Consider the following 285,071-nt stretch of genomic DNA (forward strand, 5'->3'; position numbering starts at 1 on the left):
AAAAATGCATAGGGCTGAATAGGAGAACCTCTCTTGTGATGGATCAGCATTTGAATAGGGCCTATATACCCAAGCAGAGGACCGTAAAACACTATGTAACATTTCCCCGCATGGTGGGAAGTGCAAGTTGATGGGCAAAATTGAAACCAAAGTGTCTGATTTTTAAGAATCCCAAGTTCTTTGGTCATGGCAATCTGGACTTCAGTCTTAGAAGATGAACTCTTTTTTTAAAAAAATTATTTATATCACGTGTGTGCCTGATGTACATGGAGGCTAGAAGATAGCATCAGATCCCCTGGGACTGGAATTATAAATGGTTGTGAGCCACCGTTTGGGTGCCAGGAATTGAACCCAGGTCCTCTGGAAGAACAGGCAGGGCTCTTTACTGCCGAGTCATCTCTCCAGCCCAAAGATGAATTTTTTTTTTTAACGAATATGCCATCATTTCCTTGAATAGCTCCTTATTTCAGGGAATCAGACAATTAGATGTGCAATGCCATCCCAATCAAAACTCCAATGACGTCTTCCAGGGGACCAGAGAAAACAATCTCAAAATTCATACAGACACATAAAAGACTCAAATGTCCAGAGCTATATTCATCAAGAAGAACAAAGCTGAAACATCACACTGCCAAAGCCACAGTAACAAACAGCATGTCACAGCACAAAAACAGACACACAGAGAGATGACTCAGAGTAGCATTCCCAGAATCAATCCACGAAGCTGCCAACCGATTCCTTAAGGCTTTTTATTAACATATGTCAAGTGTATATAATGGACTTTATCATGAAATTATCATACCTACATATATTGCTTTTGTTTATATTCTCATACCTGCTCATGTTCCCTTATCTCCCATTCACTCCTACAGAACCTCTTCCCAAATAATCCTTGTATTTTTTTAAATATAGATTTGGCACATGACAAAAACATGCAGTATCCTTCTTTTTAGTCTGCCTTACTTCACTGTGCATGCCAACCTCCAGTACCACCCTTTTTTCTGCAAACGGCATATTTCTGTCCTAGAAGACAAACTCAAAGGTAACACCATGTATCATTGGCCGTCTAGAAACAAATCCCCAGTACTTTATGCAACATCTGGGAGAAGGTGGGTTTCCGACATACATGTCAGATGGAATGATGATTAGAAATATTGCATTAGGTTGTTCCATCATTTAAATTAAAAACTCACAGGAAAGCGAATTTGAGGCACAGTTCACTGAGAGTGCCCATGCATACCATGTAAAATTCCCCAAATCGCCGGGCGGTGGTGGCGCACCCCTTTAATCCCAGCACTTGGGAGGCAGAGCCAGGCGGATCTCTGTGAGTTCGAGGTCAGCCTGGGCTACCAAGTGAGTTCCAGGAGAGGCGCAAAGCTGCACAGAGAAACCCTGTCTCGAAAAACCAAAAAAAAAAAAAAAAAAAAAAAAAAAAAAAAAAAAAAAAAAAACTCCCCAAATCAATTCATCAATCAAAAAAAATTTTTGGTCAGACGAAAAGATTGGCTAAAGTCCAGTGAAAACTATTTAGTCTGTCATTTGGCGTATTTTCCAATAAAAGCTTATGCTGATTGAATTTTTCATCTTGGAACCAATTAGACTGTCATATATGTACAGCTCTAGTGTATGAGTCATGCAAAATTAGAAAATCTGGGAACAATCATAATGTTTTAATCACTACTCTCCAGCAGATGACTGTAGAGCACTCTATGGCATGGGCTTGCCAAACTAACCTACTGATGGAACAGTATTGGGAAGAGTGTCCTGCCCAGCAGGGGGGACAGCAAGGTCTAACAGCTGAACGACTCAAAAGACCAGCAGATGAACACGCAGCGAAAGTTTGTTTGGAGTGAAACAAAAACCCAATGTGTGTTATTAGATTTTGCAACGGCTGTGTTGCAATATAGAAATGTGATTTTAATTGAAGAGGAAGATAATTACAGCTTAAGAGCCAACTACTTAATCAACACCACCATCAGAGAAGTCTGAGTGACAAACCTTGGCCCCACACCCAAAAAAAGAGGGTGAACCCAGAAAGAGAGTAAAGCAAGTTCCCATTACAAATGTGTTCAAGACACGTGAGCCAACCTGGAGCCACACCCTGAAACCGAGGGGGGTGCATTTATGTTGCTAATGATCATTACATTTAAATAATTTCCATGGGTTTAGATAAGAAAACGAGAGACTGTTTTGAATTGTATCTCAAAAGGATGCAATGTTACTCTGGAGATGGACACAATGGGATAAAACACAGCACACATTTCTCCAAACAGCATTCCTTGAGACAAACTGAAGAAAAAAAAAAAACAGATTAAAATTACAGATTTACAAGAGATTCAGGTAAAGTCAACTCCCATGATGCTGTAGGTGGGAGCCATGTCATGTGAGGAACAGGTGGCTGAGCCGGTGGGAAAGACTTTAGGAGACGAAAGACTCTCCAGCCGAATGGCCACATCTGCCTAGCAGATTTCAAGCCAAGATTAAAAAGACTTATAAGAAATCATTTGTAGCATCTTAAGTAACATATGTAAGTCAGTGAGTTTCCCATTACCAGAAACATTTAAGTTGACATTGCAGATGTTTGATAAGGGGTTCTTCTCAATGTTGAATATTTAACAAGACCAAAAAAAAAAAAAGGAAGAAAAAGGAGTGAGTAGCATTTGAGAATACCTGCTATGGTATCCAGTTACTTTTTCTAATGTATTTTTTTTTTAAGATTTTAAAGAGATGTGTTGGTTTTTAATTGTGTGTGAGTGTAGAACTGTCTCTCTGGCCCAGTACCTAATTCTTTTGTGTTATCTAAATTGTTGATCTCAAATTTAAGAATTAGATACTGGGCTGGATAGCATTTCTTTTGCAGGGATTAAGTGAGATTGCATCATTTAGCAGAGTCCCCATAAAGAGACACATAGCTGTAACTTGAGACATGGTGACAGCCTCTGAGGTCCTTGCAAACTCTGTCGCAGTTAAAGCCATGGCAGTGAATATGCCGGTGGTCATGTCTGTCTGTCCACTCCGGTATTCATTCTGCTAAACTATCCAGAGACAATGGGAAGAAGATGGCTTGAGCTTTCTCCATGTCATTAAACTCCAAAGAAAGACCATGCCTTAGGTCCTTCCCAGCTGGATCTCTGACAAACAATCTAAGCCAGAAAGAGAAGACAGTTTTAGCTCACCTAGGTCAGATCTAGAAAACCAGTTGGGATTTCCTTGATTAATGTTATTAAGAACAACCCAGAGGCAGACCCAGGTTCGTCAGGAAACGTCTGCTCTGTATCATTATCAATTAGTAATGTCTGCTCTGGCTACAGAAGAGTAGCATCAAGGAGGCTTCATGTGGGTGCCTTGGCTCATGTGTATAATCCCAGCACTCAGTAGGCTGAGGAGGAGGATGGAGAGTTTGAGGCCAGCTGGGCATATAGTGAGGCTGTCTCAGAAGGAATAAAGAAAGGGAAGAAGGAAGAGAAGGAGGGAGGGAGACATTTGAAAAGGTTCTACATTTGTTAGCTCTGGTCTACAAAGTTCCTAAAACTATTTTTCTATTTTTCATTATCAGTTCTTGAATGCATGAAGGAAATGAATTGCTTTGTCAAGTAACTAGTTAAAGTAATGCTTACTAATATTAATCCTAAACCCACTAGTGGAAGTATGGGGAATACCAGACATAGCAAACAAAGGTTGGTCCACAGACTAGATCAAGACACTTTTCTTAAGATACAAATTAGAATCGCTTTGGAAATTTTCTCATGGTCCCTAATCTGTCCCTCAGATTTTCGGGTCCATAAGTTGAATGTTGCCAGACCTAGAGGTCACCTGACATTTGATGCCAAGCTATGGCAACTACATTCACATAATACTGATATATAGATGGTAGTTCCAGTTTAACAAAGAGGGCTATATTTTCCCAGTCACCCAAGAATACTTTCCTGAGAACATTCTTTCCCAACATTCACCACAGCTGGTTTTTCTTTCCTTTTTTTTCTGTTTATTTTTCGTTTTGTTTTTACATCCCAATCAAAGTTTCCCCTCCCTCCCCTCTTCCCTTCTCTCCCCTCCCCACCCCTGCACCATTCTCCTCTACAGTTGGTTTTTCTAAAATGTAGGGTTTTTTTAAAAAATGACACCATGTCTGTTTTTTATAAATTCCCTATGATAAATTTTAAATTACTCTTCCAAAATTTTGTCTTATTGGGATTCAAAGGATACAAAGAGAAGTAAAATGCCATCCTATCCTTCCAGGAGGCCATGCCTTCGGGAGTTTGGAAGCTAGAGGACAAGATACCCATCGTCATTACATGGGATGGGTGGATACAGACCTGCCTTCCCAAACCCTCCCCAAGGGCTCCTTGTGGATCTTATTTCTAACATTCTTCACTTTCCTGCCTGTGGTAGCTCACTCCTGGGATCCCTGGGTTCTTCCTTTCTTTGCTTCCTGGAAGGGAACATTTCCTAACTACCTTTGAAGACTCTAACATCCAGCCCACTTCTGTTTGCCAGTGTGTCCCATCCATTCTTGTCCTGGTGACACCTGCTTCCTCCCTGCCGTCCCTGTGTTGTGTACACTCACTTGGGATGCTCTAACAGCACAAGATGTCAGTGACTTCACTCTCTCTCCACCCTCTCCTTCCCTGATGATAAATGGTCTAGCTTCTGTGCCCTAAATTATCTGGAAAAATGTTGTTCCGGAATATCCAAGGATCTTGTGGCAATAACATAGATGTTTTCCTCCCAGCCCTCCTTCCCCATGGTCTCTCTCTGTAGAATGTGAAACTCACGACCTCAAATAACCTCTGTCTGGATACTGCCAGGCGAATTACCATGCTTCCATCCACACTGTGATTCCCTGAGCAATCTCGGGCTTCCAGGACACACCTTCATTTCTCGTACTGGGTGCTCTTCCTCTGAACCAACCCTGACTTTGAGGGTTTCCTCCCCATTCAGTCTTCACCTTCTGAGGCATTCCAAAGGCTTCACCCGCTACGTCGGTGCATCACCTTAACCTTCTGCTGTCTCCTAACTCGCTTCAGTCTTAGGGCTCCTTTTGCTTTACGTAAGTAGCCAGATTAAATGACCTATAAATTATGAGGACTGAGGCTGTGTCATTTTAGTTAATACCTTAGGAGTGATTCACTCCCTAGTCACAGAAGGCGATGGTAACTTATAGGATCTTTCCAGAACAGCCTAATTGAAACACAAGTTTGAATCTTTCATGTTCTTGGCCAGCCCTTCTTCTGGAAATTCTCTGCTCTCTTGCTTTCTTGTAACTTCTATCTCCTGGTTCATGCTCTCTCTCTCTCTCTCTCTCTCTCTCTCTCTCTCTCTCTCTCTCTCTCTCTCTCACACACACACACACACACACACACACACACACACACACACACACATTACCCATCAGGCTTGTTTACATATTACATGCTGCGGTATCCTTGGTCTTCTCTCTCTTTCTCCCCAGGGGATCTTGCACAATCCATGCTTTCCCTTTGCCAGTAGCTTCCAAGCACAACCACATACACTTTCCTGAATCCCAAGACACGCACTGCCATGGGATAGCTAGACTTGGGTGTTCACTGGGTGCCTCGTCTCCAATCTCCCTATCCCAAATTCACTGTCTTTCCTACAAGGCGTGCCCATCCTTGGTATTCACATCAATTAATGAGATTCCTCAAGCTGCTTGTCATCTTAGACTCCCCCACCGTCCACCTGTAACCAGCCACAGTCAAATGCCGCCATTAGTTCCTGTCTCTCCTTCCTTCCCACACCACTGCTATCTTCGTGGTGTCTCTTGGTCTTTTTCCAACCTCAGACTCTTGAAAATCCTATTTTGCCTTCCTACCTCCAGTTCCCCTAAAATCTGTCTAGTCCAAGCTTCAGCTTCTAAATGTTAAGGCCATGCTCATCTCCTATTTGATGGCTCTCATAGGTCCACTCCATGACTCTGGAACCAAGTCCAAACGCTTAAAATGGCATGCAAAGAACTTCTGAATGTGGTCCCAACCCATTTTCAGGCTTATCTCTTGGAACTCATGCATATCAACTTTATGCCAAGCCAAAGTTTTCAGTTCTTGGTCCTGTGTGTTTCCAGGTCCTCTATACACGGAGGCTTCTTTGTCTAGTGTGTTGTTTTATGCAATGACTTCCCACTCCCTATTGAAGGTGCAGTTCCGTGGCTTCTTCTTAAGTCCTCCAGAAACTAGCTTCCGGTTGCCTGTAATGCTCATGTGCTATACAAATCTGTATTAAGACGCTCTCATCCAGCTGGCATTTCTTCATGTCTCATTCCCTGCACTCCCCCTGTAAGAGCTGGCCTTCTTAAAGGTCAGGACTATATCTCTCTCGTTCACCTTTGCGTCTACAGAGCCAAGTAAGGTGTCTAACATAACACGTGTAGGGAATAGAAAATAACTATCATTCAAAAACAAGGAAATCAGAGCCAACTCCTGTCCTTGCCCTTTGGGACAAGGGGCTGGAGACAGCAAACGGCTTTCCTTGCCTTTCTTGTTACAGCAAACCTTATGATCAAGTTATATTGATAATTAAAACAATAGAGAAAATCTCTTCTCTCAAGTTTTTGCCCCCACAGTGCCCCAAATTCCACTCATATTAAAGGTGCATTTTTTTTTTAATCTAAACAGCCTCAGTGAATACCTCTGCATTCCTACCCTACCCTCCCATCAGTAAATCACACCTTAGCCTGAATTAGACTAGCAGATGGTAATCCACCTAATGCCTATTCTCACGGCATTCTCCACAGGGAAATGGAAGCTGAGACAAACAAAACTGGGATGTGGCTTTGGTGTGTCAACCTCAGAACACAGGATTAATTGCTGACTGTTTGGGGGGTGCTGTAGAAAGAAGAAGTCAGCAAAGCAAATATCTAAAATCAATGATGGAAACTCAGGTAGATGCTGGCTCCCTTCCTTCGCAGAGCAGGGAACACCCTCTCTCACATACGCTCAGCGCAGCCCCGCCTCTCCACTGGGGCTCCGCTCTGCCGGGGAAGAGCTCATTGTCCTCTGTTTCTTAACTCCTGCTAACTCCTGTAACCCCGCAGCGGTTTCCACCCTCTGCCCCCATTATCTTTCCTTTCATCTGGTAAGGAGGTGCAGAAAGGAGGGTGAGCTGGTTTCTGCAGTCCCAAGACATCTGCCACCTAGGCGACTCCATCTCAACCCACCCTTACCCCACCTGAGACTTTCTCTTCCCTCCCACCTTAACTACACCAAAGAGCTGGCTGACTTTCCGAGGGAAGGGAGGAGTCTAGGCTTCCCAAGAACAAACATGCCGCCGCCGTGCATCCACCGCTGTTTCTGCCTTGTGAGCCCCGCAACCAGCACACCTTCGAGAAACTCAAGCCAAGCTGTGGAGATGTGCTATCACCGATGCCGAGAATGGAAGTCAGCATATCTCATTGCGGCCATTCCAGACTTTCCTAGTCTGCAGACAGACTGCCATGTTCTTGGTCCTGTCCACTCCAGGACCATCGCAATAGGAAAATTATTGTTGTTTTTGTTAATTTGGCACTAGGGGCTAAATGGATCCCTCCTACTCACTTCTCCCATATCCTCTAAGTCAGAGATTAATATGATTCCTTCCTTCCTCCCTTCCTGGAAATGCAAGAACTCCCCTCCCCCCACCCATGCCCTGCCGATGGGAGTCAGAGACAGTCTAACATAAGCAGTACCGTGGGACTGCTCATCAACCACGCAGTATGAAATCCCCCGCTTCCTCTAAGACCTGTAAGAAGGGACTCCCACTCCACTGGTAACCCGGAACTCCACCTGGAGCCCTCACTGGGCTATCTGTCTATCTATGGTGTCTGTCTTTGCATGGTGTTAATAGCCCTTCTAATAAACCTCTTCTCCAGAAGGGCAATCCATCCCAGTGTTCCCTCTGGGACCCCCAAACGTTTCCGATTTTCTTTTCTTGTGTTACAGGGAGCTCACCAGCGATGACCAGTCAGACATAGGTATAGCCAATTGAAAGTCTTTATTCTAGCCTGCTGGGATCACAACCAAGTTTGGGGACCTAGGTGTGACCCCAAGTGTCCAGAACATGGGGCAGAGACCCCGTTGAGGCATCTTGCATGGCAGCTGCAGAGGAGGTTTTTGGGGGGTAAGCAGTTGACACAAATCATTTTACCAGAAGCTAAGATGAGCAGTTAGCCCACTGAAGGGAGTTCTGCCCAAACAGGCAGTTTTACCAGAAGCTAAGTCAGCTAGGACATCCTGTCCTTTGGTTCCTAGAATAGAGTTGGGCAGCTTTCCGTGGGATTCTCCATCAAGGAGATCAGCTTCTATTTGAAGATGAAATGGACTCAGCAAGAAGATGAGATGGTGGAATCGTTGCACTCTCTTGCCCCATCACACCTGTGTCCACAGTGGTGTACCTAAACCTCAGTACTGGTCCTAGTCCTTTTCAAACCAACTGGAAATACAGACATGGAGGGTAGCCAGGAAGGGGTTAATAAAAGGACTATTTACAAGGTGTAGGTATGGTAGAGTGGGACTACCGTGGGTAGCTGTTAGGATCCCCACGCCCAAAAGGACAAACAAGGTAATTTAGAAAGAGAACATCACATCAAGGAGCAACATCAGTGACTTTATTGACAGGCTTTTCTGATACATGCATGTTTCTCTTCTTCAGAAACATATCCACCAGCACTAAAAAGACCATTGTCCTGAGTATACCTTCCGATGCTCTGCGTCTCTCTGGAAGCCTGACATCAGCTGAACCTTGGCTGTCTTTCCCTGCATTTCTTCCTCATCCTTCAGGGGATTAACAGCGCATGCAGCTGCTACCCTCTGTGTCTCGTTGACTCCTGCGGCAAAATCATGGGTTCTTAGGACCACCGCAGGCTGAGACAGAAATGGCAGAGCAATTCCCGGGCTGCAGGATTGGGCTGCCTCAGACTGAGGTGGGGTGAGCCTCCATGTGCGGGCATTTTAGATTCTTGGGAGACAGTGGGCGGCAGGAAAGGGAAAGGAGGCAAAGAAATCTGAAGAGGAGACAAATTCCTGAACTTCCGAAGGGATGCCTGGGTGCTGACTCTAAGGACCAGCCCATGGAGCCTGAAGCTGTGTTGAGCAGGGGAGACAAATGTATGGAATGGGAGGCTCCTCCTCTATCTACTCCACCATTTACATTCTGTTGTTGTTTTTTAATTTTTTTTATTTGGATGTAAGTGTGTATGTGGTATATATGTGTGTGTATGTATACATGTGTGTGCAAATACACACATGTACATGAGGGTATCTTCCTCAGTCATCTTTTTTTTTTTTCACAAGGTTACGCTGAACCTGGAGATCACCAACAGGGGGTTCCCTGCTCACCACCCTCACACAGCTTGGATTATAGCCATGTACCACCAGGCCCTGCTTTCTATACCATGCTAGGGACCCAAACTTGGGTCTTGATCCTTGCATGGCGAGCACTTTTCAGGCTGAGACATCTCCCCAGTCCACCATATGTGTTCCTAAAAAACAAAACCGTACTTTTGCTCAAGGCTGGTTTTTCAAGTGGGCAGAGTGTGATTTCAGCAAACTTCTGTCCAACATCTCCCCACTCCTCCTTAGCAAGATCTGAAATTCCTGCTGCCGAGAACAGTCTTTCATTTCACAATTAAAAGAAACGAGCTTGAAACACGGAGGCTGAAGATCTGAGCCGCATACAGTGAATAGGCGGTGTCTTACCAGGGTCGGTGAGCAGCACCACATCCCTTTAGATGAATGAGAAGTTAAAACACAGGAAAGCCCACAGTGCCTGATGAGGGGTAGAGAGGTTCAACAGAAAGAGGGGGAAGGAGACCAGGGTGAGACCGAGCACAACTTCACTGTTGGTCCAAAGGCAGCTTGGTCCAGTTTGAAATCCACCCAGATACTAGTTTGAAGTACACCTAGATACTAGTTTGAAGTCCACCTGGATACTAGTTTGAAGTCCTTCTGGATACTAGTTTGAAGTACACCCCGATACTAGTTTGAAGTCCACCTGGATACCTAGAATCGGCGTGTGCTCAGATGTGGGCCTAGGAAGACCATGGATGAAGAAGCATGCATGATAATTGCACATGACCAGGGCCCAGAACAGCTCCATAAACTGCACTTCAAATACCAACTAAGCCAAAAGGAATATCTTCAGAGCTGCCTACCTTAAAAACTCCACTTAGTTCAGTTGTACATAGTAAATGTCATCCATTCCTAAAACACGCTGTGATGATAAAAAGGTGCCATCTTCGCCACGGCAGGGAGACTTTAAAAGCACAAAGCAAATTTTAATTCAGGGTCTGGCAATGAAAGGGTGGATTTAAGACTACACAGTCTAGTGACAGGTTGGTGTCCATCCAGCTGGACCACTAATTCATCACTTGTGTTATCCCCCCAGCTTCAGTCTCCTCCTCTGTGAGCAGAGACTAATAGTTTCTGACTCCCGGGTTGTTAAGTGGGTTGCATGGGAAAATGAACCTAAAGTCCTGACAGTGTCTAGCAGAGTAAGTACTAGTGACCCACCCCCACCAGTGCTTGGGATCCAGCCCAGGGCCTAGAGCAGAACTATTCTTGTGCTTGATGGCCTCCGTATGACGGACGATGACAACAGCCAACATTACCGACTGTAGGGTCTCCATTTGTAATAAATAAAGTCCAACATCTTATATAACTCCATAAATACCCACCTATTTATCGAAACCAGAAAACGCATCTATCTGCAGTGAACCACAATGAATGCAAAGACTCATCACGGCTGCTCAAGGTTCGGAGAATAAGTGACGGTGGAATGCTCAGCCCTAAATAAGACATCTATACCAACAGCACCCCCGAAGGCTCAGGGGACACCATGGAAGAAGCGGGGGGGGGGGGGGAATGTAAAAGCCAAATAACTGGGAAAATGGCTGTGAGACATCATCACAAACACGAACACGGAGCAACTGCTGTTAACGCACTGGGCCTGCTCAAAGATAGGGAGGGGAGGGGCCTGGGGAGGGGAGGGGCCTGTGGGGCTCTGCCCCTCACCCTGGACCTACTGGCTGCCAATAGAGTCTGGAAGAGTTGGGAGTCACCTTCAGCTGTGTACTCACTGGTGAGCCCATCAGGCTCCAGGATAGTTCCAAACCCATAGCCACGCAGCCGGCCCTGACTAAACAAAGCAAAAGGACATGAATGTGGGAAAGGATTGGACTTGGGGGGTGTGGTAAAGATAAGAGTCATCGGAATGTACTATATACATGTATGAAACTGTCAAAGAATAAATTTACTTACCTTTTTTAAAAGGAAAACCAGAAAATTCTACTTAGCCCCACCTTTAAACTAAAATAAATTTATAGAAGCCAAGGAATTCCAAGCCAGCAGATATGCTCCATGGTCTGGTTTGCTAGCACGTTAAGTCAGACTGGCACCCAGGATTGCACTGTATTCCCCAAGACTTAAGAGTTAAAACCTGAAGAAAAGGGATTAAGCTCCTTGATGGGAGCTAGCAGCTTCTGGAAAAACCAGCAGTATAAAAGGATTAGCAGTGCAATTATGCACGGTAGCTAATTGCATCGATTTAATGACTGCGTTGGGGCCCGAGCACAATCCTGACAAAGACTTGAAAACCTCCAGAAACCCCCAACAGACGGGGCCCTCAGAGGTGCAGGGAGAGCCGAGGACATTCCAGGACAGCACCACTCACCCATTCCTTCTTTTTCTGTCCAAATCAATCTGTTTTTTCCAAGACAGCACCATTTTTTTTCTAGTAGCAATAGTAAAGAAACTTTGTCTAGTTTGAAAAGATAAAATAAAATCCCTATGTACTCAATTTTCTAAGTCACAATGTGCAAAATACAGTGTTAAGTCATTTCAAGGGAGTTTGAAGAGTTGCTCAGAAAATAAATGTGATGAAATTCCAGCAAAGCCCTTTATGGAAGACTTTTGAGCAAACTTCATAAATTCACTGTTAGGACTGATGAGACAAAACTGCAGGTAAGGGCTTAGCACGGGACCTGGGACTCGGAAACTCTCAAGTCAGTCTGGGACTGACTTTCCAAATAGGATCTATGTATTTATTAAGTGGTTTTAATCCAAGAAATTAAATAATCTTGGGATGTGATCTGTCCCCAAGCCTGTAGAGCCAGAATGGTCATGGTCAATTTCCCTGATACCACTGCATGACATTTAAATAGTTATTTAAGTCTGGTCCTTGAATTCTTACCCACTTGGGAAAACACATGACTCAGAAAAAGAACTACATTTGTTATGAAACTAGTCATTTGTTTTTTTAAGTCAGGCATCTAGGAATTTTCTGAATAATAACATTAAGAGATTAATTTTATTCCATATCATTTCCCTTCAATTTGCACTTTATATACTTAATTAAAATAGCTAGAGAAGGAAATTATTACTGTGTAGTTTAACCCCTATGTCCCATTTCTAAGGCCAAACCCTCACTCTTCTATTTAAATTTGCATAAACTCCATAAGTGTGTGTGTGTGTGTGTGTGTGTGTGAGAGAGAGAGAGAGAGAGAGAGAGAAAGAGAGAGAGAGAGAGAGAGAGATTATGTTCAGTAGCACTACAGTCTACACCCAGACATTCTTTACATTATCAACATGGATGGACCACAACAAATAGTCCTAAAAGAATTTTGTGGATTTAGGAGCATGAGAAACAGCTCTGACATCTTGACACGTTGCTCACCTTCAGTCTTCTAAGACTGGAGTTTGCGCAGGTCGATTTTGGTCTATTCAGTTCCTTCAGCTTTTCTATTTTCTTATGAAGACCAAAATGGATATCATAATTCTACTTTCTGTCCTTTGTCACTGTTTCCCCCTCCAAAGGCAGCTTATTCGTAGTAGGCAGCTGTCTTTCACGGAGTGGTGTCAGCTTGACCAAAAGAAAAATCCTGTCATACACAAGAGAAATTCAAAGGCTAAATCGTGCCATGTTGAATCCTACTTCACTACACACTCACGGGGGTACTTACAGAGAAGGCCAACCAGCAAGTGCCCCAAATTCAGATTTCATAATACAACAACTTATCTCAGCAGTTTACTAGTATCAAGACAATCTCAGCAGACCAAACAAATGACTTGATTGAAGAGGGGAAATGCAGGGCCCTACTCTCCTACTCTCAGACACACATTCCCCCAGAGGTATCCTGTGAATGTCATGTAAAATCTTGGATTTCTTATTCTTACAAAACATTTTCACACCCACGAGCGTCATAATTTTTTACCAAGCAGAATCAACTTTTGACTAGCCTTTCAGTTTTCAGCTTGCAAGAGTGTCAACACGTCCAGGACAAACGCTGAGAGAACAAAAGCAAAGGAAAGGAAGTGGGGAAAGGCACTCAGAACTCCCCAGAGAACAATGAGTTTCTATGAGGTGTGCCAAGAATCTAAGGAAGTCAAATGGCCAATCTCCTCCGGGGGGGGAAAAAAAAAAAAAAACGAGGTCTGCACGTAGCATCACAAAACTCAGTGCAAAGAAGAACTAAGAGAGAGACAGCCACAAGCTGGCCTAATAGTGAGAAAACTCATGAATGAGAAGGCATCCCAGCCACAGTCCGAAGTTGAGGTACAATGATTTGGATGGTGCGAGATGTCCTCAGGGAAGAACGAATGCTATTCTAAAACAAGAGCAACAGGCAAGAGTCTCAAGATGGAACCACGTACAGTGTTTCGACTGAACGTGAAAAGGAAGGCCTGCTTGTAATTAAGTAATACTTTAGGAAATGCTCAATTCTTTCGTTGACTTATATATTACTCGTATTTTAGTATTTAGTATCATTAGGCTCCCTATTTTATGGGATAATAACTTGAAACACAGAAAAGCTGAGTGTCTTGCCCCCAGGCCACGCAATTACTTCATGAGAACACAGCTCTCCTTCCACCCCGCCACCCTCACCGCAGGGGGCACGGGGTTGGCTGGACAGGGGAGAGCCAGGTTAGAGAAAAGACTTAATCCATCCCAGATGCTCAAGCATGCTGATGAGGCGATGACAGCGCTGCTTCCCGAGCATTAATCATGCCCCAGTGAACAGACTAGATCTCAATCGACACAACGAGGAGCCAGAAAAAAGAAAAAAAGAAAGAAAAAAAAAAAGACTTCAGAAGCTGGTGAACTCATCCTGGGAAAAATACTTGAAAGTCAAGTTTAGAGCATTGGCAGCAAGATATAATAAAATCAGTGAGTTGTTGGGTGGCAGGAAATGGATAAATGAGTTTTATAAAAAACAATGGAAGCAAGTGTCACTCACAGAAAAATGGACGGCAAGTTCATCATAAAGTAGGCAGGCTCAAAATCCTTCCCCCTCTGCTCTCCTCCTTGGCCAATTTTTACCCTCTAACCCTACCCTCTCATTCTTTCAGTGTGTGTGTATGTGTGTGTGTGTGTGTGTGTGTGTGTGTGTGTGTGTGTGTACATGTTCATGTGTATATGTACCTGTATGTACGTGCCTGTGAAGATCAAAGGTCAAAGTCAGGCGTCTTCCTCACTGTCCACCTTATCTTTGAGATGGGGGTTTCTCGCTGGACCTAGAGTTTACCAATAAACTGGACTGGCTGGTCAGCTAGCCTCAGGGATCCTCTTGTCTGTCTCCTAGCTCTGGAGGGATCATCATGCCTGGCTTTTTCACAGATTCTGAGGGACTGACTCAGCAAGTACAAGTGCTTCAGTAACTAAGCCGTCTCCATTCCCCATTCTCTCATATTTTGCAGCCCTGAGTGAGTTAGGCTGTAAGAAACAGAAATCAGTGATAAAAACGAGTATTTGCCAAGCTCTTTTTCTGTACCTGCCATCTGCTGTCCTAATCCTTGATATTTATTAGCTCATTAGGCTCCCAAGGTAACTCCATAGAGTAAGCAAAATTATTATTCCTACTTTAGAGAGAGGAAGCAAGGGCCAAGCCTCACAGTTAACAGTGAACCTGGCTTATAATCCAAGCAGTCCGACTCTAGAGCCTACCCACTGAATCTACACTACCCTCCAAAGTTATCAGGCAGTTTCCATCTCAGAACAGACGAAGACATTGGGGGGGGGGGATGATGTAAGATTATCTGCAGATTTAAGATTGTTGAATTTTAAAGTTTCCCAATGAACAGGCATGGACCTTATCAATACCTTGTCACAATTACTCAGCTATTCAACTCTCTCACACGACTCTCAGAATCCTATTCTGCACTCTCTTAGCATTCTGTCTGTCTGTATCCTCAAATACAGCCTAGATTGCTCTGTCGCATGCCTTGATCCATGGGTATGTTTGTTCGCCTCTCCAGGGACACTCTACACCCCTTGAGGAGCAGGAATTATATCTTAGTCACCTATGTGACTAAGGTCATATTGCAGGTGCTCAATTAAACCTGTTGAAGAAATGAATAAATTAATATGAACATGAACGTGTTCCAGCCAAACTGGTCCCCTTCCAGTCTCCACCTGCTTGGTGTTTTTCAGTCCTCACTTCCCAGAACAGTCCTCTCTCTACTGTTGCACACACTGAAAACTCCAACCCATCCTTCACAGGACTCAGCTCGAGTCCACATGTACTGCGAAATTCAGTCCAGTGGCCGGGACAGTTTTACAATGTCAGTTCAATGTCATGGAAACGATCGCCTCTGTCACTGTATCCTTGATTCAAAACCAGACTTCAGCACAGCTAGCTGTGCTTCTCTGGGATGACTCCTGTACATTTCCAAGGTGCAGATCTTAGAGAACTGGGGGGAGATTGGACATACTGGACAGACACCACATATGCTAAGGAAGAGTGGGCTCCTCCAGCCCCCACACGCCTTTACCATTCATGTAGCACTGAAGTTGCAGCGCTTAGCATTTACCTTCAATCAGACTTCAATGACTGGAGAGATCTTTATGGCCAGGAACTGAATCTCATCCACATTTTGAACATCTCCGCACGCCTTACACAAAAACACAATGATAATTAGAACAAAGAGATGACGAGGTGGGTCATGACAACCCCATGCAAATGAGGGCAGGACTAGAATCATACATTTTCATGCAGAATTATCACATGGTGCCTCTGTGATTTTGCTCATGCCAAAGACTTAATTCCACCAGTAAGTGCAATCAGAGACACAGGTTTGCTTCCATAGAAAGGTAGCTCTCTCCAAACTACCTTTTAAATCAATCTTAAACTAGATTAGGGTTTTGTGCTTTTCACTGGCACAGAAAACTAAAAGCTAATGCCAGAGTAAACCAAGGAAAATCAAAACCCCAAATCTGTGGTGATTATCAGTAAAATCAAATGCTCTTTGCTTTTTCCATCGAGTTTCAAGAGCCAGGCTTCACCTCTCTGAACCTGTCAGAGTCTTCTTTTTCCCCTGATTTGTCACGGCCTCCATGTATTGTACATTGTTATCTTCACAGGAATCAATTCCCATGTGTAGGGCTTTTGTTTCTTTCAGCTGCTGCCCTACTTGCAGGTGCTGACAAGTTAGAGGCGCTGCAATCTGTTGGTAGTAACCTGCAGCCCAACAAGCAACTCTTCATTAATGCCCTCAACCCCTTTCCCTGCAGAAACTATTTCTGTAGCTCTCGTTCTGTGGGATGTGCAGCTACAAATTTAATTTGAAAAAGCAATTACTAATGGAGTCATGCCAAGTCCCTGTGCTTTCAATATGTTCCTGCTTCCATTTTCTTTTGGTTTTGCTTTTTCCCATGGGGAGAAGCACGTGGTGGGAATTGGAGTCTAACACCAAATGCACCGCAGCAGAGAATGTATACACAGAGTGGAACAGTAGAAAAAGGCAAAGCCAAGACTCGACCACATTTCAGGCAGCTTTAGGAAAAATCGCCGCCTTTCTCAGCTCCACCTTCCTGACACAAAATTGAGACAGTAACTGCTAACCCTATGTCAGTGGGTTACTCTAGAGATTTTTAAATCACCCTAGCTCAAAAAGCATTACATAATTCTAAAACATGTGTGAATCTATACATATAAATGTATGTATAACATATTTTAACAAGAGCGATGTCATAGCCTAAGGGTAGATATAAAATAATTTTATGTCATGTAAAGTCCCAATTAAATACTTCACTAGATGCCGTCCCGCTGAAATCTGTGCACAATGGATCCAGGGAAATGTGTTTTGCTTGTTTCTTGAGAAGGAAAATCTAGCTTGAGAACAGAGGTGCAAGTCTCGTGCTAAGTCCCAAAGCAGGTGCCACTCTGCAATCTGGGTTTACACTGTTACAAGAAAACTTGTACTTGCAGAAAAACAGACCCAAATTCTCCCTTTGCAATCAGTCAGAGCTTAAAGCACTGTGGACTAGTTCTGCATTCTTGTGCTCAGAATTGCTACATGGTGATCTTCACATGGACCTTAACCATGAGTTTCAAAGTAGGAAATAACCCAGAATAGCTTGGTGATTTCATAGATAAAATAATGGCATCATTGCATTTGAAGATTCCTTAGTCACTCCTTGTGTACAGTTTCCTAGGCAAAAATATGAATATACTCTCATTTACCAAATAAAAAACCTCTACATAAGAGATTATATATGTGTGTGTATATATAATACATTATATATATAATATTTCCTAAATTGTGCTTTGTAAATGTGACAACTTTTCAACACTAATAAAATAGTTCAGCATATTCTATTTTTGTTGTTTACTTAGTCTCATGGTCCTTATTACAGCATGATCCCAGCACACTTGCTACTTACTGCAATTCTGAAAGCTGTTTAAAACATGAATCTGAAAAATTCTTGTTTCAACTTCAATCTGTAACCAGATTTCTTTTACTTTTCATACTTAGCCAATACTGAGTACAACTTTAAATTAGCATTAGAAAAATTGTTACTCAATGGTCTTCAAAAGGTAAAGTGTACTCATCTGAACCCCACCCATTTTCAGTTTCAACACAGCAAATCTTCTGTGGTACCCAGGGCAAAGTCAAGAGCATTGAAAAGGTATTGGTTATTACTGCAGATAATTTATGCAATCATCAGCCAAAGATGCAAAGCTGGCAAAAAGAAAACCGTACAAGCAAGCAAACCCGAGGACCTAAGAGACACGCCCTCTCAGTATATAAAGGCTTGTCACTGTCCTTGGTAGCAGGCACTCCCTGGGCTACACTACACCACCATGTCTGTTCGATACAGCTCCAGCAAGCAGCACTCTTCCTCCCGCAGTGGAGGAGGAGGAGGAGGTGGTGGAGGATCATCCCTCAGAATTTCCAGCACCAAAAGCTCCCATGGTGGGGGATTTAGCTCAGGGGGGTTCAGCGGTGGCTCTTTTAGCCGTGGGAGCTCTGGTGGAGGTTGCTTTGGGGGCTCATCAGGTGGCTATGGAGGTTTTGGAGGAGGCAGTTTCGGTGGAGGCTATGGAGGAGGCAGCTTTGGTGGAGGCTTTGGAGGAGGCAGCTATGGAGGAGGCAGCTATGGAGGAGGCAGCTATGGAGGAGGCAGCTTCGGTGGAGGTAGCTTTGGTGGAGGTGGCTACGGAGGAGGCTTTGGTGGTGGATATGGAGGAGATGGTGGCGGCCTTCTCTCTGGAAATGAAAAGGTAACCATGCAGAACCTGAACGACCGTCTGGCCTCCTACATGGATAAAGTCCGGGCTCTGGAAGAGTCAAACTATGAGCTGGAAGGTAAAATCAAAGAGTGGTATGATAAGCATGGCAACTCAAGCCAGCGAGAGCCCCGGGACTACAGCAAATACTATCAAACCATTGAAGAACTTAAGAACCAGGTAAGGGGCATTTTAAATTCCAGCTTTAAATCTTCTATCTGTGTAATGCAGACAGATGAAACTAAGCTAAGTATAGTACAGCTGATTACTGTGTCTACCTGCTATTTTGTCGTGTCTAGTGTAACCAAGTCTCCTCCGAGACAGTGATGAAGGCATGCTATGTCTATCTTCATCCAGCATGTGTGCTGCCTTGTCTTCCAGGATGACAGATGACTGAGAACCTTTCCGGTTTTAATAAACATATGAGTTCACAGTTAAAATATGCTAGATCCTATGTATATATATGTGTGTGTGTGTGTGTATATATATATATATGTATATGTATATATATCATTGAGATTGATAACAAGTAAGCCATATCCAGCACCAACATTGCAAGAAATACCAACTTTCCAATATAGAAATGAGATACTCATCTCTAGGGACTCCATCAAATATATCTATAAATTCAGGGTATATGCACTTAGAAGTATTTATAACAAATTAAACAAATACAGACGTGAGTCACTCAAAAGTTAGCTGCAACACAGGAAACTCCCAAACTGTAAAGGAGAGAGTCCTGACTGCAGGAATATACCTACACAATCCCAGCCAGTGTTCAGAAAGGAATCATGGCTAGAAAAGCACAGAAACTACACGGGAACATATTTGTTATATGGGCCAGTCTGTAATAGTCTGTGCTGAAATTGACCTCCTTCCAAGATTCTGGAAGAGAACTATATAAAAATGTAATAAACCTATGCTACTCTAAAGGCCATCAACCCACCTGATCTTTGTCTCTCCCTCCAGATCCTCACCCTGACAACTGACAATGCCAATGTCCTGCTGCAGATCGACAATGCCAGGCTGGCAGCTGACGACTTCAGGCTGAAGTAAGCTAAGTGGATGTGGTACAAATAAAGCAGGTGTTTTTAACCATGACCTTGAATGCGCAGAACAGCATTTATATTTTCCTGAACTCATCCAGCATGAAACAGTTCTGAGCTGTTAAAGAAGGTTTTTAGTTGAAATAATATCTTTGGGTTAATCTTTAAAGGAAGATGTGTTTTAAAGTAACAGCTAACTCTTTGTATCAAACTATTAATATTCCTACATGAATTCATGTATTACAAATGTTGCCATGATATGAAATCCAATCTGTCTTTGCATTTTAGTCAGTCTTTGTCCGGGAACACCTTCATTCTCCTGTATATCCAGTGTCTGTGTCCTGCTTGTTTCAGATATGAGAATGAGGTGGCCCTGCGCCAGAGTGTGGAAGCCGACATCAACGGCCTCCGCAGGGTGCTGGATGAGCTGACCCTTAGCAAGGCTGACCTAGAGATGCAGATTGAGAGTGTGACTGAAGAGCTGGCTTACCTGAAGAAGAACCATGAAGAGGTGACACAAAATTACATTTCCCTCCCTCCTCCCCCACTAAAAAGTTCATCTTGGTCATGGTGCATTCATTAAATCTAACTGCTCTTCCAATAGGAAATGAGAGACCTTCAGAACGTGTCCACCGGTGACGTGAATGTGGAAATGAATGCTGCTCCAGGAGTTGACCTGACTCAAAAACTGAACAACATGAGAAACCAATATGAACAACTTTCAGAAAAGAATCGCAAGGATATAGAAACCTGGTTCAATGAGAAGGCAAGTTCATTGCCCTTCTAAGCGAAGCTCCTGGAGATTTTGTTATCATGCACGGATGTTCTCATCTTTTCCCGTTTCTAATCCTCTAGAGCAAGGAACTCACCACAGAAATCGACAGCAACATTGAACAAATGTCCAGCCATAAGAGTGAAATTACTGAATTGAGACGTACTGTTCAGGGTCTGGAGATCGAACTACAGTCCCAACTGGCTCTGGTATGTTAAACCTTGTAAAATGGGCTCCATTTATTTTATTTCATGCTAAAAATGAGTTTGGGGCGGGGGCGGAAGGGGGTGTGCAAGAAAATGGAACGAAATCGCAGCTTTGGGCGGGGAAAGAACTGTTAGCACGAGGCAGTGATGCTCAAACTGCAGTACTGCCATTAAACAGGAACTCTATCCACTTTCCTTCTATGACGTCTTACTGAAGCATTTCCATGTTTCACTACACTTAACTAAAACCTTCTTCTCAGAAACAATCGCTGGAAGCCTCCTTGGCAGAAACAGAAGGTCGCTACTGCGTGCAGCTCTCCCAAATCCAAGGCCAGATCTCCGTCCTGGAGGAACAGCTGCAACAGATTCGGGCTGAGACCGAGTGCCAGAACGCAGAGTATCAACAACTCCTAGACATTAAGACCAGACTGGAGAACGAGATCCAAACCTACCGCAGCCTGCTGGAAGGCGAGGGAAGGTATGTTGGAAACCTGCAAAGTTCCCCCATTGGTTTCGTTCAAAAGTCCACATGGCCAAGCTTCTCCAAACCCAAGGAAAAGCCAGAGGGGGTGGGGCGAGGAGGCAGGAGGGGAGCAGTGATGTTTTCAGGAATTAGGGCTGTGTGCATACATATTTATGGATGGATAAATGGATGAGTATTAATAGACAAACTCGACTGGGTTGTATTTTCACAAAATATTAATCTGGAGCGCAACCTGACGCTTCCACGCTAGAAGTGACCACGTTTGACCCTCACACTCCATTTAGTTCCGGAGGCGGATCCTACGGCGGCGGACGCGGCGGCGGCCACGGCGGCAGCTACGGCGGCGGAAGTTCTGGCGGTGGAAGCTACGGCGGCGGAAGTTCTGGCGGCGGAAGCCACGGCGGCAGTTACGGCGGCGGAAGCTCCAGTGGCGGCGGCGGCGGCAGCTACGGCGGCGGAAGCTCCAGCGGCGGCGGCGGCGGCGGCAGCCACGGAGGCAGTTCCGGTGGTGGCTACGGCGGCGGAAGTTCCAGCGGTGGCGGTCACGGCGGAAGTTCCGGCGGAGGCCAGAGCGGAAGCGGAGGATTCAAGTCCTCCGGGTCCGGTGGCGACCAATCGTCTAAAGGACCAAGGTCAGCAGAAACTAGCTGGGGTAATCTGAATTAGATTTAACTTTCTCCAATGGTTTTGTTGCTCTTTAAACTCAAGAGCTGATTTTAAAACAATGAAAATCTCGATTTAGATTTCCGTTTGTGTTTTTAGTAGAGTTTTGGGAAAATCTACAGCTTGGATTTTTTTTTTTTAGGACATCTTGGAAAAGATGCATTATCTTAGTTTTGTAATATTAGCTTGTTAGTTAAGCTAGGATCCCTACAAGTCGTTTCGTCTAAATTCTATTTTTTTTTCTATTCACAGATACTAACAAAACCAGAGTGATCAAGACGATTATTGAGGAGGTGACACCTGACGGTAGAGTCCTTTCGTCTATGATTGAATCAGAAACCAAGAAACACTTCTATTAAGCTGCTCTTTGCACAGGCCACTGCACAGACGTGTGGAAAACAAAATGTCCAAGAAAACACTTCTGTCTTAATGGTCTATGGAAATAGGTTCACTCCTTGAAATTAAGGGTCTACAAGGTGTTTTGTGGTTTCTGTATTTCTTCTTTTCATTTATCAGAAAGTGTTCTTTTGTGGAGAAAAAAAGAAAACTTTCTCATTTACTAATGAATTTCTCATTTACTAATGAATTTCAATAAACTTTCTTACTGATGCAAACTATCTAAATTTGTCAGAATTATTATTCAATTGTGTGGGTGTGCTCAGACCAATATGAGTAATGTGGGTGAAAAAGTCCATAATTCCCCCAAGCTTACATTTACTAAAGATACACAATGTGTAGAGAGCTCCCAGCTCTCTAGCTTTAAATTGTTTCAATCTTGGAAATTTTGAAGTCATCTCAAACAAGATTCCCAAATAAAAGGAAGTTTCACAATCTCCTTATTATTTCTCATCTTTCCTGACTTTATTTTCTTCCACCTTGATATTGGTTCTCAGTTCTTATATACTAAAGATATGTCTTCCAACAGAAATCTAACAAAAGTCAACCAGTCCAACAAAAATCATATCAAAATTGCTATGAGGCCCATAAAGTTATTTTATGTGCCAGGTGATGGCAGTGTGTCCAAACACACATCTCTAAGTCTCCTGCTTTTCCCAACTCTTTTGTAATTGCTACTAAAGACCTTGTCCTTCCAGTATACATTGAATTGTATCTCTCAACCAGTTAGATCCCAACTGTGCTGGCTAGTTTTGTATCAACTTGACACAAGGTACAATCATCTGAGAAGAGGGAGCCTCAATTGAAAAAATGCCAACCTAAGGTTAGGCTATAGACAGACAGACCTGTAGGCATTTTTTTTTAATTAATGACTGATGGAGAAGGGCCCGGCTCATTGTTGGTGGAGCAACCCCAGGCTGGTGGTCCTGGGTTCTGTAAGAAAACAAGCTAAGCAAGACATGAGGAGCCAGTCAGTAAGCAGCACTCCTCCATGGCCTCTTCATCAGCTCCTGTCTCCAGATTCCTGCTCTGACTTTCTTCCATGATGAATATTGGTGAGGAAGCATAAGCCAAATAAACTTCCTCCTCAAGTTGCTTTGGTCCTGGAGTTTCATCACAGCAATAGTAACCCTAACTAAGATACCAACTGACATCACTTAGTACTCTACTGAAAGGGGAAATTCATGGTGTGCTTGTGGATTGCTCATATCCATTGAATAGCAGCTTCAGCATCTTTCTTGATTTGAACGCCAGTGTTTTTCAAGATCTGAGGCCTGATCCCTTGCCATTTCAGTGGGACTCTACTAAATAAACCCTGCCCTGATATATAACACACTTTAGAATTCGCCTCAGGGGGAAGTGCCCCTCCTCAGACATTGAGAATCAGGCTTTCTTTTCATATCAAGAGTCTCTATAAGAGAAACTTTCTCAGTCTATATACTTTGAGACTCCTTTGGGATGCTAAATTGTATCCCAGTGTAAATCTCAACTAGATTATAATAGTAGCGAGGAGAGGACTGGGCCTGTGCTACGCATCACTATAAACCCCACCCCAGCAAGGTTTTCAACACAGATTGCTAAAGCCCAATAAGTGCTGGTTAAGCAACAAAATTAGTGAGTCATATCCAAATAAGTAAGTGCAGTACCTCCCAAAGTGAACCCAGAAATGCTGGGGACTAAGACTCAGAACGTATTCACTGCCACTGTATGACAATGCAAATGAGACCAACTCTTTTGTACAATTATTATATGATTATTTTAAACACTTTGTAAACAAAATGAAAATGATTCAGTTGAGCCAAAAAGGTCAAGAGTATCCATGACGCCCAGGGCCCTCCATGTGCTAGAAGCTTGGTTAGTTCTCTGCCTTCAGTCCTTTTCTTTCCTTCAGTGGTAGCAACCCCAGCCCTCGTAGATAACTAGGGACTAGACCCTAACCAGTGAGGATGCTTCCAAATGGGAAGGTGGGGAAAGCCGTCTAAATGCCGAACAACCAGAGCAGTGGAACCATCGTTCTCCCTGGTCCTCTGGCATTGAGAAGGCAAAGGGTGAAATGAGCAGCCCCTTTAAGGAGGTAATAAACACTGTAAGCGTTAGAGAAGCCTCCCAGCATGAAGAAGATGGGGGACAGGGGCAGCAGAGACAGCTGTCGGAGAAGGGACAAGGCTGCTGAACCATGGCAAGGGTTTGTTGTGCATCTGAGTATCCGTGATCAGATCTTTTCACAACCAATCCCAGGACTCTGCTGAATGGAAAGGAGGACACGACAGCTCCTGGGTATGGTTGAGAAGAAGGTTTTTTTATTGTAGATAAGAGGGAGAATACAGCCAGAGACATCTAGAAGAGTCCAGACTGAGCATGGTCAGCAAAATAGACTGGGCCATGAGAAAGAGAGGGGGAGTGAAAGAGGAAGAGAAGAGGGAGGAGCAAGAGAGGGGACCAGGACGGGGAGAAGAACCAAGACGAGCACATGGACAAAGAGGCCAAGACTGTGGGCCAAAATGGCTGAGTTACACAGGAAAGAGAAGCTGGAGAAAAGGAAGCGAAAAGTTCAGGGGCTGGAGATGGTTAGGCTAGGGGGCTAGATGAGAAGTGCTAAGAGGGGCCGGGACTCTGGAACAGGCACTAGTAGTGCTTGAGTGTCCACTTGGATGTGTCAATTGGCACCTCAGCTAGCCATGTGTCCTGAGTTTCTTCCACCCCTAACACCTACCAAGAGAAAAGGAGAGTTTGGAGTGCTCAGGAATCTAATCCAGTAGCTAAGACGCATCCATTCGTTCAAAAGCACAGCTGTGCAAACTATGTCACACATGCTCGATCTTGAACGTAAAACAAATGAAGACACAGCCACTTCCCATCATACATGCCACAGAAGATGTATTCATTGGAGACTAAAGATCATGGACAGGGTACCGGGGAATTCAAAATTAGCATGTCAGAGAAGGTCTCCAGAAAACGTGGCTCTTGAACTGATCCTGGAGGGTGGCAGAAAAGAGCTAATTAGAAAGAATGTGAAATCTAGGCCAGCCAGGGACGTGTTTACAAGGCACAGCACCCAAGCTCTCCACTACTACTGCTCTAAGAAAACTTCCTCAGAATCATGATTGTTTATCATTAATTCAATCATATCTGTAAAGCCCATTTCATTGTGTAAGGGAATCTATTCACAGTTCCTGACAATTACAGTGTAGACCTCAATTAGGGACCATTCTATTTCCGACTACACGAACAATTCTTTTTTTTTTTTTTTCTTTTTGGTGTATCAAGACAGGGTTTCTCTATGTAGCTTTGGAGCCTGTCCTGGAACTTGCTCCGTAGACCAGGCTGGCCTCAAACTCACAGAGATTAAAGCCTAGTGCAAGAACAATTCTTGGTTCTTCTTTTTTCCATTCACTCCTACCCATTACCACTCACTACCACAGCTAGTCACTGCCAGGTGCTGTTTAGACTGTCTACCATCTAGCTCAGCTCTGACTCACCTTAACATCTCCCCCAAATTACTATGGGTGACTTTCAAATGATTTCTCATACTGATTCTTATTCCATCACCAGTTACCCTCCACACACCAGCCAGAACGACAAAAAACAAAAAGCAAACAAATAAGAAAAACTCCCTGCTTAAACTTCTCAATGGTTACCTTTCATGCTCAGAATCAAATTTAAGGTCCCTCCCCAAGCCCAATACGCTGTTTTATCAGCTGCCTCCTGATCCCATCTGTCCATCCTCCAGTCCCTTGAAGGCACCACAATCGTCCTTCCTGCTATGGATTGGTTATGGTTTGAGGTGTGTTCCCCAGAGGTTCATGTACTGGAAAGTCGGTCACTACTATGACAAAGCTCAGAAATAATGAAACTCCTACTGGGAGTTGATTAGATCATTGTGGGCACCACCCTTGGAAGGAACCGATGGAGTTCTCATGGGATCTGGGTTAGTCTTCTGAAAGTGTTGTTGTTTAAGAGTGATCCGAAGAGATGGCTCAGCAGTTAAGAGCACTGGCTGCTCTTCCAGAGGACCTGAGTTCAATTTCCAGCACCCACATGGCGGCTCACAGCTATCTGTCACTTCAGGTCCAGGGGATCTGATACCCTCACACCAATGCACATAAAATAAAGTTAAATAAACTATTATTTAAAAAAGAAAAAAAGAGTGATCCTGACACCTCAGTGTTCTGGCTTTTTACCTCACCATGCCATCTCTCCCTTTCACGGCACTCACTCCATGACGCCGTCATCACGAGGTCCTCGCCGAAGAAGAGGACAATGCTCTGTTCTTGAATCTCCAGAACCGTTAGCTAAAAATAATCCTTTCAGTATATCCAGTCTCTGGTAACTTATATTAATATAAAACAAACTAACAGCTCCTGGAGTTAAATATAAATACTTTATTCATAATTATATTCTTTTCCACTCTAAGAATGCCTCATCATACCCCTGCCTAGAAAATATTTTTTCATCTTTCTTGTATTTACTTGATGTCGTTTCTTTAAAAGAGTACCCCAGCTTAAACTAAGTCTTTTTCAGTAGTTGTATATTGTTTCTTTCCCTAATTTTTAACACAATTTCTATTTTATGATTATTTACTTAGGACCAACTCCCCAACCCACCCCACCCCCCAAAAAGTTCATAAGAATTGAGAATGTATGTTCTTTCTGTAATGCATGCTGCTAGCATAGAGCCTGGTATATAATAGGTGTTCGTTAAATATTTCTTTATTTTAAGGCTTATTTTATTTTATTTTATGTATGTGAGTGTTTTGCCTCCTGGTGTCTAAGCACGCCACTCGTGCAGTACCTGTGCAGGCCAGAAGAGGGCGTCTCATACACTGGAACCGGAGTTACAGATGGTTATGTGCTGCTATGTGGGTGCTGGAAATCAAACCCAGGACTACCGCAAGATAAATACTGTGACCAAAAGCAACTTGAAGGAGGGAAAAGTTTATTTCATCTACCACCCCGAAATCACAGTCCATCAAGGAAGCCAAGGCAGGTACTCAAGCAGGGCAGGAACCAGTAACCAGAAACTGAAACCCAGACCATGGAGGAGTGCTGCCTGCGGGCTTGCTCTCAAGCTCAGGTTCAGCTATTTCTCCCAGGACCACCTGCCCAAGGTGGGCACCACCCGCAGTGGGCTGGGCCCTCCCACATCAATCATAACTAAAGAAATTGCCCCCACAGACTTGCCTAGAGGCTAATCTGATGGAGGTATTTTCTCAATCTGGGATTCCTCTTCCCAGATGACAGTAGTTTGGGTCAAGTAGAAAACAACAACAATAACCTAGATTACACGAAAGGAAATCTCTCCTTTTCCTATTTCCAGCTTCCTTGAGATGATGCGTAAGAAACTCCTTTGAAATCTACACCGTGCCCTATCAATTCAAGGCAATCTGGTCTTTCATTAACCACTTCCCTCTGAGAGCTGAGCTTCTGCCCTAGACACCCAAGCAGTGACATCCATTTGAAGACCAGCACTGCCCCCTAGTGGAAATAGTGGGCAGGGGCAAGTGTGGCCACCAACGTGGGATCAGAGAACTGATTTATTTAAGTATATGCTTCTTAGGAGGAAACTTTGTATGTGTGTGTGCCATTTGTATTATTACTTAATAAGTAATGTTCACACATGTTTATTTTATATACTACAATGTCTTGGAATTTGCATATTTGTGAAATGACTAAATTAAACTGACACATCACATACCTTTATTATGATGACACTTAAAATCTACTTCTAGGCCGGGCGGTGGTGGCACACGCCTTTAATCCCAGCACTCGGGAGGCACAGCCAGGCGGATCTCTGTGAGTTCGAGGCCAGCCTGGGCTACCAAGTGAGTCCCAGGAAAGGCGCAAAGCTGCACAGAGAAACCCTGTCTCGAAAAACCAAAAAAAAAAAAAAAAAAAAAAATCTACTTCTATAAATGCATTGTTTTCTCCCTTACTTTGACATAAAATTTTCTCTTAGAACATTTTACTTACATATGAAAATGCAGTCATATTACACCAATTAGTTGTCTGCTTGTTGCTTAATTTTAATTGTAATTATTATAAGAAATAATTAGTAATAACTAATAGGAATAATAATAAGGAAGCCATTTATGTAATAATAAAGCACTGGAGATACTTCAAATTCTTAATGTCTGCTAATGTGCTATATTAATGTTTCAGTTTCCAACAACTCAATCAAAAGAATGATTTCACAATGCACAAACATTTAGGGTGTGGACAACAATATGCAAAGTAAGTATGCAAATCAGCATGCATACAGAGTAATTATTCATAAGCAAAATAGTGTCCTCAAGTCATTTTTCTTTAAGGGTGTGGTTCCCTGCTAGATTGTCCATGCTTCAGTGTGTGGTTCCATATCCGTGTGATATGAGCACTGATAATTGGACCCTCTGGTTGGGAAGGGGATGTGTGGATGTAGGTCCAGGAGGAGTTAGAAAGGGGTATGGATATGATCAAAATACATTGCGTTCACCTATGAAATTCTCAAAGAATAAGTAAATCTCAGTGTGAGAATTTCAAGTTACCTTGAACAAACAAGTTTTCACTTGGCATGTGCCTGATAATCCTGAATAAAATGTTTGGCATTCTGACTCTTATTTGACTAACCTGCTAATAAGGAACTGAATTAAGAGATATCTAGGGCTCTTCCTAACTTTAAACATACCCTGAACCTTGGCCCAGGCCATGCGTTTAAAGACCATGCCAATGTTGGCCGCAGCACCAGCTGACCACAGCACCAGGCTTATGGCAACTCAGGTACTGGCGACATCCCTGACTATCCTAGAGATAACACAATTCTGTACCATCTTCTCCATGTGAACCTGAAGCCATTCATTCCAAAGTCCCCCCCAGTCCCTCCATTCAACCCTCCTCATCTCTCCCTTCCGAGCCACTGCCTCAGGGACGACTCCATGCTCTCATCTCCTTCACTTTCAGCTTCACTTCTCCAGCCCTTACACACACACACACACACACACACACACACACACACACACACACACACACACAGTGTCACCACTATCAGTGATAACAGCTGCCATTTATTGAACCTTTCCACTTTCTGGGCACAACGTTAAGCACACCCTTGGGTACCTAAACAAACTGATGAGTTTTTAATTTTTAAACTACATTTTGACAATTTATTAGAACTTTTTCTGCAAGACTCTCTGAAAAAAAGAAAAAGAAAAGGGAAAGATTTAGTGGAAAAAAATCTATGTCTTACAGCACTAACCCTTTAATGTATCTTTCCTCTGAAGTGTCCTGGCAATGTCAAGTAGACAGAAATTTCTCAGGCCCTGCCTTTCCCAGATGAATCTCTCAGCTGGCTCAGTTAGTAGGGCATGGGACTCTTAATCCCAGGGTCATGGGTTCGTGCCCCACATTGGGCACCATGTAAAGTGAGAAATCCACAGAGTCTGCTTAAAGGGCAAAGGGATTTATTAAGAAAGGAAAGCTCACAAGACAGAACAGAGGAATTGTCACAGGGTCCTGGAAAGGTGAGGCACAGTCCCACACTGTTCTTCCACCTCAGACTGTCCAAGCATCCAAGTCCTACAAGGGAGAGAGAGCAAGTGGTCTATGTCTCAGGTCTCAAGGGTAGCCCCAAGCCATGCCCCAGTACTTCAAGGTCATGGGTAAGTAGGACAGTTACCTGCTATATCTCTAGGGCTGGTTTTACAAGGTCATAGACAGAACAGCTATCCACCACCATGTCATCTATCAGAAGCCTCTCATTAGTACCCAGCCCTGCTCTGGTCTCTCTCCTGACATTTTCCCACTCCCATCTTCTCTCTGTCCTCCAGCACCACCCTGAATCTTTCCTTCCCCTCCCACTTCCACACACCCCATCTATGGACTTTCAGACAATATAAGATAATATAAGTCCAAATCTCTCCATCTCCAATGCTACTCCCAGCTTTGTGCCGCTTAATTCTTTTTTATTTGTGTGTATATGTATGTGATGTATGTGTGCATGCATTTGTGTGTGTGTGTGTGTGTGTGTGTGTGTGTGTGTGTGTGTGTGTGTGTGTGTATAATTCAGGCTTGTACATGTTATGGCCTCCATGTAGAGGTCAAAGGATAATCCATGTAGAGGTCATAGGTCCTGTGTTAATCTTCAACTTTGTTTGATACAGGTTCTCTTTGTGTTGGTTTTTGTGTTAGTTCGGTTGGCTTCTCCCATTGCATATGTCAGACTAGCTGGCCCACGAGCTTCTAGGGATTCTCCTGTCTCCACCCACCAGCCCCCTGTAGACTTGCTGGAGTTAGTCTGGCTTTTATGTGGTTCTGGGGACTCAAGTTCAGGCCTCACGCTTGCAGAGTGAGTACTTTCACCCACTGATCCAGCCCTTAGGCCTGTGCCACTAAATCCTTATGCTAAAATTCTTTTGAGGAAGAATGCCACCCAAGTGCCCCTTACCACATACTCTTGTTAGCCCACCATCCAAAGATGTCAGCAACTGGCTGATGGTCCATTTCCTGCCCACCTCCAGACATCACAAGACACTTCACGTCCAGGAGTTCCTGGTCTAGTATTCAATGACTTTGGAGCCTAATCTCCTCCTGACTTTTCATTCCAATGATGTTGAATCCAGTCCTCATGGCTGGTCCCTGGACTTGGACATCTGGGCTTCTACCTGTTTTAAAATTCTGTACATTGGTCTCCACCCTCCAATTGCTAGAGTTTGAAGGTGGTTTATATAAGTTTTCTAAAGGCCTATGTGCTAGAGACCTGGTCCCTGGTGTGGTGGTTTTGAGGAAGTCGGACCTTTCCATGGTTGGACATAGTGGAAGATGGTTGGTTCACTGTTCATTAGGGGCACTGCCTCAAAGAGGATTGACCCAGGTTTGCTTGTGGGACCCAGGCAGCTCTTGAGAAAGGGCCATTTTTAAAGCAAGGCCATCGGCAAGTCCTTGCTCCTTCTTCACATGGCTGTTTCCCTTCTCATTTCTCTACCACATCATGATACAGACAAAGGGAACCTCACCGGAAGCTGAAAAGATGGTGCTACCCAATCTTGGATTTTCAACATTCAAAACTGTCAGCAAAATAGATCTCTTTTCTTTACAAAATAGTCAGCTTCAGTTGTCTTGTTCAAGCAAAGGAAAACAGATTAACAAAGCAACTTTAATCAGCCTTCCCTCAACTTTATCCATGTCATGTTCACTCTTTCCTCCTCTGTGACATAAAGACGTTCAATGACCCAAATTCTTTCCTCAGCCTACCTGTCCCTCTGATATCATTTCTTCTTTCTATATAATTATGCGGTCAGTCGCCCAGTCATTTTCTCTAAAGCACCAGGAATTTCTTTGGCACCCTCTCCTTCTCACTCCTGCCTTTAGATCCCCCCAAACCTCCTGTATAATCCAGCACAGGATTCCTTCCAAATACATAATTGAACATCAGCTGAAATGAGAACCAGACCCTCAACTCTGCCTAGCAATCTCTTTACACCTTGCTGGCCAGGCATTTGCCCAGAGCAATGAGCTTACTCTAAACATGGAGGGTTTTCTCTATCAGCAGCCATCTTTATCTAGGGTATCCCAGCAACCTCACGAATTCAGTTCATCCAAAAGTAAACTTAGTGTTCCCGCCATAATCCCATCTCAGTGAACATTATGATTTCCGGCATCTGAAATTAATTATCAGAGTCAGCCCCAGTCACTGCATACTTGTTATAATGGTATTTGGCCAACTGAGGCAGGAGAATCACTAATTAAATTCCAAGCTTGATCCATAGTAAGATCCTGTCAGGAAAAAAAAAAAATCCCACTTCTTCCTTTACTCTCAAATGTCAATCAATTACCATTCCCTCTCAACCCCACCCTATTCTACACATCACCACGTTCATCTTTCCCACCTGGACCGCTCTGCTACCCCTGTAGTTAGCCTTATCAACTCGTTTCAACTTGGTCCTTTTGCTACTTTTTAATTAAAAAATAATTACATCATTTCCCTCCGTTCCCTTTCTTTCCTCCAACTCCTCCCACACCCACTCCACCCCTCACCCCTACTCCCTATCACTTCCTGACCTCCTCTTCTTTAATTGTTATTGTTACATACATATGCACACATATGTCAAATACAAGCTGCTGTGTCTGTTCAGTGTGGCTTGCGTGTACATGATTTCAGGGCTGACCACTTGGTATCGGATCACCAGTTAGAGGGCTCCTCCCCCCAGGTAGACCACTTCCTCTTCTCTCAGAATCAACTTGATATTTCTCTCTGCTCTTTACTTAAGATTCATCCCAAACTCCTTGGTCTAGCACACAAAGCTAAACAGAATCCAGCCTCTGTCTGGAACTAACAATTCCCTAAAGACTATAAAAAATATCTTTTCGTTTCTACATTTATTTAGCTCCACATCTTCCATTTCTGTGTTTAACGTAGTACACTAGACATAGTACCCATACACTGTGTCATCAGTCAAGACAATACATAGGTGTCATAGCTATGGAAAGAAGGGCAAATTACCAAGGATATAGTTATTTAAATTACATGCTTTTTGGTTCTCATGGGATAAAATACCTGTTTCTGTATCTAATAATCCTGCATCCACCTTCGTGGTGAGCCAGGCAGACGGGGCCCTATCTCAGTCCCACTTAGCCTTCAACACTCTATTAGCCCCTGCGCTAGATAATAACAGTATGTTCATAGGGTCTCTAGATGAAAGAAAAGGGTTACTCACTCAAAATTAAAAGTCAAAATAATGAACTTAATATAGAACTAAGCCCTACTTTATGCACGATAACAAATATCCTGAAGCAACACCGGGGGATGTTAGGCATTAATTATTTTTTAAATCGCCCAATTATACATCATTTCATGCTAATCTAAATGATGCCATTTCTCTCTCGGCAGACACCGCTCAACTCGAGACAACCCCCATTATCTGTGTATAAAAAGCTCAAAGAACCCACAAGCCGGTGATGTTTTGTTCTCCTTTGAAGTTACAGCTGCCCACAGACAAGCGGAACATTAGGCCCGGCACCATGTCTCTCCGGTTTTCTGGCGGATCCAGGCACGTTGGCCTGCAGTCCGGATCCCTGAGGCCACCCAGCGGAGGAGCAGGCTTTGCAGGCAGCAGCGCCGGCGGCGGCAGTTCGGCTACCGGTAGTGGATTTTCTTGGGCCTTAGGAGGGACACTGAGCGGTGCTCCTGGTGGGAGCCATGCCACCGGTGCCCTGGGAAATGCTGCTGCTGTTGGCTTCTCTGGAAATGAAGGGGGTCTCCTCTCTGGGAACGAGAAGGTCACCATGCAGAATCTTAACAGCCGCCTGGCCTCTTACCTGGATAATGTGAAAGCCCTGGAGGAGGCAAATACCGAGCTAGAGAGACAGATCAAGAATTGGCATGAGAAATACGGACCCGGATCTTGCCGTGGACTTGATAATGACTACAGCCGGTATCATCTGACCATCGAGGACCTTAAAAGCAAGGTAAGGGGGCTGGGGAGATGGCTCAGAGGTTAAGAGCACCTGACTGCTCTTTCAGAGGTCCTGCATTCAATTCCCAGTACCTACACCGTGGCTCACAACCATCTGTAATGGAATCAGGTTCCTTCTGGTGTGTATGAAGATAGAGCACTCATAAACATAAAAAAAAAAATACATGGATAAATTAAAAGCAAGGTAAAAATCACAAACTTGGAGCTAGTCAAAATTTTAAAACTTAATAACTTCCAGCCAAATCACAAAGAAGAATGTGTGATGGCTGTTCTCTAATTTGTATTTAATTTTAATAAATAACCCTCATTACTCAAAGTTAGGAACCTTGATTCATGAATTTCAATGTACCTAAAATGTTAATTCCCACTGTTTATTTTGAAATACATTTATAGGTAATAAATTACTTTATTCTAAACATAAGACAATTATGAGAACAAATTTAAAACATTGCTACTTTTTTAAAAATTAAATTCTAAATATTTTCATAATTGCCTAAATTAAAAATTGATGCAAAGGCTTAATTATTTCTTAAATAATAAATAACAAAAGCAAATTTATTTCTGCTAACTCCCATTTAATTTCTTCTAGATTATCTCTTCCACGGCTGCTAATGCTAATATAATTCTGCAGATTGATAATGCCAGACTGGCTGCTGATGATTTCCGACTAAAGTAAGCAACAAATGATAGTCATGGCCCCAAAATGAAGTTCCGGTCAGTCTATGTTGTTTAAAAAAAAAATGTTTCCTTTTCACCTCAAGTAAAATAAATTATAACCCCAAAGAGTAAAGGAATCAAAGGATTTCTGATCCAAAACAACAGTGAACTTGAGTCAAAATGTAATGTATTCATTGCATCCATGGAATAAACTGTCCTCGTAGCTCCAGGCCTGCCTAAAATAATACCAAGCACAAAGTAACCATAGTTCAGTGGCTAGTGTTCATTCCATAAGAGTGTTAACTTAGGTAAGATTACAGAAAGGAGTGCTTTGGAGTAACAGTGACAGGCACTGGAATCGGTGTGATTGGTTAGCGGCTCATCGTCCTGTGTAGACCAAAGGAAGCGTCTGTGCATAGCTGTTTTGTTTTACAACACGGTCTCACCAGGTAGCCCAGACTGGTATAGAACTCACAATCCTCCTGCCTCAGCCTCCTGAGCTCTTGGATTACAGACACAGGCTACCACACAGAGCTTCTTCTGTGGATTTTTATACTATTTAGAGTCCTGATTCGGTTTCAGATGTCGAGTTGACATTGGGTTGAGGCTGACACCTTCAGGTTCTTGGAGAGGTCTAACTTGCACTGAAATTCATTTAAATTCACCTCCCCCCAAGGTATGAAAACGAACTCACCCTACACCAGAATGTGGAGGCAGACATTAATGGGTTGCGCCGTGTCCTTGATGAGCTGACCCTCTGCAGAACGGACCAGGAGCTGCAGTATGAATCACTGAGTGAGGAGATGACGTATCTCAAGAAGAACCACGAAGAGGTAGGAGACGCTTCACCTAAGTCCTGTCACAACTCTGTGGGTGAAAATTGTAAGAAGGGAAGGTGCTGCAATCCCAGCATTCATCTGTGCTCATGGAAATCACACATGGAACCTATTTGCCTCCCACAAGAACATTAGAGAAGGAAGGAAAGTTAGAAAGGAGAAGGGTGTCATACAGCATAGCACTGGAAGAATAAGGCCACTAGGGTGTGTTGGTTGGCAGGAGAGTAACCCCCAAACAAGATAACCAGAGGAAGGGCCTGGAGCACAGTGGGATCTATGTCCCCTTAAAGTCACAGCAACTGAAAGAAGGCGGCTTGAACTGCACTGGGCGTGGGGTGAAAAGCCACCCACATTATGACCCCTGAGAGCCTTTACCGCACTCTGTGGCGGGTGCTAACTGCAAATAATTTGATTTCGAAACTCCACCGCAACAAGAATTTTCCTTTATATGGAATCTTACACAGAACTTCAAAGTACAGAAATAAGTTAGTAGCAGCTTTTCAGGGGTAACGTGTGTGTGTGTGTGTGTGTGTGTGTGTGTGTGTGTGTGTGTGTGTATTCTTAACTAGAAAGTCAGATTTAAATGACACCAAAATCTGGTTTAAGAAAACCGAAGTAGACCAGGCATGGTGGTACACTGCTATAATCTTGGTACTTGAGAGGTGGAGGCAGGCAGGGGATTGTGAACTGGAGGCCAGCCTGGGCTGTCAGCAGGGTCTAGGAGAGAAACCTGAGAATCAACCATTTTTGCAATATGGTTTCAGTTCAGATGAAAAGGTGAGCTATTCCATGAACCAGTGGGGATTGTCGCTTTGCTTGAGAACCCCACAGGACAGACTGACAGTACCATCCTAGACAAACTCCTGAGTGCCAAAGTTGGAGAGGGGAGCCACTAAGAACCAGTGCTCAGGAGTCGGAGAGCCCTGTTCATTCTCCCGTCTGACCAGATCCCAGCAAGCAACTTAGGCCTGTTTCTTCCCTGCTCTGTGCCTTAGGATCCTAATCTGTGAAGAGACTGTCTGCTTCCTAAAGATGCTCAGGCTTTTAGCACATGCTCAGAACAGTGTCCACATCCAGTAGTCACTCAATAAATGACAGTTAGTGTCCCACAGGTGAAAAACCACAATGGCTGGGACTTTGGGGGGAGAGTAGTTTCCACCACTCTAGTCCATCAACCTGAAAGTTGACAATTATTTGTTGAATAAATTCACTGGTCTTTGTAATCCTTTCATATTTTTTAAGTGGGGAGATATGGTTGTCTTTTTTTTTTTATTACATTTTACTTATTTGTTTGTGGGGGGAGGACCATGCCATGCCACAGTATGTCTGTGGAAGTCAGAACAGCTTTCAGGAGATGGTTCTCCCCTTCCATCCTGTGGATCCAGGGATTGAACTCAGGTGATTTGGCCCCAAGCACCTTTACCAGCTGGGTCATCTCACTGGCCCCTGGTATGGTTGGGCTTGGTATGGTGCTTCAACTTTTTTATTTGTCTGTTTTTTGAGACAGGGCTTCTATGTATAGCCCTGGCTGTCCTGGAACTCACTCTGTAGACCAGGCTGGCCTTGAACTCACAGAGATCCACCTGCCTCTGCCTCCCAAGTGCTGGGATTAAAGGCATGTACCGCCACCACCACCTAGCTGGTGGTTCAACTTTATAATTACAGCAGTTGGGAGACTGAGGCAGGATGATCCCCAGGTTCAAGGCCCAGCCTGGTCTACAGAGCAAGTTCTAGCTTAGTCTAAGCTACAGAGTGAAACCCTGTCTCTTAAAAACAAGGAAGGAAGGAAGGAAGGAAGGAAGGAAGGAAGGAAGGAAGGAAGGAAGGAAGGAAGGAAGGAAGGAAAGGAGGAAGGAAGAACGGATGGATAGATGGATAGAATATGGAAGGAAGAATGGTCAGAAAGATGGAGGACTGGTGTGAACACAGACTAAATAGGACCCATAAAGGACACATTACTCTGGGGACTTTGGGACCTGTAAAACCCTCTCAGGTAGCATATGGACAGTCACTTGCACTTCACTTCCAGGAAATGAAGGTTCTGCAGTGCTCAGCGGGAGGCAACGTGAACGTGGAGATGAACGCAGCCCCGGGCGTGGACCTCACCGTCCTGCTGAACAACATGCGAGCGGAGTACGAGGGCCTGGCGGAGCAGAACCGCCGGGATGCCGAGGCCTGGTTCCAGGAGAAGGTGAGGGGAGCCAGACCTGCTCTGTCTTTTCCACGCTAGCAGGCCAGACTCAGTGTGACCCTGTGCACCCTGCCTTCCAGAGCGCCACGCTGCAGCAGCAGATCTCCAATGACATGGGTGCAGCCACCTCGGCCAGGACGGAGCTGACAGAGCTGAAGCGCTCACTGCAGACTCTGGAGATTGAGCTGCAGTCTCTCTCAGCAACGGTAGGTGCTGACACCAGGCCGCCTGCGCTTCATGAGTCCCCAAAACCTATGAGAAGCCCTTCTTTTCCTCCCTAAATAAATGCTTACCAGAGACAGGGGAAGATAGCAGGAAAGGCATCCCAGGAAACAGAAAGAGAGGCGGTCTTCCTCACAGACTTCTTGACACCGTGATTTCCTTCCTGGATAGTGCCCAGAGTTTATTTTGTTAAAATAACCAGCCTGGCAACCCAGTTCCCCTCTGAGTATAGTTCATTGAGCATAGTTAATTCAACCCCCAGAACTGGGCAATGTTGTTTCAGCTAAAATATTAAGGGATAGGACCAGCGTTATTTGATCACACAGGTCAGGATGGGTCACACCAATATCTCCTAACACTGAGAAAACCGTAGACAGAAAGGGAACACAGGGCTCAGCAGTTAAGAGAACCTACCACTCTTCCAGGGGACCCAACTTCTATCCCCAGCACCCACAGGGCAGCTAACAACTGACTGTAACTCCAGCCTCAAGGCATCTGTCTTCTGCAGGCATTGCATCCATGCATGCAGATACAGGCAGGCAAAACACCCATACACATAAAAATTTTTTTAAAGGTAAACACCAACCTCGACACGGGCACTATCTGTCCTCACACCCCACACAGAAAAGCTCTCATTCCATAGCACACACCCTACAGAGCCTGTGGCACTCAGCCTCATAGGCACATCCGGGACATCGCAAAGACTTCAATGGTTACCACGGAAACAACCCAGTTCTAAAACCTGCTTTTGGTCAGGACTGTGAGCTGGCAGTATCCAGAAGGCTTGACGCTGAGAATTGTGGCAAGCATGTAGCCCAAGGGTTCCCCGTCTCCACAAGACCTTTTGTAATCTCTGGGGATGGTAGGGTGTCACATAAACAAAGAAATAGTTATTATGCAAATGAGAACAGCAAGCCACTCACGAAGGACACCATGGCTCAGTCTACTAGAAAGATCTTTTGATTTAGCAACCTTAAAACATAGAACAGGTTCTATGTTCTGTCTCTGAGTAGTATTTAGACAGAAGATGTGTTCTTACCATTGGCTGAGCCCCAGCTTACCCAGCATGCCCCTCTTGCCCTCACCCTCAGCATAGCTGGCTCTCTAGACCTTCCTTCCGCATCCTCTCATGCCTGGAACCATCAAAACCCTGAACAATCTTCTCCTGCTGCAGGGGTGACTTCTCCCTGTGTTTCTGAAAAACAGCGTGGAAAATAAATTCTCAAATTCCCGCATCAGAATTAGAAGCCTTTTCACATAGCAACAATGACATCATGACGCAGTTAGAGTCTAGGTTCAGACCACCCAGTATAACCATTTTCACAGAGAAGCAATGAAATCATGAAGCAATTAGATTCGAGGTTCAGATCACCCATCCTGGAAGTAATGCTTTGGGGTCAGGAAATAACTAACCCCCCAAAAATCCATTTAACAGCCAGTGTAACCAAATTATAGAGTGATACTGGTTAGCCTAGCTTCCATACCTGAGACTCTTGGTCAAGATAAATTCTAAGTTCAGTTTCCCACAGGTAGAACACAAGTCAATTAGAGGTTGGGAGTTATTTATGTAAGTAGTTGCTTCCTGTGTTATGGGAACTTCCAAGTTCATCTGGTCCTCTCTCGTCAGCACCCAACCTTCCCTGTGGAAGCAGCTGAGAGATCCTGCCCCCTCTGACTTCCCAGGGTATTAGTCATATATAAAGGAATACCCAGTGAAGGGAAGTGAGGCATTAAGGTTTTGAACTGTGGGTACAGCCCTCCCTGACATCTTGCTATTTGTCATGACCACACTGGTCACCTTCGGCTCGAAGGCTCCTGGAGAGCCCAGCAGCCTCTCCAAAGGCAGCAGCCAGTGTCAGTCAGTGTCCTAAGAGTCTCAGCCCAGTGAGACCGATGCCTGCCTGTTGTGACGAATATCTTGCTACCTAGCTCCTCCTTTGTGATCCTAGGGTTGAATCAATAGATCATATATTTGGCATTATACAAAAGCATCCTTAAAATGATAACACTACTATTGCAATAAAGAAGAAAGACAAGGAGCTGAGAGGTTGCTCAGTTGGTAAAGGGCTTGCCAGGCAAGCACAAGGCTATGAGTTTAATCTTTAGAATTCATGTTTAAAAAAAAAAAAAAAAGGCAGGTACGGTGGCATGAGCTTGTAATCCCAATGCTGGGAAGTAGAGTCAGGGGGACCCCTGGGGCCCACTGACCAGCCAGTCTAGCTGAATCAGAGAGCCCCAGGCTGACTGTAAAATATGATTAAGCTGGGCGGTGGTGGCACACGCCTTTAATCCCAGCACTCGGAGGCAGAGCCAGGCGATCTCTGTGAGTTCGAGGCCAGCCTGGTCTACAGAGTGAGTTCCAGGACAGGCACCAAAACTACACAGAGAAACCCTGTCTCGAAAACAAACAAACAAAAAAAAATGATTAAACAAATGAGTAGATATCACCTGAGGAACAACATCCAAGGGTGTTCTTTGGCCAACACACACACACACACACATACACACACACACACACACACACACACACACACACACACACACACACACACACAACACACGGAAAGATAAAAAGAAAGCATTTTAAAACAAAATGCATTTATTTTGTACACATTGAGCCAAATCGCCTTCAAGAATGCCAGGCAGAGCCTTGCATCTCCTTCTAATCCAGGCTTCATTTCCTGTGACGTAAGAGCCACTATCACATCACACAAGAAGAGGAAATTGAGGGAGCGGAAGAGGTGGTGGACATTCTGATAATGACTGATATCAGAAGTAATAACTACCCAGACATATATATTTATGTATGGTGAGAGAAAGAGGGAAATTGCCACAGCTGGGCAGGGATCAGGTGGCGGGACAAATTACAGTCTATGGAAGGCGAGAGGAAGCAGGATGTGCATAGGAGTGGTGTGGACACGACGACGACGACGACCTGCGTGTTATGAGCACTGGCCTTGACAGCCCACCCTGTGAAAGGACTCATTCCATCTTAACTGCTTTAAAAAGGGGGCTTCGGTGAGTGATGGAAAATCGGGGACGGGTCAGAAAAGGAAACAAGAGCCCAGCAGGCCTAGGAATGGGATGAGAACAGGATGGGAATAGGATGAGGAATAGGATGGGAATAGGATGGGAATAGGATGGGAATAGGATGGGAATAGGATGGGAATAGGATGGGAATAGGATGGGAATAGGATGGGAATAGGATGGGAATAGGATGGGAATAGGATGGGAATAGGATGGGAATAGGATGGGAATAGGATGGGAATAGGATGAGGATAGGATGAGGATAGGATGGGAATAGGATGGGAATAGGATGGGAATAAGATGAGGATAGGATGGGAATAGGATGAGAATAGCATGAAGAATGGGATGTTAAGGAGTAAGACTTGGATATAACAGCCCCCCCGAAAAAAACACAATTTTCAAGTATAAATCATCTCTTGTGGATTTCTTACTGTCCTGCCCCCCCCACAAAGTGCTCTTATATACATGTTGGTCTTAACAGAAATTGTTACCAAAATCTTAACAGTCAAATATCTTCTAGGGGGCCGGTGAGATGACTCAGTGGGTAAGGGTACCTGCTGCCAAGGCCCATAGCCAGAGTTTGATCCCGGGGACCCATACGGTGGAAGGAAAGAACCAAATCCTGCAGGTCGTCCTCTGGCCTCCACACGATTGTTGTGACACATCCTTGCCCCCCAACACACACACACACACACACCCCTAAGTAAATGTTAAAATACACCAAGTCTTGGGGGTCATCCAGTGCCTGTTCACCACCTGGTTAACGCCAGGCTCCACCTCCTGTCTTATTGTGGCAGGCCCCTACTTGCCTGGGGAGTGGTCCTGCAGATGCTGAGAAGCCCAGGGCTAGGTACTCCGCCGGTGATTCCATCCCTTGCTATGCTCTTTGATGTCTCAGAAACACTCGCTGGAGTGCTCCCTGGCGGAGACCGAGGGCAACTACTGCTCGCAGCTGGCTCACATCCAGGCTCAGATCAGCGCCCTGGAGGAGCAGCTGCACCAGGTCAGGACCGAGACCGAGGGTCAGAAACTGGAACACGAGCAGCTGATGGACATCAAGGCCCACCTGGAGAAGGAGATCGACACCTACTGCCGCCTCATAGACGGAGATGGAAAGTAAGACCGTTGGGACGTTCCCCACAACAGCCACGCTCTACCCCTGAGCCCGCCACACTTTTAGCCCGCCGTTTTTCTCTCCCGCTGTACAAGCGCATGTCTTTCTCTTGCTTCTAGAATCATTTTCTCTATATTTTTGTACAGAGCCCCCTTATCTGCCTCAAATGGCTCCCATCATTCCTGCACAAGTTCCTCACTATTGTCCATGTTAAGCATTGTGATTTCAAGATTTTCCTGGCCCCTGCCCCTCCCCCAAGCCCCTGAACATGGCCCCCAGGACACATTCTATATGGATGTGTGGCTCCTAGGACATTGCATATTTTATATTTATCTCTCTTAAGCTAGTACATATGTCTTAAGTGTTTAATTCTTGGATTTAAAAAATCAAATGGGAGGGACTAGGAAGACGGCTCAGTAGGTAAATGCTTGTCACATGTAACACCAGTTCCTGGGAAACTGAGGCCCTTTTCCAACCTCTGAGAGCACTGCCTGTATGTGGTGCATACGCGTACACTCAGGTAACACACACGTAAGATAAAAGTAAATAAATCTCTCTTTAAAACTAAGGCTGAGAACAATAAAGGATTCCTGATGCCAGCCTACACACACCCACACTCACAAACACACTCACACACACACACACACACATATTCACACACACAGACACACACATACACACTCACAAACACACTCACACACATATTCACACACATATTCACACACACAGACACACTCACACACATACACACTCATGCACATACATACTCACACACATATTCACACACAATCACACAGATGCACACACACCATCACCACCACCACCAAAAGAAAAAAACGCAAATGGAAATAAGATTTTTTTTAAAAAAAATCCTCTCTTTAGATAACTTGTAATCACTTCCTGCTCCTGCACACAAAATCATATTTTCTTCAATAGTAAAAACTGAGATCTGCTGAGTCGGTATCTCAATGAAAAGCTTCCAAAGTGACCAGGAGCACCCGTGTAAAATAATAAACTCTTCTCTGTTTCAGTTCCTGCTCCAGCGCAAAGGGCTTTGAATCTGGGAGCTCAGGGAATTCACCCAAAGGTAACGAAAACCTCGTTTTATTTCTGTAACGGAAAAATCCCTTCCCATCAGTAGCTCTCACACATGGTAGCCAACTCTACCGTGAAGTGGTTCTAACCACTGGACATGCTCTCCAGACACCCCCAAAATCTTACTATAAACCCCAACACTCCTTCCCTGATGTGTGCGACGTTGGGCTCCCCTCTCACGCTATTCATTGGGAAGAATTCACCATTCACCTGTGCTTTCTTCTCTAGATCTATCCAAAACCACACTGGTCAAGACGGTGGTTGAAGAAATAGATCAGCGTGGAAAGGTTCTGTCGTCGAGGATCCACTCCATCGAGGAAAAGATGTCCAAGATGAGCAACGGGAAGGCTGAACAGAGGGTTCCCTTCTAACTCTCACACTAGGGGAGAGAATAACTCCGGGGCGGAGCCCACACAGCGGCACTGTTCTACATCTCAGGGAGAACTGAAACGCTTTCTACTATTACAGATGAGTGACCTTAGACAAAATATACCTGTTTTCTTTCGCATGATGTTGGGTGTTTCTGTTCCAAATAAACAAAATAATTGATGGGCACACATTCCCTTTGCTGGTGGTTAATAATGAGTTGTGATTTATTTTTTTTTCCTTAAGAAGACCCTATGGAAAACGTTTCCACTGAATTTCACTCTAGTTTTCAACAACTATCAGTACAATCACATGGCATATAAGTATTAAATATTCCCTAGGCATAGTCTTTAAATCCCACCATGTCTGCATAGGTGCCAACTATCTGGGAACGTTCAGAAATTCTCCTGCAACTGGCACAGTCTACCACTAGATGGCGCGTGTATTTTTGTCAAGAATCTATGTCAAGATTATCCACAAACTAGGATACCATTCCCAGTCTGACCGGAAAAAAAAAAAAAAAATCTTTGAACAGATCTACCACAACGAAGCACGTGTTAGTGACCTTTCCAAAATAGATTATAGAATCTTTTCCCCAGGAAGGCCCAGACAGAAATATTTTAGGCATTGCAGACCCTAGGTCTATCCACAACTGCTCAGCTTTATAATTTCTTTTAAAAGAAAGAGCCATAGGTTGACGGGCACAACTACTTTAGATAAAAATTTTATTTAGAGGCACTGAGATTTTTGAATTGCAAATAATTTAATGTTTCATGAAAACATTATTCTTTCCATGTTTTCAACCATTTAAAATGTATAAGCTGGGAACTAAGCAATTAAGAGCATTGGCTGCTCTTCCAGAGCACTGGGGTTCAATTCCCGGCACCCACATGTGACTCACAACCATCTCTAACTCCAGTTCCAAAGGATCTAACTTTCTCTCTTTGGGCTCCTCGAGCACCACGCACTCATGTGGTACTCAGACATACATGCAGGCAAAAAAAAAAAAGCCTGTCTTACCTTGGGACTACTGTACAAAAACACATCATGCCAGCTTTTGATCCTTCCCCACACCAAGACCTGTGCTAAGACTCAAACTCTCGTGAAGTGTGTGACCTCCAAGGTCACTGAGTGGTTCTGCCTTAGGAGAGCTGTTCTTTTATTTCTCAAGTGTCTTCCTGATTTTGTTGGGAAGCTCCATTCCGCCCAACAACCCAACAGCTCCACGGGAGTTCAAAGGAGTGGAGAAAATAATCAAATGCTTACAAAATTTCTGCCCAAATGCACCACATGAAGCAAGTTCTAGAAGTTATGAGGAGATGGCTTCTTAACACACAGGGCCAGCTACGTAACTTGAAATGAAAGTGTGAGGTCCCCGTGTTCAAAACTGATGACATTGAAGGGTCTAGAATATGATACTCTTTGCTTTTTCCTTAATTACGTTCTTTGTTGTTGTTTTGTTGGTTTTGTTTTTCTGGACAGGGTTTCTCTGTGTAGACCTGGCTGTCCTAGAACTTGCTCTGTAGACCAGGATGGTCTCAAATTCAGGGATCCTCCTGCCTCTGCCTACACTGGGATTAAAGACGTGCAACACCATGCCCAGCTTTTTTAATTATGTTCTTGATTTATCCTGGTTTTTTTTTATGATTTTGTTTGGAGAAGGTTTTTTTTCTTGTTTTGGCTTTAGTTTTATGGCCTTATGCTATTTAATGTCATTCTAAGTAAAAAGAAAAAATAAATTTTAGATTATCGTATACATTAATCACTTGTTTTTATGCCATGAAATCCCCGTTTTAAATCAAAACTCTAAAATGATATCATCTGTATTTTGTAGCTCACGTATGCATATTATTTTGTTCTTATCAAACAGTGGGAAAAAAACAAAACAAGCTCAATTATTTTTATTTCACTTTGCTATTTTTGTTTGGTTTGAGTTTCAGTTTGTTTGGTTTGAGTTTTTGGTTTTATTTTTTTAAGTCATTTTGTTTTAGATATAGCCTTGTTTAGCCTGGAACCCACAATATAGACCATACTAACCTCGAACTCACAGAGATCTGCCTGCTTTTGCTTCTCCAGTGTTGGGATTAAAGTCAAGCACCACCACACCCAGTTATAGACTTCAAAAAATTTATACATACTGGATACTTCAGTCATTCATGCTTCTTGGAACATCCATGACATTTGAAGCAAGTTCTGGGTCACATAGAAAATCCTGGCTCCCTGGGATTGCTGGAGACCCAGTTTACCCCCATCTTGGAGGCTATATACCAAACATTTCCCCACTTTAGGTATGTATAGTTGGACTCCCTTGCATCGCTGTTAACCGGAATCCAGCGCATGAGGGCATTGCATATGCTCTGTACTTACGGAGGCAGTATAAACCATGACAGACACATGACTCACACACTCCCCTATGCACCTGCGTGCCCCACAGCCCATCAGAACTCACTTTACAGAACACAAGTTTGAAGCCACAGAGAGCACTGAACCAAGGGCAGAACTCTTCCAACAGAGTCTTTGTGTCTGGAGCCTGTGAAACAACTCCTGCCTTGCAGGTGTGCTCAGAGGCCAGTGATCTTTGAGAACACTGTCTGTGTGGGATTCCATTATGTAGGAACGCCCAGGGAGGCTCAGGAGTGCAGGGCGCACTTTGCGGTGAGAGTGCCGTCGCCACAGAAGGACTCAAAGGAAAGCAAAGCTCTCTAACTCTGCACCTTTTGCTGAAGAGATAACCCAGAATTCCCCAGGTGTCTAGTCACAAAGCAATGGATATAGAATTAAACCCTGAGCGAACTGCCTTTAAGTTCTGTTGGGTTCACAGGGTGGAAGGAAACACTCCGTGCTCACACCATGCTCAGTCACGATCTGTTCTTCCTGGAAAATGACTATGCCATTCAGTTCTGTGATTTTCCTGTGCTCAGCAGAAGTTAGGGCACCTGGGCTCTGAAGGAGTTCTGCTGATGAGTACATGTTCTTCCCCAGTCTCTGAAGAGCTCCACTTTTTTTCACTGTAGTGGGTTTGAATACTTCAAGGTTCTGAAGAATCAAAATCCTTCTAAAGGAGAAGGAATTGGACCACCCTGCTTGGATAGTTAGTTGATTCTTCTGTATGTGTGTGTGTGTGTGTGTGTGTGTGTGTGTGTGTGTGTGTGTGTGTGTGTTGGTTTTTGCTGTTATTAACACAAAATCTCATTCTGTACCCCAGGCCTGCCTGCAACTCACTATATATAACTAGGCTGCCCCCGAACTCATAGCAAACCCCTTACCGCAAAACCGGGAGAACAGGCATGAACCATCACATCTGGCTTTCATCATTCAGTTGTTACCAAGGAAACCACAGATGTCCAAGATGTATGGGAGCCCTTCGCAGGAAGTAAATTACCACTGGCTTCCTGTGAGTAGCTTCCATGGGGCATTATATGCTATTTAATATGCTCCCGAATTGTGTTCAGTGATACTTCGAGATTGTGTGGTTGCAGAATATAATTTTCCTCTGGACACTGGCTTTTCCCCTAAACTTCACATTTCCTGTGGCTATGTCTTATTTCTGTTAACTCATTCCTAAGTTTTTATAACTTCTTTTCTTCTATCCCTTTTAATGCATTTTAGGTGATTCTGAAGTGGTAGATGATATCTTAATGTTTGCAAGCACAGAATGTTTTCATTTTATACAGGAATGCTACATTTTCTTATTCATGTGTATTAATATTTGTGGGCTTTCACCTCTCTTTGTTTCTTTTGCTCATTTATTCCAGGCAATTAGCCCCTGTTTTCTAAAATGAGGTATAATTCCAAATGCCTTTTCTAATGTCTTAGAGTTTTAGATACAGGGTTCACGATTGTTGGCCTTGGGGCTAAACAGAACGCTCAGTGGTTCTTTTCTTATTGTTATTATTATTTGGGTTTGGGTTTGGATTTTTTGGTTTTCTCTGTGTAGCCTTGGCTGTCCTGGAGCTCGCTCTATAGACCAGGTTGGCCTCAAACTCAGGGATCCACCTGTCTCTGCCTCCCAAGTGCTGGGACTAAAGGAATGAGCCACCACCTCCTGGCATGACTCAGTGGTTAAAAGCACCTATCATTCTTCCAGAGGACCTGAGTTTGAGGTTGGTCATCACACCCCTATGGGGTGATTATCAACCATCTGTAACTATCCAGCTCCAGAGGATACAGCACGCTCTTCTGGCTTCCAAGAGCATCTTCACTCATGTGCACACACTCCCACAGACACACACATGTAAACACAATTAGAAAGAGAATAAACCTTTACAACAAACCTGTATAAACACAGACACATAGACTACAACAAAGGGCCCGGAAACACATCTCCACAGCTACAGTCTCTTTAACAAAGGCACCAACAGCACATGGGAGAAAAGAGCCTTTTCAGTGAATTGTGCTGGGAAAACTGGATGCCCACAGTAGAGCAAAACCAGCTCCCTATGTCTCACCCTGGGGAAGAATCGATTCAAAATGAAGCGAAGATCTGAATGTCAGACCCAAAACTTTGAAATGTCCAGGGGAAGCACCTTAAAATTCACGCTTGGGGAAGGACCTTCTGATAAAACTCCAACCGCTCAGAAAACAATTGACAGGTGGGATCCCATTGAAGACGAAAGAATAAGGGGAGGAAAAGCAAGCTACAGAGAAAACTTTTTCCAGTCATACATCTGACCAGGGATTAACATCTAGAATCTGTGAAGAACTCGGAAAAACCAAACACCAAAAATCAAAGCAAACGCCAGGCATGGTGGTGCACATCTTTAATCCCAGCACTCAGAAGGCAGAGGCAGGCAGATCTCTGTGAGTTCAAGCTCACCCTGGTCTACATAGCAAGTTACAGGCAGCAAGAGCTGCATAGTGAGACTCTATGTATATGCATATCCATATACTACATATGCATATATATATATACACACACACATATATATATACATACACATACACACATATATAGAGATATAGATCCAATCAATAAATGGGCACATGAATTGAACAAACTTCAAAAGAAGAAATATAAATAGCAAAGGAAAAGTATGTGGGTGAAAGGTGTTTGACATCAAAACTACATTTAAGAGTCCTCTTCACTCCAGTCACCATGGTTTGTCACCAAGGAAATGAGTAACGGAAATGCCGCTGTGAGTGTGGAAGGCAGGGGCCTTCCTACTCTGCGGGCAGGAGGTAAATCAGTGTGACAGTGTGGAGTCAGCATGGAAATTCTTCCAAACACTCAAAGTAGAACTGGGACCTGACATAGCACAGACACATCAGCACATCCATGTCCGGTGAGTCACTGTTCTCAATAACCAAGACGAGGAATCAACCTGGATGCCCATCAACAGATGGATGGTGTATTAGTTTTTCCCACTGGAGTGATAAAACACCATGACCAAAACAACTTATGAAGGGAGGCTTTATTTGGAGTTTATGGTTCCAGGAGGATATGAATCTATGGCCGTGCTCACGGTGGGTAGCATGGCAGCAGGCAGGCAAGCTTGGCGCTGGAGCAGTAGCTGAGAGCTCACATGTCTATACCCACAAACAGGAAGCAGAGAGAGGTAACTCAAAATGGGGGGGGAGTCTTTAAAAGCCTCAAAGCCCGCCCCCAGTGTCATACTTCCTTCAGCGAAGCCACATCTCCCAATCCTCCCCAAACAGCCACCAACCAGGGACCAAGTACTCAAATGCCCAAGACTTACAAGGAACATCTCGTTCAAACTAACACAGATGACTAGAGAAAGAAAAATAAAATCATGTCATTTGCAGAAACATGGATGGAACTTGAATCATCATGTTAAACAAACAAACAACAGAAAAAAAAACAGATTCAGCAAGACTGATATTGCATCTTCTCTCATATGCGGCATCCAGATTTCAAAAACATAGACAAACCATGAAAGAAGAAGAGGGACTGTGTGAGGGAAAGGGTGTCCTGTGGAGAGGAGCAAGAGAGAGGGAGATGGGAGCAAACACGGTAAAAGTACATAATACACACCTATGAAATGCGATCGTGAAACCCACCATTTCGCAACGAACTAAAACACATTAGTTTTTAACAAGATGTCGGTTTGATTTCTAAAGTTCCCCAGCCCACTTGTCCTTTGCCTCCTGTTTCCTCTACAATCTGGTCAATCCAAAGTCCTTGAAAATTGACACGTTAGTTGATCTAAACGGAGCGTGAGGGCAGCAGATTGTACCTGCCAAAGATCACATAGCAAAAGTTGGGATAGACCAGGCATGGTGATGTATATCTTTAATCCCAGCACTCTGGAGACAGAGGCAGCTGGATCTCTGTGAGTCTGAAGTCAGCCTGGTCTACAGAGAGAGTTCCAGGACACCTGGGGCTCTGCAGTAAGACTCTGTCTGGATGAAGCTGGAAAAAAAAAAGTCTAGGACTTACAATTTTTCAGTTTAGAAGTTTGGGGGCTTGGCCATGGGGGAGGCAGGGAAATTTCACACATGTGTCTAATGAATTTTGATCATTTCTCCTCTCCATCACCCTCATACATCCCACTTCCACTCAAACCCTCTCTTTCCCAGAAAGTCCCCTTCCAACTTTGATGTCTCCTGTGTGTGTGTGTGTGTGTGTGTGTGTGTGTGTGTGTGTGTGTGTGTGTGTCTGTGTGTGTGTGTCTGTGTGTGTGTGTCCCAATGAATTTAATTTGGGTTGCTTTCATGAGCTTGGGAGAAGGGTTATTTGCTGAAGCATGGGCCGCACTACTTAACAACTCCAGAAGCCATTAACTACCTAAAGTCCCTTATGGAGGGATGAGGTCTTGTGAGTCCCTCCTCCATCCATGATGAAATGCTGATTGGTCCGGACTTGTTCTCTCTCGTGAGAGTAACCAGAACTACTGTGAGTTTACGAGTACAGTGGCCTTGTCGTGCACGGAAGACACTGTTTCCGTCATCTGCACTTCTCCCCATCATCTGGCTCACATGGACCTTCCACCCTCTCTCCCAGGATGTTGCCTTGACCTTGAAGGGGATGATACAGATGTTCCATTTGAAGCTGAGCACTCCCAGTCACTTACTATTAGCACTTTGACCGGCTGGGGACCTCTGCACTGTCACACGTCACATAAACGAGCCTCACTGATGAAGGCTGAGAGCAAACCTAATCTGTGGGTATAAATAGAAGTACTGAAAAGGCAGTTTGACAATGTGCCTATTTAGCAAAACAACAGTGGTAGGTTCTGCCCTCGGGCCTACGACATCCCCAGCCTCGGGCTCTTGACCAGGTTTGCAGATCCAGGCATGAGGGCTTACAGAACTAGGAATGAATTCATGCCTGTGGAGTGGCTGGTCTCTTCTGATAGCCACTTGCCCATTGACAACACTTCCAGTTCCTTCGCTGCCTATGCATTAAAGCCACGTGCATGTGTGTATGTTGCTTATACTCCCTTGTGATGGCATGATTGCTGGTCTTGCATGTTCCATAGACTATAGTTAACATTGACTCTCGGTCATATGTCTTTGTTTCTGCATTTGTTTGTTTAGTTTGGTTGAAACATAACTTTGGGGATCCTGTGGGACATGCACTGAAATGGTTTCTCTCTCTCTCTCTTTCTTTTTTTTTTGGTTTTTTTTTTTTTTTTTTTTTTTTGGTTTTTCGAGACAGGGTTTCTCTGTGTAGCTTTGCGCCTCTCTTGGAACTCACTTGGTAGTCCAGGCTGGCCTCGAACTCACAGAGATCCGCCTGGCTCTGCCTCCCGAGTGCTGGGATTAAAGGCGTGCGCCACCACCGCCCGGCTTTTTTTTGGTTTTTCGAGACAGGGTTTCTCTGTGTAGCTTTGCGCCTTTCCTGGATCTCGCTCTGTAGACCAGGCCGGCCTCGAACTCACAAAGATCGGCCTGGCTCTGCCTCCCAAGTGCTGGGATTAAAGGCGTGTTTCTCTTGGGTAGTACAGAATATCACTAACTTAGTTTGTTTTGTCCCTATGCATGCATGTTCATATGTGCAGGTACATAGGTGCATGCATGTGTTCCTTAGGAACACTACCCACTGTTTTTTGACCTAGGACTCTCACTCAGCTAGGCTGTCTGGCCAGCAAGCCCTAGGGACTCAGCTGTGGAGCTGGGGCCAAACTCAGGCCCTAGCCGAGTTTCACCAACTGATCCAACTCCCCAGCCCTAGGCATTGACATTTTAAATTAATCCGTTGAACTGGGCTTTTTCAGACCATGGCAGTATTAACCTGGCTTCCGAGTGCTCTCATCTTTCATATAGCTTCCTTAGCATCAAAAGTCTTTTAATCAGGCCAGGTGTGGTGGCTCACACCTTTTATATTCCGGCACTCAGGAGGCAGAGGTAGGCGGATCTCCAAGAGTCTGAGGCCTGGGTCTACATCAAAGTTCCAGGCTAGCTGGGGCTACACAGAGAGACTTGGTCTCAAAAAAAAAAAAAAAAACATTCTATCCATCCACTAAAACCTCCACTTTCTGAGCACTCCCTTCTCAACCTTCCTGATGCTGCAACCCTTTAATCCAGTTCCTCATGTCAAGGTGACTAGCCAGGTGGTGGTGGCACACATCTTTAATCCCAGCACTCCGGAGGCAGAGGCAGGCGGATTTCTGTGAGTTCGAGGCCAGCCTGGGCTACAGAGTGAGTTCTAGGAAAGTCGCCAAAGCTACACAGAGAAACCCTGTCTCAAAAAAATGCAAAAAAAGATCTACTATTTATAATATATAATAGGGATAATAACACTGTACATATAACAGCATAAACTTACAAACTGCAAGAAATGATGTTGTATCATCATTTTATGTACTGCAGCAAGTTATTAAAGTAATTTAATAATATTTCTTTTTAACTTTATTTTTAATTACCTTTTGAAGCAGTAGTTTTCTGAACGGACATTTTTTAAGGATTTATTTTATTTGTGTGTGTGTGTGTGTGTGTGTGTGTGTGTGTGTGTGTGTGTAGGTGACCATGGAGGCCAGAAGAGGGCATCAGACAGTCTGGAATTGGAGTTACAGGCTGTGATGAGTTACTAGTGTGGGTGCTGGGAATTGAACTCTGGTCCTCTGGAAGAGTAAGTAGCAAGTGCTCTTAACTGCTGAGCCACCTCTCCAGCCCCTGAACATTACTTCTTGATTCAAATGTTTTGTTTTTCTTCTCTGCAGGCTTACCTAGTAGGTTATGAAATTTGGTGTTCTTAGCTTCTTCGTTTCAAATATTCACAACTAAAAATGACATCAGTTGTTCCTGGAAAATGCAAGATCTTCCATTTAAAATTTTAAAAAATGAGAAAAGAAACTGATGGAAAGAACAACATGAACCAGAAGCAAAAAGATGGGAAGGGGCCATCGTGAAATCGGAGGGCAAGCCGGCAAGGTGACAGCTGTGTCAGGAAAAGGCTTACAGGGCAAGCGCAAAATTGTGAGCACACAGCGGCCAAATGTGGGACGGACGGACAAAACGTGAACAGAAGGGAGAGGGGAGCAGCGGGGGGGGGGGGGGGGGGGGGGGGGGGGGGGGAGTTCTCAGAGGGCAGCTGTTTAAACCTCGGTGTGACAGAGGTGATCAGTGACTAGTGGAACCGAGAGATAGATATGGAAGACTAAACATAAGGAACAATGGCTGAGCAGGCACTGTGGCCCGAACCTATAAAGCCAGCACTCCAGAGCCTGAGGCAGAAGATCCACAAGTTCAAAGCTAGCCTGGGCAACATAGTGAGACCCTGTCAGATGGAAGAAGGGAAGAGAAGAGGTGGGAAGGGGAGGGGAAGGAAGGGGAGGGGAGGGGAGAAAAAGGGAAGACTGGATTGGAGGTGTGCAGTGGTTCAAGATAAACCTGAAGTCTCTAAAATAATAGAATCAAAATTCAGGATGAAGTAGGAGGTGGAAAGTAGAGGAGACATGTGCAGAAATATTCTGAGAAAAGGGAGATATACAGAAGTACTAGAACCCACAGACAGACAGGGAACAGGAGGCTGTAAGCTACATCCTTCACTCACAGCTAAAGAAACTGGGGGCCGTGGAGGCTAATGGATTCCCCCATATGACCTGCCTAGCAACACAGCCTGGGGGGAGGGGGGAACCCTGTGCAAATTAAATGGTAGTTCAGGAATAATAAAGGATCAAGGGAATACCTTCTGTTTCCAAAAAAGGACCTTTTTTAAAAAATTTATTTAAAACTCAGCTTTCTTCCTCTAGAATCCAGGGGCCACGGTCTTGAAATTATTTTCTATGTCTCTGATAGAGAATAATGCAGATGATGATCTGCTTGCCAGAGTAATGCAGATATTGTTGGGCAAGGGAAAGAGAACTGTATCTACCACGCTACTTTTTAATTCTTTAAGGAATTTTATACTCCTGGAGCCTAGAAGGCAGGAAGGGTGGCTCACACTAAATTGAAAGGCATCACTATAATAACTTTGATAATACTCCACCCTGCTCCCTCCCAGAGATAACAAACATCAAGGTAACTATCCACCTACGGAAGTGGACACAGCAGAGTAAGACATTCATTCGGGGAAAATGGCACCACTTAGGATAATTCTCAATGAGCTGGCAAGCACCGTTTTGCTAGGAGAGGCACAGTTCACCCAGCGACACCCTAACGATGAATATATAAAGCAGTCCTCACCCCGCAGGACATTCGCCATCAGAGCAGCACTCCAGTGTAAGCACCATGTCCGTTCGCTTTTCCTCTGCATCCAGAAGGCTGGGCTCCGTGAGGCTCTCCAGCGCAGGAGCAGCCTTGGGGGCTGGAAGTACATGCGGAGTGCCAGGCATCGGAAGTGGCTTCTCCTGTGCCTTTGGGGGCAGTTCCTCTGCAGGAGGGCTGGGCAGTGCTTCTTGTGGGGCCTTTACCACGAATGAGCATGGCCTCCTGTCAGGCAATGAGAAGGTCACCATGCAGAACCTCAATGACCGGCTGGCCTCCTACCTGGATAATGTCCAAGCGCTGGAGGAGGCCAACGCTGACCTGGAGCAGAAGATCAAGGACTGGTATGAAAAATTCGGACCTGGGTCCTGCCGTGGCCTCGATCATGACTACAGTCTATACTTCCCGATCATTGAAGACCTCAGGACCCAGGTAAGAAGTAAAGTGACATGGGGCATATGGACAAGAAAAAGTAGGAATGGTCACAGCAGGACATGGAGCACAGCTTCTGGAACTTCATTATCAATATTCAAAATAACTTCTGGGCTGGGGAGACGGCTCAGCAGTTAAGAACACTGGCTGCTGCTCTTCCAGAAGACCTGGGTTTAATTCCCAGCATCTACATGGTGGCTCACAATCCTCTGTACCTCCAGTTCCAGGGGATCTGAAGCCTTCTCCCAGTCTCTGGGGGGGCACCAGACATACACATGGTGCACAGACATGCATGCAGGCAAGACACCAATACACATAAAATACATGAACTTTAAAAAGCAATAATAATAATTTATATTACAATTATAATCTTTGAGTATGACCCACCCATCATCTGAAATTAGGCATGCATGCATGTTTTTAGTAATGTGAAAATATTTTTTTTTAAAAACTGCCCAACATCTCAAACTAGAGATTTATAAACGTAAAAGGGAATTTTTTAAGGTAAAGTGGAAGTTAAAATATAAAGTAAAATTGCCTATATCCTAAGTCCCCATTTTCAAACGTCTTATCATCAGCTCTGGGTGCAAGAATTTCTATGATTTCACATGGCACTTAATTGCAAGGAGATCTGAATATTTTATGATGTCCTCCCTCTGACCATTCATCAGATAATCTCTCCATTCCTCAGATAATCTCTGCAACTGCGCATAACGCCAACATCGTCCTGCAAAACGACAACGCCAGACTGACTGCGGACGACTTCAGGATGAAGTGAGTTCAGCCAGAGAAAAACAGACCAGACGTTACCCCGGGACCTCCCTCTTTTCCTTGGACCGTTGGGAGTCTTCTCTGCTCTCTGTCTTTGTCCATTTGTTCATTTTAAAGCATTCATTAATTAACCTAATTAACTTAGAAAATTGCCCCCATTATCTTGCTTCACAGAAGTGTGTCTATTCCATCGTGGGTAGTCTCGCTGAAACTTGATCGATTAGGTTAAGCTTTAGGATGAGCTGAAATGTGGGGTGACTCAAACCTGGTGGGAGAGAATTGAACCTTTCCAACACGTCTCTAAGGTACGAAAATGAACTGGCACTTCACCAGAGCGTGGAGGCGGACATCAACGGCTTGCGGAGGGTCCTGGATGAGCTGACCCTGTGCAGAACTGATCTCGAGGTGCAGTTGGAAACGCTCAGCGAGGAGCTGGCATACCTCAAGAAGAACCATGCGGAGGTAGGCACTCAACCTTCCCTGCCTACATAGCCTGCCTCCTTCCCGAAATCAGAATCTAATTTCAGACGGTAAATAGCGTATCTTAGTATCAAGTGGTTTTAACTTCCTTCTACACCTCTGAAATGTTTCTATTATTCCCTCTCAAATGAAACACACCAGCCCATGATGGTAGCTCACAGCTTCAATCCCAGATCTCAGACCAGAGGGTGGCTCAGGGTTCAAGGGCAGCCTGGGCTCCAGAGTAAGACTGTGTCAAAAGAGAAAAAGAAACAGACCTCACAAAAAGCTTTGAGCGGTATGAATCCTGTCCACTTGCCTCCCTTACAAACAGTCAGAACTTAAAGTGGCTGAACGAACCCATTTCAGGAAATGCAGGCTCTGCAGTGCGCGGCTGGAGGCAACGTGAACGTGGAGATGAACGCAGCCCCGGGTGTGGACCTCACGGTCCTGCTGAACAATATGCGAGCGGAGTACGAGGCTCTGGCTGAGCAGAACCGCAGAGATGCCGAGGCCTGGTTCCAAGAAAAGGTAAAAGCAGGCTCGCGGGCACACGCCTGGCACCGGGAGTGGACGCCGCTGTCCCCTCCCTGACACCAGCTCCTGACTTTGCAGAGCGCTTCGCTGCAGCAGCAGATTTCAGACGATGCCGGAGCCACCACCTCAGCCAGGAACGAACTTACTGAGATGAAACGGACTCTCCAAACCCTGGAGATAGAGCTGCAGTCCCTCTTAGCCATGGTAAGTATGAAAGATGAGGCAGATTTGCTTTAGAAGTAGAAAAAAACTCTTAAGAATGTTCATCCTCATAGTGTTACTCACTTGGGATTCTATCCATTGATTGCTATGTTGACATCTGCTCGAAAAGTATGCCTAGATGTTAATAAGCCCTGGAGACCTGCAAATACAATTATTTTGATGTGCTTGAGAAGAAAGGGCATTTTACCTTTACCAAAAATCTCTGCACAGCAAAAACATCTTCCCTAGTTTCCCCACCCAGCCTTCACTTTGGTCAGTTAATTAAGCAGGCTTAAGTTTCTTTAAAGTGGCATAAAAAAGAAGCAAAGAGAGGCGTGAAGGCTGAGTCTGAAGCGAAACGTGACTAATGACAGTAATAACCACCCTTTCCATTAAGGGTTTGCTCGGTTATTTCACCTATGGGTTAGTCCACAATGCCCCCTGAGGCGAAGGCAGGCAGACTTCACAACTCACATCATTATCTCCAAAAGAAGAATCAGATTCAAAGAGAAGCGGTGATTCCCAGAGTTGTACAAATGGAGACAAAAAAATGGGACTTCCTCTCCAACTTGCCTAAGTCTGTACCTTTTCTCCTATGGCTAGGAGACCACCAGTGCTTACCCAAAAAAGAATGTATGCGCTGTGTGTGTGTGAACGCATGTAAAATCAGGACTCAGAGGAAAATATTTGACTACAAAAGGGTCAGTAAAATACTGTCATCTAGTCAGGCATGGTGGCGCACGACTTTAATCCCAGAACTTGGAAAGCAGAGGCAGTTGGATCTCTGTGAGTTCAAGGCCAGCCTGGTCTAAATAGCTAGTTCCAGGATAGCCAGGGCTATGAAGAGAGAGAAAGAGAGAGAGAAAGAGAGAGAGAGAGAGAGAGAGAGACAGAGACAGAGACAGAGACAGAGAGAAAAGGAAGATACTGTCATCTCATTTGATATCTTCATTCTGTGTAAAATTCTAACAGATGACCTTCTCATTCTATACAGACTCAGCTGACTTGACAAGTCAAGCAATTGGACAGTTTAAAAGAGTGGTGCTTTTCTTGGGATCACTCTCTATATACACTGTTTATATAATTGACTCTAGAAAGGCAATGTTTAGCAGGAGACAGACCTCATGTGATTCCCAATGCGGAAGCCAAGTGTAGGGGCCGTTGATTACTGAGAAAATTGGGAACTGCCACACCCCACAAGGGCAGCATATATTCGTGTATATATGGTAGAGCTCCTTTGACTGAACCCTCAAGAGAAACCGTTTCAGCCTTCTGAATTGACAAGGACCATTCACCACCATCTGTGTCATTATCAAACAGGCTGGTATGGTGTGCACCGTGAATATTGAGCGAATGGAATCTTTCAGATGGATATGCTGTTTGTGTATATGTGCAGTTGTGTGTTCATGTGTGTGGTGCACATGTGGGTGGGTGGGTGTACGGGTGTGTGAAGGCCAGAGGCTGTTCCTCTGGAGCTCTCCATCATGTTTTTTGAGACAGTCTCTCTCACATGGGACCTGGGACTCACAGGTTAGGCCAGGTTGGCTGATCATCGAGCCATAGGAATCCTGTCTCCACTTCCCCAGCCCGGGAATTACAAGCACACAGCCATACCTGACTTGTGTGTAGGTGCTGGGGATTGCTCTCAGGTCCACATGCTCGCACGACATGCACTTCACCAACAGCCGTCTCCACAGCCCTGGATAGGATTGGTTGCCTTCTGTGAGGGTGACTCTCTTCTAAGAGGCTTACTCTGAATCAGCACAGTGACGTTTTCTGTTTCTTCCCAAACCACAGAAACACTCGCTGGAGTGCTCCCTGACCGAGACCGAGGGCAACTACTGCTCGCAGCTGGCTCAGATCCAGGCTCAGATCAGCGCCCTGGAGGAGCAGCTGCACCAGGTCAGGACCGAGACCGAGGGCCAGAAGCTGGAATATGAGCAGCTGCTGAATGTCAAGGCCCACCTGGAGAAGGAGATTGAGACCTACTGCCGCCTCATAGACGGAGATGAGGGGTAGGCACTGTTCCTCTGAGAACACTCTTTAGGGTTCCTGAAAGTCCTCTGAAGCTGAGCCAGGTCTCTGTGGTCCAGATCACGTGGGAGTGGATGCACAGTCCCTGGCACTATTTCAGCAGTCAGTGAACTCCTTCTGGAAGTCTGTGCTTTACGACTGCTTTAGCAAAACACACAGATGTAATTAATGCAAAACCTATTTTTTACAGCTCTTGTGTTAAGTCAAAAGGCCAAGGAGAACCCAGAAATCAGACAAAAGGTAAATAAAAGCTCTATAGAGCATTCAGTGGTTTCTTCTCTCCTCCCTTTTCTTCTTTCCCCCCTCCTCCTCCATCTCCTCCTCCCTCCTCCTTCTGCTCCTCCCTCCTCCTGCTCCTCCTCCCTCCTCCTGCTCTTTTCCCCTCCCTCCTCCTCCTTCTTCCCCTCCCTCCTCCTCCTCCTGCTCCTCTCTCCTCCTCCTGCTCCTCCCTCCTCCTCCTGCTCCTCCCTCCTCCTCCTGCTCCTCCCTCCTCCTCCTCCTGCTCCTCCCTCCTTCTCCCGATCCTCCCTCCTTCTCCCGCTCCTCCCTCCTCCTCCTGCTCTTCTTCCCCAGACCCTCTCTTTCTCTTGTGTGCGTGTGTACAGGCGCACCTGTATATGGAGACTAGGGTACAACCTCAAGTAGTGTTCCTCAGCCATGGTCCACTTTCTGTTTGAGACAGGGTCTCTTATGGGCCTAAAGCTTGCCAAGCAGGTGAGGCTGGCCAGCCAGTGACACTCAAGGATCCTCCTGTCTCCACCTTCCTGGACCTAGAATCACAACTGACTTGTGTCACGTGGATTCTGGACATGGAGCTCAGGTCCTCATCACTACAAAGCAATCATTTGTAAAGGCTGTGCCATCTCTGCAGCCTTCCTCTCCCTTATTTTCTGTCTGTCTTTTTTATTATATATATTTCTTTTTGTTTTGTTTTGTTTTCTGAGGCAGGGTTTCTTTGGGTAGCACTGGCTATCCTGGAACTCTATGTATACTAGGCTGGCCTTGAACTCAGAGATCCACCGGCCCTGGCTTCCTGAGTGCTGAGGTTAAAGGCATGCACCACCACCCAGGATATTATATATTTTTCAAATGGTGAATTTAACAAAATGTTAATGGTTTGTATGTGTCATTTTAGAGTCATCTAAAACTGCCATCGTTAAAACTGTTGTTGAAGAATTAGATCCCCGTGGCAAGGTTCTCTCCTCCAGAATTCACACCCTGGAAGAAAAATCCACTAAAGTCACCAAGAATGAACAGAGGGTGCCTTCCTGAACTCCACTCCCTAAAACCAAGAGCCCTAATTGAAAATACCAAATCTAAACACTTTTCCGAAATAGGGCCCTCTTATGTTTCTGTTTCTCTTCCAGGAAGTGAAGATGAACTCCTTTTAGACTAGTAACATTTCTTTGGCCTTCTCTCTGGTGGTGTTTCAATAAACGTCTTCCTGTTGCAAGCTATCCTTCCTGATTCTGGTCCCTCACTGCATTCGACGTACACCCTCCCATGGGAGCTAAGCGCTGCCTTTAATTCCCTCTGTTGGATCCACTGATCTTTCCAAGTTAGGAACTGGTTGAATATGTAACGGTTGTAGTCTTTCCACAAGTTTATAAAATCTTGTCTTCCATCCTTCCACATATACTGGGTGTGTATATGTTGAGTGCTAAGCAGTAAAAATAAAATAACTACTAGAAAAGAATAAAAATAAAAACCAGTTCCCGGAGCTAGAGAGACGGCTCAGATTCAGTTCCCAGGTTCAGTTCTCAGCACTCACAAGGTGACTCATAACCTCCTGTAACTCCAGTTTCAGGAGATCTGACACCCTCTTCTGGGCCTCCTTGGGCACTGCACACCATGTAGTACACATACATGCATGCTGGCAAAACACTCATCCATATAAAATACAAATAAATGATCTTGAGTATAATAGGCTCATGAAAGTGAAAATAAGGAATTGAAGAGTGCCAGGCGGCAGTGGCACATGCCTTTAATCCCAGCACTCAGGAGGCAGAGGCAGGCGGATCTCTGTGAGTTCAAGGCCAACCTGGGCTACAGAGCGAGATCCAGACAGGCACCAAAACTACAGAGAAACCCTGTCTTGAAAAACCAAAAAGAAGAAGAAGAAGAAGAAGAAGAAGAAGAAGAAGAAGAAGAAGAAGAAGAAGAAGAAGAAGAAGAAAGAAAGAAAGAAAGAAAGAAAGAAAGAAAGAAAGAAAGAAAGAAAGAAAGAAAGAAAGAAAGAAAGAAATTGAAGAGTCAGAAACAATCTAAACATAAAGGAAAGATGATACATGTGGAATTTTTTAAGAGGAAAGAGGGAGAGATTGCATAAGAGGGAGGTTAAAGATTGTAAGAGCCAAAGGTAGTGGAAGACTCTGCAAACCAGTGTTTTCTGGACATGACAGGACTGTTATGTTCAGGGACTCATGGCAGCTTTGACTCTGTGCACAAGACCCACACAACACCAAGCCAATCAAATTTCCAGGATTCACGAAGTCTCACCCCGAGCTAATGGCAAATGGTGGCCGATAGGGGAGTGAGAGTCCAAGCTCAGGGAACACAGAGGCAGAATGTAAGAGCTGGAAGATGGGGAGGAGTGCTGTGGAATAATCTTTTTGTGCACTGTGCAGACATGTTGCTCTCATTGGTTTAAAAAAGAGCTAATGGCCAATAGCTAGGCAGGAAGAGATTAGGTGGGACTTCTGAATAGGGAACAAGCTCCAGGATGAAGAAGGGCGGAGTTACCAGGAGACCCAGAGAGAAGCAAGATGAACATGCCATTCTGAGGAAAGGTGTGGAGCCACGTGGTAGAACATAGATAAAAATATGGGTTCATTTAAAATGTAAGAGCTAGTTAGTAACAAGCCTAAGCTACTGGCCAAGCACTTAAAATTAATAGTAAGTCTCAGTGTGGTTTATTTGGGAGCTGGTTGGTGCGACAGACAATCCTGATGACAGAGGAGGGCTGTGAAATGCTGTCTTCTGAACTTGGCATGGCTACTACGTTTGTGATCTCACAGCTGTGAGTTATGGAGGTAGATGTGGCTCCCTACACAAGATTAAGTAGGCTCCATCCCAGCAGAAATGGAGTAAACGATTCTTCAGGACCCACCCTTATCAAGGAGCCACTGGCAGTGGATAGCTGCCGAGAGAAGAAAATAATTCTGTATTGAAAATATGGCCATCGGTAGGTTTCCATGTTCACATGGATGGCCCAACCCCTATGCACATTTGGGCAGTGCTAACTGGACTTAGTGGGCTATAAAAGAAAAAAAAACATGAAGTTAGGAGGGAGACATATTGGGGACATATCAGTTACTTTTCTGTCATTGTGGTATAATACCATGACTAAGGCAACTTACAGAAAACAAATAATTTCTTTTGGCTTAGAGGGTTAGAGTCCAGAATGGCCCAGCAAAGCCATCAGGCAGGCATGGTGGCTGGAGCAGAATGCTGACAGCTCACATCTTGAACCACAAACACAAAACAGAGATCCTGAACTGAAAGTGGTAAGCTTTAAGCTCTCAAATCCCACCCCCAGAGACATACCTCCGCCAGCAAGGCCATGCCTGTTAAACCTCCCCAAACCACTGCCATCCACTGGGGACCAAGTGTTCTAATGTCTGAGACTACGGGGAACATTTCTCATTCAAACCACCATGTGGGGCTATAGGAATAATTGGAAGGGGAAATATGACCATATTTCATTATCTGCCTGTATGAAATGCTCAAGAACAAAGAAAAATTAAAATTCATTAATTTATTGAAAATAGGGGTTGGGGGTGTGGCTTAATCTGGAGAGTGCTGGCCATGCCTGCACAAAACAGTCGTTTCTATCCCAGGACCACATAACCCTGGGTGTGGTGGCACACCCCTGTATCCACACTCTGGGAGGTGGGTGTGGGAGGACCAGAAGCTCAAGGTCATTCTCAGTTTCAAGGTCATTCTTAGTTACATAGAGAAGCCAGTCTAGACTACATGAGACCTAGCTTCAAAAATATAAATAATATAACATACCCAGGTAGACCTAAAACAAACATGTCTGACTAACTGGCTTTTATATCCTATACTCTTTCATCAAATCTGGGGGCGGGGGGAGTCTCTTGCCATAGAGTTCTACAATTAAAAATACTTAGCCATTGTGGAAGACAGTTCACCAGGTTCTTACAAAGCTAAACACACTCTGATCATTTGATCCAGCAATTTCTGGAAACCACTGGGTCATTACTCCTCTATCCAAAGGAGGTGAAAACATCACCACACAAAAATCCTACACAAGGAGAGGGCGGAGAGATGGCTCCATGGTTAAGAGCACTTGATGGCAGATCCAGATGATGGGGCATTAACTAACCAGAGCTATCAAGCCGGGAAAAGACAGAGAGAAAACTTCAGTGGGTATGACTAAGTGAAAGAAGCTGGGGGCTGGAGAGATGGCTCTGCGGTTAAGGGCACTGGCTGCCCTTCCAGAGGACCCAGGTTCAATTCCCAGCACCCACATGGCAGCTCACAACTGTCTGTAACTCCAGTTCCAGGGGACCCTCAGACAGACAGACAGACAGACAGGCAAAACATCAATGCACATAAAATAAAAATAAATAAATTATTTAAAAGAAAGAAAGAAAGAAAGAAAGAAAGAAAGAAAGAAAGAAAGAAAGAAAGAAAGAAAGAAGCCAAGCTAGAAAGACCACACCATGTAGGAGGCCAACTCTCCAACATCCTGGGAAACACAAAACTATGGGAACAGTACGTTGATCAGTGGTTGTCAAGGACTGAGAGGAGAGGAGAAATGGGGAACAAAGGGATCATCGGACAAGGAAAGTACTCTACACGCTACCATGAGGGCAGGCACGGGTCAACATACAAATGTCCAACCAACAGGGTTCACCAAGAGTGACCTCTAACGTGAAACACGGACTCTGGTGAGTATGGCGTGTCAATGATCTGTGGAACAAATGCACTGTTCACGTGGACCAGTGGGAGCTGATAAGCAGGGAGGCAAAGCATGATGGTGAGGAGTATGGGGAAAATCTTTGTACATGCCTCTGAATTTTGTTGTGAATTTAAGACCATTCTTAAAAATGCTTTATAGTTTTGTTTTTGTTTTTTTTTTTCAATGACTAAATAGTTAGCTCAGATTTCTTCTGCGTTTTGGATGTCTGATCACCAAATCATCCAAACTAAGGGAATAAACTTTCCACTGGAACCAGGTTGAGAGAATATTTGGGTATATTTGTGGCTTTTGAACTGTAACTTCAATGACGACAGATAACCAGTACCTGTGTGCTAAGCACTAGTCTAAAAACCATTTGGTCCCCACAACTGCCCTATAAGGTAGACACTGTGGTCATCGTCATTATGTGAGTAAGGGAACTGAGTCAGAGAGCAGTGGAGTTATTTTCTCAGAGTCATACAGCTAAAAGCTGGAGGAGGTGGAGTCTAGGCAGTCTGACTCACCGTCTGTGCTTAGCCGCAACCTAACACCCTGTGGGTGAGAACCAAGACCTCTGTGGCTCCACCCTCCTCCTGCTAGCACGAGTCATCACCTCTTTCCCAGAGAAACCATTTGCAGAGGTGCTACCACACCACAGGCTGATTCTCAGGAGAAACACTGGGAATCTAGCAGCGAAACAAATGTTCAGGAATTTTGTTCAGGAATCGTGTTTTTCTGGGCAAGCAAGGTGGCAGTAGGTAAAGCTTTGAGTTGGATCCCCCAGGTCTACATGGTGGAAGGAGAAAACGGACACCTGGGAGTTATCCTGTGATCTTCACATGCATATTGCAACACACGTATGCACACACACACACACACACACACACACACACACATGCACACACACACACATACACACACACACACACACAAATTTACATACATACATAAAAAGTTTTTCAAATGAAAATGCTCTTCTACAATAGCCAAGAGGAATATAAAATATGCATCTTTAAAGTTTTTAAATTGTTTCTTAGCAATTTTGGGTGGGTGTAGTTGTGGGTGTGTGGACACAGCATACCACGGCACACATGTGAACCACAGAGGACAACTTGCTTCTGTAAGTCATCTACTTCCAGATCATTAAAGTAAGACAGTAATGAGAAACACCGTGCTGAAATGAGATGTTGAAACAGCATAAGAGTTAACGTTCGATTCAGTTGAATTTCTTGGAATACCAGCAACATGCGTAGAATGCCACACTTTAACACCTAGTAGATTCTCAAGAGATGATGGGTGACATACTGCTCTCTGACCAAGCATATAATCTGAAGAAACGAAGACATAGATAGAAGGGACCCAGGGAACTTGTTCAAGTCATCTTCTATTTCCAGAAAGTTCTAAAGCATATTTATATTTTTAACGTTTTAGTTTAGAGGGCTAGAGAGATGGTTCCACCATTTAGAGCACTGGCTGCTCTTGCAGAGGACCCGGGTTCAATTCCTAGCACCCACAGGGCAGCTCACAACTGTCTGTAACTTCACTTCCAGGGGACTCAACACCCTTTTCTGGCCTCCACCAGAACCAGGCACACAAGTGATGCACAGACATACATGCAGACAAAACATTCATATACACAAAAAAATAAAGAAATACACTTTAGAAAGCATTAGTTTACAGGAAATCTGTGGAGAGATGGCCTATGCGTAAACACCAACTGTGTTCTGGGAATTAAACATCATCCGTCCTGCTTTGAAGGAGAAGTCTGTGATCTGTGCGGCCATGTTATTTCCAGAGCCAGCTCATCTCCAAAATAGTTCTAATAATATGTGCTTAACGTATTCTACAAAAGATAAGTTAATTAGTATTTATAAGCTACCTGGAGATAAATAGATTGTGTTAATAATACTTTGCTGTCTCATTAGTGCTCTTATCTTAAAAAAAAAAAAATCCCAGTCTGACAAACTATCACTCTGCCAACACACTGTTTTGGTTCTTTCATTCGTGGGAAACACTGGCAAAAAAAAAATGTAAGAAGTTGTCCAGGTCACAACAAAAACACTAATAATTCTCTGGCTACAATTTAGAAATCTTTTTTTTTCTCTTTTCTTTTTTTTATTTTATATAAGAGATTTTCTAGTCCTTTTACATATCAGCCACGGATTGCCCTGTCCTCCCTCCTCCCACCCCTCAGCCTTCCCCCCTCCAATGCACCCCCCATTCCCACCTCCTCCAAGGCAAGGTCTCCCCTGGGGAGTCAGCCCAGCCTGGTAGACTCAGCCAAGGCAGGTCCAATCCCCTCTTCCCTGCACCAAGGCTGAGCAAAGTGTCCCAGCATAGGCCCTAGGTTCCAAAAAGTCGGCTCATGCACCAAGGACAGTGCATAGGGGCCTCCTAAGCAATTCAAGCTAATCAACTGTCTCACTTATCCAGAGGACCTAGTCCAGTTCCATGGGGGCTCCTCAGCTGTTGGTTCACAGTTTATGTGTTAGAAATCTTATAGTACACTGATACGGTCTGAATTACAATTTTGTATCAATTATTTTTAAATATTCGTGCTTTTTAAATGCATGCATTCTAGTCCACTGAAGAGCTCTTGTCTTGCAGTGACAAACACCTGCTCTTCCTCAAAATTCAAGATCTACAACATTGAAAAATCTCATTGGGGAAAGAACTCATGTTTTCAAAACTAAACCTGTAATCAGTCAACCAATCAATTTGTACCCATCATAAGTGATAGCAACCTGGCCCTGTCTGACGTGTCCACCTTATTATAATAATACAAATAATTAACATTTATAAAGTGTCTGTGCCCTTCAGACTGTCTCATAGTCACTTATTATTGGAGATGTCCGCTGAAGCCTTTGACTGACACACTTGGATGTGATTACATTCCTTTGTTCCTGGAGAAGTGAAGCACAAAGAGACAGGTTAATTTCCCCAGGGCTTCATGGAAAAGAAGAAGGCATCTGTTTCCCCATGACGACCAGTCGCCTAGGTACCAGATTATGGATTTCCTAGGTAGTGATGGAAACAGCCCTCTCCTTCATGTATTTCGTTCCCCGCTGATTAACGTGAAGCTTGTGTCTCAAAGTCACAACGCTTTATGTACGCAGATGAAAACCAGCGAACCATGATGGAGTAGGATGGTGCATGCCTGGAATCACAGCATCTGGGGAGGCAAAGGCATCAGGAGAATCAGACAAACTTCAAGGTCAATTTGATCAAGGTCAGCTTATATCTAGTAAACTCCAGGCCAGGAGTCTCGGTAGTTAGCTGAATTGATGTTCTGCTCCTAGACCAAAAAAGAAAAAAAAAAAATCTCACGGGGCTCAGTGGCACGCGTCTACAATACCGGCACTCAGATGGCTGAGAGAGAAGAGTTGGAGTTCGAAGCCAGTCTTGGCTCAGTGAGACTCATCCGAAAAGTTACTCTCGAGCTTGTTACTCATTTTCAACGTGTTACAAACAAGTGCAAAGGGCCGGTGAAAGAACGAAAGTGTAAAGTGTTTGCTGTGCAGAGGACACGGGGTGATCCCCAGGGGCCGTGTGAAAAAGCCAGGGGCCTTGGGCTTCTGCTTGCCAGCCCAGCACTGGGGAGGCAGAGGCATGCAGAGCCTGGGGCTCCCTGGCCACCAAGCCTAGCCTGCTTCACAAGTTCCAAACCAATGAGACCCCCATCTCAAAAAACAAGCAAGGTGGATGACGGAACACCACCACCCTCTGGCCTCCACGCCTGTGTGCACATACATACACACACATGTGCATCAGCACACACACACACACACACACACACACACACACACACACACACACACAAACACCCATGAATATATACATACATGCACGTGCAAAAACGGATCAAGAATTCTTCCTGGCAAAAGATTACTAAATATGGAAAGCTTCTGTCTCGGTAAGAAGGAAAACAGTGAAGTTGGGACAATTGAGATATTCTAGTGCATTTCTACACCAAGGGGGGCAGATATTTCTAAAGTGAATTCTTTGTTACATGTGGGGGGGGGTCATCTCTGCTCTTTCCCAGGGGTCAAAAGGGTGTAAACTCTCATCTTGGTGACACTAACCAAGATGGTTTTCTCTCTGTGATCTACGGGGCTATGATTTAGTGTTACTAAGACTGCAAGGCTATGAATTAGGATCACTGTCCCTGGCACCTTTTTCATATATAAAAAATATCCTTGGGGCACTTTGCCACCTACTGGACACTATTAAAAATCACCCAATTATGAAAAACAGCAATTAGGATCCGACTAATGTTTTATTACAGATCGGCGTAGCTGAGATTGAGTCCTATAAAAGCTAGTGGGGTTGTCACCCCATGGAATATAGACCTTGGCTTTGCACCTCTCTGGGGAAGAAGGTCGCCGGGCTGTGCTGTCGCCATGTCTTTTCGATTTTCTGGGGGATCCAGGGTCTGCTCTCGAGCTGGATCTGTCAGGCTGTCCAGGGGAGGGGCGGGCTTTGTGGCTGGGAATGTGTGTGTTGGGCCCGGAGCAGAAAGCAGTTTTTCTTGCACCCTTGGGGGAATCTCTTCTGGAGGAGGCTTTGGCCATGGCAGTGAGGTGTCAGGAAGGGTTGGCGGCACTAGTTTCCTTAACAACGAGCCTGGACTCTTCTCTGGGAATGAGAAAGTGACCATGCAGAACCTCAATGACCGGCTGGCACTGTACCTGAACCACGTGAGTGCTCTGGAGGAGGCCAACACTGACCTGGAGAAGAAGATCGAGGGCTGGTATGAGAAATATGGGCCTGGTCGTGGCCGTGGACTTGACTATGACTACAGCAAGTATTTCTCAGTCATTGAGGATTTGAAAAGACAGGTAAGAAATGCAGATTCCCATCCTGTGGCTATAGGCATGGGGTGGGCATAATTCAAAGCAAAGGAAACTTAAAAAGTATTTAGCAGTGGGGTACGGTGGCACACACCAGTCATCAGAGCTACTAAAGAGGCTGTGACGGGGCATCACAAGGCTGAGGCTGGCCTGGGAACTTAGAGACCCTACCTCAATTAAAAAAAGAAAAAAGCTAGAAATATAATAGTAGAGCTTTGTGCAACATGCCTGTGACTCTCAATTCAGCCTCCAGTTATCATAAATAAGCTTAACCAATTAATTCATTTCAAATGTATTTATCAAGTGTATGGGGTGTGGAATTTGCCCACTTTTTGTTCCCAGAGTTAAGGGTGGTACCTAATAATTTTTTTAATGTAGAATCAAATAGTGAAAGAGAAATAGCTTCAAAATCAATATAAATTGAGCCAGGCCCGGTGATACAGTCCTGTAATCTCAGCCACACCAGAGGCTGAAGCAGAAGGAACATAAGTTCGAAGCCAGTCTGGGTAATTTAATGAGCTCCTATCTCAAAACAAAAAATTAAAACGAGAGCTGGACATAGTCCAATAACAGAGTGTTCAACCAGTGTGCAGTACCAAAAGGATGCTGCATTAATTTTTTGTTTTTGATTTTTAATTGATACTTTTTAATGAGTAACAATAAAATTATCTGTGGGGCTCTTTATTATCTAAATTTTATCCATGGTTATTTCTTGTTGTTATATAGCTCTACCATTGAGTTACACCCCAAAGCCAAGTTTCTTTGAATATCCAAATAAAGATACCAGTATAAACATCTGAGACAGAGTCACATTGATGTTGGAATGTCCTTTGATCTGTCCCATTCAGATCGTTTCTATGACCACCTGTAATGCCAACCTTATTCTTCAAAATGACAATGCCAGACTCACAGCTGATGACTTCAAGATGAAGTAGGTGAACATGATGTGATTATTATTAATAATGGCTAAAACTACAGCCACACTTAAAGAATATATCTCTTGTTTTTAAAACCTATTTGGGGTGTTTTATTTTATGTATATGGGTGCTTTGCATGTATGCCTATGCATGACTTGTGTGCTTAGTACCCTTGGAGGCCAGAAGAGAGCATCAGATCCACTGAAACCAGAGTTACAGATAGTTGTGAGCCGCCATATGGATGCTGGGAGTCAGATGTGGGTCCTCTGGAAGAGCAGTCAGTGATCTTAACCACTGAGCCACCTCTCCAGCGCCCCCCCCACACACAAACAAACTATTTTAATGAAACCACTCCAGATCAACAAAGAAGTAGAATTTAATAATCTTTATAATATTATTTATAATCTTTTATATATTCTTAAAAAATCTGACACTATTTTATTCTGACATGTTATTAGATGGCAAAGATCAACTGTAAAAATATAGCACCTCTAAAATGATGTAGGGGCTGGAGTGTGAGTAAAGGGTTTGCCACAAGATCATGAGGGTCTACCTAAGTTCAGACCCCCAGCATCCACATAAAAAGAAGGGAACAGCAACACACATGTGTAATTCCAGTGCTGGTATGATGGAGATGGAGAGGCTTGCTGGCCAGGCTTGCTGGCCAGCTAGTCTGGACAAATTGGTGAGCTCCAGGTTCAGTGAGGGACCCTGTCTCAAAAAAGAAGGTGGCAAGTTATTGGGAAAGATACCCAATATTGACCTCTGACTTCCACATGCACACCCTCGTGCAAACATACACACACACACACACACACACACACACACACACACACACACATACACACACAAATAGTACTTATAAACTAATAGGTATCTCAAACTATCTTACTAGTTTGCCATCGCAAGAAGCCTCAAAAATACATGCAGAATCAGAGCATGCTACCCCTCAGCATACAAAGTGTCTTTACAAGTTGTACCCACTGGTAATCACAATTCTAAAACACCTTCACACCCTTTAAGGTATGAAAATGAGCTTGCTCTGCACCAGAGTGTTGAGGCTGACACCAACGGTCCTTCGCAGAGTGTTGGACGAGCTGACGCTTTCTACAACCGACTTGGAAATACAGTGTGAGGCTCTGAGCGAGGAGCTGACATACCTCCAAAAGAACCATGAGGAGGTAAGGAAGCCCGCAGAACAGCCTCGCACACCATTTCCTTCTTCAAGTCCACTGTTCATCCCATACCAGCGTTTGGATGTCAATCAAAATCCTCCCCTGGGTAGTAATGATTATTACCCCTTTCCAGGAAATGGGAGTCCTGCAAAACGCATCAGGGGGGAACATCAATGTGGAGATGAACGCGGCCCCCGGCGTGGATCTAACGGCCATGTTGAACAACATGAGGGCGGAATACGAAGATCTGGCTGAGCAGAACCGAAGAGATGCAGAGGCCTGCTTTAAAGAGAAGGTACACCCGCGGCAGGTGCCACGGACGGGGCTCATTCGGTAAACAGTCAAGCGGGTTCCTAACCCTCCTGGCAATTCCTCTTCAGAGTGCAACGCTGCAGCAGCAGATTTCAGATGACGCAGGAGCGGCCTCAGCGGCCCGAAATGAGCTGATGGAGCTGAAACGCAGTCTGCAGACTCTGGAAATAGAACTTCAGTCCATCTCAGCGATGGTACGTAAGAACAGAACTGGAGGCGTGCGTCTGCCCACTTCCCACTACTGCATGCAGCAAAACACCCCAAGCAGGATTAGTTCGTAAAGAAAGAGAATTTATTTCCTCGTTGTTTTGGAAGCTGCAAACCCAAAGCAGCATGGTCCCAGCTATGGCAACGCCCTCCCTGGCTACATCACATCATGATGAGTGGCATCCTGACAGAAGTGTGAGCATTGTGAGGCACAAAGCCAGAGCACAGGGAGGAACAACACACAAGTGTTTTAAAATAACTCTCTCTGGAGAACTAACCAGGGTCTGACTAGAACTGAATCAACTTACTCCAAGAGCAGTGCCCTTGGTGACTTAACCTCCCACTAGCCCCACCTCTTAAAGGTCCCCACATATCTTAATATCATCACCATACTGGAACCAAGTTTCTGATACATAAATCCTTGAGGAGACATATTCAAACTACATCCAAAACCTAGCATTATATGTGCATAGGTAAGTGAATACATATATACAATGGATATTCTTAATATTTTTATTTTATGTCTATGAGAGTTTTGCCTGCATGTATGTATGCACATCATGTATGTGCCTGGTGCCTGTGGGGGTCAGAAGAGGATTCAAATCCCCTGGAGCTGGAGTTACAGATGGTTGAGAGTCACCATGAAGGTGCTGGGAACCCAGGTCCTCTGAGAGAGCAACAAGTGTTCTTGACTGCTAAGCTATCTCTCCAGCCCCTATAAGATGAATGTTTATAACACTTAATGTAATGTGTATATATATATATATATAATTAAATGATCACAATATACTATATTAAGTAATATGAATTCCATAATTAAATGACTCAATATGTTAAGTAACAGGAATTCCATCCATAAACGTTACCCTGGCACACTAATCCCAAATGTCAACATTATTTTCTCGATGAATCTCACCAGTTTGATTTTCAATTGAAAACATGTACACCTTGTACAAACACATCCTTCTAGTTTAAGAACGTTTCAGTGCAGACATGTCACCCCTCTCCTACCCATTACCCTGCTTTTCTTTCAGAAACAGTCATACGAGAGCTCATTGGCTGAGACCGAAGGGAATTACTACAGTCAACTTCAGCAAATCCAGGAGCAGATCCGGGTGCGGGAGGAGCAGCTGCAGCAGATCCGAACAGAGACGGAAGGCCAGAAGCTGGAGCATGAGCAGCTGCTGGGCATCAAAACGTGTTTAGAGAAGGAAATTGACATGTACTGCAACTTACTAGATGGAGAGGAACGGTGAGCTAACATGTGAAACAGCAAAATGTGTGGTAACTAGGTTTTTATATGTGCTTATTATAGATGTGTTACATATCACATAAGTGTATTATGTGCTTAAGACAAAAGTATAGCATATATTATATATTTAGAATATGTTCTTTTTATTTTATAATATATAGCATATTATATCCTAGAACTTCTTAAAATCATATATATATATATATATATATATATATATCTTCAATTATATACATTATTGCATCCAATGAAATGAAAACAGACAGAAATTTGACATCAAAACTTACTTTTGGTTTGAGTGTTGTGGTTGTTGTTGAAGATGATGATGATGATGATGATGATTTTGAGACAATTATTATGTAGTCCAGACCCTGAACTCTGTGATCTTCCCGTCTCAACCTCCTGAGTACTAGGAATATAGGCATGGGCCATACACATAGCCTAGAAATCAAAGATCTAAATATGGAAAAATGTTTATTTGTATGCATAATTATATGAAGGACAATTAAATACAAAATCCTTGGTCATTCCAGTATTCTGGTCCAAGGAAGAATTTGTTTTCTTTTATGATTATGTTTAAATACATTTTTTAACCCCACACACACTCTCTGCCAAGTTAAGAATGATAATTAAAAACATTTCACAAGCCGGGCGGTGGTGGCGCACGCCTTTAATCCCAGCACTCGGGAGGCAGAGCCAGGCGGATCTCTGTGAGTTCGAGGCCAGCCTGGGCTACCAAGTGAGTCCCAGGAAAGGCGCAAAGCTACACAGAGAAACCCTGTCTCGAAAAAACCAAAAAAAAAAAAAAAAAAAAAAAAAAAAAAAAAAAAAAAAAAAAAAAAAAAAAAAAAAAAAAAAAACATTTCACTGCAGCCGGGCGGCAGTGGCCAATGCCTTTAATCCCAGCACTCAGGGCCAGAGCCAGGCAGATCTCTATGAGTTTGAGGCCAGCCTGGTCTACAGAGCGAGATCCAGGACAGGCACCAAAACTATACAGAGAAACCCCATCTCGGGAAAAAAAAAAAAAAAAAGATTTCACTGTACTGGGGGTCTAGTGGTGAGCACAGCCACCTCCTGGAAGATGTCATTAGAGAGACATCAGAGATTGCTAGCCAAGACCCTAAAAGCCCCAGAATTGCGGTCCTGGGTGTGAATCACAGCCTAAGCAAATTTAAACACATGGTTAAACCTCTTTGAACCACAGTTACCTTTTTGGTAAAGTTGTGAATACAACAAAACCACACTCTAACCTGCTCTCAGCTGCAGCACCTCACCATGAAGTGCTTTGACAGAGGCTGACTCTAAAAATCCACTTGGTCATCTGTGGCTGTCACTAAACGCTCGCCCATTTCACACTGAATAAGCTGCCTTTTTCTGCAGGGGGAGCCCTCCTCCGACTGTTCTTTGTTTTTTGTTGGTGATGGTTTTTGTTTTCAATACATCCCAATCACAGTTTCCCCTCCCTCCACTCCTCCCAGTACCCCAGTACCTCTCCTCTCCCAAAGAGCCCCAACTCCTCCTCCGTTTCTCTTCAGAAAAGAATAGGCCTCTCAGGGATATCCACCAAACACAACAAAACAAGAAATAATAAGACTAGGCACAAACCTTCATATCAAGGCTGGGAGAGGCAACCCAGTAGGTGTTGGTGGTATAGTGCTAAACATAGCTGCCGTCCAGACTATCCTAAGGAGAAGCCAGCAGTGATGGCTCCCTCCTCAGAATATGGAGACCATTCATTCTTCACTTATCTTACTGTACCTTTTAGGCAATGTTAAAAACACGACTTTTTTGCAGGGCGATGGTGGCGCACGCCTTTAATCCCAGAACTGGGGAGGGAGAGGCAGGCAGATCTCTGAGTGTGAGGCCAGCCTGGTCTAGAGTGAGTCACAGGACAGGTGGGGCTACACAAAGAAACCCTGTCTTGAAAAAAGCAAAACATAAAAATAAAACATAACTTTTTATGTGAATGTGTTGTGTTTCTAACACTACAAACTACTGTGTTTCTTAGATCTCTAATTTTTTTTATTTTTATTTTTTGGTTTTTTGAGACAGGATTTCCTCTGTGTAGTTTTGGTGCCTGTCCTGGAACTTGCTCTGTAGACCAGGCTGGCCTTGAACTCACAGAGATCTGCCTGCCTCTGCTTCCCGAGTGCTGGGATTAAAGGTGTGCCACCACCAAACCCACCTACGTCTCTATTTTCTACAGCACGTAGTCCAGCTCCTTCAACAAGCAGGCACTGAACTGTTGAATAGAAAGTCAGGAGAAGAACTTGGGATGCCCATGTTGCTGGATGGAAGAGACAATATCTGGCCATAAACAGCCATTTAATTTCACTAGGCTGAAGTCACAAAAAGCTTATTAACATCCCTTTAAAATAGAACAACTTGAAACTTACTGAAACTAGAACTCCAAAATTGTTATTTCTGAAGCTGGAGAGATGGCTCAGCAGTTAAAAGAGTTTAATTCCCAGCACTCATGTCCGATGGCTCACAAGCCCCTGTAACTCCAGCTCCAGGGGTTCTGGTGCCCTCTTCTGGCCTCCACAGGCACCTGCATATGTGTGGATATACACACATGCACATAAATAAAACTAAAAGTAATTTTTAAAAAATATTATTTCCAATTCACAGTCATTTATGAGCTTCTAATTGAAAGAAAAAGATAATAATCTACTCTTTTTTCCACAGAAGAAGTGAGTCCACGGGGGTACAAACCAATGGATGGCAAGCCTGTGAATGAAGCCAATGGTATGGAGTTTAGTTAATATAATTGTGTGTGTGTGTGTGTGTGTGTGTGTGTGTGTGTGTGTGTGTGTATGCATGCGTGTGTGTGTATGTGTGTGTGCCTGCTGTGCCTGTGTACATTTGTTTGTGTGTGTCCGCTGTGTGTGTTATGTGTGTGTGCACATGTGTGTGTGCCTGCTGTGCATGTATATACTTGTTTGTATGTGTCTGCTGTGTGTGCATGTGTGTGTGCCTGCTGTGCGTGTGTACATGTGTTTGTGTGTGTCTGCTGTGTGTGCATGTGTGTGTGCCTGCTGTGCATGTGTCCACGTGTTTGTGTGTGTCCGTTGTGTGTGTGTGTCCGCTGTGTCTGTGGAGGACAAAGAGCAACCTCAGGCGCCTTTCTCAATTGCTCTCCACTGTTCTTTTGAGACAGCGTGTCTTGACTGTCAGGAACTTGTCAGTTTGGCCAGGCTGGCCGGCCCGTGAGTGCCCATGGATCCTCCTGTCTCTGCTCCCCAGTGGTGGGTTTACAAGCATGCACACAGCCCCGGCTTTTGCACATACCTGCTAGAGACTGGACTCAGTCCCTCACACTTCCACAGCAAGAGCATCACTCACTGAGCCATCTCCACAGCCCTGAGTGATTCTTTCAAACCCCTTCAGCATTATCAAATGAGCTACTTATTTGTTAACCAAAAATTTATTTTAAGTTTAGATCTAATGAATGAATCAGTGAAGTCATTGTGACTTTATCTATTTATTTATTTGTCTATTTATTTTTACCTAAAGTTTTGCTATGTAGCTCAAAATGGCCTGGAACTCATAGTTATTTTGTTTGTTTGTTTGTTTGTTTGTTTGTTTGTTTGTTTGTTTCTTGTCTTGGCCTATCACATGCTAGGATTACAGATCTGTACCACCATACCCACCTGACAATTTTTATGTTATTTTATATCTCCGTAGTACAGGTATAATCAAATTATAAAATGACTGTTATAAAGAATAAGTCCTCCAATATCTTTATGCCTCGAATGCATTATTTTTCAGTTTTAATAAAAGAGCTTGTTTTAAGTCACTAAACTAGGGCAAGCTGGTATTTAAAGAAGGCAATAGCCTGGCCTGGTGATTCAGGCCTCTAATCCTGAGTAGTTGGGAGACTACAGCAGGAGGCTTGCAAACTCTAGACTTGTCTGGGTCACAATGTGAGCTGGAAACCAGTTTGAGGGATTTGATGAGACTCTGTCTCAATATAAAGAGGGAATGCGGGCTGGACATACAGGTGAGAATTGAGAGCTGGACATACAGGTGAGAATTGGAGCCCTGGTCTAGTAGGTTTGGAGTCCCTGGGCTAAAAGGGAAATGAGGAGAGAAGGGGGAGGGAGGGAGGGAGGGAGGGAGGGAGGGAGGGAGGGAGGGAGGGAGGGAGAAGAGGGCATTGACTGTTCCAGACCTGATGTTCAGACTGTTTTAATACATACTTCGTTTGTGCTTTCAAACACCCGTTGCAGAGGGAGAGAGAGAGAGAGAGAGAGAGAGAGAGAGAGATCAACCAATCAGTTCTGGGTTTTGTTAAGCACTGACTTTAAACATAGCATTGTATCTCAATTTTCCTCAAACTTGCAAAAACCAGTTTTTAAAAACAGACCTGCCTTGACTAAATGCCTTTCCCCGTTAAGATTGACCCCTGAACTTCCCCTGACTTCCCTGTAGACTCAACGGAAGAGACGTTTGTCAGAACAATGGTCGAAGAGCTAGACCAACTTGGCAACCTCCTTTCCCTGAGAGTGCACTCCGTAGAAGAAAAATCTTCTAAAATCAGCAACATCACCATGGAGCAGCGGGTGCCTTCCAAAACCCCGTGATGATGGAAAGATCATTCATAAAACACGAAGCTCCCTCTGCAGAATTCCTCTGGTCAAGTAACCCAAGAAAATTATCCATGCCTGCTCTTAAAGCTCAAAGGACTAGACTCCTTTTCTTCCTCTTCTCTTACTGTCATGGGCAACACAGATGGAGGTACAGGGACCCTTCTTTGACAGAGAAAAGAAATCCTTGGAGAGCCAATATGAAGCAGAGCTGGGGGGTTACCAAAAGACATTTTTAGCTTGGATCTGAAGCATGGGTCCATAGAGAGGTGTTCAGGGCAGGGATGAGATGTACCCAAGCACCAGTGTGGGCTTCTCCCAAGACAGTCACAGCTGTTGTTGTTGTTGTTGTTGTTGTTGTTTAGGTTTTTGAGTCAGGGTTTCTCTGTGTGACAGCTTTGGCTGTCCTGGAACTTTGTAGACCAGGCTGGCCCTGAACTCACAGAGATCTGCCTGCCCTCTGCCTCCCCTCTCAAGTGCCGGGATTATAGGCGTGCACCATTACCATCCAGCAAACACTTAGGTGTCTTTATCACAGGTATATACAGGATTCTGGTTCCCCTCAAGTTATATTTCTAAAGGTTACAAGAAACTCCCCCTCTCGTTTCTTTAACATTGCTCAAAGGGTGCAGCCTATAACGAGGTTAAGACTTAAAAGACTTCCCTTCTGTAAACAAGGTTGGAAGATGGATTGATGGAGCTGTTGTTTAGATTTAGGAGTGGGGAAAGAGTGAAGGTGATATATCGTGCTGGTCCTAAGTAAGTATGGTTTAGCTTGACAAGACGTCTTTGGGGGAAGTCGTGTACTGTCTCTCAGCCATTTGGGCTTCCCCAGAGATTTCTGAAGTTTCTGGCCTTTCTCAGGAGAAAAGGTGGGTCATTCTCTGGAAACAAAAGCATGTTTTTTTTCATCCTTCCTGTGTTACCATAATGTTCCTATCTGTCTACCCTCCCCAATGCTTCAGTAAACCTTTCCAAGAAATGAGACAATCTTGGTAGTTTTTGTTTTTATTTTGTGAACCTTTGGCCATCTCATGAAGAGTTCTTTGTTGCAATTTTTTTTCTGAGACAGATTTCTATGTCTAGCTCTGGCTGTCCTGGAACTCACTTTGTAGACCAGGCAGGCCTCGAACTCACAGAGATCCACCTGCCTCTGCCTCCCTGAGTGCTGGGATCAAAGGCATGCACCACTACTGCTCAGCAAAAATTATTTTTATATATCTGCTTCTTTTTAATTTCCACAGCTGTTCCCCACACGACCATGCCAAGGGTGAAGTAAGAAAACACGGTGCTTCATCTCACAGTCACATTTGCCTCCATAACAGATGAAAGCAGAAAGGGCACTAGCCGTGACCTCAGGTCCCAAATCCCAGTTAACTGTGCAATGACCTGTTTGGCCTTCTATGGGTGTAGAAGTTAATATACCCCTTGATCACTAGGGTTTGTTCACTCTTCTGATGCTTAGATGATCGGGGAATGTTTTCCAGTCGGAACCTGGTTAGCTCTTTTTCCACTTTGTAATGCCTACATCTTTTTCCCCAACCCCATGGCGTTGACTAAGCAAACCTAGAACTGGCCCACTCAAGCAGGACAGGGCTTCTCAATCTTACTGACATCCTCTGCATACAAGACCATGCCTGACACTGTGCAGTGGACAACTATTAACAAAGAAACTCACCACTCATCAGAGGGCAGAGAATAACCATCCATGCCGTGCAGTGCTCGGCCATAAATGGAACATCTGTATCACATCCCCTGACTCAAAGTTCAGGGAACATCTCAGAAAAGGAAGAAAGACTCTAAGAGCCAAAAGTCATGGAGGACCAGACTGAAACAGTGTCTTTTGGACACGACAGGACCACTACACTCACGAATTCACAAATTCATGGCAGCTGTGGTTGCCCACGCGAGATGAGCACGGCATCAGGCCAGCCAAGAAGCAGGAATGAAGCAGGGAGGGGCTCCCAAGCCCCATCCCTAGCTGAGGCACTGCTGAGCAGATGGCTTCCAGGAGTAAGAGAGTCAGTTTTCTTTTAGGGGTGCGACCCCTACTAGGTAGACCATTCTCCAGTGGGTGTCTCCACACCCATCTGTATATGAACAAATTGGATTCAGTGGGTTATAAAAATGGTGGGGGAAGATGAAGTTGGGAAGGGGCTGGAACATGGATCTGGGATGAGTCATGGGAAGACGAGAGGGTGAATGTGATCAAAATACAGTGAGTGCATGTAATAAATGCACAAAGAATTAAAAGTAATGAAAATAATAATAAAAATAATATTGTGCCTGAAAATCTGATACAACTTTCATTTGGGGAAGTGCAGCTAGGGTTGAAAAAACACTAGAACATTCAGTTAAAGAAGGTTTTTCTGCTTGTGGCCAAATAAGGCAGGCAGCCAATGCAGTAATCTGGTTCTCCAACATGCATGATGGGCATCACTGATAAGTTTTAGGCCTCCTGAAGGCCTCTCCGCCATAGCAACAAACCAAATCAGACCAAATCAGGAAAAGAACAGGTTTAATGGGTAAAGTGCTCCTGGGCGATTACCTGCCCAGCAGAGAGGAGAAGGGGACAAGACCGGAAGAACCACAAGTCTGTTTTCTGGGATACCGTTTATATATCCCCTGTGGGAGTGGTCTTGAGCCTCTCTGGGGGAGGAGCTGTGTTTGGCAGGCTCTGAAGGGGTGGATTTGGGGAGGAACTGTGTGAGGTGGAGCTCCCACCCAAACATTCCAGACTCTTTGGGTATAGGGATGCCAGGGTGCCAGGGGTTGAGGTGGAGCTCCCATCCAAACAATCACTTCAGGACTTTAACAAACCGGAGTAGAGACAACATGGAATTCAGAACAGAAGCACTCACTTCTCTGAGGGTGCATCTCTGTCTTGGTTGCAGTTTTTTCCAACTCCCATGTAATGTGATTGACTCCAATGCAGAGATAGTTTCTTAAGACATTGACATAGCTGGTTGTTCCCTTGGCAGGGTCTTTTGTCCTGAATGACCCCAATTGTGATGCTCAAAGTTATTCATTGTAGAGTGGGAGTTAGGTTCAGTCAGGTTAGAAGTGCTACTCAGTTCAGAACTACAGCGGCAATAGCTCATGTTTATCAGGTGGGCTTAAATATACTTTAAACACATTAACCAATCGAATATTTCAAAACTACAAGTTCCATGTTTCATCTTTAGTTTATATATGAGAAAACAGCTGTTCAAAGAGACGAAGGAATTTCCCAAAGCCTGCACAGTTGTTATATAGTGGGACCTAGATTCAAATCCAAATCTCCTCCTCACCCATGGTGAGCAGAGTCCTTGCATTTATCTCTAGAGGGGCAGAACTGATAGGATGAGTATATATCCAAAGAGAATGTATTAATTGTCTTACACAATACAGTCGGGGTAGTCCAGCTGTGGCAATGTTCACACTGAAGAACTCGGCAGCTACTTGGTGCGAGAGGCTAGCTACCTCAGTAGTCCTAATCTGCTGGGGAAGACTGAGGACTCCTGGAGAGCCGCTGGTCTTCAATCCATGTGGGAAGGCCAAAGCAACTGGGTTAAGATATCAGCAAATACCATGACAGCAGGGGAGCGAGAGCTATAAGAGCAACAGGGGAGACGCACTGCTCAGCAAGAGACACACTGGTCAGCAAGAGACACACTGGAGAGACGCACTGGTCAGCAAGAGACACACTGGAGAGACGCACTGGTCAGCAAGAGACACACTGGTCAGCAAGAGACACACTGGAGAGACGCACCGGTCAGCAAGAGACACACTGGAGAGACGCACCGATCAGCAAGAGACACACTGGAGAGACACACCGGTCAGCAAGAGACACACTGGAGAGACGCACCGCTCAGCAAGAGACACACTGGAGAGACGCACCGGTCAGCAAGAGACACACTGGAGAGACGCACCGCTCAGCAAGAGACACACTGGAGAGACGCACCGGTCAGCAAGAGACACACTGGAGAGACGCACCGCTCAGCAAGAGACACACTGGAGAGACGCACCGGTCAGCAAGAGACACACTGGAGAGACGCACCGCTCAGCAAGAGACACACTGGAGAGACGCACCGCTCAGCAAGAGACACACTGGAGAGACGCACCGGTCAGCAAGAGACACACTGGAGAGACGCACCGGTCAGCAAGAGACACACTGGAGAGACGCACCGCTCAGCAAGAGACACACTGGAGAGACGCACCGCTCAGCAAGAGACACACTGGAGAGACGCACCGCTCAGCAAGAGACACACTGGAGAGACGCACCGCTCAGCAAGAGACACACTGGAGAGACGCACCGCTCAGCAAGAGACACACTGGAGAGACGCACCGCTCAGCAAGAGACACACTGGAGAGACGCACCGGTCAGCAAGAGACACACTGGAGAGACGCACCGCTCAGCAAGAGACACACTGGAGAGACGCACCGCTCAGCAAGAGACACACTGGAGAGACGCACCGCTCAGCAAGAGACACACTGGAGAGATGCACCGGTCAGCAAGAGACACACTGGAGAGACGCACCGCTCAGCAAGAGACACACTGGAGAGACGCACCGGTCAGCAAGAGACACACTGGAGAGACGCACCGCTCAGCAAGAGACACACTGGAGAGACGCACCGCTCAGCAAGAGACACACTGGAGAGACGCACCGGTCAGCAAGAGACACACTGGAGAGACGCACCGGTCAGCAAGAGACACACTGGAGAGACGCACCGGTCAGCAAGAGACACACTGGAGAGACGCACCGCTCAGCAAGAGACACACTGGAGAGACGCACCGCTCAGCAAGAGACACACTGGAGAGACGCACCGCTCAGCAAGAGACACACTGGAGAGACGCACCGCTCAGCAAGAGACACACTGGAGAGACGCACCGCTCAGCAAGAGACACACTGGAGAGACGCACCGCTCAGCAAGAGACACACTGGAGAGACGCACCGATCAGCAAGAGACACACTGGAGAGACGCACCGCTCAGCAAGAGACACACTGGAGAGACGCACCGGTCAGCAAGAGACACACTGGAGAGACGCACCGCTCAGCAAGAGACACACTGGAGAGACGCACCGCTCAGCAAGAGACACACTGGAGAGACGCACCGCTCAGCAAGAGACACACTGGAGAGACGCACCGCTCAGCAAGAGACACACTGGAGAGACGCACCGCTCAGCAAGAGACACACTGGAGAGACGCACCGCTCAGCAAGAGACACACTGGAGAGACGCACCGCTCAGCAAGAGACACACTGGAGAGACGCACCGCTCAGCAAGAGACACACTGGAGAGACGCACCGGTCAGCAAGAGACACACTGGAGAGACGCACCGCTCAGCAAGAGACACACTGGAGAGACGCACCGGTCAGCAAGAGACACACTGGAGAGACGCACCGGTCAGCAAGAGACACACTGGAGAGACGCACCGGTCAGCAAGAGACACACTGGAGAGACGCACCGCTCAGCAAGAGACACACTGGAGAGACGCACCGCTCAGCAAGAGACACACTGGAGAGACGCACCGCTCAGCAAGAGACACACTGGAGAGACGCACCGCTCAGCAAGAGACACACTGGAGAGACGCACCGCTCAGCAAGAGACACACTGGAGAGACGCACCGCTCAGCAAGAGACACACTGGAGAGACGCACCGATCAGCAAGAGACACACTGGTCAGCAAGAGACACACTGGAGAGACGCACCGGTCAGCAAGAGACACACTGGAGAGACGCACCGATCAGCAAGAGACACACTGGAGAGACACACCGGTCAGCAAGAGACACACTGGAGAGACGCACCGCTCAGCAAGAGACACACTGGAGAGACGCACCGGTCAGCAAGAGACACACTGGAGAGACGCACCGCTCAGCAAGAGACACACTGGAGAGACGCACCGGTCAGCAAGAGACACACTGGAGAGACGCACCGCTCAGCAAGAGACACACTGGAGAGACGCACCGGTCAGCAAGAGACACACTGGAGAGACGCACCGCTCAGCAAGAGACACACTGGAGAGACGCACCGCTCAGCAAGAGACACACTGGAGAGACGCACCGGTCAGCAAGAGACACACTGGAGAGACGCACCGGTCAGCAAGAGACACACTGGAGAGACGCACCGCTCAGCAAGAGACACACTGGAGAGACGCACCGCTCAGCAAGAGACACACTGGAGAGACGCACCGCTCAGCAAGAGACACACTGGAGAGACGCACCGCTCAGCAAGAGACACACTGGAGAGACGCACCGCTCAGCAAGAGACACACTGGAGAGACGCACCGCTCAGCAAGAGACACACTGGAGAGACGCACCGGTCAGCAAGAGACACACTGGAGAGACGCACCGCTCAGCAAGAGACACACTGGAGAGACGCACCGCTCAGCAAGAGACACACTGGAGAGACGCACCGCTCAGCAAGAGACACACTGGAGAGATGCACCGGTCAGCAAGAGACACACTGGAGAGACGCACCGCTCAGCAAGAGACACACTGGAGAGACGCACCGGTCAGCAAGAGACACACTGGAGAGACGCACCGCTCAGCAAGAGACACACTGGAGAGACGCACCGCTCAGCAAGAGACACACTGGAGAGACGCACCGGTCAGCAAGAGACACACTGGAGAGACGCACCGGTCAGCAAGAGACACACTGGAGAGACGCACCGGTCAGCAAGAGACACACTGGAGAGACGCACCGCTCAGCAAGAGACACACTGGAGAGACGCACCGCTCAGCAAGAGACACACTGGAGAGACGCACCGCTCAGCAAGAGACACACTGGAGAGACGCACCGCTCAGCAAGAGACACACTGGAGAGACGCACCGCTCAGCAAGAGACACACTGGAGAGACGCACCGGTCAGCAAGAGACACACTGGAGAGACGCACCGCTCAGCAAGAGACACACTGGAGAGACGCACCGCTCAGCAAGAGACACACTGGAGAGACGCACCGGTCAGCAAGAGACACACTGGAGAGACGCACCGCTCAGCAAGAGACACACTGGAGAGACGCACCGCTCAGCAAGAGACACACTGGAGAGACGCACCGCTCAGCAAGAGACACACTGGAGAGACGCACCGCTCAGCAAGAGACACACTGGAGAGACGCACCGCTCAGCAAGAGACACACTGGAGAGACGCACCGCTCAGCAAGAGACACACTGGAGAGACGCACCGCTCAGCAAGAGACACACTGGAGAGACGCACCGCTCAGCAAGAGACACACTGGAGAGACGCACCGGTCAGCAAGAGACACACTGGAGAGACGCACCGCTCAGCAAGAGACACACTGGAGAGACGCACCGCTCAGCAAGAGACACACTGGAGAGACGCACCGCTCAGCAAGAGACACACTGGAGAGACGCACCGCTCAGCAAGAGACACACTGGAGAGACGCACCGCTCAGCAAGAGACACACTGGAGAGATGCACCGGTCAGCAAGAGACACACTGGAGAGACGCACCGTTCAGCAAGAGATGCAAAGCAAGCAGGCAAAAAGCAACAGCTTTTTCCCTCATACATTCTCACAACCAGGCTACTGCTGAAATGAGCCATCCATTCCGCAGGAGGGAATTCCCCTCTCAAGTAATCCTTCCAGGAAATACCCTTGCAGACTCACTCAGAGGCAGGTCTCTTAGTTGATTCCAGATCCAATCGAGTTGACAAGCCAAGATTAACCACCAGGGTCCTAATGTGCAAAATGGAATCAGCATAGGAACTTCACACTCTGTTCTCAGTAAGCTTCTTCTGCCACCAAGGGGAGACCGCAAACAGGCCGGTTCTTCCATTGTCACCAATGGTCCACTGAAGAGCAGGGCTACACTCTACCCACGTGCTCCTCTTCTCTGCTAGCTTCCCTCCAGCTCCTCCCCAGCACTTCCCTTCTCTCCTCCACTCCCACCCCCTACGAGTCTGGTCATTGGATGCCTGCCCCACTGAGGCTAATCAAGCAATGTTGCACAAAGGATCACAGGGTATATCTCAAGATCATTATAGACCAAACACACAGCAACCTTGGGACTGATAACTCCAGTCTCTTCCTTAGGAAAAGCCAAGTTACCAGGAACAGAAACTTTAACTCCTTCAAGGCCTTGGCCCTAGCCCCAGACTGACCTTGCACACCTCCCACAGAATGAATGTTCCCTTTGTACTTCCGCCAGGGCTCTGAGAAACCCTTGGATCAGCCTGGCTCTCAACAGAAGAGGAAGGTAGGAGAGCATGAAGAGGATGTGGAGGAGGAGAAAAAAGAGGAGATTAGCTTCAAAAACAATTTAAAGATAAATGAAAGCTAGGCTATGTAACGGAGAAAGGGGAATAATGGGAAAGTTTGGGTGGGGAAACAGGCAGGAGAGTAGAGCAAAGGAGAGGGTAGAGGGAAGGATAACTAAAACTAGGGTGTTTAAAAAGGCCACATGAAAATCTCCAAATGTAAATATAAGTATATATATATGGGATATCTCCACTCAAGTTGTTGGGGAAGGGTATCCTGGAGACCCCCTCCTGTCTTAGGGTTTTTATTGCTGTGAAGAGACATTATGACCATAGCAACTCTTATAAGGAAAGCATTTAATTGTGGTGACTTGCTTACAGATTCAGAGGTTCAATCCATTATCATCATGGTGGGAAGTATGGCAGTGTGCAGGCAGATGTGGTGCTGAAGAAGCAGCTGGGAGTCCTACATCAACATGTACATAGTACAACATAGTCCTACATCGACTATGACAGTGAGTGATGCTCAAGGGTCACCTCCACAGTGACACACTTCCTCCAACAAGGCCATACCTACTCCAACAAAGCCACACCTCCCAATAGTGCCACTCCCTTTGGGGGCCATTTTCTTTCAAACCACCAAACCTCCCAACCATACTGACTATTGCCATCACACTTGGCTGCCCATCAGAACTCGATGAGAAGAACCCGCTGCTGAAGACAACACACACATTGGCTATGACATGGAGAAATCACAGTACTGATTTCTCAGAAGGTTTCTTCCCTCCTGGCCAGCTCTCATAGGACTGGAAAATGTACTATGGTCTGCCCCAGGCTTCTGGGACAAAATAATAATAATAACAATGATAACCAGTAATCTTACTTAGCTGTGCACCCTGTGACATGCCCATCGTGCGTGCTGGGAACTGAGAAATGCATGATCTTAACCACTAAGCCATTGCACCAGCCCACTACTGCTATTCTTTTTATTTTTTCCTTTCCTTCCCCCCCCCCCCGTCCTCCCCCCACCCCGGAGCTGAGGACTGAACCCAGGGCCTTGCACTTGCTAGGCAAGCACTCTACCACTAAGCTAAATCCCCAACCCCTGCTATTCTTTTTTAAACCCTAGATAGGGTTAGGGAGACGGCTCAGTGGGTGAATTGCTTGCTGTGAAAACTTGAGGACAAAGTTTGGATTCCCAACTCCAAGACTTGGCAACATGTCTGTCATCCCAGGGCTGGGGTTACAGAGACAGGAGGATCCTAAGAGCTTGGTGAATAGCCAGTCTAGATAAAATGGTGAATTCTAGGTTCAGTGAGTAATCCTATCTCAAAAACCTAAAGTAGAGGTGGGTGACAGGATAGCTCAGTGGTTGAGGCACTTGCCACACCAGCCTGAGGACCTGAGCTCAATCCCTAGACTCCCCATAAAGGTAGAAGGAGAGAAGCAACTCTATGAAGTTTTCCCCTGACCCCATACACACACTGTGGAGTGCACACACATCATAAATACAATGTGCACACACAATAATAATAATAACATTTTCAAAGATACAAGTAGAGAACAATAGAGGAAGTTGACCTCTGGCATGTGCACACACACACACACACACACACACACACACACACAGAGTCCTATAATGCCTTACCAAAAATTGTTGGAACTAATCAATGAATTCAGTAAAGTTGTAGAAAACAATATTTACATGTGAAAATCAGCAGCATTCCTACTCAGTAATAAGAAAATATCACAAAACAAAGCAATCCCTTTACGATAGAATGAAAGTACCCAAGGAAAAAATGTAATGTGGGAGGTAAAGTATCTTTACACTAATAACTCACCCAAATGAGGAGCGACTGCAGACCCCTGGTGGCATCTAGGGGAGGGGGAATACATTTTCTTTCAAGGGTGTGGCTCCTAGTAGGTTATACAATGGGTTGCTGTGGGATGTCCTGTGTGCTATAAATATATGTTGCTATGATTGATTGATAAATAAAACGCTGATTGGCCAGTAGCCAGGCAGGAAGGATAATGTAGGCGGGACAAGGAGGAGGAGAATTCTGGGATGTGGAAGGCTGAGGCAGAGAGACGCTGCCAGCCGCCACCATGAAAAGTGAGATGTAAGGTACCGGTAAGCCACGAGCCATGTGGCAACTTATAGACTAATAGATAGGGGTTAATTTGAGATACAGGAACTAGATAGCAAGAAGCCTGAGCCATTAGGCCAAACAGTTTAAATATTATAAGCGTCTGTGGGTTTATTTTATAAGTGGACTGCGGGACTACTGGGGCTTGCAATGGGTAGTCTCTTCATATACATGTTCCTGGCCCCACACCCAGGAGTATATGAGCAGCACAGATTGTAGCCAAGGGGTTAATTTTTAAGGGAATACGAAATTGGGCAGGTAAGATGTTGGAGGAGATGCAGGGGTCAACATGAAAATACATTGTATGAAATTCCCAGAATAATAAATAAAAATGTTTTTCAACATTACAGAAGAAAGCGGAAAAGACCAAAACAAATGGAAATGTATCTCATGTTCTTGGATGAGAATTGAAATGATTAAAATGTTCATCTACAGATTCAATGAAATCTCTATTAAAAACTACACTACACCTTTACACAGAGATATAAAAACAATCTTAAGGAGGGAGAACTGTGGTTGGTATGTAAAGTGAAAAAAAATTAATAAAAAAAAATAAAAAAGAAAAATCTTAAACTTCATGTGGGACTGCAGTCTTGAACAGTTAGACGAGTGACACTGAAGAAATCACTGACCTTGACCTCCAAACTTACCAATGTCAGTAATTTAAAATGTCTTGTACCAACACAAAAGCACATCCATAACATGGCGGAAGAAAGTAAAGATCCCAGAAATAAACCCACACATTTACAATCAACTTTCTTTTAAGATTCCAAGATTACACAATGGGCAGTCTCTTCAACTGATAATGTGGGGGAACTGGAGAGAAAATGAAGACTTTGGGTCCTCACCTTACCCTACATATAAAAATCAACTTGAAACAGATTTAACACTTAAAAATATGGCCTGAGCCGGGCGGTGGTGGCGCACGCCTTTAATCCCAGCACTCGGGAGGCAGAGGCAGGCGGATCTCTGTGAGTTCGAGGCCAGCCTGGGCTACCAAGTGAGTTCCAGGAAAGGCGCAAAGCTACACAGAGAAACCCTGTCTCGAAAAACCAAAAAAAAAAAAAAATATATGGCCTGAAAATTAAGGTTACTGGAGAAAACATAAGAAAATAATTTCCTGACATGTCTGGATAAACTTTTTTTAAGATTTATTTTATCTTTAATTATGTGTATATATGTCTCTGTGTATCTGTATGGGTGTGTGCCACACATGTGTGTGCGAGTACCTGTGGGGGCCAGAAGAGGGCGTCAGATTCCCTGAAACTGGAGTTGCAGGCAGTTGTAAGCTGCCTGAGGTGAGTACTGGAAACCAAACTTAAGTCCTCTGGAAATGTGGCAAATGCTCAAAAAAACCTAAAAATATAGTCAACAAGTACAAAGTTAGAAACCCGGAACTCCAAAACACTAAAAACCTTCCTCAGAACAGAGGAACAGAGTAGAGAACTCATCCTCACACTGTGAGAAAGTACTGTGAACTTGGTATCTAAGAAGATTGTCAGTATCCAAAGTACATAAAGAACTTGACTCAATAATAGGAAAGCAACCTGATTTAAAAGACATTCCTTTAAAGAAACTGCCAGTGGGTCTTTGAAAAGATATTTGACCTCACTAATCACATGGAAGTACCAGGGGGAAATGTTGGTCAAGGGGCATAAAATTTCAGTGAGGAGAAATAAGTTCAGGAGATGCATTATACAATTGGGTGACTACATTAATAGCAATGCATGTTTTGCTAGAAAATTGCTGAGTGTATTCTAAATGTTCTCACTGCAAAAATATGTGAGGGGATGAATATGTTAATTAGCTGGACTTAGTCATTCTACCATGTATGCGTAACAACACATCATATCCCATATATATGCATAGATATATGTAATTCAAATTGTCATTTAAATGTGGCCTTCTCATATTTAGGGTTCTCAATTAATATATATGAACCTACACCCAATGAATAGTTACCGCCCCATGACTTTTACCTGAGCTAAATAGACCACATAAAGATGAAATTGTTCCTTCCAAGTTGGCTTCAAATTTTGTGGGGTCAGGAAATGAATTGATGTCCTTCCAAACTCCCACAAAACATAACAGCAATTAGAGGTGTGTTCCTAATTACCAAAATGGATGCGTGGAGAAGACAACTGTGCTCACTCATAAGTGTCAACAAAGTGCGTTGCACATGTCAGCAGAACGGGAGCTCATTTCCCATCGGAAACCACGACAAGAGGAATTCAGACCAAATGAATGAACCGCAACCTAGTGGCTGAAGGGGCAAGGAGGGGACTCACGGCCCCTGCTCTGCTCAAGCAGTGTAGGAAGAATTGAAACAACAAACAGAGTCTCAGAAATGTCAAAACCTGCCTTGGTGTGATAACCCCAAACCTCCGATGCCAAATTCCTGTTCTGTGACGGAGCCCCAAGCGTTATCTGCTTAGGCTAGAGTTGAGCTATGACTCACTGGTAATTTTAAATTGTAATAATGAGCCTGACATTGCTCCACCCGGATCCATTTCTCAGATAAACACCAACCTAGGGGCAACTGCCCTTCTACAGAAAGGAGCCCAACAAAGTGTTAGTTACTAATTACAAAAATCATCCAATTATGCTAACTTGCTGAGGCTAGCAAGCCAGGCTTTACTCTATGTAGGCAGAATTTCATAGAACACCCTTGAGAATTGTCTATAAAAGGGCAAACCAAACCATCAGGGTCAGAAGGCACTCCATTCTGACTCTCAAGAACACAGTTCTGTGACACACTTGCCCCGGGATCATGTCTCTTCGCCTCTCCAGTGGATCCAGGAGGTCCTATGCTCGTCCCAGCACAGGGTCACTCCGGGGAACCAGCTTTGGGGCTGGGAATGCTTGTGGCATAGCAGGCATTGGAAGTGGCTTCTCCTGCGCCTTTGGGGGCAGCTCCACAGGAGGGAACACCGGGGTGGCCAACTCCTGTGCTGGCTTCACTGTGAATGAGGGGGGCCTTCTGTCTGGCAATGAGAAGGTCACCATGCAGAACCTCAATGACCGGCTGGCCTCCTATCTGGAAAATGTCCAAGCCCTGCAGGAGGCCAACGCTGACCTGGAGCAGAAGATCAAGAGCTGGTATGAAAAATTTGGACCAGGCTCCTGCCGGGGTCTCGATCATGACTACAGTAGATACTTCCCGATCATCGATGATCTTAAAAACCAGGTAAGAATTATATTTTTGCAATCACATGTATACAGTTTACTATCTAAATTTTTCACTGAAAAAAAAAATACTACAACTTTTTGTGGTCATTTTAATGGCATGTCGCTTCAGCATTGGAAATGCTGAATAATCATGAAGTAGATGCAAATGTTTAACCTCATGTTAAAAATGTCCTTGATGATAGCCTAATGTTTTTGTTTGTCTGTTTTGCTTTTGTTTTTCAAGACAGGGTTTCTCTGTGTAGCCCTGGACATCCTGGAACTCTCTCTGTAGACCAGGCTGGCCCCGAACTCACAGAGATCTACCTGCCTCTGCCTCCCCAGTGCTGGGATTAAAGGCGTGTGCTACCTAATTAATTTTTGTCACTGGCATTTTATAGCATTAAAAAAACTTTGCCTTTTTTAATTATTGTGATAAATGGCATTTTAAAAAGTCCAACTCCTGGTTTCCAGATCATCACTTCGACCACCAGCAACGCCAATGCTGTTCTACAGATTGACAACGCCAGGCTGACGGCTGATGACTTCAGACTCAAGTAAGTCGGCGCGGAGTGAGGGGAATTCACGGTGACTGTGTGGTCTTAATTCAGATTTCTCTTTAACCTCTCCACCGGATACTCGTCACTCTCATCCCAACCCTGGAAGACACTTGGATTTAAAACAAGCAGGAGGAACATAGAGAGGGTGAAAAGAGTGTGCGAGCCAGAGGATGGGAGGGAGGGGTTCGATGAAACGCTCTGGACAGGGCACTGCCGGCCATTGTATTCATGGCCTTACTGCAGCTACGGTTACCTGAACGAAGTTAAGCCAATAAGATCAGTCAGCATCCCGGCAGGCAGCACTGACTGGACTCTAGGTTAAAAAAAAAAAAAAAAAAAAGACCTGAAAATGGAGGGGCCATCTTGGGGGCTATCCAAGGGGAGTGGGAGGGAGTAGGGACCCCGGGAGCTAGGAGTGGTTATGGTCAAGATACATCTCAAATTCTTTTAGAAAAGAAGAAACAGAATGTTATCGATTTTCTATCCATTAGCTAGTTTTAGTGATTATTTATAAAACTAGCGCTCAATAACCTACTTCTTTTTTTTGTCAAATACCTCTCACATTTAAAAAAAAAATGGTAAGTGTATAATCAACTCACAGAAGTCACAAAAGTGGCCAAATTTGCCACTTCAAAAGTCCAGAGTTTGGAGTATATCCATGATTGGTGACTGTCTCCAAACATGTAACAAACCGGGGGGGAAAAAAATCACTGACCCTTTTGAAAAGTCACTGACCCTTTTGAAAAGTCACTGACCCTTTTGAAAAGTCACTGACCCTTTTGAAAAATCACTGACCCTTTTGAAGGTACGAAAATGAGCTGGCTCTCCACCAGAGCGTAGAGGCTGATGTCAACGGGCTGCGCAGAGTCCTGGATGAAATAACCCTGTGCAGAACTGACCTGGAGATTCAGTACGAAACCCTGAGTGAGGAGCTGACTTACCTCAAGAAGAACCACAAAGAGGTAAGAGCTGGCGGGCGGGCTCTACTCCGCGTCTACACTGTCCACCTCTCGGCAGATGACGCCCCCACTCGTCCTCGTGGGTGAGCCTTTGGTCTGAAGGCTCATTGTCAAACCCGCAGGAGGCCAGCTTGTCTTTGCAGGTGTTGAGCTAGCTGCCTGTATACAGTCTTTTTCTTGTGCCCATTTTTCCCATGGCTGAGGGGAAATACCGTGCTTTCCAGACCACTTCTAAGATCAGTGGCTAGCTGTCATTATAGCTGTTAAGTGGTCTACTTAGACAATTATACCTAATTAGATGAAACGAATGTGCTTGAAAAACCAGTCTACGAAAACTGGATCTTAAATTTCTATGTAACAGCAGCGCACATTACCTTCAGACATTCACTGTATAGTCTTGATATTAAGACATTCTTTTTAATAACATTTGTATTAATTCTTTGAGAATTTCAAGCAATAGATGTTGATCATACTCTTCCTCTCCCAACTCCTCCCACGGCCATCGTCTCCACCTCCCACCTCCCTACCCACCCAACTTTGAATCTTCGTCTCCCCTACCCACATCAAGCCCAATTTGTGTTGCTTAACTACTCTTGGAAGTGGGGCCCGCCCTGGAGTGTGGTCACTACCAGGGGTCACATCATTAGAGAAAACTGACCCTCCCTCTCCCAGCAGCTATCAAATGCCAATAGCGCCTCAGCTAGGCGTTGGATTTTGTGCCCAACTCTGCAGCTCCATGCTTGGATTTTCTCTGGCTTGAGCTTGTGCAAGTCTTTCGAATGCCACTGCAACTGCCATGACGGGCATGCAACTGCCATGACGGGCATGCAACTGCCCTGTTGTGTCCAGAAATCTCTGCCTCCTTGGCATTGTGCTCCACCTCCGATCTCTCTCTCTCTCTCTCTCTCTCTCTCTCTCTCTCTCTCTCTCTCTCTCTCTCCCCCCCCCCCTTCCATAATGATCCCTGGGCCTTGATGGGAGGAGTGTGATACACAGGTCCCCTTTAGCACTTCAAATGCATTCTTAATAGACACATTGATAGACGTGAAACTACAATTAAACTCTTACACTAGAATTTACTAGTGTAAATTCCTAGCATATAGTATCCTTCTGAAGTGCTCACTTGACCATGAAGCCATTGTTTTTACAGTCCATATTTTCTGTTCTAAAAAAGGGGGGAATAACTTTTAAATGTCTTTGGTGTTTTTTTTTTTTTTTTTTTAATGGTCAAAGATAGCCACAGTTAAGACAGAAGCTTAAATCAGGAGCAAAAGCTAACATGCTACTTGGTTCGTCCTGAGGCTAGCTTGTGAATTAAACCACTTGAATTACAGGATTCATTTGGCACTATGAGTTCACGTGTGGTTATCATCCATGGCAGCTACTCGATAAACTGTTGATGAGTTAGGAGCAATTGGTTTTTTTAAAATACTTTGCTTCTGAATGGACCCACAAATACACAGGTTTTCCTTTGTTATTTTTTTTTTCCTTGCTTAAACTGGGGAAGTCTTCACTAAATCCTGTGGTCTTTAAAGCCACAAACAGAGACAGATGACAGGAAGGAGATGATATATGAACCACCTGGGGATTGGCTTTATGAAGGAAAGAAAGCGTCCTTGATTCTGAAGTGGAGAGGAAGGACTGGGCAGCAGACAGACAGCCTGTGCTGTTTCCGTTTGTACAGGCTTGGCAGGGACACCTGCTGTCTACATACTTAGAACGGACTCAGCCAATCACATTCCACTCATACAGAATACTGTGTCATCTTTGACAACAGAACAGACTTCTGAGACCACCACACAGGAGTCGCGATAACCACTGTTCCCATGTCAAATACCATTGCAAAGCCACGGTGTTGTTATTAATCCTCCCACTGCTTTTAACACCACCCAGAATAGGATTTTTTTTAATTTGCTTCGATTTTCAGATTAATCATAACTTCCCCAAATTAACACAGCTAACAACTGGCCAGTACCAGAAATCACACAGGGACCTGTGTGGCTCAAAAGTCCAAAAGGGTGCTATAACCTTGTATAAACTTAACAAACAGCTGGATCCTTCCTTCCCTACACACAGATACACACACACACACACACACACACACACACACACACACACACACACACATTTATCTATTTATATCATTAATTACCCAAACTCAACCTTTTGACTATGCTCAGGCTGTGTTCAGGGAGTAGCTGAGTCAAGAGAACATTGAAGGTGGTCTCTACCTGCTTGAAGAAGACAGACCAGAAGGGTGCATATTTAAACAATCCAAACAAGAGCCAGAGGATTTTTTTTAAGTAGTTTACGGACTTGTATTTGTGAAGGAATCAAGACTTATTCTGGGTAGCAGAGGTAAACTGAGGACCTGCAGCCCCAACAATAAAGGGCTCTGGAGCCTTTGAGATTTCTTCCCGAATGAAGCGGGCTACTTGGTGATGTAGTATCTTCCTTCACCAGCCTTGAGAGGTAAGCCAAATGGATAGGAGCTATAAAATGTGGAGAGATGGTCACTGCAGAGCCAAGGAGGGGAAAGCAAGAGGAAAACTCTGCCAAAGCCAAGCTTCTAGGCTCCCTGAAAGTCCCACTTGACTTCAGCTCAACACCTCTATGCCTCCAGGAAATGCAGGCTCTGCAGTGCGCGGCTGGAGGCAACGTGAACGTGGAGATGAACGCAGCCCCAGGCGTGGACCTCACCGTCCTGCTGAACAATATGCGAGCGGAGTACGAGGCTCTGGCTGAGCAGAACCGCAGGGACGCCGAGGCCTGGTTCCAGGAGAAGGTGACTCTCGCCTGACACCATCCCTATGCGTTTTAGTGCTGTTCCCAGGCTAAGATCTGTCCCCTCCTGGCTGTCATTTCAGAGCGCTTCGCTGCAGCAGCAGATCACCGAGGATGTGGGTGCCACCACCTCAGCCAGGAACGAGCTGACCGAAATGAAGCGCACGCTCCAAACCCTGGAAATTGAACTTCAGTCTCTCCTAGCCACGGTATGTATGGAAGGAATATATTATTGCTCTCTGAGTTTGTTTTAAATTTCCACCCACTGGTTTAAAAGTCCCACTTGCTGCCAAAAAGATGTCCACATTTTTTTTTTTAAAGACAGGATTTCATGTGTGACTCTGACTGGCCTGGAACTCAGTATGTAGAGCAGGTTAGCCTGGAACTCACAGAGATCTACCTGCCTCCGCCTCCCAACTGCTGGCATTAAAGACATGCATCACTATACTTGACTGACAAACACGTCTGCACATCTTTTTCATTCACTCTGTACTCTTCCCGACAGAAACATTCCCTGGAGTGCTCCCTGACCGAGACCGAGGGCAACTACTGCTCGCAGCTGGCTCAGATCCAGGCTCAGATCAGCGCCCTGGAGGAGCAGCTGCACCAGGTCAGGACCGAGACCGAGGGCCAGAAGCTGGAATATGAGCAGCTGCTGAACGTTAAGGCCCACCTGGAGAAGGAGATTGAGACCTACTGTCTCCTCATTGGGGGAGACGAAGGGTAGGTGAAGGGATTTACATGGGAAATGCCATACACACCCCACCTCACCACCCACCCCCCCCCCCCCCCCCCCCCCCCGTGTCCACTTCTTCCATGGCAGTGGATTCCAATACCCACAGCAGGAAATTATCACAAAGAAAACACTGCATTAGTGCTGTACATGCACAGGCTCCCTCTTAATCATGCCCTAAACCTTGAAGAGCAGCAGCTACTTCCACAACATTTGCACTAGGGTCAACAGTGTAAGTGCCCCAGAGAGTTAAGGTAGAGGAGAACATGTGTAGGTTCTCTGTAAATACTATGCCGCCCTTGCAATGATATTTGAACATCCGTTGACTCTGAATCCACTGCAGTCACAGACTATCTCCACTGATACTGCAGGATGACTATCCCGAAATGCACTTAACAATTAGATCTGTGACAAGACTGTGACCATAAATAAATATGGCTGTCTTTCTCTGTTACCGTGGGTGCTGGAGTTAAGCATCACACTCCATGGCCAGGAAATGAAGAAGCAGCGTTTGGCAAAATCAAACACAACAAAGAATGGAGAGTAAAACAGTTTCCGCTGTAACCCACTGAGTATGTTCTCCAAAGAGCAAAAGAGGTTCTAACACTGGGTCTAGGACAGAAGACCAAGAACTGAATGGATCTCTCCATGTCACTCTTTTGTGGTGTTTTCACAGGGCTTGTAAGTCTGCGAGTTACAAGTCTAAAGATTATGGATCCGGAAATGCTGGAAATCAAATCAAAGGTAATGAAAAGAAAACTCTATTGCTGTGTCAGCCTGCTTTACCTCCAGTACACAGATCATTGTTTTTGTGCTACAGTAGGACTTAGAGTAGATCTCATTGGTGTCCAGCTTTAGACCTGTGTGCTTATTTTAAATCAAGTCAAACATCACCATGATTTGGCCTAACCAAGTAATCAAAATTCACCAAAAATGAGTCATGTTTGTGCTTTCTACCTACTCCCACCTACATTTGGGGGGGGGGGATCTTATTATTCCTTTATGTAACTTCTTATTCGTTTCCTTCTAGCTCTCTAAAATCTTCTTTTAACTTGGAATTTTCAGATTCAGCCAAAGCCATAGTGGTTAAGAAAGTTCTAGAGGAGGTGGACCAGCGTAGCAAAATACTTACCACTAGGCTCCACTCCCTGGAAGAAAAATCTCAAAGCAATTAAGAAAGATCATAAGCAAAAGAAAAAAAAAAAAAAACAGAGAAGACGCGGCATGAAATCTGTCTGGGAAATGAGCAAGCCTGTGAAGAATGTCTGTCCTGTTGCTTTCTGTTCCTTTCTCTTTCTGAGCCATCAGCGGCAGAAATCCCGGTCCATCTGGAGAGATGTCACATGCGAACGTGAGGGTTCACCTGATTACCCTACAGCCGTCTGTTAGCAGTTCTTTACCGTCAATAAACCTTCCTTGAGCAACTTCTCTCTAGTGGCTGGCAGTGTCTTATCTTTGAAAGGTTCTTGGCTGTGCCGCAGAATGTGAACAGCTAGCAGCTTTGGGTTTACGGGGAAAGTTTAGAAATTAATTAAGAGGTCTTCCCCTAGGTTTTCACAAGGCTTTCTAGACAAGGTCAGAGAGAATAAAAGTACTTCCACGGACACGTTAATCAGCCACACTTTGACATGAGGAGCCTATTTCCCGCCATAATAGGTAAATGTATGCATGGCACATTCTTCATCTGTCACTAGGAATAAAGAAAGCATTTGTTTCAAAGTATTGTAAAGAGGACACAAATTACTGTAAGGTGTACTTTAGAGTGAGGTAGACTTTCAGTGAGTGCTAACGTCAGTGCAATTTCAATAGTTACAGTAAATAAAATTTCAAAATCACTGTCCTGGTGAATACATGTTAAAACAATATTCTAAATATAAGAGAGATTAGAGCAAAAGTTGGCTTGAATCCAAATTACACTAATAGAGCCATCCGCTGTGGTGTTGTTGCTGTTCTTTATTAGCTTAAATCAACATTATGTAATAATGTGTTGAACTATGACATTTTTATGCATATATATGTATATATATATAGTGTATTTTGATCATACTCACTCCCCAGTGCTCTCTCTTGTCCCCTCTACTCCTGCTGACCCCCTTCCTCTTCCCAATGAGTCCTGCATCTATTTTCATGTGGGTGTGTGTGTGTGTGTGGGTGTGTGTGTGTGTGTGTGTGTATTCCAATGAGTCCCATCATTAAGGTTGCTTACAGGCAGGTAGGAATCTTACCAATGTATACAACACTGAAGAAAATTCCTCCCCCCGCCCCCCCAGCAACCATTAACTGCTTAAAATCCTCAGGGATAGACGAGGCCTCGGACAACTCTTCACCCCCAATCAAGAGAAACACGTTAGTCAGGGGTGTTGACTGTTTTGACAACACCATGCTGTCATCTACAAACGTGTTGGGCTATATTCACAACTATCCTCAGACACATGGGGCCCGTGGGCCACAGGTTAGACATGCCTGTTAGATGAACCATAAGCTTGATTTCCTCGGATCAAATGTAGTCCCTTATGCTTAGCTGAGCCTTGTATCTCTGTGGAGCAGTTATTGGCATTGTAATCCATTTGGGAAATTTTACTTGGAGCTCTCTGTGAAAACATCAAACAGAAAAGATGATGACATCTTTTAAGAGTACTGTAATTACGGCTGAACTGCCTTTGTGATCATCTGATACAATCTTAGCTATCGGCCACTAAAGCCAGAATGCCAGGTTATGTGAAACAAAAACATTATGATCTCAGAGAAAACTCCACTTCAAAAAATATCTCATCATTGTCAAGAAATGCTGAAAGCCACCCACCTCCCTCTTCTCTGCCCTCCATCATTAGCTACATTGATGCTCCCAAATGGAAATCTGTACACAACTATACATTTATTGCCACAAACCTATGTACCTAAAAAGGGAAATTTTTAATAACTGTAAATAAATTATACACTGTGGTCTACTGAAAATGCTTACCATCTCCTGAGAGATTTCTGAATCTCTTTCCAACTCCTTTGGTGCCATCGTTCTCTGGCTTGATCTCAGTCCTAGAAAGGGATTTGGACCATAGAAATTGGCAAGCACTACAAAATAGGACTTCTGCCTCCCTTGAACACACACATGCACACAAATCTCAGCCTTCTTGATACCCTCCGGCGGGTTTCCACCGCACATGACACAAACCTTAAACATATTTCAGGTCTTCTTATTTGAAAATTAGTGATGGTTTATCTTGAGAACCCAGTATGATGGTTTTTATCTGCTTGGCTATATAAAAAGACATGCTTGCTTCAGGGCCAACAAGATGGTTCAGTAAATAAAGGTGCTTGCCACCGAGCCTAATGACCTGAGTTCAGTCCCTGAGACCCACATGGCAGGAGAGAACCAAGTTGGATCTCCACATGTGCACTGTGGCATATGAGGGCACACACACACACACACACACACACACACACACACACACACACACGCTTGCTCATGCACGCTTGCTCACACACACAAAGCAAAAATGAAAAAATATTTTTTTAAAGGATTTAGAGTAGCATTTTTTTCTGTGCTTGAAATCTCCTAGTACATCATGTATGATGTGTGGCACATCACAGCTCATATTTATTGGGTAATAAAACTGTTTTTTTTTGGGCTGGAGAGATTGCTCAGTGGATAGGGACAACACTGGTTGCTCTTCCAGGACTTGGTGGAGAGAATCAACTCTGCAAAGTTGTCGCCTGACTTCCACACATGCTTTATGGCATACACACTTTCACACACACGCATGCTTGCGTGCGCACATACACACACACATACACACACACATACACACACACACACACACACACACACACACACACACACATTTGTTGTGGAATAATCTTTTTGTACACTGTGAAGAAGTGTCACTCTGGTTGGTTTAACAAAAAGCTGAACAGCCAATAGCGAGGCAGCATTTCCAGGCACAGAGGACACCGGGAAGAAGAAGGGCAGAGATGTCAGGAGACAGAGAGCAAGCAAGACATGCAGGAGGAGAAGTAACAGCCACGAGCCACGTGGCAGCACATAGGTTAGTAGAAATGGGTTAACTTAAGTTATAAGAACTAGTTAGGAACTAGCCTAAGCTAGCTGAGCTTCATAGTAATAATAAGTCTCCATGTGGTTAATGAGAAGCTAGTAGGCAGAACAGAAAAATCTGCCTACACACATTTTAAAACAGTCCTCAGTTTAAATGAGAGTCATAGTCCAAGAGTAGTTTGTAAATAATAATAATAATAATAATAATAATAATAATAATAAATTTGTTGAGGTAGGATCTCACTATGTAGCTCTGGCTAGCCTGGAATTCTCTATGTAAACCAGGCTAGCCTCTAATTCACAGGCCTGCCTCTGCCTCCGGAGAGCTGGGATTAAAGGCACCATACCTTGGTTTGTAAATGTTTGATTTTCCACATTTCATATGTCCTGTATGTCAGCCATTGCTCCTGTCCTTACAAATGAAATGGGTGGATGTTTTGTGATAGCCCTGAAAAGCTGGGACTGGTATCTTTGTTCTACAGACAGGGTGTAAAGGTCTAGAGACATTAAGACACTTTCTTGGGGTCACAAACCTAGTCAAAAGCTGAATAAGCTAGGAAATAGAAAAGAAAAACACAGCTCCAGGATTTTCAGGGGTCGGTCACACCATGCTCATCTTTTGGAAGCTGAAGATATTTCCCACAGACACAGTTCTATGAGTTATAAAGTCGTGTCAGCCTATTTAAATCATGTGGTGCTGAACAGAAATTCTACAGTGTCATGGTAGCACTGTTCATGCCCTGGCTCAGTACCCCTCTCAAAAGTGCTTGGTGGCGATGTTTGTGGAGTTTACCACAGAACAGACTCCCCACTTAGGAGTCAGCTCTCTAGAACTGTTAGGAGCACACAGAGACAGAGGCATGAGCCTACATATCCTCCTCTTCCTCGTTCCCCATACTGGTCTCTGCAGTTGGTATCCAATGGAATTTCAGCAGTCAAGAGTTGGGGGAGGGGGTGGCAAAAGTCACTCACAGCAGATGACAAATGTGGGAGCCCTTTTTTGGGCTTTACCCAGCAGGTCTGCAGAGAGGATGATTAGACCATGGGCCTGAGTGCAGGTGTCTGAGATGGTCTGCACTTGGCTGTGCTGGGGGAGGAGGTCATTTGCTCCACCCCTTGGTGTCTCTATTAAAACCCTGGGGCAGAGACAGTCGGGCCCCTTGGAATAGGTTCCAGGCCCTCTTGAGGCTATCCTTTATTTTCTATCTGTTTATCTCCACAAGATTCTCCACAATATAAATCCTTCTATCTAATATTTCCTGCTGCTCACACTCAAGAAAACTCTGGGGAACTGTGGGGTTGGTGGGTAAACACCCCACAGACAAAGGGGGTCTCCTGTTCAGCAGCAGGAGGATAATGGGGAAGCTCAGCAGTGGGGAATCTGTGACTCACTGCTAGGTCAGGGGATGTGGTAGCAAGTATGTGACAGCAGGTATGGAATAGGAAGTGGGGTGGCAAGGGGAGCCTCTGGAGCCAGCCCTGCGGAAACTGGGTCTCTAACTAGGGCAACTGTTGGTCAGCAATAGGAGACAGCAAACTGGCCATCTGCATCCAAGAGACAACATCTAGGTCAACGCTTAGTGAGTCACCTTTTCTTATTTGGGGGGGCAGTGTGTGGATTACTTTTCTGAGACTTTCTCAATATTGAGAATACAAACAAGAAGTCTTTCTGTGATTGTGTAAAACACTACAGAAAACGCACACTCACCTTTTAAGAGGCAGGCAAGCATGGAGACAGTTCAGTGCTCTGAGCACTTGCTTGTTTGGGGCTGTTCTCATGTACCCCCTCTTGCAGCCTGGTCCCTTCATCTGCCAGAGTGCGCATGTCCACCACTCTCCAAACAATGTCTGGCACCCTCAGAAGCCTGACGCCCACCTGTACCAGGCTGCACACACTCCCACCTCTGGACAGTAGCCTAAGTTCCCCAGCCCTAGCAACAACCAAATGTAGATAGTTTCCCTTCAAGCCATTTGTGAGAAAGATCACTCCAGGAAGGCTCCCAGACAGGGACTGAAAAGGGGGCAGGGCTGAAGAAGGAAGCAAGTATTATTTCTTGTCACTCACAAACCAAAATAAGTCACACAGAGATTACAACAATGTGAGAAAGCAAGCTTTCCAATACCTCAATTTTTAAAAAGAGAATATTTATCCCGGGACTGGGGAAACGGCTCAGTCAGTAAAGCGCTTGGTATGCATGTACAAGGACCTGGGTTCAGAGCTGCTGGGCCCACAGAAAAGGATGGGCAAGGCAGCAGCATGCTTGGAATCCCAATGCTGGGGGACAGAGACACAAGGCCCTGGGCCTTCCTGACCTCCTAGTGAGCACCAGGTTCCATGAGAGACTCTGTCTCAAAAAACAAAGTGGATGGCTGGGTGGTGGCACTCAGGAGGCAGAGGGAGGCAGATATATGTGAGTTCGAGGTCAGCCTGGTCTACAGAGCAAGTTCCAGGACATCCAGGGCCACACAGAGAAAAACCCTGTCTCAAAAAAAACAAAAACTAAAAACTAAATACATACATACATACATAAATCAATAAAAAGTAAGGTGGAGAGAGAGATAGGAAAACACCTCTGGTCCCCACACATCCACATCCATGTGTGTTTACCCACATACACAAACAGATATGTATTCATGTACCACACACACGTACAAGTACGCACAAGAAAAGAATGTATATGTTTTAGTGATGATGGAGCATGAAGGAAAAGAAGACAGACTTGTACCAACAGAACAGGTAACAGTTAAACAAAATTAAAAGGAAACGTTCAAACCTCAGTGGAAAATAGTAGAAAGGAGCCCACCACCAAGGAAACTCTCTCTAGTCCAGATTAGGGATGCAGTGTTGAACCATCTTGTCTTATTTGAGTTCTTTGGAGAACCTCACAAGATCCAGCTGTGCTCTCCTGTGCACGGGCTTGACTGGATGTGACAGAGAAACCCACACATGCGTGTGTATTGTGGCACATCTCACAACAGCATAGCCATAGTGACAGAGTCTAGATCAGTGGTTCTCAACCCTCCTAGTGCTGCAACCCTATATAATACAGCTCCCCATGCTGGGGTGACCCCCAACCATAAAACTATTTTCATTGCTACCTCATAACTGTAATTTTGCTGCTGTTACAAATCATAATGCAAATGTCTATGTTTTCCAATGGTCTTAGGCGACTCCTGCAAAAGGGTCATTTGAAATCCAAAGGGACCCACGTGTTGAGAACCTCTGGTCTGGGGTTTTGATCGGGTTTGTTTCTCTGCCAGTTAAAGAACTGAACATCTGGCAGGAAACATCTGGAGCACAGCAGATGGCAAGAGAGAAATCTCCAACACCCCAGACAGCAGCAGACAGACTCAACAGTGGAGAAAGGGGTTTCTTGGGGGTGAGGAAACACACGCACCGAGCTGGCACACACATACATACACACACACACACACACACACACACACACACACACACACACACACTCACAAATGTAAGTCTCGAAAGTAGATGAGAACCAGCAAGAGAGGAAAGGGAGAAAGAATAAAAGTTGGGAATTGAGGGGATTAAATGGAAGTAAACTAATATACATATTAGTTTAATATCCATATATATATATGCATGGAAATGCCATCACAAAATGCACTCTTTTGAGTGATTAATAGACACTAATTTAAAAAAGATTGTCTTAGCTGCAGTTTGGCCCCACCTGCTGTCTGAAAAATAAAATAACATTAACTGGTCATCTCTAAGGCTCAAGGTAGAATGGAAGCCAAGAAACTATTGTTATGGGTCTAAATTCCCTACAGCACCCTAAGACATGAAGGCCTCTCAATACCCTTGTCATATGTGGCCAATAGACAGACTGAACTCCTCAAAATGCGAACTTGAGAACAGATCTACAAGCAAGCTGTAACAGGATCAGTGAGAGATGAACCCACGACGCACACGAACAATTCATGACCTAGGAATGGTCATGGGGCATTGCAGGTTGCCTCACGGCCAGCATCAGCATGGCTAGGAATCAAAGCCAGGCAAATTAAAATAAGAAATGCCATTTTCAATATCAAACAATCCCTATTTGTTTCATAACAGTAAACACCCATTTTGTCAAGAGTATGGAAAAGACACCAACACCTTGCCTGGTGGAGGGTGAGCTGGGAAGATCATCAGTAGAACCACACAGCAACAGGCTCCACAGGCTTCCTTCGAGCCAATGATTCCCCTTCTAGGAATCTGTCCTTACACAATCAATTATTAACAGCTGTCTAGTCTGCCCAGCTGCTTTATCATACTGAAACCTGAGCCATTAATATAATATCTATCCGCCAAGAGTATGTACACTTAGAAAACACCAGTCAAACTCCATCTCTGGACCATCGTGCAGCCGCTGAGAATGTCCAAGTTCATTCTTTGACCTGAAAAGATATTAGTCATTTACTAAAAAATGAGAAGTAGAGATCCAGTATGATTCTGCTTTATACGAAAACAATTGCATATGTTACACACATGCTCATGAAAATCAAAAACCTTATGCATCAATGCCTTCCCAATGGTGAACATTTTTAGGCAGTGATGTTAGGAGGAAGATGGTCCAGCAAGTAAAGGAATCTGCCACCAAGATTGACAACCTGAGTTTGATCCCCAGGACCCACATGATAGTAGTAGAGAACTGACCCCTACAAGATGTTCTCAGACTTACATGTACACACACACACACACTAAATAAACAAACTTCTTTTGTTTTTTCCCTTTTATTGAAAACAGATGCTTTTTTCATACAATGTATCCTGATTACAATTTCCCCTCCCTCTACTCCTCCCAGTTCCTCCCCACATCCCCTCCCCTCCAAATCCCCTCTCTTTCTGTCTCTCATTCGAAAAGAACAGGCTTCTAAGAGATAACAACCAAACATGACAAAACAAAATGTAAGATGAAGCAAAAACCATCACATCGAATTTGGACATGGCAACCCAAGAGGAGAAAGAGTCCCAAGAGCTGGCACAAGAGTCAGAGACCCACTCATTCTCACAGTCGGGGCCCTGTAAAAATACCAAGCTAATCGTTATAGGATATATGCAGAGCACCTGGAGTAGATCCATGTGGGTCCTGTGCTTGCTGCTTCAGACTCTGGGAGCTCAGATGCCCCAGTTGATTAGTTGATTAGTTGATTCAGAGGGCCTTGTTCTCTGACTCCTACACTCTTTCCACCTCCTCTTCCTCAGGATTCCCTGAGCTCCAAGGGGAGGAATTTGATGGAGACCTCCTCTTTAGGCTTCCTCTCTTCATAATGTCTGGCTGTGGGTTTCTACATGTTTTCCTCAGCTGCCAGAGAAAGCCTCTCTGATGATGACTGCATAAGGCACTGATCTATGACTGTAGAGGAATATCATTAGGAGTCATTTTATTGATTTTTTTTTTTAAGCAGTAGTGTTTGGTTTCACCCTAGGCCTCTGGGCTATTCAGTCTCCCATTCTTGGTTACCCAAGCAGTGTCGGTGATGGGTTCCTTCTTCTGTGCATGGAGTGGGCCTTAAGTCAAATCAGATATTGGTGGACTTCTCCCACAAATTCTGTGCCGCCAATGCCTAGCATATTTTTCAGGCAGGGCAGAATGTAGGTTAAACGTTTTGTGGTTGGGTTGGTGTCCGCGTTTCTCCTTTGGTAGCCTGCAGAGTACCTTTCCATACCAAAGACACTAGAATGTAGGGGTGAAGGCTCCATGTAGACACTAGCTTGACTTCTCCATGTTCAATGAGTTGTGTGGCTGTTGTCCTCAGCAGTGGGGCCCCGATATCAGTTTACAGAGAAAGCATCTTCAACAAATGGTGCTGGCAAAACTGGATATCAACAGGTAGAAGGCTGCAAATAGATCCATATCTATCACTGTGCACAAAACTTAAGTCCAAGTGGAGTCTGAAGTTTTTTGGGGATTTCCATTGGACCCTCTGGCCAACAACTCAACTGAATGCAACCCAGTCCAGCCACTGGAAGCCTCGCCTGGAGACAAGAGATGGCCATTTGAGACTCCAATGCCCTCACTACTGGAAGTCTTCATTAGGATCACTTTCATAGGTCCCAGGACGTTTCCACTACACTAGGTTCCCATACCACTCCCTAAATGCCCCGCAATTCCAGTCATCTCCACCCCATCTCTGCCCAATACCTGATCCCTGGCCCCACTGCCATCCCCACCTACCCCCAGTCTGCCCACAAAAGCTATTCGATTTTCTCCTCTCAGGGACATCTGTTTGTTCTCTTTACCTAACCTGTCTAGGTCTACAGATTACAGCTTGGTTATCATTTGCTTAATGGCTAATATCCACTTATACATGAGTACATACCATATTTGTCTTTCTGGGTCTGGGTTTCGTCACTCATGATGATTTTTTTTTCTAGTTGCATCAATTTGCCTGTCGATTTCACGATGTTATTTTTTTTAGGCAGTGAGTAACACTCCATTGTATAAATCTACCACATTTTCTTTATCCATTCTTCTGTTGAGAGACATCTAGGCTGTTTCCAGTTTCTGGCTCTTATGAATAAAGCTGTGGTAAAAAACATGGTTGAGCAAGCAGCCATGTGGTAGGATGGAGTGTCCTTTGGGTATATGCCCAAGAGTGGTATAGCTGGATCTTGTCTTCCAAGCTGCTACAGAACAGCTCACTGAGTTCTCAACATTCAATGGCTTTTCCACCCCCCAAGTTCCAAAGTCCTTCCACTATCCTCCCAAATAACATGGTCAGATCTGTCACAGCAATATCCACCTATCCTGATACCAACTTGTCTTAGTTAGGGTTTCTATTGCTATGATGAAATGCCATGACCAAAGCAACTTGGGGAGGAAATGATTTATTCTGCCTATACTTACACATGACTGTTCATCATTGAAGGAAGTCAGATAGGAACTCAAATGGGAGAAACCTGGAGGCAGGAGCTGATGAAGAACCATGGAGGGGGTGCGGCTTACTGACTTGTTCCCTATGGCTTTCCCAGCCTGCTTTCTTAACCAATCCAGGGATGGAACCACTCACAGTAACCTGGGTCCTCCCCCATCAACCACTAATTAAGAAAATACTCTACAGGCCTGGCTACAGCCTGATATTATGGAGGCATTTTCTCAACTGAGGTTCCTTCCTCTCAGATGACTATACCTTGTGTCAAGTTGACACAGACCAGCTAACATACCATATAAAGATGGATGGCGAGCACCAATTACACTGATTGTCCTCTGACCTCCACAAGCATGTGTGCGCGCGTGTACACACACACACACACACATACACAGATACACACACACACTATTAAGAAAAAGAGGAGGAAACAGAAGAAAAGAAGGAGGATAAGTAGAAAAGGAGGAAGAGGAGAGAAGAAGAGGAGGAGGAGGAGGACTGGGACCCTCCAGAAACCATCCTCCGAAACATTAATTTTTTTTATTTTATAGTGGGGGTTGGGTGGGGTTCCTACTTCTATCTGGGTACCATGCGGAAGAGGGCATCAGGTCCCCTGGAACTGGAGTTACAGACAGTTGTGAGCTGCTAGGTGAGTGCGAGGAATTGAACCCAGGTCCTCTGAAAGAACAGCCAGTGCTCCTAACTGCTGAGTCGTCTGTCCAGCCCCTGTCAATGTGAAGACCTATCCACACAAATGTGAAAGATACTATGTGAGAACCACCTTATTGTGTTACTAATTGAGAAAGATGAGTAAAGGAGACAGTTTGATGGAACCTGAGTCATCTTTCCCCAAACCCAGCCAACACAGCCACATTTGATACTTTTCCTGTCACTGTGATTAAAAAAAAAAAACAAAAAACCACTGAAAAAAACAGCTGAAGAACAGAAGCACTTATTGTGGTTCACATTTGAGGGTTTAGTCCATCGTGGTGAGGAAGTCACTGTGGCAAGAGCTTAAGATGTCTACTCACATCAAATCTACAGTCCAGGGCAGAGAGCAACGGATGCTGATACTCAGCTAGACTTCTCCACTTCACTCAATCCAGGACTCCAGCGCAAAGAATGGTGCTACCTAGTTAGGGTGAGTCTCCCCACTGCCGTCAACATAGTCAAGATAATCCATCTCAGGCATGGCCAGGGGCTGGTCCCTGGAGATTACAGCCCCTAGCAAGTTGACTATTAACCATCACAGGAGCACAGAGAGGTGGATACCAACTGCTTTTGGGTCACGGGATAATGCAGGAAGACTGAAACTATCAAGCACTTTGGTAATCACAATGGTGTGTAAAACTAAAAACCAGGGCTGGAGAGATGGCTCAGAGGTTAAGAACACTGACTACTCTCCCAGAGTTTCCGAGTTCCATTCCCAGCAGCCACATGGTGGCTCGCAACCATCTGTAATGAGATCTTGTGCTCTCTTCTGGTGTGCAGACATACATACTAACAGAACACTGTGTACGTAATAAATAAATAAATCTTTTTAAAAAAACCTAAAAATCAATAACAGGAGGAACTTTAGAAATTTTACAAATATGTAGCCTGGCGGTAGTGGTGCGTGAATTTAATCCCAGCACTTGTGAGACAGAGGCAGAGGGATCTTTGAGTTTGAGGCCAGCCTGGTACATAGAGTGAGTTAGTTCCAGGACAACCAAAGCTACACCGAGAAACCCTGTCTCAAAAAAAGAAAAATTACATATATGTGAAAATGAAATAATATGTTCCTAAACAACCAATGGAATGGCAGCAAATTTAAGAAGGGAAATTAAACATTTCTTAGGACCAACCTAAATGGAAACACAATACTTGAAAACCTTAGAGATACAGCAAAGGTAAGAGAAAGATTTACAAGGACAAGAGGTCTGGTTGGGCACATCAATTTTGAGACCAGCCTGGGCTACATGATAAGTCCCAGGCCAACCTGAGCTAGCCTATGAGACTTTGTCTCAAAAGAGGCATTGAGATGCTCAGTAGGTAAGGGTGCTTGCCACCCAGCCTGATGGCATGAGCTCCATCAAAGCTGGATGAGGCAACCCAGGTGGGGGAAAAGGGGTCCACAGGTAGACAAAGAGTCAGCAACTGCCCCTGCCCCACTGTTAGGAATCCCACAAGAACACCAAGCTACTCAGCCATGACATCTATGCAGAGGACCTAGGTCAGACCCCCTACAGGTGCCCTGATTTCTGGGAGTCCCCATGAGTCCTGGTCAATTGATTCTGCGGCCAGTGTTCTCACGGTGTCCCTGTCCCCTCTGGTTCCTCTGGTCTTTCCTCGCCCTCCTCCACAGGACTCCCTGAGTTCCACCCAATGGTTGGCTGTGGGACTCTGCATCTGCTCCCATTAGTTGCTACATGAAGTCTCTCTGGTCTCTTTGATGAGGACCTGCTGGGCTCCGGTCCCAGAACACTCTGCAAGCAGGACTAACTGTAGGTTTTGTGGCTGGGTTGGTGTCCCAGTCCCTCCACTTGCCTGGTTACAGAAGATGGCCTGTTCTGGCTCTGTGTCCCCCATTACTAGGAGTCTTTCTAGGGTTACTCTTGTGGATTCCATGGAGGTTCCCTTGCACTAGGTTTCCAACTAGCTCCCAAAATGCCCCCCAAATTCCAGTCATTTCTCCCTGCATTTACTCCCCATCCCATTTGATCCCTTCTGGTCCCAACCCATCCTGTTGGAAGACCCTGCTGCTGAAGATCGCAGTTCACCATATCCCAATAGCTCTCTGAGCTCGGTGTAATATGGAGGACTCCCTTTGCAGCAGGACTCCCTCTCCCTACCCTATTTGGATAGTGTCTCTAGGCCTGAGTGCCTGACTTTATTTGGAAGCTATGCCCGAGCTTGGGTGCCTGATTTATTTTTTGACACAGGTCCCTACAAATGTTCATGCCCCTGCCCCCCTCCCCCCGCCAACATCCACATGATAACTAGGTGTTGTGCTCCCCTGTATGATAGGACTGTGCTGCCAAATGCAAATCAGGTGATAACCCAGCTGCTGTCCCCATCCTATATATATCCTATATCCTATATCCCCTCACCCTGAAATAAAGTTGAGCTGTATCACTGAAGCTGACTCCCCAAAGGGAACTTCCACAGCACCCACAGTCCTCTGCACTCACGGCCCTCTGCACTCACTTCCCTCTGCACTCATGGCCCTCTGCACTCATGGCCCTCTGCACACACAGCCCTCTGCACTCATGGCCCTCTGTGCTCATGGCCTTCTGCACTCAAGGCCCTCTGCACTCAAGGCCTTCTGCACACACAGCCCTCTGCACACACGGCCCTCTGCACTCATGGCCCTCTGCACACACAGCCCTCTGCGCTCAAGGCCCTCTGTGCTCATGGCCCTCTGTGCTCATGGCCCTCTGTGCTCAAGGCCCTCTGCACTCATGGCCCTCTGTGCTCATGGCCCTCTGCGCTAATGGCCCTCTGCGCTCATGGCCCTCTGCGCTCATGGCCCTCTGCGCTCTGCTCCCTCCTCCCTGGCAGACCAGTAGCCAACAATCCCCAAAGAGTAAAGAGACCCACACAGTCCACCAAAGAATCTATTCTAGCTCCCCTTCCCAGGGAGATCCTTGCGTTCCCCCTTAAGCCCTCCCTGTTACTTAGCCTCATGGGTCTGTGGAAGACAAAGTGGGGGATAGCCTTGAACGCATCGGCACAGGAGACAACTGCCTGAACCGAAGACCAACAGCACAGACACTGAGATCAACGGTTAATACATGGGGCCTCGTGACACTGAGAAGCTGCTGTAAGGGAAAGGACACCCTCATCAGGACAAAATGGCAACCTCAAGAATGGGAAAGGATTTTCACCAACCCCACATCTGACCGAAGGCTAATATCCAAAATACATAAAGCATTCAAGAAACTAGACATCAACAAACCCAATAATCCAATTTTAAAATGAAGTACAGATGTAAACAAAGAATCCTCAACAGAGGAAACACAAAAGGCCAAGAAACACTTAAAGCAACGTTCAACATCCTTAGCCATCAGGGAAATGCAAACCAAAACTACTTTGAGAGTCCATCTTACACCTGTCAGAGTGGCTAAGATCAATAACACAAGTGACAGCCCATGCTGGAAAGGATGTGGAGCAAGGGGAACACTCCTCCATCACTGGTGGGAGTGCAAACTTGTACAGTCACTTTGGATATCAATATGGTGGTTCCTCAGAAAATTGGGAATCAGTCTACCTCCAGACCTAGCTATACCACTCCTGTGCACATACCCAAAGGGCACTCCATACTACCACAAGGACACTTGCTCTACTATGCCCATAGCAGCTTTATTCATAAGAGCCAGAACCTGGAAACAACCTAGATGCCCCTCAACCTAAGCATCGATATATACACAATGGAATATTACTCAGCTGTTAAAAACATTGACATCAGGAAATTTGCAGGCAAATGGATGGAACTTGAAAATAATCATCCTGAGTTAGGTAACCCAGACCTAGAAGACATGGTATGCACTCACTCATAAGCAGATATTAGCTGTAAAGTAACAATCCATTTTTTGGAGGATAAAATCACAAATAAATAGCTAAACGAAGAAAAATTAAAGAAGACTCAAGTAGAGAGAAAGAATAAAGAATGTGAGAAAGCAAAGGAGTGAAGGAGGAGAAACAGTCAAGAGGTATAATGAGTGCTCTCTCTTACTTTTTTTAATTTTATATATATCATGTTTTGTCTACATGTACATCTGTACACCACAGGCATGCACTTCCCACAGAGGCCAGAAGAGGGCACCAGATCTCCTGGAACTAGAGTTACAGATAAAGTGAGTCATCATGTAGAGACCAGAAATTAAACCTGGGTGCTCTGGAGGAGCAGCCAGTGTTCTTAACTGCTGAGCCCTCTCACTGGCCCCAGTCTGCTCTCCATTTATTGGTCGTTTGTAACTTCTCTGGCGCCCCGCAGTAGCACTGGACTGAAATCAACTGATGGACACTGCTAGGTCTGCTGAGTGACTTCTAAGCACATACACTGTGACAAAACATTTTTTTTTTCTTTCAAGTAGTTGAACCTGGAGACACCACTATTCTAAACAATGACTGCGCAGGAATGGACCATGACCTGGCTCATCTGCTCCTGTCCCATTTGCACTTTTTCCCTGTATCATCTGACACCAAAAGCTCTAGCAACAGTCAATAAATACTCTGAACTAGGTACTCCCCTTACCTACCTTGGTCATGTGCCTTGTATGGAAAACCCACACTAGAATATTCTCTAGGACAGGCAGGATATATAAGTTGAGTTCCATTCTCAGTGATGCAAAGATTCATCATGAGCAATAAGCCATGCTCATCCAAAGGTGGGATTCTTGTTGACCCAAAAACATGCAACATATACATCTGAAATGAAAAAATAAAATAAAATAAAAATACCCGGCATCTATTTGCCAACAACTGTTTAAAAAGATGGTTACTATTTGTAAGTTATTCTGCAAAGAGTATGCACTATAAGAAGTGTCATTTATACAACTCTTCACTGGTCAAAACAGCACACAGCTTAGGCAGAGCACTGGGCTGAAAGCCCTGGCATTTGCAATTTGGTCATTTCTTTTGAGCTCTCAGGGATCAGACAACCCCTGGCTAGCTGCCAGACACCCAGACTGTCACTTCTGAATGTTCTAGTCCACTGAAAACTCACTACATTCTTGATGCTTCCAATTACAGTTGAAGAAAATGCCAAGAACTAATGTGGTGTCTTTGGCGGGTCCTCATTGCAAAAACAGTGAGTGTCACACATGAGGGTGTCTGGAAACAATGGGGAGCAATGTTTACTAACAAATCCTAATGCCTCCGCCCAGAACCGAGTTGTATTTAAATGTGTGGTTCAAAGCCTTTAATCCTCCTCTTCCTCATCCTCTTCATCCTCCTCCTCCTCATCTTCCTCTTCCTTCTTTTTCTTGCTCTTTTCAGCTTTGACGACCCCCTTCTTCGCTGCATCGGGTTTTCCTTTAGTTCTGTAGGCAGCAATATCCTTCTCGTACTTCTCCTTCGGCTTGGCAGACGAAGATGAAGAAGAAGATGATGATGATGAATAAGTTGGTTCTAGCGCAGTTTTTTTTCTTGTCTATAAAGCATTTAACCCCCCTGTACACAACTCACTCCTTTTAAAGAAAAAAATTGAAATGTGAGGCTATGTAAGATTTGTTTTTAAACTGTACAGTGTCTCTTTTTGTATAGTTAACACACTACCGAATGTGTCTTTAGATAGCCCTGTCCTGGTGGTATTCTCAGTAGCCACTAACCTTGGCTGGTACAGTCTGGGGGTTGTAAATTGGCATGGAAATTTAAAGCAGGTTCTTGTTGGTGCACAGCACAAATTAGTTACATATGGGGATGGTAGGGGGTTTTTTTGTTTTTGTTTTTTTTTTTTGTTTTATTTTTTTCATCTTCAGTTGTCTCTGATGCAGCTTATACGAAGATAATTGTTGTTCTGTTGACTGAATGCCACTCTGAAATTGCAAAAAAAAAAAAAAAATTGCAGCTGTTTTGGTGACATTCTGAATGCTTCTAAGTAAATACAATTTTTTTTATTTAAAAAAAGCCTCTAATCCTCTAAATACACTAGACAGTTTGCAGATCACAGACTCTAGATCAGTCTCCTGAAGAGATTCCATAGTTGGAGAAAAGCCACAAAACTGGGCGAAAAGTGTGGAAATGCATTTCAGGGAGACGAAGGAAGAGAAGGAAATCCTGCAGATTGCCTGTGTGTTCATTTCTACACTGACCGCCACGCAAAGCATTGGAGGCAGCAAGGGCTGTTTCAGTCAGTAAACACCCGCCCCATTCGTCCATCCTGAAAAGACCCAGGGAAGTATCTCCTAAGAACTTAATTTGAGAGATGAGGATATGGCTCCGTGCAGAAAGAGCTTGCTACACACACGAGGACCTCAGTGCAGGTCCCCTAACCCACACAAAAGCCAGGCATACGTGTGCACGCTTGTAACCCCAGCACTGAGGGGACAGAGACAGGTGGATCCCAGGGGCCTGCAGGGCAGCTGGTGCAGCTGAAATGATGAGCTCCAGGTTCAGTAAGAGACTCTGTCTTGGTGACCATGAGGATGAGGATGGTGGTATAGAGAAATGAAAGAAAAAGTCTTTCTGAAGTCAACCTCTGACCTCTACACTCTTCTGCACAACTGGTTACACACACACAAACACACACACACACACACAATTAAGAATGTCGATCACTGTGGAACATTGCCAGCATGTGTAACTCCCTGGGTCCCTTGGTTGGAGCCCCAGAATTGCAAATAAGTAGAGCAAGAAGGAAGGAAGGAAGGAAGGAAGGAAGGAAGGAAGGAAGGAAGGAAGGAAGGAAGGAAGGAGTTGGAAGGCCCTGCTAGCCAGAGGTTGCAGTCTATCATGGCCTGGCTGCTCTCTCCAAAGCTCAACAACAAGAGGACTCCCTCTCCAGCCCCCAGCCCCCACCCCCCACATCCAGACTTCCTGCTGTCTACCTGCTCTTATCTAAAGAATGTCTCTAGGCCCAGAGGACTGACCTTATCTGAAAGCCATCTCTAAGCCTGGATGCCTGGTTTATCTCTAGCATGACTGTGGCACAGTTCCTGCTAGACTCCTCCCCTGCTGCGCACAAGGTAACTAAGCCCTCTACTAGGAACTTTGCTATAGGGCCCTGCTGCCACATAGGAAGCGTTATGACAGGAGCGTACCACTTAATGCAAATGAGAGCTTGTCCCCAGGCTCCACAATCCTATATATTTCCTATACTCTGGAATAAAGCTGAGCTGATTCACTGAAGTCATCTCCCAGAGGGCTGTCTCCAGCACACCCACAGCCATCCAAACCCTGTTCCTCACTTCTGCTTCTTCCACCCTCGTGGACCAGTGCACTGATGATCCCAAGGAAGGAGAACCACAGAAGGGAGGGGGGGAGGGAGGGAGGGGGGAGGGGGGGAGGGAGGGAGGGGGGAGGGAGGGAGGGGGGGAGGGAGGGAGGGAGGGAGGGAGGGAGGGGGGGAGGAAGGGAGGGGGGGGAGAATGGGAGGGAAGAGGACTTCGGATATCCTAAAACGCATCATAAATGAAGCCATCAAAAGCCTCCAGCACAGATAACAGCTACAGAAGCACCACAAACAGAGGAGAAGTTCAACCCCTTTGAATGCTGTCTCTTCTTGTTCTGAAACATAAAGCTCTCTGCCCGGGGCTCTTCGGCTTCTAAGTTCCATCAGATTTCTTGCTCACCTTTGTTCCTTTCTTAAAACCTCCTTAGCCCAATTTATCAGAGTGGAAAGATCCCACTTCATAATCTACAAAGGAAGAAACACTCACTCACTTGCCAGTCCCTGCACTTGATTCCCAGAACCCATGTCAAAAGGGAGGTACAGGGAGGGAGGCAGAGGCAGGCAGACCCTTGAGCCTTTTTGGCCAGCCAGTCTAGCCCACGTGCATGCACACACAAATAATAAAGGTAATCACCACCTAATTTAATCAAGACAAACAATAAGAACAGCTTAAGTAAAAGTTAACGAAGGAAAAAGGCTGAACAAAGATTAAAGAATACCCAAGATTTAAACGACCGCCAAGATAAGGGAGAACGTTTCAACTAGGAAACCTCAGTCACTTGAGTACAAAGCTAAGGAACACTCAGAGGCATTTACACCTTTACAAAGGACACCTTTTTAAAATGGTCATGAAATGCACACATCAAGCTTACCATCATAATCACTTGACATATACAGTTCAACAGTGTTGAGCATGCTCACATTGTCTGTGCAACTGACCCACTGAAGCCTTGCCACACTGCAAGGCTCATACTCTCAACCAATTCAACAGCTGCTGTGGCATGCCCTCCCACCACGCCCAGCCACTGGCACCACCCATCCACTGTCTATGTCTATGACTTTGACTCCTTCAGGAACTTAATACAAGTGGAGTCAAACACTGGTGATCTTTCATATTTTTTAATTTACACGTGTTTATTCTGTATGTGTGTGTGCTCTCCAGTGTGCACACGCTGCAGTGAATTCTGAAGGTCGGGTGAAAACTTACAGCAATCAATTCTCTCCTTCCACTTGGGTCCAAGTATCAAATTTGGGTGGGCAGACTTGGCAGCAAGCACCTTTATCTGCTGAGCCATCTCACCAGCCCCATGGCTAGACTCTTTGTTTGTTTGTTATCTTTTTGATTTTTCTAGACAGGGTTTCTCTGTTTAGCTTTGGCTGTCCTGGAACTCGCTCTAAAGACCAAGCTTGCCTGGAACTCACAGAAATCCACCTACCTCTGCCTCCCAAGTGCTGGGATTAAAGGCTTGTACCACCACCACCCAGAATTGCTATTGTTTAAAGTGACACTTTTAAACCAGAGGAACTAGTAGCCAAGAGAAAAGGAAATATCTATACCACAGAAGGATAACACAACACAAAGCAGGAAGGGAACAGGGAAGGTCCCAGAACTGAAGATCCAATGATATGATGATCCTAACCATACCATGAGTTATCAGAAATGAAGGTCCTCTTTTCTAAATATCCCTTAGACAAAAACAGAAAAACCTAAGCAAAGACTGGACAGATTGGAACACACTTCAGATTTCCCCAAGTGTAAGTGGCTCCTTTGTATATTAACAGTGGTTTCAGATTCCTCTTTTCCAGTGACCTTCAAAACAGAGACGGGAGCAGCAAGCATCAGTTCCTCTCCCTTTCTGAAGACTTGATATCTTGCTTTTAAGACTAGAAGAGAGAGCTGGTGGAATCTCTCATCTGGTAGTGAGCTTGCCTAGAGACCACGAAGTCCCAGGTTCCGTCCCCAGCCCAAGACAAAACTAAGTGTGGTGACACATGCCTATAATCACAGACCTCGGGAGGTAGAGGCAGGAGGATCAGAAAGGCAAGTGCTTCTTCCGCTATCTAGACTATACCAGACCTTATCTCAAGGTGGGAAGTGGGGCAAGGAGGACCAGAGCTGAATCTTAGGCGTGGATGAGGCATTTGCGGCCTCACCATGGTCCCATGCTAGAACAATCTGAAGCCTTGTCTGGTCATTCTCAGTCAGTATCTGCCTGAATGAGCGTGTCCAACAATACTCACAGGGAAATATATGATTAGCTTTTCTTATCAACTGTGAAGAAAAAAAGGAAAACGCATCAGTTCATCTTAAATTACCAAGAAAGAAATAACCAAATCAAAGAGGGGAGAGCTTCATTAAATGCAAAATCAGTTCTGGTGCTAATGCTAATTTTGACTTTGATAACAATACAAGCAAAAGCTACATGTTGAGAAATGTTCTCTCTCATCACACCGAGGGTTTTAATTACATTCAGTAACCTGGGATACACTCTGACGCTGGGAAATCATGAAGCAAATTGAATGGAATTACATTTTCTGAAGGAATTACCAGCCATCAAAACCTCTCAAAGATTAAAACAGTAATTCTGAAAAGGAAAAAAAAGATATGGGCTCCACCTTATTTTTTCTAATGTCTGACCCAGCCTCATAAAAAGAGCCAGTAGAGTAGGTTCATGGAAAAGAAAGTATCCAATTAGGGATTAACAAAACTGTAACAAGGATTAGGAAATGACAGAGAAAAGGAACACCCTCCTGGTGTGTATATAAGGGCCAAGGGGCAGACTAGAACAGGCCATTTACTCCACCTTTCCCAGTCTCTAGAGACAGCTCAGCACCAGCAGGAGCAGCATGTTTTGCTCAGCTCAGAGAGGCTCCTGCTCCTCCCGAGTCTCCTCTTCCTCGGGGGCTACGGGCAGCAGGGTGTGCTCAGGTGGAAGCCCCTTCAGCAGTGGAGGCAGCTGTGGGCTGGGAGGAGGTTCTTCCTGGGGCTTCCAGGGAAGCAGTGGCAGCTGTGGGCTGGGCGGAGGCTTAGGGAGCGGCATTGGAGGGGGCTTTGGTAGCTGCGCAGTAAAGGGTGGGTTTGGAGCAGTCTCTGGCTTTGGTGGAAGTTCTGGATTTAGTGGGGGCTCTGGCTTTGGTGGGGGCTCTGGCTTTGGTGGGGGTTCTGGCTTTGGTGGGGGCTCTGGCTTTGGTGGGGGTTCTGGCTTTGGTGGGGGTTCTGGCTTTGGTGGGGGCTCTGGCTTTGGTGGGGGTTCTGGCTTTGGTGGGGCCTCAAGCTTTGGTGGGGGTTCTAGTGGAGGCTTCTCTAGCTATGGAGGTAGTATGGGAGGTGGCCTTGGTGGTGTCAGTGGCAGTGATGGGGGCCTTCTCTCTGGAAGTGAAAAGCAAACCATGCAGAACCTCAATGACCGTCTGGCCAGCTACCTGGACAAAGTGCGAGCCCTGGAGGAGGCCAACACTGACCTGGAGACGAAAATCAAGGAGTGGTATGGCAAGCACGGGTCTGGAAAAGGGGAAGCTGGGAGAGACTACAGCAGATACTGGCCAGTCATAGAAGATCTGAAGAACCAGGTGGGACTCCGTAGCTGTGTGCTTATAGACTGGCTTTCACTTTTATTCAGATCGTATACTACGATGAATTTCTGTTTACATTTATTTGTGTGTGTACGTGTGTCCGTCTGTGTGTACAGGGGCGGGCCAGGGGGGACATGCACGCATGCCGTGGCACAGGTGTGGAAGTCAGGGGACAACTCATGGGAGCTGCTTCTCTGCTCCTACCGTTGAGTCCCGGGGCTCAAACTCAGCTCAGACATAGCAGCAAGTGTCCTGACCTGCTGAGCCATCTCAAGGGCTCAGTAATGAAATGTTAAGTCATGTGTGCAAAATGGGTCCTCCTGTATCCTAATTATGGCAGCCCTTTAAATTCTCTCTGAATGTATGACATACAACCACAGTATTCTGTCTGAATCTCAAATGTGAGTATCAGATTCATACAATGATGGATAGCCAACTGACAGGTATATGAGAATGATGGTTAACTCAATGGATAATTAGTGTGACCTAATTACTTCATGACTCATTCTGACAGGTTTGTGCATTTTTGTGTCTTTCCGGATTCATCGTTAGGACTATTCTTCCTATAGAATCTGGTGAAGTGTTGCATAATAAACTGAAAATTTCAGCCATAGTTGTATGAGTCGTATGTTTTTAAGTGAAATTATGTGTTCACATTAGTTCCTTCAGTCTGTGAGGAAATGACTGATCTTCCAAGCAGTAGAAGTAGGCAGAGGACAGCATTCCATAAAGCAGTGTCCTTTGTCTACCCTAATAACTGTGGAAGCTGTTTCCAGTTGCAGAGATCCGTGGTGCTAAGTGTACATGTGCCACGGCTAAGTAAGTCTACAGGCCAACCCCCCTTTAAGAGTTTATGACATAGGAGATGTCAGCCCTCACAGGTAGGTGTCAAAAAAGAAAGATCAGCTAGGATTCAATCTTCCCTCTTTCCTAGATCATTGCAGCCACCATTGAAAATGCCAGGATGGCTCTGCAGATCGACAATGCTAGACTGGCTGCGGATGACTTCAGGATGAAGTAAGACACGCCAAATCCTTGAAAACTCCTACCATAGGGACTAAAACACAGCCCAACTGTTGAGGGCGAAAGCCCTTTGGAGGATCACGACCTAAACTCAGAAATAGACCAGGGGTGAACGTGGATGGTTTTCTTTTATTGTTTTGCTATTTGTTTGGTTTGGGGCGGCGGGGTTAGGGGGGGCGTGGGGGGGGTTGTTGTTTTGTTTTGTTTTGTTTTTAGACAGAGGCTTGTGTAGCCCAGACTGGAGTCAAACTCACTATGGAACTGACGCTGGCCTTGAACTCTTCACCTTCCTGCCTCTAGCTCCAGACTGCTATGTTACAATGGTGAACTCCCACACATGGCTCTCTGCACACACAGCCCTCTGAGCTCATGGCCCTCTGTGCTCACGACCCTCTGCACACACAGCCCTCTGCGCTCATGGCCCTCTGCGCTCATGGCCCTCTGCACTCAAGGCCCTCTGCACTCAAGGCCCTCTGCACACACAGCCCTCTGCACACACTTGTAACCCCAGCACTGAGGGGACAGAGACAGGTGGATCCCAGGGGCCTGCAGGGCAGCTGGTGCAGCTGAAATGATGAGCTCCAGGTTCAGTAAGAGACTCTGTCTTGGTGACCATGAGGATGAGGATGGTGGTATAGAGAAATGAAAGAAAAAGTCTTTCTGAAGTCAACCTCTGACCTCTACACTCTTCTGCACAACTGGTTACACACACACAAACACACACACACACACAATTAAGAATGTCCATCACTGTGGAACATTGCCAGCATGTGTAACTCCCTGGGTCCCTCGGTTGGAGCCCCAGAATTGCAAATAAGTAGAGCAAGAAGGAAGGAAGGAAGGAAGGAAGGAAGGAAGGAAGGAAGGAAGGAAGGAAGGAAGGAAGGAGTTGGAAGGCCCTGCTAGCCAGAGGTTGCAGTCTATCATGGCCTGTCTGCTCTCTCCAAAGCTCAACAACATGAGGACTCCCTCTCCAGCCCCCAGCCCCCCCCCCCACATCCAGACTTCCTGCTGTCTACCTGCTCTTATCTAAAGAATGTCTCTAGGCCCAAAGGACTGACCTTATCTGAAAGCCATCTCTAAGCCTGGATGCCTGGTTTATCTCTAGCATGACTGAGGCACAGTTCCTGCTAGACTCCTCCCCTGCTGCGCACAAGGTAACTAAGTCCAATATTAGGAGCTTTGCTATAGGGCCCTGCTGCCACATAGGAAGCGTTATGACAGGAGCGTACCACTTAATGCAAATGAGAGCTTGTCCCCAGGCTCCACAATCCTATATATTTCCTATACTCTGGAATAAAGCTGAGCTGATTCACTGAAGTCATCTCCCAGAGGGCTGTCTCCAGCACACCCACAGCCATCCAAACCCTGTTCCTCACTTCTGCTTCTTCCACCCTCGTGGACCAGTGCACTGATGATCCTAAGGAAGGAGAACCATAGGAGGGGGGGAGGGAGGGAGGGGGTAGGGAGGGAGGGGGGAGGGGGAGGGGGGAGGGAGGGGGGAGGAGGGGGAGGAGGGGAGGGAGGGAGGGGGGGAGGGGGGGGAGGGAGGGAGGGGGGAAGGGAGGGAGGGAGGAGGGGAGGGAGGGGGGGGAGAATGGGAGGGAGGGAGGGGGGGAGGGAGGGAGGGGGGAGAATGGGAGGGAAGAGGACCTCAGATATCCTAAAACGCATCATAAATGAAGCCATCAAAAGCCTCCAGCACAGATAACAGCTACAGAAGCACCACAAACAGAGGAGAAGTTCAACCCCTTTGAATGCTGTCTCTTCTTGTTCTGAAACATAAAGCTCTCTGCCCGGGGCTCTTCGGCTTCTAAGTTCCATCAGATTTCTTGCTCACCTTTGTTCCTTTCTTAAAACCTCCTTAGCCCAATTTATCAGAGTGGAAAGATCCCACTTCATAATCTACAAAGGAAGAAACACTCACTCACTTGCCGGTCTCTGCATTTGATTCCCAGAACCCATGTCAAAAGGGAGGTACAGGGAGGGAGGCAGAGGCAGGTAGACCCTTGAGCCTTTTTGGCCAGCCAGTCTAGCCCATGTGCATGCACACACAAATAATAAAGGTAATTACCACCTAATTTAATCAAGACAAACAATAAGAACAGCTTAAGTAAAAGTTAACGAAGGAAAAAGGCTGAACAAAGATTAAAGAATACCCAAGATTTAAACGACCGCCAAGATAAGGGAGAACGTTTCAACTAGGAAACCTCAGTCACTTGAGTACAAAGCTAAGGAACACTCAGAGGCATTTACACCTTTACAAAGGACACCTTTTTAAAATGGTCATGAAATGCACACATCAAGCTTACCATCATAATCACTTGACATATACAGTTCAACAGTGTTGAGCATGCTCACATTGTCTGTGCAACTGACCCACTGAAGCCTTGCCACACTGCAAGGCTCATACTCTCAACCAATTCAACAGCTCCTGTGGCATGCCCTCCCACCCCGCCCAGCCACTGGCACCACCCATCCACTGTCTATGTCTATGACTTTGACTAATTCAGGAACTTAATACAAGTGGAGTCAAACACTGGGGATCTTCTATATTTTTTAATTTACACATGTTTATTCTGTATGTGTATGTGCTCTCCAGTGTGCACACGCTGCAGTGAATTCTGAAGGTCGGGTGAAAACTTACAGCAATCAATTCTCTCCTTCCACTTGGGTCCAAGTATCAAATTTGGGTGGGCAGACTTGGCAGCAAGCACCTTTATCTGCTGAGCCATCTCACCTGCCCCATGGCTAGACTCTTTGTTTGTTTGTTGTCTTTTTGATTTTTCTAGACACGGTTTCTCTGTTTAGCTTTGGCTGTCCTGGAACTCGCTCTAAAGACCAAGCTGGCCTCGAACTCACAGAGATCCACCTACCTCTGCCTCTCAAGTGCTGGGATTAAAGGCTTGTACCACCACCACCCAGAATTGCTATTGTTTAAAGTGACACTTTTTTTTTTTTTTTTTTTGGTTTTTCGAGACAGGGTTTCTCTGTAGTTTTGTGCCTTTCCTGGAACTCACTTTGTAGACCAGGCTGGCCTCGAACTCACAGAGATCCTCCTGCCTCTGCCTCCCGAGTGCTGAGATTAAAGGCGTGCGCCACCACCGCCCGGCTTCAAGTGACACTTTTAAATCAGAGGAACTAGTAGCCAAAAGAAAAGGAAATATCTATACCACAGAAGGATAACACAACACAAAGCAGGAAGGGTACAGGGAAGGTCCCAGAACTGAAGATCCAATGATTTGATAATACTAACCATAGCATGAGTTATCAGAGATGAAGGTCCTCTTTTCTAAATACCCCTTAGACAAAAACAGAAAAACCTAAGCAAAGACTGGACAGATTGGAACACACTTCAGATTTCCCCAAGTGTAAGTGGCTCCTTTGTATATTAACAGTGGTTTCAGATTCCTCTTTTCCAGTGGCCTTCAAAACAGAGACGGGAGCAGCAAGCATCAGTTCCTCTCCCTTTCTGAAGACTTGATATCTTGCTTTTAAGACTAAGAGAGAGCTGGTGGAATCTCTCATCTGGTAGTGAGCTTGCCTAGAGACCACGAAGTCCCAGGTTCCGTCCCCAGCCCAAGACAAAACTAAGTGTGGTGACACATGCCTATAGGCAGGAGGATCAGAAAGGCAAGTGCTTCTTCCGCTATCTAGACTATACCAGACCTTATCTCAAGGTGGGAAGTGGGGCAAGGAGGACCAGAGCTGAATCTTAGGCGTGGATGAGGCATTTACGGCCTCACCATGGTCCATGCTAGAACAATCTGAAGCCTTGTCTGGTCATTCTCAGTCAGTATCTGCCTGAATGAGCGTGTCCAACAATACTCACAGGGAAATATATGATTAACTTTTCTTATCAACTGTGAAGAAAAAAAGGAAAACGCATCAGTTCATCTTAAATTACCAAGAAAGAAATAACCAAATCAAAGAGGGGAGAGCTCCATTAAATGCAAAATCAGTTCTGGTGCTAATGCTAATTTTGACTTTGATAACAATACAAGCAAAAGCTACATGTTGAGAAATGTTCTCTCTCATCACACTGAGGGTTTTAATTACATTCAGTAAATGGGGTACACTCTGACGTTGGGAAATCATGAAGCAAATTGAATGAAATTATATTTTCTGAAGGAATTACTAGAAATCAAAACCTCTCAAAGATTAAAACAGTAATTCCGAAAAGGAAAAAAAAAAAAAAGATATGGGCTCCACCTTATTTTTTCTAATGTCTGACCCAGCCTCATAAAAAGAGCCAGTAGAGTAGGTTCATGGAAAAGAAAGTATCCAATTAGGGATTAACAAAACTGTAACAAGGATTAGGAAATGACAGAGAAAAGGAACACCCTCCTGGTGTGTATATAAGGGCCAAGGGGCAGACTAGAACAGGCCATTTACTCCACCTTTCCCAGTCTCTAGAGACAACTTAGCACCAGCAGAAACAGCATGTTTTGCTCAGCTCAGAGAGGCTCCTGCTCCTCCCGAGTCTCCTCTTCCTCGGGGGCCACGGGCAGCAGGGTGTGCTCAGGTGGAAGCCCCTTCAGCAGTGGAGGCAGCTGTGGGCTGGGAGGAGGTTCTTCCTGGGGCTTCCAGGGAAGCAGTGGCAGCTGTGGGCTGGGCGGAGGCTTAGGGAGCGGCATTGGAGGGGGCTTTGGTAGCTGCGCAGTAAAGGGTGGGTTTGGAGCAGTCTCTGGCTTTGGTGGAAGTTCTGGATTTAGTGGGGGCTCTGGCTTTGGTGGGGCCTCTGGCTTTGGTGGGGGCTCTGGCTTTGGTGGGGATTCTGGCTTTGGTGGGGGTTCTGGCTTTGGTGGAGGCTCTGGCTTTGGTGGGGGTTCTAGTGGAGGCTTCTCTAGCTATGGAGGTAGTATGGGAGGTGGCCTTGGTGGTGTCAGTGGCAGTGATGGGGGCCTTCTCTCTGGAAGTGAAAAGCAAACCATGCAGAACCTCAATGACCGTCTGGCCAGCTACCTGGACAAGGTGCGAGCCCTGGAGGAGGCCAACACTGACCTGGAGACGAAAATCAAGGAGTGGTATGGCAAGCACAGGTCTGGAAAAGGGGAAGCTGGGAGAGACTACAGCAGATACTGGCCAGTCATAGAAGATCTGAAGAACCAGGTGGGACTCCGTAGCTGCGTGCTTATGGACTGGCTTTCACTTTTATTCAGATCGTATACTACGATGAATTTCTGTTTACATTTATTTGTGTGTGTACGTGTGTCCACCTGTGTGTACAGGGGGCGGGCCAGGGGGGACATGCACGCATGCCGTGGCACAGGTGTGGAAGTCAGGGGACAACTCATGGGAGCTGGTTCTCTCCTCCTGCCGTTGAGTCCCGGGGCTCAAACTCAGCTCAGACATAGCAGCAAGTGTCCTGACCTGCTGAGCCATCTCAAGGGCTCAGTAATGAAATGTTAAGTCATGTGTGCAAAATGGGTCCTCCTGTATCCTAATTATGGCAGCCCTTTAAATTCTCTCTGAATGTATGACATACAACCACAGTATTCTGTCTGAATCTCAAATGTGAGTATCAGATTCATACAATGATGGATAGCCAACTGACAGGTATATGAGAATGATGGTATACTCAATGGATAATTAGTGTGACCTAATTACTTCATGACTCATTCTGACAGGTTTGTGCATTTTTGTGTCTTTCCGGATTCATCGTTAGGACTATTCTTCCTATAGAATCTGGTGAAGTGTTGCATAATAAACTGAAAATTTCAGCCATAGTTGTATGAGTCGTATGTTTTTAAGTGAAATTATGTGTTCACATTAGTTCCTTCAGTTGGTGAGGAAATGACTGATCTTCCAAGCAGTAGAAGTAGGCAGAGGACAGCATTCCATAAAGCAGTGTCCTTTGTCTACCCTAATAACTGTGGAAGCTGTTTCCAGTTGCAGAGATCCGTGGTGCTAAGTGTACATGTGCCACGGCTAAGTAAGTCTACAGGCCAACCCCCCTTTAAGAGTTTATGACATAGGAGATGTCAGCCCTCACAGGTAGGTGTCAAAAAAGAAAGAAAGATCAGCTAGGATTCAATCTTCCCTCTTTCCTAGATCACTGCATCCACCATTGAAAATGCCAGGATGGCTCTGCAGATCGACAATGCTAGACTGGCTGCGGATGACTTCAGGATGAAGTAAGACACTCGAAATCCTTGAAAACTCCTACCATAGGGACTAAAACACAGCCCAACTGTTGAGGGAAAAGCCCTTTGGAGGATCACGACCTAAATTCAGAAATAGACCAGGGGGTGAACGTGGATGGTTTTCTTTTATTGTTTTGCTATTTGTTTGGTTTGGGGCGGTGGCGGGGGGGGGGGGGGGGGGGGGGGGGGGGGTGTGGGGGGGGGGTGGTTGGTGGTTTTGTTGTTTTGTTTTGTTTTGTTTTGTTTTTAGACAGAGGCTTGTGTAGCCCAGACTGGAGTCAAACTCACTATGGAACTGAGGCTGGCCTTGAACTCTTCACCTTCCTGCCTCTAGCTCCAGACTGCTATGTTACAAGGGTGAACTCCCACGCATGGCTCACAGGAGCAAATTTTAGAGACCACTGTTGGAAGAGAAGGAAGGGAAGGGAAAGCAAGACAGAGTGGGAGGGAGGGAGGAACTAGGGAGGGGAGAGAGGAAACTAAGGCTGATAACTCTTAGAAATATATTGTACATGGCTAGAATTAATATTAGAAATTATTTTTCTTTATGAGATTTTAAAAAATTATCAAAAAAAATCTCAGCCAATTTTATTTATCAAATAGTTGGGGGTGGCTGGAAATGTAGTTCAACAGTTAGAGAACTTCCCCCACAAAGGCCAAGGGTTACACACAGAGAGAAAAATGAAAAACAGTGCTTCAAGGTCAAAACTTTTTCCAGGAGTGTGAAAGAGAGGTACTCCTGGGATGGAGAGATGGCTCAGCGGTTAAGAGAACTGGCTGCTCTTCCAAAGGACCTGAGTTCAACTCCTAATACCCACATAGAAGCTAACACCTGCCTGTAACTCCAGTTCCAGGGCTTCTGACACCCTCACACAGACATACATGCAGGCAGAACACCAGTGAACATAGAGTAAAAATAAATTTAAAAAACATAGAGGCCGGGCGGTGGTGCCACACGCCTTTAATCCCAGCACTCGGGAGGCAGAGCCAGGCGGATCTCTGTGAGTTTGAGGCTAGCCTGGTCTACAGAGTGAGATCCAGGACAGGCACCAAAACTACACAGAAAAACCCTGTCTCTAAAAAAAAAAAAAAAAAGAAAAGAAAAGAAAGAGAGGTACTTTGATATGAGTCCCCTCACCTGCCTTCCTGCACGCCTTCCAGGTGTGATAGTTTAATGCAGCAGGATACAGATGCCGACATTAACGGCCTGAGGAAAGTGCTGGATGACCTTACCATGAATCAGTCTGACTTGGAGATACAATTCGAGAGTCTCACCGAGGAGATGGTCCTCCTGATGAAGAACCATGAGGAGGTAGGAATGAGCCTGGCATGCATGAGCAGCCCTGCCGTCCGTATTTTCCATGATCTCTAGTCTACAAAAGTGAACTCGGTTTTACTAAATGAACTCCCCACACATCCAATGGCCAGAGAGTATGTTGCATCTTAAAGTTCCCCGGGGCTGTCACGGTTTCAGATGTTTCCAGTGACACATGCTTTAGAAAGTGGCAGCTTGCAAGCCGGGCAGTGGTGGCACACGCCTTTAATCCCAGCACTTGGGAGACAGAGGCAGGCAGATCTCTGTGAGTTCGAGGCCAGCCTGGGCTACAGATTGAGTTCCAGGAAAGGCTCAAAGCTACACAGCGAAATCCTGTCTCAAAAACAAACAAACAAACAAACAATAAATAAATAAATAAATAAAATTTAAAAAGAAAAAAAAGAAAGTGGCAGCTTGTAATCGCATCAGTGGGGCGCCTTTTTTAATCCCTCTATGCTAGGAAATGAAGGGCATGCAAGGAAGCTCTGGAGGAGATGTGACAGTAGAAATGAATGCTGCCCCAGGAACCGACCTGACCAAACTACTAAATGACATGAGGGCACAATATGAGGCGCTGGCTGAGCAGAACCGCCAGGAAGCAGAGAAACAGTTCAACGAAAGGGTATGGTGCTGCACCAAAAACCTCCATCTGCATCCCTGCTCACGGGCCACCACCTCTGCTGCTGCAGCCTATGACAACTGTGCTTGATTTCCATTTAGAGTGCATCCCTGCAAGCCCAAATCTCTACAGACGCTGGGGCGGCCAACTCTGCCAAGAACGAGATAACGGAACTGAGGCGCACCATGCAAGCCTTGGAAATTGAGCTTCAATCCCAGCTGGCCCTGGTACGTCCCGAGAGCTGTTTGTTAGTTTTTCACTCTCCAACAGAGTTAAGCAGAGGAGTTGTCCTCCTTTGCCAAGATGACCGATAGCCCATAAACACAGAAAAAGGAAAACTGTTTTTCTGCTAGAGAGCATAAAGAGTCAAGCATGCTGCTGCTCTCTGGGGCTGGGGAGATGGCTCTACAGGGAAAGCATCTGCTGTGCAAGCGTGAGGACCACAGTTCAGATCCCCAGCACCCACTTGGGGATGTGGGGTGCACGGAAACAGATGGATCCCTGACTAATCTAGCCAGAGTGGTGAACTACAGTTGCCGTGAGAGGCCCTGTCTTGAAGTGTCTAGGGTAACAGAGGAAGACACACATGTCAACATCTGGCTCCACACACACATGTACACACGCACACACAGGACAACTCTATTTCCAGTAAAGATTTGATCTGAGTTGTGCCAAGGAAAGTTAAAGAGACAACGACAGTATAGATTGTACCCATAGCAGAGGAAAGCATACTACTCATACAAAACTCAGACGTTTTCCCAAATCATGCATGGACTTACTTTCCACATGAATGTTTCTTTTCTCTTTATCTTAGAAATGCTCTCTGGAAGGGACCCTGGCTGATACAGAAGCTGGCTACATGGCTCAGCTGTCTGGCATCCAGACACAGATTAGCAATGTGGAGGAGCAGCTCGGCCAGATTCGGGGTGAGACACAATGCCAGAATGCAGAGTATGAATGCCTGCTGAACATCAAGACACGCCTGGAGGAGGAGATCGAGACCTATAGGCGCCTGCTCAGTGGAGAGGGAGGGTGAGTGAAAGCCGCTGAGATGCAGGAGGTGGGCTTGTGAAATCAAAGAGGGAATGGGGGAGGGGTCGGGCATGGACTTAAAAGGTAGTAAGGTAACAACAGATACACCCAAAGCTGCACCCTGGGGCCTCCGGGAGCTGGAGAGATTCTCCCACCTTTTCAAAGGAAAATGCCATTCTTTCTTCTTGTCTCCAGAGGATCTGATTATCGAAACTTAGTATCCAGCCATTTGGTATTGAGTGACTTGAGATCCGGGAGCTGTTCTGGCCAAGGAAAAGGTAGACATTTTCTTAATGTTGACGACAGTGTTCCCATCTAAAAGTGTTTTATAATGGATTGTCACTGAAGAGTATTTTACAATGAAAAGCATGGTTTTTTGTTGTTGTTGTTTTTTTTTTTTTTTTTTTTTTTTTTGGTTTTTCGAGACAGGGTTTCTCTGTGTAGCTTTGCGCCTTCCCTGGAACTCACTTGGTAGCCCAGGCTGGCCTCGAACTCACAGAGATCCGCCTGGCTCTGCCTCCCGAGTGCTGGGATTAAAGGCGTGCGCCACCACCGCCCCGGCTGAAAAGCATGTTTTACATGTTGTATCTTTTTACTGTTGGGCTGGGGAAACAGTTCAGTCAGAAGTCTTCCCTTCCATGTATAAGGACCAGAGTTTAACCCCAGAATTCATGGGGGAAAAATAAAACAAACAAACAAACAAACAAAAAAAATCCAGGCATCACAGGTGTCACAGACTTATGGACTTATAGTTCTAAGGCCGGGGAAGGGTAAAGACAGGTAGATTGCTGGAGCTTTCTGACTGGCCAGACCATTGGCAAGTTCCAGGCTAGTGAGAGACCCTGACTCCAAAAAAAGGAGGTGGATGTTGCCTGGGAAACCATAACCGATGTTGTCCTCTGACTTCCACATGCACACACATAAATGCATGTTACCTACCTACCTACACACACACACACACACACACACACACACACACACACACACACACACACACGAATGCGCACGCACACGCACTTTAAAAATAAATGTTAAAATGTACACAGCTGCTGACAATATCTTAAGCAGAGAACACAGTCAGCAAGCTCAGACTTTCTCCTGCTCTGGGCATCAGCGACATTTTCAGACTGACCTCTTAGTCCTGTCCCGTGATTTTCAGATCCCAACAAGACAAGAGTGTCGAAGACCATCATAGAGGAAGTGGTAGATGGCAAAGTTGTCTCCTCCCAAGCCAGCAACATTTCAGAAGTGAGACTAAAATAAGCAGTTTCCAGATCAGCAGAAGCATCTGTCAAAGGAAACAATGGAGCAGGGGAGCCGGTGAAGAGCCACACCAGCCTGACCATCGTGCGGACTCACTCCCAAGAAAACCTGCTGTCCAGAATTAGCTGACCAGCCCATTTCCTGCATCCTCTTATTTCCTTATTAGAACATTCTTTAAAAAGTAGAAGGGAGAAATTAGCTCTGGCTGACTCTGTGCTTCAATAAACTTACTTCTGCAAACTAACAAAGTCATTCCTGGATATTTATGTTCCTAAGAAATTTAATATTTTACCCAGGGATGGAGTTGTGATTGACAGCTCATTGTTGTGTTATTAACCTTAAGTCATTATTTATTATTTATAATGAATTAATTATTCACTATTGATGACTTCCTTCCTAAGTGAAGACATCAGCCAGTTAGCATGTGGGTTTTTAACATCACACAAGACAAGAATGACACCACAGCCAGAAGTAGACCTCAATGTCCCTAACACTGGAATCAACAGACAAGGATTAAATTATGAAAATGATCACCGTATAATTCATCAATGCCTATTTCTTTGTGTCAATCCCTGAACACGTGTTCCATATATTTAGAAAAAGATATGCCAAGTCCTTAAATAAGGTCACAGCTGGTCGTGGCTGTTCACACCTGTGATCTCAGCACTCAGGAGGCTGAAATGGTGGAAATGACACAAGTTCCAGGTGGTGACACATTGAATTCCAGACTAGCCAAGGCTACAGACTGAGACCCTGTCTGAACAACAGTACAAAGTTGATATTGTCAGTGAGAGGAAAACCAAACATTAAGACAGCAGGTACTAAAGGGTGTTCATGGTAAAGAACTTCAGTCCTCTATGGTGGCACACACCTATAAATTCCAGCACTTGGGAAGCAGAGGCAGGAAAGTCAGGAACACAATGTCATCCCCAGCTACACAGCAGGTTTGAGGCTAGCCTGAGCTACATGAGACCCTGTCTCAAAAAAAAAAAAAAAAAAGATTGGTGTAGGACTTGATTACACAGTATTTGCCAAACACATCACAGAAATGACACATTGTGTGTATGGAGACATTAAGAAATGACCAAATAAAGACCATAGAGAAAGACGGTTGTACTTGTGACATAGGATCTGATTTCTTTTTTTTTTTTTTGGGGGCGGGAGGGCGGGGGAATCTGATTTCTTAACACTTTAAAAGCCCCAAAGAGAAGATATGTTTGGAGCTTGTTCCTTTGCCAATTATAGCCAGAACTCTAACCAAAACTTACCAGTTGGTAGAGCTGGTATTTCTTTCCCCGACTCTCCACACTGGAGACCTTGACCCCACAGGTGGTCGTGGCCCCTTCCTTCTTTTGCAAGGCATCTCTAAAGGCTCAGAACTCTGTCTTGGTGATAAAAACCAGAGAGTTCTGGTTGGATGGTTCACGCCCCAGGAAGAACCAGGCTGAAGATCTAGCCAGACTGGCTAACGAAAGTACTTCACACAAAGAATTTCATATTGACCATATCACAACTTGGAGAACAACTCCATAAGCCAGTCGTGGAAGGAAAAAAAAATTCACAAAACATGACACAGAGAACCAAATTTAAAATTATCAAGCAATGAGCCTGGGTTGGAGCCACAGCTCAGCTGGTAAAGTAAGCTGAGTACAGTTCCTAGAATTCATATTTTTAAAAGCCAGGCATGGAGTGCACATTTGTAATTCTAGCACGAGGGAGGCAGAGACAGGTGGATGGATCGTTGACTTGCCCTGACCAGCCAATCTAGACTAATCAGTCATCTCCAAGCCAAAGAAGAGACCTTGTATCCACACATCCACACACAAATGAACCTGAACTTGGTTCACAAAGCTGATAACTTCAAGTATAAAACCAAGAAGAATTACAGACTATCAACCTTAATCATCAAAAACAACTGAAAATTTAGGATTTCATAATCTAAGCATATTGAAGAAAACATTAAAAAATGAATATCATGGCTGGAGAGATAGCTCAGATGTTTAAGAGCGTGTACTATTCTTATAGAGAAACTGAGTTCATTTTCCAGCACCCACATTGGGTGGCTCACAACCACCTGTAACTCCAACTCCAGGGGCTCTGATGCCTTTGTCCTCCATAGGCATCTTACACTCATATACAGGCACCTATACACATATATACATCATTAAAATACAATAAAAAATCAATCTTTTTAAAAATGAATTTCAGTGAATTCCTCTCTTGGTGTCCCTCCTACTCTTGGGAGTTCTTCTTCATTTTTCTTGAATAAATCTGTTTTCTGTGCTTAAAAATAGAAACACTCAGGTACCTATAACTTGTTCAGTCACCCACCACAGAACCAAGAGAGATAACTCAAGGGTAAGATCAGAGCGTGAAAAGAAAGTGTGGCCTTGTAAGAGGCCAAGGCTTTTCTCATTACCTCCATACAGTAAAGAAAACTCAGGAGAGTTCTACTCAAAGGTTAAGAATGACCGAAGTAGAAACATGACCCAAATGATGAGGCCTTGATGTTTCCAGAAGTGGAAGTCTGTCCTGTGCAGCACCATCCAGCCACCCCAAGTCAGCCATTGACCAGGAGTCTTCCCAGAGCTGGTTTTCCAGCTGTGGGTCCTAACTACCTAGTCCTACTTTACAACTGATATGACCCATGGCCTCCAGTACCCTTCAACCCTTCTATCAAAGCAAACTATGAATCTACTCAGAAAACTCCCTGGAGTGAGAGCCCTGCTCCCTTGGCCAGTGTTACCATGATGCGTTAGTATGAAAGGATTGTTTGCGGAAGGAAAAGTCCAGCTGTGTGCACCAAGGTATAGCATTGCAACAGAACCCGCCCCTTAGGGTGTGCGACATTCTTAATAATAAGCTACTGAATCCCATTGGATCATGAAATTTATTTAGAGGACTGAATAAGACATTAAGAACTTAGAGTTTGCACATTATTCCCTGTCCAAAAATGATGTTTGTGCTTCACAGCAGGAAAGGATTTGTATGAGAACTCTGCGGTTCAGCTCTCCAGTGACTTTTAAAAAAGTAGCACTCCCTCCGTGTGAACTTGGCCAGGAGGAAGAGCCACCATGGCTAGCAGCAACTGGATTTTTACCTAATGCCAACTTCTAATTCAGAGATTCACAGAGCTGTTCTCGTCTTTGTGATCTTAAGGGGCGATGGACAAAAAGGATGAGAATGCTTGAAATGTCATCTGTCTTCACGGAGGTTACAGGCCAGGTGCCTGGCAGCCAGCTGGAAAGAGTGCTAAGGACGCCAGGCTCTAAGGAACAAGGCCGAACTTGCCTGGTGACCTCATGGAATCAGCAGGTAGGTCAGACAAGAGGAGACAAAGAGAAGGACAAAACTCACCTGAAATGTGCTTCAAGCGATGTTTCCAAGCCAACTCCCACAGTAACAAAATGTCACAAATAAGAAATCACTTTAAATCATTATCAATAAATCAAATGTGACATTGGATAACAGGGTGGGTAAAAAGATCAAAACCTTCTAAAAGGAATGTACTCATCTGTAACTTCAAGTCTTACCTGAAATGCTGGTAAAGAAAGGAAATGCTGAGGTAGCACAGCAGCCACCCTTTCAAATTGTTTAGATTTTTTTCTCTATGATGTATGTGTGGTTGTTCACGTGCAGGTGTGTGCAGTTGAGTGAGGTGCTGAAGAAGTCAGAGATACTCAATCCCCTGAGCTACAGCCACCAGGTAGGTGCTGGGAATCAAACTTGTGTCCTTCCTCAGGCGCAGCAGGCACTCCCAACTGCTGAGCCATCTCCAGGCCCAATCACCTTATTAAAAAAAAAAAAAGATAGCAGTTTAACAGCATAGGAGTGGGCATCTTAGAATTGCCACATATTCCGCGCTTGGGCAGGTAGACAGAGAGTAGGATCTGGTGTGGTTTTTCCAATGTGGAGGCATGGGGAGCTCATAGCAAAACTGCCACAGGAGGTGTGCCGCTCGGCTCCAGCTTTCTCCTTAGTGGCAGAGTGGAGCTGGGCAGTACTCAGGTTTAAGTGACCCCCAAAGGTCATGGGTTGGGAACTTCACCCTTTTCTCCTTGCTTATGGCTATCTGTAAATAAATTATTTTAAATGATTTTTTTGTTACTTGACCGAAATATATACCACAAAAAAAAAAAATCCTAGGAGTTGGGGTATGGCTTGGTGATTGCACAACATGTGTGCAATCCTGGGTTCCATCCTTAGCACCAAACAGACCCAGCCATGATGGCCCATAGGCCAGCCGGGATACACAACCCTCTCACAGGAAGAAAGAAAAGAACAGAGAGAGGGAGGGAGGGAGGGAGGGAGGGAGGGGCAGAGGAAGGGAGGGAGGGAGGGAGATGAGAGGGAGAGAGGAAATGAGGAAGGTTGGGTTTTTTGCTTTGTTTTGTTTTGTTCTAGTCTCTCTGTTGGTTTTAATGCAAATGAGGGTTTTGTTGCACCTTGTCAAGATGAGGCAATTTTTTCTTTCCCCAATGGGTACTTCACACCCAAAACTTTCCATGACGTTCTGATATCGATGCTCTTGATTTCTCTCACAATCTTGACAATATAGAAGCCAAAGAATTGTAACGAGATGGGTGGTGACTGCTACCCTCGGCTCTCATACAGAAGTTTCTCCTGGAGGATTATTCTAATCTAGATTATTCCACAGGGCCAAGGTGCCCAGAGCTCCCGGAAACTTCTTCCCTTGGCAAAGCAACCCAATCAGTTTAAATCAAGTGCTGTATTGGAAATGTTCTCCTTGTATCGGCCAAATCCATCTCCCTGTGAACTTCCTGCTCTGATCCTGGCCCTAACTTTGACAATGTTTAAAAACAGCCACTGTGACACCTCTGTTCTAGACAAAGGTCTCAGTTTCTTTAATGTATCTTATCTGACTCATAGTCTTCATCATCAAGGTCTCAAAATTTGAATACAATGATCATTTTTCACATCAAAATCCCCTTCTATAAGTATATATGGTGGTCCAAGGCTATGATCCTAGCACTTGGAAGGTGCCAGAAAGAAAGTCAGTTTAACGTCATCTTTGGCTGCATGGGGAGTTCAAGACCAGCCTGAGTCACATAAGACCATGCCTCAAAAAAAAAAAAAAAAAAAAAAAAAAGATGTTCATGGCCTCCTGTGTCACCTCAGGGGGCCACAGGGACCGTGTGTGATGAAATCAGAGGGCCTTGCTAAGCCTGCCCCACCCTTTGCTGGCCCTGCCTCTTGCTGGACATTGCAGCAAGAGAGATGGTCCCAACCCTCACAGGAGAGATGGTCCCATTCATTCCCTCACCACAGACAATAGAGAACTGACCCTGATAGCATTTGCATAGGGGAGCTGGCTCTGCCCCCTCGCCTGAAGTAGGTGGCCCAGTGGCCCAGACTGACCAGCTCAGCTACCACCCAGTCCACAGCCAGGCCTTGGGTTGGACCACCCTGACATCTACCCCATCTAGGACCTGCTGGAGCTTGTGAAGGGACTAGTTCTGTAGAAGTGTAGGGCCCTGGCCTCCTCCCAATTTGGGCAGCTGTTGCCTGCTTGCTGGCCTTGACCAAATGTCCTCCCTATGCTGCTTCCCTGCCGGAATGAATTATACATTAATCATGAATTATATATTAATGTATTACATATTAATCATGCATTATATTATATATCATTATATAATTATTAATTATGTGTAATTAATGATTATGATATATAATTGTTAATTATGTATAATTAGTGATTATGATATATAATCATGAATTATATATTAATCATGAATTATATATTAATGAATTATATATTAATCACTATTGTATAAAGGATGTTCTGTTCTTTTTCTTGTCTTAATAAATGTTTGGATGAATGTTGGATTCTCATGGTAGATAAATCAAAGGAACAGGATTCATAATTTTGAACTGTATATTAGGTATGCTCTCATCTGTTGATCATTACTGAAAATTTGGTTCTGCTCTTTAAGTTGCTTTCTAGAATTCTAGAAATATAACACCTGAAAGGGTTTGGGTTGTTAGCTTATTAAATAATGTTGTTGCTAAGATAAACCCATAAAAAATAATCTCTTACTGATAAAGAGGTTACAAAATTATTTTTCCAGTAAATAAAATACAGGTAAATTGTTTGGTCCATATTGTTAATAATTGACTATTTGCATTAATGTGTTATTTGAAATCTATAAAAAAGGATCCTCTTTTTAAGATTTATAAAAATACTCCAGAGCATTGCCAAGTTACCTCTTCAAATCCTATAGAGATGATTTGAATGCTTTTATGATTGGCACATGTAAAAAGGACCATGGAAATAGAAGCTGATGAGAGAACTGCTCAATTATTATTGCTTTCATATTTTAAATGCAAAATGGTACCTAGATATAGAACTGGAGGCTTTGGAAGTACAGGAGAAAAGGTGTTTTGACAAACAGTTATCAATGATAAACAGCCTAAATTAAAAATAAAATTATATGGGATTGAGATTGAAAGATTACTGGATTCTGGTGCTGGCCATATCTATAATTTCACAAGAATCCTGAGATCCCAACTGGCCTCTACAAGAAGTCAGGAAAATGGCGGCTATTACAAGATCTTAGAGCTTTAAAAAAATCATGCTTCTCATGGGAGCAACACAGCCTGGCTTGCCTGCCCCTGTGGCAATTTCTAACATTGACATTTAATTGTGATTGACTTATGGATGATATTTTATTGGCTGCTAAAGATAAAATACTTGTGTTTGATGCCTTTTCTAAATTACAAAAGGTTCTTAGCCTGGCTAATTTACAAATAGCCCCAGAAAAGGTACAGGTATCCTTTCCCTATCATTATTTAGGTCATGAATTGTTATGCACAGGCATACGTCCACAAAAGATTACTCTGCATATGGCTCATCTACGCACACTTAATGATTTCCAAACCTTTCTGGCTTTGGTCCACTTTAAAGATTCCAACAGGTCAACTTTGTCCTTTGTATGATGTCTTAAAGGGCGACCCTGACCCTTTATCTCCCCGTGAATTAACAGCTGAAGAGCGTATAGCCCTACAATGAGTGCAAGAGGCCCTGGAACAGGCTCACGTGCAATATATAGATCTTTCTTCTCCCTTATTGTATTTGATATTTTGTTTTACTCATTCACCTACTGGAGTGTTTTGGCAAACAGGTCCTATTCTATGGGTACATTCCCCAGCTTCTCCAGCGAAAACCATTACTCCTTATCCTCAGGCTGTTGCTCAGATTATATTTCAGGGAATCAAGATCAGTGTTCAAACTTTTGGGAAGGAGCCAGATATTGTGGTGACCCCATACACCCAGTCTCAAATAGCATGGTTGCAAGCTAATGATAATGATTGGGCCATATTGACGTGCTCCATGCAGGGTCGGTTTGATACTCACTACCCCTCCAATGATGTGTGCCAATTTTTTAAATTGCATCCTGTTATATTTCCCAAGATAGTACAGATGACTCCTATTCCTCAGGCCCGTGTGGTATTTACTGACGGCACTTCACGTGGTTTTGCTGTGGTGGTTTCTGGTAACATAGTAAAGAGAATGAAAGTCCAGGGCACTTCTGCCCAGATGGCGGAGGTGCAGGCACTGTTGCTTGCTTTACAGATATTTTCTGATGAGAGTGTAAATACTTATGTGGCACATTCAATTATGCCTTTGGAGAAAACAGCTGACATACCATCCATTTCTCCCATTCATGAATATTTATTGCAAGTGCAAGGACTTATATGATCCTGCTCACATAACCTTTATGTGGGCCATATTAGAGCTCATACTCAATTGCCTTGACCTCTAAGTGAAGGTAATCAGAGGGCTGATGCCATTACTTGTATGGCTGTCACATTAGTTTGTTCTGCCTTTGAAAAGGCTACTCAGTTGCATCAACGTTATTATCTTAATGCTGGATCTCTTCATCATCACACAGGCATAACCTGGGAACAAGCCATCCAGATAGTTAAATCATGTCCTATTTGTGTTGAATTTTTACCTGTTCCTCATTTGGGAGTTAATCCCCGAGGACTTTTACCTAATCATGTGTGGCAGATGGACATCACACACGTGCCTTCCTTTGGAAAATTACAATATGTCCATGTGTCTATTGATACATATTCTTCTCTAATTTTTGCCTCTGCCCATTCAGGGGAAAAGGTTAAGGATGTAAAGAACCATTGACTTCATGTTTTTGCTTATATGGGAGTGCCAAAATGCATAAAGACTAATAATGGTCCCGCCTACAGCAGTACGGGATTTTCAAAATTCTGCCAAGATTTTTCTATCGTTAATAAGACTGGTGTTCCTTATAATCCTCAAGGACAGGCTATAGTAGAATGCTGCCATCATACCTTAAAAACATATATTGCTAAAGTAAAAAGGGGGGAGCTCCACATTCTATTCTTTCCCTTGTTTTATATATTTAAAATTTTTTATCAGTGGATTCTACTGGAGTATCTGCTGCAGATAAGCACTGGAGGGCTCCTGTTGCAAGTCATCCTCTGGTGCGATGGAAAGATCTTTCTACTGGCACTTGGAGGGGACCCGATCCGGTGTTGGTGTGGGCCCAGCGTTCTGTTTATGTCTTTCCGCAGGACAATGAGGTTCCTCTTTGGGTTCCTGAGCGCTGCGTGCGCCCTGTGGCTGCTGCTGAATCCCAACATGGCAGAGACCTATTGGGCCTTCGTGAAAAACTCTCCCCTTCTGATGCCAATGGGGAATGAGAGCCCAATACAGCCAGCCTTGGCAGGCATTAATGTAAGCCTAGCAACTGTAGCCATGCGGTTGGATTCTTCAGAAGGTAATGTATGGTAACTTTTTTCAAAAATGTTGAGAACATGTCACACAGACACCTTGGAGATTAAGGATAACTCTGAAGGTCACTGACCTCCATTTGTTAACAATAGCATGCCAGCTAAGCCTTTTTCATTTTCGAAATCCTCTTCAAGCTGGTGTAGTACCTACTTTTCAGGAGTGGCTCTGTGCAACATTTATTGGCCTCCTGAAATTCATCTAGCCTCCTTTGAAGACACCTTTAAAATTTGTGAGCCCAAATGTAGCCATTATTGAGAGCATTAGTTCTGGTCCTTGTGTGCTGTCTGTTCTTTCTTTATGGTTCTTAGTTGTTCTTTTGCAGAGCTGCCAGCTTAAGTCATGCTGGGATCAAGAAAAATGGGCCGTGGCGGTTCGTGTTCCTGGAGTTGTGTCCATGCCAGTGGATGCTCACACACACCAGAAGAGAACTTGACATCACTGCTGACTTGTTGCTGTTATAGTGGTGGTGGCCACTGCTGCTACTGTTTCTGGGATTGCCATTTCTTGATAGGTTACTACAGCTAGCATAATGGAGACCCTGGCAGCAAAAGTAGCTACCACAGTTAATTACTCTTTCTTCTATTGGGCATGATAAATTTAATTCAATAGTTATATACATTTTGTTTGGCTTTGAAAATTATAAAACTCAAGTTCCATTTGCTTTTGGGATGCCATCTTATAAGGACTCCAATTTGCATAAGGCTCGAAGGAAGGGAATGGCTCAGTTGCCTTTAGCCTCCTGGCTATGGGTGGGTTAGGACTTCTGTTGGTCTTTTCTGTGTCGAACACACAGATTGTAAGCCCAGCACCACTTTGAGATCTTTGGCAGCAGTTAACTCTACAGCTCACGTGGTTGAGCCTGTATGATAATGAGTATTCAGAGACGGGTAATGCTTGGGGGGCGATCACCAACCTAAGACAGAGCACTTGTGTGGCCTGGGCAGGTGTCCCCATGAAGGGTAAGGTGACCTGCTGATGTCCCAGGCAACCTAAGTCAGAAGCTCATTTTTTAGTAAAGAGGGGGGACCTGTAGGGCCCTGGCCTCCTCCCTTATTGAGTAAACTGTTGCCTGCTTCCTGACCTTGACCAGATATCCTCCCTATGCTAATTCCCTGCCAGTTTCCACCCTCCTGAAAGCTTAAGGGAAGTCCCTTGTTTGTGTATCCTGCATATTGGGCGTTAACAGCTTAGATGCAAGATTGTAAACATCAGTAGTGAACTTCTGCCTTCTGGGGTTCTCCCATTGTGCTGTAAGCCTGTATTTAAGGTTTCCTCCCTCTTTCAATAAACGGCATTCTGCATTCTGCTGAGGCGAGTGATCCACTGTCTTTTGTATCTGTTTTTCGATCCACAGCCCCTGGCTTGGACATGGTGAACAGGGCATTATCGCTACATGTGGTATTTCAGACCACAGTGTACAGGCAGCCAGCACCGCAGCATCGAACAATGAGGATGTGACCCAGGCACACACACTTTTATGTTTCATTATTTTTCGTGAAGATAGAACTACAAGCCAGGCGGTAGTGGTGCACGCTTTTAATCCCAGCACTCGGGAGGCAGAAGCAGGTGGATCTCTGCGAGTTTGAGGACAGCCTGGGCTACAGAGTAAGTTCCAGGACAGGCTCCGAAGCTACACAGAGAAACCCTGTCTAACAAAAAAAAAAAATAGAACTACATATATTTGTTAACTATACAAGAAAATAGAGCTTAACTATCAAAAGTATCGTATGGGTCAAACAGTGACAAAAGGATCTCTGGCTTCATTCATGCTTTAAGAGTAAACCCTGAGATGTTAGACCAGAAGCCACGCCCCTGATTCTCACACAGCACTGACTTCAGCGCCTCTCCCTCAGCACTGAGTCCCTCCTTCTGTCACTGTCCAGAGAGGTCCAGAGATGGTGACTTTCAGAGAGCATTAAACTACAACCCTTTTTTTTTAAGTTTATTTTAAGGTAAACGCTACTAGGGGTTAAACTCTCTAATTATTTTTAAGTGGGAAAGGACAGAATGGCTTCTCTATCTTCAGTATATCATTAAAGCAAAGGCACAGGCAGGGCAAGGTGGTTCAGCTTATGAGAGTGCTTGCGGCTAAGCCTGGCAACCCAAGTTTGACCCCACTTGGGAGAGAGAATCAACTCTGCACAGTTGTCCTCTGACTTCCACACATGCTTTATGGCATACACACTTTCGCACACACGTGTGCTTGCGTGCGCACGCACACACACACATACACACACACACACACATTTGTTGTGGAGTAATCTTTTTGTACACTGTGAAGAAGTGTCACTCTGATTGGTTTAACAAAAAGCTGAACAGCCAATAGCGAGGCAGCATTTCCAGGCACAGAGGACACCGGGAAGAAGAAGGGCAGAGATGTCAGGAGACAGAGAGCAAGCAAGACATGCAGGAGGAGAGGTAACAGCCACGAGCCACGTGGCAGCACATAGGTTAGTAGAAATGGGTTAACTTAAGTTATAAGAACTAGTTAGGAACTAGCCTAAGCTAGCTGAGCTTCATAGTAATAATAAGTCTCCGTGTAATTAATGAGAAGCTAGTAGGCAGAACAGAAAAATCTGCCTATACACATTTTAAAACAGTCCTCAGTTTAAATGAGAGTCATAGTCCAAGAGTAATTTGTAAATAATAATAATAATAATATAAAATTTGTTGAGGTAGGATCTCACTATGTAGTTCTGGCTAGACTGGAATTCTCTATGTAAATCAGGCTAGCCTCTAATTCACAGGCCTGCCTCTGCCTCCCGAGAGCTAGGATTAAAGGCAACATACCTTGGTTTGTAAATGTTTGATTTTCCACATTTCATACGTCCCGTATGTCAGCCATTGCTCCTGTCCTTAAAAATGAAATGGGTGGATGCTTTGTGATAGCCCTGCAAAGCTGAGACTGGTATCTTTGGTCTACAGACAGGGTGTGAAGGTCTAGAGACATTAAGACACTTTCTTGGGGTCACAAACCTAGTCAAAAGCTGAATAAGCTAGGAAATAGAAAAGAAAACACAGCTCCAGGATTTTCAGGGGTCGGTCACACCATGCTCATCTTTTGGAAGCTGAAGATATTTCCCACAGACACAGTTCTATGAGTTATAAAGTCGTGTCAGTCTATTTAAACCATGTGGTGCTGAGCAGAAATTCTACAGTGTCACTGTAGTGCTGTTCATGCCCTGACTCAGTAATCCTCTAAGAAGGAGTTTACCACAGAACAGACTCCCTACTTAGGAGTCAGCTCTCTAGAACAGTTAGGAGCACACAGAGACAGAGGCATGAGCCTACATATCCTCCTCTTCCTCATTCCCCACACTGGTCTCTGCAGTTGGTATCCAATGGAATTTCAGCAGTCAAGAGTTGGGGGAGGGGGTGGCAAAAGTCACTCACAGCAGAAGACAAATGTGGGAGCCCTTTTTCAGGCTTTACCCAGCAGGTCTGCAGAGAGGATGATTAGGACCATGGGCCTGAGTGCAGGTGTCTGAGATGGTCTGCATTGGCTGTGCTGGGGGAGGAGGTCATTTGCTCCACCCCTTGGTGTCTCTATAAAAACCCTGGGGCAGAGACAGTCGGGGCCCGTTGGAATAGGTTCCAGGCCTTCTCGAGGCTATCCTTTATTTTCTATCTGTTTATCTCCACAAGATTCTCCGCAATAAATCCTTCTATCTAATATTTCCTGCTGCTCACACTCAAGAAAACTCTGGGGAACTGTGGGGTTGGTGGGTAAACGCCCCACAGACAAAGGGGGTCTCCCGTTCAGCAGCAGGAGGATAATGGGAAAGCTCAGCAGTGGGGAATCTGTGACTCACTGCTAGGTCAGGGGATGTGGTAGCAAGTATGTGACAGCAGGTATGGAATAGGAAGTGGGGTGGCAAGGGGAGCCTCTGGAGCCAGCCCTGCGGAAACTGGGTCTCTAACTAGGGCAACTGTTGGTCAGCAAAAGGAGACAGCAAACTGGCCATCTACATCCAAGAGACAACATCTAGGTCAACGCTTAGTGAGTCACCTTTTCTTATTTGGGGGGGCAGTGTGTGGATTACTTTTCTGAGACTTTCTCAATATTGAGAATACAAACAAGAAGTCTTTCTGTGATTGTGTAAAACACTACAGAAAACGCACACTCACCTTTTAAGAGGCAGGCAAGCATGGAGACAGTTCAGTGCTCTGAGCACTTGCTTGTTTGGGGCTGTGCACATGTACCCCCTCTTGCAGCCTGGTCCCTTCATCTGCCAGAGTGCGCATGTCCACCACTCTCCAAACAATGTCTGGCACCCTCAGAAGCCTGACGCCCACCTGCACCAGGCTGCACACACTCCCACCTCTGGACAGTAGCCTAAGTTCCCCAGCCCTAGCAACAACCAAATGTAGATAGTTTCCCTTCAAGCCATTTGTGAGAAAGATCACTCCAGGAAGGCTCCCAGACAGGGACTGAAAAGGGGGCAGGGCTGAAGAAGGAAGCAAGTATTATTTCTTGTCACTCACAAACCAAAATAAGTCACACAGAGATTACAACAATGTGAGAAAGCAAACTTTCCAATACCTCAATTTTTAAAAAGAGAATATTTATCCCGGGACTGGGGAAACGGCTCAGTCAGTAAAGCGCTTGGTATGCATGTACAAGGACCTGGGTTCAGAGCTGCTGGGCCCACAGAAAAGGATGGGCAAGGCAGCAGCATGCTTGGAATCCCAATGCTGGGGGACAGAGACACAAGGCCCTGGGCCTTCCTGACCTCCTAGTGAGCACCAGGTTCCATGAGAGACTCTGTCTCAAAAAACAAAGTGGATGGCTGGGTGGTGGCACTCAGGAGGCAGAGGGAGGCAGATATATGTGAGTTCGAGGTCAGCCTGGTCTACAGAGCAAGTTCCAGGACATCCAGGGCCACACAGAGAAAAACCCTGTCTCAAAAAAAACAAAAACTAAAAACTAAATACATACATACATACATAAATCAATAAAAAGTAAGGTGGAGAGAGAGATAGGAAAACACCTCTGGTCCCCACACATCCACATCCATGTGTGTTTACCCACATACACAAACAGATATGTATTCATGTACCACACACACGTACAAGTACGCACAAGAAAAGAATGTATATGTTTTAGTGATGATGGAGCATGAAGGAAAAGAAGACAGACTTGTACCAACAGAACAGGTAACAGTTAAACAAAATTAAAAGGAAACGTTCAAACCTCAGTGGAAAATAGTAGAAAGGAGCCCACCACCAAGGAAACTCTCTCTAGTCCAGATTAGGGATGCAGTGTTGAACCATCTTGTCTTATTTGAGTTCTTTGGAGAACCTCACAAGATCCAGCTGTGCTCTCCTGTGCACGGGCTTGACTGGATGTGACAGAGAAACCCACACATGCGTGTGTATTGTGGCACATCTCACAACAGCATAGCCATAGTGACAGAGTCTAGATCAGTGGTTCTCAACCCTCCTAGTGCTGCAACCCTATATAATACAGCTCCCCATGCTGGGGTGACCCCCAACCATAAAACTATTTTCATTGCTACCTCATAACTGTAATTTTGCTGCTGTTACAAATCATAATGCAAATGTCTATGTTTTCCAATGGTCTTAGGCGACTCCTGCAAAAGGGTCATTTGAAATCCAAAGGGACCCACGTGTTGAGAACCTCTGGTCTGGGGTTTTGATCGGGTTTGTTTCTCTGCCAGTTAAAGAACTGAACATCTGGCAGGAAACATCTGGAGCACAGCAGATGGCAAGAGAGAAATCTCCAACACCCCAGACAGCAGCAGACAGACTCAACAGTGGAGAAAGGGGTTTCTTGGGGGTGAGGAAACACACGCACCGAGCTGGCACACACATACATACACACACACACACACACACACACACACACACACACACACACACACTCACAAATGTAAGTCTCGAAAGTAGATGAGAACCAGCAAGAGAGGAAAGGGAGAAAGAATAAAAGTTGGGAATTGAGGGGATTAAATGGAAGTAAACTAATATACATATTAGTTTAATATCCATATATATATATGCATGGAAATGCCATCACAAAATGCACTCTTTTGAGTGATTAATAGACACTAATTTAAAAAAGATTGTCTTAGCTGCAGTTTGGCCCCACCTGCTGTCTGAAAAATAAAATAACATTAACTGGTCATCTCTAAGGCTCAAGGTAGAATGGAAGCCAAGAAACTATTGTTATGGGTCTAAATTCCCTACAGCACCCTAAGACATGAAGGCCTCTCAATACCCTTGTCATATGTGGCCAATAGACAGACTGAACTCCTCAAAATGCGAACTTGAGAACAGATCTACAAGCAAGCTGTAACAGGATCAGTGAGAGATGAACCCACGACGCACACGAACAATTCATGACCTAGGAATGGTCATGGGGCATTGCAGGTTGCCTCACGGCCAGCATCAGCATGGCTAGGAATCAAAGCCAGGCAAATTAAAATAAGAAATGCCATTTTCAATATCAAACAATCCCTATTTGTTTCATAACAGTAAACACCCATTTTGTCAAGAGTATGGAAAAGACACCAACACCTTGCCTGGTGGAGGGTGAGCTGGGAAGATCATCAGTAGAACCACACAGCAACAGGCTCCACAGGCTTCCTTCGAGCCAATGATTCCCCTTCTAGGAATCTGTCCTTACACAATCAATTATTAACAGCTGTCTAGTCTGCCCAGCTGCTTTATCATACTGAAACCTGAGCCATTAATATAATATCTATATTATAAGAGTATGTACACTTAGAAAACACCAGTCAAACTCCATCTCTGGACCATCGTGCAGCCGCTGAGAATGTCCAAGTTCATTCTTTGACCTGAAAAGATATTAGTCATTTACTAAAAAATGAGAAGTAGAGATCCAGTATGATTCTGCTTTATACGAAAACAATTGCATATGTTACACACATGCTCATGAAAATCAAAAACCTTATGCATCAATGCCTTCCCAATGGTGAACATTTTTAGGCAGTGATGTTAGGAGGAAGATGGTCCAGCAAGTAAAGGAATCTGCCACCAAGATTGACAACCTGAGTTTGATCCCCAGGACCCACATGATAGTAGTAGAGAACTGACCCCTACAAGATGTTCTCAGACTTACATGTACACACACACACACACACACACTAAATAAACAAACTTCTTTTGTTTTTTCCCTTTTATTGAAAACAGATGCTTTTTTCATACAATGTATCCTGATTACAATTTCCCCTCCCTCTACTCCTCCCAGTTCCTCCCCACATCCCCTCCCCTCAAAATCCCCTCTCTTTCTGTCTCTCATTCCAAAAGAACAGGCTTCTAAGAGATAACAACCAAACATGACAAAACAAAATGTAAGATGAAGCAAAAACCATCACATCGAATTTGGACATGGCAACCCAAGAGGAGAAAGAGTCCCAAGAGCTGGCACAAGAGTCAGAGACCCACTCGTTCTCACAGTCGGGGCCCTGTAAAAATACCAAGCTAACCGCTATAGGATATATGCAGAGCACCTGGAGTAGATCCATGTGGGTCCTGTGCTTGCTGCTTCAGACTCTGGGAGCTCAGATGCCCCAGTTGATTAGTTGATTAGTTGATTCAGAGGGCCTTGTTCTCTGACTCCTACACTCTTTCCACCTCCTCTTCCTCAGGATTCCCTGAGCTCCAAGGGGAGGAATTTGATGGAGACCTCCTCTTTAGGCTTCCTCTCTTCATAATGTCTGGCTGTGGGTTTCTACATGTTTTCCTCAGCTGCCAGAGAAAGCCTCTCTGATGATGACTGCATAAGGCACTGATCTATGACTGTAGAGGAATATAATTAGGAGTCATTTTATTGATTTTTTTTTTAAGCAGTAGTGTTTGGTTTCACCCTAGGCCTCTGGGCTATTCAGTCTCCCATTCTTGGTTACCCAAGCAGTGTCGGTGATGGGTTCCTTCTTCTGTGCATGGAGTGGGCCTTAAGTCAAATCAGATATTGGTGGACTTCTCCCACAAATTCTGTGCAGCCAATGCCTAGCATATTTTTCAGGCAGGGCAGAATGTAGGTTAAACGTTTTGTGGTTGGGTTGGTGTCCGCGTTTCTCCTTTGGTAGCCTGCAGAGTACCTTTCCATACCAAAGACACTAGAATGTAGGGGTGAAGGCTCCATGTAGACACTAGCTTGACTTCTCCATGTTCAATGAGTTGTGTGGCTGTTGTCCTCAGCAGTGGGGCCCCGATATCAGTTTACAGAGAAAGCATCTTCAACAAATGGTGCTGGCAAAACTGGATATCAACAGGTAGAAGGCTGCAAATAGATCCATATCTATCACTGTGCACAAAACTTAAGTCCAAGTGGAGTCTGAAGTTTTTTGGGGATTTCCATTGGACCCTCTGGCCAACAACTCAACTGAATGCAACCCAGTCCAGCCACTGGAAGCCTCGCCTGGAGACAAGAGATGGCCATTTGAGACTCCAATGCCCTCACTACTGGAAGTCTTCATTAGGATCACTTTCATAGGTCCCAGGACGTTTCCACTACACTAGGTTCCCATACCACTCCCTAAATGCCCCGCAATTCCAGTCATCTCCACCCCATCTCTGCCCAATACCTGATCCCTGGCCCCACTGCCATCCCCACCTACCCCCAGTCTGCCCACAAAAGCTATTCGATTTTCTCCTCTCAGGGACATCTGTTTGTTCTCTTTACCTAACCTGTCTAGGTCTACAGATTACAGCTTGGTTATCATTTGCTTAATGGCTAATATCCACTTATACATGAGTACATACCATATTTGTCTTTCTGGGTCTGGGTTTTGTCACTCATGATGATTTTTTTTTCTAGTTGCATCAATTTGCCTGTCGATTTCACGATGTTTTTTTTTTAGGCAGTGAGTAACACTCCATTGTATAAATCTACCACATTTTCTTTATCCATTCTTCTGTTGAGAGACATCTAGGCTGTTTCCAGTTTCTGGCTCTTATGAATAAAGCTGTGGTAAAAAACATGGTTGAGCAAGCAGCCATGTGGTAGGATGGAGTGTCCTTTGGGTATATGCCCAAGAGTGGTATAGCTGAATCTTGTCTTCCAAGCTGCTACAGAACAGCTCACTGAGTTCTCAACATTCAATGGCTTTTCCACCCCCCAAGTTCCAAAGTCCTTCCACTATCCTCCCAAAAAACATGGTCAGATCTGTCACAGCAATATCCACCTATCCTGGTACCAACTTGTCTTAGTTAGGGTTTCTATTGCTATGATGAAATGCCATGACCAAAGCAACTTGGGGAGGAAATGATTTATTCTGCCTATACTTACACATGACTGTTCATCATTGAAGGAAGTCAGATACGAACTCAAATGGGAGAAACCTGGAGGCAGGAGCTGATGAAGAACCATGGAGGGGGTGCGGCTTACTGACTTGTTCCCTATGGCTTACCCAGCCTGCTTTCTTACAGAATACAGGACAACCAATCCAGGGATGGAACCACTCACAGTAACCTGGGTCTTCCCCCATCAACCACTAATTAAGAAAATACTCTACAGGCCTGGCTACAGCCTGATATTATGGAGGCATTTTCTCAACTGAGGTTCCTTCCTCTCAGATGACTATACCTTGTGTCAAGTTGACACAGACCAGCTAACATACCATATAAAGATGGATGGCGAGCACCAATTACACTGATTGTCCTCTGACCTCCACAAGCATGTGTGCGCGCGTGTACACACACACACACATACATACACAGATACACACACACACTATTAAGAAAAAGAGGAGGAGGAAACAGAAGAAAAGAAGGAGGAGAAGTAGAAAAGGAGGAAGAGGAGAGAAGAAGAGGAGGAGGAGGAGGACTGGGACCCTCCAGAAACCATCCTCCGAAACATTAATTTTTTTTATTTTATAGTGGGGGTTGGGGGGGGTTCCTACTTCTATCTGGGTACCATGCGGAAGAGGGCATCAGGTCCCCTGGAACTGGAGTTACAGATAGTTGTGAGCTGCTAGGTGAGTGCGAGGAATTGAACCCAGGTCCTCTGAAAGAACAGCCAGTGCTCCTAACTGCTGAGTCGTCTGTCCAGCCCCTGTCAATGTGAAGACCTATCCACACAAATGTGAAAGATGCTATGTGAGAACCACCTTATTGTGTTACTAATTGAGAAAGATGAGTAAATGAGTAAAGGAGACAGTTTGATGGAACCTGAGTCATCTTTGCCCAAACCCAGCCAACACAGCCACATTCGATACTTTTCCTGTCACTGTGATTAAAAAAACAAAAAAACACTGAAAAAAACAGCTGAAGAACAGAAGCACTTATTGTGGTTCACATTTGAGGGTTTAGTCCATTATGGTGAGGAAGCCACTGTGGCAAGAGCTTAAGGTGTCTACTCACATCAAATCTACAGTCCAGGGCAGAGAGCAACGGATGCTGATACTCAGCTAGACTTCTCCACTTCACTCAATCCAGGACTCCAGCCCAAAGAATGGTGCTACCTAGTTAGGGTGAGTCTCCCCACTGCCGTCAACATAGTCAAGATAATCCATCTCAGGCATGGCCAGGGGCTGGTCCCTGGAGATTACAGCCCCTAGCAAGTTGACTATTAACCATCACAGGAGCACAGAGAGGTGGATACCAACTGCTTTTGGGTCACGGGATAATGCAGGAAGACTGAAACTATCAAGCACTTTGGTAATCACAATGGTGTGTAAAACTAAAAATCAGGACTGGAGAGATGGCTCAGAGGTTAAGAACACTGACTACTCTCCCTGAGATCCTGAGTTCAATTCCCAGCAACCACATGGTGGCTCACAACCATCTGTAATGAGATCTTGTGCTCTCTTCTGGTGTGCAGACATACATACTAACAGAACACTGTGTACGTAATAAATAAATAAATCTTTTTAAAAAAAACTAAAAATCAATAACAGGAGGAACTTTAGAAATTTTACAAATATGTAGCCTGGCGGTAGTGGTGTGTGAATTTAATCCCAGCACTTGTGAGACAGAGGCAGAGGGATCTTTGAGTTTGAGGCCAGCCTGGTCCACAAAGTGAGTTAGTTCCAGGACAACCAAAGCTACACCGAGAAACCCTGTCTCAAAAAAAGAAAAATTACAAATATGTGAAAATGAAATAATATGTTCCTAAACAACCAATGGAATGGCAGCAAATTTAAGAAGGGAAATTAAACATTTCTTAGGACCAACCTAAATGGAAACACAATACTTGAAAACCTTAGAGATACAGCAAAGGTAAGAGAAAGATTTACAAGGACAAGTAACTACATAAGAAGAGGTCTGGTTGGGCACATCAATTTTGAGACCAGCCTGGGCTACATGATAAGTCCCAGGCCAACCTGAGCTAGCCTATGAGACTTTGTCTCAAAAGAGGCATTGAGATGCTCAGTAGGTAAGGGTGCTTGCCACCCAGCCTGATGGCATGAGCTCCATCAAAGCTGGGTGAAGCAACCCAGGTGGGGGAAAAGGGTTCCACAGGTAGACAAAGAGTCAGCAACTGCCCCTGCCCCCACTTAGGAATCCCACAAGAACACCAAGCTACTCAGCCATGACATCTATGCAGAGGACCTAGGTCAGACCCCCTACAGGTGCCCTGATTTCTGCGAGACCCCATGAGTCCTGGTCAATTGATTCTGCGGCCAGTGTTCTCACGGTGTCCCTGTCCCCTCTGGTTCCTCTGGTCTTTCCTCGCCCTCCTCCACAGGACTCCCTGAGTTCCACCCAATGGTTGGCTGTGGGACTCTGCATCTGCTCCCATTAGTTGCTACATGAAGTCTCTCTGGTCTCTTTGATGAGGACCTGCTAGGCTCCGGTCCCAGAACACTCTGCAAGCAGGACAAAGTGTAGGTTTTGTGGCCGGGTTGGAGTCCCAGTCCCTCCACTTGCCTGGTTACAGAAGATGGCCTGTTCTGGCTCTGTGTCCCCCATTACTAGGAGTCTTTCTAGGGTTACTCTTGTGGATTCCATGGAGGTTCCCTTGCACTAGGTTTCCAACTAGCTCCCAAAATGACCCCCAAATTCCAGTCATTTCTCCCTGCATTTACTCCCCATCCCATTTGATCCCTTCTGGTCCCAACCCATCCTGTTGGAAGACCCTGCTGCTGAAGATCGCAGTTCACCATATCCCAATAGCTCTCTGAGCTCGGTGTAATATGGAGGACTCCCTTTGCAGCAGGACTCCCTCTCCCTTCCCTATTTGGATAGTGTCTCTAGGCCTGAGTGCCTGACTTTATTTGGAAGCTATCCCCGAGCTTGGGTGCCTGATTTATTTTTTGACACAGGTCCCTACAAATGTTCATGCTCCTGCCCCCCTCCCCCCGCCAACATCCACATGATAACTAGGTGTTGTGCTCCCCTGTATGATAGGACTGTGCTGCCAAATGCAAATCAGGTGATAACCCAGCTGCTGTCCCCATCCTATATATATCCTATATCCTATATCCCCTCACCCTGAAATAAAGTTGAGCTGTATCACTGAAGCTGACTCCCCAAAGGGAACTTCCACAGCACCCACAGTCCTCTGCACTCACGGCCCTCTGCACTCACTTCCCTCTGCACTCATGGCCCTCTGCACTCATGACCCTCTGCACACACAGCCCTCTGCACTCACGGCCCTCTGTGCTCACGGCCCTCTGCACACACAGCCCTCTGCGCTCATGGCTCTCTGCGCTCATGGCCCTCTGCACTCAAGGCCCTCTGCACTCAAGGCCCTCTGCACACACAGCCCTCTGCACACACGGCCCTCTGCACTCATGGCCCTCTGCACACACAGCCCTCTGCGCTCAAGGCCCTCTGTGCTCATGGCCCTCTGTGCTCATGGCCCTCTGTGCTCAAGGCCCTCTGCACTCATGGCCCTCTGTGCTCATGGCCCTCTGCGCTAATGGCCCTCTGCGCTCATGGCCCTCTGTGCTCATGGCCCTCTGCGCTCTGCTCCCTCCTCCCTGGCAGACCAGTAGCCAACAATCCCCAAAGAGTAAAGAGACCCACACAGTCCACCAAAGAATCTATTCTAGCTCCCCTTCCCAGGGAGATCCTTGCGTTCCCCCTTAAGCCCTCCCTGTTACTTAGCCTCATGGGTCTGTGGAAGAGAAAGTGGGGGATAGCCTTGAACGCATCGGCACAGGAGACAACTGCCTGAACCGAAGACCAACAGCACAGACACTGAGATCAACGGTTAATACATGGGGCCTCGTGACACTGAGAAGCTGCTGTAAGGGAAAGGACACCCTCATCAGGACAAAATGGCAACCTCAAGAATGGGAAAGGATTTTCACCAACCCCACATCTGACCGAAGGCTAATATCCAAAATATATAAAGCATTCAAGAAACTAGACATCAACAAACCCAATAATCCAATTTTAAAATGAAGTACAGATGTAAACAAAGAATCCTCAACAGAGGAAACACAAAAGGCCAAGAAACACTTAAAGCAACGTTCAACATCCTTAGCCATCAGGGAAATGCAAACCAAAACTACTTTGAGAGTCCATCTTACACCTGTCAGAGTGGCTAAGATCAATAACACAAGTGACAGCCCATGCTGGAAAGGATGTGGAGCAAGGGGAACACTCCTCCATCACTGGTGGGAGTGCAAACTTGTACAGTCACTTTGGATATCAATATGGTGGTTCCTCAGAAAATTGGGAATCAATCTACCTCCAGACCTAGCTATACCACTCCTGTGCACATACCCAAAGGGCACTCCATACTACCACAAGGACACTTGCTCTACTATGCCCATAGCAGCTTTATTCATAAGAGCCAGAAACTGGAAACAACCTAGATGCCCCTCAACCTAAGCATCCATATATACACAATGGAATATTACTCAGCTGTTAAAAACATTGACATCAGGAAATTTGCAGGCAAATGGATGGAACTTGAAAATAATCATCCTGAGTTAGGTAACCCAGACCTAGAAGACATGGTATGCACTCACTCATAAGCAGATATTAGCTGTAAAGTAACAATCCATTTTTTGGAGGATAAAATCACAAATAAATAGCTAAACGAAGAAAAATTAAAGAAGACTCAAGTAGAGAGAAAGAATAAAGAATGTAAGAAAGCAAAGGAGTGAAGGAGGAGAAACAGTCAAGAGGTATAATGAGTGCTCTCTCTTACTTTTTTTAATTTTATATATATCATGTTTTGTCTACATGTACATCTGTACACCACAGGCATGCACTTCCCACAGAGGCCAGAAGAGGGCACCAGATCCCCTGGAACTAGAGTTACAGATAAAGTGAGTCATCATGTAGATACCAGAAATTAAACCTGGGTGCTCTGGAGGAGCAGCCAGTGCTCTTAACTGCTGAGCCCTCTCACTGGCCCCAGTCTGCTCTCCATTTATTGGTCGTTTGTAACTTCTCTGGCGCCCCGCAGTAGCACTGGACTGAAATCAACTGATGGACACTGCTAGGTCCGCTGAGTGACTTCTAAGCCCATACACTGTGACAAAACATTTTTTTTTTCTTTCAAGTAGTTGAACCTGGAGACACCACTATTCTAAACAATGACTGCGCAGGAATGGACCATGACCTGGCTCATCTGCTCCTGTCCCATTTGCACTTTTTCCCCTGTATCATCTGACACCAAAAGCTCTAGCAACAGTCAATAAATACTCTGAACTAGGTACTCCCCTTACCTACCTTGGTCATGTGCCTTGTATGGAAAACCCACACTAGAATATTCTCTAGGACAGGCAGGCTATATAAAGTTGAGTTCCAGCCGGGCGGTAGTGGCGCACGCCTTTAATCCCAGCACTCGGGAGGCAGAGCCAGGCGGATCTCTGTGAGTTCGAGGCCAGCCTGGTCTCCAAAGCGAGTTCCAGGAAAGGCGCAAAGCTACACAGAGAAACCCTGTCTCGAAAAACCAAAAAAAAAAAAAAAAAAAAAAAAAAAAATAAAGTTGAGTTCCATTCTCAGTTATGCAAAGATTCAATATGAGCAATAAGCCATGCTCATCCAAAGGTGGGATTCTTGTAGACCCAAAAGCATGCAACATATACATCTGAAATGAAAAAATAAATAAAAATAAAAATGCCCAGTATCTATTTGCCAAAAATTTATAAAAAAGATGGTTACTATTTGCAAGTCATTCTGACCCTATAAGAAGTGTCATTTATACAACTCTTCACTGGTCAAAACAGCACACAGCTTAGGCAGAGCACTGGGCTGAAAGCCCTGGCATTTGCAATTTGGTCATTTCTTTTGAGCTCTCAGGGATCAGACAACCCCTGGCTAGCTGCCAGACACCCAGACTGTCACTTCTGAATGTTCTAGTCCACTGAAAACTCACTACATTCTTGATGCTTCCAATTACAGTTGAAGAAAATGCCAAGAACTAATGTGGTGTCTTTGGCGGGTCCTCATTGCAAAAACAGTGAGTGTCACACATGAGGGTGTCTGGACACAATGGGGAGCAATGTTTACTAACAAATCCTAACGCCTCTGCCCAGAACCGAGTTGTATTTAAATGTGTGGTTCAAAGCCTTTAATCCTCCTCTTCCTCATCCTCTTCATCCTCCTCCTCATCTTCCTCTTCCTTCTTTTTCTTGCTCTTTTCAGCCTTGTCGACCCCCTTCTTCGCTGCATCGGGTTTTCCTTTAGTTCTGTAGGCAGCAATATCCTTCTCCTACTTCTCCTTCAGCTTGGCAGACGAAGATGAAGATGATGATGATGATGATGAATAAGTTGGTTCTAGCGCAGTTTTTTTTCTTGTCTATAAAGCATTTAACCCCCCTGTACACAACTCACTCCTTTTAAAGAAAAAAATTGAAATGTGAGGCTATGTAAGATTTGTTTTTAAACTGTACAGTGTCTCTTTTTGTATAGTTAATGTGTCTTTAGATAGCCCTGTCCTGGTGGTATTCTCAGTAGCCACTAACCTTGGCTGGTACAGTCTGGGGGTTGTAAATTGGCATGGAAATTTAAAGCAGGTTCTTGTTGGTGCACAGCACAAATTAGTTACATATGGGGATGGTAGGGGGTTTTTTTGTTTTTGTTTTTATTTTTTTGTTTTATTTTTTTCATCTTCAGTTGTCTCTGATGCAGCTTATACGAAGATAATTGTTGTTCTGTTGACTGAATGCCACTCTGAAATTGCAAAAAAAAAAAAAAAATTGCAGCTGTTTTGGTGACATTCTGAATGCTTCTAAGTAAATACAATTTTTTTTATTTAAAAAAAGCCTTTAATCCTCTAAATACACTAGACAGTTTGCAGATCACAGACTCTAGATCAGTCTCCTGAAGAGATTCCATAGTTAGAGAAAAGCCACAAAACTGGGCGAAAAGTGTGGAAATGCATTTCAGGGAGACTAAGGAAGAGAAGGAAATCCTGCAGATTGCCTGTGTGTTCATTTCTACACTGACCGCCACGCAAAGCATTGGAGGCAGCAAGGGCTCTTTCAGTCAGTAAACACCCGCCCCATTCGTCCATCCTGAAAAGACCCAGAGAAGTATCTCCTAAGAACTTAATTTGAGAGATGAGGATATGGCTCCGTGCAGAAAGAGCTTGCTACACACACGAGGACCTCAGTGCAGGTCCCCTAACCCACACAAAAGCCAGGCATACGTGTGCACACTTGTAACCCCAGCACTGAGGGGACAGAGACAGGTGGATCCCAGGGGCCTGCAGGGCAGCTGGTGCAGCTGAAATGATGAGCTCCAGGTTCAGTAAGAGACTCTGTCTTGGTGACCATGAGGATGAGGATGGTGGTATAGAGAAATGAAAGAAAAAGTCTTTCTGAAGTCAACCTCTGACCTCTACACTCTTCTGCACAACTGGTTACACACACACAAACACACACACACACACACAATTAAGAATGTCCATCACTGTGGAACATTGCCAGCATGTGTAACTCCCTGGGTCCCTCGGTTGGAGCCCCAGAATTGCAAATAAGTAGAGCAAGAAGGAAGGAAGGAAGGAAGGAAGGAAGGAAGGAAGGAAGGAAGGAAGGAGTTGGAAGGCCCTGCTAGCCAGAGGTTGCAGTCTATCATGGCCTGGCTGCTCTCTCCAAAGCTCAACAACAAGAGGACTCCCTCTCCAGCCCCCAGCCCCCACCCCCCACATCCAGACTTCCTGCTGTCTACCTGCTCTTATCTAAAGAATGTCTCTAGGCCCAGAGGACTGACCTTATCTGAAAGCCATCTCTAAGCCTGGATGCCTGGTTTATCTCTAGCATGACTGTGGCACAGTTCCTGCTAGACTCCTCCCCTGCTGCGCACAAGGTAACTAAGCCCTCTACTAGGAACTTTGCTATAGGGCCCTGCTGCCACATAGGAAGCGTTATGACAGGAGCGTACCACTTAATGCAAATGAGAGCTTGTCCCCAGGCTCCACAATCCTATATATTTCCTATACTCTGGAATAAAGCTGAGCTGATTCACTGAAGTCATCTCCCAGAGGGCTGTCTCCAGCACACCCACAGCCATCCAAACCCTGTTCCTCACTTCTGCTTCTTCCACCCTCGTGGACCAGTGCACTGATGATCCCAAGGAAGGAGAACCACAGAAGGGAGGGGGGGAGGGAGGGAGGGAGGGAGGGGGGAGGGAGGGGGGGAGGGGGAGGGAGGGAGGGGGGAGAGAGGGGGGAGGGAGGGAGGGGGGAGGGAGGGGGGGAGGAAGGGAGGGGGGGGAGAATGGGAGGGAAGAGGACTTCGGATATCCTAAAACGCATCATAAATGAAGCCATCAAAAGCCTCCAGCACAGATAACAGCTACAGAAGCACCACAAACAGAGGAGAAGTTCAACCCCTTTGAATGCTGTCTCTTCTTGTTCTGAAACATAAAGCTCTCTGCCCGGGGCTCTTCGGCTTCTAAGTTCCATCAGATTTCTTGCTCACCTTTGTTCCTTTCTTAAAACCTCCTTAGCCCAATTTATCAGAGTGGAAAGATCCCACTTCATAATCTACAAAGGAAGAAACACTCACTCACTTGCCAGTCCCTGCACTTGATTCCCAGAACCCATGTCAAAAGGGAGGTACAGGGAGGGAGGCAGAGGCAGGCAGACCCTTGAGCCTTTTTGGCCAGCCAGTCTAGCCCACGTGCATGCACACACAAATAATAAAGGTAATCACCACCTAATTTAATCAAGACAAACAATAAGAACAGCTTAAGTAAAAGTTAACGAAGGAAAAAGGCTGAACAAAGATTAAAGAATACCCAAGATTTAAACGACCGCCAAGATAAGGGAGAACGTTTCAACTAGGAAACCTCAGTCACTTGAGTACAAAGCTAAGGAACACTCAGAGGCATTTACACCTTTACAAAGGACACCTTTTTAAAATGGTCATGAAATGCACACATCAAGCTTACCATCATAATCACTTGACATATACAGTTCAACAGTGTTGAGCATGCTCACATTGTCTGTGCAACTGACCCACTGAAGCCTTGCCACACTGCAAGGCTCATACTCTCAACCAATTCAACAGCTGCTGTGGCATGCCCTCCCACCACGCCCAGCCACTGGCACCACCCATCCACTGTCTATGTCTATGACTTTGACTCCTTCAGGAACTTAATACAAGTGGAGTCAAACACTGGTGATCTTTCATATTTTTTAATTTACACGTGTTTATTCTGTATGTGTGTGTGCTCTCCAGTGTGCACACGCTGCAGTGAATTCTGAAGGTCGGGTGAAAACTTTCAGCAATCAATTCTCTCCTTCCACTTGGGTCCAAGTATCAAATTTGGGTGGGCAGACTTGGCAGCAAGCACCTTTATCTGCTGAGCCATCTCACCAGCCCCATGGCTAGACTCTTTGTTTGTTTGTTATCTTTTTGATTTTTCTAGACAGGGTTTCTCTGTTTAGCTTTGGCTGTCCTGGAACTCGCTCTAAAGACCAAGCTTGCCTGGAACTCACAGAAATCCACCTACCTCTGCCTCCCAAGTGCTGGGATTAAAGGCTTGTACCACCACCACCCAGAATTGCTATTGTTTAAAGTGACACTTTTAAACCAGAGGAACTAGTAGCCAAGAGAAAAGGAAATATCTATACCACAGAAGGATAACACAACACAAAGCAGGAAGGGAACAGGGAAGGTCCCAGAACTGAAGATCCAATGATATGATGATCCTAACCATACCATGAGTTATCAGAAATGAAGGTCCTCTTTTCTAAATATCCCTTAGACAAAAACAGAAAAACCTAAGCAAAGACTGGACAGATTGGAACACACTTCAGATTTCCCCAAGTGTAAGTGGCTCCTTTGTATATTAACAGCGGTTTCAGATTCCTCTTTTCCAGTGACCTTCAAAACAGAGACGGGAGCAGCAAGCATCAGTTCCTCTCCCTTTCTGAAGACTTGATATCTTGCTTTTAAGACTAGAAGAGAGAGCTGGTGGAATCTCTCATCTGGTAGTGAGCTTGCCTAGAGACCACGAAGTCCCAGGTTCCGTCCCCAGCCCAAGACAAAACTAAGTGTGGTGACACATGCCTATAATCACAGACCTCGGGAGGTAGAGGCAGGAGGATCAGAAAGGCAAGTGCTTCTTCCGCTATCTAGACTATACCAGACCTTATCTCAAGGTGGGAAGTGGGGCAAGGAGGACCAGAGCTGAATCTTAGGCGTGGATGAGGCATTTGCGGCCTCACCATGGTCCCATGCTAGAACAATCTGAAGCCTTGTCTGGTCATTCTCAGTCAGTATCTGCCTGAATGAGCGTGTCCAACAATACTCACAGGGAAATATATGATTAGCTTTTCTTATCAACTGTGAAGAAAAAAAGGAAAACGCATCAGTTCATCTTAAATTACCAAGAAAGAAATAACCAAATCAAAGAGGGGAGAGCTTCATTAAATGCAAAATCAGTTCTGGTGCTAATGCTAATTTTGACTTTGATAACAATACAAGCAAAAGCTACATGTTGAGAAATGTTCTCTCTCATCACACCGAGGGTTTTAATTACATTCAGTAACCTGGGATACACTCTGACGTTGGGAAATCATGAAGCAAATTGAATGGAATTACATTTTCTGAAGGAATTACCAGCCATCAAAACCTCTCAAAGATTAAAACAGTAATTCTGAAAAGGAAAAGAAAGATATGGGCTCCACCTTATTTTTTCTAATGTCTGGCCCAGCCTCATAAAAAGAGCCAGTAGAGTAGGTTCATGGAAAAGAAAGTATCCAATTAGGGATTAACAAAACTGTAACAAGGATTAGGAAATGACAGAGAAAAGGAACACCCTCCTGGTGTGTATATAAGGGCCAAGGGGCAGACTAGAACAGGCCATTTACTCCACCTTTCCCAGTCTCTAGAGACAGCTCAGCACCAGCAGGAGCAGCATGTTTTGCTCAGCTCAGAGAGGCTCCTGCTCCTCCCGAGTCTCCTCTTCCTCGGGGGCTACGGGCAGCAGGGTGTGCTCAGGTGGAAGCCCCTTCAGCAGTGGAGGCAGCTGTGGGCTGGGAGGAGGTTCTTCCTGGGGCTTCCAGGGAAGCAGTGGCAGCTGTGGGCTGGGCGGAGGCTTAGGGAGCGGCATTGGAGGGGGCTTTGGTAGCTGCGCAGTAAAGGGTGGGTTTGGAGCAGTCTCTGGCTTTGGTGGAAGTTCTGGATTTAGTGGGGGCTCTGGCTTTGGTGGGGGCTCTGGCTTTGGTGGGGGTTCTGGCTTTGGTGGGGGCTCTGGCTTTGGTGGGGGTTCTGGCTTTGGTGGGGGTTCTGGCTTTGGTGGGGGCTCTGGCTTTGGTGGGGGTTCTGGCTTTGGTGGGGCCTCAAGCTTTGGTGGGGGTTCTAGTGGAGGCTTCTCTAGCTATGGAGGTAGTATGGGAGGTGGCCTTGGTGGTGTCAGTGGCAGTGATGGGGGCCTTCTCTCTGGAAGTGAAAAGCAAACCATGCAGAACCTCAATGACCGTCTGGCCAGCTACCTGGACAAAGTGCGAGCCCTGGAGGAGGCCAACACTGACCTGGAGACGAAAATCAAGGAGTGGTATGGCAAGCACGGGTCTGGAAAAGGGGAAGCTGGGAGAGACTACAGCAGATACTGGCCAGTCATAGAAGATCTGAAGAACCAGGTGGGACTCCGTAGCTGCGTGCTTATGGACTGGCTTTCACTTTTATTCAGATCGTACACTACGATGAATTTCTGTTTACATTTATTTGTGTGTGTGTACGTGTGTCCGCCTGTGTGTACAGGGGCGGGCCAGGGGGGACATGCACGCATGCCGTGGCACAGGTGTGGAAGTCAGGGGACAACTCATGGGAGCTGGTTCTCTGCTCCTGCCGTTGAGTCCCGGGGCTCAAACTCAGCTCAGACATAGCAGCAAGTGTCCTGACCTGCTGAGCCATCTCAAGGGCTCAGTAATGAAATGTTAAGTCATGTGTGCAAAATGGGTCCTCCTGTATCCTAATTATGGCAGCCCTTTAAATTCTCTCTGAATGTATGACATACAACCACAGTATTCTGTCTGAATCTCAAATGTGAGTATCAGATTCATACAATGATGGATAGCCAACTGACAGGTATATGAGAATGATGGTATACTCAATGGATAATTAGTGTGACCTAATTACTTCATGACTCATTCTGACAGGTTTGTGCATTTTTGTGTCTTTCCGGATTCATCGTTAGGACTATTCTTCCTATAGAATCTGGTGAAGTGTTGCATAATAAACTGAAAATTTCAGCCATAGTTGTATGAGTCGTATGTTTTTAAGTGAAATTATGTGTTCACATTAGTTCCTTCAGTCTGTGAGGAAATGACTGATCTTCCAAGCAGTAGAAGTAGGCAGAGGACAGCATTCCATAAAGCAGTGTCCTTTGTCTACCCTAATAACTGTGGAAGCTGTTTCCAGTTGCAGAGATCCGTGGTGCTAAGTGTACATGTGCCACGGCTAAGTAAGTCTACAGGCCAACCCCCCTTTAAGAGTTTATGACATAGGAGATGTCAGCCCTCACAGGTAGGTGTCAAAAAAGAAAGATCAGCTAGGATTCAATCTTCCCTCTTTCCTAGATCATTGCAGCCACCATTGAAAATGCCAGGATGGCTCTGCAGATCGACAATGCTAGACTGGCTGCGGATGACTTCAGGATGAAGTAAGACACGCCAAATCCTTGAAAACTCCTACCATAGGGACTAAAACACAGCCCAACTGTTGAGGGCGAAAGCCCTTTGGAGGATCACGACCTAAACTCAGAAATAGACCAGGGGTGAACGTGGATGGTTTTCTTTTATTGTTTTGCTATTTGTTTGGTTTGGGGCGGCGGGGTTAGGGGGGGCGTGGGGGGGGTTGTTGTTTTGTTTTGTTTTGTTTTTAGACAGAGGCTTGTGTAGCCCAGACTGGAGTCAAACTCACTATGGAACTGACGCTGGCCTTGAACTCTTCACCTTCCTGCCTCTAGCTCCAGACTGCTATGCTACAATGGTGAACTCCCACACATGGCTCACAGGAGCAAATTTTAGAGACCACTGTTGGAAGAGAAGGAAGGGAAGAGAAAGCAAGACAGAGTGGGAGGGAGGGAGAAACTAGGGAGGGGAGAGAGGAAACTAAGGCTGATAACTCTTATAAAAACATTGTACATGGCTAGAATTAATATTAGAAATTATTTTTCTTTATGAGATTTTAAAAAATTATCAAAAAAATCTCAGCCAATTTTATTTATCAAATAGTTGGGGGTGGGAAATGTAGTTCAACAGTTAGAGAACTTCCCCCACAAAGGCCAAGGGTTACATACAGAGAGAAAAATGAAAAACAGTGCTTCAAGGTCAAAACTTTTTCCAGGAGTGTGAAAGAGAGGTACTCCTGGGATGGAGAGATGGCTCAGCGGTTAAGAGCACTGACTGCTCTTCCAAAGGACCTGAGTTCAATTCCTAGTACCCACATGGAGGCTAACAACTGCCTGTAACTACAGTTCCAGGGCTTCTGACACCCTCACACAGACATACATGCAGGCAAAACACCAGTGAACATAGAGTAAAAATAAATTTAAAAAAACATAGAGGCTGGGTGGTGGTGGCACACACCTTTAATCCCAGCACTCGGGAGGCAGAGCCAGGCGGATCTCTGTGAGTTTGAGGCTAGCCTGGTCTACAGAGCGAGATTTAGGACAGGCAACAAAACTACACAGAGAAACCCTGTCTCAAAAAAAAAAAAAAAAAGAAAGAAAGAAAGAAAAGAAAAGAAAAAGGAAGAAAGAGAGGTACTTTGAGATGAGTCCCCTTACCTGCCTTCCTGCACCCCTTCCAGGTATGAGCATGAAATGCACCTCCGGGAGTGTGTAGAGGCCGACATCAACGGCCTGAGGAAAATGCTGGATGACCTTACCATGACTCGGTCTGACTTGGAGATGCAGATTGAGAGTCTCACCGAGGAGCTGGTCCTCCTGAGGAAGAACCATGAGGAGGTAGGAATGGGTTCTGCATGCATGAGCAGCCCTGCCGTCTGTATTTTCCATGATCTCTAGTCTACAAAAGTAAACTCGGTTTTACTAAATGAACTCCCCACACATCCAATGGCCAGAGAGCATGTTGCATCTTGAAGTCCCCCGGGGCTGTCACGGTTTCAGATGTTTCCAGTGACACATGCTTTAGAAAGTGACAACTTGCACTCACATCACTGTGGCGCCTTTTTTAATCCCTCTATGCTAGGAAATGAAGTGCACGCAAGGAAGCTCTGGAGGAGACGTGACAGTAGAAATGAATGCTGCCCCAGGAACTGACCTGACCAAACTACTGAATGACATGAGGGCGCAATATGAGGCGCTGGCTGAGCAGAACCGCCAGGAAGCCGAGAAACAGTTCAACGAGAGGGTATGGTGCTGCACCAAAAACCTCCATCTGCATCCCTGCTCACGGGCCAACACCTCTGCTGCTGCAGCCTATGACAACTGTGCTTGATTTCCATTTAGAGTGCATCCCTGCAAGCCCAAATCTCTACAGATGCTGGGGCGGCCAACTCTGCCAAGAACGAGATAACGGAACTGAGGCGCACCATGCAAGCCTTGGAAATTGAGCTTCAATCCCAGCTGGCCCTGGTACGTCCCAAGAGCTGTTTTTTAGTTTTTCACTCTCCAACAGAGTTAAGCAGAGGAGTTGTCCTTCTTCGCCAAGATGGCCGATAGCCCATAAACACAGGAAAAGGAAAACTGTTTTGTCTGCTAGAGAGCATAAAGAGTCAAGCATGCTGCTGCTCTCTGGGGCTGGGGGATGGCTCTACAGGGAAAGCATCTGCTGTGCAAGCGTGAGGACCACAGTTCAGACCCCCAGCACCCACTTGGGGATGTGGGGTGCACGGAAACAGATGGATCCCTGACTAATCTAGCCAGAGTGGTGAACTACAGTTGCCGTGAGAGGCCCTGTCTTGAAGTGTCTAGGGCAACAGAGGAAGATACACATGTCAACCTCTGGCTCCACACACACATGTACACATGCACACACAGGACAACTCTATTTCCAGTAAAGATTTGATCTGAGTTGTGCCAAGGAAAGTTAAAGAGACAACGACAGTATAGATTGTACCCATAGCAGAGGAAAGCATACTACTCATACAAAACTCAGACGTTTTCCCAAATCATCCACGGACTTACTTTCCACATGAATGTTTCTTTTCTCTTTATCTTAGAAATGCTCTCTGGAAGGGACCCTGGCTGACACAGAGGCTGGCTACATGGCTCAGCTGTCTGGCATCCAGACACAGATTAGCAATGTGGAGGAGCAGCTCGGCCAGATTCGGGGTGAGACACAATGCCAGAATGCAGAGTATGAATGCCTGCTGAACATCAAGACACGCCTGGAGGAGGAGATCGAGACCTATAGGCGCCTGCTCAGTGGAGAGGGAGGGTGAGTGAAAGCCGCTGAGATGCAGGAGGTGGGCTTGTGAAATCAAAGAGGGAATGGGGGAGGGGTCGGGCATGGACTTATAAGGTAGTAAGGTAACAACAGATACACCCAAAGCTGCACCCTGGGACCTTCTGGAGCTGAAGAACTTTTCCCACCTTAGCAGACTACAAAGGAAAATGCCATTCTTTCTTTTTGTCTCCAGGGGATCTGATTATCGAAACTTAGTATCCAGCCATTTGGTATTGAGTGACTTGAGATCCGGGAGCTGTTCTGGCCAAGGAAAAGGTAGACATTTTCTTAATGTTGACGACAATGTTGCCATCTAAAAGTGTTTTATAATGGATTGTCACTGAAGAGTATTTTACAATGAAAAGCATGTTTTACATGTTGTATCTTTTTACTGTTGGGCTGGGGAAACGGCTCAGTCAGAAGTTCTTCCCTTCCAAGTATAAGGACCAGAGTTCAACCTCAGAACCCATGGGGGGCAAGGGAGGAACCAGCCAGACATGGTGTCACAGACTTATGGACTTATAATTCCAAGGCTGGGGAAGGGTAAAGGCAGGTAGATTGCTGGAGCTTTCTGACTGGCCAGATCATTTGGCAAGTTCCAGGCTAGTGAGAGACCCTGACTCCAAAAAAAGGAGGTGGATGTTGCCTGGGAAACCGTAGCCGATGTTGTCCTCTGACTTCCACATGCACACACATAAATGCATGTTACCTACCTACACACACACACACACACACACACACACACACACACACACACACACGCACTTTAAAAATAAATGTTAAAATGTACACAGCTGCTGACAGTATCTTAAGCAGAGAACACAGTCAGCAAGCACAGACTTTCTCCTTTCTCTGGGCCTCATCGACATTTTCAGACTGACCTCTTGGTCCCGTGATTTTCAGATCCCAGCAAGACAAGAGTGACGAAGACCATCATAGAGGAAGTGGTAGATGGCAAAGTTGTCTCCTCCCAAGTCAGCAACATTTCAGAAGTAAGAATAAAATAAGCAGTTTCCAGATCAGCAGACGCATCTGTCAAAGGAAACAATGGAGCGGGGGAGCCAGTGAAGAACCACACCAGCCTGACCATCGTGCGGACTCACTCCCGAGAAAACCTGCTGTCCAGAATTAGCTGACCAGCCCATTTCCTGCATCCTCTTATTTCCTTATTAGAACATTCTTTAAAAAGTAGAAGGGAGAAATCAGCTCTGGCTGACTCTGCATTTCAATAAACTTACTTCTGCAAACTAACAAAGTCATTCCTGGATATTTATGTTCCTAAGAAATTTAATATTTTACCCAGGGATGGAGTTGTGATTGACAGCTCATTGTTGTGTTATTAACCTTAAGTCATTATTTATTATTTATAATGAATTAATTATTCACTATTGATGACTTCCTTCCTAAGTGAAGACATCAGCCAGTTAGCATGTGGGTTTTTAACATCACAAGACAAGAATGGCACCACAGCCAGAAGTAAACCTCAATGTCCCTAACACTGGAGCCAACAGACAAGGATTAAATTATGAAAATGATCACCGTATAATTCATCAATGCCTATTTCTTTGTGTCAATCCCTGAACACGTGTTCCATATGTTTAGAAAAAGATATGCCAAGTCCTTAAATAAGGTCACAGCTGGTCGTGGCTGTTCACACCTGTGATCTCAGCACTCAGGAGGCTGAAATGGCGGAAATGACACAAGTTCCAGGTGACACATTGAATTCCAGACTAGCCAAGGCTACAGACTGAGACCCTGTCTGAACAACAGTACAAAGTTGACATTGTCAGCGAGAGGAAAACCAAACATTAAGACAGCAGGTACTAAAGGGTGTTCATGGTAAAGAACTTCAGCCCTCTATGGTGGCACACACCTATAAATTCCAGCACTTGGGAAGCAGAGGCAGGAAAGTCAGGAACACAATGTCATCCCCAGCTACACAGCAGGTTTGAGGCTAGCCTGAGCTACATGAGACCCTATCTCAAAAAAAAAAAAAAAAAAAAAAAAGCCGGGCGGTGGTGGAGTACGCCTTTAATCCCAGCACTCGGGAGGCAGAGCCAGGTGGATCTCTGTGAGTTCGAGGCCAGCCTGGGCTACCAAGTGAGTTCCAGGAGAGACACAAAGCTACACAGAGAAACCCTGTCTGGAAAAACCAAAAAAAAAAAAAAGAGTGGTGTAGGACTTGGTTACACAGTATTTGCCAAACACATCACAGAAATGACACATTGTGTGTATTGAGATATTAAGAAATGACCAAATAAAGACCATAGAGAAAGACGGTTGTACTTGTGACATAGGATCTGATTTCTTTTTTTTTTGGGGGGGGGGGTCTGATTTCTTAACACTTTAAAAGCCCCAAAGAGAAGAAATGTTTAAAACTTGTTCTTTTGCCAATTATAGCCAGAGCTCTAACCAAAACTTACCAGTTGGTAGAGCTGGTATTTCTTTCCCCCACTGTCCACACTGGAGACCTTTACCTCACAGGTGGTCGTGGCCCCTTCCTTCATTTGCAAGGCATCTCTAAAGGCTCAGAACTCTGTCTTGGTGATAAAAACCAGAGTTCTGGTTGGATGGTTCAGGCCCCAGGAAGAACCAGGCTGAAGATCTAGCCAGACTGGCTAATGAAAGTACTTCACACAAAAGAAATTTCGTATTGACCACATCACAAGTTGGAGAACAACTCCATAAGCCAGTCGTGGAAGGAAAAAAAATTCACAAAACATGACACAGAGAACCAAATTTAAAATTATCCAGCAATGAGCCTGGGATGGAGCCACAGCTCAGCTGGTAAAGTAAGCTGAGTACAGTTCCTAGAATTCATATTTTTAAAAGCCAGGCATGGTGTGCGCACTTGTAATTCTAGCACGAGGGAGGCAGAGACAGGTGGATGGATCCTTGACCTGCCCTGACCAGCCAGTCTAGACTAATCAGTCATCTCCAGGCCAAAGAGGAGACCTTGTATCCACACATCCACACACAAATGAACCTGAACTTGGTTCACAAAGCCTATAACTTCAAACATAAAACCAATAAGAATTACAGACTGTCAACCTTAATCATCAAAAACAACTGAAAATGTAGGATTTCATAATCTAAGCATATTGAAGAAAACATTAAAAATGAATATCATGACTGGAGAGATAGCTCAGATGTTAAGAGCGTGTACTATTCTTTTGTTTGTTTGTTTGTTTGTTTGTTTTTTGAGACAGTTTCTCTGTGTAGCTTTGAGCCTTTCCTAGAACTCACTTGGTAGTCCAGGCTGGCCTCCAACTCACAGAGATCAGCCTGGCTCTGCCTCCTGAGTGCTGGGATTAAAGGCGTGTGCCACCACCGCCCGGCTTTGTACTATTCTTATAGAGAACTGAGTTCATTTTCCAGCACCCACATTGGGTGGCTCACAACCACCTGTAACTCCAACTCCAGAGGCTCTGATGCCTTTGTCCTCCATAGGCATCTTACACTCATATACAGGCACCTATACACATATGTACATCATTAAAATACAATAAAAATCAATCTATTTAAAAATGAATTTCAGTGAATTCCTCTCTTGGCGTCCCTCCTACTCTTGGGAGTTCTTCATTTTTCTTGAATAAATCGGTTTTCTGTGCTTAAAAATAGAAACACTCAGGTACCTATAACTTGTTCAGTCACCCACCACAGAACCAAGAGAGACAACTCAAGGGTAAGATCAGAGCGTGAAAAGAAAGTGTGGCCTTGTAAGAGGCCAAGGCTTTTCTCATTACCTCCATACAGTAAAGAAAACTCAGGAGAGTTCTACTCAAAGGTTAAGAGTGACCAAAGTAGAAACATGACCCAAATGATGAGGCCTTGATGTTTCCAGAAGTGGAAGTCTGTCCTGTGCAGCACCATCCAGCCACCCCAAGTCAGCCATTGACCAGGAGTCTTCCCAGAGCTGGTTTTCCAGCTGTGGGTCCTAACTACGTAGTCCTACATTTACAACTGATATGACCCAAGGCCTCCAGTACCCTTCAACCCTTCTATCAAAGCAAACTATGAATCTACTCAGAAAACTCCCTGGAGTGAGAGCCCTGCTCCCTTGGCCAGTGTTACCGTGATGCGTTAGTATGAAAGGATTGTTTGCGGAAGGAAAAGTCCAGCTGTGTGCACCAAGGTATAGCATTGCAACAGAACCCGCCCCTTAGGGTGTGCGACATTCTTAATAATAAGCTACTGAATCCCATTGGATCATGAAATTTATTTAGAGGACTGAATAAGACATTAAGAACTTAGAGTTTGCACATTATTCCCTGTCCAAAAATGATGTTTGTGCTTCACAGCAGGAAAGGGTTTGTATGAGAACTCTGCGGTTCAGCTCTCCAGTGACTTTTTAAAAAGTGGCACTCCCTCCTTGTGAACTTGGCCAGGAGGAAGAGCCACCATGGCTAGCAGCAACTGGATTTTTACCTAATGCCAACTTCTAATTCAGAGATTCACAGAGCTGTTCTCGTCTTTGTGATCTTAAGGGGCGATGGACAAAAAGGATGAGAATGCTTGAAATGTCATCTGTCTTCACGGAGGTTACAGGCCAGGTGCCTGGCAGCCAGCTGGAAAGAGTGCTAAGGACGCCAGGCTCTAAGGAACAAGGCCGAACTTGCCTGGTGACCTCATGGAATCAGCAGGTAGGTCAGACAAGAGGAGACAAAGAGAAGGACAAAACTCACCTGAAATGTGCTTCAAGCGATGTTGCCCAAGCCAACTCCCACAGTAACAAAATGTCACAAATAAGAAATCACTTTAAATTATTATCTCTAAGTCAAAGGTAACATTGGATAACAGGGGGGGAGGGGGGATCAAAACCTTCTAAAAGGAATGTACTCATCTGTAACTTCAAGCCTTACCTGAAACGCTGGAGAAGAAAGGAAATGCTGAGGTAGTGCAGCAGCCACCCTTTCAAATTGTTTAGATTTTTTTCTCTATGATGTATGTGTGGTTGTCCATGTGCAGGTGTGTGCAGTTGAGTGAGGTGCTGAAGAAGTCAGAGATACTCAATCCCCTGAGCGACAGCCACCAGGTAGGTGCTGGGAATCAAACTTGTGTCCTTCCTCAGGCGCAGCAACAGCTGCGCGCTCCCAACTGCTGAGCCATCTCCAGGCCCAATCACCTTATTAAAAAAAAAAAAGATAGCAGTTGAACAGCATAGGAATGGGCGTCCTAGAATTGCCACATGTTCCGCGCTTGGGCAGGTAGACAGAGAGTAGGATCTGGTGTGGTTTTTCCAATGAGGAGGCATGGGGAGCTCATAGCAAAACTGCCACAGGAGGTGTGCCGCTTGGCTCCAGCTTTCTCCTTAGTGGCAGAGTGGAGCTGGGCAGTGCTCAGGTTTAAGTGACCCGCAAAGGTCATGGGTTGGGAACTTCACCCTTAGGAGTTGGAGTATGGCTTTGTGATTTCACAACATGTGTGCAATCCTGGGTTCCATCCTTAGCACCGTATAGAACCTGCCATGATGACCCCAAGGCCAGCTGGGATACACAACCCTGTCATAAGAAGAAAGGAAGGAAGGAAGGAAGAGAGGGAGGGAGGGAGGGAGGGAGGGAGGGAGGGAGATGAGAGGGAGAGAGGGAGAGAGGAAATGAGGAAAGTTGGGTTTTTTGCTTTGTTTTGTTTTGTTCTAGTCTCTCTGTTGGTTTTAATGCAAATGAGGGTTTTGTTGCACCTTGTCAAGATGAGGCAATTTTTCTTTCCCCAATGGGTACTTCACACCCAAAACTTTCCATGACGTTCTGATATCGATGCTCTTGATTTCTCTCACAATCTTGACAATATAGAAGCCAAAGAATTGTAATGAGATGGGTGGTGACTGCTACCCTCAGCTCTCATACAGAAGTTTCTCCTGGAGGATTATTCTAATCTAGATTATTCCACAGGGCCAAGGTGCCCAGAGCTCCCGGAAACTTCTTCCCTTGGCAAAGCAACCCAATCAGTTTAAATCAAGTGCTGTATTGGAAATGTTCTCCTTGTATCGGCCAAATCCATCTCCCTGTGAACTTCCTGCTCTGATCCTGGCCCTAACTTTGACAATGTTTAAAAACAGCCACTGTGACACCTCTGTTCTAGACAAAGGTCTCAGTTTCTTTAATGTATCTTATCTGACTCATAGTCTTCATCATCAAGGTCTCAAAATTTGAAAACAATGATCATTTTTCACATCAAAATCCCCTTCTATAAGTATATATGGTGGTACAAGGCTATGATCCTAGCACTTGGAAGGTGCCAGAAAGAAAGTCAGTTTAACGTCATCTTTGGCTACATAGGGAGTTCAAGACCAGCCTGAGTCACATAAGACCATGCCTCAAAAAAAAAAAAAAAAAATGATGTTCATGGCCTTCTGTGTCACCTCAGGGGGCCACAGGGACCATGTATGATGAAATCAGAGGGCTGTGCTAAGCCTGCCCCGCCCTTTGCTGGCCCTGAGAAAGCTGGCCCTGCCTCTTGCTGGACATTGCAGCAGGAGAGATGGTCCCAACCCTCATAGGAGAGCTGGCCCCATCCCTCACCACAGACAATAGAGAACTGACCCTGATGGCATGGGCATAGGGGAGCTGGCTCTGCCCCCTTGCCTGAGGAAGGTGGCCCCAGTCGCCAAGACTGACCAGCTCAGCTACCACCCAGGCCCACAGCCAGGTCTTGGGTTGGACCACCCTAACATCTACCCCATCTAGGACCTGCTGGAGCTTGTGAGGGGCTGGTCCTGTAGAAGAATACCCCAGGATCTCCATGACTCGGGGTGGCCACAGGATGTCTCAGAGGAGTTTTGGTGAGGATCCAGTGATGATGATGTACCAGGAACCAGAGGCTTTGAACCAGACCAGTGACTCATTGCAATGATCGTTTGCTAGTAAGCTGACTGGACAAAAGGGGACACTATGCGACACACTGCGGCTCCCGATGCCACCAGGATAAATGAAGAGGTGTGGGAGAGGCAGGAAAGATGGAGGACAGTAGAGGTCTTTTTTGCGGGGGAGGGTCCTTATTTTTGTTTGTTTTCTTGCTTGCTTTGTTTCATTTTGTTTTGATTTTTTTTTATTTTCTTTTAGGGGGCACTGAGGGGTAAAAGGAGGATTTGGGGGGACTGGGAGGTGATTGGAATTAGGGTGGAATTAGGGTACATGATGTAAAATTCCCGAAGAATCATTAAAGAAATTATGTTTTAAAACCTGACAAAAATCCATATACACACATATATATATACATACATATGTATTCCTTCTGAAATAGGACACCCAGAATTAAGCACAGAGAGTGCAGCCATGGGACACCAGCCTCTGGCTGTCTAAAGGGCCAGCAAGTCACATCACACTCCACTGGTGTTTTCACAGAGAAACCTTATCTTCTATCTGATGTTTAGTTAGCATCACGCTACTTATTTTCATAAAGTCTTAATTATTTACAGGTTACCATTTGAATACGAAAGATCCTTTAATAAATATTTTAGCTTTGTTACTCAGCATATAAAATATATTTTTGTATCATTGTTTAAAAAAAAAAACTAAAATACAATTAATATTACCCTAATATCCCCAGGCTTACCCATAACAGCAGGTCCAGGTTGATATCTGTGTTTCCTAAATATATCATTTGAGCATTTTGCTCTAAGAATTTAATTATGTCAGGTTTTTTTGTTTGTTTTTTATTTTGTTTTGTTTTTTCAAGACAGGGTTTCTCTGTGTAGCTTTGCACCTTTCCTGGAACTCGCTCTGTAGACCAGGCTAGCCTCGAACTCACAAAGATCCACCTGCCTCTGCCTCCCGAGTGCTGGGATTAAAGGCGTGTGCCACCACCACCAGGAGAATTATGTCAGTTTTAACGGAAGTTTTAAGCACTGTTTAATTAATGGATGTTGTACTTGAAGGCATGGGAACACATTCAGACTCTCTTTAAAGTAGAAGATCACACACATATCAGCTACACCAACTTTATTTACAAAAAGCATCCTCTGGCCGGGCGGTGGTGGCGCACGCCTTTAATCCCAGCACTCGGGAGGCAGAGCCAGGCGGATCTCTGTGAGTTCGAGGCCAGCCTGGTCTCCAAAGCGAGTTCCAGGAAAGGCGCAAAGCTACACAGAGAAACCCTGTCTCGAAAACAAAACAAAACAAAACAAAACAAAAAAAAGCATCCTCTGGTGTGTGATGGCTTTTGTCAGGAAGAAAGAAAGTAGGAAGGGGGATGGGAGGGGGAGGGGGGGGAGAGAGGGGAGAAGGGAGGAAGGGGAGGAGGAAGGAAGGAGAGGAGGGAAAGAGGAAGGAAAGGGGAGGAGGAACAGAGGAGGGAAATCCTTCATTAGTCTGGGATCTGCCTCACGGCCTCTGACTGCGTGTCACAAAGAAGAGCACAGTGATAACAGAGCACACACGTGTGCACACACACACACACACACACACACACACACACGGTGACTGTGAAAGGAGTAAGGTCTAGTCACTGCAGCGGGCTAAAGAACCCGGAAAATGCCTACATTCGCTGTTGTGGCTGCCCATTGCCCTTTCCCTTTCTCAGGAGAGCTACGCTCTCACAAAATAAGACAGAACCAGGGGATATCACCAGTCACTTCAAAATTCTGAGGCAGGCTTTGAGACAGATTTCTAACTTTTCTTTTAATTGACAAAATGAGTTGAAAAGCAGGAATAGTACAATGATTCTGACCATTTTTCTCTCCCTAGATTTTATTCTTAACATTTCCAATATTGAAAGCACAGGATGCATGCACTAAGAGCCTGCCATCCTACCACCTTCAGAAGTCCCTAAAAATAGATATTTTCATCCAAAGAGAAGGAGCTTTCATCTTCTAATTCCAAAGGACTGTATATTTTACAGGCACGGCCTTGAGAAGAGATGAAAATCTATGAAGGCAGAAATTGTGTACAGGAAAGTACAAGTGCGGTTATGTGGATATTCCAAGTCCAACACTTGCATTTTTCTTGTTCTCAGAAGCAAAGACAGATTCTACAAAGAAACACTCAGGAGCTGGAGGGCCGACTCAGCAGCTAACAGTGCATATTGCTCTGGCACAGGGTCAGAGTGCAGTATCCAGTGCCCACTTTCAAGGTTCACAACTGCCTGCTTCCAGCTCCAGGGGGATTTGACATCTTCTTCTGGCCTCTGTGGGCACCTGCACATACCCTCCACTTGGGGACACACACACACACACACACACACACACACACACACACACACACACACACACATTTAATAAAATAAATGAGTTTTTAAAAGAAAGTGTTAAGCAACTGTTTTTGGTTTTTCGAGACAGTTTTTGTTTTTTCTCTGTGTAGTTTTGGTGCCTGTCCAGGATCTCGCTCTGTAACCCAGGCTGGCCTCGAACTCACAGAGATCTACCTGGCTCTGCCTCCCGAGTGCTGGGATTAAAGGCATGTGCCACCACCACCTGGCAACAACTGTTTAATATATCTGCCACTAAAGAAATTGCATATAAATATGTCTATAATTTAATTATAGAATTTCTATGAAAGGCCTAAAGCTGATAGCACTGGACATCAGCATAGAGCTGGGAATGTGGCCCAGGAAGAGAGCACCTGCTTTTTGTGCCCAGTACTTGAGGTTGACAGAAGACCTCAGAGAAATACTGGGTGTGCCTCACCTTAATCAGAGAGTGGACACAAAAGCTGTGGAATCACCAAAATGTGAATTTAAGCTTATACACAGGTATAATTGTTGGGAACACAGAGGTTCTTGTACTCACAGAGAAGCACTAAGAGATCCAGGAATGTTAACCACACAGGGCTATCTCCTCACTGGAAGAGATAAAATCCAATACCTGAATTCCATCCAGAAAGCTAAGAGTGGATTTTGTTAACGACTTGGTGACCTTTTTGCTATCTGTGATGGCTGACCTCACCTACCTTTTGTATAGAGACAGACCTCAGCCAAATTCCTCAGAATGATTATTCAGACTCTTCCCTCCCTAAACAGTTACCCATCCTTAGGGGAGATGTCACATGTACTTTATGGCCTGCTGCCCACTATGCTATTAGTCAGAGACCACACTAGATTCTACGACTTTGAGCCATGGAACCCACCCTCACGGTCACATGTACTTTGTAAAAGAGTCTCTATGTAGTCACACCTTAAGCTTTATTGTGCACCTGGAATTGGACTGATTGTTGCCTGGAAACCTTTCCCAAATTGTACTGATTTGTTTTGTTTTGATTTGGTTTGGTTTGGTTTGGTTTTTCAAGACAGGGTTTCTCTGTGTAGCTTTGTGCCTTTGCGCCTTCCTGGGACTCACTTGGTAGTACAGGCTGGCCTCGAACTCACAGAGATCCACCTGGCTCTGCCTCCTGAGTGCTAGGATTAAAGGCGAGCGCCACCACTGCCCGGCTTTTTTTGGTTTTCCTTTTTTTTTTTTTTTTTAAGATTTATTTATTTATTATGTGTACAGTGTTCTGCCTGCATGGATGTCTGCAGGCCAGAAGAGGGCACCAGATATCCTTATAGATGGTTGTGAGCCACCATGTGGTTGCTGGGAATTTAACTCAGGACCTCCGGAAGAACAGCCAGTGCTCTTAACCTCTGAGCCATCTCTCCAGCCCCAATTGTACTGTTTTAAATATGATGACAATGAATGGCCTGGCATTAGACTCTCCAAAGTTTGATTCAGGTTGACAAAGTCAATCTGCACCGGGTTTTCATTCTCACCTCATCTGCCTGGATACCTGCAGGGTCCCCCCAAAAATTAGAGGAGTATTTTCCCTTTTGGAAAAGATAAGCTACTAAAAAGGTTTGCATTGAAAACCTGATAGCAACTCTTTTTTTTTTTTTTTTTTCTTGGTGTTTTGAAACCCTGCTTTCATGTAGCCCAGGCTGGTCTAAAACTTGATATGTAGCTAAGGATGACCCTGGACTCCTGATCCTTCGGCCACTGCTTCCTTCGTGCTCAGATTACAGGCCCAGCCAGAGCACACTACTTACAATCATGCTCTGGCGATCCTGTCTCCAATAGGGACACACCATCTAACTTGTGTTTCACAAGTAATTTTTTTTTTTCTCGAACTCCAGGCCTCAAGCATGGTGGTTGTGTTCCACCCCTGAGCTCCACCACCAGCCCCAGAGCTTTGAATTAGGTGGATTTCAAGTAAGGTTCCAGTAAAAAAAAAAAAAAAAAAGTCGAGGTATGTCCCCGAGGGGTCCTTTACCTTCTCTCTCCTGCACGTACAGAGGGTCTTCAACACCTGAGAGGACAGCAGGATAAAACCACGGTGTCCTAAGCCACCAAAGCACTGAGAACGCTCTGCCCCGAGACCTCCGGCGTCTTGCACGCATCAATGAACCATCAACAGAACATTCCATTAACAAATGTTGATCTGGAGGTTAGCATTCCTCCACTATTCCTTTCATAAATTGCCCTAAATAGATTATAATAACAGATAATGACTGTTGAAACTGTTGGAAACCTTTTTCCTGGTGTGGACCCGAGCTGACCCTGCAGCAGAGGCTCCCATCCACCATCTGTGCCGTGTCCTGGGTGACCTGACCTTGCCTGAGGCCAATGAGAAAATGCAGATGGAAACCCTGGAGCAGGAGTCGGCTTATCTCCAGGTGAACCACCAGGGTGTAGGCGCCCAAGGAGCGACCTCTTCGGCCTTACTCAGTCCCTGCGGTCTATTCAACTCTTATGAGGAGGGGATCCTGTAGGAAGTGACTTCTGCCATTATGGTGAAGTTCCTTGATCATTTCCAACCCAGGAAATTAAAAACCAGTCCGTTGTCAAAGGGTCTGACGTGCGTGTGTGGACATGGACACCAGCACTGGATCTCAGTGACAGGAAAACTCAGCCTCAACAAAGCAGATCATCAAGAGACTGAAACGAGGAAAACTAAAAACACAGCTGATGGGAAGCATGGTGGAGCACGCCTTTAACCCCAGCACTGGAAGGCTAAAGTAGGAGGATCGATAGCTAGATGGGGTGGGAGGATAGCCTGGGCTACACGATGGGACACCCCCTCCCCACACACACACTAAAAAAAAAAAACAGCCAAGGTCAGGAAGCCTAGGACGATTTCCCTTCAATGACTCTGCTTTAAGAATGGTATTTATGGTCTGTTGTAGCAAAGTGCTGCTGCAGCAGTTTCCTGCCCCAGACTCTGCTGCCGCAGCATTTCCAGTAAGACTCAGAAGAAAGAATGAAAAGGGCTTCTCAGGCCCCAGAGACAGAACTACAGTCAGTCAATGGCAGCCCTGGTACTGAACAATCCACCTCCCTACCCCCCACCCTCCATCCCCCCATCCCCCACCCCGTCACCACCCCACCCCACCCGGGTGAATATGCCATACACTAAGGACCCTCACAGATGGTTTCACAGTTTCATGTGAAATGTGTTTTTGAAAACATTATATCCCTCCTAATAAAGGTGTTTTGATTATTTTGAGACTCCAGAAAAATTCATACTGTGTATAGTGGTACATGTCTTTAATCACAGCACTTGGAAGATTAGGTAGGAGGATCAGGAGTTCAAGGTCATCCTCAGCTCCATGGAAGTTTGAGGCAAGCCTGGGCCATATGAGACACTGTCTCAGAAAACAGAGAGGGTGTTAGCGGATAGAAAGAAAGAGAGCATGAGGGGGGTGTCTCCAAGACCTTGGACTTCTTCAATTAGTAACTTGGACAAGAATTTTTCCACCTAATGTCTTAAAAAAAAAAAAAAAAGACAGTCTGGCAGCCACACAATAACTTCACACACCAGGCCCTGCCTTGAAAATATTCCAGCCACAGACCGAGCTGAGCTGCTGAGAATGCCAGCGTGAGGCACTGTCAGGAAAACCCTGGCCTGGCCTCCGAATGAGATCACCGATCCTCTAGCCAGGCAGGTGGCAAGGCAGACCCCTGTCTGAAAGCTGAGGAAACTTAGTCTAGATAAAACGCCTGCGTGTGGGTCCGTTGGGGTTCTCTTCAGCACCAAGAAACACATGCACTCCTTTTTAATTAGAAGACAGCACACCTCAACCTGAGTAAGGTTCTACCTCCTAAAAAGGTTGTCAACTTATACGTATAAGTGTTTGGCCTGCATGTATGTCTATGCACCACATACATGCCTGGTGCCCAAGGAAGCCAGAAGAGGATGCTGGAGCCTCTGGAACTGGAGTGACAGATGGTTGTTAGTTGCCGTGTGGGTGATGGGAATCCAACCTGGGTTGTCTGGAAGAGCAACCGAAGCTCTTACCCAATGAGCCATCTCTCCAGCCCAGTCTTCCACTTTTGTTTTGTTTTGTTTTGTTTTTTCGAGGCAGGGTTTCTCTGTGTAGTTTTGGTGCCTGTCCTGGATCTTGCTCTGTAGACCAGGCTGGCCTCGAACTCAAAAAGATCCGCCTGGCTCTGCCTCCCAAGTGCTGGGGTTAAAAGTATGTGCCACCACCGCCCAGCACTTTCTAGCTTTGAAGTCTAGGAGTGTGCCCTAGCTAGAGCAGTGTCCTGGAACTTGTTCCATACATAACATCTGAATGTCAGGGTTCTAAATAGTGTCTCAATCTTGGCTCCAGAAATTGGACTGACAGTCCCTTGGGGTCGATGCCTCTTCCATGTGTTGTAAGGAACCAGTGACAGGTGATTTCCTCCTCTCTTGTGACAATCAAAAATGTCTCCAAATGTCACCAAGTAGAAAGGGGGGCTAAACTGTTCACAATTATTTCTCAGCCTCTAGAAAGCAGGAGCCCCCTACTCCACTCCAGCAATGCTTGTCCCTGAATGCAGCTCGGTATGAAAGAAACAGGGAGCCTGAGATGGCCTCCTTCCTGTAACATCACAACTCAGCCTTCCCCAAATGTGAGGGCTGCTGGAGAAGACTTTCTCTGATTTCCTTGGGACGGTAGAGATGAGATGGAAGAGAGAAGACACATGCACAGCCTGTGTTCCCTTCTTGCTAGTGACTAGAAATACTTCTTGCTGCTCACCTACCCAGACAACCCTGCTCATCTCTGTGCCTGGAAAAACTTTACCCCCACTCCCAGATGGAAAAAATGCCTTGAAAAGTCAAGGCCAACTCCCAGACTCAATTTCAGGGACCCAAATTGCACATCAGCACGTTGGAGACTCGGGGCCCCAGAGAGAACAAAAGACAGACAACAGGCTCCATGCAGCTCCTGGACTTCCAGACAGACGTACCTGGAGGATGAAGCCGGGACTTGCCACCAACCGCACAAAGGACAGGGCTGGTGTAGAAGCTGTGCATGTAGTGAGCAAGATGAGGAATGGGGCGGGGGTAACTGCAGGAATCCATTGATCTTACTTGCATTTTTAATTAAATGCAACAACATTATACTATGCTACCAAGGCTGAACCGGCTTCCACCAAGCCCATCTACTAAATACTGTTTCAGCACTCTATCCCTGCTCTGTGACAGCAGTGACTAGCATTTAGATCAGGAACCAGACCCTATGGCTCCGGGGACGAGGGAGTCCACGGTTGTTCATCCAGTCAAACTGAGATCTAGGCCATCACCATTGTTCTCCCTTCCCTTCTGTCCTACTTACTGAAAGTGTCAATTTGACACATCCTAGAGTGACCTGAGAAGGGAGTCTCCATTGAGGGATTTCCCAGATCAGATTGACCCACGGGCATGTCTGTGGAGACTGTCTTGCCTGTTAATTGATGTAGGAGGGCCCTGCCCATTCCGTTCCCTGTGCCGATGGTCCTGGGCTGGTTAAGGGGCTGTGGTGGCACACGCCTTAAATCCCAGCTCTCAGCAAGCAGAGGCAGGCGGATCTCTGTGAGTTCGAGGCCAGCCTGGTCTGCAGAGTGAGTTCCAGCACAGCCAGGGCTACACAGAGAAACCCTGTCTCAGAAAACACAAACAATCCAGAAAGCTAGTTAAGCGTGGATTGGCAGGAAACGCAGCCAGCAGCGTTCTTCCATTCTTTCTGTTTCAAGTTCTGGCTGCAGGGAGAGAAGGCAATTCGGACTCCTACACTAAAAACAAGCACATGTGCCCGTGTCTGTCATACCTAACTGCCATTTGAGGAGGTTTAGTTCAAAAGCAACATGAATAAAAGCAGAATGGAAGAGAAAATAGTAGGCAGTATTTTAAATAATATGTGGTGGGGCCAGTGAGATGGCTTTAGTGTGTAAAGGGGCTTGCTGCCACCTGGACTGATGACCTGAGTTTAGTCCCCGGGACCCACATAGGGAACAGAGAGAACTGACTCCTCAAGTTGTCTTCTGACCTCCACATGCACGCTGTGTCATGCATGTACCCCCTACACAGAGAGAGAGAGAGAGAGAGAGAGAGAGAGAGAGAGAAACACAAAAGTAAATAAGCATAATTTTAAATTTTAATAAATAACACAGGTATTATTTCATGTATAATTAACAGCCCAGACATTAGCTAGGTATATTATTGCATTCCTGTTACCACAGCGCTGAGGAGGAAATGGCAGGAGGATGGATAGTTCAAGCCCACCCTAAGCCACATCAGTAGATGTTGTCCATCAATGTTATTTTTACAAAGGTTTTGTTTTACTGATATATCTGTGTGGTGGTTGGAATGAGAATGTCCCCCATGGGCTTAGATGTCCCCAAGTTGATGGCAAGGTTTGTGTAGGGTTAGGAGCTGTGGCCTTGATGGAGGAAGAATGCCACTGGGGGTAGGCTTCAAGGTTTCAAAAGCCTCATGCCATTTTCAGCTTGCTCTCTTTGGCATCCTGCTTGTGGTTTGAGATGTGAGCTCTCAGCTGGTCCAGCCTAAAGCCACCATCCACTACCATGATACACTCTAACCCCTCTGGAACAGGAAGCCCAAATAAACCCTTCCTTCTAGAAGCTGCCCTGGTCATGGTGTTTTATCACAGCAATAGAAACGAAGTCAGGCAGTGGTGGCGCTCGCCTTTAATCCCAGCACTCGGGAGGCAGAGCCAGGTTGGTGTCTGTGAGTTCCAAGCCAGCCTGATCTACTGCTGTGGGATGGTCTGTATGTCAAATTGCTCTGATTGGTCAATAAATAGAACACTGATTGGCCAGTGGCCAGGCAGGAAGTATAGGTGGGACTAACAGAGTGGAGAATAGAGAAAACAGGAAGGCGGAGGGAGACACTGCCAGCCGCCACCATGACAAGCAGCATGTGAAGACGCCGGTAAGCCATGAGCCATGTGGCAAGGTATAGATTTATGGAAATGGATTAATTTAAGCTATAAGAACAGTTAGCAAGAAGCCTGCCATGGCCATACAGTTTGTAAGCAATGTAAGTCTCTGTGTTTACTTGGTTGGGTCTGAGTGGCTGTGGGACTGGCGGTGACAAAGATTTGTCCTGACTGTGGGCAAGGCAGGAAAACTCTAACTACAGTCTACAGAATGAGATCCAGGACAGGTCTTGAAAAACCAAAAAGAAAGAAACAGAACTTAGCCAGTTGCAGGTTTTTCTTGCAGTCTGTGCCCCCTTCCATCAGACCATCTTCTACACTGCTGCCACACCCCCTAAGTTCAGCTCCATCCTCTCTCTTCCTCCCACAGCCTTGTGCTTCCCATGCATGGCGCACGTCACCCCCTCACCTTCAGGTACCGACCTACTGAACTTGATGATGCTTCCTCACAGCTCCTCCAGTCTGCGCATGTGCCCTGACTTCCGGCCACACGCTGACCTTCCCTCTACTCCCATACTCACCACCCTCCCTCCTCTCTGAGTCAGCTCTTACACTGGACTCTGTTCTCAGCAGCTCCTAGGCATCAACTGAGTCTACCTTCTCTATGGTCCTGTGAGGTGGAGCATTTCTTCCTGAGACACAGCAACTAAACCGCCTGATGAGACAGATGCCAGGTGACCTCTTCAAGTGTCCAGCCTGTGCAATGGGGCCCCATGCTCTTAATGCCAGGCAGCTCCTACTTTCTGAAGAGGACAATTCCCAAATTCAAAGGAAGCACAGTGACCCCCCCCCCGTCCCCCCCCCCCCCCCCCAGTGGAGGCACCAGCAGTGTATGGTAGCAACCTGCAGACATCTCAGAGATAATGATTTTTGAAGGTGACCGAGCTTGTGGCACCTGTAGGCCAACAAATCCTCTGTCCCAATCTGGAGCCATCGGTGACAGATGGCACCGAGCCACAGGCAAGTTACGAAATGTGAGAAAAACAATTAAGGTGGAGCTGAAGCTTGGTGGATCCACGGAATGGATTTTTTCTCCTGGCGACAGTGTGAGAAGTATCTGTGAAGGGTGTGCCTGAGTGTGGCCTCTAATCCACTCAGCTTGTCCCGCCAAGCGCTTTGCTTTCGTATCAGCTGGACTCATTTCAGGAAGGGTGGTGTGATAATTGTAGTTTCCAAATGTCAAAGCTTGCAATTGAAGGCAGAGGGCATTTGAAAATGCATTATACTTTTTTCCACCTTAATTGGACCCATAATATAAGAGGTCATAGAAATATAAAAGTCAGGGCTGGGAGATGGCTTGGCAGGTAAGGTGTAACCTTTGTTCTATCCCTAGGACCCACATAATAAATAAAACTGATTGTCATTGGTTCTTCTCTGACCTCCACACTCCTTCTGTCTTACACACACTCACACACACACACTCACACACACACACACACACACACACACACACACGCACGCACGCACGCACACACAAACTAAGTAAAATGTGAAAAAATAAAGAAAGAAAGAATTGTGGCTGCCAGAACTGAGAATCTAAAGAAACAAAATAAGAAAAGAAAAAGAAAAATCCAGCTGAGGGGCTACAAGATTACAAGGGTGTAAAAATTATTCAAGAGTTTGAGAACTCTTTGCGTCATCAAGTGGGGAGTTTCTCAGAGTGCAGTGTTCAGGGAAGCAGCAATCGCACCAAGCACTCAGTCAGAAAGTGGATTGTGCTGGGGCAAGGTGGCCAGGAAGGGTCAGCTCACCATCCAGAGAGTGGATGCTACACATTATCATTTTATTGCTAGATTATCACTCCACTCCACGGAGAGCTCAAAGCCTACCGACTGCTGATTAAGGTGCCGCAGCCACCTCCGAGAGCTTAACTATCAAAGGCATTTTCTGGGATCAAACATCTGGAACGGGGAGCCACCTGCTTTGTTCACACTTCAACTGGGGATTTGACAGAAAGAAGGGAAACGCTTTCCCTGATCCTCACAGCGCTGACTTGACTACTCTCATTCCGAACATGAGCTGCTTGTCCTATGGCTCTTTAGGGAGGTCACTTTAGGGAGGTCTCGGAGATGATGACATTTGAGAGTTAAAAACCAGCACCCCAACATTTTCTCCAAACGCTCCGAGTTACCTACAGGAACACAAATATTCTATTTGTGCCAAATGAGATGGTCTGTTGGTGCAATTAAGCTTCTTTAGACTGGATAATTGCTGGTATGACCTATTGATGTCTTTAATCTGGTCTCACACCCAAGAGGGAAAGATTATCATTCCATCCTAATTATACAACAGTAATGCCTAAGTGAGCAACCTCTCCTGGTCACACACACAGCCCGAAAACCGAAACAAGCTTGAACCTTTTGGTGAACATTTCCAGGACATAAAATGTGGATAACCAACTCCATTAGGACGAGACATAAAGGACCTTCAATAAAAGATGGTCTACTCCAGAGCCAGGGTTTGGACACACCCCTATGATCACAGCACAGGGGTTGTGGGGAGAAGAGGGGGGAAGATCGTTAGTCTGAGATCATCCTCCACAGCACAGCCAACTTTGAGACCAGCCAGGGATAGGTGAGGTTCCTTTTTTTAAAAAAGAAGATTCTCTATTTAAACCTGAAAATAGAAGAACTATTAGGGAAGAGGAAAGGGAGTTGAGGGAAAAAAGAGGGTAAAGGAAGGATAGACATGACCGTGTGTGTGTGTGTGTGTGTGTGTGTGTGTGTGTGTGTGTGTGTGTGTGTGTGAATGCATGGATGGATGGATAGATGAATGAATGGATGCATGGATGGATGTGTAGAAGATGAATGAATAAATGCATGGATGGATGGATAGATGAATGAATGGATGCATGTGTGGTGATATTTTATTTGTGCTCTAACAAATAAAGCTTGCCTGGAGATCAGAGGAAAAAGCCAGTCACTATATTAAACAGAGAAGTCAGGTAGTGGTAGCACACACCTTTAATCCTAGCATAGCATTCAGGAGGCAGAGATTTATCGGATCTCTGTGAGTTCAAGGCCATACTGCTAACAGAGCCAGGCATGGTGGCACACGCCTTTAATCCCAGCACTAGTTAACCATAGAGGTCTGGAGGTCTGTACAGACAGACAGGAAGTGATGCAGCTGGGGAGAAAGAGGAAATGATGTAACTGGGTAGAGAGAGGAAGTGAGATGGCAGGGACAGAGAGGATATAGGTGTGAGTATATAGAAAGTAGCTCTCTTGGGCTGAGGATTTCCTTGAGGTAAGAATTTGTGACTTGGCTTGTTCTATTCCTCTGATCTCTGTTTTCACCCCAATATCTGGCTCCAGGTTTTTTATTAATAAGACCATTTAGCAATTCGTGTTACATGCATGGATGGATGCATAGATATATGAATGAATGAATACATGAATGGGTGGATAGATGAATAAATGGATGCATAGATGTGTGAATGAATGGTTGCATGGATGGATGGATAGATTGTGAATGAATGGATGCATGGATGGATCCATAGATGTGTGAATGAATGGATGCATGGATGGATGCATAGATGAATGAATGAATGGATGCTTGGATGAATGGATATGTCTTATTCATCTGTACAATTAATTTGCATTAAAAATTATCATTATAAAAGATTTCTAGGCCAGCAAGATGATTCATTGTGTAAAAACATCTGCCACCAAGCCTGCTGATCTGATTTCAATTTCTGGCCCCCACATGGTAGAAGAGTAGTGTAGATGTAATGGTCTTAATAAATAAGAAACACAGAGCCAAATGCAGAGTTAAAAGCCCAAGAGGTCAGAGCAGTAGCTAAGAGCAGAGACTAAACCCTTTCTTACCCTTCGCTGCCGCTGCCGTCCTTGCCCTCCAAAAGAGAGCTACTTCCTGTGTGTCTGTCTTTTTATTGACTTTCTGTTCTGCCTTCTCATTGGTTGTAAACCCAACTACATGACCTCCTCATCACTGCCTGTCTATACCGACCTCTAGGTCTCTATGGTTGGTATTGAGATTAAAAGCGTGTGTCTCCATGCTGGCTGTATCCTTGAACACACAGAGATCTGCCTGTCATGTGATTAGGATTAAGGGTGTGTGCTACCACTGCCAGACTTCTTCTATGGCTTGCTATTAGCTCTGACCCCCAGGCACTTTTATTTATTAACATACAAATAAAATCACATTTCAGCACAAATAAAATATTACCATAGAGTAGACTCCTGCAAGTTGTCCTCTGACCTCTACACACATACAGTGGCACATTTGCCCCCATTCCCATATGCACACAAAGTAAAAATGCAAAATAAACTTTAAAATAAGACTGTCTACTCTGATATTTATTCACAACATTAAGTAAGTGCTAACTTTAGTGGGCAGGCTCCAAAGAAATAAGAGAAATGGTTTAGAACTAAACAGTAGTGTTGGTGACAAAACTTTGTGGATGGATTAAATGTTAATTGTTTGTTCATTTTATGTGAATTTTACCTTGATTTAATTTTTTTAACTCTCATTTCTGTTTTAAATAGTGCTGTATGGGCTGGAGAGATGACTCAATGTAAAAATAAACAAACAAGCTGGAGAGATGGCTCCTCGGTTAAGAGCACTGGCTGCTCTTACAGAGGACCTGAGTTCAATTCCCAGCAACCATACGGTGGCTCCCAACCACCTGTAATGAGATCTGGCGCCCTCTTCTGGCCTGCAGGCAGAACACTGTACACAACATAAATAAATCTTAAAAAATAAATAAATAAATAAACAAAACAAAACAAAAAACATATATGGCTTCTGTAGGCTCATTCATAACTGCCTGTAACTCCAGCTCTGGGGACAAGCGCCCTCTTCTGGCTTTTGTGGGTACCGACACTCAGGTGCACAAACTGGCACTCAGGCACACAATCACATATTTTAAAAAATAAATAAATCTTAAAATAGTGTTCCTTGTGGAAGTTAAACTATAAATGGGACATGTTAGGTATTTTTAAAAAATCACTTACAGCATGGAACACTCCTTCCCCCATGGATTCATTGGGGAAATATGATTCTCCACAAAGGAAAAAACACATTTTACTGTCCAATAAGCATTATTAAGCCAGGAGGTGATATGCATGGCAAGAGAGTCACTAAGAATCTATAAGCACAGAGCAAAAGTTGGCATGTTAGACAGCCCATCAGACACAACCTACAAGGTTGTGTTCTCAAAATAAATAGTGATTAATTCTCTAGTAAGATGATCTGGTGGGCCATTTGTCACACAGACTTCACCCTGGATGCCCATTAATTAGGGTGATGTCTGTCTTATTTTATAGACTTTATACACTGGACAAATAAGCTTCTTCTATCTTTATAACAGAAGGCAGTTTAGGAACAAGGTGCCCACAGACAGCAAGCTTCTTTTCACCTGCTGAACATGGAAGATAATGGTGTTAGTGTCTTTGGATATTTACATCCCAAAGAGATAGTTTCCAACTCCTTAAGAGAAGCAAGAGCAGTGGGGCACACTTCTAATTCCAGCACTCGGGAAACAGAGGCGGGCGGGTCTCTGTGAGTTCAAAGCCAGCCTGGTCTACAAAGTGAGTTTCCAGGACAGTCAGGGCTACATAGAGAAACCCTGTTTCGAGGGGTCAGGGGGAGCTGCCAGAAAGCCTTATTCAATCTTTTTTGTACATTTATTCATTTGTTCTGGTATATGTCTGCGTGTATACAAGTAGGTATGCACGCACAATAGATGCCAGAGGCTGCACCCAGTGTCTTCCTCTGTCACTCGCTGTCTAATTTTTTGAAACAGGGCCTCTCACTTAACCTAGAGTTTCCCAGTTGGTTACAGTGGCTGGCCAGAGAGCCTGGGGATCCACCTGTCTCTGTCTTCAGGTGAGATAAGAGGTGCATGCAGCTACACCCCACTTTTTATGTGGGTGCCGAGAATCCAGACTTAGGTCCCCAGGCTTGCAGAGCAAGCACGTTGCCAACGGAGCCATCTCCCCAGCCCTATTTGACTTTTTGAAAGACTAACACTTCAAAGAGCTGAAGAAAAGAATTTACAAAAGCATGCATAAATGATCAGATTAGAGGGAGTGGAGGGGATGCCTGCACCCTGATTTTGTTGGTTTTGAGAGAATGTCTTGCTATGTAGCCTCGGACAACCTTCGGACTGGAGCCTGCCGCCTCCGCCTCCCAAGTGCTACTGGGATTATAGGCACGTACCACCACGTCCACTTCTTCCTTTGTTGTTGTTATTGATGTGTGTGTGTGTGTGTGTGTGTGTGTGTGTGTGTGTGTGTGTGTGTTCTGGGAGTTAAGGGGACTACTCTTCCCTTGTTTTTAACAGAAAGAAAGAGGACTCTTGACTTTTTTACCCTTTTTTAGTCTTTTCTGATTCTTTCAACAAAATATAAGTATATAGATGATAGGTTGATTGATAGATAGTGGATAAATGATAGATTCATAGATGATACATGGAGAGATAGAGAACTGTATAGTCAGGATTACCTTGGTAACAGATGCACACACTAAACATGTGTAAGGCCCTAGTTTCAGTTTCCAGTACAAAACAGTAAATTGTCACTCCTTCAGAGGACTGTGTCTTGTGACACTTCCTGCTTCCTCCCTTAAATCAGAACAGTCACTACCGAGTCAGCACCGGTCAGTAAAGCACTTGCTCAGAAAGCACAAGGTCCTGAGTTTAGATCCACAGCACCGACCTAAAAAAGCCGGAAGTGGTCGATGGCACTGTAATCCCAACCCTGGGGAGGTAGAGACAGGAGGATCCTGAGGCTCATTGGTCAGCCAGCCTCATCCAATCAGTGAGCTCCAGGTTCAGTGGGAGATCCTGCCTCAAAAAATAAGAGAGAGCCATTGAGGAAGATACCCAGCATTAACCTCTGACCTCTAACCACATGTACCCCACACGCGGACAAATCGACATACATGGATATAAATACAGAACACACTAGGAGAAGAGATTTTTAACATCGATTTCAGTGTGTGGCTCATAGAAGAAAAGCACTCAGGAAAGGACAGCACACACACAAGCATGGGAATGGCCCTCCAAAGCGGGAGTTACGCTGCACGTTCCTTATCAGTAGTCAGGTACAGAGAACTTCGGGGTCCTCTCCAGTTACATCTCAAATAGTTGCTAAGAATCCCGTCTCTTGGTCAATGCTTGGATAGGAACACAATCACATAAGGTGAACGCACAGATCACAGAGGTTGCACAAGGAGATTAAGGCGAGCTTTTTACTATCAACGGAAGTCCTTGTAAGATTCCTAGATAACGTCAGGTTTACCCTTAGACTAGGAGAAAGCTATACTTGATCCCACACACTTATGCCTTAATGAGGATCTGGTGCTGTTTTAACATTTTTTTTTTTTTTTTTTTTTTTTTTTTTTGGATTTTTCGAGACAGGGTTTCTCTGTGTAGCTTTGCGCCTTTCCTGGAACTCACTTGGTAGTCCAGGCTGGCCTCGAACTCACAGAGATCCGCCTGGCTCTGCCTCCCGAGTGCTGGGATTAAAGGCGTGTGCCACCACTGCCCGGCAACATTCTTTTTTTTATTTTTTATTTTTTTTTACTGTAGCTGAGGACTGAACCCAGGGCCTTGCACTTGCTTGGCAAGCGCTCTACCACTGAGCTAAATCCCCAACCCCTAACATTCTTATTGTAAACAGTTATATAGAAGGAGAAGCTCCGTCTGCAGCCTTCACAGCATGTTTATTAGTTGTGCTGGAATTTGTGCCTCTCAGGGTCTTCAGCCAGGCACCAGGGTGAGGGGCCCTTCTCTCTAACCCTCATTTCCCGTTTTTTCTAATCTCTTTCGGACCCAACAAAGCCTTCTCTGCCAGGAGTCATACGGGACGGTACATCTGTATCCGTGTGGGTCTGGGGCATGAGAGTGCCCTTTTAGTCACAGGCCAGAACCTCAAGGCTCGTGGTGTTAGAAATAGTCTCGGCATCAGGCAAAGGAATGCAGAAAGCGAAAAGTATCTCGACAAGGGAAATCCTTTTTTGTGCAGGATCCCAAACTGGGCTAGCAACTCAACCGGGCCAGCGCTCACGCCGGTGATAACTGTGCTCACCCATTAGAGCTCGACTTCACCATCTGGTGTGATTGGCTCATGGTCACAAAGGAAGGGAAAGGCTAGGAAACATAAGCCCTTGCCCAGCGAACTACCTTTGATGAAGAAAAGAAAACAACAACAAACACAAAAAAAACCACGTTTCTCACAGTGGCTACAGAGGAAAACAGGCTGGGGAAGAGGAACCAGATTCTGAATTTTTATACTCTGTAAAGCCGTAGTTAAACAATAAACTATGAATGTTTTTGTGCTACACTGTAACCATGTGTTATTGAGGTACGAACAGAGCGTCATCCTCTAATAAACTTATTTTTGAGCAGGAGGCATTTGCATGTGCGTAATAGCAAGAAACAAGGCAGGAATCAGAAGCACCATGGACGATGCCAGAGGAGGCTTTGTCCTGCTTTTTACCCTTGGGCCACAGGGACAAGGGATGAGTTCACATGTGACATCTACCCTGCTGGATCACTCCACACGAAAACCTGCTGGAAAATGCTGATGATCAAGCACGTTTCATTGCAAAACTCCTCGTCAAAGTATCTTCCTAACTGACACACAGAACAAGCTCAACCACGTCGTGTGGAGACACGCTACATCCTGTGACATAAATCAGCCACATCTCACAAAAGGGACAAGCCGGTAAAGGCCTCTCATCCATAGCGAGTTTTTTGAAAGTTAAAAAAAAAAAAAAAATCCTATGTTTGCTGACTAGTTGTGTGTCTTTAATCCTATTAAAATATAAGCTTGATTTCAAAAAACATCTTAAGCTGTTAAAGAAATTATACTTTGTAAATCAAGTAATCCCCAAGCCCTGTGAGACTACTGCCCAAGACTAAGACGGTGGACTGACCTGTCTATCTTAAAGAGATGCTTACGTAAAACTGCCCGTAGGGAAAAGCTGACTAGTGTAAACTTGTATTACCATCAGTTCTATCTGTGATGCTTTTTAGAATAAAAACAACCCAAGGCCAGCAGGGTGCCTCGGCAGGTAAAGGTGCTTGCTGTCAAAACTCATGACTTGAGTTCGATTCCCAGAACCCACTGGGTGGAAAAAGAGAGCCAACGCCATCAAGTTATCTTCTGACCTCCACACATGCACCATGGCACATGTATTCACACCCAACAAATCAATGCATGTTTAACTACACACACACACACACACACACACACACACACACATATATATATATGTATGTATATGTGTATATATAGAGAGATAGGTAGGTAGGTAGATAGATAGATAGATAGATAGATAGATAGATAGATAGATAGACAGATATGTAGGAGGTAGGGAGATAGAGATAGATAGATAGATAGATAGATAGATAGATAGATAGATAGATAGATAGATAGATATGTAGGAGGTAGGGAGCTAGAGATAGATAGATAGATAGATAGATAGATAGATAGATAGATAGATAGATAGATAGATAGATAGATAGATAGATAGATAGATTAGATAGAGATAGATAGAGATAGATAGATAGATAGATAGATAGATAGATAGATAGATATCTTTGTGACAGATAAGAGTATTAAATGGATTAAGATTTATCACCCTTATATATAGCAATGCACCATATAAAAATAAACTCATCTGTTACTTTCCTTTCAATATTTTTCCCTCTTCAAAGCAAAATTCCCATTCACAATTGTCACACGCTCTCATAAGCATAGGCTGAAGGGGATGTCCCAAAGTCTTATCATATCATTTAGTAAAAAATCACCAACATGAAAGACAGCTGCCTGTCTCATGTGCTGAAGTTTATGAACACTAAAAACATGAGGAGCGGAGCACTTCTGAGCTACCTCCTGCAAACCACTTCCTTCAGCTCCTTCGAGTAGATAGGGAATACAGAAGATGCAAACTAGTTACCTCTACAAAGAGCATTTCCGCACGGGGAAAAGGACAGAAATATGAGCGGAAGACAAGTGGAAAATCCTGATCCAACCAATTACTTGACACAAGATAAATGCTGAAGCTAACTGTATCTGTTTGGCTCCCTTGGATGAGATAGATGCTCAGAGCTTTATCATCCATTGCAATCTTAATATTGCAGATTTTCTAAGAATCTTAATGTTGTAGATTTTCTAAGGCAAAACATTTTTCATACATGGAAAAAGGGACTAAAAGTGATGTTCTGATGAGTGTTTTCTCTTCGTGTCTGACATGATTACTCTGTGATCATTGTCTTTGGGGAAATTTGAACAAAACCAAGCTGTCTCCCAGGCCTTGGTCTCAGAGTGGAGGGAACTTGGGCCCACAAACATGTTCAGTGGAAATACCATTTCATTTCCCCTCACAGAGATGCTTTCTGCTTGCTCTGTGCCTGGCCCAGCAGTGATGCCATGTGAAGGAGTCAGACAGGTTACATAGCTGAGCTTCCGGCTCTAAGAGCAGGAATTCCCAACTTCCCCTGAAGACAACAGCCTTCCCACACTGAGGGGAAAGAAGATAGGCTTAGGGGGATGACCAGAGGTTGGGTCCTAAGAGTGGGGCTGCAGACCCTACACCTGCATCAGAGAGCCTGTGAACTAACCAAACTGAAGGGGTGTTTGAGGATGTGACTGTGTAGAACTGTGCCCTGCTCCCTAGATTGTACCCCAGGAAAGAAACAAGAGCCAAATAGGTTGTGGGTGCACACGGAGTCTGGGCTTCCAGAAGAAGCCAACAACAACCCACCCGCTGTCTCCTGGCCACCAACCTTCAAGTCCTCCCCTGTGGGAGGATGCATGGGAGAGAGGGGCTGGATGCTTAAAAACAAGTGGCTTGGCTCGGAGATGTAGCTCAGTCAGTAGAGTCCTCGCCTCGCATGTACAAAGCTCTGGGTTCAATCCCCAGCACCATACAAACTGAGTATGGTAAGAGAAGCCTGTGACCCCAGCACTCGGGAGATAGAGACAGGGGGGAACAGAAGATCAAAGACATTCTTGGCGACAGAGCAAATTAAATTCTAGCCCAGGCTACACAGGACCCAGTCTCAAAACAAATTTTAAGACAAACAATTATATAAAAGGCTTCCTCCTAGTGGATGGTGGTAAATGAAGAGACTCGTGGGTACAGAAGGTACTGAGGATAAGTAGTGGATGAGTACTCACCCCCGAACAAGAGGTATAACATTCCGTCTAAGGCTCAAAGAACATCACTGGGGAAGAGGGGGCAGAAAGAATGTAAGAGCCGAAGGATAAGATGAAGGGGTGGAAAATGCCACCTTCTGGGGAGGACACGGCCGTCACAATCGTGAACTCTGAGCAGCTTCAGATGCCCACACTGGGTCCGCACACGAGTGGACCCATCAACAGCCATGCATGCTGAACTATTGGCTAACAGATTCAGGGAGAGGGGACGTCACTGCCTTCAGGAGTGTACCCGCTGGTGACTCCACCATTCTCCAATGGATAGGCCCAGTCAAATGCTCACACAGCAGGCTGGAGTGCAACTAAATAATTCACAAAACAAAGCCTGAAGTCGTGGATCCGGGAAGGGGATTGATGGGGGGGGTATGGGGAGGAGTAGTAGTAATGAGGCGATGAGGGGACTAGAGAGCCTGCAACTCTAGTCCTCGGGGTTCAGACTCCTCCTTCTGGCCTCTTCAGGTACTGCAGGCACATGATACACAGATAATGTGCAAGCAAACACCTTTACACATAAAAATAAATTTTTTTAAAAAAAGAATAGGAAGGAAAGCAATTAGAACGCATTATATATGCATATGAAGTTGTCCAAGAACAGACTGACTTAATTTTAATGGGGGAAAGAAGAGGTCTAACAGCACCTATTGAAAATAAGATGTGCGGGGCTGGAGAGATGGCTCAGAGGTTAAGAGCACTGGCTGTTCTTCCAGAGGTCCTGAGTTCAATTCCCAGCAACCACATGGTGGCTCACAACCATCTGTAATGAAATCTGGCGCCCTCTTCTGGCCTGAAGGGATATATGCAAGCAGAATACTGTATACATAATAAATAAATAAATTAAAAAAAAAAAAAAAGAAAATAAGATGTGCTTCCTTTTCTTCGGGTGTTTTTCACATGAATTTTACAGTGTGTATTTGAAGGCTGAAACATGATGTTGCGGTGTACACAGAGATGAGAAAGTGATTTCCGTAGTGAAGAGAATGAACATATCTGTCATCTCACACAGTTACTTTCTTCATGACAAGGGCAGCTAAACTCCATTGCTCAATAAAAATTCTACATACCACAAAATTTTGTTAACTGTGTATTAGATCTCTAGGCTTGCTGGCAGAAGTGATACACATGTGTAATTCCAGCGCTCTGGAGGCAGTATCCGTGAGTTTGATGCCAGCCTGGCCTACAGAGCAAGTTCCAGGACAACCAGGGCTACACAGAGAGACTTTTTCTCATAAAAACCAAAAATGAAAAATAGATCTCTAGGCTTGGTCACCCTACCTACCTGCCACTTTGCGCCCTTTGACCTTCAGCTCCCCACGTCCTACTCCACCTCCACCCACAGCTTGTTCCCACAGCTCGGCTGTTGTGGACACTACAGTGAGCACAAGCGCTTGTGCCCACAGCTCGGCTGTTGTGGACACTACAGTGAGCACAAGCGCTTGTGCCCACAGCTCGGCTGTTGTGGACACTACAGTGAGCACAAGCGCTTGTGCCCACAGCTCGGCTGTTGTGGACACTACAGTGAGCACAAGCGCTTGTTCCCACAGCTCGGCTGTTGTGGACACTACAGTGAGCACAAGTGCTTGTTCCTACAGCTCAGCTGTTGTGGACACTACAGTGAGCACAAGCGCACAAGCACCATTGAGAGCATCAGAATGGCACCCGTGCTTGTTTATTCTGAAGCATGCAGCCAATGCACCAAGAATTGCATGAACTCTGCAAATGGTGTCTGATGAGCTATTGTGACTGGGCTTCTTAAACAAGACAGGATTTCTCCAAAGTAGCTACAATTTTCGTTTTTTAAAAAAAGAAAAGGAATTTGAAATCTTGAAGTGGTTAACCTTTTCATTCACATGCTTGTAGATGTGTAAATTCTAATCCCTCGGAACAAATCCGGCGCTGTTGCCTCTTTGTTTTTTGTTTGGGTTTGTTTTTGTTTTTTGAGACAGGGTTTCTCTGTGTAACAGCCCTGGCTGTCCTGGAACTCACTCTGTAGACCAGGCTGGCCTCGAAGTCACAGAGATCCACCAGTCTCTGCCTCCTGAGTGATGGGATTAAAGGCATGTGCCACAGTCACCTGGCCTCAACTCTGTTGCCTTTATGCAAGAGAAAGTATGTGAATAGCATCTCCTGATGTTCAGGAGGAGTGTTCCCAGCCAGGGGTTCAAATTTCAGATTTGCACTGTCTAATCCACTTGCTACTAGCCACATGGTTTTATTTTTCTCTGGTGCTGGGAGTGAAACCTAGGGCCTTGCACACACTAGGCGAGCTGACTACTAATGAACTATATCCCCAAACTATTGAACACTATTTATTGGTGTGTGTGTATACATGTGTGTGTGTGCATTTGTGTGTGGATTCATAAACATGTGTGCATGTGTGTATACGCCAGAGGTAGGGGTTGGGTGTCTTCTCAAATCCCTCCCCACCTTATTTTTGAGGCAGGGTCTGTCACTGAACCTGGAGTGAATCTACTCAGGATGGTTGGACAATGAGTTCCAGGGATCTGCCTGTTTTACCTCCACAATGCTAGAGTTAGGAACGCATGTCATTACAGCCACTTTTTTTTTTTTTTTTTTGGTTTTTCGAGACAGGGTTTCTCTGTGTAGCTTTGCGCCTTTCCTGGAACTCACTTGGTAGTCCAGGTTGGCCTCGAACTCACAGAGATCCGCCTGGCTCTGCCTCCCGAGTGCTGGGATTAAAGGCGTGCGCCACCACCGCCCGGCCACTTTTTTTTTTTTTTTAATGCAGGAACAGGACATCCAAACACAGATCCTCACCCTCAAGCAGCATGCACAACATTATGAGCCATCTCCTCAGGCCCCTAATGAACACTTTAAATGTGACTTGAACTGAAATGGGATCTATCATACATCTTGGATTCCAAAGACAGTATCAAAAGTAATAAATGTAAATATTTTATATTATCATATTTTCAATATATATTAAACAAAATATACATTAAAATTAATTTCACCTGTTTCTCTTTCTATCTTTTTTTTTTTTTTTTGGTTTTTCCAGACAGGGTTTCTCTGTGTAGCTTTGCACCTTTCCTGGATCTTGCTCTGTAGACCAGGCTGGCCTTGAACTCACAGAACTCACGAGATCTGCCTGCCTCTGCCTCCCGAGTGCTGGGATTAAAGGTTTGCACCACCACCACCGCCCGGCCTCTCTTTCTATCTTTTGATATGATTACTGGAGCATTTGAAACTACACATGGCTTGCATTTGTAGTTCACATTGTATTTCTCTGAGAAGACACTGGCTTAGGTGAGTAGGAAATACTGGGGGATCTGCTTGAAGAGAGGGCTGCAGGACTGACCTCCATTGCATCTGGCTCAGTTCTCTAGGTTCGGGGCAGGAGCTACCTGAAATAACAAGGAGCATTTGATTTTTTCCTCCTGAATTTAAGTCAAGTTTAATTTGGGGGCTAGAGAGATAGCTCAGTGGTTAAGAACACTTGTTGCTTAATCACAAGGACCAAAGTTCAGGTCCAACAGTACCCATGCTGGGTGGCTCGTTAATGCCAGTAACTCCATCCTAATGGATCCAATGCCCTCTTCTGGTCTTCTCAGGTACCCGAACACACATGTATGCATACATTCACACAGACACATATATACACATGCATAAGTGAAAATGAAAATAAATCATTAAAATATATACATTTAACTCATTGCTTTCTTTTCTTCTCCTCTGACTCACACACGCCTAATCCTCCTCATGTTCCTCACTCTCAGTTATCCAGAAGGAAACTCTGCTTGGCCCATAGAATCCTCCACGCCCCTCTGTAGTCAGAGGTTTTTGTATCAGGCTGTCTCCAGGTCTGACCAGACTAGGAACTGTCGAGCTGTGGCCGACAGAGAAGGTGGAAGAAATGACAGGAATGGCTGTCCCCCCTCCGCTGGGACCAGGAGTAGGTCAGCTTTGCGTGGAGGGGTCTTTGGGAACAGCTGGCACATACTTCAGGTCCCAGTACCCATGTCGGGTCGTTCGCTAACACCAATAACTCCAATGCAAGGATCCAGTGCCCTCTTCTGGTCTCCTCAGGTACCTAACTAAATACACAGGTATCCATCCACTCACACAGACACATACACAGACACGTATACACGCACACACATAAATAAAAAAACATACTTCATTAGAAGTAAGTTAACTCAGAAATTTAGAAGAGCTAGAGGTGGGCCCACAAGATGGGTCAGCTGGTAGAGACGCTGGCCATCAAGTCTGACGACGTGAGTTCAACCCCTAGAATTGCGATACGGAAGAAGAGAGACTATTCCAGAAAGTTGTCCTCTGACCTTCACACCTGTGCCTATGGCAAGCCACACACACACACACACACACACACACACACACACACACACACACACACGCATGCACGCACGCACGCACGCACACACACACACACACACACACACACACTTTTTTTTTTTTAAACAAGAGGCATATCAAAGGCCCTGTGGGTTCTAGAACCAAGATCAAATTCATTCACTCTGTAAACAACAAGAGGCCCATTCTCAAAAAACCGTTATCAGTTGCACCTAACATGGTTGCGGTCTTGAACAGGAATCCAGGGGAGGAGAGAATGAAGAAGCAGACATGGCATGCAGCATGCAGGCAAGTTCGCTGTCTTAGTGATGCTGTCACTTTAATGAGCCGCCTTGGGTAGGACACTTGTCTCCTCTGACCATGGTCCTTCCATCTTTACAGGTCACAGAATGTCAGGACCTGAAAAGACTGGGTAGAACAGTGTTGTCGGAAGAGCTGAAGACATGTCTGTAAGAGTGCGGTGTTGTTCTCTGTATGTTTACTGGCAACAGAACCGTCTCCCTCAGCGGATGCCCCACTACAGGGGCCAAAGGGCCCAATTTTCACAAAATTGGCAGTGTTAACTCACTGCTCAAGTGTTGCACGAATCCTTATTGGTCTTATAATAAAAACCTGGGAACCACATATTGGGGTAAATGCTGAAAGATCAGAGAAAATAAGCCACTGCCACTTCTCACCTCACCAACTCCTCAGCCAAAAGGGGAAGATCCTGTCTCCACAAATCCACAGACTGAATGCCCATGAGTCCTCAACCGAAAGGGGAGGTGAGGCAAACTCCTGTCTCCTCCCGCCTTATATTCCTTTCTCTGCCCAGCCATTATCACTTCTTGTCTCAACCTTCCTAGTGCTGGGATTCAAGGTGTGTGACTCCCAAGTACTGGGATTAAATGCGTGAGTCATCACCACCTGGCTCTGTTTCTCTTCTAGACTGGATTAATCTGGTGTAGTCCAGGGTGGCTTTGAACTCATAGAGATCTGTCGGTCTCTGCCTCCCAGTGTTAGGATTAAAGGTGTGTGCCACCACTGCCTGGCCTCTGTGGCTAACTGTGGCTGGCTCTGCCATCTCATCTTCAGACAAGCTTTATTTGTTAGAGCATATATAAAATATCACCACACTCTAGTGCCCACCTCCAGGTTCTTCGTCTGTAACATGAGTGACTTACGGAGTTCACTTCAATCCATCGCACTCTGCTCTTGGGCAGATGACTTACCATAGCATTTGGCTTTTGGGTTTTTTTATTAATTTTTTTAAGTTAGCAGTCAAAGTTAGAGGCCCCACTACAGCATTTTCGTCCATACCTGTCATTGTCCTTTGTATTCAACCCCCTCCAGCATCGCCCTTCACCATTGCCCATAACCTTACCAGTACCTCTGCTGCATCCCTTCCTCCCTGGGAACAGTCTCCAGTCTGTTTCTTATCACCTGTGTTCCTCTCCGCTGTTTTCCTCTGCTGCCCCTCTCCTTTAGCATTTTGTTAAAAAAAAAAAATCGAAATGGTGAGATAGATTTATATATATATATATTTATATATATATAGATTTATATTTATATATATATATATATATATATAGTGTGTGTGTATGTATGGAATTTAAACTATCATATCTGGAGCCCAATTTAATGCCCACACAATATCTACACACAGTAAAATGTTGTGTGTTTTATTTGGGGTTTTTTTGTGGTGGTTTGGTTGGATTTTTGTTGTTTTTTTTTTTTGTTTTGCTCTCCCACCCCTTCCCAAGACAGTCTCGCTTTGAAGTCCTCACTGGCCTTAAATCCAAGATCTTTCTGACCGAGTGCTGAGATAACAAACCTGACTGCCCTCCATACCTGGCTAACGACAGTTTTCTTAAAGTCGTGACCCATTCCCTACCGCAAAACAATTGAACGCCCCGCCCCCCACAGGCAAAGCATTCCCTTGTGTAGGGGATCACTGCAGTGACCTGAGGGTGTCGTTTTCTTCTCTTCCCTGGAGATTCTGAGGTTTCTGCTGTACCAACGACAGTGGGCGCGAACAGTTTCTCACATTTGCGTGACTGATTAGCAACCCAGGAGTTTCGCCCGCTTCTGATGGGGAAATGGATCTCTGCATCTTTAAGGCTCCGCGGGGCTGTCTGCTCTGGCGACGCAGGCAGGGCTGGCTCTGCCGCAGCAGCAGCGGACTCATCCTGTCGCTAAGGTCCAGTTAGCCAAGGTGGAGGATGGGAAAAGAATGGAGCTGTCCCAGCTCCTCAATGAGATCAGGGCAAACTATGAACAGCTTCTCACCAGAAATCAGATAGAGACGGTGCTGTCAACACGGATGCAGGTAATGATTTCATTCAGCCAGGCACCTTCAGGATAAGGAGACAGTCCATGTCTACCCGATTCCTGTCCCGGCCTCTCTGAGGTACAGTATTTTCTTTTCCACGCAGCATCTACTGGGGAGGCAATGTAGGTGTTTCTGCACTGGGTCTGGGGTGACAGACAGGGATAAACCCTGTGGCTGTGCTGCTGAATGGCCATTCAATAAATATTGATCGATGAATTGAAATTTTATATAGATCATAAGGTGACCGTCATTACTAAAACATGGAGTCAACAAATAATAAAATGGTGCACTCTGACCTCTTTAGATTTTTCAGGAAAGACGCATTCCAAACACTCTTCAAAGATATTATGGAGTTAATTATAGAAGTGATTTAAATAACATCTGTAGAATGAGAGCTTGATAGTCAAGATTGTTTGCCTGCACATTCTGAGAAGATAAAAGCAACTAAAATATATTTTTAAAGGTTTCTATCATCTTTTCCATGCATTCAGCTTTATACTGATGGCTATAAATAGAATCATCTGAGTGTGTGAACCTGGCTTTCAGAGTCAAGGATACAAATTCTGACAATCAAAATCCCCCAGCTGGGTAGGGACTATACACTTAGAAGAAGTACCCATTTTTGCATTTGAACTATGAGAACCGTGTACTTCTGACACAAAGCTTGCAAGGCATTTAAAATAAATAAATGAAACAGAGCCAACTCAGACCAAGGCTCAATTCAAATTCCATACAAAAACTGTTATCGAGAAATCACAGGACTTCGTTCCATTAGCAATCTACTGGAACATCATTATAAATTTTGCTTGTGGGTAGCATCTTAAGTTTTCAAAAAGAATGATCAGTTCCCTAGATTAAATAAGGTCACTAGGCTGTTGGTTTAGATGTTGGAAAAGTTTGTTCACCTTCATATGATAGGGGAAAATATTAAGAGAGGACAACTTTTGAAAATTATATACCAAGTGAATACTTTATTTTACAAAGTAGGAATCTAAGTTTAGTGTACAAGCCCCAATGCTGAACTGAGTGACTTTGAATAAAAAAGCAAAACTCTCGTAAGATCTGTTTGCAACATTTTATAATATAAAGGTTCTTGAGAGAAATGTTTTTTTCCAAGTAATTCACAAAGTCAATTTACTTTATTATCACAACATACTGCAAAGCCCTGGGTTTAAACCCTAGCACCAAACAGGTAAATAAGCCAAATAAAATAAGCATATAGTTGCTGTAGCTAGCAATCGCTGCATAAAAAGTCGCCCCCAAAACTCAGTGGGCTAAAGTGTAGGCTATTGTATTCTGTCTTGTGATTCTGTGGGATGAGGATGTTGGGATATGGGGACTCTGGTGCTACGCGAGATGCTGAATAGGATGCAGTCACCTCAGGGCCCTATTGGCTGGCATGCTCCAAGTGACTGGCTAATGTGTTTGGGACCTTGGCAGTAGATTGCCAAAAGGCTGCCTTGAGACACCTGAGCCTGTTTCCCTCTCCATGGACCTCAGGTCCCTCTCCACCTAGCCTTCCTACACAGCCTTCTCTAACCAGGTATCCAGATTTCTTCTACGATGATGACCCAGGGCTTTCCAAAAACAATGTGGAAGCTAGCAGGCTTCTTAAGGCATAGCCTAGAATGGACGCAGCATCGGCTCTACCATATCCAGCTGATGACAGCAAGACTCAGGACATGAACTTGGGGAGGGGTAGTTCACTGGGAACCACCTTGGGAATCTAGCTACCACACAGTTTACCTGCCAGTTGCTCACTGGGAATTCAAAAGACCAGTGGTCCCCATAGTCTTACATTGTTTCCAAAAGTCTCCTCATTCTTTTTTATAGTTGCTCCCGTAGATGTTGGTTGCTTGACTTTGCCAAGTTAACACTAAACACGTGATAAGCTGACAAAAGAAAGGAGGAAAAATTTGCCTCTAACATCTTTCTTTTTCCATTTTTCAAAGCGCGTGCGGGGGGGGGGGGGGGGGGGGATGGGGGGTATTGTATGTTTATGTATATGTGTGTGTGCGTGTTTGCATGTGTATGGGTGAACTGTGCAAGATTCACATGCATGTTGGGCCATATGCTGGTAGGGAAGCACAGTTGATCTCAAACATTGTCCTCCATCACTCTTACACTTTGTCAGTTGAGGCAAGGTCTCTCCGTCAAATCCAGAGCTCACTGACATGTCCAGACTTGAGACTTCCTGTCCCATCTTCCCAGGCTGGAATTACAGGCAAGCTTCCAAACTTACCCAGCATTTACAGAGGTTCTAAGGATTGGAACTCCTGCCTGTAGGCTGTGTCATAAGCAATTAGTTACTGAGCCAAATCTCCAGCCCTTTTCTCTAATATCTTGCCCTAAACTTTATTCACAGACTTTTATCAACTCTGGCTTCCTTTAAACAAAATCTACCATATAACCAAATTTACAGATTTAAAAGAACATTAAAAAGTTGTCATTTTTTTTTTACTTCAAATCAACTCAATACACTGCTCCTAATGAGGTCAAATGTTGATAATGCTGTTAACTGGTGTTTTCTTTTAATTCCATCAGCATGAAAACATTTCAAGCAAAACAGAAAATACCCCAGTTTCCCCCCTGTGCTTACCAGGCAGGCATTCTACCACTGAGCTTCACGTCTTCCCCTACTTGTTTTTTTTTTTTTTTTTTTTTTTTTTTTTTTTTTTTTTTGGTTTTTCGAGACAGGGTTTCTCTGTGTAGCTTTGCGCCTTTCCTGGGACTCACTTGGTAGCCCAGGCTGGCCTCGAACTCGCAGAGATCCGCCTGGCTCTGCCTCCCGAGTGCTGGGATTAAAGGCGTGCGCCACCACCGCCCGGCCCCCCTACTTGTTTTTATTTATTTATTTATTTATTTTGGTTTTTCGAGACAGGGTTTCTCTGTGTAGCTTTGCGCCTGGAACTCACTTGGTAGTCCAGGCTGGCCTCGAACTCACAGAGATCCACCTGGCTCTGCCTCCCGAGTGCTGGGATTAAAGGCGTGAGCCACCACCGCCCGGCCCCTACTTGTTTTTATAAGAGGAGACAATTTAGAAAATAATCTTTAAGATGTCATTTCTGGGACTTGGAGGATAGCTCAGCTAGTTTTACTGTGGAAGTATGAGGACCTGATTTTGATCTGCAGGACCCACAATATAAAAGTGAAACATGGTGGTGTGCAATTGTGATCCCAGCAATAAGATCTGGAGATAGGTAAATAGATCCCTGGAGCTCACTGGCCAGCCATGCTAGCCTAATCAGCAAGCCTGGGTCCCAGTGAGAAACGATGTCTCAAAAAAAAAGGTGCTTTGGTTTTTTGTTTGTTTGTTTGTTTGTTTGTTTGTTTGTTTTTCCTGTTTTTGTTTCTCGAGACAGGGTTTCTCGGTAGCTTTGGAGCCTATCCTGGACTAGCTCTGTAGACCAGGCTGGCCTCAAACTCACAGATCCACCTGCCTTTGCCTCCCGAGTGCTGGGATTACAGGTGTGCGCCACCACCACTCGGCAAAAAAAAAAAAAAAAAAAAAAAAAAAAAAAAAAATTAAGAAAAGAAAAAGTGGGTGGCTCCTGAGGAACTACATTCTAGCATATATATTTTTTTCACAAACATACACCTACATAGTACACATACACACACACACACACACACACACCACACACATTCACAGTATCTTTTTCATTACTACCCCAAATATCCAAACTGAAGATGCCTCTAAAAAGATCATTTTGAAAAAAGTAAAAAGGTTTCCTCAACATAGAACTTTATTTAAGAACCTTGGAGCCTGTGACAACTTAATTTTCCAATTTGCTAGCATAGTAATATGTTTTCTAATGGTGTCTAGCTCCCAGTCCACACATCCAGAATTGACCCCTTTTTGGATGTACAGCTGTGTATATCTGCCTCTCTGAAGCAGCCTACAAAAACAAATGTTGGAAAATAATCACTGAATTTCAATTGATCTTCCTTATCGACACATAGGGGAATGTGAAAAATCAGAGGTCACAAATTTGTCTCGAAAACTTCCTCTTCATTAAAATAGATATGTTCCTCTGTATTTTCTTTTTTTTAAGATTCATTTATTTATTATATATACAGTATTCTGCCTGCATGTATGCCTGCAGGTAAGAAGAGGGCACCAGATCTCATTACCGATGGCTGTGAGCCACCATGTGGTTGCTGGGAATTGAACTCAGGGCCTCTGGAAGAGCAGCCGGTGCTCTTAACCTCTGAGCCATCTCTCCAGCCCCTCCTCTGTATCTTCATGGGCTGCTATAGTCAGAAAGGAACTTTTGAGATCATTTGATAGCAGAGAAGATTGGGGCTGAGAGCATAATTGGCTGGTTCAAGTATTTGATTGATTAGTAATGAAGCACCGGAACACACTCTTGTAATCTAATAGTGAAAAGAAGACATGATTTGATTCCTACATAATTGTGTAAACACCTCCTTTTCAATCATGCCCTTTGGTTGTCTTGTTTTGTTGTTGTTGTTGGTTTGGGTTTTTTGGTTTTGTTGTTTTGTTGTTGTTTGCTGTTGTTATTGTTGACTTTCTTACAGCTAGAGGAAGATATAACCAAAAAAATGGACAAGGATGGGGAGGCTCTGAAGGCAGCTCAGGCGGAACTCAAGGAGGCCCGCCGCCAGTGCCACCACCTGCAAGTGGAAATTGAGACTCTCCACGCTGTGGTAAGGAAGACCCCAAGACACTGGCTCATCGCACCCCAGAGGCTACGTGATTTAGGGGAGGAGGGGGCTGGGGAAGGCAGCTTGCTGGCAGAGCATCTGCCCAGCATGTAGAACAGAGGGAGGAAAAATAAGACTCCATCGCTCTAGGGTGGAGGCCACTGAACGGTGGAGGCCACTGAACAGTGGAGGCCACTGAACGGTGGAGGCCACTGAACGGTGGAGGCCACTGAACGGTGGAGGCCACTGAACGGTGGAGGCCACTGAATGCTGGCCGCGATCCTCGCTCTTTCCCACCCAGTGGCTGTAATCCGCTCCTTGGAGGTTCAGTTTACATCTAGAGAAATTCAGTTGCACTTGCTCCTGGCTCTGGGGCTCCCTGAATGTTGATATGAGAAAATGGATTGTGTGTTGTTATTGTCTATAATGTTCTAACAGCATTCCTGCCATTGAGATTTCTAATGGGAAAATAGTTACGCACTTTCCTGATAGGCCTTTTTAAAGTTCTGTTTGTGTTGGTTGGTTGGTTGGTTGGTTTAGTGTGTGCACGTGGGAAAGTCAGAGGACGATTTTTGTGAGGCAGTTATCCCCTCCACCGTGTGGGACCAGGGGATTGAACTCGGGCTGAGCAATGCCTTTATCCACTGAGCCATCTCATCGGCCCCTGACATGCCTTTTGTAAGTAGTCTGTTTCACCTTTGAGAGTCATTATATTTTCAATATTTTTTTTTTTTTTTTGGTTTTTCGAGACAGGGTTTCTCTGTGTAGCTTTGCGCCTTTCCTGGAACTCACTTGGTAGTCCAGGCTGGCCTCGAACTCACAGAGATCCACCTGGCTCTGCCTCCCGAGTGCTGGGATTAAAGGCGTGCGCCACCACCGCCCGGCTTATTTTCAATATTTTTAAAAAATCAAGTAATTCAGGATGACAGTACGTTAATCACAATGTAAAGGACTTCTTTTTTTCTTGCTAAAGGAGTGATTACAACATTATTTTGAAATACAGAAAGCTACCTAGTTACATATATTTTTTTAAATATCCAGTACTGGAGATTAAACCCGGGCCTGTGCATGGTGAACAAGTGCTTTGCTGTGGAGCCTCATCCTTAGCCCTGCTTCTTCTTCTTCTTGTCATTTTGTTGTTGTTGAGACAGCGTCTCACAAAGTTGCCCAAGTGGGCCTTGAACTGGTGTCCCTCCTGCCTCCACTTTCTGAGTAGCTATGATTACAAGTGAGTGTCATCTTGCTCAGCCACTAAACATAATTTTCTTATGGAAGCCAGGCACAGTGGTTCATGGCTATAATCCCAGCATTTCGGAGGCCGAGAAAGAAGGATTGCCATTAGCTCAAGGTCAGATTGACTGCAGAATTAACTAAGCCTGGTTACACATACCCGTAATGCCAAGTCCAAGGCCAGCCTGGGCTACATCATGAGACCTTGTCTCAAACAGCAGAAAGGGGGCCAGTAAGATGGCTCAGCAGGTAAAGGTGCCTGCCGAAAAGCCTGACACCCTGAGTGTGATCTCCCAAACTCACATGATGGAACAAGAAAAACAATTCCTGAAAGCTGTCCTCTGACTTCTACATGCACACATTCACATACACAGAATAAATGTTAAAAAAATTTCACATAGCAAAAGGAAAAGGTCCTCTTGTGTAAGTGAAGCACAACTCTTATAATATTTAAATTAAAAAAAAAAAAAAAAGTGGGGCTACAGTGTGACTCAGAGCCTATCCTGTTCAAGGCCCTGGCTTTGATTGCTAATGCCAAAAACAAAACAAAACAAAACAAAGATAGATAGATAGATAGATAGATAGATAGATAGATAGATAATAAATAGATAGATAGATAGATAGATAGATAGATAGATAGATAGATAGATAGACAGACAGAATGGAACAGGTGACTATGAGACTTCAGAAGCCTGTCTGTGTCACTGGTTCACTGCTGATGACGTCTGTCAACAGGAAAGGGGTCTTGAAAACTCCCTGCAGGCCAGTGAGCAGCATTACCAGATGCAGCTGCAAGATCTGGAGTCGGTGATTGACGGACTAGAGAGGGAGCTGCAGGAAGTGAGGGGTGGCATCGAGAAGCAGCTTCAGGAACATGAGATGCTTCTCAACACGAAGATGAGGCTGGAGCAGGAAATTGCCACATACCGCCGCCTGCTAGAACAGGAGGAGATCAGGTACCTAAGTCCACATCGCTAATGGCACAGGGTGGCATGGGGCCACACGCACAGAGCCACTGTTGATGCCATCAGAAAAACCAAATCCAAAAATAAAGCCCGCCACCACCACAGCCTGTTCACTGAGCTCCTATAGTAGAGCGGGATTAGCACACTCTCCGTGGAGCATGAAGAACTATGTCCAGCCGGCTCCAACCAGCACGCTCATAACCAGAGTCGGCTGTTACAACTCTTGTTCACTAAAGAGGCTCTTCCTATCCTTCCCACTTTCTTCACTGTCTCTCTCTTTTAGGACTAGTCCTTGCCTTTGATAGATCACCCCCAAAGAAGTTTGGTGACTCACACATTATCACCAGAACTTGGCCCAAAGGCCCCACCCCCAACCCACAGTGAACTCCAAAATAGTACTACTGTAGTTAGGGGATGGGGCTCAGCCAGGAGAGGGCTTACCCAGCATACACGAACCCCTGAGTTTGTTCCCCAGCATCACATAATCCAGACGTGCATGCCTGTAATCAGAGCACTTGGGAAGTGGAGGCAGGAAGATCGCGAGTTCAAGGTCATCCTCAGCTCCACAGCAAGTTGGAGGCCAGCTTGAGTTACAAGAGACCTTCTCAAAAAATGAAAAATAGTAATCATGTGATTCTGTTACGAGTATGGAAAGCAATACTGTTCTGAGTCACATTTAAAAGGCTTCAGGTATCCTGAGGTAAGAAGGTGTTAACGGGGGAATTCTTACTTACTCAATATTGTATTTTACAACCATTTAAAAGGCCTTAGACCCTTGAGCATGGCATTACCTCCACGTCTCTATATTCCCATAACAATAAATCTTTGTTCTTGCTTGTTTCAGAATTCTGAGTCTTCTGCAAAACCAGATGGAATAAGTTTAGCCTGTGATAAGCCTTGGCTTAAATCCTTCAAAAATCATAAATTGAATTCAAAATATACCACTTACTAGCTGAGTGACCTTGGACAAACTACTTAACCTCTCTGTGCTTCAGTTTTCTCATCAGCAAAATGGGAATAATATTATCTGCATCACAAGATTACTGTGAGAATCTAATGAATTAACACTTGTGAAGTGCTTAAAGCACTGTCCAGCACATTGTGCTCTGTGAAAAATACATAACTTTATATATGGTGTGAATGTAATATCTGATTAAATAATGACCATAGATGTTCATTCCTAATCATTTGAGATATTGACAAATTGGTTTTTAATATTTTTCTAGTTTTCTAAATTTGTATTATTATATTTAAGATATAAATACAGGAGAATACAAATGAACAATGTTATTACACAAAACCCAGAAAATATAGTGAACAATGATATTAAGTATTATACATTGTATTCCTATGACCTTTGAAATCCTAGTGTTGCCGGGCTGTGGTGGTGCACGCCTTTAATCCCAGCACTTGGGAGGCAGAGGCAGGCGGATCTTTGTGAGTTCGAGGCCAGCCTGGTCTAGAGAGCGAGATCCAGGAAAGGCGCAAAGCTGCACAGAGAAACCCTGTCTCGAAAAAAAAACCTAAAAAAAAAAAAAAAAAGAAAAGAAAAAAGAAATCCTAGTGTTAACATACTCCTAGTTGCTCCAGTTTAAGATGTTTTATTTTCTGGTCATCTAAACCCCGCCCTCCATGCGCCCCGCCCCCACACCCCGCCCCCCAGGCTGGCTCCGAATTGATACTTAACTAGTCTCACACAGCTCTTTTGGTAATATAGATTCCTATCTATACAATGTAGAAAATTGATCTGTGTATTGTTTTAACCCTTATAAAGCTAGCTCCTAGTTTTCCTCCGCTCTTCCTTGTGCCTGGGAGATTCACTGACAGAGACGCTGCATGGCCTCACTCATCACTGTCAATGCTGAATAGTATTCCCATTGTGTGAATGTAACAACTTACCCATTCTCTTGTCTGTTTTCTTTTTGTTTGTTTGTTTTTATTTTGTTTTGTTTTGTTTTTGTTTTTGTTTTTGTTTTGCTACTACAGTGTTGTTTCTATGACTCTTTCCGTTTCAGATACTATGGTTGTATCCAAGGCGAGAAAAAAGAAGAAAAACCTGCTACCAGGAGTAAAGTTGGCTTTCTTCTCCCCTCCGGTGAGTTTCTGACCCAATAAACTAATTTGAAAATAGTCATGTTATTTGTGGAGATTATACAGAAACTTGTCCAAAGCAGCAAGAGAAGGAATTTTCAGGACTTCAATGTTGTGATTTCCCCCCTACACACATACTAACGTACTTCATTTTCCTTTTCGTTTTCAACGTTGTGATTTAATGTAACATTTTCACAGCCATTATAAATGAAATATCTTTTTCAACGAAAGTCTCACAAAAGTATGAGAATGAAAGTGTGGAGACAATGACTAAACAGCCAGAATTAAATGGAAGTGTGGAGGAGAGTGCGGAGGCTCACGGCACCATTCAGTAAGTAAAACTGCTTGGACTATGAAATACTACTAAACATGATGAAATGCACCTCAGTCGAGCAAATCTGAGCAGTCTTTTCCAAGTATTTCAAATACTTTCAATATCCTGTGATTTCTCAGGCAGACACGAGTATACACACATAACAACACATATAAGAGTATGAAAATAATTCACCTTTCTTTCTAAAACTAAAATCAGAACATAAGAATTGTGTAGAATCCCAGCACTGGAGAGGAAGAAGCAGGTGGATCTCTGTGTGTTCAAGGCCTGCCTGGTCTACATAGTGAGTTCCAGGACCGCTAGGGCTATATAGCAAGACCCCATCTCAAAAAAATAAAAATACAAGAATTGTGTAGAAATTCCACAGAAATCCATATTAAAGATTATATTCTTATGGTTGTTAAAGTTATATGGAGAGATGACTGTGATAAAGAGCACCTGGTGTTTCTCAACCCTACACTACTCCAGTTCCAAGGAATCTGATGTCCTCTTCTGACCTCTGTGGGCACCAGGCATGTACCACTTGGTACACATACATACATGCAGACAAAACACACACATAAAATAAAATAAACAAATCTAAAGTGTTAAAAATCCCACAATGCATACAATATACATATTTTTCATAAATATGAACTATACTTTGTGTCTATTTCTTCTTCTATAAAAAAGTTTATTTTCCTCATTTCAGGACAGAGAAAGTGGATGAAGTTATAAAAGAATGGGAAGGTTCATTCTTTAAAGATAACCCCCGATTGAGGAAAAAGTCTGTTTCTCTTCGATTTGACCTCCATTTGGCAGCCACCGATGAAGGATGTTTACAGAGCAGGCGGGAGAATCTGCCAGACATCGAAGTAAGGCTTATCATGCGAAGATCATGTAGTATTCCCTCCATCAAGCCCCCACCAGCAACCAACTAACCCAGAGATAGTATTTGATTTATCAGAGACACTAGGATGGACCTAGGCTGGCCATGCTGACGCCCAGTCCCAAATGTAAGTCACTCCATACGTATGGATAATGTGAAGATGCTGTGGGCTGCGTGTGGCTCTCTTCAGAGAACATGTATAGTAAGAGGTAAAGTTGCTAGGACTCCAAAGATGAGCATATTTTTTGGAGAGGGGAGTGCTTAAAAATAAATCAGAAATTTGGTGTGATTTCTGTTTTGTTTGTCATCCAAATAGTCTTTATCCTGGCGAGCTTTTTCAGAGACTTGAAGTATAAGGTGGCTTGGTTAAGTCTGTCATTTAACTCAATGGCTGAACATCCTAAGGAAAATGGAATAGCTTGTCTGAATACTGAAGAGTTACACAGAGTTACTCCCCATGGTTTCAGGACCAGCTGAACCTAAAATGTTTGTTCTACTTCTAAAAAGGCAACAGTTAGGAACCAATGTTTATGGAGGGGGTCTCGATCTTCTCTTAGGATTTTTCCATTTGAGACAATCATTTGAACTCTGGGAATTAAGAAAATTAAGAAGTGGTCTGTCTGTGAGCAATTCTGAAGTACTGAGTACACCTCAAGGCTATTTTGATGATTAATAAAATTGGGGTGCCCTATATCTTACAGTTCTTTTAGAATAAGAATCTGATTTGCAGGAGAATCACTTTGTTGAAAGAACTGTAAAAGTTGTATCCTTACACACACACACACACACACACACAGACACACACACACACACACACACACACACACACAGAGCTGTACAAACAAAACTTTAAAAGCAAATGGAAAATGTGATTACTCTAGTTACTAGGACAGTTACCCAGTTGCGCACCATCTGAACTCTTCCATCTGTAAAATGAAGTGTGAGTGGCGTTTGCTCTGGGCCTTAGAGAAGGTCCTCCATGAACTGGGAGAAAGAGTTCCTGCAGTCATTTATGTGAACCAACAGCATAGTATTGCTAGCTGAGCTAAGAGTTGTCTACAGGACTTGCTTTAAAAATGTTCAAACTGTAATAAATGCAGACGTAAAATATATTTGTGAATAGATGACAAGGTGTTGCAACATTTTTAAAAACAACGTAATTTGTTTAATGCAGGTATATTTGAGACCTTAAATAATAAATACCTGTTTTAAGACACTAGGTGGTTATAAGCTTTTTTTTTCTAACCAACAACAAAAAGGAGTACAAACCACTGTTCTTTGTTTCCAGCTGAGATATCATAAGGGCTATAGCTATGTTAGCATTAGCGCAGCCTTCAAAAATCAACCCCTCCCTCCCCGTCCTCTCTCCACATGTGTGTGTATCTGCATATGTATGTATGATGTATGTATGTATGTTGACCAGTAAATATGCTTTAGCCACAAGGAAATTATGTTTAGTAACTTTTAATATAATACAGGGATTTTAACATTTGCCTTTTTCTTTCTATTACCTCAGGTTCCTTTTAGCCTGACTCACTCTATTTAGTGAAAAGGAATGATGCTGTTCTGTCAAGGATACAGCAGCATATTAAGTGCTTATTCTTGCATAAGCATCTGTCCCAAACTTGCATCCTATACATAAAAATGGTTCTTGAGGGGCTGGAGGCCAGAGCTTCACCTAGCACACAGGAGGCCCTGGGTTTGGACCTCAGGAAAAAAAGGGAAAAGTTTCATTCTTCATTAAATGCTACAACTTTATTAAAGCTTTGAAATGCAATCATGTAAGCTATTGTACTGGTTACTGTTCTATCAACAATGATTATGGTAAAGCGATACATCTAGGGTAATCTACTGCAGTACTGTTTGTTAGTACTGGGCATTGTGAATTAACAGCTTGCTAAAGAAATTCCACTATGCAGCTATCATGTGTGTATAATATGCAGTACTTGAATTTGTAAATGATTTTTGTTTGCTTCAAAGCATTTTAAAATCGGAATATGAATTTACCAAAGTAAATGATACCGCTATAATAAAAAAAATTGAAACATGACTGTTGCACGAATTCTAAATGGTCTTACAATAAAAAAAAAAAAAACAGAGCCAGATACTGGAGTAAATGCTGAAAAATCAAAGGAACAAGCCACAGCCTGTTCTCACATCACCAACTTCAAGAATCCTCTGACTGAATGCCCCTGAGTCCTCAGCTGAAAGGGCCTCAGTTCCTGTCTCCTCACACTTACATGCCTTTCTCCACCCAGCCATATCACTTACTGTCTCAACCTTCCTACTCCTGGGATTAATGGCGTGTGTGCTTCCCAAATACTGGTAGCAAAGGCATGAGATCTCAAGTGCTGGGATTAAAGGTGTGTGCCACCATTGCCTGGCTCTGTTTCTTTTAGACTGGATTAATCTCCTGTAGTCCAGGGTGGCTTTGAACTCACAGAGATCCAGACAGATCTCCACCTCTCTGTGTGCCACCACCGCCTGACCTCTATGTTTAATCTAGTGGCTGGCTCTGTCCTCTGATCTTCAGGCAAATTTTATTAGAATACAACAAAATATCACCACACATGACCCTTAAGGCTGCCTTGTATTTGAGCTCTCTTATTTCAAAGATGTCTATATATGGATAAGTCAAACAAAGCTAGCTCACTTGAGGAAGGGGAAAAAACCACATTCACTTGTAATCCCAGCACTTGGAAGGCAAAATAAAGAGTAATTCCAGTTACTAACAACTGTAGGCTCCTAGCCGCAGCTCTGCCTTTAATCAGCCATGTGAGAGGAGGGATCGCTCTGTCTCCAAGGCCTCAAGTTCACACTTGAAGACAAAGAGAAGGCGATGCTCACTTCTAATTTCTGCCTCCCCCGCTGCCTCGCGGTTGCTTGAAATAATATGCACACTGAAACATCTGGCAAGGCCTACTCAAATGTACAATTCTACTTCAATGAAAACTGTCTCTGGAAGTGAAGAACTTGTGAGGGAAATTATAACTGACGATGACTAAGCAAAAGTTCAAAGCGCAAAAGCTATTTTCAATTCAATTAGTTCAGGAAAAATTACTCCTTCCTGGTCAATGACAAAACTTGTGCTGTTCTGTCATGGCAGTCTTTGAAGTACCAGTGATGGCTAAAGAAAAAGAAACGATTTTTATGCAAAGGTTTAAAAATAACTTATTTATTTAAAATTTTGATTTTGTACCGACTGTATGCATGTGATAAGTTACTACATTTACTTATTCTGTCTGCATGTGGATCACCCGGAGCATGTGGAGGTCAGAGGACAACTTGTAGGGGTTGGTTCTCTCCTTCCATCTGGGTGGCTCCCAAGGCTCGAACTCAGGTCATCAAGCTACGAAGCAGGCGCCTTTACCAGCTAAGCCACCTTGACAGCCCCCTCTATACGTTTTTGAAATCTTAAGGAATAGAGGAAGAACCAAAGGAGGATGAGATCATCATCCATTAATTTCACAGATTTAATAAGCATCTAAATATATCATTCATTGTGTTCAAAATATCAAATATCCCCACCCCCTAGACAATGAACATCAGGCAACCTGTAGGAACACTGACAGCAGGAGAAAGTCCTCCCCAGGGATGAACCCCCTTAAGTGGTTATCCAATCCCAAATGGTCAGCTCTGAAATCATATAATAGGAAAACGAAATGGCCTGAACAGGTTGTGTCCATATAGTTATGTGATACACACACACACACACACACACACACACACACACACACACAGCAGCAGCACAGTGCCCCCCCCCCCACCTCCTTTTCCACCACTCCATCCCACAGTTGCTAAGGCAGGGAAGAAACAAGGCTGGAGTTGCTGAGCAGGCCAGATTAAGAGGCTCAGCCAGAGAAAGAGGGTTCTGGGATCCCTGCTGTGGCTCTGTGGATCCCACATTCACCCTTTCTATGCCTTTTGTGTTAAAATCCAGTTCGGGATACATTCCCTCATGCTGCCCATTCATCCGACAAACTCTCCTTTGGTCTTTCCTTTCAATGTGCCCTTCCACTCCGTTATTTCTACTCATGAGTATGAAAATGTTGGGCGATAGAAGAACTGGACAGTGTTATCACTTATCCCTGGCTCTGCAGACTTCTAAAGATATCCCACTTCCTGTTGTCACAACCAGGATATGGGCCAACAGGAGGCCCCAGAATTCAACCAGTTTCTCTAAATGCCAACAGTGTCCTTAGATAAACACAGGTCATCTCTTCACTTTTCCTCCACCGTGACCCACATTAGCCAGGTGTCTCTATACTTCATATGGTCCGCCAAAGTACTTGGAATTAATAAAACAAGCCTTGGAATGGTCCAGAAAGATGCCTCTACGCATGTTATGCCTAGATCTCGGGGACCCCCCAAAAGACCACCACGGAGACTGAATCTCACATGTAAAAGCAAAGAGCCCTTATTTTCAAGCTCCAAGCTTGGTCTGTCTGTCTGTCTGTCCAATGCAGCGGTGAGAGCAGAGAGCCCTGACTGAGCTCAGGCGGGGTAGTTTTCTTCAGAGCAGAGGCTGGGATGAGGCTATTTCCAGGGTTCAGGACCCTGATTGGCCGACATTTGTCTAGCGGTATCTGTAGAACAGAAATAGGTGTGCGCTAGACTCGGGACCTCTGGCCATCTTATCTATCTAACCTTATCTAATGGTTGGAATGTTTAGGATGTCAGGTACTTCTTGGATGTGGGGCCTCCCTGGGTGGGGTCAGTTTATGGCTTTTCCTGGGTCTGGGTGTTGCCTGCCAGTAAGCCTGTCACAGAAGCTGTGTGGTGAAGCTGTTTTGGGCCCCCACAACACACACTTACTGAATACCTAATTACAAGACTAGCTCTTAGAAAACACTGGTAAGAATTGCGAGGCGATGGTGGCGCCTTTAATCCAGCACTCGGGAGGCAGAGGCAGGTGGAGCTCTGTGAGTTCGAGGCCAGCCGGGTCTACAGAGTGAGTTCCAGGACAGCCAGGACTGTTTCACAGAGAAACCCTGTCTCGAAAAACCAAAAAACAAACAAACCCACTGGTAATTATGAAATTGTCCGGTCCAGATGTCTGAACCTTTGTTCAGACTTTCCAAGATTACAGATGGCCCAGTCCCATACAGAGGGTATCAAGACACAGGACTACAGAGAGCCAAAGAAAAGAGTGGCCAAGGAAAAGTTCCAGGAGGGCATCACAAAGAAACAGTTGAGCTGGCTATTTGAAGACAGGCGAGGCTAAACTGAATTGGTTCTCCTGGAAAGAAATGTAAATTGCCACAGGTATAGGACCTGGTAAGAGTGAGCTGACATCTAGGCTCAGAAACCCGTCGCCATCACTCAGCCTCCAGAAAACTACAAAAAACTCCCGTGTTGCTTTTCGCTGAGGCTGTTGAGGCAGGGAACCCTGCTGGGCGCTGGCAAGGACCTAAACGCGGGGACCCGAGTCCTCCCCGCCTCCATCCTGCATCCTGCATCCTGCAGCGGCGTGCTGAGGACCACAGCGAAGGGAAGCGCCCGGGTGCGGGGGGTGCGGGAGCTGCGTCCCGCCCTCTCCCGGGAGAGGCTCCGGCGTGCCGTCGCCCGGCGCGGGTCTCACACGGCGGCACCCACCGCCTGGGTGAATCCCCGCCGCGCTCCCAGCGCAGTTCCTGCCGCCCGGCCGCGAGCCGCGAACCGGGGCCCGCAACGCGGCCCGGCCTTCTCCGCCCTCCTCGCCGTGACGAATCGGCGCCCGGCTGGGACAGGATCCAAACTGGAAGACTTCTGAGAAAAACTGTGGAGCCCGGGGGGGAAAAAAAAAAATCCTTGGCTGCACTAAGCCTCTCCGCGTCCTCGCTGGAAGGGCTGTTCGTCTGAGGAGAGCCGGCCGCGGCTCGCGGAGAAATCCCGGAGCGTGTGGAAAGTGCGAGCGCGGAAGCTCCGGCGCGAGGGGCGGGGCGAGCGCGGGACAAAGGGAAGCGAAGCCGGAGCTGCGGGCGCCTTTTCGGCCCGCGGGTGAGTGTTTTCGAGTGGGCCCGACCCGGTTGGGGAGGATGGCGAGCTGTGGTGTTTCGGTTTGGCGGGACCCCGAGTTCCCGCGGGGTGCTGGGGATCCAGCTCAGCTCCGAGGCGGGAACTCGGGCCGGTGCGGCCTCGGTGAGGCCTCGCGGCGGCAGGATCGCCAGAAAGCCCCATCTGGGACAGCTCCTCCGAGGCGCCGCTTGTCCCTTTACGCTGGACCCCCGACGCTGGCCGAGCACCGATGCACACCCCCCTGCGGGGGAGTTGCCAGAAAAGCTCACCCTCCGCCACAAACTTACAGAGAGGACCTCGGGAAGCCCTCCGGGCAAGGCCAGCGGGGGGTCCTCACCCACCCGGAAGATGGTTCCCTTTGGGGTTCAGGCAGCGACCTAAAGACTCCCGGGGTGGCCTGGAGTGAGGAGTGAACTCTGAGACGGTGTGGGTTGGGTTTAAACCCACCTCTGGCAGTTCTGGGCCTGTGGCTTTAAACACTTTATATCTTAATCGCCCTGAGACTGTTTCCTCTTGTGTAAAACCGGAACAGCCGCATGTATCTGGTCGGGTCGTTGTGATTAGTGAGCCAGGCAGTGTAATAAGCCTACCTTGTAAGGTAATTATTCAACAGACACTGAGTTCCCTGCCAGGCACTGGGGTTAGGTCCACTCTTCAGGGCTTATATTCTTAGCACAGGAGAGCCATCATTTGACAGTATTAGCAGTGAAGTGTAAGGTACCAGGGACCTTGTTAGAGTTTCTGTCGGGGCTCCCCACAGCAAGGCCTACTGGGTGTTGATGGAAGGGGAAAAAAGAGGCCTGGGTTGAAAAAACTAAGGTGTTTCCACATCAGAACTCTTACCCTGATGAGGTGAGGCATTTCCTGAAAATGAAAACTAGAAGAAAAAAGGTGTTTGTTTTACATAGTTTTGGATGAAAATACTCCAGTAGTCACAGTTTTACTTACCTTCTTTCTGAAAATAATTTTTCATCTCTTTATACATTACCATTTGTGGTGTGTGTTGAGTAAGGAGTGAGCTCACATCTGTCCATGTTGTGAGCTGGTCCTACTAGGACCAGGTTTATGAAGAATTGAGCTAGGTTTGAGCAGTACAGTAATAAATTAGACCATCCCTCCTCTCTTTCAAGACAAAACCTAGCCATATTGGCATGTTGTGTAAGGGAAAATGCTGTTGATCTTTGTAACCAGATAGGGATACAGAGGAGATGCAGTTATTTTGCCCAGATAATTTATCAAGAAAGTACCTGAAATATTTTTTGAAATGGGCTGTAAAGGACCAATAAGAGTCCTCCAAGTAGACTCTGAAAATTGGTTCCAGCACTTATGAAACTATTTACCAATAAAAGAAAGTATAAAGTTCGGTACCATACCAAATTACCTTTTACACTGCTTCCAGGAATAAGACATTGCTCTGTTTAATAAAAGATGTCCCCTAAAGAAAACAGAGCTGCTGATCAGGGATTTGTCAGTATCTGGTAGGCCTTGTTGGGGTCACCCTGATAATACATCCCATTCTATTGTCATTATTTTTTTTTACCAGTCTAAGTAAACGTTTGCATGGCATCAGCAAAATGTTTTCCATACAAGACGTGGCTCAATATCATAAGCAAAAACTTAAAATCCATCTCTAATATAACTCTAAATTTCCCAGTAACTTATTTTCATCATTTAATTCTGATCAGTCAAATGACTATAAGAACTAGTTAAAAATATGCAAAAGGCTTGATTACTAGCAATTAACAGTGAAGTAATTTTGCTCAGAAATACCAATCAAACTACCCTATTCTTTAGGAAAACATTCTCTTATGCTTGCTGAGTTTTGATTCTCTTTTTTTTTCTTTTTTTTCTTTTTTTTTATTTTAGTGTCTCAGATTCATTCTTAAGGAACTGAGAACTTAATCTTCCAAAATGTCAAGTAAGTTTCAATTTTTATATTTATCAATCTGTGTTAATACGAGACTAATGCCCTAGCAAATGGGAATTCCAAAATACTCTCATTTTTTTTTCTTCAAAACAGGACCATTGGTAGTTTTGTTGCATAGTATTATATCTCAGTTGTTTACAAGAAGTTATTTATTTTCTTTCAAACAGAAAGACCATCTTATGCCCCACCTCCCACCCCAGCTCCTGCAACAGTAAGTTTTAATTTTCTTGTTAATGTAATAGCCAAGTCTGGCCTTGATACAAAAACCCAGATGTCTTCCAGTGACAGTCACTCAGTCATCACAGCCACAAGATAGAAAATTCAGCTAAAAATAAGCACTTCCTACTAAATAAAATAATTCTTTTCATCCTACCTTGAACCAAACCCAACACCTGAAATACATACTGTGAGCTTCCAAGCTCCTGAGCTGGTTTTCCGCAGGGAAGTGAGTGACACACTCTGTCTCGCTGTCCCTGTTAGATCTTCCAGTTGAGTGAAGTGCTCCCTCTGGCATTATTCTTTTGTAGTTGTTGTTTGTAAACCTAACCTTCACCTGGTTCCATTTTTCTCTCACTAAGGGCTAGGAACATAGCTGAGGGGCAGAGCCCTCGCCTAGCATGTGCAAGGCCCAGGTTGGAACCCCAGCAACACAAATTGTTTAATTAAACTTTCTTGTCTATATATAAAATTTTCACATTAAATAAACTTTCTAGTTCTGAAGATAACTGCACTCATCATAAATCTTATTTTCAAGCTGCTCAAATAAGGATTTCATTACCTGTGGGTCAGAACTTGCTATTGAATTTTGTTCTTCTCCATAAATTTTAATGATTGGCCAACTGATCTGTTTCAAAGTGTCTAATGGTAAGAACTGTTTTCACCCAGCAAACTCTAACCCAGCTTGATCAGCTTGTAAAATAATGGTCCAGTCCACAATTCAGATTTAACAGCAGCTGTACAGGCCATGTTGAAGTGCTGAAATGACTTTCTTACCTTTAAAAAAAAAAACAAAAACCCCATTTAACATAATCATATCCTACAAAATCAGAATCAGGGTTGTTATTTTGATTTCTTTTGTTTTGTTTTGAGACAGGGTCTCTATGTAGCCCAGGCTGGCTTCGAAATGGTGATCCTTCTGCCTCGGCCTCCCAAATGCTGGGATTATCAGCATGCCCAGCCCAAAATTAGTTCTTTAATACCTGCTAGCGCTTCCTTCTATGCCCTCTACAACTAATTTCAGGCTAGTCTCCTTTTATTACTACTAATGAGTTCCTGTGTCATTTGGTTTTCTCCACTAGGTAACTAGTCTGATTCACTAACCCGTAGGTGAATGTTTTAGTTACAGTTATCAGCATTTGTCTCTCCTTAAATGCTCTTTTTAAAAACATATCATACATTCTTAAGTTCACTCCATGTAATTGACAGTCTGTAAAGTTGCTTCCGGTAGACTCTAAAGTCTTGTGCTTCATTATTTTCTTTCTTAAAGAATATTTCTTATCACCATCTCCATCATATCCTCATGGTTGTGTACAGATTGAGTTGAGTGATTAAGAGCCTCACCTCAAAGATATAACTAGGCCCCTCAACGTTAGAAATGGTATAATTACAATACGCTAGTTTCAATTTTTTAATTCCCCTATTTGCTTACATTATTGCTGCATATTGAACCTGTGACTCTCATTCTTTATGCAATGTTTGGAGGTATCATTTCATATAAATACTGCCTCCAGTAGTGTGTAATGAACAGACCTGCTATTATTTTTCAGATAAAGGTATTTTAAAAACCAGGATCCCCTTCTGAGTTTTCATACAAAGAAGGGGATTGTTTTTTATCCCTCATACCATAATTTCACATTTTCACACAAAATCCAGAAACTAGGGATTATAACATCTAGCAGAATAGATCAAAATGAGGTAGTCTCTCTCTTTTTTTACTCCATTGTTTTTGCCACCGTCACCACCACCCACCCCGTCCACAGCCACCACTCAGATGAACCACCCACTCCATGTGTAATGCACACTTCCTTTGTGCCTTTGCTCTTTCATCTGTGTTTTGCTACTTAAATATGCCTAATTTGCGTCTTTTCTAACTATGGGCTATAATTGATCACTTTATTCTCCTCTAAAAAGTATCACATGTGCTGCCTGCTTGAATGTCTTTGGATACTAAGGATGTTTACAAGGGCATATACAAGGGTTTTAGGAAATGGCATTTATTTTGTGACAACCTAAGTTTAGCGGGAATGTGTCAAGTGTCCTTTTGTATAATTCAGGAGAGCTATGTTAACTGCATGTAAAAATGGCATTGCTATCACTTATTATGATTGAGTTTTACTAAGTAAACTAGACACTTTTGGTCTCTTTACTACATTCTTTTTATGCATTATGCCTTGATTTTATGAACATTGGATGTCATTATATTAACCACAAGGCCACAATTACATAAGAACCCATTTGTGATTATATCAACACATAATTCACAAAAATCAAGAATTTTTTCGCTGCAGTGAGCAGTTGTATTTGGAAAGGCTGAGAGCCTTCAGGAAATCAGATGAAAAAGAAGTTCAAGTTTGTCAACTAAAAAAGTAGTTCTCATTAAAATGAAATGCATAAACTGTTCATGATTACCTGTGGAAGATGGATCAAAGAAGAGATGGAAGAGAAAGCCTGTGAAAGACTGACTGGGTTAAAGATCAGATAGTGCCCAGTATGAGACCTGTGCATTTCTTACAAGTCCTTGTTGGAAATCATGCATGTGGCATCCATTGAATCCAGCATATGTTCTTTCCTATTGACAATTCCTGGCTTCCTGACTTGAGTCTCTTCTCATTCGTCACATAGAAAATGATTGAAAGCTGTCTTTGAAAAGCAGATCCATTTCTTGTTTTTGTTTTGAGTAAATGAGTACTTTGGTGACATCCACATAACTGTCAAATAAATCATGTTTCGTTTGCATGTAGTGTTTCAGACTTAAAGTTTATCATACTTGAAGCTTTTCCATCTCAGACATCACAGATTGCCAAATTGTTATCTCATACTGTTGACCATGAAATAGTTGTAGATGTTTGAAACTGCAGTGGGATGCTTTCCTCAGAAACAACGCACAACATACTCAGTCCCACAAGCATCCCTAACCCCCACCAAGGAGAAGAGGGAGAGAGAAGAAACATACACAGACTCACACGCACATGCATGCACATACATACTTGCAGGCTGGTTTCTCAATTTGAAAAAAGACAAACTAAATTCCTCAACAACAACAGAAAACAGTTACAACCCATCATTGCTTGTTTAAATTCAGGTTGCTTTTGCATGCCATATGCAGATCATTTTTCATTTCTGTGTTTTCCTCGTTTGAGCTCATTTCTCATTCGTGTTTTTGTCTCATTTGTTTCCATCAGCAAATGCCCAGCACACCAGGGTTTGTGGGATACAATCCATACAGTCATCTCGCCTACAACAACTACAGGCTGGGAGGGAACCCGGGCACCAACAGCCGGGTCACGGTAGGAGAATCAACTATTACAGCCTCCGGCAAACAACTGGAACTGACCAGAAATGCCTCCAGAGTTAGGTCCTTTTGAATCAGAAGCACAGCCATTTAAAAAATTTAACCTGACGTTCAACTGTTTTGTACAGTCTTATACTGGAAAAAAAAAAAAAAAAAAAAAAACTACAGTCTGGATATGTACTTGGAAGAAAAGAAATCCATTCTGTTTGGTGATCAGTAGGGATTAAGCCTTGAACACTTAATGCTCATACTATGTATGTAAACAAAACTAGAATTCTTTTGGTTAAAATATTTTATGTCATGAAGAGTGTCTTTCATTGTTTAAGGTAATTGGCCTTATTCTCAAGGATGTAGTTTCATAAGGAATGCTGGGACTCTAGACCTGGCTTCATCTGGACTAGAAAGCTTTGGGCAGACCTGCCCATCCAAACTTCCACACTCAGTTATTTGTCTTTTGGATTTAGTAATTGACCTATCTGAGACTTGTTCTTTCCAGTTTAATACAGAAAAAGAGATTTTACTGTCAACCCCAAGGAATTTCATAATAAAACTGGAGTGGAATTAACTCTAGGTGTTACATAAGAACAACTAGAGGTCCATTTCCAATCCGTTGTGAGAAAGATGATTCCTAAAAATTATTTTAAACTCCAAGGAAATTAAGGTAATAAATCCAAAAGTCAAATACCTACATTAGAATATGATGTTGGTAAGAATATATACAACACAGAATGGCTGTAAACTTTTTAGTATCTGGTTTTCTTTTGCTGTATTTATAAAAAAGAAATGTAACTCAAGAAAAAGCCCTCTCACCCTGTAGGAAAGCTATAGCTGAGGACTTGTCACTGTCAACCGGGTGTCTATCTTGATAAGCACATTGCTTAGCTTGATAGGTTTTGTTTGTCTAAATTTTTCATTGTTTCTGCATAATTTGTACTTCATAAGCATATCAAGTTCTATGTGCCATACGTATTTCACAGTATCTGAAAAGGATTCTGACAAAATTTATGTTTATGTGTGCGTTGTGCCTTGCACATAGTTTCTATGTGCAGCAGTACATGTTTTTCCCTGGCCTAAATGTGGTGTTTCACAAGTATAATGAGTAGCAAGGTTATCAGATGAAAAAGAACATTATAATTCACACAGTAGGCAGAATTAGTTTTGGATCATTTGTGTTAATATAGAAATTTACTTATGGGTAGTAACTAAGAACAATAATTCTGAATAGCTCCATACAGTAAGCTCTTGGTGGCCGTGCTAATGGAACAGGGGTCACTGTGATCCTAGAATAACTTGGTTTGGGGTTTGTATAAACAATCAGTTCTTAATTTGTATATAGCTGTGAGGCTTCTCTGGTAGAAACCTTACTAGAAAAGGGAGAGTGTACTCCTTTCTGGGCCTAGGCTGGTCATGTGTTTTCAACCCCTTCCCTCCTGGGGAAGAGAAGAACTCAGAATGCAGAGTGAGCTCTAGCCTTCAGTGTAGGGGAGTGGGTTAGGAGTGAGAAGTTTGGTGTTTGCTTTGTGGTTGTTTTCTCTGTATTATTGTCCTCTTGTCCCTATTGTGAGCAAACTGCTAGAAACCTAGGGGTTTGCCCTCTATCGTATCCCTGACTTCTTGTTCTGGGACTTGGTTGCTTATAAAATGTGTTTGTAGAGAATGACCCCAGTAATGCACTACTTTGTGAGGAATGTTGAGTAAATTGTCTATAAATAGCCATAGTGATTTGGTGCAATAGTTCATTGAAACCCCAAGTAAGAGCTTTGTTACATGTGGGTTGTTTTCAGATAATAAAGTGCTTAGGTACCATATTGAGACCTTTGGAGGGCCCAGGACAGCTTTGAGTGCAGCCCACACCTGATCACTTTGTTCAGATGATGGTTCACATTCCCTAATATACAGGTTCATACACAGATTGAGACAAAGTATTAAAAGCAGCCTACTTCTTGCTAGAAGAAAATCCTTAAATAAGACCTTACCAAAGAAACAGCTAAGAATTGAGAAACAACAGAAAATTCTGTTGTGCTATCCCAGATGAATTGCTATCCCAGATGAATTGATCACAAAATCATGGACTTTGTCCTCAGATTGACTAGGATCTAACTCTTAGATAAGAACAGTTTTAACAAGCATACGGTTGCTTCTCCACCTCCAATTCATTGCAAATGGGAAGAGAAAGTGGGAAGATGGAGAATGGGTGCTGCGGGTGGGGGATTTCCTGATAGCAGCAGGGTAAGGGCCTCATCGGCAAAGCCAAGTTGAGCTCTCCAGTTGTGCTCCGGGGCCACTTAGCCGAAGAGCTAGTTGCAGTTTTTCTCCTTTAGGACCTCCCTTAGGTCGGTTCTAGTTGACTCTTAACAAGAAAGGATGAGATAAAGTGCTCAGTGCAGAGTAGAAAACTGTTTGGGACATTCAGGAAGGTGACTGAGATGTTAAGAATTGGTGATGTGTGGTGATAAGCTTCTTTAGGATCCCCATACCAACTGGAATTTCTCTTTTTTATTCTTAGGGAATGGGGGAAGTGTTGTTTTGTGTTGTTGTTTTGTTTTGTTTTTTATTTGTAATTTTATTTGGGTAACTTTCTTAGGGAAAGGAGGATTAGCAAACTATTAATGTTCTAAAATGTGATTCTTTGGAAGATACAAGCAAATATTAATAAACTTTGTTTTTTAGCTGTTTTAATTCATACTTAAAGTTTGAAAAGTAAACATGTTAAAATTTTTACCTGTTAATAGTATTTTGGTACCTTCAAATATGGGCACAACCTTGTCCTTTTCTTTTTATTTTTTGTAACCCACTTTGTGTTCCAAAAGTTCGTTTGGGCTCTGGGTTAAAAAATGTTTTCTAATCACGTTCTGTGTTGAGAAGCAGATTTTCCACGCATAAGGTTGGCCACACAGGACTCTGACTTCTTAGGGCTCCTGTGAACCGTGATGCCGGCGTCCCTGATTGGCCACTGTACCCACTGTGACAGTTTCTGCCCACACGTCTCACTTCATTCCACTGCCCACTGCTGGCTAAGCCCAGATCTGTCTGTGGGTCAGAGCAGCAAGGACTGGCCAGTGTGTGTGTTGGTAATTGGAGGGAAGCAAGCAGTTCTCTCGCTGTTCTGGCAGTCGGTGTCAGGTTTCCCCGCAACGTCAGAGCCAAGTGCGGTGGACTGTGTTACTTATTCTCATTCTGACTCCTTCATCAAAGCAGTGACATGAAGAGGAGATAGAAAAGTTCAGACCCAGGTGCCCTTGGAGCGGCAGCTCTCTGTGGGGCATCCGCGAAGTCCCCTGGTGTCTCCTTGCCTCTGTCTCCTCGCGGAGCCAGGACCAGTCACTGAACACTCTGTTGCTTCCTCCTTTATGTTTTCTCTCACCGACTTCCTCACTGCCTTTTTGAAAAGATGTTATTCCTTTTTCTTGTCTTTTCCTTTTTCTGTGTCCTGTCTTTCCTTGTCCTCCTTTCTTTTCCACAAAAACAGTGTTGTGGAATGGGCCTCAGAAGTAACATAAGCAAGGCCCTGGGTCTGCCAGTGCTCAGCACCTAACGCTTGTTTATTTCTGTGTGGCAGTCTGACGAGGACAAGAACAGTCCGACTCCAGTTTGCACATCTTGACCCCAAGACTACAAAGACATAAGACAGAGAACTACAAGTTAATGTAAAACCTTAAGAGAAATAAATCCCTATTTCTAAAGGACATATTTTTTTTTTTAAAGATTTATTTTATTTATCATGTACAGTGTTCTTTCTGCATGTATCCCTGCAGGCCAGAAGAGGGCACTAGATCTCATTACATTACAGATGGTTGTGAGCCACCATGTGGTTGCTGGGAATTGAACTCAGGACCTCTGGAAGAACAGCCAGTGCTCTTAACCTCTGAGCCATCTCTCCAGCCCCCATATTTTCTTTTTAAATTTATTTGCTAGATTTCTAGTTACCTCCTGTTTTTTACTGGTAATTTTTTTTAACCTGGGAAGTGGTCTTTGTGTTGTTTGTATGGAGTACATTCCTGGCATGATAACAAGATTCCCCTGTAGACAGTGCGTGTATGGTAAGTGCTAAGTGCTCAGAGTCTACAGATATGGAATGTTGACTATATGCATAATATTAACTGAGCAAATAAAAGGATACCAGGTAATGTCCTAAATGTGAGGTGTTTGGCATATAACCCCATTTTCAGTGTGTGGATTCTGTATAATATTTTATTCTTGCAGCCAGGTTGTCAAACAGTGGAAATAAACTGCTAAGTAAAACATTAAAATTATGTGTTTAAAGTCATTTTCTTTTGATATAAACATTTCTGAATTTGCAGTGATATCTATTTTCTTTGGAGAAAATATAAGGATCTTGTATCCATGGACGAGTAGAAGAAAGGCGCACTAGAATTTTTAAGGGACTTTCTTTTCAGGTGCTAGTGAACTCCTTGCAATTGAATAATGAATATATTTAACTCTTTTACAGGCATCCTCTGGTATTACGATTCCAAAGCCTCCAAAGCCACCAGATAAGCCGCTGATGCCCTACATGAGGTACAGCAGAAAGGTGTGTACTAGGGGCCAGTCTGCTGACTGGCCTTATATGCCAGTTCAGACTGGCTTGGCATCTCTCTTACACATATTTGGGGGAAGGATTAAAAAACTTGTAATTTTTTAAGTGGTTCATTCTGATTTCAGAATTCCAGAACTCAGATCCAAGAAGAGCATGGTTAAATAAACTGCTAAAATCTTTAAAACAGATTAGTCTGTAGCCATGAAAGTAGTATCTTTTGGAGAATATTTGAAAGACATGAGAAAAATGTTAAGTAGAAAGGAAAATGTAGCCGGGCGGTGGTGGCGCACGCCTTTAATCCCAGCACTCGGGAGGCAGAGCCAGGCGGATCTCTGTGAGTTCGAGGCCAGCCTGGTCTCCAAAGCGAGTTCCAGGAAAGGCGCAAAGCTACACAGAGAAACCCTGTCTCGAAAAACCAAAAAAAAAAAAAAAGAAAGGAAAATGTAAGACTGTTTATATTGATATATTATTTTTATTAAAAATAATAAGTCTGGGATGTAGTTCAGTAGTAAAACATTTGCCTAGCCTACGTGTAAGAGCCCTTAGGATCGGCCGGGCGGTGGTGGCGCACGCCTTTAATCCCAGCACTCGGGAGGCAGAGCCAGGCGGATCTCTGTGAGTTCGAGGCCAGCCTGGGCTACCAAGTGAGTTCCAGGAAAGGCGCAAAGCTACACAGAGAAACCCTGTCTCGAAAAACCAAAAAAAAAAAAAAAAAAAAAAAAAAAAAAAAAAAAAAAAAGAGCCCTTAGGATCAATTCTAAGAGCACAAAATGAATTAATTAGTGAGTATAGTAAAATATTGTCTTGATCATAATTATTACATATGTGTTTGATAGTATGATACCATTGTATAATACAAATTAACTACTACTAAATTCGCTTGAACTGTTAGAGACATAGTCTTAATTGTTTGGTTAATTGTAAGCATGTACTGTGATTAATGATCTTAAATTATCAGTTTGAAGTATTTATGAGTAAAATGACATGGTGTATGAGGTCCAGCAGGGTAAAGATGAAATGAGATGAGCCATCTATTGGGAGTTTTGAAGCAGGCTGATTGGTAATAGTAGTTTGAAACTGTCTTCTCTGCTTTTGTTTGTGTCTAAAGGTTTCCATGTTAGAGTATTTTTAAATGACTATATACTTAGGCGTTAATATTGAATTTTCAACTGTTGACTTTTAAGGTCTGGGACCAAGTAAAGGCTTCCAACCCTGACCTAAAGTTGTGGGAGATTGGCAAGATTATTGGTGGCATGTGGCGAGATCTCACTGATGAAGAGAAACAAGAATATTTAAATGAATACGAAGCAGAAAAGGTAGGGGGATAAATAAAATATTTTAAAAATAAATAAAATATTTTATTATTTATGAAAGAAACATAAGATTTGACCAGAAAGCTGAGGCAGTCCTGAAGTTTTGTCGTCCACCAAGCTCCAATCACCTGCCGTCTGAACCTCGTGTTCTCTGTTCAGAAAGATGGCTGTGCCGATGCCACTCTTTGCCTCATGCCCCAGACATTCCGACGGCCAACGCAGGCACACACGGTAGCCTATAGGATGCACATGATAAAACCAACACCCCTTTCCATTGCAGATAGAGTACAATGAATCTATGAAGGCCTATCATAATTCCCCTGCATACCTTGCATATATTAATGCGAAAAGCCGTGCAGAAGCTGCATTAGAGGAAGAGAGTCGACAGAGACAGTCTCGCATGGAGAAAGGAGAGCCTTACATGAGCATTCAGCCTGCTGAGGACCCAGATGGTGAGGAGGGAAGTGGGGTTTGTATGTGCATTCTAATCTCTGAATTAAAATAGAAGATACATCTTAATTCAAGGCTTTTAGTCTTTTAAATGGAAAAACATAATTTTAAGTTATTCCGATAATAGGATTTTAAGTGTGTGTGTGTGTGTGTGTGTGTGTGTGTGTGACTTTGCCATGAGAAAAATACCCTTTAGAGTGTAGGAAATGATTAAGGGGGGGAAAAGATGTATTTATTACTTTTCTTTTTTTTTTTTTTTTTTTTTTTGGTTTTTCGAGACAGGGTTTCTCTGTGTAGCTTTGCGCCTCTCCTGGAACTCACTTGGTAGCCCAGGCTGGCCTCGAACACACAGAGATCCGCCTGGCTCTGCCTCCCGAGTGCTGGGATCAAAGGTGTGCGCCACCACCGCCCGGCTATTTAATACTTTTCAAAGTCTGTACTCAGAATATAGGATTTGTTTGTTTTTCAAGATGGTCTCACTGTGTTGCTCAGATTTACCTTGAACTCATTCTCCAGCCTCAGCCTCCAAATTCTGGATTACAGGCTTCTAATGACACACCCTAAGCAACATTATAGGGTTTTTTGTTTGTTTTTGGTTTTTTGTTGTTGTGGTTGGTTAGTTAGTTGATTTTGTTTGTTTGTTTGTTTGTTTCGGTTTTTTGTTTGTTTGGTAGGTTGGTTGTTTTGTTTTATTTTGTTTTGTTTGTTTTTGTCCTTTTGAGTTTTTTGTTTGTTGTTTGGTTGGTTTGGTTTGGTGTGGTGTGGTGTGGTGTGGTGTGGTTTTTTGAGACAAGGTATTGACATAGCCCTAGCTGTCCTGGAGTGGAGCTCACTATATAATCCAAGATCCGCCTGACTCTGCCTTGAGTGCTGAGATAAAAGTGCTGGGAGTTCCGGGTGGCGGTGGTGGCGCATGCCTTTAATCCCAGCACTTGGGAGGCAGAGCCAAAAGGATCTCTGTGAGTTCGAGGCCAGCTTGGTCTACAGAATGAGTTCCAGGACAGGCACCAAAACTACACAGAGAAACCCTGTCTGGGGAAAAAAAAAAAAAAAAAAAAGTGCTGGGTGTGCCACCACACCCAGCTTACTTATTTTCTAAAAGTTTAAAGACATTCCAGTTACATCCAGTCTTTTTTTGTTTTAATTATGTGTGTAGCAAGCCTGTAGGTTTGTACGTGTGAGTGCAGTGCCTGAGGAGGCCAGAAGAGGATGGCAAATCCTCTGGAGCTGCTACTAGGAATTGAACTCAGGTCCTTGCTCTTAATTGCCACATCCAATCTTACTGATTACCTAAATTTGCTGAATTAAAGGCTCTTGGAAGTAAAAATTTATGAGTGTGTGGAAGCATCATAAAAACGTAATTCAGAATCCAGTATGAATTTGAGAATACCACTCATGAGATCACTCGTAAGTGCCTATCATATATTACATGTAGACAGGGTGTCATGGGTTACACATACATTTCTCACAGATGATCAGGCTTCCTAATTAGGATTCCATGTGTGGATGTGCAAATTGCTCTCCTGGCCTCTGCAGCCCGGCCGTCTGCAGCTGCAAGGGCCCCAAGGCAGCCCCTCCCCTCAGGAGCGTGCTCCTCTGCAAACTGAACCCTGCTGTGTAAATGTTGTCAGTGTCTCTGTCCTGCTGCATGGTGGACGGGGTGGGAGCAGCAACTGCCAGCCACAACACAACAACAACAACAACAACGCCAAGAACTAATTGAAGATCCTACTTTAAAAACACCTGAGGGAGTTCTTAAGAACTTTAAAGAGATTTAAAAAGTGGAAGAGGTTATAATGGCACCAAACGACAGGAATAAATTCAGCTAAGTAAGGAGGAAGTCTCAGAAATGAGCTTCTAAAGGACTCATTGGGGTTACTGGCAAAAGTTCTCACAAATGCAATAGAATGTAATAAAATGTGGAGTAGTGGTATTTGCTCCACCCATGACCTCGGGCTATAGGGCACAAAGGAGGCGGTGCTTCCTGCAATTGTACAAGACCTCTTAAAAGGAGAGGGAGAAGGGTCACATGCTCCTTCTCCCTGCTCCTGCCTGCGAGGTGGATTCGCTTCCGGTCAGATCAGAGGACAACTTCAGATGTCTACTCCGTTCTGTAATCGTGAGTGTATTTCCTCACTTTATATCTTAATAAATTCTGTTACCCATTTAATAGACTCATGTGGATTGATCTTAATGTGGATTAGAAACAGAAATTGAGTGCTAAGCATTATTAGCACTGCTAAAGGTACGAATGCAGACTTTGATTATCCAGATGAAGTGATTGATACAGAAAAATAGTAGAAGAGCAAGTCTGCAAGTAACTGGGAGAGCGGAGGTCTGCACAGTGGGAACAAAGGTTAGCAACTCAGAAGCCTCTGTAGAAAATACAATATTTCCTACGCAAACTATAACAGCAGGAACTAAGTTTGAGAGGTTCTTACATGAACAGTAACATGGAATATAATAATTATGAATCTACATTAATATAATATGACTCTAACCAGGCGGTGGTGGTGCACGCCTTTAATCCCAGCACTCGGGAGGCAGAGCCAAGAGTATCTCTGTGAGTTCGAGGCCAGCCTGGGCTACAGAGTGAGTTCCAGGACAGGCTCCAAAGCTGCATAGAGAAACCCTGTCTCGAAAAACCAAAAAAAAGTAATATATATATGACTCTAGGACAGTGGTTCTCAACCTTTCTAATGCTGCAACTCTTTAATACAGTTCATGTGGTGACCCCCCCCAACCATAAAAGTATTTCATTGCTACTTCATAACTGTAATTTTGCTACTGTTATGAATCCTAATGTAAATATCTGATATGCAACCCTATGAAAGGGTGCTTTGATCCCCCAGGGGGTCATGACAGACTGGTTGAAAGCCACTGCTCTAGGACTTGAGAAGTAGAAATATACAGAAAACCAGAAGATGGGAGCCACCCATCAAGAGATGAGGGCAGCATCTGCTAACTTCCTAGAAACTGTTAGAAGGTCCATCTACCAGGCAGACCTTGATTCATGCAAGATAGTGAAGGCTTTTTAAATGGCTCTTCAGAGACCATCATGTGTAGCATGCAGGCCTCCATGTGTAACAGGGCTTCCTAAGCATGGTACCTATACCCCTGTGAGACACTGAGAGGACTGGGTGGTTCAGAGACAACCTTTATTTTTATCTATATTGGAAGGAAAACTTGCTTTGATGTTTTGTTTTGTTTTGTTTTGTTTGTTTTCCAAGACAGGGTTTCTCCATGTAGTTTTGGTTCCTGTCCTGGATCTTGCTCCGTAGACCAGGCTGGCCTCGAACTCTCAGAAATCCACCTGGCTCTGCCTCCTCAGTGCTGGGACTAAAGGCGAGTACCACCGCTGTGCAAGCGAGAACTTGCTTTGTTTAATGAGTTAATGTAAAGAAAAAGAGTAAGTAGATATTTTAGTGGTATTTGCTCCACCCATGACCTCGGGCTATAGGGCCCGAAGGAGGTGGTGTTTCCTGCCATTGTACAAGACCTCTTAAAAGGAGAGAGAGAGAGAGAGAGAGAAAAAAGGGTCGGGTCACGTGCCCGTCTCCCTGTGAGGTGGATTCACTCTCCTGCCTGTGAGGTGGATTCACTTCTGGTCAGATCAAAGACGATGTCAGATGTCTACTCTGTTCTGCATTTGTGAGTGTATTTCCTTACTTTATATCTTAATAAATTCTGTTACCCATTTAATAGACTCACATGGATTGATCGTAATAAGATATTAGTGCAGATTGCTACCAGGTGTGCGAAGGTGATACTGCAAGATAAAGGAAAACACTTGTGTTACTAGAAATAAGCATATATGCTGGGTATGGTAGTACACACTTGTTAGTCCCAGCACTTGAGACTAAGACAATTTGTCTCAAAAAAATCACACGCCCTGGGGCTGAAGAGATGACCCAGTGGTAAGTGCTCTTGCTGTGCAAGCACAAGGACTTAAGTTCAAATCTCCAACCACATATAAAAAGCCAAGCATAGGAGAGCTGGCACATCTCCAGAAGCCCAGCTTTGGGGAGCTGAAACAGGCAGATTCTGGACCCATGATGGGCAGCCAGCCTAGTCAAAATGGTGAGCTTCCAGTGCAGTGAGAGACCTTGTCTTTAAGGGATAGGGCAGAAAGAGATGGACACCTGCCATTATCTGGCCTCCATGCATGCATCACACACACCAAAAATAACAGATGTGTACTGAATGTACCTAAATTTGAGTAGCACCTTTACACATTAACAACAGCCATGTACAGTTGTAAACTGGCAAAAATTAAAAATAACTTTAGAATCAAATATCTCTGAGTGTGTAGTGTATGTTCATGTGTGTGTCAGTGTTGAGTATCTTCCTCAGTCTCCACCTTTTTGTGATGTGGTTGGGTGTAGTGTATGCCCTGTACTTCCGTGTGCAAGCATGTGGAGGTCAGAGGTGACGTCCAGATTGCTTCCTCAGTGTCTTTTCTGCCGTATTCTGAGACAGTCTCTCTGAACTAGAGCTTGCTGTTTTAGCCAGAGTGACCGCCGAGTCTCCCGAATCTGCCACGCTCAGCTTTTTCTTGATGCTGGCTGGAATTCGAGTTCAGACCCTCTTGCTTGCAAACACTTTATCAAGTGAACCATCTCCCAGCCTTGAAATCAGGTCATTGTTTTTTTCTATAAGATTAGTTTGGGTCTTTACCACTTTTAATGTAATAAACCATAAATACTGCCTGGAAAACTAAATATTGCTAGAGAAGATGGTGATAAGTTAATTTTACAAATGAGTATTTTCATTAATTTTAACTGTTTACAGTCCAGCATTTATCAAATGCCTTAGATCACTACTGGGAGAGCAGAACGTTTGGCAGAATTTCCAGTTCTGCCATCACATGCGGGCTCCACGTGGATCCCAGGGCTAAAAGATATGAACATATGTTGTCTGTGTTTTAACTAAACCTCAGACACAAATCATCCCTTAGTACAGTTGTTCTCCATCTTCCTAATGCTGTGACCCTTTATTAATACAGTTCCTCATGTTGTGATGACCTCCAACCATAAAATTATTTTTGTTGCTACTTCGTAACTAATTTTGCTACTGTTATGAATTGTAATGTAAATATCTGACATGCAGCCTCTGTGAAAGGGTCATTCGGTGCCTCACCCAGGGGTTTGATCCATGGGTTGAGAAGCTCTGCCTTACTAGCTTTATGGAAACAACATTTCAGCCGGTTGTCTTCTGTCTCTGTGTGGTTCTTACTGTGGCCTGCTCTGATTCCCAGGATGCTGGACAAGCCCACTTGCTAGGACACTGAGGGCCATACTTACTTGGTAATTGCTTGTTAACATTGTTCTGGTTACTAGCCACCTAATTTCCAGGACATTTCCTTCATTCCAGATTATGATGATGGCTTTTCAATGAAGCATACAGCCACTGCCCGTTTCCAGAGAAACCACCGCCTCATCAGTGAGATCCTCAGTGAGAGCGTGGTACCTGATGTGCGGTCGGTTGTCACAACAGCTAGAATGCAGGTCCTCAAGCGACAGGTCCAGTCTTTAATGGTTCATCAGGTAAGGGCAGAAAGCATTCGTTATAATAAAAAGAGTCTATGGCACACATCCCAGGTGACATGGTTCTGATAGAGTGTATAAGTAGACCTGTCAAGTAGTGTCACCTGTGCCTGACTGGAGACAGAAGCTGAAGGGAGAGGACCATTGCAGACGTTCAGTGAGTTTGTCACTGAAGACTGTGATAGAACATGGTAGTGGCAAGTACAGTGGTTAAGAACATGTACTGCTCTTCCAGAGGACCTGAATTCAGTTCCCAGAACCCATGTGGTACTTGAAACCACCTATAACTCGAGCTCCTGGGGACCCAACACCCTCTTCTGGCCTCCCTGGGCACCTACGCTTGTGTATATACCCACATACACATAATTTAAAATGAAAAATTATACTTTAAAGTATAAAATTTTTTGTTTGTTTGGTTTGGTTTGGTTTTGGTTTTTCAAGACAGGATTTCTTTGTGTAGCTTTTTGAAGCCTGTCCTGGAACTCACTTTGCAGACCAGGCTGGCCTCAAACTCACAGAGATTCACCTGCCTCTGCCTCCGAGTGCTGGCATTAAAGGCGTGCCCCACCATCGCCTGACTGAACTCTTTTTTAAAACGACATACTGTGTGTGCTTTACATCTGCTTTAGAGAAAACATAATTGTCCGTAATCTGATCTGATCCCTTGCAGCGAAAACTAGAAGCGGAACTTCTTCAGATAGAGGAACGACACCAGGAGAAGAAGAGGAAGTTCCTGGAAAGCACAGATTCCTTTAACAATGAACTGAAAAGGGTATCATTCCATTCATTGACTGCCTTTATCATGTGCCTGTTGCTTTGGGTTTTTTTTTGTTTTTTTTTTTTTTTTGTTTTTTGTTTTTTGTTTTTTTTTTTTGAGACAGGGTTTCTCTGTGTAGCTTTGTGCCTTTCCTGGAACTCACTTGGTAGTCCAGGCTGGCCTCGAACTCACAGAGATCCGCCTGGCTCTGCCTCCCGAGTGCTGGGATTAAAGGCGTGCGCCACCACCGCCCGGCGGTTTTTTTGTTTTTAAGTAATTTTTTGTTGAGTGTTGGTCCCTTTGAAACAGTACTGACATCATAGTAGAGCTTGTACTGTCTTTATAAAATTACTCCCATTTTTCTGAAATAATTACAATAAATTTGCAGTGTCATGTAGTATACATTTAAGGACTAGGCCCACAGGTGATAGAGCCCTCTAATGCTTTTGTTTAAAGTCTTCGTAGTTGTGGATTATTTTCACTTTATTGTAATTTATTCATAGATGTCTTCAGTAGATGTAGTTGAGTTGCACTTTGTACTAAAACAAGTAAATCTCAACTGAGTGGGTGCGGCGCACCTTTGATCCCAGGTAGAAGTAAGAGAATCTCAGTGAGTTCAAGGCCAGTCTGGTCTACCTAGTGAGGACTACATAGAGAGACCCTGTCTCAAAAAAACCAAACCTTAAAAACATAAAGGAATGAATAAATGAATGAATGGAGTGTTTGGTAGCTGAAGTGTGGGTGGGCATCCTAAGGCTAGCCCGGTCCTGGGCAGTGCCCCAGCAGCCCTGCCCTGCGCAGTGTGGGTGGGCATTCTAAGGCTAGCCCGGTCCTGGGCAGTGCCCCAGCAGCCCTGCCCTGCGCTGTCTGGTGTGCTGCGTCCTGTACAGTTTGGAGACACAACACTGCTTCGTTTTTCTCCCTTGTGTAAATATCATTATTAAGCCAAGAAACAACTTGCCTGACTCCAGGGTTCGAAGAAGAGAGCATTGCTGAGAGTTCTCTGATTTGTTTTTGACTAGTTATGCGGTCTGAAGGTGGAGGTAGACATGGAGAAAATTGCAGCTGAAATTGCCCAGGCGGAGGAACAGGCCCGCAAAAGGCAGGAGGAGAGGGAGAAGGAGGCAGTGGAGCAAGCCGAGCGCAGTCAGGGCGGCATCGCCCCTGAGGAAGAGCAAGTAGCAAACAAAGCCGAGGAGAAGAAGGACGAGGAGAACAACCCCATAGAAACAGGTAACCGGTAGAAACGGGTCACCGGTAGAATCGGGCTTCTCCGCCCCTGGGATGTGAAAGGGCCCTTGACAGCTGGCTTCTGACCTTCCTTGCTGGGTGCTCTGCAGCGCCCTCTTTAGTTCATCTCTGTGACTGTCCAATCTCACGCTCCACAGTAAACTGCGGGGCACTATGGTGGCTCAGTCTTGCAGTCTGAGCTCTTGGTTGTCCCCAGGTGGGTGCGTGTGGCTCTAGAGACACAAAGGGGCCTCGTCCCTTTCCCCATTGCTGGCACTGTGACTTCACTGAGCTTTATAGCTTATTTCTTCATTTGACAAGCACCTGCCTCTGAGTGCGTTCCAGTCCCGGATTTGGCATAGGATTAATAGACAATAATATTTTAACCTTTATGGCTACTTATTTACATAAGATGTGATCATTTTCCCCAAGATTTGTTGATTTGTTGTCTTTGGTGTCTTAGGATGACATTGGGCAGAGTAATTGTGTGTGTGTGTGTGTGTGTGTGTGTGAGAGAGAGAGAGAGAGAGAGATTGAGATTTCAGGACTTGAAACAAAGACTTCCTGGCCCATAAAGCCTAAAATGACAATTATTTAGGCCTTATATATGAATAGCTGACCTTCCCCTAGAGCAATTTGCTTTTTGATGTTCTGATTTTCCTAAATAAAAGCATTCTTTGGGGTTAAAAAAAAAGGTAAAACTTACTTAAAATATTAATGAACTTGGTTATTCTTGGAGTTTTGAGATCAACTTGCCTTCTGGCAACTATTGGCCCTATCTAGTGGGTAAACAGGAGAAAAGCCAGAGGTAGGGTCTCAGCAGAGTCTGCAGGAAATAGAAGGGACATGGGCATGCTTTGTACCTAAACAGCAACTGCCTATACAATGTTTAATGGAACATCACTACCTCTACCAGATGGTTATGCATTATTTAACTCAGCAGATTATCTTTTCAGACAAGTCTGGTTTTAATCTTCGTTTTCTGGGCCTCTTTCAGTTTTTGAGAACCTGTTTTTTACCATAAATTTGGGACTGAAGCACATTTTTGTGGTTACAGCAGATGCTTGAGAATCAGAGTACGCTTCTTTGCTCATCTTGCAACAAGACCGTGTGCTCAGTCTGTTTTGCCCTTGAATGAGGTCTGTCTTACTCTGACAGCAAAGGGTGTTTACTCAGGTTCTGTCTTCTAACTTAAGGAAAAGAAAAAGGAGGGGGAAACTGAAGAAAAAAATTTGAGTTGTCAAAAACCTTGTGCTTTTAACTTCCTAAAGGAAACACCCAGCAAGACTTGCAACAGAGCATGCATCTCCATCCTGTGCCTTCATTTTGTGTTTCAGGCAGGATCTTGCTGTACTGTATGGCCTAGGCTGGCCTCAAACCCTGGGCACAAGCAGTCTTAACCTCAGCTTTCTGAGCAGCTGAAATGTCTAGTGGTGCCACTGTGTCTGGCTTAATTTTAATGTTACATTTAACCCAGTGTATGCAAAATAGTAAAATGTTACCGACATCTTTCAATTATTAACATTCTAGGCTAGAGAGAGCTCAGTGGGTGAGACTAGAGCCCACATGTAAACAGCAGGTTTAGCAGTGCACGCTCAGAACCCCATCACTGCAGAGGCTGAAGCAGACAGATCCCTAGGGCTCATTCCCAGCCAGCCTAGCCTGCTTGGTGACTTCCAGACCAGTGAGAGGTCATGTCTCCAAACGGCAGAAGTTTTGTTTGTTTGTTTTAAGATTTATTTATTGTGTATACAGTATTCTGCCTGCATGTGTGCCTGGAGGCCAGAAGAGGGCACCAAATCTCACTATAGATGGTTGTGAGCCACCATGTGGTTGTTGGGAATTGAACTCAGGACCTCTGAAGAACAACCAGTGCTCTTAACCGCTAAGACAGACAGTTCTTGAGGAACCAGCCCAGCGGACAGTTCTTAAGGAACACAACAGTTGCAGTCCTCCTCTAACCTACACGTGGTGTTTGGTGCGTGCGCACACCTATGACTATCTTGTATTCTTTTGTCATAGCAAGTCTTTGAAATTCAGTATGTATTTTATAGACTTGATAATTTCAAAAACTCAGTTCTCGCAAGTGTTTGGTTTGATTTAAATTTCATAAACCTGTAAGGGAAAATGTAGACTTTTGCACCCGAAGTTGTCTCAAATATGCTTAAAAATCCCTGGGTCCTACTGGTCCATTTCAGGTGCTTGTCCGGCTCTGTGAGGCTAGTGGCTCTCGTTCTCAACAGACATCTGTGCCGTCAGCATAGTTAGAGTAAGTGTTTGTCTGGGGACTGACGGGCAAATGTGTGATTGCAGAGGAGACACACCTGGAAGAGACGACCGAGAGCCAGCAGAACGGGGAGGAAGGCACGTCCACCCCTGAGGACAAGGAGAGTGGGCAGGAGGGGGTGGACAGCCTGGAGGTGGAAGGGACCAGTGACAGTAACACTGGCTCAGAGAGCAACAGCGCGACAGTGGAGGGGCCGCCCACGGACCCCATGCCAGAGGACGAGAAGAAGGAGTGAGCGGCGCCTGTCCGTGTGTCCGCAAACCTTTTTAAATGGAGGAAAAAAAAAAAGGTTTTTTTGCTTTTCATGGTGTTGTGTGGTCTGTGTATTCATTATTTCCTTTTCCATTAATACCACCATAGTGTTTTCAACCATCCACATCGTAGCCTAATTACAGGCACGTACCTTTCTTAGCTTTTTGGAAATGGCTCTTTCCTTTGGATACTGTTGGTAGCTCTCAACTTCTGAAGCCTCAGAACTGAGATTAATCGAGAAGACACCCAGCTCTTTTCGAGAATTACCTTTGATGCTGCAGAATCTACTCTTACAAATGCCTTCCTTCATCTCACTTGGGTGCTCCCCAAAGCCATAGCTTTAAACCTTCCCAGCCCTGTCTTGTGTACTTGTACAGAGGACCTTTTGGAAAACATCCTGTGAGTATGTTTGTTCACTTACCCTTTTTTGTTTCTAATGTCAGATACCAGGAGTTCTCTTACAGGGTAGACTGTAGCCTGAAACTAACTACACATAGATCAGACTGGCGCAGAGATGTCTCCAGGGTGGAGTAGTTGCTGGTGTGAATAGTCCTTAAAGTGAGCACAGCGTGTGTGCATTATCTATAGTAATTTCATTCTAGGTAATATGGGATGTGTTCTGGGAAATTCATCCTTACTGTACAGGGGAAAGAAATACTTTTTACCAGGTTGGTTTTCCAAAGATATGAAAGATAAGAAATGGAATATTCTTTTGGTTTTTTGAGACAGGGTTTCTCTGTGTTTCTTTGGCTGTCCTGGAACTCCCTCTGTAGACCAGACTGGCCTTGAACTCAGATCTGCCTGCCTCTGCCTCCCAGTGCTGAGATTAAAGGCGTGGGCCATCACACCCAGTGGAATAGAATATTCTTATAATGGACTACAAACTTCAAAATGATTATCCCATTCCAGAAGAAAAACAGGAATGAAGTTTATCCACTTTAACATATTTTGCAGTAATGAAAACCCCAAGGCTTGAGATTCCATAGATCAGAGCCTACTTTTTTGATAAGCCCTTAGTAGACTTAGAGACCAGAAACAAAATAGTTTGTGGTGTATGCTTCCTAAAACCTAGAATAGATTTTTACTGAATAGTGGTATATATGATGATATATGTTTCTTAAAGATCCAAACATAATAAAGAAATGAAGACAAAGGTCTCAGTGTTTTTATTGCCCTATAGAAGATAAAAGACAGGGCTGGAGAGATGGCTCAGAGGTTAAGAGCACTGACTGCACTTCCAGAGGTCCTGAGTTCAATTCCCAGCAACCACATGGTGGCTCACAACCATCTGTAATAGGATCTGGTGCCCTCTTCTGTATACATAATAAATAAATAAATTTAAAAAAAAAAAAAAGAAGATAAAAGACAGACATATAATTTGATCCCTATTTATGGACATCATGGAATGACCCACAGTCATGAAATGTCATACATAAGACCCTTGTCTCATGAAGTGTCAGTGTTAATCGGACTGTGAAGAAATCTATGATGTTTGAATAGTGTGTAAGAAGTGTGGCTACGTAATGACTGTAGCCTGTGCTCATTCAGGGACACTATACCTGCACTCCTCAGTTACAGTAACCCACTGTAGTTGACTACCCAGCACCGTTAGTGTTTGATTCCACACTCTTCGGTTTCCTGAGAGGAAGCCTGATGTGTGCGGTCATCCTTTGGTCATTTTTTCCATGATTCTACATGAAACTTTCTCACAGTTTCTTGTGGGTCAGAAAACTCTGTTACCAACAGGTCTAGGTCTGTTATGGGTGTTGAGCCTGTAAAGCAAGAATTCAAAACATCTCATTCCAGACAAATTAGATAGCCACAGATAGATAGACTCCTGGAAGGTGAGATGGAGCAGGAAAGCTGTTAAATACGAGCAGGAAACTTGTGAAGTCTGAGGTTCTTACAGTGCCAAGAGCATGGAAGCATCTCCTGCCTTCACCGAGGACTGGGGAAGAAGCTCTAGACCAAGGCTGCCAGAGTAGGCTGCTGGCACTGGCCAAAAGTGAATTATTTAAGATAGGACTAGTCAGTGGGGAAGGATTAGATTGAAGTTTATGTTAGACTAATGCATGTAGACACCACTTTGAGAAGGTTCTTGATTTAGAGATATCCCATGTCCCATAAGCATTGGACAAGTAGCTTAAACTGAGTATAAAATACACTGAAATATCTTAAGCCTCTCTACCTCACATAATGTTCATTTGTTTTGTTTATGAGTGCATAAATTTAAGGATTTAAATTTTATTAGGTTCTAAGAAAAAAGTAATTCATAATCACCCGATTTTGTAGAAAATTCATATTCTGCAACCTTTCCCGACAGCCTACAGGCCTTTCTCTAAATGACTGACCCAAACAGAACAGCTAGGTGCAGCATAATAGTGTTCCTGTCAGCAAAAGGTGCGTGTGTCAGACTGGTCCCATCACAGGTACCTGAGCCGAGAGACGCCTGTTGGAATTTCCACTGTACTCTTGCATGTTTAGGTACAAATGCTTCCTGTTGGATTGTGGGTGCCTATGTTATTGAATGTGGTAGCACACTGCACTGAATTATGAGGCAGGACAGAAAAGAAGATCGTGGGGACATGGGAACAAAGGCGCCACTCACCAAGGAGTCTGAAGCCTCTGGAAGGCCAGGCAGGAGCTCAAACACAACTGCCGTTTGCCATGAAGGCTGCCAACAGAGAACATTCCTTTCCAGTATGGGTGTTGTGAAGACGGCAATGAAGCCGGCTTAAAGCCTGGGTGTGCATGGCCTTGTAGGGCCTTGCTCCTTTACCCAGGCATTTTCTAGGAATTTCAACACTAGCTAGTAATGATTTCCTACCTCTCTCATAATAATTTATAATCCTGGCAGTGCCCCTCAGGAACCACCCTTTGATCTCATTTGGGTTTCTTCACAACCTGTTGAAGATAATAACTTCAAAACCCAAAATTTTCTATATGACTGTTGTAAAAACAATGAAGTGTCACTCTGAGAAGCCCACACACATGCTCTCGGGTATGTTTTTCTTTTTGAACACCTCTCTTTTGACTATGGCTTATAAAATCTAAATTAAGATACCTCTAATATGAGACTGAGAAATGATTCAGTTGGTTGATCTAGAGGGTTCGGGTGTGAGTCCCAGTACACACATGGCAGCTCACAACCATCTGTAACTCCAGCTCCAGTGGATCCAATGCCCTCTTCTGGCCTCTGAGGGCACCAGGCATGCAGGTGGTACACATCCCATACATGCAGGCAAAACACTCATAAATCTTTTTTAAAAGATAACTCTAATATAATAAGCCCAGCTCTGTTTCATACTGTCTAGTCCAGAAATTATTTACTATGCCCAAGCCAGTGATCTCAAGTCTCTTGAAAGATAAGAGAACACAGGCGTGGAGGCAGCAACATGGAACTATGTCTCCCTATTCATGGACTTGACAGATTGTAGCCTAGTAGCCATCATCTAGAGCTGGAGTGCATATCATCTAGACTTGTAGACACACACTTCATGATGTTTGCTTGACAAAAATAACCCAACAATAATTTTTTTTAATGTCCCTTTTACTAAGTGATGCATGGCTATATATAATTGTTTTGTTTTGTTTTTTGAGACAGGGTCTCTCTGTGTAGCCCTGGCTGTACATAGACCAGGCTGCCCTTGAACTCAAGAGATCCATCTGCCCTATGCCTCCCAAGTTCTGGGATCAAAGGCGTGCACCACCACCGACAGGCAGTTGCATTCTTTAAAGCAGAGAATTGGGGAGAAGCAAAGTGCTATCTCATTTTGGTGTGATAATGTAAAGGTCAAATGGAAAATATTCAAGGACTATCCAAAAAAGGAATCTGAGGTCATGGATGGCTACTGGGTGTAGCTAACCCGCATCCAAATCTTTGGTTTTGCTCCTCCCCGTTTCCATACCAGTCCTGGAGAGGAGAGAGTGGGTGCCAACAGCATGAAATTCTTATTGTCTGCAGTTAAACGGAAGCTTTAGTTTTTCATGTGAACAAGCACTGAAGCGGAGATCATAATTTGTTAAATCCTCATTTTAGAAACAGTTCCGCTCCACCCCCAAGCGCTACCCCAGCGAGTCTCCACCTGGTCTCACCTCCTGCTTGGGTTTTATCTTGTTGCTCTTCACCCTCGGGGCGACCTTCCTGGGACAACTCCCGCTGACTTCCTAATGATCTGCATTCAGATGGCTTAGGGTGGCTTAACGTCTTCCAAATGGAAAGTGGACTGCTGGGGAGCAAGTTTGAAGCCCTTTTAGAAGACACCATGCTGAATTATAACTCGACTTACTGTGAAAATGAGTTTTCCAACAGTATGGTAAGGAAAACAGCTTAGTTCAAAATGATAGACGTGTGTTAATAACCATTAACACTTTATAAATGTCTTAACTGTCGTCTTGAACCACATGAAATTGCCCACAATTTGATTGGTTTGCTTTTGTCTGCGTGTGTGCTTGTGTACACATTCGTGTGTGTGTGTGTGTGTGTGTGTGTGTGTGTGTGTGTGTGTGTGTGTGTGTGTGTGTCTGTGTCTGTGTCTGTGTGTGCAGGTGCACACATGTGCATGTGGAGACCAGAGGTTGATGACAAATGTCTTCATCTATCACTCTCTACCTTTTTTTAGACAGGTCTGTCACTGAATTTGAAGCTCACTGAACTAGTCTGTCTGGCCAGCAAGCCCCTGGGATCTCCACCCTACCTCCCAACCCAGGCCACCCTCCCCGCCCCCATCCACCAAGCATTAAGATTACAGGTACACACCACTGTGCTCAGCTTTTTATGTGGGTGTGAGGGATTCGAACTCAGATCCTTAAACTTGCACAACAAGCACTTTGCCAACTGAGCCACCTCCCATGTTATCTACAGAATGACACTTCCACCTGCTTGCTAACAAATCTGCATTTTAGCCCCCAAGTAGAAGTGCTTGCGTGCAGTTTGGAGTGTGAAATGACATTTGCAATTCACCAGTCTGACCTGCATTCTCCTGTAGTTTTAGTGTTCAAGGAAACCCAGATTAAAATTCAAATCCCAAGGTACTCAGTATTTAACATCCTGACCTTCTGATTTATTTTTATCTTCATTATGTGTAATGTGTCCCTGTCTGTGTGAGGGTATATGCATGGAAATGCAGTTACTATCAGAGGCCAGAAGAAGACATCAGACCCCTCGTGCTGGAATTACAGGCAGTTGTGAACCACCTGATGTGGGTACTAGGAACTGAACTTGGGTCTTCTGCAAGTGCAGCAAGGGCTGCTAACCACTGAACCATCTCTCTAGCCCCAACTTGCTGGTATACACACCCCTGTAGCCAAATAGTCAAACCACCTGTTTGGGTTCACATGGTTTCACTATCAATAATGTTTTTCTTCATTTACTTAAAGAGTAAAAATGTTAAGTAGGGAGGGGAAATTCCCAAATGCAGTTTGCTCTTTACATAAAACTCAGATAGTATCTGCAGATAATGGCTCCTTTTGATGTACTGTTTGAAAGTAAGAGAGACTGCATGACATTCAGGAAAGGCAACCCTAGATGAGCCACCTCCAGCTCCTGCCAGGCACTTGGTCCAGAGGTTCCCCGAGGGCATCATATTCTGTTTAAATAAATACTCTGGTCTAGGATAAACCATCGTCTCTTATAATAGCTCATTACCTCCATAGCCAAATTAAAGAAAAAAAAAAGTTCTCTGAACTAAAATCTGCTTGCCTATACTTTCAAATCTTCTTACAAATACACCTTGGGTTGAAATAGAACAAATGTGACATCCTTCCAAGTAAAAGATTAATTATTTCAAGACAAGTGTCCCTTGAGATACCGAGCTCATAATCCTCTTCTCTTGCCATGTGACTGCCTTTTCTACCTCTGAGGTCCAGAAAGTGGCTTTCTGTAGCACAGAAAAATCATGGTTTTTCTCAGTGTTTGGCATTCAATCGAGGCATCAGATCCCTACACCCTAGAATCATTGGTTAAAATGGGGTGAGGTGCTGTGGAACAAGCCTTTTCTACACTATGAATATGTATTACTTTCATTGGTTAATAAAAAGCTAACAGACTGATAGCTGGGCAGGAAGTTAGGCAGGAAAGCCAAACTGGGAATGATGGGAAAAAGGAGGGTGAAGTTGCGAGAGACACCAGCCAGCTGCCCAAGAAGCAAGACATGCTAGAGGGCAGGTAAAGGCATGAGTCACATGGCCATACATAGATTAATAGAAATGGGTTCATTTAAATGTGAGAGTTAGCTAGTGCCAAGCCTGAGCTATCAGCCAGGCATTTATAATCATAGTCAGCCTCTTAGTTATTTGAGACCAGGCAATCAGAACAGGAAACATCTGTTTACAGTGGGATCTCCTATAGTGATTTCAGGGTCCCATACAACACACACACAAAAATGTTTTAGCCATATTATAGAACCAACAATAATATTGATGGGCATTTTCATAAGTAGCAAAATGGAGAACATACAGATACAACTCACTAGCTCAGTACTTACTTCTTTCTTTTTCCTTCTTCCTTCTTTCTGCCCTTTCTCCCTCTCTTTCTTTCTCTCCTTTTCTTTCGTGTGTGTGTGTGTGTGTGTGTGTGTGTGTGTGTGTGTGTGTGTGTGTGTGGTTTTGACACAGAGCCCCACATATCCCAGGCTGGTCTGGAACTCCCTATGTAGCAGAGGATGCTGTTGAACTCCTGATCCTCCTCCTGCCCCTCCCAGGTGCTGGCATTTTGGAATAAGCCACACCTTGTTTATGCTGTGCTGGGGCTTCCTGAAGCTCAGTCATTTTCAGACTCTTATCACCTTTGTAGCATTTCTAGGTACCACCGCTGCTGTTATTACTAAACAGCCTTCTTGGAATTAGCTTTTCCTACTTCTTTATTTTAAGGGGAAGTTTTCAGTCAGCATAAATACAAAACTATTGCTTCGTGTAAAAGAAAACCATCTTAAACACAAAGATGTCAGGAACTGTACTTAAATTTAACATCTACTATTTTAAAGTTGCTAGGGTTGCAGGAATGTTGTCTGCTTAGAAATTCTTCCCTTGGGCCTGGGGGATGTAGCCCAGTTGGTAGAGTATTTGCCTGGCATTCAAGAAGTCCTGAGGCGTTGGGGATTTAGCTCAGTGGTAGAGCGCTTGCCTAGCAAACGCAAGGCCCAGGGTTCGGTCCTCAGCTCCAGAAAAAAAAAAAAAAAAAAAGAAGTCCTGAGTTCATTCCCCAGCACTGTATAAAATTGGGCTTGGTGGCACACACCTTAAATCCCAGTTACTTGGGAGGTAAAGCAGGAAGATCTTTCAAGGTCATCCTTGGCTACTTGGTGAGTTTCAGGACAGCATGGGCTAGTTGAGACCCCATCTCAAAACAAAACAAAATTGTTCCTGGGGATTAATCTCAATTGTCAGCTTGATGGGATTCAGAATCCCCATGGAAACAAACTTCTAGGTGTGTGTAGGAGGGAGTTAAGTGGGAAGCACCACCATAAATATGGATGGCGCCACTCCATTGGTTGGGACTGAATGCGTATGATCAGCGTCTCCCCACTCCTGTCTCCATGTCTTACCCCACCACAATGGACTACACACTCCACTCACTGTGAGCCAAAATAAGCCCCTCCTTCCTTAAATTGTTTCTGTCAGGGTACTTTCATTTTCTATGTTATATGGGCATACATGTGCTCCATGTCATAAAAAGGAAGCAATTACATGTTATCCCCAGTCCAGCTCCTACAGACTATTAATGGTTTGTTTGTTCTAAATTAATCCCTTCCCAGACCACACGCCCCTGGAGAAGCACAAGGTTGATATTGGCAGACACTAAATAGACTCATTCTACCAAGAAGTGGCTGATGGGCAGAGAATGACAGAAGGATACAAGTGACAATAAGGAGGGAGACATAGACATCACAGGCCTCAAGAACATGGCTGACCAACTAACAGCAGGCCACGCCTGAGCTCCGGTGATAGATGGCTTGGTTCCCCTACATAATCTGTATGCTGTAGTTAAGGTGGAAGATGGCTCCTTGGGATAGTGATCCATTGTCTCCCCAGATTTCTGGCCCTCTGAATAAAGCATAGTTTAGGGATTCCATTCCTGGGTTTTGCCCGTGTGACGGGTGGCATGGCCCAGTTATACAATGAGAGATGTTACTAACATACTGGATCAATAAGAGGAAGTTACGCTCATAGTCGCCTAATAATAATAATAAGAGCCAACATGAGGGGGCTGGAGAGATGGCTCAGAGGTTAAGAGCACTGGCTGTTCTTCCAGAGGTCCTGAGTTCAATTCCCAGCAACCACATGGTGGCTCACAACCATCAATAATGAGATCTGGTGCCCTCTTCTGGCTTGCAGGCATACACGCAGGCAGAACATTGTATACATAATAAATAAATAAATGTTTAAAAAAAAAAAAAAAAGAGCCAACATGAGTGCTTACTCTGTGCTCAAGAGCGTTTGATGCAATGTCTGATTGTTTTGGCTTTTTAAAAAGGTTTACTTTGTGTGCCTGCACGTGTGTATGGGTTTGGTGTGCCTACATGTGGGTAGGAGGAAACAGGAGAAGGGTGCCAGGTGCCCTGTTCTGTCACTGCCTGCCTTGTCCCTTGGAGAAATGGGGTCTCTCAGTTAACCCAGGCCTAGACTGACAGCCAGGAAGTTCCAGTGATCCCCCTGTCTCTGTGCCCCTCTACCTCACCGCTAGTTTTACAAGCCCATGCATGAGACCGCACCTGAAACGAGAGCCCACCAAAGTCTATATCTCAATTTATTAAGGGGTGCAATTGGAATACAGACTCACTAATACAAAGCAAGGTAGACGCCCTGCTGATCTGCCGCTGATCCAGCTGCCATTCTGCTCAAGGCCGGTAGGGACCAGTTGCAAGTGGCCCTCCGCTGCCTGACCCAGTCTCGACTGCCCAAGAGAGCAGACTCCTCTCCCTCAGCTCTATGTACATACGCAGACAGAGCCACGCCCTAGGGCTTGTACTTCAAAGCCATTGGCTGAATGGAATGAATTCCCACAACACATACCTAGCCTTTCACCAGGGTTCTGGGAATTTGAACTCAAGTCCTTCCCACTTGTGCAGCAAGCATTCTTCTTATCCACTGAGTCACCTCCCGGCCCTTTTGACTCAGTGTCTGAATCCTGAAGTGAATATTCAAATGAATCACTTTACCAAGGCAATCTATGTTTGAAATCTTTGGCCTGAGTTGATAAATGAGTTCCTATAAAGCATGTTTCCTGGAGAAAGAGAAAAAACAGCCTCAGGCTGTAGCACAAGGTGCTAAGTGACAGAAGATGTGAGTCAATAACTCAAAAGATTCAAGGCAAACAAATCCACAAGACCAGCTTCTCATGTAAAACTGGGAGGGGCACATGTAAAATATGACTCCCTTTTGAATCTCCTGCCCTCCAGTGCTGTGTGTACTGCCAAAATGAAAGTGTACACACACAGCGGACAGAAGCCCACAGCTCTAAAAGCCTGAAAAATTCAAGATGGGCAACCAGACAACCATCTTCAGAGTTTTTATGTGGGTTTTGTTTGTGTGTTTAGCTTTACTGTGGTTTCCTGTGAATCTTCACTCTTGGGGTTCCGAATGCCTATAATCCTATCACTTGGGAGGTTGAGGCAGGAGGATCTGGAGTCTGAGGTCAACCTGGGCTGCAGAGTAAGACTCTTTCACAAAAACAAAAAATAGCCGGGCAGTGGTAGTGCACGCCTTTTATCCCAGCACTCAGGAGGCAGAGGCAGATAGATCTCTGTGAGTTCGAGGCTACCCTGGGCTACAGAGTGAGTTCCAGGAAAGGTACAAAGCTACACAGAGAAACCCTGTCTTGGGGAAAATAAAAATAAAAAATAAAAATGACCTACTTTTTCTTGTCTGTGTGAGCTCTGGGTAGGCCTTTTTCCGTGACCTCTCTCTACTCTATCTTTTAAGAGACTAGCTTTAATGGAGCTCAATACCAGTGGCAGTTTCTGTGGCAAGTTCCCATACTGAATGTCAGTCAGCATTTCTCTAGGAAAGATGCCTGGGCCCCACCGACAACTACTGCATCCAAGGTGGTCAGGATGGAGCCAAGGAACCTAGCACATTGATTTTACTAAAGCCCTTCATCTAACAAAGGAGAAATCAATACCCAAAGAAAAGATGTGAGTGACTCCTCTCAAACCCAACTACTTCAGAGCCAAGACTAGAACTAACTAGCCAAGACTAGTTCTATCTGGCTTCTTTCTCCTGGGGCGAGAACATCTTCAGAGCAAGAACCACATGTTCACACCTGACCATGCTGATCTCTGCCAAGAGCCTGACATCCTCCAGCATGTGGGACTTCTGAATGTTTCCTCCCCAAAACAGTGTCCAGCTGCTTTCCAGAAGTGAGTGACAGCATATTTCCTTCCCCAGTGTCCACAAACACCAAAACCAGGGGTAAGCAGCAGCCAGAAACTACAGTTTTCTGAGATTTCCAGAGCAGAACTGGTAAGATACAATCCATGCTTGACTATACAAGGATGGGCAGTGAAGAGCTCAGGTCAAGGACACAGACTTCAGTGAGGTACTGTGGAATAATCCTTCTGTACACTGTAGGAGTATATGCTGCTATGGTTGGTTTAATAGACAAGCTGACTGGCCAAAAGCTGAACAGGATAAAGTTAGGCGGGAAAGCCAAACTGAGAATGATGGGATGAGGAAGGGCAAAGTCAGAGGAGTCGCCAGCAAGATGGGCATGCCGTACTGAAAAAAGGTACCAAGCCATGTGGCAAAGCATAGATAAGAAATATGGGTTAATTTAAATGTAAGCATCAGCTTGTAACAAGCCTGAGCTATCGACCAAGCATTTACAATTAATATTAAGCCTTTGTGTCAGTTATTTGGGAAACAGCTTGTGGGACAAAAACTTCCACCTACAGTATGGTTTTAGTTCAAGCTGAGTCTTGTGTTTCCTCGTGTGCACAAGAGAGAAAAATGACTGTGGTATCCGTTTCTTGGTGTGACTGTGAGAAGAAAATGAGTTGGTATAGAAAGCACTTTGTCTATTGCCTGAAATAAAGTAGACATTTGGCGGCCCTTAGCTGTCGTGGATTATGACAACTGTGCTTTATTTTAGTCTTTCTTGTCAACTTGACACAATCTAGAGTCACCTGGGAAGAGGAAGCCATTGAAAGAATTGCCTTGATCGGATTAGGCAGCAGCCATATCTGTGGGACACTGTCTTCACTGATGGTTGATGAGGCAGGATCCAGTCCACGATGGGCAGCACCATCCCCAGGCAGATGGGTCCTGTGAAAAAAGCTAACTAAGCCAGACAGGAAGCCTCTGAGCAGTGTTCCTCCAGAGCTCCTGCCTCCTTTAAGGATGGACTGTAACCTGTAAGATGACATAAAGCTTTTCCTTTCTCTTAAGCTGCTTTGTTCAGGGTGTTTTGTCACAGCAACTGGACAAAGCAAACAAGGATGGTCATCTTGTGATGATGGTGACAATTCAAAACAGAGCTCCTGAGAAAACTCGAGAAACATCTACACCATCCATCGATGTACCTAAATGCCACCAAGGAAAGCTGTGACTCAATCTACCACAATGTAAGTTTGAGCAACACTGGGTTAACAGGATGGACAGTCAGCTTGGAGTTAGGAAAAGGAAGCGTTTCCATCTTTCACATTGCTGTTGGAACCCTGCATGTGCCAGTCTCAGCCCAAATGCTTCCCAGGCTTTAATCTCATGGAAGCCTACCTATACCTTAATATGATGTGGATAGTGAATATCATTCCCATTTTGCAGATAAGAGAAATCAAGGTTCAGTCAGGTCAAATAACTTGTCCAAGATCTTAAGACTTATATTGAATGCCAGATTCCCACCTGGATCTGACTGATAGATATCCTGCTGTGAGATACAAACTCAAAATGATAGCAAACTCCTTTTCCTCATTGAAGTTCTTCAAAATCCCACCCCTAGCCAAGCATGAGGGCACATGCCTATTGTCACTTGGGATGTAGGAGCAAGAAGATAAGAGTTCAAGGTCATCCTTGGCTAGGCAGTGGGTCTGAGGCCAGCCTGGGCTACCTAGTAAGTTCCAGGCCAGGACATTCTGTCTCAAACAAGCAAAACCCATCAACCAGGCTATTAAGATGGCTCAGGAGGTAAAGGTACTTACCACGTAAACCTGGCATCCTGAGTTCAATCCCTGGAATCCATGAAAAAAAATGGAAGGAGAGAACAGACTCCATAAAATTGTCCTCTGTCCAAGCAAGGTGGCACAGGCCTTTAATCCCAGTACTCAGGAGACAAAGGAAGATGGATCTTTGTGAGTTCAAGGCCAGCCTGGTCTACATAGTAAGTTGCAGGCCAGGGCTACACAGTGAGACCCTGTCTCAAAAACAAAACAAACAACCCTGTACATACACAGTGATAAACAACAAAATAATGTACATATTTTTAAACCATAAACTCTTTGTCAACCTATCTAATTCTTAAAAAAAAAAAAAAAACAAGGTTAAGAGTGTGTTGCTAAAATCTTCCCCAGGGGGAAACACAGCATCTAGCACTTCTCCTAAGGTTCCAACATCAAATCATGGCACAAGTCGAAGTTCACTCTGGGGAACCAATGAGTTTACTGGGCTCCCTTGTGGAGCAGAGGGTTACTTACAGGGATGTGAGGGCTCCTCCCCATCAGACCACACCTGGAAAGCCTTTAACCAGCAGGGGTGAGGCTTCCCAGTAGCAGCAATTAAAGCAGGTTGCACACAACAGGTAGTAGGAAGCAGCTGGGTACTCAGGTAAGAGTCTCATGACCCTCCCCACCCCTCCACAAGGAAGTGTGTGGTGGTTGGAATAAAAATGGCCCCCAAAGGCCCATAGGGAGTGGCACTATTAGGAGGTGTGGCCTTGGTGGAACAGGTGTAACCTTGTTGGAGGAAGTATGAGGTTTCAAAAGCTCAAGCCAGGCCCAGTAACTCACTTGCTTTTACTGCTGTCTGCGGATACAGATACAGGAACTCTCAGCTACCTCTCCAGCACCATGTCCACCTGCATGCTGCCATGCTTCCCACCATGATAATGGACTAAACCTCTGAACTGTAAGCCAGCCCCATTTACATGTTTTCCTTCATAAGTGTTGCCATGGTCATGGCATCTATTCACAGCTATAGAAACCCTAAGACGCCAGGCAGTGGTGGCGCACGCCTTTAATCCCAGCACTTGGGAGGCAGAGCCAGGCGGATCTCTGTGAGTTCGAGGCCAGCCTGGGCTACCAAGTGAGTTCCAGGAAAGGCGCAAAGCTACACAGAGAAACCCTGTCTGGAAAAATGAAAAAGAAAGAAAGAAAGAAAGAAAGAAAGAAAGAAAGAAAGAAAGAAAGAAAGAAAGAAAGAAAGAAAGAAAGAAAGAAAGAAAGAAAGAAAGAAAGAAAGAAAAGAAAACAGAAACCCTAAGACAGAGTGTAAGCCATCAACAAGCCCAGCTGGGCTGATGCTTTTGCATGGGGCACAGCAGAATCGCTAAGATGGAGGCTGCTTGGCTGGGAGGGCTCTCATGACAGAGAGTGAATGACTTTTACAAATGACTTCCTCTTATTGAACAGGAAGAGACACTCTTTTTTTTTTTTTGGTTTTTCGAGACAGGGTTTCTCTGTGTAGCTTTGCGCCTTTCCTGGTACTCGCTTTGGAGACCAGGCTGGCCTCGAACTCACAGAGATCCACCTGGCTCTGCCTCCCGAGTGCTGGGATTAAAGGCGTGCGCCACCACCGCCCGGCTGGAAGAGACACTCTTATCCCACAGTCACTTCCCGGAGCTTAGCAAAGAAAAAAACAAAAACACAGGTGACATTCCCAGTAGTAAACAGCAGCTGTGTGTGTTTTCGAAATCCTTTGGTGGGTGTTTCTAGCCTGGTCCTCTTTGCAGAGAAACTCTTCCAGCATACGCAGCTGCTATTGTTACACAGAGTGTAGGCTTTAACTACAAAGACTGCATGGAAAAGCCTATGAAAGATCCAACCATGAGGCTATCTATCCTAAATACTTCACAATCCAGTTGAGCACCTAAGCCGCACAAAATATGCAGTGAAGCTGGGGGTGGATGATGAGTTTATCTAATTAGTCTTTATCAATAAAAACTCCAGAGTCAGATACTGGGGTAAGAACCTGAATGATCACAAAAGTGGTGGAGAAGTGACCAGTGACCTCCTATCTCTGTCGTTCCTCCATCCAAAAGGGCCTAGACCCTCTCTAAGCCCTGCCCTACTACTTCCTGTCTCTCTATCTGTCCTCAGTCCTCCAAAACCTCTATGGCTAATTTTGGTTAGCTAGTAGCTAGCTCCACCCTCTGATTCAAAGAAACTTTATTGTCAGAATGCGATCAAAATATCACATAACAGATGGACATGTGGGAAGCCCCAAGAAATCTTCACTTGGCAGAAGCCATACTCGCTGTGAGCTTAAACCCAAGTCAGTGCCCAAAGAAGGATCTGTGTGTGTCTCTCCTTGCTTGCTGGAATTATATTTTAAAAGTCTTTTTTTTTTTTTTTTCACTCTTTCTACCCACTGTGAAAATCCATTTTGTCTTTGCCCACTCACCCGGCTTCCCAAGTGAGGCAGTTCAACCTGAGAAGAAGCAGTGGAGAGAAAAAAGTTGATGAGGTTTGGGGGACACCCCAAGACATGGTGTGGGGTCGGTGCGGCAACACAGCAGCAAAGGTGCTTGCTCTCAAGACGAATGGTGTGAGCCAGATTCCCACGACCCATACCCAGGATGGAGAGAACTGGCTTCCAAAAAGTTGTATTCCCACTGCTAATCCCAAAGAGTCAAGGAGAAAGACCACCAACCCAAATCATCACGGCCAAATTAATTTAAGCAAACAATTAATTAAAGCAAGATTTTTTTTTAAATTTGTATACATGGGCTGCCTCCCCCTAAGGCAGGGTTCAAGAGGTCAGCCTTGGATGTGAGGAAGACAAAGTTTTTATAGCTCAGGGATAAGGGGTTTCCAAATGACCAAAATAGGCAGGGATACAGGAGCAGAACATAAGCATAACAAGTTAGTTGTAACAAGCTCCTGAAAGAAAGAGGTGATTGCAAGGTGGTCATAATGAGGTAGTCATAACAACCTTTTGAAACAAAGGTAGGGTTGCAAGATGGTTTTGAAACAAAGACATGATGGCTTTTCCTGTAGCAGGCAGTACAGAACCATTTGTAGTTAAGGTTAAAGGTGGGGCACAGCCCAATTCTTGAGAAACAAAGATTTAATTTAATTATAAACATGAATGAGCCTGATTTGTCTTTACTATAAGATGGCTTTTAAGCCTAAGATGGAGGCAGGCTGGGTCATCATTCCTCCCTTGTCTTATGTGTCCCTGTCAACTCTTTGATAGAGTCTTAGCTCTTAGCATTCTTTAACCGGGGGTGGGAGGGAACAAAATTTATAATTCATTGAAATATACATGGTCCATTTATAAACTATACCTGCTTGGTTAGCATAAAAAACTTTTTTCCCCCAAAGGTTTATTTATTTATTATGTATACAATATTCTGTCTGCATGTGTTCTTGCAGGCCAGAAGATGGCACCAGATCCCATTATAGATGGTTATGAGCCACCATGTGGTTGCTGGGAATTGAACTCATGACCTCTGAAAGAGTAGTCAGTGCTCTTAACCTCTGAGCCATCTCTCCAGCCCTTTGTTGTTGTTGTTGTTTTTCAAGACAAGGTTTCTCTGTGTTGCCCTGGCTCTCTTGGAACTCGATCTGTAGACCAGGCTGACCTCAAACTCACAGAGATCTTCCTGCCTCTGCCTTCCAAGTGTTGGGATTAAAGACATGCACCACCACTGCCCATCAAAAAAGAACAAAATTTTTAAAGCAATATAATCTTGGTATACCAATAGGTACTATTTGCCAGTGAGTTTCCCTTGGACCTAATGACAAGGGGCAACATATTCTCCTCTGTAACTACTTCCTGCTGAAATTAGGATACCATTGACAGGGTCCAGGAAGGCTGCGGTATTAGCCAAAGTCCAGGAGGGGATTAGGGCAATATGGTATTCATTAGAAGTATCCAGTTAGCTGACCCAGCTGAAGAGACAGGGAGCAGTCACATTGACTGGACTGGTTTACATCAGCTTCCATCAAGTTCAGGCCTTTGTAGGACTACCTGGGGCAGGTGTGATTGAGATCACCTTTGGAGCAGTTTGTAATCCACAGCTGATTTCTGGATGGTGTCTACCAGCTGAGTGGAACTCTGCCAAGACGGATACATACTAGAGACAGATGTTAAAGAACTTAAAGGAAGTCCTTACATTTGGAGCTTTCCCTTCAGGAATAGGCAAAAGGCAGGGAAGCTTAGGCTATTGATTGGCAGGAGTACTTGTCCAGAGTCTATTTGACCTGTGAGAGGTAGACCCGTCTTAAGACTTTCTGACTCCCTGGAGCTTACATCACCATTGTTTGGAATCTGCACTGAAATCCACATTGTAGACAAAGCAGCCAGCAAGTGTCTGTAAAACAGCCGGAGTAGAGTCATGTCTTTGAGTCATACCAAAAGCTATGGCTTTGGGTTAAAAAGAACATTTTTTTTCTCTCTAGGGGGCTGGATATGTAAATTGGAGAGAGGTGCTTTCAGCATGATGAGAAGCATCTTTAAGTCTATATTTAGAAACAACCAGAGGAAATCCAAAATCATTTTGTGACTGATAATAGTAGTCAGTACTTTACCAGTTTATTAGAACTCCATTGATTAATGTTAAAACTTTGAATTTTTGAAACCTTAGTATAATAGCACAGAGTAACTTGTATTTATATACCTTAAAACATTTTCTTAGACTTTCACAACTTATTTAGACTTTATATCCTTTGTTTCTAATTTAAATTATTTTTAGACTTTCATGGTTTATATAAACCTTTCTATCCAATTATTTACCATTAGACATATATAAGTGGTTAATTACTGAGAGCAGTCTTTGCAAAGCAAGTTCCTTTAAATAGTGAAAGTTATACCTGAAACCTGTTTATCCTTGAATATGAAGCCTGTTGGCGAGGCAAACCTGTCTGTCAGTCTGTCTTTTTCATCAGGAGACCTAATAGCTCTAGAAAAGTAAGGTCTGGTTTTCGTATGTGAAATGCAGTGACCAGGCAGCTGCTGCTAAACTATGACGCTACAGTTAGCCGTCAACACCATCAGAGAAGGCGTCAACTCCACCTGAGAAGGATAATGATGGAAACCAAATGCCCTATATATCAGTTAACATGACAGAGACTTACCTTCTACCTAGACAGTTGCCCTAGGCTCCCATGGTCTCAATGGCTTCCTTGGAGGCAGTGGTCAGTCTTTGGCTGTTATACAAAACAGAATTTAATCTGCCATACAGAGCAGCATCAGCCTTTGGCTGCCAGACCCAGGTTTGGGAGGTTTTCCTGTGGAATTTGGGACAATTGACCCTACTTTGCCTTATGCAGAGTAGGGCACTCACCCCAACAGTGTCCACAATTTGGGCACAGTCCTGGTGTCAGGCGAGGCATGGGGCCATTATGTGCAGTGATTAGCATTATCACAATCCAGGTGGAGTCATTGGTGCTCCATATGAGTTCAAAAAAAACAAACAAACAAACAAAAAAAACCCCACAACTTTTTCTTAAAACATTGTGTTCTCAAACTACTGAATATTTTAAGTAGAAGGAATTTGAGAAATGGACTTTCTGAATTCCTCTTTTTTTTTTTTTTTTTTTTTTTTTTTTGGTTTTTTTTGGTTTTTTGAGACAGGGTTTCTCTGTGTAGCTTTGTGCCTCTCCTGGAACTCACTTGGTAGCCCAGGCTGGCCTCGAACTCACAGAGATCCGCCTGGCTCTGCCTCCCGAGTGCTGGGATTAAAGGCGTGCGCCACCACCTCCCGGCTCTGAATTCCTCTTGAACTGAGTCTTGGACTGCTCTGAGAGGTGCCCTCCCTATGGCTCAGGAAGGGAACATCCTTGTCCCAAAGAGGGACATGGAGAGGGGTTAGACAGGCATTCCCAACCGACCCAGCTCTCCTCCTCTTCCCTCAGCTCCCTCTGTCCTGTGGGATGTGGAAGCCTTGCACTTTCCATCAACCTGTTACGTGCTCAGAGTTAACTGTTTCGTTGGGTCTTTGTTGGGCCTCAGACATTCCACATGTCTGAGGTCAAGCTGGACTAGAGAAGGATTCCTGGTGGTTAGATAAAAGCCAGCTCAGGAACTTGTGAAACAGCTTTTCCATCCCCAAGAGGAGGCATTTCCTTGTCTCTGGCAGAAGGGACATGGCTTGCTGCTTGACAAAGTGCCAGCATTTTGACATTGCCGGTCACACATTGACTGTACCTGTGATCGCATGCATACCAAAGCCTGTGCTGGCCTCCAGCTGCTCAGTCCCTACTCACCACAATTGCATGCTCTCTCTCCTCACCTCCAGGCTTCCCTCCCCCGTCTCTCACGTCTCCCGATATTCTGATATCCTTTATTCTCAGCTCGCTAGCCCTGTGCCTGTCCAATCTGTTTCTCTTTCCCTCTGCTCTGGACTCTTCCAGATGCCTCTGGATAATTTCTCTCCTATTCACAATAAAAACCTTTCCTTTAAAGGAGTGGTCATGGGCTGGGCGGTGGTGGCGCACGCCTTTAATCCCACCACTGGGGGGGGGGGGGGGGGACAGAGGCAGGCAGAGCTCTGTGAGCTCTGTGAGCCTACAGAGTTTCAGGACAGCCAAGGCTACACAGAGAAACCCTGTCTCGAAAAAAATCAAGGAAAAAAAAAAAAAGGAGTGGTCCTGCCCTCAGTTTCTTTACTGCACTGAGTCGCACTCAGCCTTCATTCCTTATAAGGTTCTATTGTCGTATAAAACTTAAAATTTTCCATGATTTTTTTGGTGTTCATCTGTCTTTTGTTACAAAAATCCAGACAGGCACCCAAAAGGGTTAAAGGGGGTGGGGTCAGGGAGATTCCTATGCTTATAAAATCAGCTTTTTTTTTTTCCTGTTCTGGTCTAAGTTGCCAGTGCTGCTGGAATGCCCTGCCATCGGGATAGTGAGAGCAAGAACACACTTGGAAGCCTGGTAGCCTCTAACAACTCCGTTTCTTTACAAGCAATTAGCTTCATTAGGATCAAGAAAGGAAAGTAAGCCGGGCCTGGTGGCTCATACTTGTGATCTCAGCACTGGGAAGCTGAGGCTGGAAGATGGCTGTGAGTCTGAAGCCAGCTTGGCCTGCAGAGCGCGACCCTGTCTCGGAACAAAAAAGAATGAAGGGAAGGACGAAAGGAGGGACGAGAGAGGTTTAAAGGCATCACGTTTGCTGCGTCTTTTCCAACAAGCATCGTCTCTGACAGCAGTGCCTGGCGGGAAGGTCAAGGAGGGAGCGATAACAGAATCCCAAGGCTGCTGGTGCTTGGGATGCATGCTCTTTCATAGCCGAACCGGAAGTGTCAATCTGAGCCGGTTGGCGCCGCCTCCTCTGCTTGGCCTCCAGCGCCCTCTGCAGGAGCTCGGCGAGAACTGGCCCCGGGGAGCCAGGACAAAATCTGACTCCCTTGACCCCGGGACTGGCTAAGGGCATTCACCACCACCTTGGGGAAGTCCCTGGGTAACAGAAACAAGTCGGTCACCTCACTAAATAAAGGCGAACCTGAAACTGTATGCAGGGAGTCGGACAGACTCATGCCGTCCTACTTTCCTCAAGCTGTGGTTGAAATGAGGAGAGAAAGGGAAATTCTGAGTCAGAGTCATCGGGACCGAACACTGTGTCGGCCTCTGCAGTCAAGGGCCTTACTTGGCACCAGTGACATGAGATTTATTTTAACATGATCCCTGACTTTGTCTAGTTGAAGAGCTATGTATATATAGTTATGAATTATTGTGGGGACCCCCGAGGGTATCACACGCATGCCCGGGAAACATGCTGGGCAGATGGATGCCAACAACCCAGACGCTGCGTTCATGTGGAGAGTTTATTATAATAGAGAAATGAAGGAAAGAGATAATAGGAAAAAGAGAGACAGAGAGAGAGAAGAGAGAGATCAAAGGTATGCACCTCGTGGGAGGAAAAGTAGAAGAGAGAAGAAGGGGAGTTTTTCCTTAGAATGAGGCTTTTACGTCAGGACTCAGGGCAGCACCGAAGGGTGGGATTTCAAGGGCAGATCAGAATATGAACACATATGACCTCCATCCAATGGGCAAATGCACCCACAGATGTGCCCTAGAAATGTCCTTACCTTAAAAGACAGGAGCAGCTGGGCCGTGGTGGTGCGTACTTTTAATTCCAGCATCCTGGAGGCAGAGGCAGGCAGATCTCTGTGAGTTTGAGGCCAGCCTGAGCTACAGAGTGAGTTCTAGGACAGCCAGGGCTACACAGAGAAACCCTGTCCAAAAAAGAAAGACAGAAGCACCTGGCCACAGCAGGACACATCCAATGAGGGTCAGCCCACAGTCAAAATGAAAGCAAGGGGGGGGGGGTGATTTGAACCCAGCTCAGAATATGAAGAACATCTCTGCCTGGCCCCAGGCACCAGTAACCCATAAAAGACAGGTAAATATCTTGTTTAAAAGCATGATTGAATTCCAGACACCAGAAGCTAGATAGGTAAAACATGACACTAAACATGCTTTGTATATTAATATCCTCTTCTGACCTCCACACTTGTACACACAGGACACATATACACAGAGAGAAAAAAAACTATTGCATGTGTGCAGTTATTAAATGCCAATTTTAAACAGTTTTTAAGGTATCAAGTCTCACTGTATACCACTTGATGGCCTGGAATTCACTATGTAGACTAGGTTGGCCCCAAACTCATAGAGATCCGCCTGCCTCTGCCTCCTGAGAGCAGGGATTAAAGGTGTGTGCCACCATACCCAGCTTAAAATATATTTTTTATGGCGCACGCCTTTAATCCCAGCACTCGGGAGGCAGAGCCAGGCAGATCTCTGTGAGTTCGAGGCCAGCCTGGGCTACCAAGTGAGTCCCAGGAGAGGCGCAAAGCTACACAGAGAAACCCTGTCTCGAAAAACCAAAAAATAAATAAATAAATAAATATATATATATATATATATATATATATATATTTTAAACTACTACCATAAATTAGACCTTTTACAAAAGGAAAAATGGCAGTCCTTTGAAGAATCCCCAGGATGGGGGTGGGGAGGGGGGAAATGGTGGGGGAGTTCACACAAAGTATTTCTGCTTGACTCCTGGAGCTCAATTCTTTTGTTTCTTTCCCAGTCCAATTGGTGCTAGGGAAGGAAGGCATCAGATCACCCAGGCCAGGAGTGGATCTGATGTGGATCTGCAGAATGCCGTCTTCTGAATCAGGCTTTGTGTGTCCGGGCTGGCTGGGCACATAAGAAGAGCCATGTCCATCCAAGGGGAGATTGTCACAGTATCATAAACCCAGGCCGTCCTCTACATAAAAAGGTGGCAGCCTCTCAGCATGCAGATGGGACCCAGATAACTAAGGAGGAAGAGGGGTCACCAGGACAGGGACCAGGGTAGACCCCATGCCAACCAAAGCCGGCCCACACCACAGCTCCACCAACCCCTTCATGACGCTTCACAGAAGGCTTGAGAGCATTTGTGTAAGGCCAAAAACAACCAGATGCTTCCATAATCCTGACCCTATGAGGCTTTGGCTGTCCAGACCCTTGGGAGGAGTTTGCCGTGACAGCGCCCTCCACGTCTTCCTTCACCCTCTCTTCTCCATCACAGAGAAACAGATAGGCTGTCGTCTAGGAGCCAGGGATGGAGTTTTTGTCTCTCATTGTATCTATTTAGGACCTCCTGACAGCTTCAGAGAACCAGGTAAAGAGTCAGAGTCTGAGCATTGGGGGCCGTGGGCCCAGCCCTCAGGAATTAGAGTCTTGAAGACATAAAGGAAAAACCTTGGATGGCGATTACACGTGTGAGCCTGTGAGCCAGGGTGCATATTAGGAGGATGAGCACTCCTAAGAGAGAATGCTGGGGGAGACTTTGTAGAACTGGGCCCTGAAAGGAGAGAAGGAGCTGGGGAAGCCTAAGCTGGAATGGAAAGAGAGGATTGGTAGGGAGGAGCCTGGGAAGGGTCCTGATTCTCAGCCCAGACTGAATCCGAGCCTCAGAGCGGTTGTCCTGCCTGGCAGGCCCAGGGCCTTGTCTTGGAGTATGGGTGGGAGAGCAACCCTGGGCACCATGCCCCTGTAGCTTTCCTTAGCCCCGAATGGGTGCCAAATGGCACTGTGGTTGATCTCTTCCAGCAGAGCATCTGACACCCTGACCTCCAGCTTCCCCTCTAGGCCCTGGTCTCCAAACCCCAGCCAAGCCCAAGCCCACAGGAAGCAGGAGAAAGGCACCTCGATGTCTCCTTCCCAGCCAGTCCCATCCACAATCCATGTCACAGACTCTTATTCTCAGTGCAGCTAGGCCACACCACAGTCTTTCCCAAACTGTGACCCTGGGATGTATAAAAACACACTGTTGTCCTTGATCCATCCCTCCCCTGCCCCCAGGCCTCCTGGACTTCCACATTGTTCTGATCCTGCATCACTCTTTTCTAATGCAAAGCAAAATGTTGTTGGGTGTTTTTTGTTTTTTGTTTTTTTACTCTTGGCTCTTTTTCCCACCCCACTACCCACCCACCCAGCTCCCAAATAAACACACAGAGGCTTATTCTTTCTTATGAATGCCCTGCCTTAGCTTGGCTTATTTCTAGCCAGCTTTTCTTAACTTATCCAATTTACCTTTTGCCTCTGGGCTTTTACCTTTCTCTATTTCCTTTCTTTACTTCTTATTCCATGTCTGGCTGGATGGCTAGCCCCTTCTTTTCTCGATCCCCGATCTTTCCTCCCAGACTTCTCCTCCTATTTATTCTCTCTGCCTTCCAACCCTGCCTATTTCTCTCTCCTGTCTCACTATTGGCCATTCAGCTCTTTATTAGACCAATCAGGTGTTTTGGGGTTTTGTTTTGGTTTTGGTTTTTTGAGACAGGGTTTCTCTGTGTAGCTTTGCGCCTTTCCTGGAACTTGCTTTGGAGACCAGGCTGGCCTCGAACTCACAGAGATCTGCCTGCTTCTGCCTCCCGAGTGCTGGGATTAAAGGCGTGCACCACCACCGCCCAGCTAAAGATTTATTTATTGTTTTAAGTCATTTATTTATTATATATACAGTATTCTGCCTGCATGTACGCCTGCACACCAGAAGAGGGCACCAGATCCCATTATAGATGGTTGTGAGCCACCATGTGGTTGCTGGGAATTGAACTCAGGACCTCTGGAAGAGCAGTCAGTGCTCTTAACCTCTGAGCCATCTCTCCAGCCCCCCAATCAAGTGTTTTAGACAGGCAAAGTAACACACAGTTTCACAGAGTTAAACAAAAGCAACATGAAAGACTGCAACACATCTTTACATCATTAAAACAAATGCTCCACAGCATAAACAAATGTAACACATCTTCAACTAGCATTCCCCAACAGCAATGGACCCTGGGCTGGGAGTGGTTGCCCTAGGAGTTGGCCCCAGTCTCCGGTGTGCAACTCTGAGGCCAGCTTGGTCCTGCCTAGCACTTCCTCCACTTTGGGGCCCCTTGCCGTTCTGCCTTGTGTTGAGTTCGTGTCCCTGTCTGCACCAGAATTCTGAAGTCGCTGAAGAACAAAGGCTGTATCCATCTTGGTTGCCTCCATCCTCTTCGCCTCTAGCCTGACCACACATACCAAACTATCAGTGATGTTGGTAAGGCGACGGGTGGAGTGGCGCATGCTCATAATCCACTTGGACAGTAGAGGCAGGAGGATCTGAGGTTCAAGGTCACCTTTAGCTTTCTGGAAAACAAGAGATTCTGTCTCCAAAAAAAAAACAAACAAACAAATAAAAAAAACCAGACAACAGAAAGGCTAGAAGTATGCCCACTGGACCTGAGGGACAATACCCTGTCTTCATGGCAGACATTACCATTGGGCTTGGGGTTTGGGATATCCCAGAAGCCAGGGAAGTCCCAATGACTAGGAGGGAAGAGCAGATGATGGTGACTCAGGGCTCAGGAAACCTAGCTTCTCCATCCACCCAGAAGAGAACTGACTCAGATCCCTGTCCTAACAGACCTTTCTGCCCCAGACATGGACAATCGGCCCAGCCGGAAAGGAACTCCAGCATCTCCCCAGAATGGCTACAGCGTTCCCTCCTTCCCAAACTGCCTGTCCTGGACCCATCTCTCCTACAGCCTCAGGAATGTCCCTGTCTGCTTAAAAAAAAGAGTAAACTTGCGGCAGATCAGAAGTCTACCTCCCACCTGGGGGAGCTCTAAGGACCAAGAAAGGCTGTGAACGGGAGCGGCCCTCCTCAAACTCAAGGGGGGTTTTGGTTGTTGTCTACAAGGCAAGAGGTACTGTAGGAGAATTCTCCCCTCCTGCTCTCACTTCCCCTTCTTTCTCTTAGGCCGGGGAAGGGGAAAATCCTACGGATCAGAATCTAAACAACACTTGTACAGTTGCATTTCCCCCAGTATTTTCTGACAGCCTCCACATAACTGGGTTCTGATGGTCCTAGATTGAGACCATTAAAAATCTGGATCTCTGGGCAGTGGTGGCACATGCCTTTAATCCCAGTACTCAGGCAGAGGCAGGCAGATCTCTGAGTTCAAGGCCAGCCTGGACTACAGAGTAAGTTCCAGGACAGCCAGAGCTACACAGAGAAACCCTGTCTCCAAAAACAAAACAAAATAAACAAACAAAATCACTGACTCCTAAGAAATCATGCTCTTAGAAGAAAACTGAAGGCCTGCCAGTCTAATGCTCCAGTATACAGCCCTGTGCAGATGCCCCTTGAGAGGGGAGAGTGACTGCCTATTCCAGCAGCCTGATACAGACATTGGTCCCCATCTTAGGCTGACCACCTAGGCCTACCATCCACTGGTTCTCAGTGTAGCTGTGCTAGTATTTCAGTCACACAGAGAGCCCAGGAACACCCTCATCCTGCTCAGCCTGCTTCCCTTACAAGAGGGTCCCAGGGAAATCAGACTAAGGAACCAATAAGAAAAAAGTAAGGATCCTCTGTAACTCCAGCAACGTTGTCACCAATGATATCATCAAGCTCAGGGAAGAATTCCCCATCTACTGAGAATCATAACAGCCATGCTGTGCATTTACCTTGGTACCCATTCTCCAGGGTGAGCAAAGCTGGGAGTGTTCAAGGCAAAAAAAAATCAAAAGACAGAACATGTTCCAAGGGGTTGGGAACTGTAACGGCCCTGAGTGCAGAGTTGTGTGGAGCTGCATTGGCTCACCTTTGAGAGATACTGGACCTCATTACCTGCTGATATTCTGCCTGGATACGAACCAACACAACCTGATGAACGTTTACCCTGATGTTGAGATGTAACCAAACACTTTGTCAAACCTCTACTTCCAACTACAGAGAGATGTTTCCTGTTTGTGTCTTCTACCCAAAGATGTGGTCCCAACCTGAGTCAATACGCATCCCCATAACCTGGTTACAGACAGACATGGGGGGAAAATTTTAGTGATTGCTATCCTTGTGTCCCCAGTGATGAATATACATCATTTTTAGAGAACAGAATCTACAGAAATGCCTGATGGAAGGGTGGGTGGGCGGGTGGATGGATGGGTGGATGGATGCATGGATGGATGGGTAGATGGTTAGATGGATGGATGGATGGATGGGTGGGTGGATGGACGGATGGATGGATGGATGAATGAATGGATAGATAGATGGGTGGATGGATGGATGGATGGATGGATGGATGGATGGATGGGTAAATGGATGCAGGTGTAGATAACCAAGTGGTTATAGACTGAACCACCTGCCTCCAGGATTTAAAGTTTTAGTGATGCCTTCTCTTTCAAGAACCTGTTCTTCAACAATATGAAGGATTGAGGGAGCAGTTTAGTGGTAGCGTGCTTTGTGCAAGACCCTGAGTTCTGATCCTCATACCATAAAGAAGAGAAGCAGTGAGAGGTGGATGTGCCCTGAAACATAACTAAAAGAATGAAAGGGCAATTTCAGCTGTTGGTGACAAATTTAGAGGACATTGTACCTTTGTGTCTTGGTCACTGTTCTATTGCTTGTGAAGAGACATCATGACCTGTAAATGGACGTTTCCTGTCCCCACTGCCTGGTCCCAAATAACCAACTCAGAGGCTGAATGTGAATTGTAAGTGCTCAGCTGATAGCTCAGGCTTGTTACTAGCTAACTCTTACATTTAAATTAACCTATATTTCTTTAAGATTTATTTTATGTATATGGTGTTCTATTTGCATGTACACCTGCATGCCAGAAGAGGGCATCAGATCCCATGATAGATGGCTGTGAGTCACCATGTGGTTGCTGGGAATTGAACTCAGGACCTCTGGAAGAGCTGCCATTGCTCTTAAGCACTGGAGCCATCTCTCCAGCCCTCCCATATTTCTCGTTGTGCTTTGCCACATGGCTCATGGCTTGTTATCTCGTTTTTGTTGTTGTTGTTTGTTTGTTTTCTGAGTCAGGGTTTCTCCGTGAAACAGTCCTGGAACTCACTCTGTAGACCAGGCTGGCCTCAAACTCACAGAGATCCACCTGCTTCTGCCTCCCAAGTGATTAAAGGTGAGCACCACCATCGCCTGGTTACCTCATTTTCTATATGTCCTGCTTGCTCGATGGCTGGCATCTCTCTGACTCTGCTCTTCTTCTTCCTATTGTTCTCAGTTTCGCTTTTCTGCCTAACTTCCTGCCCTGCTACCGACCTGTCAGCTTTTTATTAACCAAGGAGAGTAATATATATTCACAGTGTAGAAAAGGATTGTTCTACAGCAGTGACACATGACAACTCTTATAAAGGAAAACATTTAATTGCAACTTGCGTACAGTTTCGGAGGTCTAGTCCATTATCATCGTGGTGGGGAGCATGGTGGCGTGCGGGCAGACTTGGTGCTGGAGAAGTAGCTGAGAGTCCTACATCTGGATCCACAGGCAGCAGGAAGAGAGAGAGGAAGACACTGGACTTGAAATAGGCTTTTTGAAACCACAAAGCCCAACCCCAGTGACATACTTCCTCCAACCAGGCCACGCCTCCTGATCCTTTCAAATGGTGCCCCTCCCTGGTGAACAAGTATTCAAATCTATGAGCCTTTTGAGGTTGTTCTCATTCAGGCCACCACCTGCACTCTCCATCACTTGACAGTATCTTTTGCCATTGAGTAGAGCTCACCTCTCTCCATTTTTTTTTTTTTAAGTATTCAGTGGGAGCAGCTTTCCTAATTAAAAGCTGCAGGGATGTCCTGACAGCCACCTTCACCCTGGGCATCTCACCAACACTGGTCCCTCTGTGTGTCATCGTCCTGTTTCCTCCTCATAGGTGTCACTTGTAACTCTGGCTATCTGGTTTCCCCCCCTGGAATCATTTAGTCGTCATTGTTAGAATTCCTGGCCACTCCCCCAGCTACATGACCACACACATGCTGTCCAATAGCCAGGCAAGATGCTTAGTTATCCTAGGGCCTTACGTCCTACATAATCTGCATGCAGCATGGTCACGTAGCCAGGTAAGCGCATATGCGCATGTGCGGGGCAGGGGGACACGACGGACCTATAAAATCGAGTTCCACCTGTTCCTCCCCACCTCTTCCTGCACGGTCATTCAGTCATTCCATAGGCCTAAGCACACCCCTCTGTTCCCTTCCCCTAATAAACTCTTATAGTGGGTTTTGTTGTACCTCGTGGCTTTTCTTGCATGGTAAACAGTGCCGCTTAATGAATAACATTGCACCACTTAATAAATAACACTCGTAAACCACCTTTTGCAAGGACTGATTAGAGAATGGGGCACTGCCAGGCTGAGCGGCTCCTGGAGTGTGGGTGCTGGCCACCCACTTTCCTGGGTGGCATGACTCTCAGCAGACACGGAGGGTGGACCTGCAAGAAAGACTCCAGGGTACTCACTTAGAATGAGGGGGCATGTGCCAGCCTGGCCAAAGCGGCTTTCTACAGAGTGGGCATGCAACACAACCCCATGGAAAACAGCTGCTATAAAATGCAGGAGAAAACTGCCATTTAAAATCATGGCACAGTAAACTGTGTCTAGCAAGTGATCTTTATTGGATTGTCAGGCCTTGGATTGGTTGAAGGCTTGAATTTCATCTTTCCCGAGTTATCTTTTCCAATGTCCTCACCAAAGCTAGGGGCGCAGGGTGGGAGGGGGGCAGGGTTGGTGGCTTTTGAAAATGGCAGTCATTTACATAACCCTTTACCCACGATGTGAGGGAAGGGAGCCAGTAAAAGCCCTTGCCAGAAGGAAGCATCACAGCTCAGCAGTCACCGGAAATTCAAAGGATAGCATTGCCAAACAAAACTCACTCCGTGGCCCTTGTTGCATGGTTAAAAAGTCACCTCCTCTTCCTCCTCTTCTGCTTCTGCCAGTAAATTGAATGCAGCAACCTTGCTGTTTTCCTTACAATGCCAGCTGATGAAATCGCCTCCCCAGTGCATCAGCTCAAGCATCACAGAAAGCATCATCAGCTCAAGCATCACAAAAGGGGCTACAGAGGGTGACCTCTCTCTCCCCTGCAGCTGGGCGAGAAGAGCCACTCCACGGGAAAAAAGACGCCCAGAATCGTATATATCTTGGTCTTCTGGGCCATATGTGGACTCGTAAATATTCATCAATGTTCCCAGTGAGTCGTGGTTAAAATAAATCTGTCCTCTCTTGGATGCATTTGTTCAACAAAAAGGATTGTGATGGGCCAGTAAGACAGCACATCATAGAAAGGTGCTTGCCACCAAGCCTGAGGATCTGAATTCAAGTTCTCAGGCCATCTGGTAGAAAGAGAGAACTGACTCCCAAAGCTTGGTGTCCTCTGACCTTCACACAGCACACTGTGACAACTACACACACAGAGACACACAAACACACAGACACAGACACACACACACACACACACACACACACACAGACAAATACATGGTAGGTAGGTGGATGGTAGATTGATAGATAGATAGATAGATAGATAGATAGATAGATAGATAGATAGATAGATGATAGATAGATAGATAGATAGATAGATAGATAGATAGATGATAGATAGGTAGATAGATGATAGATAGATAATTGGCAGATAGATAGATGATAGATAGGTAGATAGATGATAGATAGATAATTGATAGATAGATAGATAGATAGATAGATAGATAGATAGATAGATAGATAGATAGATGTAACTAAATGTTTTTATGCTGTTTTTGTTTTTTGAGGCAGTGTCTCTCTATGTAGCCCTGGCTGCTCTGGACCTTATTAGGTAGATCAGGCTGGCCTCCAATTCACAGAGATCTACCTGCCTCTGCCTCCTGAGTGCTGGGATTAAAGGCATGTACTACTAAGCCTGGCTTTAAAAAATAAAAAATTAAAGGGTTCTGAGACTCCTACAGCTTTTGAAATGGTGGCCAGACACGCCTAAAAAGAACCCCTAGACACGCCTGTAATTCTGACCTGTGTTCTCCCTTGAGAATGGGCTGTTGTAGAAACGACATTGTAGCTAACTTCTCTATACTTCCTTTTACATTTTTTAGTTCTTATTGTGTGTGTGCATGCACACATGCACATGTCTGAGTATGGGTGTGCACTTGCCGTGGGATGTATGTGGAAGTCAGGTCCATTTTCTCTTTCCACCTTTACACGGGTTGCAGGGACCATGCTCAGGTCTCCAAGTTTGCAGGACAAGTGCTTTTTCCCACCGAGCTACCTTGCCCAGCCTCTTTTTCTGTACCACAAGCTATTAGCATCTTCTACTTTGCACAATGGCGCAAGAGAAGGTGTGATTCCACCAGCTTTATGAACACAGCTTGAAAGGCTCCACTCTTGAACAAGGTTAAGCTCATTTTTCCTACCAGACAGTCGGCTGCACTAGCCTCAGTTGGTGAAGAGTGAACATTCTCACGTGTGCCCCACCCCCTCCCCGATCTCTTCCTTCCCTACAAAGCTCTCCCAGCTCAGCCCAGACTTCTCTGCGGGATTCTGCCGACTGAATTTTCCGCAAGAAAATTCATCTCTAAAAAAGTTCCTGTTACGGGCTGGAGAGATGGCTCAGAGGTTAAGAACACTGACTGGTCTTCCAGAGGTCCTGAGTTCAATTCCCAGCAACCACATGGTGGCTCAAAACCATCTGTAATGAGATCTGGTGCCCTCTTCTGGCCTGCAAGGACACATGCAGACAGAATACTGTATATATAATAAATAAATCTTAAAAAAAAAAAAAAAAAAAAAAAGTTCCTGTTACTTGCTGGCTGCTATGATACAGTCCCCGACAAATGCCCTGTGAGGAAGCATGGATTTATTCCAGCTTATGGTCAAGGGTGCCTTCCTTGTTCCTGTGGCAGGGACAGCATGGCAACAGGGGCTTGGTTGGTCACTTGCATCTGAAGTCAGGAAACAAAGAGAGATGGTTGCTCGTTCTCAGCCTGCATTCACCTCTTTATGCAGACAGGCTCCCCAGCCCATGGAATGGTACCACACATTTGCAGCAGATCTTTCCACCTCCGTCAACCTAATCTAGACGCTCCCAGAGGCGTATCTCATCCCTGATTCTACGTCCCATGACGCTGACATTAACTGTTGTTAATGTCCCCTGTAGTGACCATTGTGGCATTCCCCATCTCTTTCATTGTGCTTACCAAAGGCTTACCCAGGATGAGTGGTGGAGAATGAGCAGGCAGTGCAGATGGAAAAGCAGTAACGACTGGTCACAGAAAGCATCTAGTATGATGGCAGTATGACAGACGGCAGCATGCCGAGGGTGGGGGATGGCTCAGTTGGAGAAGTGCTTGCCTGTCGAGCACAAGTATCTGAGTTTGATCCCCAGAACCCATGAACAAAAAGTCACAGGCACACAGTGGTGTGTGCCTGCCCAGATCTCTGGAGCTCACTAGCCAGGCAGCCTAGCTTTATGGGTGAGAGAGCCTGTCTCAACAACAAGGTGAACCAAAGCACCTGAAGACTGGCACACAATGTGACCCCTGGCCTCCACACACATGTGCACACACATGCACACACACACCACCACCACCACCACCACCACCAGCAGCAGCAGCAGCGTTGCTGTTGAAGCTATGATATATTCATCAAGTTCAGCCTCACTCTCTAGTGTCACGTTTGGAATGTCAGTGACTTTACAAGATCTAGCTGAGAGTCTAGTTAGTCAGACATAAAGTATGAAAGCAGCTGATTCTTGGGACATCTCAGGACTTCTCAGAAGCAGGAGCCTCCACAGCCTACTTCCCTTCACCCTCCCCTAACTCACGTACTTATAAGTGTGATCTGCCTGATTCTGAGAACTCAGTTGATTGGTCCCCATTTACTGGCATGTGTGGTGGTTTGAATGAGAATGGCCTCTACTGGTTCCTATATTCCTATACTTGAAATATTTGGTCCACAGTTGGTGGAACTGTTTGGGAAGGATTAGGAGGTGTGGTCTTGGTAGAGGAGGTGTATCACTGGGGGTGGGCTTTGAAGTTTCAAAAACCCATGCCATTCCCAGTTAGCTTGCCCTCTCTCTCTGTCTCTGTTTTTCTCTCTCTCTGTCTCTTTGTATCTCTCTCTCTCTCTCTCTCTCTCTCTCTCTCTCTCTCTCTCTCTCTCTTACTTTCTCTCTCTCTCTGCTTCATGGTTGTTATTTGAACATGTAAGCTCTCAGCTACTGCTCTAGCACCATGCCTGCCTGCCTATAGCCATGCTTCCCATCATGATGATCATGGTCTCTACTGTCCTCGGGGACTGTGAACTCCAAAGTGAATGCTTTCTTGTATAAGCTGTCATGGTCATGGCATTTTGTCACAGCAATAGAAAAGTAACTAAGACAGCATATAACCACGATGGTACCCTAGAGGTTGTATCTTTCCCTCTCATCCACTGCCAACCACCCTTCTCATCTCAGCCAATCAAAACCCCATCATCTTAAAAAAAAAAAAAAAAAAAGCAAAAAAGCCCCCCCGCCATCCATTGGTTAGATACACCTTCATAATAGGCTACTGTGCAGTCATTAAAAATGACGTTGTAGCCGGGCGGTGGTGGCGCACGCCTTTGATCCCAGCACTCGGGAGGCAGAGGCAGGTGGATCTCTGTGAGTTCGAGGCCAGCCTGGGCTACCAAGTGAGTTCCAGGAAAAGGCGCAAAGCTACACAGAGAAACCCTGTCTCAAAAAAAACCAAAAAAAAAAAAAATGACGTTGTAGAAGAATATGGAAGGAGGAAAGTTCCAGATGCATTTGTTACGTGAAAATGTCAGGCCACAGGCCAGTCAGCAGGTACCTCAAAGCACAGACTCGTCTTAAAGATATATTGAGACTGGCTAGAAATGGTCATCTCTGTGTGGTTTCTGCTCACCTTCTAACATCCTACAATAACTTTTTGCCATTAAACCAATGCCAAATGAAAACATCCTGCCTTTACAGGCCAGACTGTGCGGCCCTCCTCCTCACATTTATATGTTGAAGTCCTAATTCTCTAACTGTGGCTGCCTTTGGAGGCCAGACCTTTAAGGAAGTAACAAAGGCAGAATGGGTTCAAGTGCATGGTCCTGACACCATGTGACTAGTGTCCTCATGGAAGAGAAAACAGAAATCATTAGTCAAGCGTGCATACTGCCCTAATGGAGGACTCAAGTTCAGGACCAAGCATCCAGGTTAGGAGGTTCCCAACCACCTGTGACTCCAATTCCAAGGGATCCAATGCCCTCTTTGACTTTGCAGGCACCCTCAAACACATGGCACACACATACATAACACAAACTTTAAATAAACAAATGAGGATTTTAAAAAGAAAAGGAAATGGGGCCCCAGACAACATGAGCCATGTACAGAGACACGAACACACAGCCAAGAACAGAAGCCTTCCAATCGGACAGCACTCCCAACACCTCGACCTTGGATTTTGGGCCAGCGGAACTCTGAAGCCTTTACTGTCGGAGACCCAAGCCTGTGGCCCTTTGTTATAGCGCCTGAGCAAAGCCACTCCCTGCCTTCCAAAGACCAGCTCGGATACTAACCCTTCCAGGAACTGCCCCCAACCAACCCCCAAACGTCCCTTCTTCCCAGTCTCAGGTTCCTGCCATTTTAGTGTTAGTTTTTAGAATGACTTCCATTTACCCCTCTCCCTGCTAAGCTCCTTAAGGCTGAGTTCAGATTTTTCTTTCCCACCCCTGCTTGCCCAGGGAGCCAGGAGGGCTCAGGAACAGGCTGTTGAATTACGGACAGTGGGGCTTTCCTAGGGCACTAGTTGGGGGTTAAACCACTCAACTGTTTCCTGACACAGGTGCTCGTGTTGGTGGTGTCTGTGTGCATGCGTGTGCATATGCTCATAGGGGCATGTGTTTGTGGGTAAGCTTGCCTGTGTGCACGTGTATGTGCACACACATGTGCATACCTACATATGTTCACATGTGGGTGTGAGAGTGGCATGCAGGCATGTGTGCATTGGGGGAGGGTGTGGTTCCAGGAAGGTGCCACCTCTTCCCCACTGAGTGATCTTAGAGGCAGCCACACTTCACACTCAAACCTTAACAGTTTATAAAGCATTTTCCTATGTAGCCTCTGTTTTGGTTGTCATAGCAGACCACCAAGCGTACATCTTCCCCTCCCCCGCTCTCCGGTTAACAGGTGAGGTAAGCATTCTCACAGAAGGTAGGGTACCAAACATTGAGTGGTAGCTGTAACTAGAATGTATGAGTGCCCAGCAACACCCCAAATTGCATACATTCCTTGTCCCCATCTCTACAGTGAGCATCTGAGGAGGTTAGGATTGCCAGGCCCATTTCATAAATAAAGAAATTGAGGCCAGAGGAGTCGCCCGGGTTCACGTAGCTAGAAAAGAATGGAGCAGCCAGGAGGTGGTGGTGCACGTCTTTAATCCCAGCACTCGGGAAGCAGGCAGAGGCAGGTGGATCTCTGTGAGTTCAAGGCCAGCCTGGTCTACAGAGCAAATTCCAGGATAGCAAGGGCTACACAGAGAAACCCTGTCTCAAAAAAAAAAAAAGAATAAAGAATGGAGCTGAGACAGAAGCCCAGGCTTACATATCCATAGCTCACACTTAGAGCTGTTACCCCACGCTGGCCCCTCCCCACATAAAGAAGGGCCAACAACTGTGCAGAGCAAGCGGGCATTGCTCCAGGACGCAGCAGGCTGGGCTGGCCCAGAAAAGTAAGGTCAGCTCTAAGTCTGTTGAGTGCAGAGGATGAGCCTCACTCAGCGCTGTTCACAGTGAAGGATCTCAGACTGGATTCAGGCATCCAGTGTTCTTCCCCTCTCCCCTCAAAAGTCCCCAGTATGTGCCAGTCGCTGGGCTGGGAAGCTGAGAGTTAGACAGAGAAGAGGAAACTGCTCAACCAGAAGTTCTCACCTAAGGGAGGCAGGCTGGCACGTAAAACTATGATGTAAGGTTCTATCGGGGGCTTACAGGGGAAAGCCCTCCGTCCTACCACTAATGTCTATGAGGGTTTAAGCAAATTACAGGTATCATGTGGTCTCAACTTTCATGGCTAGAAATAGAGTTACAGAAGAATGTGTTGTAGGACGTCACCCGGGGCCACCGTCATTTATATCTAATTTCCGGGTGTAATAATAAATACCTGCAATTCCAGCATTGAGGAGGCTGAAGCATTAGGATCTCAAGTTCAAGACGGGTCTGTGCTACATTGTAAGTTCAGGGCCAGCCTGAGACACAGCAATCCTCATCTTAAAGAACAAACAAAACAGGGCTGGGGATGTGGCTGAGTGGTAGAGCATAGTCCCAGCATGGTGCGTAAGGCTCTAAGGGTCAAGCCTTATAGCAAAACACCTAACCCTGACAGAGAAGGAAGTAATGATAACTCCAGTGGGCAGCTTACATCCCACCATCCCTGGCCTTCACTCTTGGAGTGGACGGCATTTTCAGACAAGTCAATATACATGGATTAGCAGAGAAAGCTCTCAGGTTGGGTCAATAACAGTAGTCTTAATGGCAGCCCCACCCCACCCCCCGAATCCAGAGCTGGCCTCATGGAGGCCTCTTCTAACTTCTGCCTCTGCCTGAGCCCTCTCCTACTGGCCAGTCCCACCACTCACGGGCCTATTTCTTTAAGACTCATGAGATAAGAGCTAGGCTTCAGAAACAAGCTCAGTTGTACTTCCTTACCCAAGAACAAAGGTTGTTCCTGAGCGCTTCTCCATGACTGCGTCCAGCTGCGGGACACAATATCATTGGAGAATCTCAACATCTTGACATGAATTTTGTCTCTTGCCTTTGTTTGATTTTGCTATGATAAGAGAAAAATCCACCTTCAGCATGGATCAAACCCGTCATCATTTTCATGCCAGGCCCCAAGGTTAGAGACCCAAACACAGCTGTTGAATTTCTGCTACACTAGATGGCCACTCTCTAGAAGGAAAAAAGGAAGAGGGCTCCTCCTTGTTAGGTACCACACTACTTCCCAGGCCCTCCCATGGCACCGTGGGGCCTTGATGGGGAGCTCTGAGTTGACAGTCTACAGTCCTACAGCTCACCCGATACAGCAAGGCACCCGGGCTCTGCAGGAAAACCTCACCTTCCTGAGTGGCTCCGCAACTCTGGGGAGATGGGGTAAAAAGAGAAAGGTGGCCCATGTACCACACCCATGGGGCTCTGAGGCCTTTGCAGGATCTACAGTCGGCACCAGGCAGACCTGCCTGAGGGCCATGCGGGCAGGCTACCTCGGCTATCAATCATTCAAGGCAACAAGAGAAGCTCTCAAGCCACCGCCTCTCACTCGGTTGCCAAACATGGAGAGCCCTCTATCCCCGCCTCTGTCCTTCGTACTGAGGGACACTCGAATGAGAAGCCAAAGTCCCTGCTCCAGGAACTTACGGTCTAGTAGGGCCCAGGGACAATGCCATCTTTTCTTTCTGACCTCCACCTTTATCACGTAGCCCTGGTATCAGTAGGTAAGACAAGCTGGGTGAAGTCAGCATAGAAAAAAATACTGGTGCCGGGCGGCGGTGGCGCACGCCTTTGATCCCAGCACTCGGGAGGCAGAGGCAGGCGGATCTCTGTGAGTTCGAGGCCAGCCTGGGCTACAGAGTGAGTTCCAGGACAGTCACCAAAACTACACAGAGAAACCCTGTCTCAAAAAACAACAAAACAAAACAAGGGTCCCATGGTATCAGAGGGCCTTAGGATTTACTGCTGTCTTGGTAGCCACAGGCCCAGGTAAGCATCCATGTAGCACTGTTTGAGGTCATGCTCCTAGTAAAGCTACCCCCACCTAGAGAAAAGGAAGTGATGTCAGGAGAGGAAGATGCAGGCCAGCGAAGATAGGAGGGAAAGTATGACCTGGGTCCCAAGTTCTGTGCAAAGACCCTGAGGCCTGTGCAAGAGGCCAAAGGTAGAAACTGTCCTCTTCTGGCTGGGAAGTCATGGAGGATCAGTAGAGGGATTGAAACAGATTGCCTAAATAATGCCTACAGGATGCATCCCATCACAGCAAAATTTGGTACATTCTTTTTTTTTTTTTTTTTTTTTCTTTCTGGCTTTTTCAAGACAAGGTTTCTCTGTAACAGCTCTGGAACTCACTCTGTAGACTAGGCTGGCCTTGAACTCACAAAGATCCGTCTGCCTCTGCCTTCTGAGTACTGAGATTAAAGGTGTGTGCCACCACTGAATTCTAAAAGATGGGTCTGATTTGATACATTCTAAAAGGCTGGGTCTGGGGCCCCATATGGCCAGGAATGAAGGTCAGATACTACCCAGTCCTACATGGTCAACACAGAAACCAAATGTTTGTTTTTGTGCTGTTTGGCTGGTTGTGATTTGTTTTACGAGACAATCTCATGTAGCAGCTCAAGTTGGTGTTGAACTTACTATGTAGGTAAGGATAACCTCGAACTCTTGATTCTCCCTCCTCCACCTCCCACGTGCTGGGATTACAGGTGTGCACCACCATGCTCAACTGAGACCAGAGTCTGAGGCCCGGCAATACGTGTCATCTTTGGGAAAGTCTCTAATTCTAAACTCTGGCTTTTCCCACATGCAGGCTTGGGGACATTATCAACCTTTGCCAAGGGACGTGAAGAGATGAGAAGGATGGGGTGCACGTCATCACTTGTTAGCTGTTCTTTTATGCTCTGTGGATCTTTCTGGCTCTCTCAGTTCCAAATGGCTTCTTCGTTACCTGAGGGCACAGCCCAGCCTGGCTTTATCTTTCATCTTCTGCCTTTGGGGTTCTCTCTCTGATTCAGACTCACCCCGCATCGAATGAGAATTCAAGTGGTGGGTGAGACGCCTGTGAGAAGGAGAAAGGGAGGGCAAACCTTACAAACAGGGTGTTATGGGGGGGACCTGAGTCTGGGGAGCTTAGCACCCAGCTTCCGGTTCAGTTCCAGTGACGGGAACATAAGCATGGACAGCTGCTACTCCAGGTGTGGGCCGTGGGCATCATCTGCGTTTAGTAGAACTACAGGCTGTCAGAGGGCTATGCCGGACCAGCTGGGGTTTCTAAGATGCCGGGGGACTCCTGCACACACCAGGCTTTGAGAAGTTCTGGGAGGACCACACTCCTTTTCTGGACATTGGAATAATTTGAAGAGTTTTAAAAACTACTGTTGAGCCGGGCGGTGGTGGCGCACGCCTTTGATCCCGGCACTCAGGAGGCAGAGGCAGGCAGATCTCTGTGAGTTCAAGGCCAGCCTGGTCTACAGAGCAAGATCCAGGACAGGCACCAAAACTACACGGAGAAACCCTGTCTTTAAAAACAACAACAACAAAAACCTACTGTTGACTAAGGTACATCCTAGGACACTGAGAATCATTGATTGATTGATTGATTGATTGATGATTGATGATTGTTGAACCTCCCAGGTGACTTCAACATGCAGCCAGGGCTGAGAACTCACCTAAACTAAGGCTGCACTGTGCAGGGCAAGAAACAAAGGTCTAAGCAGGCGTGGCGGTGCACGTCTGTATGCTCAACACTTGAGGGGCTGACACTGGAAGACCCTCTTTCCAAACAAGGGGAAAGAAAGGAAGAGGAAGAAAGAAAGAAAGAAAGAAAGAAAGAAAGAAAGAAAGAAAGAAAGAAAGAAAGAAAGAAAGAAAGAAAGAGAGAAAGAAAGACAAACTAGAAAGCAAAACCCAAACTAATTGAGCATATCTATAATCCCAACACTTGGGAGGTAAAGGCACAAATTTGAGGTCATCTCAACTACACAGTAAGTTAGAGGTTAGCCTGAGCTATATAAGACCCTGTCTCAAAAAAAAAAAAAAAAAAAAAAAAAAAAAAAAAAAAAAAAGAAAGAAAGAAAGAAAATAGAACTTAGCCCTTCCCAATATAGCAGGGGATAGATAGTTCATTTGGTAGAGTGCTACCAAAGTAACCTAAAATCTCAACCTTGAGCCAACACCTTCAACTCCAGGATCCTCTTCATTGAGCTCTATTGCCCTACAGAGGAGAAAGGGGTTGGAGAGAGAGGCATTAGGTCCCAGAGGAAGAATTTTGTGGATATGAGTGACCTTGTGCCCTTAGATCCCCTGACATCCTAAATCTGTGGATGTCTCGCCTTCTGGGGCAATAGGTTCCTCAGAATCGGGAGGTAAGACAGGGTTCCGCTTCCTTACCACAGCTGTTCTCTGGACAGGAGGAGCCCCCACACCTGTGCCCATCCATCCTGGCCCTGCCTTTCCCACAGTCTCTCCCCTCACCTTCCCAGAGACACTGAGCACCTAGGGACTGTCCCCCACCAGGCCCCACAATTCTCAGAACTCAGGTGACGTTTCTGAGCCCCCACAACCTCAAGTCCTGGCTCCTCTCAGAAGCGCGGGGACAGGCCCGTTCTCAAGTCAGCAACCACGCGGGGCTCGAAACCAGCAGGGCCCAGGCTCCCCTGTGACTTGTTTTTACAAGGGCTTTGGGAGGAGGGGATGTTTCAGACCTGTGATTGTTTCAGCTCTGTGACTTCTTCTGGTGTGTTTTTGAAGTGGCTTTTTGTTATGCTGCCTCGACTCACTCTCTTTCTCAGCAGCTGTGGAAAAACGTGTTCTGCCCCTTGCGCGGAGCACTTGGATTCCCTGTAAACAGCTTGCCTACTGGCTAGACAGGCTGAACAGGTCGAGAAGGCTTGGACCTGTTGCATCCTTGAAGTTAAACATTCAGCATCAACATCCCGTGTTTGAGGCAGACGACTCAGGCGACAGAGGCGAGAAAGCAGAAGGGACTTTCTAGGCACACAGTCATTCTAACGCTGGATGACCGGTCCCTGCAGATTCGTTCTGCTGGCAAGAATGAATGAACCTGGGGGCTGCCCAGAGGAGGAGATCCACTTGCAAGGAGGCTTTCTGGTTTCTCCCCCTGCCTGAAAATTGAGGGGTTCATCTCTAATGGCCCCATCCAATACCATAGCCACTAACCATATACAACTACTGAATGGTCTAAAGGTAGCCAACATGACTAAGAAACTGAATTTTTAAAATCTCTTTTAGGCCGGGCGGTGGTGGCGCACGCCTTTAATCCCAGCCCTCGGGAGGCAGAGCCAGGTGGATCTTTGTGAGTTCGAGGCCTGCCTGGTCTACAGAGCGAGCTCCAGGACAGGCACCCAAACTACGTAGAGAAACCCTGTCTCGAAAAGCCAAAATAAATCTTTTTTTAAAGATTTATATGTATTTTTATTTGTGTGTGTCTGTGGGGGTGGGGGTGGGGGGGAGTCATGTACAGTTGCCTTCAGATGCCAGAAGAGGGCGTCAGACCCCACTGGAGCTGGAGCTAGAGCTAGGGCAGTTAAGAGCTTCAAACCAAAGCCATGTTAACCACTGAGCCAACTCTCTAGCTCGTACACTATTTTGTGGCTGTTTTTTGTCATTCGTATTTGATTAACAAATATTCTTCTACCAGCCAGGCAGTGGTAGTGCATGCCTTTAATCTCAGCACTTGGGAAGCAGAGGCAGGTGGATCTCTTAAGTTCGAGACGAGCCTCGTCTACAGAGCGAGTTCCAAGATAGCCCTGGCTACACAGAGAGACTCTGTTTCAAACAAACAAACAAACAAACAAAAATTCTTCCACCATCAATAGCTCTATGGTGTCCAGTTATGTACAGAAAACATAATTTATTCATCTAAGTTCACAATAATATTGCCTCAATTTTTGGTCTCATTTTTAAAAATCATTGCTATGTATATAATAATACCAATATCTTTATGAAAAGCCATCCACTAAGGAAAAGAATTAGATCAAAACAGTACAAAATTCTAAGACTTCTGAATACTTACTAAATCACTCCAGAAAAGCTGAACCTGTTTATTCTTTTCAGTTTTTCAAGACAGGGTTTCTCTGTATAGCAGCCCTGGCTGTCCTGGAACTCACTCTGTAGAGCAGACTGGCCTCAAACTCACAGAGATCCGCCTGCCTCTGCCTCCCAAGTGCTGGGACTAAAGGCATGCACCACCACCACCTGATGAGACTGAATTCTTCAACATTAACAAGATTTGAAGAAAGAAAGACAGCTATGGCAACCCCTGAGCTGGCTCCAGAAGTTAAGAATAGACATTGACAAGGGACTGGAGGGGCAGTGGGATGGGAAGGGCATCGCTTCTCACCTCCAGTGGCTTCCACACTCAACTCCATACAGTGGGAGCTCTTCTTTAGGTCTACCCAACATGCCCTTTCTGTTACATGAATCTCTTCTATGATCTTTTGTAATGGGACACAAGACAGCTTGGTCACAGTCTACACAAAGTCACCTTCAGAGACCGCTGTACCGAGATGCTAAGCATGGCATGGTATTGATGAGTCGAGTGTCTTTTGTTTTAATCACTCCTCCTTAAAAGAAATAATGACTGGTAATATCCATTTGATAGATAACTAATTAATTGATCGTTTGAAACAGTTGCAGAAATCAGAGATAGGGTAGAAGCAAGAGAGAGCTGGATTCTCCAGGCCTCCAGTTCCGAGCCCGCCTTGCTGAGCGGTGCCAGCCCGGCACAAACGAAGCAGCCAGTCGAAGGCCCCGCCGCAGAGACCCCTGGGAAAATTCCCTTCATCTTGCTGAGCCTGCAGAGCACAGAGCGAAAAACGAGAGCAGGAGAAGTGGCAAAGACTTTGATAATAGCAACAATACTAGCTTGTCACCAACTCATGGCCTGTGGTCACGGGAGGAAACCCTTGGCTTCTGTTTCCCTGAGTCCCCTGCGTCCCCAAACACACACACCTTCATAGGGAGTCTCAGCAGCCCTGCCCTCTCAGGAGTAACACAAGTCCTCGAAAGGTGACCTTTTTCTTCAGAAGCTCATTGAAAGCTGAATTAAGGAACTCGGCCATCTGTGTCCCCGGAGCAGGAGGTGAGAAGGGCATGACAGTCACCAGACCCTTTCCATGACTTGACCTCTAGTCCCTCTCCTCGGTTCTGCCGTATGACATCAATGACAGGATGACATTCTCCTACCTGCCTGTGCCAGCCTTCGCCACCCCCTCTTCCCTGCTCTGTGACGCATGATGTCCCTGGAGAGTCCCCCCCACACTCCCAACATCATCACAGAACAAAAACAAAAACAACGAAGAAAAATACCAAATTTCCCTCTGGTCATACCCACTCCCTCAACCATGGCTGGCTTACACGATTGGGGATCTTTGCTTCTAATGCTAGAAATGAAATTGCTTTTTTTGTTTTTTTTTTTTGTTTCACTTCTGCTATTTACTCAGAGGTGCCTGTTAGGGACCTCAACACTGAACCTATCTTAATTTTAATTCAAGTTTATTTTTGGACTTCTCAGCTGTTGCTACAAAGTGGCAAAATGAGCTTGTGTGAATCAGTCAAGGAGAGTAAGAAGCAGGGAGACAATGGATGTTGTAACCAACCTGCTCCAGGCCGGGTATCCCCTAGCCGGACTTCACTTCAACCTTACGGTGTTTCCAAGATGGAGTCTTAGTATGGGCTACATTCTCACAGAAACTGAAGTTCTGTGTAATTAGTGCCTTGGTCAAAGTCAAGTGCTAATTGTGGAAACTTGGATTTAAACTGGGCCTAACCCAAAAGCCAAAGCTGGGCTGATGAGATGACTCCATGGGTAAAGACAATTGTCTCCAAGCTTGTTGACCTGAGTTCAACTCCTAGGAACCACATAGCAGAAGGAAAGACCTGACTCCTGAAAATTGTCCTCTCATCTCCACATCTGAGCTGTGGCATGTAAGCATGGATGTACACACACACACACATACACACACACTTAAAAAGGGGGCAATTTGCTGGGCCCCCACCCCTATTCAAGCTCTGCCCCACCTCTTCTCCGAAACCTAGCTCACTAAAATGCACCTGAATTCATCTGCACCTTCTCCCACGTGTGTTTGCATTATCTCTGCCCCAGCTAACCATCTCTCGTACTTTTGTACTTTGTCTTTTTTCTTCTTTGAAAAAAAAAAAAAAAAAAAAAAAACAGGACCAATCCCAGAAGTCTCTGGAATTCTAAGGTTTGGTTTAATTCCCACCCGCCCCTCCCATTTAAGTGACTGGCTCCTTTCCCCTAGGGATCCTGTTAGGAAAGGGGATGAAGTGAGAACTCCCTGATGGCAAAGGAGACGCCCACTGGCCTTGCAGCTACACACGGCTCAGCTGGGATCTGGGCTGCTCCAATTAAGGAATTAAAAATCGCTAAGTCGCTACTACCTCACCTACCAGTTGGCAACAAGATGCCCAGCCAGCAGGGTGGTTGAGAGACCCGAAGAAATGACATCTTAGTCTTCATGTCGCTGTGATAAAATACCTGATCCAAACAACTTCAAGAGGAGAAGGTTTATTTTGGCCCATGGCTTCGGAGAGTTCAGCCCAAGGTCACTCGGCCCCTTGCACCTGAGCGGAACATCATGGTGCGAGGAGCATGTGGCAAAGGACAAACTATTTGCTTCACGACTGACAGGGAAGCAAGGGGGGGAATGTCAGCCCTCTGCTGACTTTCCTCCTTTCTCTCCCCTCAGCTGTGGGGAGGAACCCCAGCCTGTAAGTGATGCTGACGTTCAGGGTGGGTCTTCCTCTCTCCGTTAATCGTCTCTAGAAATATACCCGCTGACACACCCAGAGGTGTTTCCCACCAGCTCCTCAGGTGACTCTAAAGTTGACAGCAATTTTGAACCATCAAAGACAACACAAAAGAAAAGGCCCAGGTCAGATTCAAGCAACCTAAAAATGTCTCCTCCTCTTTCCCTTGCCTGGGAGCGGGATCTAAGCCTGGAGAGGTGAGCTGAACTGAAGGGGAATTTGCTAACTCTCTCAGGGGAGACTGGCTCATATTCATCTAGACCTGCCTGAAACATTGTAGGGCCCAGGCAAGAGCACAAACAGGCCTTCGTATCACTTGTCTCCAATGGTCGTCTCATCTGTCAGTCTAATCAACTGTTGCCTAAAGGGGTTCTAGTGCATTTGAAAATATCTACAAAATACCAAAATTGCAGAAATCTTTTTTCGTGATTATCTGGGGAACCATGTATAAATTCAGACTTTAAAAAAATATATACTTTCATCTTATGTGTGTGAGTGTTTAGCTTGCGTGTATGTATGTGCACCATATATGTGCCTAGAGCCTGGGGAGATCAGAAGAGGGCATCAGGTCCTCTGGAACTAGAGTTATGGAGAGCTGTGAGCTACCACATAGGTGCTGGGAACTGAAGTCCGGTCCTTTGCAAAAGCAGCAAGGACACTTAATCACTGAGCCATCTCTCTGGCCCTTAAATTCAGAATATACCAACACTCCTTGGAAGTAGGAAGATAGATGATAGATAGATAGATAGATAGATAGATAGATAGTAGATAGATAGATGATAGCTAGATAGATAGATGATAGATAATAGATAGATGATAGCTAGATAGATGATAGATAGATAGATGATTGATAGATGATAGATAGATAGATAGATAGATAGATGATAGGTAGATAGATGATTGACAGATGATAGATAGATAGATAGATAGATAGATAGATAGATAGATAGATAGATAGATAGTCAGTCCCCTCTTTCTACCCAGCAGTCTACGCACCTCAGCTTTGTGAATGGCTTTCATGAGCAGCAGCCTCAGGCCACAGCTTAGTCTAGAGTGTACACCACAGCTGTGTTGTCTCCTGTGAAAGCCAGAAGTGGGCTCAGGGCAATCTGAGTGAAGAAATGGTGTTGGGGTGTGGTGGGGCATAGCAGGAAGAAGCAGGAAGACACAGACCATAGGCCCATTCTCTACCTGTCAGAAAAGTGGGCTGTCTGGGGAAAACTGGAGCTTTCCTCAAAGGTGTGGGTCTACCCTCTACCAAACCTGAACCCAGTAGAGTATCCACTGCCCATTCTCTCTGCCTGTTCCCTTAAATGAGAATTCACACCCTGAGTTGGAGCCCCAGCAGACATCTGTGTTAACCCTTAAACATAATATTTGAAAGGAAATTATACCTCCCCTTTTATTTTAGTACTGGACGTTGAACTCAAGGCCTTGCACATGCTAGACAAGTGCTCTCTACCTCTGAGCTATAATTCCCGCTTTCTTCATAGTTTTTACTTTGAGACGGGGTCTCACTAACTTGACCAAGCTAGCTTTAAATGCACTCTGTAGTTCTGACAATCCCTCTGCCTCAGCTTTCCAAAGTAGGGACCTGTGCCACCAGGCTCGCATAGGTTACACCTTTGATCAACTCAATCTATTGCAATAATCGGCTTTTCCCACCTCCAAGACGGGGCCAAGTAGGAAGAGGCTTCAAGCCCCGTACATTAGTGTTTACACAGAGAATCCCTACGGCTGCCCCTCTTCTCTGCTTCAAAAGCCTTTGTTCCAAAAACTATAGATAGAAAAACAGATGGGTGGTTCTCAAAGGCAGAGCGTGGAGGAAGGTGTGGACTTCAGAGGGAATTCAAGGGAACTTGGAAGGGCAAGGTGTAAGGAAGCTGTTACGTAACTGCATCTTGCTTCTGGTAGTGTTTAGACAATTATAAGCATTGGAGGGGAGAGGGGGACAGACGAGATAGAGGCCCTAAAACTATATACTTGAAGTTTGCTATATGTAAATTATACTTTAAAATTATGTCATGATATATATATATATATATTGGCTTCAAACCACATTTTAAGAAAGCTGTGGGAATTTCAAAAGGGAGTATATTAAGGCTTATAAATTAAGTTCCTTTGACATGACATTTAGGGGGAGACAATGTGGCAGCCATCTGTTGTGTTTGTGGCCGGCCTGCGTCTCCTCAGTTAGCCTCCTTTCTGGAGGGAATTCCCTTGCTATTCTTCCGTCCCACCAAGAAGTCAAGAACTCCTAACCCCCTAGTCCAAACACAGGCACGTGACCTCCCCTCCACCAATCAGAAGCACATATGCAGATTTGCTTAAGAAACGAGAATTACAGGTATGGACGCTAGGGCTGTGCAGAGCTTCCATGTTTCACTGGCATTGAGACAGCAGAAGTCGTTGGCTTTAGGGCGGTCGGCAGTTGTGAAACTGGGTTCCTTGTTCGACAATGGTGTAGGGGAAAGACCTAGATGGGGAGTTCCATTCTCAGCCCCTTGCTACTGGCTGTGAGCCTCCTTTAGGAAAGTCCTTAACTTCTCCAACTCTGTATTTCCTCATCTCAGAATGCACATCACATCACTGACGTGAGATTAAATGACGTGATCTGGGGTCTGGCCGACCATAGGTAAATAAGTGAGTACTAGCTCCCATCCTCCCTCAATCTCTCAGATCCAGGAAATGGGTGATCTGCCTCTCTGTCTGGAGGCTCCTTGAAGGCCAGGCTGTGGTCCCTCACCTCACTCAAGCCTGGACAGTTCTTCAGAGTCTCTGTAAACTTTGCTCGTTAGCCGAAACTGATGCTGACCTTTGGAAGCAGGGGCCAGTGACCATGCATGGAAATACGCCTCACTGAGTTTCCCTCCTCTGCCCACTTCCTCCCTAGTCTTTCATGAGCTCTAAGTGGCACCTATTTGAGGTCAAATCCATAGAAATATGTTTCAGTTTAACTCTAGATGCCTTTTGGTTGAGCACAAAGAATACACTAAGTGTTGTATTAAATAGTTAAGAAATAGATAAGGTGCCCAGTAGAGAGGAGGAAAAATGCTTAGACCAGCCTGTACCACAACAGCATTCTGCAGGCTTGAGGCCACCAGAAATTCTTCATGGAATTGGGAGTTCTTTGAGCTGAACTTTTTAAAAAAATATGTGTATGAGTGCTTTGTCTTTATGTACATGTACCCTGAGCATACCTGGTGCCTGTGGAGAACAGAAGAGGGCATCATCGGATCCCCTGGAACCGGAATTACAGTCAGTTGTCAGCTGCCACGTGGGTGCTGGGAACCAAGCCCAAGTGCTCTGCAAGAACAGCAAGTGCTCTTAAGTGCTGAGCTGTCTCTCCAGCCCCCTTCAGCAGGATCTTGAATGACAAGTTCAAATCTGACAGAGGGAGAAGGAACCTGAGAGGAAAGTGTGTGGAAAAATTCCAGAAAGATGAAGGAACCCAGTGCTTCGCTCTGGAAGAGTCAGAGCACAGACAGATGCAGGTGGGAAGCTGGAGAGACCGCTCAGATGTGTTCAAACTGAGAGGGGCTGAGAGGGGCCTGGAGTGCCGTGATCAGTTGCAGCAGGAGGAAGTAGATGCTGACCCCTTAAGCTACCACAGAGGAAGGGAGGGAGGAGGCTCAGGACCCTCATCATCTTTTCTTCTTGATCTCTCTACTGAGATGTCCTAAATGTGCATCACTGACCTCCTGAGCCCACAGGTCTCCAGCAGATGATCAATGGGGTCCCCAAAGGTAAGACCGAGACAGGACAGCCAGCCAGTGTTCCCTATTCTAATCCCCAGATGAGGAAGTGAGAGGAAAGAACCAACAGAGAGCTGGCTGAGCCAGCTGAGGCGAGACCCTGAACCTCTTCACTACAGCAGACAGCGCCAAGCCTGCACAAGCATCAGGACACTCGGGCTGTCTAAATCAGTCGTTAAGCGTGCAGATGGGCATGCGGGGCTAGGGGTACATCACTTTGCCACAAGACCAATCCCGTCATTCCCTCCATTATTCTCACCAGAGTTTTCAGTTCAAGCTTCCAAGTTAAGGGGCTTGCTACCTCTCTTAAACAAAGGTTACCTCAGAAGTCAACACTGAATCTTAAGAGAGGATGAGAAAGCATTGAGACAGCCCTCAGGTGAGCCCCCAGAGCTGTAGCTTGGAGTTGTCATGACAACAGAACAGCATAGCCAGACTTACCCTCTCCTAAATGGCATGAGGTTTGGATGAGTAACTCTGAAAGACTAGACCCCACCCCTGTTTTCTTATTTATCATCTTTAGACCCCCTCCACACCTGTCCCCATCCCTCTCCTCAGGGACCTTAGCAACTTGAAAAACACAGACACACACGCCTCCTCCTCTCCGTGTCCAACAGTGAGCCCTCACAGCAAAACAGGAAGCCTCTTCCTGCCAAGGCAGACCCATTGTTCTCTCTGCTCACGTGTCGACAAGTACAGGAAACCGCTACCCAGCCATGGCAACAGGTGTCAGGGCGACCCTAGGCTTCCCGCCAGCCTGTACCCAGCCCTTCCTTTCCTTTCGTTCCTCCTAGAGAGCGTTCTCTTGGTGACGGTTAATACTGATTGTCCACTTGACGGGGTCTAGAGTCGCCTAGGAGATGAGGTTCGGGGCATGCCTGGGAGCGAGCGTCCTGAACACCTTACCTGAGATGGGAAGGCTTACACCATAAGTGAGCAGCCAGTGCCTGGGCTTGGGTTTTAGACTGCATAACAAAAAGAGAAAGCTGGCAATTGCATGTGTCCGTCTCCCTTTGTTTCCTGACTGCTGGTGCAATGTCACCAGCTGCCTCAAGCCTCTGCCAACATGACTCCCTGGCCGTGATGGACTGTACGCTGGAACTGTGAGCCAAATAAACCCATTCTCCTTGAACTTGATATTGTCGGGGTATTTTTATCACAACAGCAGGAAATCAAAACCCTAGCCTTTCCTCCTTGCAGCCTGGCAGTTCACATCTCTTAGTCCTTCTCCTGTTGGAGATCAAAGATCTGATTAATCAGATCGTCAGTGAGGCGCTTGGGTGGCATGTCTGTAAAGATGACTTCCAGGTCCTGGTTCCCACTCACACTCTGAAACCTTTGCTCCTGGGCAGAACTTCCCCCAAAAAACAGTGGCAAGCAGTCTCAGAGAACAGGGAGAGTACAACCAGCCTTGTGTGATGGAATCTTTTCCAGGCAGAGAGGTAAGAGTTAGTCGTGGACTTAGTCCCTGAAGGCCAGGCCCTGCATCACCAGGAGCTAGCTTGACATAAGGAGAAAAGCCCCTTAGCGTGGAGCTAAAGGTCATATCACTTCTAAGTCTCAGTTTCTGGAGTCACCGAATAGAAACCTACCAAACACAACAACCTGAGTGTTACGTGAGATAAGGTCATGGAGTCTTACTCTGTAAACTTGGCAGGTCTGGGACTCTATATGCAGTCCCAGCTGGCCTTGAACTTGTGGCAGTGGAGAGTGTGCTTGGAAACATGGAAGCTGCAGAGAAACCTGGAGATGTTATTGTCACTGGTTAGAAGCCCCAGATCATGGCTGATAGACCCTAGAGTCTGAGTAACTACCCCCAAAACCTCACCAGTAGGTGTTTAGTAAATGGTTGCTGGATGAATGGATGGATGGGCAGACTGACACGGACTGGTACCTAAGAAAAATCTAGCGTGTCACCACATTCACAGCAACACAGAGCCTCGTTAACACACAAGCCAAAGCTGTCTTACATGCCAAACACAGCCTACCTAGCCAATGAGCAGGTAGGTATCAAAGCCAGAAATCTGGCCCAGCGGCCACATCACTGAAATGAGGCCAGGCTAAACAGTGTGGCTCTCTCTGCCCTCCAAACTACCAAGTTCAGCAACCCTTTTGAAGTTGAGCGAGTGAGACTTCTGACTATAACGTTTCTTCTGACCACTCACCACTGCCTTCCTCCCTCTCCTGGACCACGCCACACCCCTCCTGGTGCCCCTACTCCACGGGCGTCTTAATTGGCTTCCTGCCGCTCCTCTGCTATGTCAAGCTTGTCCCCAAAGTTAATTCTTGCCATGTTGTAGTCAATGGTGCCTTTCATTGTTTCTTCAATACCATGAAATACGATATATAGAATCATAAAAATAATGCAGTGAAGGCTTTGGTGCCTCACAAGCAAAACGTTACCAATTGATATTTGTTAAGCTCCCAGAAGTGTTTTCTACCTTCATGTCCTTCTGAGCCCGCCCCTAACTTAGGGGGAACATATTTATGGGTGCTTTTCCTCTTCTCATATTGCTTGGAAATAATTGTGTCTTCTTTGTCTCATTTTGCTTGGCTTGGTTTTTTGGCCATGGAGTCTCACTCTGTAAAGTTGACAGGTCTGGTATTCTATTCACAGCCCCAGCTGGCCTTACACTTGGGGCAATCCTTCTACCTCAGCCTCTGAGTGTGCAGATTACAGAATCCTCGGTTGATAATCACATCTTTGTCCATTGTCCTTGCTGTGGACTGGATATTTCCCACCACCATCACCCCAAAAGATCCTTTGTGGAAGTCCTATCCCTGAAATGGCTGGATTTGAAGATTAAAACATCTAAGGAAGTAATTAAAATTATACAGAGTCCTAAGAGTAGGGTCCAGATTCAGTAGGATGGGTATGTGAGTGCCGTCACCAGAAACTGACCCTGCTGGACCTCGACTTGGGACTTCCAGCCTCCAAAATCATGAAGAAATACATTTCTGTTGTTGTGGGACTTTTTTTTTTTCTTGTTTTTGGTTTTCGATTTTTCAAGACAGGGTTTCTCTGTGTAACACCTCTGACTGTCCTGGAACTCACTTTGTAGACCAGGCTGGCCTCCAATTCACAGAGACCCACCTGCCTCTGCCTCCCGAGTGCTGGGATCAAAGGCGTGCGCCGCCGCCGCCACCACCACCCAGCCCATTTCTGTTGTTTAAGCCCTCCAGCCTGTGGTATTTTATTATAACAATCCAAGTAAACTACACATGCCATGTAAACTTAGCAAGGCCAGGGATCATGATGTAGGCTTGTCTTTGGATCGATGCAGTTCATTACCATGCCAAACACAGAAGCTTACGTCAAATATTTGTTGAATGAATAAATGAGATCATTACAGAAACAAATCAGATAGGGTTCTGGGGTGGGCATGATGGCTTGGTGGGTAAAGGTGTTTGCTGCCAAGCCTAACAACCTGAGTTTGATCCCAGGAGCCAACATGTTGGAAAGAGAAAAATAGATGTTATCTGACCTCAACAAGCATTCTCTCTCTCTCTCTCTCTCTCTCTCTCTCTCTCTCTCTCTCTCAATAAATGCTTTAAAATAGTTGAAAATCAGATAGGATCAAGATTATCTATTTTGTCATAATATGAATTCTACTCATGCTACTGCTTCAAATGGGCTCTGTAGTCAGTTTCTTTTCTTTTTTATATTTATTTGTTTATTGGTTTTTCAAGACAGAGTTTTTCTGTGTGGCACTGGCTGTCCTAGAACTTTCTCTGTAGGCCAGGCTGGCCTCAAACTCAGAGATCCAACTGCCTCTGCCTCCCAAGTGCTGGGATTAAAGGTGTGCGCCACCACTGTCCTGCTCCTGTAGTCAGTTTTTGATAAAGGAGTAATAAGGAAGACAAGGGGCACCATCTCAGGGAAAAGTTGAAGTCACCCCATCCATCAACCAACTGCTCACTAAGCACCTGCTACTTAAGTGTGCATTGTCAAACGGCCTCCACTTCCATAAAGCAGTCAGTTTCAAAAAGCCAAAGATGGAGTTGTGCACAGATGCCCAGGGTACTTTTTTTTTTTTAATTGGCTTCTCCTGTGGACTTGCCTTTGTATAATACATAGGAGCATCTGTGATGTTGCAGTGGGAGACTAAGAACATATAGGATTCACTGTCGTACACAAACTACATGCTCATCACAGAGTGGACCACAGTGGTCCTCAGGGTACCAGGGGCTTTCATAAGAGCTTCAGTTGTAGAGTTCCTATTTTGACTTTTCAGTTCTCCTGATCTAACAAGGCAGCAGTCTCAAGGGCCCAACTTCAGTGTCTTGCTAGAGATGTAACACGTATGCTT

General features: G+C 45.0%; 10 protein-coding genes and 4 long non-coding RNA genes across 27 annotated transcripts; 10 read left to right on the forward strand and 4 right to left on the reverse strand.

The window, feature by feature from the left end:
* Window positions 1-8,577: 8,577 nt before the first annotated feature.
* LOC128122216 (uncharacterized) lies at window positions 8,578-15,873 on the reverse strand. The gene is made up of 2 exons (XR_008222360.1): window positions 15,798-15,873; window positions 8,578-12,868 (listed from the first exon to the last, which is right to left on the reverse strand). It is a non-coding gene; the product is annotated as an uncharacterized LOC128122216 (long non-coding RNA).
* Window positions 15,874-17,825: 1,952 nt separating this feature from the next.
* Window positions 17,826-22,284, forward strand: Krt10 (keratin 10). Of its 2 annotated transcripts, XM_052757583.1 has the most exons (8): window positions 17,826-18,676; window positions 19,466-19,548; window positions 19,897-20,053; window positions 20,147-20,308; window positions 20,398-20,523; window positions 20,781-20,998; window positions 21,289-21,656; window positions 21,920-22,284. In XM_052757583.1, exons 1-8 carry the CDS (start codon window positions 18,071-18,073, stop codon window positions 22,024-22,026), a joined length of 1,827 nt encoding a protein of 608 aa, XP_052613543.1. In that variant the 5' UTR covers window positions 17,826-18,070; the 3' UTR covers window positions 22,027-22,284. The 2 variants fall into 2 exon arrangements, 1 of the variants encoding a protein (XP_052613543.1); XR_008222354.1 differs by lacking the exons at window positions 17,826-18,676; window positions 19,466-19,548; window positions 19,897-20,053; ... (1 more) ...; window positions 20,398-20,523; window positions 20,781-20,998 and having other exon boundaries at window positions 21,522-21,636; window positions 21,920-22,032.
* A 7,197-nt stretch (window positions 22,285-29,481) lies between these two features.
* Window positions 29,482-33,094, reverse strand: LOC128122215 (uncharacterized). The gene is made up of 2 exons (XR_008222359.1): window positions 32,983-33,094; window positions 29,482-29,613 (listed from the first exon to the last, which is right to left on the reverse strand). It is a non-coding gene; the product is annotated as an uncharacterized LOC128122215 (long non-coding RNA).
* On the forward strand, window positions 29,598-43,193 carry LOC128122212 (keratin, type I cytoskeletal 28). Its single transcript, XM_052757582.1, has 8 exons — window positions 29,598-33,501; window positions 34,099-34,181; window positions 34,843-34,999; window positions 37,032-37,193; window positions 37,274-37,399; window positions 41,341-41,558; window positions 42,588-42,643; window positions 42,880-43,193. Exons 1-8 carry the CDS (start codon window positions 32,992-32,994, stop codon window positions 43,020-43,022), a joined length of 1,455 nt encoding a protein of 484 aa, XP_052613542.1. The 5' UTR covers window positions 29,598-32,991; the 3' UTR covers window positions 43,023-43,193.
* LOC128122214 (uncharacterized) lies at window positions 33,188-39,483 on the reverse strand. Of its 4 annotated transcripts, none has more exons than XR_008222358.1 (3): window positions 37,487-39,483; window positions 34,861-35,033; window positions 33,188-33,298 (listed from the first exon to the last, which is right to left on the reverse strand). It is a non-coding gene; the product is annotated as an uncharacterized LOC128122214 (long non-coding RNA). The 4 variants fall into 4 exon arrangements; XR_008222355.1 differs by having other exon boundaries at window positions 33,267-33,369; XR_008222356.1 differs by having other exon boundaries at window positions 33,285-33,390.
* Window positions 43,194-53,400: 10,207 nt separating the features above from the next.
* Window positions 53,401-59,640, forward strand: LOC128121944 (keratin, type I cytoskeletal 27). Its single transcript, XM_052757048.1, has 8 exons — window positions 53,401-54,057; window positions 54,749-54,831; window positions 55,134-55,290; window positions 55,657-55,818; window positions 55,903-56,028; window positions 57,823-58,040; window positions 58,250-58,299; window positions 59,195-59,640. The coding sequence occupies exons 1-8, from the start codon at window positions 53,650-53,652 to the stop codon at window positions 59,329-59,331; spliced, it is 1,341 nt and encodes a 446-aa protein (XP_052613008.1). The 5' UTR covers window positions 53,401-53,649; the 3' UTR covers window positions 59,332-59,640.
* Window positions 59,641-66,151: 6,511 nt separating this feature from the next.
* LOC128122837 (keratin, type I cytoskeletal 26-like) lies at window positions 66,152-78,477 on the forward strand. The gene is given in 10 exon segments (XM_052758601.1): window positions 66,152-67,824; window positions 68,685-68,767; window positions 69,777-69,828; window positions 69,830-69,934; window positions 70,062-70,223; window positions 70,309-70,434; window positions 71,482-71,699; window positions 74,388-74,403; window positions 74,405-74,447; window positions 76,134-78,477. Coding segments are annotated over 10 exon segments (1,395 nt in total). The 5' UTR covers window positions 66,152-67,386; the 3' UTR covers window positions 76,286-78,477.
* A 10,924-nt stretch (window positions 78,478-89,401) lies between these two features.
* Window positions 89,402-96,007, forward strand: LOC128122011 (keratin, type I cytoskeletal 25). Its single transcript, XM_052757203.1, has 8 exons — window positions 89,402-89,818; window positions 90,271-90,353; window positions 91,162-91,318; window positions 93,939-94,100; window positions 94,183-94,308; window positions 94,605-94,822; window positions 95,509-95,576; window positions 95,898-96,007. The coding sequence occupies exons 1-8, from the start codon at window positions 89,402-89,404 to the stop codon at window positions 96,005-96,007; spliced, it is 1,341 nt and encodes a 446-aa protein (XP_052613163.1).
* Window positions 96,008-96,873: 866 nt separating this feature from the next.
* Window positions 96,874-195,838, reverse strand: LOC128121818 (uncharacterized). Of its 2 annotated transcripts, XR_008222268.1 has the most exons (4): window positions 195,728-195,838; window positions 195,148-195,245; window positions 97,795-97,865; window positions 96,874-97,423 (listed from the first exon to the last, which is right to left on the reverse strand). It is a non-coding gene; the product is annotated as an uncharacterized LOC128121818 (long non-coding RNA). The 2 variants fall into 2 exon arrangements; XR_008222269.1 differs by lacking the exons at window positions 96,874-97,423; window positions 97,795-97,865 and adding an exon at window positions 152,284-153,458.
* LOC128121817 (keratin, type I cytoskeletal 24-like) lies at window positions 116,243-118,322 on the forward strand. Of its 2 annotated transcripts, XM_052756837.1 has the most exons (3): window positions 116,456-116,547; window positions 117,006-117,198; window positions 118,136-118,322. In XM_052756837.1, the coding sequence occupies exons 2-3, from the start codon at window positions 117,019-117,021 to the stop codon at window positions 118,220-118,222; spliced, it is 267 nt and encodes an 88-aa protein (XP_052612797.1). In that variant the 5' UTR covers window positions 116,456-116,547; window positions 117,006-117,018; the 3' UTR covers window positions 118,223-118,322. The 2 variants fall into 2 exon arrangements, with proteins under 2 accessions (XP_052612796.1, XP_052612797.1); XM_052756836.1 differs by having other exon boundaries at window positions 116,243-117,198.
* LOC128121815 (keratin, type I cytoskeletal 24-like) lies at window positions 122,668-128,830 on the forward strand. The gene is made up of 8 exons (XM_052756833.1): window positions 122,668-123,336; window positions 124,279-124,361; window positions 125,532-125,682; window positions 126,146-126,307; window positions 126,406-126,531; window positions 127,119-127,336; window positions 127,532-127,614; window positions 128,496-128,830. The coding sequence occupies exons 1-8, from the start codon at window positions 122,668-122,670 to the stop codon at window positions 128,597-128,599; spliced, it is 1,596 nt and encodes a 531-aa protein (XP_052612793.1). The 3' UTR covers window positions 128,600-128,830.
* LOC128121814 (keratin, type I cytoskeletal 24-like) lies at window positions 157,430-163,390 on the forward strand. 3 transcript variants are annotated; one of them, XM_052756832.1, is made up of 9 exons: window positions 157,430-157,563; window positions 158,187-158,379; window positions 159,319-159,401; window positions 160,553-160,709; window positions 160,954-161,115; window positions 161,214-161,339; window positions 161,927-162,144; window positions 162,347-162,429; window positions 163,057-163,390. In XM_052756832.1, exons 2-9 carry the CDS (start codon window positions 158,200-158,202, stop codon window positions 163,158-163,160), a joined length of 1,113 nt encoding a protein of 370 aa, XP_052612792.1. In that variant the 5' UTR covers window positions 157,430-157,563; window positions 158,187-158,199; the 3' UTR covers window positions 163,161-163,390. The 3 variants fall into 3 exon arrangements, with proteins under 3 accessions (XP_052612792.1, XP_052612789.1, XP_052612790.1); XM_052756830.1 differs by lacking the exon at window positions 157,430-157,563 and adding an exon at window positions 157,637-157,728; XM_052756829.1 differs by lacking the exon at window positions 157,430-157,563 and having other exon boundaries at window positions 157,597-158,379.
* A 44-nt stretch (window positions 195,839-195,882) lies between the features above and the next one.
* Krt222 (keratin 222) lies at window positions 195,883-208,301 on the forward strand. 2 transcript variants are annotated; one of them, XM_052756834.1, is made up of 6 exons: window positions 195,883-196,092; window positions 200,638-200,766; window positions 202,729-202,949; window positions 204,974-205,053; window positions 205,248-205,380; window positions 206,075-208,301. In XM_052756834.1, the coding sequence occupies exons 1-6, from the start codon at window positions 195,997-195,999 to the stop codon at window positions 206,301-206,303; spliced, it is 888 nt and encodes a 295-aa protein (XP_052612794.1). In that variant the 5' UTR covers window positions 195,883-195,996; the 3' UTR covers window positions 206,304-208,301. The 2 variants fall into 2 exon arrangements, with proteins under 2 accessions (XP_052612794.1, XP_052612795.1); XM_052756835.1 differs by having other exon boundaries at window positions 195,998-196,173.
* A 3,814-nt stretch (window positions 208,302-212,115) lies between these two features.
* Smarce1 (SWI/SNF related, matrix associated, actin dependent regulator of chromatin, subfamily e, member 1) lies at window positions 212,116-234,111 on the forward strand. 5 transcript variants are annotated; one of them, XM_052756663.1, is made up of 11 exons: window positions 212,116-212,230; window positions 214,115-214,166; window positions 214,343-214,386; window positions 217,577-217,681; window positions 222,137-222,217; window positions 223,408-223,539; window positions 223,817-223,988; window positions 229,360-229,532; window positions 230,203-230,304; window positions 231,312-231,522; window positions 233,833-234,111. In XM_052756663.1, exons 2-11 carry the CDS (start codon window positions 214,160-214,162, stop codon window positions 234,039-234,041), a joined length of 1,236 nt encoding a protein of 411 aa, XP_052612623.1. In that variant the 5' UTR covers window positions 212,116-212,230; window positions 214,115-214,159; the 3' UTR covers window positions 234,042-234,111. The 5 variants fall into 5 exon arrangements, with proteins under 5 accessions (XP_052612623.1, XP_052612624.1, XP_052612626.1 ...); XM_052756664.1 differs by lacking the exon at window positions 217,577-217,681; XM_052756666.1 differs by lacking the exons at window positions 214,343-214,386; window positions 217,577-217,681.
* The last annotated feature ends 50,960 nt before the right edge of the window (window positions 234,112-285,071 follow it).

Source organism: Peromyscus californicus, unplaced genomic scaffold (genome assembly GCF_007827085.1).
Source record: "Peromyscus californicus insignis strain IS unplaced genomic scaffold, ASM782708v3 Scaffold_3__1_contigs__length_106647218, whole genome shotgun sequence".
NCBI classification, from domain to species: domain Eukaryota; kingdom Metazoa; phylum Chordata; class Mammalia; order Rodentia; family Cricetidae; genus Peromyscus; species Peromyscus californicus.

Bases quoted from the DNA above. Each gene is read 5' to 3' on its own strand.
- Krt10 (XM_052757583.1), top strand. From the start codon at position 18,071: ATGTCTGTTCGATACAGCTCCAGCAAGCAGCACTCTTCCTCCCGCAGT. The intron at 19,549-19,896 runs GTAAGCTAAGTG...TGCTTGTTTCAG, and splicing joins GCTGACGACTTCAGGCTGAA to ATATGAGAATGAGGTGGCCC. The intron at 21,657-21,919 runs GTAATCTGAATT...TTCTATTCACAG, and splicing joins GTCAGCAGAAACTAGCTGGG to ATACTAACAAAACCAGAGTG.
- LOC128122212 (XM_052757582.1), top strand. From the start codon at position 32,992: ATGTTTTGTTCTCCTTTGAAGTTACAGCTGCCCACAGACAAGCGGAAC. The intron at 33,502-34,098 runs GTAAGGGGGCTG...AATTTCTTCTAG, and splicing joins TCGAGGACCTTAAAAGCAAG to ATTATCTCTTCCACGGCTGC. The intron at 35,000-37,031 runs GTAGGAGACGCT...CTTCACTTCCAG, and splicing joins TCAAGAAGAACCACGAAGAG to GAAATGAAGGTTCTGCAGTG.
- LOC128121944 (XM_052757048.1), top strand. From the start codon at position 53,650: ATGTCCGTTCGCTTTTCCTCTGCATCCAGAAGGCTGGGCTCCGTGAGG. The intron at 54,058-54,748 runs GTAAGAAGTAAA...TCCATTCCTCAG, and splicing joins TTGAAGACCTCAGGACCCAG to ATAATCTCTGCAACTGCGCA. The intron at 58,041-58,249 runs GTAGGCACTGTT...TATTTTTTACAG, and splicing joins CTCATAGACGGAGATGAGGG to CTCTTGTGTTAAGTCAAAAG.
- LOC128122011 (XM_052757203.1), top strand. From the start codon at position 89,402: ATGTCTCTTCGCCTCTCCAGTGGATCCAGGAGGTCCTATGCTCGTCCC. The intron at 94,101-94,182 runs GTGACTCTCGCC...CTGTCATTTCAG, and splicing joins AGGCCTGGTTCCAGGAGAAG to AGCGCTTCGCTGCAGCAGCA. The intron at 95,577-95,897 runs GTAATGAAAAGA...TGGAATTTTCAG, and splicing joins TGCTGGAAATCAAATCAAAG to ATTCAGCCAAAGCCATAGTG.
- LOC128121817 (XM_052756836.1), top strand. From the start codon at position 116,476: ATGTTTTGCTCAGCTCAGAGAGGCTCCTGCTCCTCCCGAGTCTCCTCT. The intron at 117,199-118,135 runs GTGGGACTCCGT...CCTCTTTCCTAG, and splicing joins TAGAAGATCTGAAGAACCAG to ATCATTGCAGCCACCATTGA.
- LOC128121815 (XM_052756833.1), top strand. From the start codon at position 122,668: ATGTTTTGCTCAGCTCAGAGAGGCTCCTGCTCCTCCCGAGTCTCCTCT. The intron at 124,362-125,531 runs GTAAGACACTCG...CACGCCTTCCAG, and splicing joins GCGGATGACTTCAGGATGAA to GTGTGATAGTTTAATGCAGC. The intron at 127,337-127,531 runs GTGAGTGAAAGC...TCTTGTCTCCAG, and splicing joins CTGCTCAGTGGAGAGGGAGG to AGGATCTGATTATCGAAACT.
- LOC128121814 (XM_052756829.1), top strand. From the start codon at position 157,657: ATGTTTTGCTCAGCTCAGAGAGGCTCCTGCTCCTCCCGAGTCTCCTCT. The intron at 161,340-161,926 runs GTACGTCCCAAG...TCTTTATCTTAG, and splicing joins TTCAATCCCAGCTGGCCCTG to AAATGCTCTCTGGAAGGGAC. The intron at 162,430-163,056 runs GTAGACATTTTC...CGTGATTTTCAG, and splicing joins CTGTTCTGGCCAAGGAAAAG to ATCCCAGCAAGACAAGAGTG.
- Krt222 (XM_052756834.1), top strand. From the start codon at position 195,997: ATGGAGCTGTCCCAGCTCCTCAATGAGATCAGGGCAAACTATGAACAG. The intron at 196,093-200,637 runs GTAATGATTTCA...ACTTTCTTACAG, and splicing joins TGCTGTCAACACGGATGCAG to CTAGAGGAAGATATAACCAA. The intron at 205,054-205,247 runs GTGAGTTTCTGA...ACATTTTCACAG, and splicing joins TGGCTTTCTTCTCCCCTCCG to CCATTATAAATGAAATATCT.
- Smarce1 (XM_052756663.1), top strand. The intron at 222,218-223,407 runs GTGTGTACTAGG...TTGACTTTTAAG, and splicing joins ACATGAGGTACAGCAGAAAG to GTCTGGGACCAAGTAAAGGC. The intron at 223,989-229,359 runs GTGAGGAGGGAA...CCTTCATTCCAG, and splicing joins GCCTGCTGAGGACCCAGATG to ATTATGATGATGGCTTTTCA.